Source organism: Sander vitreus, chromosome 19 (genome assembly GCF_031162955.1).
Source record: "Sander vitreus isolate 19-12246 chromosome 19, sanVit1, whole genome shotgun sequence".
NCBI lineage: Eukaryota > Metazoa > Chordata > Actinopteri > Perciformes > Percidae > Sander > Sander vitreus.
The window spans coordinates 19212366-19483614 of record NC_135873.1 but is presented as its reverse complement, the minus strand read 5'-3'; the positions used below and the strand labels follow the sequence as shown (position 1 = coordinate 19483614).

At 41.5% G+C, this 271249-nt stretch overlaps 5 protein-coding genes across 7 annotated transcripts in view; 2 read left to right on the top strand and 3 right to left on the bottom strand.

The window, feature by feature from the left end:
- Window positions 1-20013, bottom strand: part of arsj (arylsulfatase family, member J) — a 30030-nt gene extending 10017 nt beyond the window's left edge. The window contains exon 1 of the mRNA XM_078276010.1: window positions 19057-20013. Coding sequence (XP_078132136.1) covers window positions 19057-19367 — 311 coding nt within the window. The 5' untranslated portion in view covers window positions 19368-20013. The remainder of the gene's footprint in view (window positions 1-19056) is intronic.
- Window positions 20014-62684: 42671 nt separating this feature from the next.
- Window positions 62685-67561, top strand: mad2l1 (MAD2 mitotic arrest deficient-like 1 (yeast)). Its single transcript, XM_078275919.1, has 5 exons — window positions 62685-62848; window positions 64087-64233; window positions 66333-66453; window positions 66847-66950; window positions 67046-67561. The coding sequence occupies exons 1-5, from the start codon at window positions 62785-62787 to the stop codon at window positions 67216-67218; spliced, it is 609 nt and encodes a 202-aa protein (XP_078132045.1). The 5' UTR covers window positions 62685-62784; the 3' UTR covers window positions 67219-67561.
- Window positions 67562-70023: 2462 nt separating this feature from the next.
- Window positions 70024-213777, bottom strand: pde5ab (phosphodiesterase 5A, cGMP-specific, b). 3 transcript variants are annotated; one of them, XM_078275918.1, is made up of 22 exons: window positions 213535-213777; window positions 170895-171423; window positions 169370-169543; window positions 147349-147438; window positions 144950-145021; window positions 142829-142918; window positions 142542-142679; window positions 119011-119078; window positions 108781-108889; window positions 108617-108701; window positions 105708-105883; window positions 103829-103888; window positions 101519-101665; window positions 93643-93768; window positions 90645-90739; window positions 89474-89561; window positions 83415-83515; window positions 81451-81528; window positions 80968-81031; window positions 75731-75805; window positions 73372-73455; window positions 70024-73180 (listed from the first exon to the last, which is right to left on the bottom strand). In XM_078275918.1, exons 1-22 carry the CDS (start codon window positions 213537-213539, stop codon window positions 73073-73075), a joined length of 2562 nt encoding a protein of 853 aa, XP_078132044.1. In that variant the 5' UTR covers window positions 213540-213777; the 3' UTR covers window positions 70024-73072. The 3 variants fall into 3 exon arrangements, with proteins under 3 accessions (XP_078132044.1, XP_078132042.1, XP_078132043.1); XM_078275916.1 differs by lacking the exon at window positions 213535-213777 and adding an exon at window positions 175472-175755; XM_078275917.1 differs by lacking the exon at window positions 213535-213777 and adding an exon at window positions 175472-175755 and having other exon boundaries at window positions 103838-103888.
- A 7664-nt stretch (window positions 213778-221441) lies between these two features.
- zcchc4 (zinc finger, CCHC domain containing 4) lies at window positions 221442-236477 on the top strand. Its single transcript, XM_078275572.1, has 13 exons — window positions 221442-221649; window positions 222156-222274; window positions 222382-222464; window positions 223387-223659; window positions 224943-225023; window positions 231351-231423; window positions 231497-231647; window positions 232504-232604; window positions 233063-233184; window positions 233980-234055; window positions 234138-234189; window positions 235981-236122; window positions 236234-236477. Exons 1-13 carry the CDS (start codon window positions 221562-221564, stop codon window positions 236355-236357), a joined length of 1485 nt encoding a protein of 494 aa, XP_078131698.1. The 5' UTR covers window positions 221442-221561; the 3' UTR covers window positions 236358-236477.
- Window positions 225886-231175, bottom strand: LOC144533989 (E3 ubiquitin-protein ligase TRIM62). Its single transcript, XM_078275573.1, has 7 exons — window positions 231061-231175; window positions 230375-230602; window positions 229147-229242; window positions 228277-228516; window positions 228162-228181; window positions 227941-228071; window positions 225886-226607 (listed from the first exon to the last, which is right to left on the bottom strand). Exons 2-7 carry the CDS (start codon window positions 230591-230593, stop codon window positions 226006-226008), a joined length of 1308 nt encoding a protein of 435 aa, XP_078131699.1. The 5' UTR covers window positions 230594-230602; window positions 231061-231175; the 3' UTR covers window positions 225886-226005.
- Window positions 236478-271249: the final 34772 nt, after the last annotated feature.

The window sequence follows — 271249 nt, the reverse complement described above, 5'->3', positions numbered from 1 at the left end:
TATCATCACAGCAATCCAAACCCGTTTCATATCGCAGATCGTTACAGCCCTAACGACCTGGCTTTGTAAACAGTGAAATCTGCATTGGTTTTTCAAATGAAAGTCTGGAACAATGCCTCATTTGGTTTCTCTCCAGAGTAATTGACCTTAAGGGTTGACACAGCACTAGTCTCTCAGAAGGATGGCGAACAAGTTCTGTTCAACCACATTAGCATTATTGTGTGTGCATGTGCAGGTTCACACACTCATGGTCTGTTCAGACCGGCTGAAAAGCGAATATTTGCTCCTTGTTATCCCTGTGAGTCTAATCTCAGGATTATATTGTTTTCATTTGTGTTAACTAGCGTTACTCGCACCAATATTGCTGCTTTGTACCGGTTGTGGAAGTCCCACTCATGTCACAAAATCCAACTGTGTCTTGTCTGGATTCATAACATCATCCGGAAGAGCAAACAGCTCGGTGAAATTCACTGCCTTCTCCAGGAAGTAACGTAATGTCTGGATGACACTTCCAGCGCCACTTGAGGTACAGAGTTTGTTGTGATTTAATCGCAATAAACGGAGAAACATTAAGAACAACATAGTCTATATCCACGACGTTCCACTTCCGGGATTGCTACGTTGCCGACGAAAATTCTGCTGGATTTCACTCATTTAGGCCGGATATCCTTTTCCTTGGGCTTCCTTTGTGTTGGCGTTCTAACCTCTGGTGGATTTGTGAGGACTATGGTTAACTGCTCCTCAGATCTCTGCAGGGTAAATCCAGACAGCTAGCTAGACTATCTGTCCAATCGGAGTTTTCTGTTGCACGACTAAAACTACTTTTGAACGTACACACGTTCCACCAAAACAAGTTCCTTCCTGAGACTATTTAGCAGAGGCACCGCGGCTCCGTCCGGCGCTTAGCACCGCCCAAGACGATTGTGATTGGTTTAAAGAAATGCCAATAAACCAGAGCATGTTTTTCTCCCATCCAGGAATGCTGTGTGGACTCGCCAGACCTTCCTTTGCAGCGCTGTGGAGGAAGGTCTGGCAATGCAAGACTAATCATGATGAAGATTTGTAATAAAAAGTCTGAATTCATACTTTGTCGGGACTGTTCGCAAGACGACAAGCAAACAACTTTAAAATGCTGAATGGAGTTTGGCTCAATCAGAGCTATGCTAACATTGTAGCTGCTCCATCAACACAACAACAGACTCATTTCAGGATTTCTAAGGTAGTCCAACTTCCTTGCTTACTTTTCTCCATGAAAGCTCCTTTTTTCGTCCGGTCTCTGTACAAATATGAGGTACTAGCTCTGAGTGCCCACAGACGGCTACAGTAATTTGTATCTACATTTCTGATTCAATAATGTCAGGAGATCAGGAGAATCTAAACACTGATAGGCTAGACAGATCTGTTATGAAGTTGATCACCAGTGAGACTGTGAGCTTCGATGGCTATGTCTATGGCAATTTCAGTCCTACTATTGGACATTCATGGGGCCTAGAATGGTAATGAATGGTAAATGAACTGCATTAATATACATATATAGTTTTGGGTCCCGAACATGGTACTTTTTAGGGTAGCGACAGAATTATGTCAATACACATTTGACAGAGAGCACCACACACAGAGCCAAACTATGTCGTCTCTGCAGCTTGTTTAAGTCACAGTGAGTGACGGCAATGCCGGTTAAGCGGTTGTAAGTATGGTCTATGCCCTGTTGACGGACTGACAGGCTGAGGTTGTAAGGCAATTTCTATAGCTCATTTCATCAACAAGGCAATTCAAATCATTTTACATAAAACATTAAAGAGCAGTTAGAAAGAGATAGAAAATAAAAACAGGCTAAAATAGAATTAGATACAAAAACATTACTAAAAGTTACAGTGCAGTGTAAGAAATTAATACTTTTTTGATTTAATAGGTTGTATGGATGGGTTTGAGAGGGGATGTTCTAAATAAATAACAAAATGTAAATGTAAATAGGATAAATAGGTTTGGAATTTGTTTTTTTACAACTGAAATTCATTTTTGTTATTACGGAGAAAGTACTGAAAAAAGGTACCGTTGGGCACCGGAACTGATTTTAGGGGTAAAAATGTAAATAGTACCCAACTCTAATTCACACACACATTCATACACCGATTGAAATCTACCATGCAAAGTGCCACCTGCTCATCAGGAGGGGAGCAATAGACATTTACATTTACGTTAACACACCGCAATTTGGGGTTCAGTATTTTGCCCAAGGACACTGCAATATGTTGACAGCAGGGGCCAGGGATCAAAACCACGACCTTCCGATTAGTGGACAGCCACCCCATAATGACTTTCCCTAGACACCACATTGTACTTCATGTGTACAATGGAAACAATGGAGGTGGCGGCGGCAGCCGTCTGTCTAATATACTATTTAAAAGGTACTTTGCTTTTGTGATGATGAATTGATAGACTGTGGGTGTTATAGCCACAACCATACTTAATGTCTAACTAGGTAACAAAGTGCATAGCTTTTTTATACAGCTCAGCCCGTACAACCTCAACTAACCAATTTCTTTGGGGAAACCCTGACCACTGACCCACCTCAGCACTGCTGTATTTCAATTCCAGCTACAGTTGGCGGAGACTTTCTGGGGGAACTTGGTGGCAGAACTGTTTGTTCTCTAGGGAGAATGACTGCCTGTTCTGCACTGTGCTTTGCTAAAAACAAAATGTCATCTGGGTTTGATGCCTCCAAATCTTTTGGAAATCAAGTTTGGAAACTTTAATGTTTACAACTTGGCAACAATAATTCCAACAGATTTTGAAAGCTGGTTCCCAGGACCTTTAAAATATTTAGTCACTAACTCCTCAGGATAATAATACGGCACAATTCCGAATTTGATACCTCTATTCATGCAAGTCTTTGAGGTTAGGTCGGTGAATTCAAAATGAGACCACACTGGCCCTGGTGGGAGCCAAGAGAGAGTCTTGGTTTCATATGGCGATGAGAAGAATGTCTTGTCACTTGGTGGTCTAGGCTGGGGGAGACATGCACACTGGGGGATAGAGGAGGCATTGTTGGTCTGTCATTAGGCGACGAGATTTGAATGCAGTGAACTAAGAAAGGGATGGTAATGAAAAAGTGAATTGAGGGCAACATGTTTTTGAGGGTAAGACAACAACAAGTCAACCAAGCCTGGCATGGGAATGTATCTTTACGAAAAAGAAGCTTGTTTACTCCACTCTTTTGTTGAAAAGATCCACATAATATATAATTAACTTGATGAAAAGTGAGTACTTGTAAAACCTTGTTCTCCGTAATCTCTCCAGACTTTCCACAAGCATAGTACATGTTGAACCAAGTCTTGTAACTAGCCAATAAATGTCTACAAAATTACTTTTGGATGGAATATGCTCCATTACGTTCAATCTACTTTTGTATTCATTCCATTTATACAAGGATTGTTTTTCCACTTTTGCCCTTCACCTTATTTATTTTTATTTGTCAATCACTTTTGCATCAATGCCAGGAGAGCAATGGGATTCAGAAAATGAGGCCTTGTAGAACCTGAAGTGAAAAGAATAGATGATGTGACACAGACAGGATTAAATATATGGAGCCCACATGTGCAAATTCATTAAGACGTGTATGTGTGTGTGTGTGTGTGTGTGTGTGTGTGTGTGTGTAAGACTCAACCACTTAGAGCACCAACCCCTTCTTTTGCAGCTCCTGCAGGTTTAGTGGTGTTCACATACCAAAAGGTTACAGCCGTGTAATGAGAATGTCATGCTAAGTGCAGCCTGTGATTCCTCCACAAATCAATCAAACCAGCCCAAGGTCTTGAAGGAGAAGGGTATAAGGTGGAGTGCAAAGACTTTAAAAGTATCCCTGAGTTGTTTCTCTTTGACATATGAGGGGGTTTACAAGGGAACTAGGTCTTGAATTTGCAGGGTTTGGGGCACCTGGTGGACAGTTCTAGGTTTTAAGTATTTATGAGGCCTTAAAAATGACTGCAGTAACTACTGCCCTCTTGGGATCTTCCCTCCTGCCCAGCAGTTCTTCCACATGTCCAATGTGACTGATGTATGGGTTCTTTTAAAACAAAGCAGGGCCTGAATGAATAGAAAGCCACAGCATCTCTGCATCCTTTATCCAGTATGGATTCAAGCCACGTACAAGCAGGGAAATATTTCTACAGTGGCTCCATTCCCTATCTTATCATGCCAATGGGTAGTGTTGTATTCCTTGAGTAAAGACTAAATTATAGTCTAAACACTGCTATAATCACGCTATCTCTCTGGTTTATTTACACAAGCGCTGAGCCACAAGGTCAACAAATCACAAACCATTAAATTCCAATCTCCAAACAATCACAAGACAGTCCCACAAGACAAGTGCATTGGCCACCAATCCAGCCACTGAGGTTGTGGAGGTTCCCGAGCAGACCAGCTGCCCAGGCTGGGGCCTTCTTGTGTATTCCTGCTCCACGTCCCCCTCACATATGGTTCAAATAAGGAGGCTCAACTCTGCGCTCTGCATTTAATCAAAGTCAGCCCCGGAGTAGTTTGTCTTACTTTGCTCTTCTTTTCAGAAGGCTCTTCATTTACTTCCTTGCTATCTCTGAATATCTCCGTTAAGTTTCCTCCTGCCTTGGCCTTATGTTCTCTTTTTTTCAGGACATCCTATTAAACAAATGCAAATCCGAACTTCTTCAGAAACCTTGATTATTCGTCACCCCAAACATTCACTTGCTCGGGACATCTTTGCACAACTTGACAGACTGGTGTGGGGCGAGGAGGGGAAGGGAAAGAGAGACAGATCACTGAAACAACAAGAAAAGGGTGAGTGAGAGGCTAAGATGAGTTTGAGATAAGTGTGGACAGATGGGAAGTGTGTGAACAAGTAGGAGCCAGAGTTGTAGTGAATGAAAAAAGCTGTTTTGAGCAAATACACAACCCCATTCTCCTTGTGGTTGAAGACCAGATTCCAGTCCAGTGGGCTATGATATAAGAGCACAGTGTTCAAGGATGACAGAAGAGCTTTTTGGAATCAAGCCGCAGTCCTTGCTTGAGGCCTGCTACTTATTGCCCAGGGACGCCAGAGTACATTCTTTATCTTTAGTTTGTTGATGGACGATCGCTCATTCAGGGATGTAGGAGAAATTTAATTTTGTTTCAAATACGGATGCAACTAACCCAGAGTTCGGGTTCGGCCGAACTTTGGGCTTTTTGACGGAGTTCATTCAGAACTTTAGAATTTTTTTCCACCGAACCGAACTCTACCAAAGAGAAGTAACAAGAGACGAAACTCGAGAAAAAGAGGCAAACGTTAAAGAGTATAGAAGTAACAAGAGGCGAAACTCAATAGAACGTTCCATTGCAACAAACGCACCCATGACGGAGCTGCAGCTCCGCCAGCTTGGACTGAACACAACGTTCTATTGAGTTTAGCCTCTTGTTACTTCTATACTCTTTGTAGAGTTACGTTTGCACTACGCTGGTCGACGTGATGACGGCGCCGTTGATTACAGGAAGGTGTTTACGTAGGTGGAGCTTCAATGCAGCAGGCTGAGAGGAAGTGGAAATGGAACTGGTGAGCAGAAAAAGGGTTGTTTGGCAGTACTTTCAGTCAAAAGAAGGCCATTCAAGTCCAGCTACATGTTCAATTTGCAATGCCGATTTGTCTCGTGGGGGCAAGGATCCTAAACAATACACAACATCACCGCTGTTAAGACATTTGCGTATGAGTTGTGCATGAAGGAATCTACAGACAGCAGCCAAAATGCAGCAACTTCAGGTAAAGAAGGACAGTCACAGCTAAAAACTGGTGTTAACCAGACAGTTCCTCTCCCGGCCTGTCAGCTGTTCTCCTGGCAAATGAGTCTCCCTACAGTTGGAGCGGAGCGACTGCTGCTCGTTAGCTAACGCTAGCTTTCTAATTTCACCTCCCCAACATGCCTTCATCATACACTGGTTAGCCAAAATTTGCCAAACAAAATTGTCACTGAGCTGGCAATAGCGATGTGCTTTCCTACGATGTGAAAAGAGCGTGTGAATTCAACATTAAGTTGTTACATTTAACTATTTTAGAGGCTGTGGACGTTGTTTACTTCATTAATGTGTTTACTGTGTTAATGGACTGAGGATCAGAATCAGAAGTATGTAAGTAAGTATGTTTTTAACACATACAAGGAATTTGTTTTGGTGTTGTTGGTGCACGTCACACATTTATTAAATATATAATAATAAACAATATAAGTTAATTATAAGTAGATGTACACAGTATACAGTATGTATTAAATTAAAATTAAAATATTAAAACTAAAATAAAAGTTAAAGATGGGCGTAGAGGATGGGAGTAGAGTTTGGTTCGGTGTTCGGGAGAATCTTAACCAGTGGGTTCGGTATTTGGCCGAACCCCAAAAATCTGGGTTCGGTGCATCCCTAGTTTCAAATATGTTTTTTTGTTGCTTGACAAGAGTGACTGCATCTTAAACAACCTGTGGCCAAAAGAGAAGGTGGGCAGGGTGACTATGAAGACAAGATTAGGACATTCTGTACAGTTCAGGTTGCCTTATCTGCAATGTAAATAGAGATGTTAAACCAGCTATAACTTGCTGTGGCCGGCTCCATGAAGCTCCTTAATCTTCAGTAAAAATAAATGTAAGGTTTCCTTAGAAAAATCACCTTAACCTGCCATTTCCACCAACTGCGGAACAGCTGCGGATCCGCTCCGGAACGTCGACGGAGTCATTAGGTTTCCATTAAAGTCAATGTGTGTATTTTCACTGACTGCAGAACGTCTGCGTCCCTACTCCATCCCAGCTCCGGCGGTCCGCAGCCCTCCAGAGCAGATACGCAGAGCTTCTATTTTTGCCGGATGCCGGAGAGCTCTGCAGCAATTCAGCACAGGGCAGATTGTGCGGGACAGGAAGTCGAGCACAGAAACAAAATAAAACATCCGGTTAATTTTCAAAATAAAATACACTGTGCTCACGGCGGATCATATTTCAGCAGGTCAGCACAGAGTTGTTTCCCTTCTACTCCTCTGGATGGAAACAAACTGTTGTTGGTTTTGTGGTTCTGTTTATAGAAACTACATCCTGTTATATTGCACGATCATACATGAATTTGCGAGCTCTCCTGGGTCCTCGTGACTTCAGCTGTCAGTCATGGTCGCAGCCGTTCCGCAACAAATCCGGACCTGGTGGGTATTGAAGGACGGTGAAGCACGGAGCCGACATGCAGCGGAGCCGGTCCACAGACGTTCCGCAGTTGGTGGAAATTGCAGGTAAGTCCTATCCTTAGGATATCTCCTTGAATATTTAGGTTTTCATACAAATGTTGGACATTTTGAGCGTCAACGACTTCATTTCCTGCATTCTGATAAACCAATTTATGGTGAAAACTTATTTATGTTAAGGGAAACACAATTCTGGTGGCAGATAAAAATTCAAAATACACTACTGGTCAAAAGTTTGGGGTCACTTAGAAATTTCCATTATATACAGAATACCAGCTGAGATCAGTTGCATTGTTTTTTTAACCAGGGCAGCAGTTTTCAGATTACATTATGTGCTTACAAAAGGGTTCTCCAATGTTTTAGCCTTTTAAAATCAGATTAGTAGTAGCCTTTGGAACATTGGATGAATGGTTGCTGATAATGGGCAATGTAGATATTGCATTGAAGATCAGCCACTTCTTTTTACAACAGTTGAGAACCCTTTTGCAATTATGTAATAGAGGTGTTGAAATTAATCAAATAATCGATGCATCGGGATGCAGACATGGACGATGCTGCATCGATGCAGTGGCCGACCAGATAACGCAATGATGTCGCTCGTTAATTTTCCGGCCGCGGCATAAACATTCAAATGAAAAATAACATTCTCAGTAGCCTAACCCGTTTCACACACACACAGACGGAGACAGGCAGACATGCACACAGACAAACAGACACAAACAAACACAGATACACACACACACACAAAACGGCTGAGCGGAGACACGGGAGAGTGGAGAGAATCGCAAATCGAGAAGAGGAAAGAAAACACTGAAAAACATTGAGACACACTAAAATAGTTAGCTTGGAGAAGATCTAAGTGGAATAATGAAGCTGAAGAGGTGTAGCTACACTACGGCACTTTTCCTGTCTAACAGCAGTGGTTTAGAACAAACGTTGTGCTAGTGTGCTACTTTGCCGTAGCAGGTGACTGGTTTTCGTTTTCGGGTTTGAGCTGTGTTTCTTGGACCAACAGCTAACTGTAAGTTGGATTTCTGCGTGTTTGCTTCACTGAAGATAACATCCTGCACGTCCACACGAGCTACCATCAGGCCCTCAACGTTTTTGGCGTGTGTGTGTGTGTGTGTGTGTGTGTGTGTGTGTGTGTGTGTGTGTGTGTGTGTGTGTGTGTGTGTGTGGTAACTGAAACTGCTGTAAGGAGGAATCATTTTGTGTTTTAAGTGGAAACTGATAGAGAAACGGGTAAAGGGGTAGTTGTGTGTAATATCATTTGAAGAAATATTGCAGTTAGCATATTTGAAGGGGGTGATTTGTGTTATTTATTTTTTGTTATTCAATCTAACGGCTAAATATTATTTGTACATTTAAGTTATCGTTCAGTAAACAGTACCCTTTTTGTTAAAGAGTTGTCTGGGGTCAGTTATTCTACAGCACAATGAATTTGCAGGTTAAAAGTAGGGTGGTATATGACTTATCTAAAATAGGTAAACCTTCGTGGTAGCTACCTTAAAGAAACAAACCCAAACACCTTCATCATTCCAGTCTAAAGTTAGTTATTGCAGCTTGGGCATTGCACTTGAAAATGCAAGCTTGTCAAGTCAAATATCCTATATGGCTTTAATAGAAAAATGTTTTTGATGCATTGTGATGCATCGAGATATCGAATCGAAGACCTGATAATCGTAATCGAAAGATCAGTGAAGATTCACAGCTCTATCGCAGCACAAAAATGTTGAGGTGTTTTAGAGGGAAGTGTTTTAATGTCCCACTGAATCCAGACAGACACCTGGAACATTCAATCCAGTCAGCTACACAGTAACGTACATAAGGTAACTGCTATTACTGTAGGTGTACAGCTGCCACTGCTCTTCCAGTCTTTATTGCTTATGTTTTTGGAGTAAGTGAAGTCCAAGGTATGCAGAGTTGTACGTAGATTCTCAAATGCTCGCAGTCTAACTTTTTTTTCCCCTTTGCATTCAGACATTATGTTTTTAGCAATACAAACTAAAACAAATCTTGGGTCGGTGTTCCAGCACCTTGGCAACTGTGAAATATTCATAATGTTTTTAAGCAGCTTAGTTTTTTTCTTACTTCTCCTCAACTAAGAACAAATAATAGTATATACCACTAGTATATACTCCACTTTTACCTGCAGGTGTTTAACTGAAGAGTCAAGAAAAGAAGTGCAAAGGGTTAGAGATTTAGCGACTGATACAAGAGGTGAAAGGTTTATTTATGATGTATGGAACGTGCCAGAAAGTCCACATGCTGGATTTGTCTAGACAGGTACGTTCTCAAACTCTGGAACATTCATCTTTGACACTCCAGGAGCATGTTGACTAATTTACAAAAGGACCCAAAAAAAGTGGAAAGGTTTCAGAAATATTGTTTCACCATGTCATGTGTACATTCCTCAAACATATTTAACATTTTTTTAAGTGTAGGGGCTGCCCGGAGGAGCAACCTCTGCCCTCCTCTTTGGCAACCCACCTCTGTTGATCAGTAAAGATCAGTGGGACTGGGACGGGGTTGAAAAGCACAATAACTCTGGATTGAAGGAAAGCTCTGACTCTAAGCCTCTAATCTCATCAGGGCAGTTTAAAGAAAACCAGACAGGTTGGATTTTTTCTGATGCTGTGAGTTTCCCAGGGGGTGAACAGCATGGAAATCTTTTCTAAGCTCCTGTTACTGGAAGGTTAAAGTGCTTTGCTACAGTTCCAACAGCAGCTGTACACAACTGCTTCTCTTTATCTGCCAGGTCCGTTTTATCAATTCATTAAGTTCATATCTTCATAAATTACCAAAAAAACAAAAGCACTCTAGCCATTTTAACATGGACCCTATTTTCTCATTTGGTTTACTTCTGACCATTGTCTTATCAACTTCTTCAGGACTTCTTACTGTACAAAATGTCCTGCTGCTTCCCAGGGTGTGCAGTCACAGCAAGTAAACCCACCAGAAATCAACTGCCAACATTACTCCATTGGAATGCAATAAAAGGTCAAAGTAAGCAGTTTTATTAATACTGTGTTTCCCATACATAGGTTGTACTTGGGCGCACCGCCCAGTTAGATTGAGACCTGACCAGGTAGATAACATCCAAATTACATTTTCTCACAATCAACAATGTATTTTTTACAGCGCACACATACCATAGACAGTATATATAATGGACCAACAGACCCCGTGTCTCTGGACGGAGACCAGTGAAGGACATTAGAAGCTCTTTCCCGGTGATGGCTGAGCGTTACTGAGCAGCCTCCAACTGAGCTTGAAGACGTAGATGTGACGTGAGCAACCTGTCTGAAAGTTGGAAGTCTTCTGGTAGCTGTGCCAAGAGAAATCTCAATCATTCCCAATCTAGCAGAGACGGAGAGCGTAGGTATATGTAAGGAGATAACATAGACACAGGCTAATTATTGATCACTAAAATGATAGTTAACATTAGTCATTACACTTAAACAGCTAATGGAAGTCCAAACTGCCTGAGAGCTTCTCCTGTACTGTACGGTAACTCCTCTACTATGAGACAGTAAGTCTCGTGGTTATGACCCAATCGTTAGCCTATTGTTATAAAAACGTCTGCTACGGAGCCATAACGTGAGCTACAAGGTAATGGAGCCTTTTATACATTGTCGTGTTTCTTTAGAAATAAACAACGGACAAATAGAGTCTTTAAACGCTTCAGATGTGAAGTTATTCGCTGTCAAAGTGGCGCCAAAATGAATGGGAGTCAATGGAATGCCTCTGAAGTGACTTGTAAGACGTGCTTGAAGGTAGCACCAAAGAATTTCTGTTTACTTTTGCCAAGCAACCAGGAGTAGGCTAGGCACGCCCAGGAACGCCCATCAAGCGAGTGCGTGTCACGTGACTCGCGAAAGCAAATCAGTCTGCACTCCGCAGAGAAAGCATCAACTTAGCACGCTAATGTACCTTGAGCAGATTTCTGTCATTCAAACAACTCTGAGTTGTAATTAAAAACTTTTACAGCCATTTTAATAAAATGAAGGGTTTTATTCGGGCTCGAGTCCATACATGCAGTTAATGGATACAGGCACGCAGAACTGAAGGCTTGGTTAGCAACGATTAGCTCTGATTAGCGGTAAGCTCCAGTTAGCTAGCTCCGTTATAAAGATATGGAGTGGAGGAGACTGCCGTAGGGAGGGGTAACAACCAGACTCTGATAAATGACGTTCGGGGAGCTTTCACAGCAGCGTGGCTGCGTTGTTTCAACGGTTTTATTAGTACAGTTAATCCCACGACAAGACCAGCAGCAGCATGCTACTGCTAACGTAACGATAGCCTCTCTGAGCAAGTGCAACGTTGACGCTGTCATGCACGCGGCACGCAACTTCATGAGGGGGAAGGCTGGAGGCAGCTCCTCTGTGTGCACTGTAAAAAAAAAATACACCATTGTATATACTGTATATACTCTATTTTTACTTATTTAACTGTCTAGTAAAGTTCAAAGACAGTGTTTAAAAAGTGCAATCCACGTTTACATATGTTTATTACAGTAAATAATAATTAAATAATCTAAATACTACTAAGTGTATATTTTATATTTCTGCAACCTGCCCTTTAGTTTGTGTGATTTGTTTCTGACTTTCATATGAATGTTTACACCAAGCTTGGTCAGTGCTCAATATACTACTGGGACTGAAGGAGTTAAATAAAAGATGTCATTCATATAAATTCATGCATCACCTAATTTCATCATCACATCCAGGCCTGGCCTCCAGGAAAGAACAGTTTGTTTAATCTATCTAATCTTGTGTTGTTCATACTATACAATGATTTATTGCTTGTCTTTGTTGAATAATATAGAAGACAAAGAGCTTAAAAAATAATCGCATATTAAATCGCAATTGCAATATTTTTGAAAAAAAATCGCATTTAGATTATTTTCAAAAATCATTCAGCCCTACTGTAGGGTCAGAGGCTATCGTTATTAACTGTATTAACAAACCGTAGAAACACCGCGGCCACACTGCTGTGAAAGCTCCCCGAACGTCATTTATCAGAGTCTGGTTGTTACCCCTCCCTACGCCAGTCCCTCCATTCCATATCTTTATAACGGAGCTAACCGCTAACGGAGCTAACCGTTGCTAACTGAGCCTTCAGTTCTCGTTCTCCATGCCTGTATCCATTAACTGTATTCATCAACTTGAGCCCGAATAAAACCCAAGATTTTATTAAGTTGGCTGTAAAAGTTTTAAACTACAACTCAGAGTTGTTTAGAAATCTTCAGATGAGATCTTAATGAATGCAACAAGGACATGTATAGTAGCCTACAAAACAGTGTGTTTACAATCCCCAAAACGAACAATGATCTAACAAAAACAGAAAAAAACGTTAGATAGCCTTAGTCTTATGGAGTATGATTTAACAGGAATTAGGAGGAGAGTGTTGAAATTTTAATAACATGTAACTGTCTGTATGGTTCATAGTATTACGGTTAAGTTACATAGAATAGCCTAAATGGGCTCTGGGTATTCAGGTATTTTATCTGCTGAGCCATAACATTTGACAAACCAACCAGATTTAAAGCACATCATGGCTACACTTCATCTGTATCTGTATCATCTTTTAGTCTGATATGTAAATAGTTATTTATTTCGAAATGATGTGTTAATGTTATGTAGCCTAGTCATTGTTATCAATAAATAGTTCATAAACCTTTGTTTGACTAGTTTTTACAGAACCCAGACATCACGCGGCGTGCCGTCACATCCTGCACCCCCCACCACCACAAGTAAATTCTCAACCTGTGGGAAACACTGTAATAACTTTAAATGCAGTATACTATATATGTAGCTACATGTCTCAGATAACAATAACATGTATATTGAACATGCTCCTGCATCAGAGCTAGGGCTGGGCCATATGGACCAAAGATATCTTGGCATTTACAGGCTGAATGGCGATGCATGATATACATTTACAAACTGTGCTAAATGTTCAGTTGTGAGTCAAAGCCAAATGTGGGATGTCACAAGCACTTATATCGAAACAGACATTGATCAAATGACATGCAAAGACAGGGTTTCCTTCCCTGTTTTGAAAATATATATCTATAAAACATTATCAAATTGTCTACATTAAATAACCTATATTAAATAAAAAGAGGCCTCTCTCTGAGAATGCTCCTTCACTTGTTTTCAACAACAACAATGACTGATTCAAATAGAGTACAATTACAGGTTTTCCTCTCCTGTTTAACAATGAAACCTACATTTAGTACCACTTTACTGTTAATTCCTCCAAAGTGAAACAGGTCCTAACTAGACATTGAAATGAACAATGGTTATACATGTGTCCTAAACCAGTTCCCAAACAGCCGTGATCTACACAGGACACAATATGATTAACAAGAAAGGAAATGTCATCAGACATTTCTCTAAATGTTGCTTCTTCTCCTTTCAGGCTTCTAAAAAAAAAATCACTTAAGCCTAAACCAATCTGTGACGGAACATCACTTTTTGGTTGACAAATGCAACCTGTGACATGTTTGAACCAAATTTAGATAGTTTTGAACCTAGAGATGTCTTTTGACCTGCAAATCACAAATCATACCTTGGAGACTATCCTGGTTCCACAACTGCATAATCACTGCAAGACCACTGAATTAGGCACAGAGCTTTGGAGAGCGTCCAGCTGACAGACAGCTGATGCTTTCATGTTAACACATGGTCAGATGGTGTCTTTTCAGACACTCCTCTGCAACCATTCACACAACAACACAACACAACACAAGCCTGGAAACATAAGTGTATCTACAGTCCACATGGATGTTAGCTGTAGCTCCAGTCAGAGGTTGGAGCAGCTTACAGAGAGCAGAGGAACGACTCGGTGCACTTTTCTCATTATGTTCTCGGACACCTGCCAAAAAAACGTGGTGCCCAGCAAGCCTCCCCTTTTTTTACTAAGGAGTGGAACAGATGGAGGGGGGAAACTGCTGATGTGAAACACACTGTAAGCAAACTACAGTACAAAGCCAGACCACAGTTCAGTATACTGTACCCATTAACCAGGTCGCCCTCTGATATCTCTTTACAGCTTGCTGTAAGTGGTTGCTAAGGCAACGCTGCTGCTCCTTCAATTGGAAACACAAAAATGAGTTGCCCACTAAAATGAGTAGCCCACTTACCAACTTTTTTGTGGAGGGGGAGCAGGGTTTTTTAAAGTCTGACACAGTGAGCCCCCTTCAGATAAAATCGGAACAACTGCGCCACATAATCATGCTCTAACAGTACGTGTCCACAGGGGGGTTTTTGGAGGCAGGGACCACCCCTCTTCTTCCCAGCATTGGATGCTTGATGGGCTCGCAACTAGCAGTTATCAATTTCTCTTCAATGACCACTGACAAGCAAAGAAAACGGGCTCCACCCTCCGAACCGCAATGGATGCACCTGATTGGACGAATGCTTCACTCCTGGACTGTCTGCTCCCAAATATTAAAACGGGCCAACATGGCGGCCCGTTTGGAAACATTCTCATATTATATGAAAATGGTTCACCGAAATGTGTTTCTGAAAACATTTGATGTCAGAAATAATCTGCAGCTGCTGAATCTAGCCTTAAATATCGACGTCAATATAATATCGATATAGTGCCCCGCCCTAGATTGAGCCCAGCCAGAGAGTCGTCCAGAGAATTCACAGCGAGCGAGTGGGCATGTTGAGGACACTGCAGCTCGCGCTACGGGTACTAACGAGTGTGAAGAACAAGACGCCACAAAGACGCCAATGAAAATGACTAACTGGAGAGAAGACGAGATTCTGGCACTTCGTCGGTAAGAAGCGACGCAGAAATCGTCGGACAAATTACAGAAACGGCAAGAGACTTAGTTGTTGATGACCAAATTACAAACTGTGATCACGGTCCGCATCATGTCCTGCCTCCTACACGCTCCAGAGAGCAGGAGAGAGATCTACAGTAATTAAATTAAGTTTTACAGTATATAGAAATAAATATACTTATACAAGTAGTTATGTCTCCCGTTGTATTGGTTTGCCTCTCTAATGGACATAATATGCACAAATAGATATTCCAATATATTCAAACATATGTTTTTTTTTTTAAGGAGGAGTACTCGGACATCACTTGTGGCCAATTTTGACGATCCTAGCAGATACTGACTCAAACTGCTGGATCAGGTATCGTGACAATGGGGCCAATCTATTCAACTCAATTCTATGTTGTCTGGTCACACGTGTGAGTTCTACATTATGCGTCAGCAGCGCGTTGATGCAGGTAAACCGGTAGCTGAGGTAGCTAACAACAAACACGTCAGCTGCTTGGAGGATTTATTAATAAATAGCAATTCAGTAAATGTATATATCTGTTGAGAGGATTATCCACGAAACGAAACGATTTGTATTTGTCTGTTCAAGTTTGATGTGTTACTACCTTTCACAGCTGATCCATCGTTTACATTCCCGGTGTGTGTCCAGAGGAATGTACATTGTCACATTTATTTACTGGATACATTGTTATGATTCTGTAATTACAGTGGAAATGAATAGCTGTGGAAATGCTTTTGCATTTATGAGTGAGTTGGTTGACATGGTATTGTTCCTTTCAAAACCACACACACATTAAAGTGCAGTAAATAGTCTCAGACTGCATCATTCACATCAAGAGTTGAGGGAACATAGGAAGTGTATTTAACAGATGTACACTGTGTGATTGTAACAGAGAGCAGCCGGCCTGTAATTATTGAGCCTCTGCAACAATATCTATGTATTTATTTGTTACATGTAGCTTTACAGAGTTAGGAAAGTTGTTTAAGTCAAGCCTGATGTTGCCTTACACATAAAAGAATGATTCAATGACTACTGACAACCTCAGCCTGTTAGTTAGTGAATAGGGCATAGTGAACACAGTGGTGCCTGCCTGTAACAGAGGAAGTCTAACGTTAACCCACACCGTGACAGCTTTCACCTCGCCGTTATATACGCTGTCTGCGTGGAGTTTTGAAAAGTGTAAACACACTTGCAACCGCTTTACCGGCATAGCCGTGACTCACTGTGACTTTAACAAAGTCGACGTTGTTTCGCTCCGTCGGCACTAGGGGTGGTAGGGTTCACAAAACCCACGGGTCGGTTCGTATCACGGTTTTAGGGTCACGGTTTTCGGTTCTGTACGGTTCTTGTTATTTTTTCTTTTAATCTTTAACACTCCAGAAATATACTTCAGCATATAATATATAGCTAACATTAGCATATTGAATGCATGTTGCGCAATACATGCACACAGTGGCAGTTCTATCTATTGTTTTATTTCTGCTGTCATCATAGGTAACATGAAATCCAAAATGTTCCCACACACCAGACTATATACGACGCTGGAGCATCCTCCAGCTCCAGGCAGCCTTCCTCATCTCTCCCACTTACCATCTCTACACGTGACGTGACCTGCAGCACCCCACACTCCACCTGAGGAGCGGTCGGCTCGGTGCCTCTCAAAATCTGACAAAAATCTTTTGAACTGACCTTTGTCGATCAAAAAACAGACAGATTCAGCAACTGCACGGCCTATTTCTCACTTAAAATGTTTTCAGAAACACGTTTCGGTGAACTATTTTCGTAAAATACGAGATCGGATTCAGAACGAGACGCCATTAGAGTCCGTTTTGAAATTCGGGAGCAGCAAGAACCACGTGACGCGTTCGTCCAATCAGCTGCCATGTGTTGCATTCGTCACGCTCATCCTCCTCGTCGTTTCCAGTAAGTGTTTTAACATTCTTTAACAGGTGTATAAAGTGGGCGCTACGGCAGGAAGTGGTTAGTGCACGTTAACAGTGGACTGACGAACTGTGCGACGCACACACGCTCCGAACGGAGACAAGCGAACCGAGTGGTTCGGATGATTTTTCATTAAACCGTACCACCCCTAGTCGGCACCACAGCTCTGTGTGTGTGTGTGTGTGTGTGTCGGCAGTCGGAGCTCCGCTCTCTGTCAAGATGCAGAGACGTCAGATAAGCTCGCGCTTATGCGCTCTCGGGTACTGAAATTTGGCACCGTTTGATTTTAAATGATCCGTCCTCGGTAGTACCGACGGGCGGCAGGCGTGTCTTGCTAAGGCGGCCGCCTAAGCTGCAAAGTGCTGCGGGAAACCCTGGGTGCATCCCTGGCATCCATGGATCTACAGACAACTATTATTGGATTACTGAAGAAAACCTAAAAACACTGATCACTTCACTCAATTTTATCTTCCCATTGTACAAATGAAAGAGTTTTTAATAGGGCTGCCAAAATTAACGCAATAACGAGTTAATGCAAATTCCTTTTAACACCAAACTATTTTTTGGCATGCAATTAACACACGCGCCCTGTTATTTGGGCCTTGGGCCGCTCCGTAGTCTGGGAAATCAAGAAGTGCTGCCCATCTGTTGTTGCTTGATGGGCTGGAGTTTACCATAATTTGCTTTACGTGAGTTAACTATGGACAATCATGCAATATCGCAACACCATTAAATATTTTATTAAATATAATTGACAGCCCTATATTTTACAAGTTGGGAAAAGTTAGGACAACCATTGTCCCGGGAGAAACATTGCTTTGATGGGTATATGTGTCAATAACTAGTGAATTGATAGCCTGAGCTTTATATCCAGGTTTGATGAACGTTGGGCATCGTTTTGATTTCAACAATTCTGATTCAAATTCCAATACTTTTCCATTCCGGTTCTCATCGATTCTCAATTCCGATTCCTTGAGTTGAAACGGGTCACATGCTCATTTCACAGATAAGAGGAACATTTTATTTTGATTCAATGGTGGTTTACACTTTTACCAGGCTTTCTGTGCTCCGTGGCTGCAACACAACAAGCACCTGGAGTTGTGTTAAATTTGGAACCAATGATTGGATTCAAAACCAAATTTTCCAAACGATTCTAATAAAAAAACGATTCCATTGGAATCGGAATTTTTGAAACGATTCCAAGTTGAAACCGGTTTTCGATGCCCAATCCTAAATCGGGGGGCTTCTATCTACGCTCCATAGTAATGGTGGATTACACACTTTGACTGCAGACAGACAGGAATGAAAAAAACATGTATCCATTCATTATCTGTAGCTGCTTATCCCAGCTGACACTGTAGGCCCAGGACACTGACCTGTGGGCTACCCTGTTCTTTGCTCATTTTGTTAAACAGGTGAAAGCCTTAAAAAATTAAGATTTAATGGTTAACCCCATCCATGTGGTCATCTCACACTTGCATGCACCCTACACATTTTACTGACTTCACTTGGGATTTGCACTAGGGCTGCAACTAATGATTATTTTCATTGTGGAGTAATCTGTCGATAATTTTCTCAATTAATCGATTAGTTTGGTCTATAAAATGTCAGAAAATGGTGAAAAAAGATTTCCCAAAGCCCAAGATTTACTGTCACAGAGGAGTGAAGAAACTAGAAAATATTCCCATTTAACAAGCTGCAATCAGACGTTTTAATTTTACTTTTTTTTCTTTTATTATTAAAATAGTTGACAACTAATCGGTTAACCAAGTCATCTTTGCAGGGCCAATTTGCACCATCACGTCAGCAGAGAGATCTGATCAAACCATGCCATAACTGTCTCATTTGACAATTATTAAAATACTTAGTGTATGCTTTAATCCTGATGATCACATCAAACGAATGGGCAGTCTGAGGGATGATAACCTGTAGGCCTACTCTCTCATCTTAGTATGGGGGTTCCAAGCTTTTCTTCTCATTTCAAAGACCCTCTGACACATCCATGGCAGTCTGCCTGGACTCCATTTATCAGATATGTCATCCAGTAAACTCCATAAAGGACCACAGTTAGGGATCTATGCATTAATGTTGTACCTGCCGGTCATGAGCTGGCTCCGGGACGGGCTGCACAGCGGCTGCACGTAGTAATTCTCCAGTTTGACTCCCTGCGCGGCCAGCCGGTCCAGAGTCGGGGTTTTGATCTCGGAGCCGTGGTACCCAACATCCCGGAAGCCTTGATCATCCACCAGGATGAACACGATGTGTGGCTGAGAGCTCGGCTTATGGAACTCATTCCCTCGGTTGCGCAGCTCGGCGTCCCAGTTATCCCACGACATCTGAACGCTCCACGTCTGAGAAATGATGAAGCTGAGGAATAAGCTAACCGGCACCCACAAGATAAACATGTTTCAGCCAGATTCGGACCTGCAGGCGCGGCTAATGTCGGTCAGTGGGCCGGTGTGTGCACGCGGTAACTTGTTACACATGTTCGGGGGGAACAGCAGCTCGCGTGCATCGTGTTCGCTCCGTTTCTCCACTGACACTGACAGCTTCGCGGTTTGTGGAAGAAAAAGAAAAAAAGTCAGAGGCGACCACAACTGTCGATTAATCCACGTGGAAACCAAAAGCGCCTCCTGGTCAGCTGGTGTTGGAGTTTTACAACACACTCTAAATGTTGCTAACCTTCATAAGTCTCCAAACTATATGTGTATAACAACACGGTTTGTCTAGCATTCCCCCGACGGTGTAGTTTCTGTCAAAAGACGCGCAGAGCACCCAGAGTCCTAGCTGACAGTGAAGCAGCCGGTGCAATGAGCTGACAGCAGATGTCCTCCATCCTGTCACACAGCGGTCCTGCCGGGCTGAGAGCACACCGAGGCGTGGAGACACACATGGATATCTGTCTGAAGAGGCAGGTCCGTTTGGACTGCTGACTGCAGCGCCCAGCACTACACTCCGGCACGGTGCGTTCACGAGTAGCTCGAAAAACTTCAACTCCTGGGTTTAGTTGGAGGTACCGCTGCACACAGTTCAATGGTTCATGTCTAAACAGTGGCGATTCCGGGATCTGTTAAGTGGGGTGGCACTGGGGGGGGCATTTAGCAGAATACAGCATAGAAAATCTGTTTAGAAATACTGGATAGGATGGAACATATAATTCTGCTAAATAAAACATCACATTCATTATTAATTTCAATTGTTTTCATTTTAAACAAATTGTATATCTGAATATGGCACACATTTTCTATGGGCTCAGTCTTTTAAAAAACAACTCCAGTGCTGGTTCCATGGTATCAGAATTTTGGATAGTCGTCATGGAAACATTAATTGGTCATGTGACGATGGCTGGGAAAATTGGCAGAACAGGCAGCCAAGTGACAGTACTCTGATCCAGTGGTAATAAAGTAATGTTCGTGAATATATTGTCTATTAATGTAGCACAATGAGATGTAATTCTACTGGGTCTGGTGATAGTTGGATATAAGCCCATACTATATACTGTATTTATGAAATCTTCTGTCATTTTATGCTTTTTTGATTTAATAGGTCAATGTTATAATCTCCACATAAGAACATGATCTTTTGCAATGTTTTTGTAAAATTATTTTCCATCCACTCTTTAAATATCTCAATATTTGATCCAGGAGTTTCACAACAACAATATTTTTTGTCCTGTCCATACAAATTTCTACTGTAATACATTCTAGCAAATCATCAACAGCTGCTGTCATACTCTCCATCACCTTATAATTCAATCTTTCTCTGGTGTTCCATTCAGCTTGATGAATATTTTGCAGTTTGCAGTCCATGTGGATTGTATTTTCTTGTTCCATCTGAGGAGTCGGGCCTTTCTGGCAATGTTCGCGTTTTTCTTGGTCAAGTGTTCATTCAAGTACACATCCGTGCCCTTCAGCCGTCTTCTCTGTTCAAGTAGTTCGGTTTTATGTTTCCTGTTGGTGAAACGAATGACTGTGGCTGGTTTGTCCGTCTTGTTTCTTTGGGGGGGGAAGTGCGACAGGCCTCGATGTAGCCCCTGTCCAACTCTATCCCTTTAGAGTGGAGGAATGCCGTCACCTCTTGCTCAACCGATGTAGCATCCTGCTCGCTCATCTCCCCACCGTTCAGCGTTGTCGTCGCCCGGGCATATGATCGGTGTTTGATCTCCAAACCGGTGACTATGATGTTATTTATTCTGGTGTATTGTTCCAGATCCTCCACCCGATTTTCCAGCTGCATAATCCTCTTTTCCTTCTCGATGTTTTGTAGTTTTAAAGCCTTCACTTCCTCCACCAAGCTCATGATGGCCTTCTGCTGTTGTCTAACAGCGGAAACCTCCTCCGTCAGCATATCAAGCAGCCGCTTAATATCGTCAACCTCCTGGGCTTGTACTGGGTTCTTTTTCGGTGGCAAGGTTTCTGAGCTTGAAATGATTCAAACCGAATAAAGAGCGACAATTGTTTCAAGAAAACACATTTGCAAAAGCTGCACCATTTGAATGTCATGTACAATCCCTTTTTATGACTCATGCAGAACAGAGTTCTGTCACCGATTTCATTCTGAAACCAAAAGACAACTAATGTCGAGGATGACTCATTTTCTCTTCTGCCACCTAAAATTAGCAAAAATAGTCGTAATTTGGCGTAAACAGCATTACTAATCTTGAAACCTATTTTTAGTAGAGTTTACAGAATGAATGGTGATATTTCTCCAGTAATAGAACGTTTGCTCCATTGATTTGCCGGTCCATTCAGAGGACTGAGTTGAAATGACACAAAGAAAAGACAGTCTCAGGGCAAGCGGCTCTATCAAACGTTCACAAATTTGTGAATATGATTATTTGGGGTCTGGGAGCTCAACGCAAGAAAGGACACTTTCCAGGCTGCCATGGTGGACCAGTTGAACGACATTGGCTCCCAGACACAACAGGTGCTTACCAGTCCCAGCTATCATTCAGGAAGCACGGAGGTGTATCGCCCAAAAAACTGTTTTTCTGTCTTAATTAACAATGTAGCGCATAATAGCACCGTAAGTAAAGGAATGTAAAAGTGTCTGTCATCTGTTCTGTTTGGATATGTGCAATGCTTTTGAAATGTTCGTAAATCCTTGCCGATGCACCCTTATCTCTAACATTAGAGCTAGCCGTAGCTAACATGGCTATTACTATATATACTACCGGTCAAAAGTTTGGGGTCACTTAGAAATTTCCATTCCACTCTATTACAGACGGAATATCAGCTGAGATCAGTTGCATTGTTCTTTTTTAACCAGGGCAGCAGTTTTCAGATTACATTATGTGCTTACATAATGATAATGATATCAGATTAGTAAACAGAATGTGTCTTTGGAACATTGGATGAATGGTTGCTGATAATGGGCAATGTAGATATTGCATTAAAGATCAGCCACCCACTCAGATCAGCTGGTATTCTGTCTATAATGGAGTGGAATGGAAATTTCTAAGTGACCCCAAACTTTCGACCGGTAGTGTGTATATATATATATATATATGTATGTTAGGGGTGTCACGATTCTCCAAATCCTCGATTCAATTACATTTTTGATTCTAAGGTCACGGTTCGATTCTCGATTTTTACATTTATATTTTTTAAAGCACAGGTTGCTATGCCATTTTTAGACTTTTATGCAATATAATATCTGACCTTTGTTCGCAATGTACCACACTACATGGTCAAATTTAAAACATTTATTAACAACATAATGTAACACTAACTTATATCTATAACCTGCCATCTAGTTTCTCTTTTGTAGCTGTAGTCTTCTTCACAGAAGATGACATTCAAGTTCACAATAAAACAGCCATGTCCATAGTCTTCTCTGAACAATTAAGTGTCTTAGCAAACTATTTCCGAACAGTTGAACATATACCACACAGATAACTACTTTTTATCCCCTGAGAATGATGACTGTATTTTTTTTATATTTTCATGTTCTTCTTTAAGAAAATGAGAATGTCCACATTCTCTGGAGAGAGGGCTGCTCTTTGAGCTGTCACAATGTCCCCTGCTGTTGAGAACATCTCTCACTTGCCACACTTGTTGCTTGTACAGCAAGATAACGTTTGGCGAGCTTGGACAAATTTGGGTACTCGTGCTCATTATCTTTCCACCATTTCAGTGGATTTGAATCCACAGAAATTACTTTAACCATTTTGTATAGCTGAATCTCGTCATTGACAAGATCAGGCCACGGTTTGGTTGCTGATGATGATGCAGTGGAGGCTATGCTGAAAAAATCACCAAACAGTTCATTGAGTGCTGTTCTCTTTGCTGGGGGGGCTGCCTCCAATGGTAGCTACAGTTTCAGGATCCTCTACAGGGTTTTGGCTGGACCCTTCTCCTGAGGCATGAGACTGAAATAGTCACACAAAAAACACAGTTGTTTAAGGTAATGAACAGGCAGAAATTATATTTAAGTGTGACGACAACAAGCAGAAAGGATATTGTGATTAGGCCTATTCATGAAATATTACGAATGTGAAATTATGTACAAAAAAAAACTACAGAATAACGTGGTTATTTCATCACATTAGCCTAAATGCATCACATACCTGTGTGGGATGCTCTTGCAAGATTTCTCCCCCAGACAATTGAAGATTCCGAGATATGTCATCCAGGTGGGGTAAAGTCTTAAACCTAGGATCCAAGGCAGTGGTCTCATTCAGGAACTGTTGAAGTCTTGGGTCTGAATACCTCTCTTCAAAGTTTGCCTCTATATCAGATTTAACACCCTTTACAGTCGTTGAATCTGTGTCACTGTGTTTCATAGATGTCAGGATGGTGTGTTGTAGGGGCATGACCATAGACACATGGTCTCAGGAACTGACACAGGAACTCATCAAGGTTGTGACTGTTTTCAGGGGCTTCAGTACCTGACATACATCTTCCAGAACAGTCACATATTGATCAGAGAGGAGAGTCTTTTTCTGCAAGTGCAGAATAGACAGCAGCTTGTTGCTCTAAATAGCATGTGATCATGTCATAGCTGGAGTTCCACTTTGTAATGACATATTGAATCAGCTTGTGAGGAGGAAGCTGAAGCATGTCTTGTTTTGACTTTAAGACGGCTGCTGCAGTGGTGCGTCTGTGGAAAAAAGTGACCACCCTCCTGACTCTGCCCGAAAGACGGGAAATGTGGTTTACTTCCAACCCTTTCTGGGAGGCCAGATTCACAGTGTGGGCAAAACATCCAATGTGTGGAGACAATCCAGCTACATGTGAGGCATTGACAATGTTCTTTGACAATTGACATTGACAATGTTCTTTGCATTATCAGTTGTCACAGGGATGATTGCATTTTGTCTGTCCAATTTCCATTCCACTACCACTTCCATGAGCACTTCTGCCAAATGTTCACTTGTGTGAACTTCATATATGGGGCGAGTTTAAAGGACTGGATTTTGAATTTACCAGTAATCATTAATGTAATGTGCTGTGACAGTCATGGAGCTCTGTGTTGCTGTGTCTGTGTCTGGAGGTCCAGCAACCTGTAGTCAAGGCCACTATATGTGCACTGCTCAGACCTTCAATAACTTTCTCCTTTAGATGATTGTACTTGAAGGGTATCACCATAGCTGTGAGATGCGTTCTACTTGGGATTACGTTGCGTGGTTCTAGCACGCTAATTAAATGCCTAAAAGTTTTCCACCACCGAATGAGGTCGCATGTCTGCGGCTATGAATACTCCTAAGGCGCTTGTAATTGCATTTGCACGAGATGAGTTACTTGAAAGTTTAATTCCAAATGAAGACGGAAGAGTAGTTTGTGTTACAGTTGTTGGTTTAATAGATAAATCTATGTTTTGTGGTGCCTGCTGAGATGCCTTACCATGTTAGTTAGAATATGGTACACGCACATAGCAGAGCTTGCAAACTGTGGCTTTTTTGTCTACGTTGTCAACATAACTCACTGGAAATCCAAAATACTTCCACACCGGCGACTTCAGCGAAAGAGGAGGGGGTTCAAGTTCTGTCGATGGGTCTCCTGCATCTGCAGTTGCCATGCTATCTTTTGACTGGTAGCTTAGTTAGAGGAGGTTGACTCGCAGCACTTCAACACGTGCAATTTTTTCCGCTTGGCAAGCTGACCGGACGTGACATGGGGGCGTGGCCGCTTAGCAAGCTGACCGGACGTGACATGGGGGCGTGGCCGCTTGGCAAGCCGACCGGATGTGACATGAGGGCGTGGCAGCATCGACGATTCTGTGCTGCTTAGTTTCATACACGCAGGTGCCATTCTTTCCCCTATGTTTTGTATTATTTCACGCTCGCAGCTGCCTGTATAACTCTTGATTGTTGAATCGGTTCGCAAAGAATAATATCTGCGCGTGTGAAGTGATATAACTTGCTTGTGAGTATGTTTTATTGCGCTCGCGAGATATGGCATAATCCTGACGCCATAGGTCACCAGCTCCCCCTAACTTCAGTTTTATGAGTGAGAATAGAGTGAATAAGAAAGGAGGTGGAGTCGCCATTTTGTTTAATGACTCATTCCAATGTACGCAAATATCATATGGGAATTTTTCTTCTTTTGAATATGTGGCTCTTCAGCTAAGGTCCTCCCCTCGAGCTATATTTCTAAATATCTACAGGCCACCTAAATACTGTGCAACCTTCTTCGATGACTTTACTGAACTGCTCTCTATAATCTGTATTAACTTTGACTGTGTAGTTATTGCTGGTGATTTCAACACTCATGTTGACAACCCCCAGGACAGAGGGACCAAAGAACTGTGTTGTGTTTTTGAGAACTATGGACTGACTCAGCATGTGACAGAGCCCACACACAATGGGGCACACTCTGGACTTGATTATCTCCAAGGGTCTGAACATTTCCAAGGTAGTGGTGACTGATGTTGCTCTCTCTGACCATTCCTGGGTTTTCTTTAACGGCACTATCTCTGTGCACGAAAGTGTTCAAACAAAGGTAATCAGAAAATGGTACATCACTGACAACACCAGTGAATCATTCATTCAGCTTTTCTCCTCCACACCCACCCTCTCAGGGGTCTCAGTCACTGAGCTTGTAGATAATTTCAATGGTAAAATTACAAATGTTATTGATGCCATTGCTCCCACTAGAGGTAAAGCTGTCTCTGGTAAGAAAAGATCTCCATGGAGAAATGCCACACTGGTAAGAACAGAAAAAAGAGTGTCGAAAAGCTGAACGCAGGTGGTGAAAAACTAATCTCCAGGTCCATTATGACACCTATAAAGAGAGACTTCGCATTCATAATTTGGAACTGAGGAATGCAAGGCGGTCCTTCTTCCCTGACATTATTGCTAGAAACAATAATAATTCACGTGCTTTGTTTGCTACTGTCGATAGGTTAACAAACCCTCCAGTACCAGTAGCATCTGAACTTTTATCCACCAAGGCCTGCAATGACTTTGCCATCTTCTTGTCATCCCTCTCTTCAAAGGGGGAGACAAGCTTGACCCAAACTGCTATAGACCCATATCTATCCTGCCCTGTCTCTCAAAAGTCTTCAAAAGCTTGGTCAATAAACAGATTACCAACCATCTCGAATCCCATCATGTCCTTTCCGCTATGCAATCTGGCTTCCGTGCTGGTCATGGCTGTACCACAGCCACCCTCAAGGTCATAAACGACATCACAGTCACCATTGACAATAAGCATTACTGTGCAGTCGTTTACATTGATCTGACCAAGGCCTTTGACTCTGTTAACCATCATATTCTCATCGACAGACTCAACAACCTTGGGTTTTCCCATGTCTGTCTTGCGTGGTTCAGTAACTACTTTTCTGATAGAGTCCAGAAAAGTAGTGGCCTATTGGGTGTTAAATCTGAGGGCCTGTTGTCTGGACCCATGGCTGTCTCTATTGGGGTACCACAAGGCTTGATTCCCGGGCCAACACTTTTCTCCCTTTACATCAGTGACGTGGCTCTTGCTGCCGGGCCCTCACAAATCCACCTCTACGCAGACGACGCCATCCGGTACACATCCGGCTCCTCATTAGATAATGTGCTATCAAACCTCCAGGAGAGCTTCTATGCTATTCACCACTCCTTCCGAAACCTCCAATTACTTCTAAACTCCAGCAAAACCAAGTTCATGCTTTTCAACCGATCACTGCCTACCCCGGCCCACAAGATCAGCATCACCACGCTCGATGGGCTGGAATTAGAAAATGTGACAGTGTACAAATACCTAGGTGTCTGGTTAGACAGCTCCCTCTCCTTCCAGCAACACATAAAACACCTTCAATCTAAAGTTAAGTCCAGAATCGGTTTTCTATTCCGCAACAGGCCCTCCTTCACTCACGCTGCCAAACTCGCTTTGGTGAAAATGAAATTTTTACCAATTCTCGATTTCAGTGATGTTATTTACAGAACTGCCTCAAACTCTCATGAAAACACTGGATGTTCTCTATCATAGTGCCATACATTTTGTGACCAGAGCCTCTCTTAACACCCACCACTGCAGCCTCTATGCATTAGTTGACTGGCCCTCGCTACACACTCAACACCAAACTCACTGGTACCAACTCATTTACAAGTCTGTGCTTGGCAAAGTCCCGCCATACCTAAGCTCACTGGTCACAATAGCCCTACCCACCCACAACCTCCGCTCAAGCAGTTACATCTCCTTGGTCACCCCAAAAGCGCACACCTCCTTTGGTCGCCGGTTCTTCCAGTTCTCAGCTGCTTATGACTTATCCCCCTAACTACCTTTAAAGCACGTCTGACCAAGCTCTTGTCCAATCACTGCATGTGCTAATCGTTCATCTTTCCTGTATTAGTTTCACACACCCTATCTCACTGTCTGACAAGCTCCACTGCACTTTTGCACATATCTGTTTACTCGCTTTTGCACCTCACTCCTGCCCTGGCATGCAAAACTGTATCTCTCCCCACCACTGTTGCAACACCTTGTTATCATACAAATCTTTTTCCTTTTTTCTTTTGCACATCTACTACTCTTTTCTACACCTACTTCGCTATTCAGACCACAACCTGCACTAACTATATATTGACTCTTTACTACATTTTAGCATTTAAATATTTCTGTCTATTCATATATTTTGTGCTACGCTTGTTCAACCTCACTATCTAGCGATTCTCTACTTCATCTCAGCATTTAACATTCATATAGACTTTTCATGTATACTGTGTTATTCATGTTTCTACCTCACTACCTAGACAAATATTTGCACTAACTGTATATTGACTCTTTACTATATTCAGCATTTTGACAGACATTATGTTCATGTTTACTGTGTTATTACTGATCCACATCACTAACTAGACTACATCTTGCACTAACTGTATATTGACTTCACTACTTCTCAGCATTCATATAAACTATCTATTTATATATACTGCGTTATAACTGATCACTGGATCCGCATCACTATCTTGCCCACAATTTAATTTTGCATTAATTGTTTTCTGACTCTTTACTACATCTCAGCAATGTTATAGATTGTCTATTTCGTGTATATTATGTTATCACCATTTCACTTTCGCATATCCATCGACTTACTTACACCTCACTTAATCTGTACCTTTCCTATTGTATTTTGTTTTCTTGCACTATGTTGAATGTGAAACTATATGTTGTCTTGTACACTTACGCTTTTCTTGGCCAGGTCGCCACTGTAAATGAGAACCTGTTCTCAACGGCCTACCTGGTTAAATAAAGGTTAAATAAAAAAATAAATAAAAAACCTGGAAAACCTCCTCTGTTGCCTTGATATTCTACCAACGGGCGTTTTCAAAAATGTTTCAAATTGTTTGGCTTTAGATCTTCTACAGATTGTAAACACGTCTCTTCTTTCAGGTATCTTCCCACAGGCCCTGAAAACTGCAGTCATAAAGCCACTCTTAAAAAAGAACAATCTAGACACGTCACTAATGAGCAACTATAGGCCGATATCAAACCTTTCATTTTTACGTAAAATCATTGAAAAAGCGGTTTTTCAACAACTCAACCTTTTCTTGTCACTAAACAACAGTTTTGATACCTTCCAGTCGGGTTTTCAACCACACCACAGCACTGAGACGGCTCTTGTTAATTAATTTAATGACATCCACTTAAACACAGATAGTGGCAAAATTTCAGTCTTAGTATTACTTGAGCTCAGTGCTGCATTTGACACGGTCGACCATGACATATTACTAGACCGATTGGAAAACTGGGTTGGCCTCTCTGGCTCAGTACTAAACTGGTTTGAATCCTACTTAAATAATAGGGACTACTTAGGTAGTTATGCATCTGAGCTTACAAATATGACGTGTGGAGTTCCCCAAGGCTCAGTTCTGGGGCCTCTCCTGTTTAACATCTACATGCTTGCACTGGCTCAGATTACGGAAAACAACAAAATAAATTACCATAGTTATGCGGACGACACACAAATTTACATAACCTTATCGCCTGGGGACTATAGTCCAATACAAAAACTGACTAAGTGCATTGAACAAATTAATGACTGGATGTGCCAGAACTTTCTTAAATTAAATGAAGAAAAAACTGAGGTGGTTGTTTTTGGAGCAAAAGAGGAACGATTGAAAGTCAGTGCTCAGCTTCAAACGACAATGTTAAAGGGGTGATAGAATGCAAAACCGAGTTTACCTTGTCATAATTGAATTACGACAGTTCAGTGGGTAAAATAGGTATACATAGTACCTCAAAGTCCCATTGACATCCCTTTCCTGTGCAAATCTCACAATTTGAAACTGCTGCTGAAAATGGGCGAATCTCAACAAAGCTCATAGTTGACATCAACTTGGTGGCTCTACCTTATTTGGCTCTAGTCTCTACCTTTGTCACGCCCCAAAATGTACATACACCACTGACCTGAGATCAGCTAGTCTTCTGAATAGGTCGTGCAGATCTCAGAAATTTTATACATTGTTCATCTGCTATTTCATTACTAAATTACTAAAAGAGACTTTTTTGTAATGTAAAGCTCAAATATGGGCCGCTTTACGAAAATTGATGGCTAATTGCAAATTTGGTAAGACGGTGTCGGACTTCAGGAGCTCCACACAGTCTGACGAGACAGTGGCAGCCTGCGGCGCTCCATATCCAGGGCAAAGCCACCGTTTCTGGGTTACTGGACTACCGGCTGCCGGCCGCGGAGCCCCACGGAGCCCCGCATTTGGTAGTCCATTTGGTAATCCAGTAACCCAGAAATGGTGACTTTGCCCTGGGTATGGAGCGCCGCGGGCTGTCTCGTCAGACTGTGTGGCGCTCCTGAAGTCCGACACCGTCTTACCAAATTTGCAATTAGCCATCAATTTTTGTAAAACGGCCCATATTTGAGCTTTACATAGTTGATTTCTCGCATAAAAAAAGTCTCAGAAGTGAATTTAGTAATGAAATAGTAGACGAACAATGTATAACATTGCAGTGTCTGAAATTCTATCACCCCTTTAAAAACAACAGACAAATCCAGAAATCTTGGTGTAATCATGGACTCAGACCTGAATTTCAACAGCCACATTAAGACAATAACAAAGTCTGCCTATTATCACCTTAAGAATATATCAAGGGTTAAAGGACTTATGTCTCAGCAGGATTTGGAAAAACTTGTCCATGCTTTTATCTTCAGTAGACTTGACTACTATAACGGTGTCTTTACAGGTCTCCCTAAAAAATCAGACAGTTGCAGCTGCTTCAGAATGCTGCTGCTCGAGTCCTCACTAAGACCAAGAAAGTTGATCACATCACTCCAGTTCTGAAGTCTTTACACTGGCTTCCAGTGCCTCAAAGAATTGATTTCAAAATACTTCTGCTGGTTTATGAATCACTAAATGGTTTAGGGCCAAAATACATTTCTGATCTGCTGCTACACTATGAACCACCCAGACCTCTCAGGTTGTCTGGGACACATCTCCTTGCTGTCCACAGAGTCAGAACTAAACAGGGGGAAGCAGCGTTCAGTTTTTATGCTCCACATACCTGGAACAAACTCCCAGAAAACTGCAGGTCCGTCGCAACTCTCAGTTCTTTTAAATCAAGGCTGAAGACCTTTCTTTTTGATGTTGCCTTTCTTTAATTTCTTATACCGCACTGTGAATTTTATTCTCATATTTTATCTATGCTTTTATTCATTTTAACTGCTCTTCAATGTTTTATGTAAAGCACTTTGAATTGCCCTGTTGCTGCAGTGTGCTTTATAAATAAAGCTGCCTTGCCTTGCCTTGCCTTGCCTGCCTTCTCTGTCATGTTACTCACCGCACTCCACCCATGGGCCATGACAGAAAACCGCCCTGAAAAAAAGTTTTTCACATCATTGACTCACCTCAGTTAACAGTCATCCTCCTTGATTATCCCTGGTTTAAAAGAATAGTTTGGATCTTTTGATGTGGGGTTGTATGAGGTACTCATCCATAGTCAGTGTTATCTAGAGTAGATGGCAGTCGCATGCCCCCAGTTTGGAGAAGCAGACGGGCAATGTACTGCTGTGGTTGGGGGCTGCAGCAAAACGTATTTGAGCTACCTAAAAAGGACCTCCTAAAAAAATCATTATCAGTTTAAGTGTAGGCTATATTTAGAATATTTTCACCACTTTACCTTGCCCGTTAAACGGTCCTTTCCTTTGGCACTACATTTTCACAACTGTAGAACAGAAGTTCTACAAACTACCGGCCCTAAAATTGGCGCAGGAGGTGTGGAGACTCTGGCTGTAAGACTGGGTATCACCACTGTTGATGCACATTTGTCATCTGGTCTTTAATTTACGCTTGGGTCCAATGTAGAAGGCATGCTTTAAAACAAGTAATTTTTACTCAAATAACTGTCCAAAATCTGAAACTTAAAGTTGTTTATGTCAATCCTTTTATTTTAAATAATAACAAAACTAATCAAACAAAATAACCATCTCAACACGTTACCACCATACCTCATAACCAAGGTGACCTCGCTGTGCGTAACACAGCTGTAGCAATTAGGCCACATTTAAATAAACTTTTTCCACCCACAGCGTCACACGCTGGCTGCCCATGAAATGGCTCCAACAACCAATTTAATTTACAAGGTCCCAATTCAATTTTTAGGGTATTCATTCAGGATATTTCAGTTACAATACCAATTTTGCTTGGATATGAAAGACATTCTCAGAGAACTAATGCTGTAATTAGTACAAGGTTCATTTCTAGCTCCTGCTTATAAGGTCAGGTTTTGTTTCATGTGTATTTCTGGATGTTTTTGCTACTTCCTGTTTTATTTTGATACTCACTGTCTTGTCTGGTTTCAGGTCACTTCATCTCCTGATCCCCTAATATGCTGCACCTCAGTCCTATCTCCAATTTTCCTTCAGTGTATAATACCTGCCCCTTTCCTCAGCCCTTTGCCAGTTCGTCTTGTACCGTTTGTGTCAGCGTTTCAGCCTGTTTCCCCTGTGTGCTTGTGAGTATTATGACCCTCATTTGTCTTCTGTTTTTTTATCCCTGCCTCTCTGCCTCAGGTTATCTAGTTTGATACCAATGAGTTCACTCTAGCTAAAGCAGAGCCTGCTGCATGTCGGCGGAGATTGCCGTTAGTCCCGCAAAGCCTCTAAGGGTTAAAAGATCAGTCTCTGGATTTTATGAATCAATATTAAATAATTCAAATGAAGATCGATTTGAACCAGGTAATCTCATTCTTAAACCTATCCCTAACTGGCTGGAGCATGCCAAGCATCAGTTCCTGTCATGGGCTGACCAAAAGAAGCTGGAGAACATCAGGACCGCCAGGAGGTTTAACCCGGCATTCAGAAGATCAGTGGTACGATCTCTGGCCCCTCCAGTCAGTTGCTTTCTCGTGGTTTCGACATGACCTTCCTTCCCCAGAATGTGGTTACAGACAGGGGTCCTCAGTTTGCTTCTCCGTTCTGAAAGGAGTTCTGGAAGTGAATCGAAGCCACAGCCAGCCTCTCCTCTGGCCACCACCCGCAGTCTAACGTGCAGACTCGTATACACATTTACCATGTTAGTTTTTTAATGTAATTGTTTTCCAACATGCGTGCAAGTGGACAGATCCAGATTACTTGAATCTCATGACTCCTGTCTTTCCACAAAATCGATCTGTTTTCATTGTAGCTCCTTGGTGAGTAGAGCAATATGTTTTTCTTTTCTGGATTTACACTCGTGGAACTGGGCGTTTGATTTATGTCTTGGCCCTGGAGAAAAGGCACATCAATTACAAAAACAGAGCAAGAGAGAGATATTTCACATTCTCCAATAAAGGTACACCGGAGATGAGTAATGTGTAGAAGTCAGGTTGCAAGAGCAATCATTCTGCAAACATACACCAACTTTTGAGACATTTATTCTTTTGTTTTTAAATAAGATTAAGGTAAATGTAGCCTAACTAGCATGAACAGGCCTCAGGTGTATCAGGTGTAACAGACTCTGAAAGCTTTATCTCATTTAATGTGTTTGTTGACTCAGTAGATGCAGTAGCAGCCTCTACCTGGTGCTGCTCTATAACTGCCAATATTAGTATTACCCAGGGCTGCTGTAAAGAGGCCTGCTGTGAGCCACTGAATTGGGCAGGAGGTGTCCGGGGGCCTGTACAGTGTACCTCTGAAAGACCTTCACATGCTACAACTCTGAAGGTTCTGGAAATGCATGCATGCACAACACACATGCACAAACACACCCAGTATTCCAGTGGTATTGGAAAATGAATACATTTTCTGGTTGAAAAACAAAGTTGACAGATTGGGGCGTCAATAGCAAACAGCAATCATAGTGTCTCCAGCATGTCTACACATTTTACCAGTATGAGCATACATTTATGAATCATTGAAGTGCTGGATTGAAGTGTTGGAATGAAATGTATCCAGTGCCTCCTATTTTTCTGGCACAGTAATTGAGTCAAAACGAATTCACAAAATGGGTCCTCAGCATTGTAGGAGAAGTACAATTCCTTAGTCATACTAATACAGGGGGGAGGATGTCACTCAGAAATAATTCGGCCCCACTCCAAGACGTGACCTCAAGCTCTCTGACATCCTTAAGGAGCAGCATGATTTCATCCTAAGTCACAACTCATTGCAACAGCTCAGTATTACGATGCAGTGGCACAGGATATGAAGATCTGGGCCGGGATCTTTTGCCATCGGGCGCTAGGACCAGATGCCAGGCCTCCTGTTTCCAAGAAATCTTTCGTTTTGGATGGTTGCATAAAACAGTGGGAAAGTGCCCACACAGACTGCTGCCAAACCCCCACCCTCCACCCACACTCAACACACATTGGCAAGACACTTTTGAGAAGTAATGCTCTGGTCTCTTGGTACATACCTAGCTATACTGCACAGTGAGTGCTTTATTGTTGGAAAACATTTAGTAGGGCGGGTGGTGGGGGATACCCAAATTGCTTTTGGATAGTCTAATTAAATTACAAACATAATTGTTTAGAAGGACTGTATTTAATGCGATGTTACACTGTCTAAGGTTACTGCAGTGGTGGGTCTAAGACTACAAAGACATTTTACAGGGTTTCTAGGGGATTTTTTGGGAAAATCCTGCAGATTTCAAAGTTGCAATATGATAATAAAATAGTTTGTAATATCACTTTGATTCCACAGGCAGATACCCAATTGTGGGGCTGACATTGAGCACTACCTATTGTACTTTGTGGGCTAATTTTACTCTGTATGATACTCTGTACAAGTGCTGAGGTTAGACTAGATGTTGCTCTGAGGGAAGATAAGTTAGTCTTTGCCTGAAAGCAAACACTATGGATTGGCTGAAAGGGGGAAACAATGTATCAACATTAGAACCTACGTTGAGAATATGATATTGTCTAGGCAGAAGCGGAGCACATAAGTAGACAGTGTATCTCCTAGCAACGCCAGCTCTCAGTTGTCAGTCAAAACCTACCATGGGAAGCGCCGACCCTGAGACTTGAAGGGGAATTCTTTTTTTTTTTCCAACCTAATTCTTTCACACCAATACAGTATGTTATGGTTGTGTTTTAATGTTTTGGAGAAGCCAAAGACAAATTTCCACCAAGGTGGACAATAATGTCTAATCTAAACTTCAAGCTAAACATTTCGGGCACTGTCACCACTGTTAGCGGTCTCCGCTAATACTACTGTTCTCATAGGGAATGAATTGAATCCTGCTGTTATTGAAGGTGTCTGTGAAAACACAGCGTAAAGCACAGTATGTTGTAGTGTGCAGCGACCTGTCACAGGTTGTGCGATGGTAGATCGTGTGCAATTCACATTTAAATCGGCCCGCGACCGACTCGCGTCCAACCCACCTTTCGACCTGGCTTGCAAAGCCCAGTCAACCAACGTGGGTTAACCCTTTCAAACACAAAGTTTGCCCTGGTTCAACCCTGGTTGAGCCATCGGTGTGAAAAGGGGTATAAAGAGTTGGAGAGAGGAGTGCTGTTTGTTGTGTTGGAGTACAGAAAGCGTAGCTTTGTCTTTCCACATTTCTGAATTGTGTCAACGAAATGTAAAACTACACTTCGCGCAGGTTTAATAGACATTACCTTTGGGTACAAACAGGCTAAAGTTGTGGCTATTTGTGCTACAACTACAAATGGATGCTAACACTCCTTTGCATACACTGCGCCTTGAAGACAATCGGGTCTGCAATGACCATTTTAACTGGGGATGAGCCAGCCAAAGAGTAAAAGAAATCCTATACTAAAGCAGAGAGCAGAGATAAGCTAATCATATTAGCTAAAGTTACTGTGTTGAGGCATAAGTAAGTTACACACAAAAGTATGGCAGATAACAGCAATTACTCAATATTTCCATATGTTTCCATGTTATCAGACTTAAAATTACAGTACAATCAGAACCTGTCAGTGGCAAAAACAACACTTTTAGACAGTGTACATTTGCACAAAGGCCTCTAATTCAATACTGGGCCAATAAAAAAAAAAAAGTGTTCCCATTACTCACTTAGATGCAAAAGCATGAGAAATAGGGTCCAGGTTGAAAAATACAGAAATTACACTTTAAACCATTTTTTTTCACAAATAGGCCTACTGTATGTGAAAATCGTTTTTACTTTTACTTTTAAATTAAAACTCCAACAGCTGTAAGTATCAATAGATGATATGTCCTTACATAAAACGTGAGTAAAATTCTAATTTTAGTTTGACATTATGTCATAATGTCAAATTATATAAAATTATGTCATTATGTTATCTGTGTTTAATCAGAAGCAGCAGTAGTCCTTCTGTTTTAGGAGCTACAACTTTCTTTAAGAACAACAGCAAACACTTCCTCTCAGTGTAAAAGCTATAACTCTTTTGGCACCATTTGCTTGAGAATGTCAACATTTCAATGCACTCCTAAAGTCTGAACCAATAAGTACAGTTAAACAACCCCAAAGTGGAAGAAGAGTCAATGCTGGAGTGTTGACATGGAGATTAAAGACTCCCCCCATGATCTGTGGCCCTGGCCTGGGCTCTATTACTGTGTCAGACATTCCAAGATGAGTTGACGGTGGGGCAGGTGGAGCCTGCATAGCTGCAGTACAGTTCCTTGTCACTCCGTCTATATAAACTTTACATAAACTTTGATCAGGGGATTGAAAGGGAATGGCAGCTATGTTGAGATTTGATTGATGAGATACAGTATATTAGTCTCAACAAAAAAATCCAGTTATCAGTCTCTCCAGGAATTTGCGATTTTTAGCCTGCAGTAACCTTCTATTTTTCTATTTGAGAGACCTTATACATTGTCTAGAACTTTTGATTGCCCTGCTTTTTTATCACTCTGATCAAGCTCATCCATTTGATATTTTTTTGATTTTTGAAGAGTAAAACCATACTTAAACTAACTGTTATGGAGTTATCTGGTTGCACTACATGGCATGGCAGGAAGCACTAAAGGGTTCAGTATACTTGAAACAAACTAATTAGCATGATGTAGGAGAGACTTTCTGACAGTCTTCTTGAATGCATTCATGGTGTTACAGTTGTGCACGTGAAAAGTTAAAGGTCAATCAGTCCCAAAACCTCCTAGTTAAATAATAAATGCCGTAAACAAATGTGTGTAAATTATTACAATCATTCACCCAAAGAACCAAGCAGCCCAGTTTTACAATAATCACATAAGAAGTGTTAGAGCATCATTGTTTTAGTACCTCCTGGTATATACCACAGGAGTTAGACAAAAACATGCTCTAATGCATGGGACCTCAGCTGTCTCTGCACAAGCACCTATTCACTGTGTGTGGGATAGAGTTTAGATTCTCTGCCCGAGCCCAAGCCCAAACCGGACCTGACCCGACCCTCGGGCCAGGCCGGGCCAAATTATTTCCGCCGCTATCCTCGGGCCGGACTGGGCCGGGCCCTTTATCAAGCTTTTGTGTTTTTTTAATCATTACTTTATCAGCCTTATTAGGAGGGGAGAAAGCTCTGCCTCTCTAGCTTCTCCCATAGCTTTGGGTATATGTCCTGCACTGACTTGAGTGTGAGGTAAGCTAAACTGTACTAGGCCTACATGGTGTCTCCCCCATCTGCAGCACTGTTCACAGCCAGTGCATCAGCATGCAGACCGTGGTGAAGGACAGTATTAATTAGGTGATCGAGACAAGAAAGTCTCCTATATGGTTCCAGGGCTTTGATTATGTTGCTGCCTTGATCTGTTACCCACATTATTCGGCTGAAGGAGCCAGAGTTGAGTTTCTTTTTACGTTTCTTCATTCGGATCCTTTTGCGATCCATTCCATTCTGAATAAACAAACAACGCCATTTACATGCTTCGTCCTTGTTGCATTAGCCTACCTGTATGTAGTTCAAACAACTCAGAATTGTAGTTGAGAACGTCAGTTATAACGGTCCACGTATTAAAAAAGTGTTTAAATGTGTTTGGTTTAAATCGGGCTCAGGCTCATAATTCCAGTTAATGTGTCGGGCCGGGCCGGGCTCGGACACAACGTGCACGGGCTCGGGTAGGGTCGGGCTTGATTTTTTGGGCCCGATCTAAGCTTTAGTGTGGGATCTTTGTGGGCTTAAAGGCCTCCTGCTACAATGGACCAGAATTGTGTGTTGTAAAATGTGAGGAATCTACATACGTGTATCTCAGTTATGATGGACAGAGCCTGTTTTTTTATAACGCTGTTTATTCTAACTGATCTGCTTTTTTTCTCTAGAACACCACCTCATCAAGAAACACATCCAGTCAGGCAGACCATCTGGAAACAACTTATTCCCCCCTTATACCAACCTAGTGAGTCAGCTGATCTCCCCACTGAAGGTGATGTGATCTTTTGACCTTTCAGCAGATCTGCTCCAAATAAAATGTCTGGTGGGTGTTAAAAGTAATAGTGAGCAGGAGGCACTCCCAGTGTAGAGTGATTAGGAAAAACAACAGCAAAGCACTTCACAACAATTCAGCAGCCAGCTCCTGGGTTTTATAGGCCTGACTGGGCACAAACAAGCTGCTCTGCTAACATTTCATGTCTAGCAGTCATTTTAGTTCGGCAATAACTTGCACACTTTTAGACAAAGCAAAGTATTGTTAAGAGAGTTACCTTTTTTACACATTTAATATATATTAAATAACTTGATAGAGTAAAGTCAGCAAGTCAGCGGCTGATGCTTGATGCGGAATGTTGTAATGTGATCTTAAAATGATAGTACACTTTATCGTCTCCATCACTGGGCGGCCAAATGCTTTGTCTACATTTCAGACATGCCCTGGCACAGAGACTTCACCTGCTGAGAGAAAAGGCCCTGTTTGTTCCTGCTCGGCTGAGTTCAAGCATGCTATTCTCTCCAGATAGAATATGTTTGGCTTCGATTGTGCTGCTGAGGTGAACAAGAACAAGCATTCTCACCTGTCACCACAGAGTTGATACTTAACAAAAAGCAGGATTTTGGACAGCTTTAATATGTGCAGACACAGTTTAACGGCTTTCATGGAGCAAACTGGAAGTTTAAGGGACTGTATGAAAATGATTAAGGGGTCAGAATAGAGTAAATATTTTGTATTTAATTGTTTGCTGAAGGGAGAGTAGTCAAAATTAGTTGGGAGGGGCTTTTAAAAGGTTCTCATCTGAGATATATATATATTATTTTTTCATTTTTTTTTTTAAATTGGGTGGGGTGACAACAATTGCAGGGTTATAGCCCCTCAGCAACCTCAGAGATAATTCCTGTGCCTGTTTTGCTAATTCAGGGAGTGATAATAAGTGTTCATTCGCGTACATTTTTACGTGAGGCTTGGGGCCCCTCATCATACCAATAATTTCCATACAGTCCCAAACCTAAGTCCAATCAGTGCCATCAGAAGCAGGACTAAAGATCTGTGGCCTTGACTGCCTGCACCCCTACCTTAAAAACCCTAAAAATAAAGAGAAATTCTGAGTCACAAAAGCAGCCGCAGAGATGAGCATGATGATAGCTGTGATGGCAGCCTTGACGCCCTGAGTGCAGATGAGGGGAAGATAAGGTAAAAGTATTGAGAAAAGCAATATCCAGATAAACTGGTTGCCCCTACAGATAGCAAGTGTTGAAACAAAGGTATGCGTGCTAAGTGGACACTCTTGTTTCTTCCATAACGTTCCACTACACAACACAGCTGGAGCGAGAGAGCCTGGAACATAGGCCAATGAGGCCAAAGGCAGGCATTTTAAAACGTGTGAAAAATGTTCATCCAGCTGCTCGAAATGGATCTAACACTCCGGCCCATCTGCGCCTTGCAGACCATCGTTTCTGCAGTGACCATTTTGAGCATGGATGACTACTGCCAGCCAAAGAGCAGAAGAAATCCTATATCAAAGCATATTTAGCTGGAGCCTTGTAGAGGTTCCACACAAACACAACTCACAGGACCATAGGACATGAAGTAAGTGGCCGTCCTCTGACCAATTCTTAACAATCTGGAAGGAGTCCAATAGAAGCGATGCATAATCTTAACTGAATGAGGCGCACCCTCACATCACGTGACTTAGTTTTAATATTCTTACAGATGCTGTCCCACTCCTCATCATCCAGTCTAATACTCAGATCCCTTCCCCATATCTTTTGAGGGCTGTCAATGCCCTGACTTTTTTCTTAATAAAGAGCCACTACACTTTATCAGAATACAGCCTAGAAAATCTGCCTCGAAAAATAGGAAATATTGGATAGGAGAGAACAACACAAAGAAATGCCACTTTTAGAATCGCCTCTGATTGATTGGTCTCATGGGAGAAGGAGGGTTGCATAGCAAATGCTTTGGGGGCCTTCTGTAAGTTATTTTGGGGTACAATTGTTCTGGATTGTGCTAGCAGCAACACTGGAGCACAAGCAATTGGCCTGCTCTGAACAGGCAGGTCTTGAACAGGCACTGCACTAGTGAACCCTAATGCACTGGGGTTCAGCCTGCCAGATGTCAGTCCAGGAGACCTTCTGTCTAAGTAGTGTACAGTGGCTTTATCAGAGAGTTTCCCCCAAAAACAGCTGCTGCTGCTGCAGATTATACGGTAAAAACTGAAAGACGCTAAAAAGCTGTGTAGAGCTGAAGTGAACTGCATAGGTGGGGGAAATTCTCAGTACTACAAGCAACAGTTTTCACCTTACACGCAGTAATTTGATCCTTTGATATTATACTGTAAATATATTGATAAAGTGAGACTTTAAGAAGGTTCTTCAAGAAGCTTTTCTTCCAGATCAGTCAAACACACATGCACACAAAATAAACTGTGTGATCTATCAAAAAGATGTAATCCAAAAACTACTGTTCTCTAATGTACTAATTATTTGGGTCTGAAATGAAAACCTGTTAATAACAAGGTCTGTGGATTATCACGAGGAACTGGAACATTGTTTCTGAAAAGACACTTTGCTGTTGTTTTTTTAGAAATTTCATTTTTCAATGCTGTGAGCAGCATGAACACCATTCCATTCACCTCCATTGTAGGTAGAAGGAGGGGGGAGGAATCCCAGAGGCATATATCTCAAAACATGGACAAATTACCCAAAACCAAATGATCTGAATGCCTCTAATTAGTGGTGAGTGACAACATGTTTTGGGTGAACCAACCTTCTAGCATAATTAGAATGAGAGAAGAATAGGCAGAAGAAGAAGAAATGAGTGCAATATAAATAGGAAGAGGGAGGAGTCAACAGAAGTCAACAGCGGTCTGATTCAGGAACCAACCTGAATATAACCTTTGACCCCAATATGTCTGCCCAGACAGTAATGGAGAATAGTGCTCTTGTGTCAAAGATAAACACAGGTGAGCTAACATTCTTACCAAACAACTTTTCATGGCTATATTATGTCATAACCAAGCAGCTGCAACTCAACACCAGCCTGAACCATTGACCTAGCAGCACAGCGCAAATCATTTTAAACCGAGATGACTGGATAATGAATAAGTTGGTACACCGGTCCAGTAAATCACTTCCATTGAGCCAATGTAATATCTATTAGCGTTAGCTTCTGTTGTTATTCCACTGTGGTTTCTGTTGGCCACGTGCACAGCTGCTGCCCAGTGCAGCCCCCAGCTAGTGTAGCGGCTGCTTAATGTGTTATCCAGCTGGCTCGGATGACTGTATCAACAAGACCTGTTTTTGCGCTGCACACTTTTAGTTAGCGTGACCCCCCCCTTTCACCCAAACAGGTCCCTCCAGCACATGGGGAAGCCACAGAGAGTTCCTGGGCCAGGGGCTATAGTGGACCTCTATGGATAGTTGATGTCCTTACGGCAATATAAAATGATAACGTCTCAGGGTTTTGGTATTTTGTTCCGTCTTATTGTGGTAGTCTTGTTTTTCTGTTATGTTCTGTTTCCTGTTTTATGTTGTAGTCTGTCTTGTCTCCCTTGTCTTGTCTAGCTTACTTCCTGTCTTTGTTTGTTTCCCGCCTTTTTTGATTGTTCTGCCCCACCCTGATTTGTTTCACCTGTTGTGTCACCTGACCAGTGTTAGTCCTCGTTACCTGGTGCATTTAGTTCCTGTTCTGTCTTTGTTTCTTGTTGGATCATTGTTTGCTGTTGTGTGCTGTTTAGGGTTTTTGTGGGTGAGTTGCTGTTTCCTGTCGCATTCCTTGTCGCTGTATTCCCTGGGGTTTTTGGTTATTTCGGTTTTCTCTGAGATTTTTTTGGAAGTTGTTTTGCTGTGCCAGTTTCTGGACACCTTTTGTTGTAGTCCTTTTGTTAATAAATGTTCTACTCTGAACTGAACTGCATTTGGGTCCAAGCCTTGCTACTTACCTTTCTAACAGATCGTGACATAACGTCCAATTGTCAGGTGAAATGTTCACTCTTGAGGCCTAAATGTTAATTGTTAAAGACAGATTTTGGTGGCGTCTTTAGTACAACTGAAAGCTTTTTCCTTATTTTCTTTATTCTTATCTCTTAACAGAATGTTGTAAAAGAAACAAAATACTAAATAAAAACAAATTAATCTGAATTTACTAAAGAACAGAAAAGGTTTGAGAAGGAGCAGGTGGAAGCATAATTCTTATATAGTCCTGCCCCTACTTCACAATATATTATAAAAACAAATACATATGCATGTGTGAAAATGTGAACATTGTAGTCATATCTGGGTGTGACATTGGCCCACAAAATCTGTTGGAAACCTCATAAAATATGGGCAAGCAAAGTTGGCAATGAGCAGTGTGCAGTTCTGGCAAAAACAAAGCACTTATTGGATCATGAAGCATCACACACAGGGGTGTCAGACTGGGGGAGGAAATGGGACTGAATACCCAGGGCCCTCATGTGAGGAGGGCCCAAAAAGATGCTAGAACGAATAGCTGTGGATTCCAGGAGGGGCCCATAGTGTCTTTCTACATGGCCCAGTATGTTGTGCTACGCCCCTGATTACACACTGTATTCACTCGTGTTACCATATCTCAATCACAAACACGCTGTTTTAAAGTCACATGCTTTGAAGTTTGACTGGTAGAATTTAACGCAGCACAAATGCGTATAAAGCAAGAAATAATTTACCTCTGGGCAACCTAAAAACATCATCTCACACAGAGGAAGGGACGTTTCATTTGAAAAAACACATTGAAGCGTGTGTATTTCAATGGGGGAATCTTTGCAAAGGTTTGGATATTGAACCTTAGCAAAGTCCAAATATGAATCAACGGGGATGAGGAAGTGTTGGTAGGATGAACGTGCGTGAGGTAACTGCTATATCTGACACTGGGTAGATCTTTTGTTTGTACATAATAGCGTTGGGATAGTTGTTTGTGAAATGTATATTATGATAATTATGGATCCCCCGCCTACTGGCCTCCTGTATATGGGTCCTCCTTTCGCTAACCGTGACATATTCTTTTATAAGAGGAATAAATACTTTTGCCTTTAGATGTGTTTGGAAGACCATTTGTACAAATTGCTTCATGTGAAGCATACTGAGAAGGCCTTTACACACCTGAAAGTCTGAACCAAGGTTCATGTTTTTGTCACATTGTAACATTTGATCTGGCTACAGAGCATTCACCGTCGCTCTCATGTACACACTAAGCACTGAGCTGTTGCTTAAAGGAGCTTCCCCAGTCTTATAACACCAAGATAGCCTGCCAGCGCTTCCTGTATTTGGTCCGAATGTCTGAACCATCCAAAAAATGCTTTCACACTAGAAACGAACCGGACCGTGGTTCAGTTTGGTCCGGACCGAGACTACCTTTGGTTTCACACCTGTAACTTTTAAATGTGATTTATGCTTCTGCATTAAATCGACGCCGTGGCTATGTATGTAGGTACGTGGAGACACCGACCCTATGTCATAGCCTGACGTGCACCTCTCAAAAAATGTAACTACATGTTGTGGTGACGCACGTCGCTCGGCTGTTTGGTAGCGTTGCATTTCCCCCGACTCATTTCCTGGTTCCCCTTCTCCATAAACATCAAGGAGAGGGTTAACTTTTACTGCTACAGAAAGAACAGGGGAGACACTTTGTTTCTCTCACTATGACTCTAGAGTCACTACTCACTCTGAAGATGATCACCATCACTCTCATTCTCTCTACCACACACACACGCCGGCCCTGATATTCTCTTAAAGAGATTGACGCGCACACAAGTATGAACTTCAGGCCACTTATGTAGGCTACAGCGGAAGCTTTGCGTGGAGCCTCCGCAGAAACTTTAATCACACTTTAGTCATCCTCAAGTTGCATTTTCTTCTGTTAAAGCCTCACTCTCACCAAAATGCAACCTAGGGTCTTTTTGTGAATGTACCCAAGTCAAACTTTCATTAAGATTATCATTAAAAGCATATTTAGGACGGAATCGCCACTCTTAAGATTTACTTTTGAAATGGCCTTTTGAATGGGAGTGCTACGGGCACTTTTATGCTAGCCTCAAAATATCTATTTTTAAAACACTAAGAAGGCTCGACACAACGTGAAACTTTTCTCGAAGTATCACCAGGGGCTCTACACCTTAACGCAAGCATTGAGAACGTTGTTTGTGTACCCAGAGTTTACTGAAAAAAGGTTTTGAGCAACTCATGTTAGCAGTTGTTTATGCTATTCGCCATTTTCCCAGTCAAAAATAGGCGATCTCCGAATGCGAATGAACGGACTCCATAGGAGGAAATGTCAGTTATGAGGCTCCTTTTTCAACTACAAGGTCAATATTGTGTTTCACTAACGACAAAACAACGAATTATCCGTGCATTTATATGGAACTAAGCTTTTGGAGCTTTCCATCTTTACTCTCCTCCCTCGACTATTTCTGACTGGCTCGATGGACGGAGACCGGATGAACAGCTAACGTGAGTTGCTCAAAACCTTTCTTTAGTAAACTCTGTGTAAAATACGGTAAATCTTAAAAGTGACGCTTCCGTCCTAAATATGCTTTTAAACGAAAGTTTGACTTGGGTACATTCACAAGAAGAGCCTAGGTCGCATTTTGGAGAGAGTTACGCTTTAAGCAGCAAACCTGTAAAATGTATCAACAATCTAACCTTAACCTCATATCATTCTTTGTCATGCTGATTGTATTAGTAGAAACGATGACATTGCCTTCTGTAGAAGGGGAGGAAGAGCTTCACAGTCCTCTGGCTTTGCCCATGAAGGATTTACTCAACCAGTGAGATAATTTCTGCTCTGCTGCAGAGAAATGTTTGTAAGACCAGCACTGTGATCTGCCAGGGGGGCCCTGGTCCCCAACCTTGCAAAAATACAGGCCCGTTGGTTTTTGCTTGTGTAAACGTTGTTACCACATTATAAATTTTAATCATTCCTGTGGTCCAGCGAGAAATCGCTAAGCTGTGCAGCTCTACTGTAACGCATGGCTGCACATGGTACTTCCAGCCTGTCATCAGATGTCACTCTGGTTAACGGCATTGAGATGTGGAGCAACTTTTTTTTTTCAGCTCCATTTTTTTTTTCTTCCTTTGCTTGCTTTTTATATTTCATTCCATGCTTATAAATTCTTATTTCTTACTTTTTGTGGTTTTAGGAATTTTGTTCAGCCTCAACAACACAGCTTACTACATGGGTTTTTTTTTCAAGTCATTGTACAAAAGTTCATATACAAAGGTACAAACAGATACATGAAATGGACATTACAAAACATGAACAAAAGAAAAGACAATACCATTTAAAAAAAAAAAAATACACTTACATTTCATAATGCCAAAGCATGTGTTAAATCATTTATTATATTCATTTAATAACTTGGCTTTTGGCTTGTCTAATGACTTTTTTGTTTTTTAATATTAAATAAAAGGGTGCTAAATTGCTGAAAGTCAGTAATAAAGTGCAGGAAAGTTGGCTTGGTTCCTGACCATTTTTTCTTATGGATATGGAATTTCCCAAAAAATAAGTTGTATAATATAGTTCATGTTATTTTCAAAATCTACATATGTGTTGTAGTTTCCACCGTTCACACTGCTGACCTCCTCACACTTCCTGTCAGTGACCCACAATGCCCTCTGTGGGTCAAAGGTCACACCCCTGGACAGAAGTCAATCACACACACAAATTCCTTAGGCACTTTCCTTCATCCTGTCCCCCAGCTGTTATTGAGCCCAAACATAAACCTTGCCTTGGTCTTACAGCAGGGGACTAGATCATGCTGCAGATGGGAAAACTAGGGAAGAAGAACAACACATTCTCACTCCCATCACGTTAAATACGGACGCTTGGTCAGGTGCCTTTGGCGTTGTTATTGACGCTAAAAGTCTCCTTTAGTTTCAGATCTAAATGCGCTGAGTCGGGACTATTGGCGTCACTTTTGACACAGTTAGGTTAAGGAAAAGATGGTGGGTGGGCTTTAAAAAGATACGTTTACGTGACAAGCGGGACAAGAACGGGACAGATGGGTTTAGGACAAGAAGAATGGGACAGATGGGTTTAGGCATGGTGTAGTCTACGTGATATGCATATCCCACTAAGAAATCTCCAGCATTTCCATATACCCGCTTAAAAATGTGCAATGATACGCAACAACATATTTTTGTGACAGAACTTTCACTTCAGATATTTGTATTCACAAATACAGGGTCGAGTAATGTGACAGCAAACTAAACTAACACTGCAGAACATGCAGAGAGACTTCTCATCTTTCATCGACCTGCTCCTCGCTGACCGCAGTGCGTAGTGTGTACGTAGCGACTGGGTCCCAATGCTCCGCCTACACTAACGCTAATATCCTCCCTTCACTGCACATTTAAGACAAATATAAGTAGCCTATTTTATTTTGTCCTCGTTGCTTTGGGGTCAACTTTTGTGATCCAGGCTTAGGTCCCTGATGTGAAAGCAGCCTTACTGCTTTTATATTCCATTATATTTTTGATATATTTTGAATGTCATCTGTGTTTTTCTTCTCATAGGATAAATAAAGGTATTCCCATCATAAATTGGTGCATACAAGTGTATCAGAATGCAGAATATTAGTCTTTGACGCTCAAAATAACCCTGGGGGAGGACACCCAGACCCCACACTTTGATATGCTTGGGAAGAAAGCAAAATGCCCCAGTTAACATCTTGACACTGTGAATCTTTAGGACTGCATGAGAAACTCTTCCATACAGCTGTGCTCCAGTGGCACAGCTGAAAGGCCCAAGATGTCTTTAAATACCAAAATGTTGAATAAACTTCTCAGACTCCATTGTAGTTGGGAAAGAACTGCTTTGCTTGCATAATGTTGTAACTTAAATATTTACTGGTGAAAATATATCTTGTCGACCACAGTTATGGCCACAAATTGCAGTATAAACACTGTAGGGGCGCTTTCTGTCATGTGTATGACTGCTGCTCACAGATTAGTGTACACAGTTGAAGAACAATGGCCACCACAGGGCGAGAGAGGCATGAAGGGAGGCAGTAAGTTGATGAACCATCTTGTGCTTGTGGAGTCGGTACACAAGTTATTTCATGATTCAGTTAACAATATCAAGAAGGCACCCGCTCACCAAAGCTCCTAAAAAAATTTATCTCATACAGCCAAGGGTGTAACTTTGGTGTGGGGGGGCACAAAACAGTGGGGGTCTGGGGGTCCTGTGCCAGAAAAATATTTTCTATTTGAATCCCATTTCCTGCATTTCTACATTCGTTTAGGGACTATGGTGATACATATATATATATATATATATATATATATATATATATATATATATATATATATATAATTAAGTTGATCATTATGATAAATTCTTTCAGATCACTATTTTATTTATAAAATAATTTTAAACAAATTTAAATGTGTAGGGTATTTCCCCCTGTCCCCAGTGGAAATTATGCCTTAGACTACAGCTACATTTTCATCAGTTATAGACCCTTTGCACGTGACGTCACGCTCCACTCGCGCGAATTATGAACACCATGACGGACAGCGGCAGAGCTATGCTGTAGACAGACGACAAGCTAAACTCATAAGTTTTCGTTTGTGTTCTCACATTTACAATCTGCAGAGTAATCCTCACCAACACAAGCATGTGTATGTATTGCCTGAATTGCCTTTTGAAACTAGCTTCAAAAATTGTGGGTCTGCGGAGCTCCTACACCGGCTAGCTGACGAGCTAGCTGCAGCTAGCTTTAGACTGCTCGGTAGCTGCTGCCCATCAAGTCGTAATATCTACCAGGCAAATCTTAACATAGGCTACAGCGAATATAATCACAGATAAGAAGATGGCTAGATGTTACAATTATGTGCGATTACTACTGATCATAGACATTCCGTGATTTACTGCATGGATTAACGTGTGATAGACAATTAATGACTGCACTTCCCAGAGTTGGGATGCGTTCAGGCATCCATTAGCTAGTTGCATTGGCACACCCAGTGAACAACGGTAGGCTATGTGGGTAGCCACGACCGACCATGTCCTCTAAAAACATGGGCTACGTGTTATATAAATCTTTACTTAAGTAAAGAATAGATGTTAATACAAAATAAACCCTAGATTGATGTCTTATCTTTGCCATTATGAGGTACCTCCTCCTGCCGTTAGCATAGCATCGCATACCTGTAACCCAGCCAGCTACAAAGAACTGGTAAGCATCCAGACTTTTAAAAGCTTTGAGATCATATGGGGATACCTCGTTTACCACATAGTGGTACAGATTGTGTGGACTGAAGTCGGGCAGGCTCGGTGATTTAATGAGGTCCGTAAAAACGGAGGGAGAACGAATTAAGGGTCGGTATCCAATCCTGCTATCTCCAACTTCTCCAAATACTGCTCTTTGTGAGCACCTACCAGATGCCCTACCTCGACCGATAACGGCACGACAACTTGTTGTTCAATAGAAGAAGCCATATAAAGCCATAAATACAGTTTATTTAGTGTTATGTATTTCAAACTGATTGAAACTATGAAACTTTCCGCTCGTCTACTACTGTTTAGCCTGTGCTTCCGCTGTCCGTCATGGCGCCGTCACGTGGTCGTGGTCACGTGTTTGCAAAGGGTCTATACTTAGCATGTGAGTAAAAGGTCCATTATGTAGAGTCAGTCAGCAGTCAATCTTTTAATAAAATGTGATGTGAATATAGTGCTTATAAATTATTCATCAAAAAATATGAAAAATGTCAACCAAAAAGATTTAGACAATAGCCTAGAGGTATAGACACAAAAAATACAATTAAATCCTTAAAATCAAAACATTTTTAATTAACAATGATTGAATGTGTAACGTGATAGGAGGCATTCGTAGTGACAAACTCACAGAGAATTATCACCATACATTGCAGTTCTTCTCAGCATTTTTGAGAGAGAGAGAGAGAGAGAGAGAGAGAGAGAATCGGATTCGAACCCAGGCCACTCCAAGGACTCTCCCTACATGGAGCACGCACGCCACTGGGTGAGCTAGAGGCCGCCCCTCTATGGAGCGTTTTAGCAGCTCATTGATTGGTTTCTAGCGCCACAAACTCTCCTCTGATCAACCTGGTTTCCAGCAGCAGTCAGCTGCCCAGCACCATGCAGCAGACATACACAGTTAGAGACTAACTGGTGAACATGGTGAAGCATTAACAGACAAAGAGACACATATTGGTTCCCTCAGGAGTTGATGATGGAGACCAAAACAACACATCCAAAGACAGTGAGCACATGACTTGCATTTGTTGGGAGGCTAGAAAGATTAATCCGAATGATGGCTTATGTTGCTCCATGTTACTATAACAACGTTAAAAGTTTACAATATGTTGGATGTGGCTCAGTCTATATCGACAACTAGTCACTTCCGGGATTGTTCAGGTGCCGCCGGATGTCCCTCATTTTCATTTGCTGCAACACTTTTCCCTTCACTTCATCTGATACTAGATCAGCTTCTGCATTCACGGCTGTGTGTATGCACATACTGGATGTTTTTTGTTGTGTCACTTATTAAAGATGGCAGAGGCACTGTTGCTCTGTTGGCGTTCTAAACTCCGGTGGATTTCTAAGGACTATGGTTAGTTAACAGAGATCTGAGGAGCAGTTGCTCCTCAGATCTCTGCAGGGTAAATCCAGACAGCTAGCTAGACTATCTGTCCAATCTGAGTTTTCTCTCGCACGACTAAAACTATTTTTGAATGTACACGTTCCACCAAAACAAGTTCCTTCCTGAGACTATTTAGCAGAGGCACCGTGGCTCCGTCCACCGCTCAAGCGCCGCCCAACACAATTGTGATTGGTTTAAAGAAATGCCAATAAACGGAGAACAATTTTCTCCCATCCCAGAATGCTATGTTGACTCGTCAGACCTTCCTCCGCAGCGCTGTGGAGGAAGGTCTGGCAATGCAAAACTACAGTTGCAGTGAAAAGTCAAAATACATTTGTTTTATTTGTACAACAACATTGACTGTAGAGTGGTTTTGCACACAATGTTAAATAGCCACAAACTGTCAGTGGATGAGTTCCCTGACTGCAGATGTACTTACATTAGCCTGTGTGTATGAGTGTGTATGAGACAGCGCACACTCAGTTGTTTCACTCATTTTCTCCCAGAACCCTCTCCTTTTTGCTCATGTATTGGAAGCCTTTATCAAATAAAGCTAACTGAAGTGCGATGACTTAGAATATTCACAACACATGACAGGCAGCTTGATATTTCTTGCCTTAGCTGATTTTGTTTTAATCCAATCATATGCTTCTTTGCCTAAATTTGTGCTGCCATGACCACATTTGAACATTTATCTGCTTCTAGCCTCTACCTCTAAGACTCTACCTATACATACATATATATTTAAACAGAATTTTATGAATCCTAAAATGATTCTTTTGCTTTACTTTAACATAAGACTTAGACTTCTCAGTTGTTATTTCTTTGCCAGGCATGTTACTATCATTTACAATACCTGAAATACCAATACCTTTGTGGAAATGCAAATCAGCAATTTTTACAATAATTTCCCACTGTACTGCTCTGAAAACTGATTACAGAGGTTTTAGGGTTAAAGCTTAATAAACCACACATACTGTACTCCACAGCATCTGTTGCTACAACGGTTTCACTGGCTTATTCAGAGCTGGTTGGGACTGTTCAGCCTGGTGCATCTCAGCACTGACATTAGAGATCATGGTGTCCAGAGCCGTGGCCTGTTCCCCTGGGAAGCATCCATTTTCCCCTCCTCCTCCACTCCTGCCAGCGCTGCACAGAGACTCTGTTGTGTCGCAGCAAAACAAGTCCTGTAGTTCCAGCTCCAACATTGCAGAAAGGTGAGAGGACAGAAATACATAGAGAGCTGAATCTGGGTAAAGAGAGGAGAGTAACGTCTGCTGTTTACAGACTATGTAGTTTATATTGTAGGGCTGTCAGCATTAACGCGTTAATCGCGATGCGATTAAGGGCCGAGCATAATGTGTTAATTTTTTTTAATCGTATTAATTGCATGCTGCCATTTATTAATTTATTTTCACTTCACTCTGCTTTGCGTCGTGCCTAACTATTTTGCCGTACTTCCTCGTAACACATCCTGCTGCTGCAGGAATAGCAACGCGGATTTCGGTGCCTCATTCTGGTGGCACTGATATGCCTGAACTTCTCTCTGATGCTCTGAAACAGACGTTACAGGGAACAGAAACATCGCTGCACGTGACGCTAGTTAACACTATACTCTACAGCAGCTAACGTTAGCCTACTGCTAGCTAGTTAACACTATACTCAACAGCAGCTAACGTTAGCCTACCGCTAGCTAGTTAACACTATACTCTACAGCAGCTAACGTTAGCCTACTGCTAGCTAGTTAACACTATACTCAACAGCAGCTAACGTTAGCCTACCGCTAGCTAGTAGCTGGATTAAACACGGTTAAAATGCTGACAGCTAACGCTAAATGGTGTAAAGTTTGTCTGTATTTCACTGTAGAGGATTCCGACACCGGGATGTAACAATCTGCAGCTGCTGTTGTCGGAAAAACACAGACGGTGCGTTCAATGAAACTGGTAATTTACAGCCTCGTGGTGCATTCAATGTTGTTGTTAAATGCTCTTTTCCCATCTGGTGGTTGTTTTTGTCATTCAACAGCTATTTACTAGTGTAAATACGTTATTGTTATAGTGGTTACATTATTATTAAACATTTAATTTTGAGATATGGCCTTAATAATAAACAAGCCATTCTTTAATGTCGCCAACTGTTTAGTTCTTTTTTTTTTACTTTCTTAAAAAGTATCGGTTCAGGCACCGTTAAGGCACCGGTAGCATTTTAAAAGTACCGCTTTAGCACCGGTATCCAAACCAAACAATACACAACCCTAATATTGACTCTAGATTCAAATGTGTGACTAGATTGAATATATAATAAACAAATACAAATCTTAAAATCAAGTTCATAAAGTCATTTTCTTTACATTCATTTGATTCCCAATCAAGATCCACTGGTAAGAATGGCTTTCCATTGTTAATATGTACTTAAAAACTGTTCTGAAATGCAAAATAATAGAATTTTAATCATGTGATAAAACATGTTTGTTTTAATCGCGATTAAGAAAATTGAATCGTTTGACAGCCCTACTATATTGACAACGTTTCATTTCCAGGATTGTTCAGGTGCCGCCAGAAATTCCGCCAAATGTCCCTCATTTTTGCGGCCGGATGTCCGTCCCCTTCCTCTGTCTCTGTGTTGGCGTTCTAACCTCTGGTGGATTTGTGAGGACTATGGTTAACTGCTCCTCAGATCTCTGCAGGGTAAATCCAGACAGCTAGCTAGACTATCTGTCCAATCGGAGTTTTCTGTTGCACGACTAAAACTACTTTTGAACGTACACATGTTCCACCAAAACAAGTTCTTTCCTGAGACTATTTAGCAGAGGCACTGTGGCTCCGTCTGGAGCTTAACACCGCCCAAGACGATTGTGATTGGTTTAAAGAAATGCCAATAAACCAGAGCATGTTTTTCTCCCATCCCGGGAATACTGTGTGGACTAGCTAGACCTTCCTTCACAGCGCTGTGGAGGAAGGTCTGTGGTCTTTGGTTGTGCTCAAGATTTCTTACCGTTTTTTCCCTGCCCCTGTTGGTCATGAGGGAATGTTAGGTCTCTGTAAATAAAAGAGTATGATTATTTAAAAAGTTTCATAAGATAACTTCTGTTGGGATTTGGCGCTATATAAATACAAATTGCCTTGACTTGAATACAAAACAAATGGAATAATACAGAATGAAAAAAACAGTGGGTTGAGGAAATCAAAATTAAGGTCAACATCTGTATTTATCTGTCTATATGTCTACATGCCTTATATGTCTCTGTCAATTTGCGTGGCTGGCTGATGGTCTAAATGTGGGGGTGCAAGGTTAGGGGGGGCGGTGATTACATCTCCCCTCTTTTTAATAACGTCCCAACCAACCTCACACAATGGATGTCCACAGTGCACCCGCTGAGCTATTTTTAGCCAGCCAAGTGCATGCTGGTCCAGGTTTGATGTGTGTGTGTGTGTGTGTGTGTGTGTGTGTGTGTGTGTGTGTGTGTGTGTGTGTGTGTGTGTGTGTGTGTGTGTGTGTGTGTGTGTGTGTGTGTGTGTGTGTGTGTGTGTGTGTGTGTGTGTGTGTGTGTGTGTGTGTGTGTGTGTGTGTGTGTGTGTGTGTGTGTGTGTGTGTGTGTGTGTGTGTGTGTGTGTGTGTGTGTGTGTGTGTGTGTGTGTGTGTGTGTGTGTGTGTGTGTGTGTGTGTGTCGGCCAGCCAGGTTAACCTGACACAAACAAATGAGCAGTGGTTCTGCGCAGCACACTGACTTTCTTTCACCATACATTAACTGTGTTGAAAAGAGCTTTTTCACCGTTGCACACTCGTGCTCATTGGATCCACGACGCTGCAATGATAACATGGCTGTGTGTGGGTGTGGGGGGGGGGTGGGGACATTAGTCTGACATATCACTGAAAACACACACAGCACTGGATGTGAACAAACACATGTAGACACATGGAAAGTTGTCTTTATATCAATAATAAAATACATGTTCTGTGTTTCTTGTGGTTTATTTTGCCAAGAATAAACTTAACTAAAGAAGACTCTGGATACTCTGGCAATTTTGAATCGATTTAATGATGGGAAACTTTCAAAATCCATCAATTCAAAGTAAATGTAGATCTCCATACATAACATAATTAGATCTTAAGCTAGTTGATTGATATTGAGCAGCTCAGCAGCAAACAGTAGACAGACACAGCAAGAGACTAGCTGGAGAACACAGTGAAGGATTTTGCCACTAAAGATCGAGCTATTTTTCTCAGGAGTTGGTGGAGACCCAACCAAAGCTAAAAGGAGAGAGAATATCAGACTCACATTTACCTGATGGACACAAACAAATAAGTAGGAATGGGAGCCTGCTGATGTCCCCACAGGTGCGAGTGATCCCAGCAGTGATTTCCGGGGAGGTGAAACTATTTTGATCAGAACCGCAAATAAATTTGCAATATTACACTTTCAAATAAACTTGATTTGATTTAAAGCTTTAGTGCGTAACTTTTTCATAATAATGAACGTCCGTTACATTCGAGTCATTGCCAAATGAGTTGCTACAAAGCTAATTAAGACTCTACACAACTCTCTCTGTATTTCTCAGTATGACTATGTTCAGAAGATTGTGGCGTCCGGTGACCTTCCTTAAAGGGGTGATAGAATGATTATATAGGGTATTTCACACTGTTCCTTAAGGTCTCCTAATAGGTTATGTAACATTGGTTGGGCTGAAAATGGCCCCAGTGCTATTCTATGGGCCCTTAACTACCCTGTGAATATGGCCCTATTTGGAACAAGAGCTTTTCTTCCATATATGGTATGCTCATGAATATTTAGATGAGCTGCACGCTGATTGGTTGAGCGAATCACATACACATACATTGGAGACGAGACAGCAGGTCTCATATTTCAGACACTGCAACATTATACATTGTTTGTCTGCTAGTTCGTTATTAAATTCACTTCTGAGACTTTTTTATGCGAGAAATCAACTATATAAAGCTCAAATATGGGCTGTTTTACGAAAATTGATGGCTGATTGCAAATTTGGTAAGACGTGTCAGACTTTAGGAGCTCCACACAGTCTGACGAGAAAGCAGCAACCTGCTGGGCTTCATACCCACGGTAAAGTCACCATTTCTGGGTTACTGGACTACTAATAACGTATATTTACAGTTTGAATTTCGTCACGGCATGTATATCACAGCTACCCTAAGGTCTTACAAAACTAACACTTTTGCCCGATTTCAATTTAAGGCATTTTTGTGAATTTGAGGGGTCTCGTTAGGAGGAGCGGCTAGCTAGGCTATGTGTCCCATTCAATCCTATGGGAAAAGATTGCCGCTACACTTTTGGCATAACTATAGTATATTTACACCTTGAATTTCGTCACGGCATGTATATCACAGCTACCCTAAGGTCTTACAAAGCTTAGCTAACACTTTTGTCCGATTTCAATTTAATCTCTCTCGTTAGGAGGAGGCAATCTAGCTCTCATTGATAGAGCTCCATCCAGCTCACTCGCGGACAAGAGGCGTTTATTTCCCCGATCGTTTGTTTAAATAACTCAACACACATATCCATTATAAGATTAACTGGAACCTGTGAGATTGCGGGCGTAACAAGCTCGCTGACCGTGTTCTCACTCACACACACCGGCCATTTAGCAGGAAGAGGGGAGCTGCAGGCCGTGACGGAGCTCCATCTAGCTCACAGCGGGCCAGGGTCTGTGAAGGAGGACAGGCCGGGCGGCGAGGCAGCAACCCAGGCAGCACCGGCCGCTGAATTCCGACACACAGTAATGGGTTAATTCTTCTGTCGGCAGCTAATGCTAAAAATGTGTGCAGTTGTGGAACCAGATGTTGAGCATTATGTCCAGTGATGTAGTGGTAAAAACTGGGGACAAACTTAAATATGCCTCTGTAGTCATCCTCACACTGTCAAAACCTTAAACAATAAGCCACATGACAATTAATATGACAGCTATTTACTTTGACATTTTTCAATACATGATGTAATCGATTTCTGTTAAGGGCCACATTTAGCTGTCTGAAGCTCGGCCACAGAAACATCACTTCGTGTTGCACCAAAGCTGCTATTAAATAAAGGCAGCGCAATTCGAGATACACTGATCCTCATGCAGGCAGTGTGGCTAAACCGAGCCAGCTGAAAGTGTTTTTGTGAGTATGTGTTTGTGTGCCCCACGTGATTGCATCAGCACTGCGGGGATGGAAGAAGGACAGATGTGCCAGATGAGCTGAAAAACTCTGTTCTCCAAAGTCCCGAGCCCCTGCCCCTGCCCCTTCCTTCTGTTACTCCCCCCTTCGTCCGTCCATTGGCCCTTCTCTGTCCATCCGTCCATAACCTCAGAGCTCAGCAGATGTGTTTGTCATGAAACATTTATCGGGGTCGTCAACAGAAACAAATGCTGCATGCGTAAATCAGTTTTGTTAGCCCCAGGAAGGTGCACACATAAAAGTATGACCATGCATGGGAAATATGACTACCAGGGCTGGTGGAAAAGTCCTCCAACGCCAAGATGTACAAATGAATAGCTCCATTCGGAGAGAGAGAAGGAGATCTAAAGAGGGAAATATTCCTACAAAAGAAAGGAGATTCTCCTGCAAAAAACGACAACAAATATACAATAAGACAATAAGAAAGATGAGCGAGTAAAGAAACAGTAAATGAAGTATCACCCTCTCGCTGCAGTAGACCACAAGGCCCTTGATATTATACCTTTGAGACTTTTAAATAACTTTTTTCCACAATTAAAAATGCACATAAACAAAGGTGGATGGAAACTCACTTCATGACAGTAGGCTTTTCATGCCTTTGAGTGTGGCCTTTCTGAATATTCACAAAAACTGTCACTTTGAGATCGCTTTCAAATCACTTTGAGATGGCACGTTAAAGCATACTGAACCCTGACTTTCTATCTTTTTGCTCATTTGGTCCGTGGATAGAAGAACAGTGCACACACACACACACACACACTCTCGTACACACATGTAGAATAAATGACAGCTGTCCGATGAATCTGCAAGGTCTCGGCATTCCGTTACCAAAAGAGAGCAGGAAAGGCCAGGTCAAGACACAACGTGGCTGAGGACAAGTGGATCTGGAACCTTGCAGTGTAGGGATCATGTTGCGGGGAGGGGGGGGTAGAAAAGTCTTAGAGCAAATGTTCAATAGACAAATAGTGTCTTCTGCACCAACACTGATTATATTGTTAATGTATAAATATGTATGGTTGAAAACAATACTTGCTACATTAGGCAAGATTTGTAGGCTCTAAAGAAAATCACCATTTATATCAGCCTCAGTTGGACCAAATATTGTCTGTATTGGCCAAATTTAAAGTCTACATTATTTCCCTGGTCACATTCTTGTATTGTGTCAGTGTTTGTTATTCACTCTGATCCTCCATGCTAATGCTTGCATTATAGTGAATAATACTGGGTTCTGCAAAAATTCAGCGTGTACCTGAACATTTTCTAAAAAAACTAAACCTAGCCATGGTAAATTAATGGTAATGTTAACACTTTACTTGAAGATATCTACATAAGAGTGACATGACAGTGTCACAGTCATGACACATTAACCCTAACCCTAACTCTCTTCTTCTTTTAACCTGCTTTTAATATCTGGCCTTCTTTTAAACAGCTTTTATATAACCGAACCCAGCTTTTTAAGGAGGTTTTTAAGTGTTTTATTCACACCAGTGGTCCCCTTGTGCCTGTGCCCCTCGCAGCCTGGGCGTTGTGTTTTAACCCAAACCTAACCATGAATTGTCATGACAAAAACCAAATGACACTTTAAAAGAAGTGTTATGTCATAAACGTTTATGACTTGTTTATAATGTTTATGACACGTTCATGACAGTGTCATGTCACGCTTATGTAGATACCTTCAAGTAAAGTGTAACCTGTTTAATTAATAACAACCTTTAAAGCAACACTAGGTAACTTTTCCCACTTCGGTCCCCCTACAGGTTGGAAGCGGAATTGTCCATTACATTACATTATGCAAGTTTGCCAGATCAGGTAGTGGATCTGTAGTTCGGATGAACTGGACAATGTAATGTAATGGACAATTCCGCTTCCAACCTGTAGGGGGACCATAGCGGGAAAAGTTACATAGTGTTGCTTTAACTTGGTTATTTAAGGTTAGAATGATGAATCCCTACCATCTTGATTCCTTCTAGGACCCCGGTGCAGGAAGAATACACCGTGATATATTTTCCATAACCACAATCTTTCCCTTACCGTAAAGGTCCCATATCATACCTCATTTTCAGGTTTATACTTCTATTTTGGGTTTCTACTAGAACATGTTTACATGGTTTAATGTCCAAAAACTAATAGTTTTTCTCATACCGTCTGTCTGAATATACCTATTCACCCTTTGTCTAAAAAGCGCCTGTCTTTTTAAACTCTCATCCCAGAAAAAGCATGCTGTTCTCTGATTGGTCAGCATATCAGAGTCTTCTGCATCTATGCCTTTGGAGTCTCTGCACTGTAGCGGCACTTTCTACCTATATATAGTATAGTTGTGACATCACAACAGTACAGGGAGTCCTGACGACTTGTTTAAAGGCACAGTTTCTGAATAAGGGCTGTGGGCATTTCTCTGTGGATTGAGCTTTTCGATACTTTCACAGTATTTATATAGCACCTCAACCTGTTTTATTAAAAAAAAGACATGGAAATCTCACGTTTTACAATATGGGACCTTTAATTATACAATAGTAATATCACAGATATTGTACAAAGAAAGAATTTTAAATAACATTGGCAATTAATCTTAAAAACATTGGCATGAATGTAATCTAGGGTTTTGCAGAATTGTGCAATATCACATTCTTGTATGGTTGTGCTGTCAGTGTTGGTGGTCTCTCTATCTGGCTTTGTTGTGCTTTTATCAGGTCTCCTTTTCTGAAAAGTTATCTGTGCTCGATGGGTCAAAATACATTTTGTGATCCCACAGATGTTAACTTCCTGCCCACAATGATAAAATGTTTGCCTGGGGCGAAACCAACATTTAGATCTAATATTTCCTTTGCCTTGACCGGCCATAACAATTGTAGCATTCTTTGAAAATGTGGAAGTTAAAAGTTGGTTTCACGCAGGGCAAACATTTTTTATCATTCTAGGCAGCTACTTAATAGTTAGCAGTATGCTAACGTTAGATTGTAGTGGAACGAAGCAGCACTTTCTACCATCAAAAAATCAAAGATAAAGGCTTCTAAACCAAACACTACCCAATCGGACATGTTTCAGCAGGAATGTGACAAGGAATAGGGTTGAATTTAACAACATTGGCAGCCAAGATGACATCTTTTACTGCCGTTAGCATGTAGCTACTATAGTTAGCAGTGGATAATAGAATATAGCAGCAATTTCTACAGTCAAAATTGCAGATAAAGGCTTTTAAACCAAATAATACATAACCAATAATGTTTCAGGAGTAATGTGACCCGGAATTGGGGAGAATTTAACCACAAGGGCAGCCAAAATGACATATTTTACTGCAGTTAGCATGTAGCTACATGTGACAATGTTAAACACTCCAGTCCTGCCTGTCTTGAGCAGATGACCACTCATAGAAGGCCGGCTTGGAGTTGCGTAACACTCAGTCGAGAGTAGAAAAAAACGGAGCGTTCGAAACAGTTGGAAATCTGAACGTTTTAGCTCACTGGGATTTCGCTGAACTACCTCATTATCAGAGGTAAATTGAAAATTCAATATTATTACATTGTAGATATGACAGAAAATACGGAAAATGATAATATGTCTCCTTTAACTGAGTCTTGGGATTGCTATTATTTAAAAAATGCATAGTGCAGCTTTAAGACCAAATCACTGTCCTTGCAGAAAACAATAACACGTGTGTGCTGTTTGTTACTGTAATGCTATAGTTTGCAGTCATTTTGTGGACATCCGGACATGTTCAGGGTGGAGTTATTACATTGGGATATAGTGCAGGTGGCTTGACAATGACTGAGTAACTGTATGTGCTCTCATCCCTCCCACCATCAATTAGACTGTGTTTATTCTTCAGGGCTATGTCTCTGTGGTTGGGGCCTGCATGTTTAGATAGGGCCGTAGGCCGTCATATAAACTCACTAGTAAAAGGAAGGAACTATGGGTCTTCATGAGACAAACACAAGCAGGGACTTTACAAGGAGAGTCTTTTTATAGGTTCAAACTGATGAACTTGTGGTGCTTACAATAAATACACATGTTGAAAGCAATGTCTCTACTTTGGCAGGAAGGTTTTAATGAAAGACAAAATAACTAAATAATTTGTTCATCAAGATGACACAAACTGGTGTAACCATCTGTCACTAGACAGAAACACACTTACAGTCAAAGGAAAGGTCATATCTTTAACAACAACATCCTGAATACAGTTTGTGCGTTCGTGAGTGTGTGCGTGCGTGCGTGTGTACACAATATGCTCACATTTGGTTTATGTACCTACAAAAATGCAGGAATGTGTGTGTGTGCTTGCGTGTGAATAAGACATGAAAAGTCCTTTGCAGAGCTCCAGCTGTTGCATAGGAGCGCCAGATCCAGCCAGCTGAGTGATGACACCCATCACTGCAGCTCCAAGTAGGACAAACACAGCACCTACAGGACAGGAATGTGTGGCAAACACCTCACTGCACTGTAAAGAGACATAACTCAATCATATTCTGTGCTGTCGATAGGAACTTAGCAGTGACACAGACACACACCTTCCCAAGCTATGAGTGCTGATTGAAGAAGTCTTTTGCACGTTATAGTGTGAGAGGAGAGCCAAATATGCATATGAAGCCAATATCTCTCTTGGAAACTGCTGGACCAGCTGACAAGTCTGCACACATTTAGTATACTGGAGTATTCACAGAGGCAGAACTAATATCAGACCCAGAATCCAATGAGCTGTATTATGAGAGTGTCAGTGGTGGAGCCTCTTAAACACACTTGAGATTTCATGAGAAGCAAATTCTTTGTTTGCACTTTGGACTGGTGTCTCCTCACTTTGAAACATACACCCTTGCATGTAAGTATATAAACTTTATGTGCATTTTTTTTTCATTGCTAATATCAGGCCTGGTATTTCATTATGAGGATGAGGACGTTGTCAATGTTTTAAGGGCACAAAGACCAGATACCAGGCCATCAAATAAAACAATGATTATGAGTCCATGGAAATAAGGAACTTAACTTAAGGGTAACATTAAGTTTCATAGCATTAATGTTACAAACATTTGGCTATAATACCCATTAAGCACGTAACACTTGGTGAATGGTTATGTGTGCAGCATTCCACTTGATGTTGCCCAATAAGAAATCAAAATCTCAAAAAAAGACACTCGTGTCTAAAAACCACAGAGGAGAAAATGGCTAAATCAGCTGGGGCAGTGCAGGCGGGGCATCAAGGCCACTGTGGCCATAAGGCATATCATATTTTGAGGGGCATAAGGCCAAGACCTTCATGGCTCCCATGAAATTCTGACCCTGTTAATATGCAATTTAAAATGTACGAGTTGTACTGAAGGATTTAGCTGACTCACAACAGATTCACAAATATGGGATGTCTGGACGTGGATTTAACGGAATGGTTTAAAGCTTTACTGCGTAGCTTTTTGATATTAATAAACGTCCATTACATTCATGCCATTGTCAAATGAGTTGATACCAAGCTAATTAAGACTATCAGCTCCACCAAAGGCTTGTATCATGTGGACGCACCGACAGAATTATTGTCATTACTCAGAATTCCTCATGGGGAAGACAGAAACTACGCACTATAGCTTTAAGGAATGGCATGGCAGGTCCAGGGCAGGTCACAACTGCAGTGACTTGTGGTGCTGTGTGTTAACGTCTTGCCACTTTGCACCATCCAAACAACAATTCGATTTTCTGGGATGGGCGTCAGTCTGTCCGAATAGCATCTGTTCTTTTTGGTTCTAAGCTCCATCTTGAAACTCCTATCGTGAGCTGGCACAGCTCCTTCTCCTTCTCTGTGGGCATTTTGTGAGCCTTCCAGCAACCATTTTCACGTCTTTGCATTCAATATGGATCAGGAAGAGTTTAGGCCCAGATTTAGCTCACACACTGAAGCCATAAAGGCCAGCCTTCCCCAAAAAACTCACCCTGCAACAACTTCAGCACAGTCATTTCATTGCAGGTTTCCATGTGTCCTGCAAGAAATGACTTGAAGTTGTGACATTCATTTCTGTGAAGTCATCTCATTACTCATCCAATTAAATCAATAAGTTGCACAAACACTTTCAGTTGTTTTTGTTCAAGCTTTCGACAAAATATGGAGAAATGAAAGAAAATGTAGGCTTTCTGTGATAAACAGTGGTGAAAACAAATGTGTCAAATTTGAAATGTCAGCAAACCCTATACAATACTGGGAAGTGAACTAAGTACTCACCTGTATTTGGCTGAATGGCTACTGTAGCTACTGTACTGTACTGTACTGTACTGTACTTTTTGGGCTACTTTCACCACCTCAGTTGAGCATTCTACTTATTTGTTAATATATGTGAAAGCTTTGTTTTGCTGTGGAAGAGGGCAGTACATCAGTTTAGACCCTGGAGCACAGCTGCCTACATACACTGGGGACTTTGCTACCTACCTGTGTAAAAACTGAAACCAACCTGTCATTTCTTTCTTCATTCTAATCTTATTTGTCTTATCTTATGGGATATCTCAGAATTTTATTCGCCAACTTGAGCTCCTCTCGCTCATAAGAATAGTATAATAAGGGGCTCATAGGATATTCAACAAAAGAATGTAAAGTCATAACATATATGCACATTTTCTGGGTGACACCGGGCATAACGTTGAGTTATAATGCACTGCCATCTAGTGCAAAGAAAATGTAAGCGTTATTTGACACGTCATCAACAGTGCGCCGAAATCGTTCACACATGCGCAAAAGTGTGGACCTAACAAATTTCAAACTGGACGGCGGGTAGTTGAAGCCTAGACCGAGAAAAACAAAGGTTCATTGTCACGAATATAGCCAAAAGTGTAAGAAAATGACTAGCACGTTGAAGGGGATTACTCTTAAGGGAAGCGCTGAGCTAGTAGCCGAATTCTTCTGTAAGTATTTATATTTGTGGTTGTTTTCAGCTCGTTTTGAGAGCTTTCGACACGCAGACACGCAGTGCTAAATATGCTAACGTTACTGGCCTGCGTGTAGTTCAGTCCACACAGCACGGCAATCGGAGCTCCATTAAAATATCTGAAAACGGAGTTTGGAGCTCCACTCTTCATTTGAGCACACAACCAACCAAACTCAATTAGTTGTATTCATTTTTTAAATGTGAATGCTAGAACGTGTGTCCGGACTTTACTTAGCTTACGTTACGTTACGGTGAAAATGTCGAGCGTAACAAACGTAACGTTACCGTCATCTTAACAGATAAGGGCAATTTGGGTTTTTGCAGTAGCACATAGACCTTATTATTCTTATGATACACACATCCATGACTCAGACAGACAGAGATCCATAAGTACAGACATATAGATAAAGTAAAAAAAAAAAAAAAAAAAAGAGTTAACGTTACAATAGGAAACTAGCTAGCTATACAGGAGAAAGACTTCCGTTTACAGTTAAAAGTGTGTTATGTTAACGTTACTTGCGGTTTGGGGTACTTGTAACGTGATGCCAAATTCACCAGAGACTAACGTTAACTTTTCGAGAGGGACGTTGGTCGCCGTTTTAACGTTAGCATGGCAGCATTTCTACATAACGTTAACGTTAGTCGGTTTATGGACGAGCTTCGCACTGTAGGCTTACTGTTTCCGATGCTTCATTGAAAAGCAGAGCCGCTGCAGCGGTAACAATGCCATGTGTTTCGAATCACAAGGCTAAATTAACTAACACTTTCAAAGTGGAAACAGTATGACAACGGAAATATGGTACCGTGCATAACTTGACATATGCACATTTATCTGTATGCGTTATCTATTCCTACTCGTCTAGACCTGTATAGACCTGAAATTCAACAAGGTTGTTGCATATTTTCCTCATATCGTGCAGCTCTAGTTTTAATTGTTTGTGAATTCATCGTACAGTATATGTCCATTCATTCCAATACATTTCATAGATTTTCACATAGCATATTTAGGCGCTATTTATAGCCTATTTTAATGTACTTTTAATCAACCCAATGCCTTTTTATACCTCTGTCATACTTTTGATACTTGCCTGTGTTGTCATGTTAGCAGATTTCTACTTTGAATCCTGTTTAACCGAGCAGCTTGGCTGTCTCACTTATTATGACTACCCAGTTTTCGTCTGTCTGAGCAAATTTGCTTCCCTCTTTCCACCACAGCATTTGGCATCAACAGCATCCTGTACCAGCGGGGCATATATCCTCCAGAGACATTCAGCAGGGTCACCAATTATGACATGAGCCTTCAACTTACCACTGATCCCAAACTGAAGAACTACCTGACCAATGTGGTGTCTCAACTCAAAGGTAGCCTCGGCCGAGTGCTTCTCTATACCTTGAATGATTCACATTTTGGCTTTCTGCAGCCTTTTTCCCAGGATGACTTTCACTAAAGTACGCAACCTAACAATGGGAGAAGTGAACTCTGTAAGAAGAGCCTCATGTTGTCGGTTCACTTTTAAAGAGACAATCGTAATGCGGAAATATTACAAATCGGGGTTTTCCCTGCCATAATAAGGTTTCGGAGCAGTACCTAAGCCAAATGAATGCAACTGAAAGACTTTTCTCCGACCTAATGATTGTAGACGGACTTCTTTAGGACGTTTAGTTTTTCAAGCCTTTCGAGTGTTATTTATTTATTATCTGCTCTAGGTTTGCCAACGTTTTAGACACAGATATGGTGATAATACCGGGCCAAAATTATGTTAAAAAGAGACGCAAAACTGCCACAAAGCGACACAGACTACAAAAAATACGCCAAATGACCACAGAGAGACAAAACGACTCCAAAGAAAACTAAAAAATGACCAAAAAGAGACGCAACGCGACTACAAAGAGACACAAAATGTACCGGGAAATTGCTTTTGTTTTATTGAAAAACGTCACATTTTCTTGAGGAAGGAGGCCTAAACGATACCCAGTCCTACAAATAACAGCGCTAGGCTATACCATGATTGAATTTGCCACATAGCGCTAGCTACAGTCGCTGTATGGGTTATGTTAGTCGGTGCATCTAACGCTAAGTTAGCTAGCTAGTGCACCCCGCTACCTCCGGCTCTCTCCCCGACGCTACGAGACTTCGCCATTTATTTACTCAATTAGCCTCCAGTTAGCAACTCAAATGCAGCCAGCACAACACCGGGCGGCCAGCGGCAGGAACAGAACGTTTGCTGATCTGGAGGGAAGTCGGGCCGGTCAGGAATCGGACCCCCTGCACTGGGGGGTTCCATCTGGCTTCAAAACAATTCTCGATTAATTGTTGGTCTAGTGTCTAGAAAACCCAGTTTATTTAGTGCCCAAGGTCATGTCTTCAAATAGCTTGTTTTGTCTGATCAGTCCCAACCTGTAAAATAAGAAATGATTAAGGAAAAAGCAACAAATTCTCACTAGATTAACCTATTAAAAATGTATTTTTCGCTCAGTTCTTTTTACATTACTAATTAGCATAATACATTTAAAAGAACAGGAAGCTGACTAATACACCACTCTGAGAATGTAGGCAAACTGGAGTCTTCCTTAGTCTCCGAGTTGTTCCAAGTTGACTGATGATAAATGCATCTATGTATACTAGGGGTGGAATGGTACATGTATTCGTATTGAACGGTCAGTCCATGAATTTACACGGTATAAAAATAAATAAAACTTGCGTGCAAATTAATTAATTAATGTAATGCGGAACTACTGTTAGACACGCGGTTCTTTAGGGACACCTAATCTGTAGCCCTGCCTTAGCTCTGAAGCTCCCGAGCTCCGCCTACATGTGGAGTCAGTCGGTCCAGTGAGTCCACACGAAGCAAACTAGTCCCTTCCACATACAACCAAACACGGACGTAGCTGTATCCCTTCTCGCCTCAACCACAAATGGCCTCCAGGCCCGTTTGCTTCGCTGTTTGCTCCGGTATTAGCTGTTAGCTCCGCCGTTAGCTGTTAGCTTCGCCGTTAGCGTGTGAAGCTAACACCAAAACTCGTCAACTGCTCTGTGTAACCGAAGCTGCTCTTTTAACACCCCTGCTCTGTGCATTCACACATGAGAGCAGCGCTGGTCTCCCATATCACACTACTAGCTGACTACTACTTCCAGATGGAGTCTGGAGATGATGCAGGGTACTTATTGTTTACATCTTACTTTATACACTTCAAGCTGTTAAAGCTAGCTCAGTGGACAGCCTGAGACATGCACAATAAAAAAAATTGCCTTCTGCATTTTTGTTTTGCTTTTCCCTCCATTGTACCGAACCGTGATGTCTGAACCGAGGTATGAACCGAACCGTGACTTCTGTGTACCGTTCACCCCTAACGTATACAGGGTTGTATTGTATTAGGTCCTATTCAGACTACAGTATTCAGTCTCAGGGTGCACCCTCACAATAATAAGTCAGTAAATGTGTGTGTTCTCTGTGTTGCAGAGTGGCTGTTTGAGTGCACTGTGCAGAAGCTGGTGTTGGTGATCACATGTCTGGAGACCAACGAGGTGCTGGAGAGATGGCAGTTCGACATCGAGTGTGACAAATCAGCCAAGGAGAGCAGGTCAGCTCCTCTTCACTTGTCCCTGAACAGTCTCAGTTACAATAGTTCATTTAGCAGCATTCTTTCAAATAGTTTAATAGGTTTTTCAGACTGGGGGGGGGGATGCAACGCTGGCGAGCAGCGTGTAGTTACATTTTTGAGAGGTGCACGTCAGGCTAAGGTGTAGGTTTGGTTTCTCCACGTAGCTGCATACGTAGCCACGGCATCGATTTAACGCAGAAGCATGAATCGGCCTTTAGTTCAAACTTGAGCAGCTGACTAGTAACATCAATAACATTTTTTACCACTGTACACTTGTTGATGGCGGCCATGATGAGCTGACACTGCCTCACCTCAGTGTATGTACACAGTGCTTTAGATCATGCATGTTAACTCAGTTCTCTTGTGACCCAGTGCTCCCAGAGAGAAGTCCATTAAGACCATCCAGGATGAGATCCGCTCAGTTATCAGACAGATAACGGCCACCGTTACTTTCCTGCCACTGCTGGAGACGCCATGTGAGTAACAAGACCCTTTTCTACCAACAAACTGTTTGTCTCGGGTCACTTCTGGATAATGGGCAGTTGACTCATCCTTTGCCTCCCCCCTCCAGGTGCATTTGACCTCCTTGTCTACACAGACAAAGACCTGGTAGTTCCTGATAAGTGGGAGGAGTCCGGGCCGCAGATCATCGACCAATCAGAGGAGGTGCGTTTACGCTCCTTCACCACCTCCATCCACAAGGTGAACAGCATGGTGGCGTACAAGAAGACAGACGCAGTTTAGATGTAAACCATGCCCCCCCCCACCCCCTTCACTCTATGAGCTGTATATACAACCAAGCGCTGCCCCTTTATAGAGTAGGTTTTACAGTGCCCTGTCCTACCTCACTGTCTGCATCTCTGTCCAGTATTCTGATCGTCACTTGTCTTTTTGACAACGATGTGACAGCAACCTGCGCTGTCTACACTGATGTAAATATTTCTCATAAGCAGTGACTTGTCTATTAGAACAACTGCTTTCTTTAGTATTTTTCCCCTTTCTCTCAAGTTGTCAACCTCTGTTTTAGAAGCTAGTGGTTTATATGTTAAACTTTTATAAAATGTCATAAATAAATGTCTTTCACTAAGTTTGTTTTTGTGGTTTAACTGCTTTTGACCAGAAGGTGGCAGTACAACATAGTCACTGGTTGGCTGCACATCATTCTGTGGGTTTGTCGTGTGTACACAGTATGTCAAGTTATAGAACAATACAGGACACAGAAAATAAGCATTATTCTTCAATGGGACATAGCATTTACTTGGCTAACAGTGTTCAGTGACAGTTGTGTGTTTGTATATATAATACACCTTTCTCATAACGGACCATATCAGAATATTACATTTTCTCACCTGCAGTAGACGCTGGTGTAATGTCCTCATGTACGTGCAACAGAACGGTTTGCACTGGGTTCTGAAACAACCCAGAGACTGAAGCAGTAAGCACATAGTTTAGTTTTCTGAAGAAGCACAGAGCTTAGGCAGCAGGCACATGTACTACAGTGATAGGGTTTCCGTGGGCTCTTAAAAAGTCTAAAATTTCAAAATGTTAGGCCTTTATAAAGTCTTACATTTGCTGAAGTATTGTTCTAGGTCTCATCATTTCTTAATTTTCCTATCCATGTAACGCTACCTGTAATGCTCATTGAAATTCTCCCTCTTTTGATTCTGTGGTAATACTCAGTAACAGATAGTGTTGTGGGTGGGACATTAAGTCAGACTCAGTGGACACAAACAACACAGATCATCTGCAAACTGCCAAAATACTGATCTTGTCAGAGATTGATATGGCTCTTGAAATGTAAATCACTGCCTAAAATCCCACCCAGATGTCTAGCTTCTCCTCTGTTCTTTCGAGACAGAGATCTGCCAGGATCTGCAGTTCTCTGTCATTGAGCCTTTGCATAATTATGAATAGTTCTGTTTTGTCTTTGTTCTATGGCAAAAAAAGAGAGTTCTCTGACATCCAAAGATGAATATCATCATCATCCTATATTGAAGTGTGTGGCAAATTATTCACATTTTTCAGTGGATGGCAAATCTGATGGGGTTCAAGATGCAGAATTAATTAATCAGTTGTAGAAAAGAGCACTTTACCATTGTTATCATTGTTGATTTTAGAGAAGAAGGACTGGCCTGTTAAATGTCTTTGTTGTAGTCTATCCTTGCAGATTTGACTTTCTCCTGTCGTCCTGCCTGACAACCATTCCATTTCTCCAGGGGGCTTTTTTATGTTTAGTTTTAATGGGTGCAATGTTCACCCATCAAATAGACTCTGTGATCGGGATCGGCCCTAAAAGTCCTGATTGGAGCACCGTTAAACGGTAGCCATGCTGGGGGTGAGCCTGGGTGTGAGTATTTTCTGTTGACTGAACTCAGGCCAATCCCAATTTATGATTCAGTAATCTCACGTTGCCAGATCTATCTCCACAGTGCCGCGTTAGCATGGGAGTACGGTCTGGCTACACTGCTTATCTATTCTGGGACAGGGGAAAACCTGCTCTGGTTTGTTTGTATTTCTTTAAACCAATCACAACGTCCTGGGCGCTGCAAAGTGCCACAGTGTTTTCACTCATGTATAGCCCCCCCGGCCTTTTGGACTACCTACATAGTCCTGTAGCCTCTACAAGACCCGTAACTCAGCACTTAAGCATCTTTGGTAGCGATTACAGCTTTAAGTCTAATTGGGTATGACCAGACAAGCTTTGCACACCTGGATTAGGGGATTTTCTGCCAGTCTTCTCTACAGATCCTTTCATGTTCTCCCAGGTTGGACAGGGACCGTCGGTGGGCAGCCATTTTCAGGTCTCTTCAGAGATGTTAGAATGGGTTCAAGTCTGGGAGTTGTCCCTGTATCTTTCACTGAAGAGAGGCATCCGTCTGGCCACTCATTGTCATAAAGTCCAAAGCGGTGGAGTGTTGCAGTGATGGTTGTCCTTCTGGAAGTTTCTTGCATCTCCACACAGGATCGCATGAGCTCCGCCAAGAGTGACCATCAGGTTCTTGGTCACCTTTCCTTCCAAGACCCTTCTACACCCATTGCTCAGTTTAGCTAGATGTCCAGCTCGTGGAAGAGTCGTGGGTTGATTGAAACTTCTTCCATTTAAGAATCATGGAGCACCCTCCCCGTGCTCTTGGGATGTGCCTGTCTCTGAACTCTGCAGGCAGTTGCCGCCACCTCATGGCTCGGTTTTTACTCTGATATGCATTGTCAGCTGTGACACCTTGAATAGATCGGTGTGCCTTTCCATTCATCTTTTTACTCTGTGAATTTCTTGTACATCAATTTAATTTGACGAGCTTAATAATTGATACAAGGTTGTTTTTTAAAATAAATTACAGTGTACCAGAGCTAGGCGACACCCCTGTGCCATCATATTGGTTGGTTTTCAACAAAATTCAGTTATGTTCTATTGTTGGCTGAAATGCAAGATACATCAAAGTACTAAATCATAACACTATCTGCCCACAATGTAATGCAAACATTACTTTGTCATTCAATTTATAACAAATGTAAAACAGTGGAAAAGTATGAACAGATGCAGAGAGGTGACAAATCCAAATGTTTTTTTCTTCTTTTAATTGTGAATTGGTCCTATTTTATCACAAGGCAGTGAAAAATGTTGACCTATTTCCCTTTGAAATTGCAGGCCTACCCTTTGTCTCTTTTACATTTTGAAAAAAAAATCTAAAAATTTCAAACAACACAAAACAGTACATTTCCAAATGTCATCTGAAAGAGTTGTTCTAAGAAAGGTCCTTCATATAAGCAGATGTATGATTTAAAGTATGAAAACTACATTTCCTTTATAAAGAATTGTGTGCTCTTGACAAAATGACCTTACAATATAGAGACTCTAATAAATATATAAAACACAAATAAATATACAATAGTTAAGACAATGAGTGAAAACATTTTAAACTAGTGTGTGTGCTGTGGATGAAGACATATGTAACATCTTATCAGATTATTGTGACACTATGTAAAGTTTATACTAAGTACAATATATCTGTATACTGGTGCTGATCCCCAGGGATCTGTGTCCCACCATTCAGTGTTCCCCTAAAATTCACTACTTGTGAGAGATATTGTAAGTGAGACTTTAAGATGAAAGCCACTGTGCAAAAATAAAAATGGCTATTGTAATAAATATAGCTTAGTGCTGACTTATTTTCTCTGGTGAATGATAGACATGAAAGAATCGTGACGATAGGGAGACAAGTCTCACAAAGTTTGACGAAATGAGCATGACCTCTTATTCAAGGATTATGTGGCATGAGCACAAAACTGAACATCATTCTCACCGGTTTGTCATGGGAGTTAGCTAACAATTAAAGAGATACTTTTCTGATTTTAAACCAGCTCTGTGTCATCTTTGTGTGTGTTTAGATGTTTGGCTTCCCTTCATGGCGCCAGTGCACCGAGGAGTGGAGCGAGCAGCCGAGGTCTGCCGAGATGGCGTCAGCCAGCAGATCTCAGCAGACCTTCGCTGCTCTGCTCCGCGGGGAGCTCCATTCACTGGCACCGCTGAGAGAAACACACTGCCACGACACAGAGCTGGATTTATTTTTGCAAAATATCTCTTTAACATAAGATAATGTTACAAATTTAAGGTTTTGAGGGATATGACAACTTGGGTCTTATTTTATTTTTTATAGATTTAGCCATCATTTCTATCATTTATGATACAAACTCACTACAGTTATTGATGAGATCTTGTGACACTGCTACAACAAAGTCTGGCAGGGCAAGAAATGAGCTGTTAGATGATCAGAAAGGTTGTGAACAAGCCAACAATTTAGCCAGATTATCCAAACCACTTTATTAAAAGTAAAACCGAAAGTGATCACATATAATCCCTCATAGCGCCGAACTACAGCAAGTCGGGTAAGTCTAACTGTGATTGATGTTTACATTTTGGCTAATAATTTGTTCACCTTTGTTATATTCTTCCAAAATAGGTTGACTAACATGCAGATTTGCTAGCCCTTAAGGTTAGCTAACAACACAGTCTGTGAACCGGTCAACTGACTGTACCACTTTTGTGCCGCGCAGGAACTTTTTAGCAATGCTGAATGGATGGCTCTGTGGATGGCAATGTCACTCCACCCTTTTGACTGAAATATCTCAACTACTACTTGACTCATTGCCATACAACTTGTACATACATTCATGTTTCCCAGAGGATTTACCAAAACTACTTTGGTGATCACTTTCCTGTTGAGATACTTTGGGTAATGACTAAATATTTGCAAAACTAATGACATTACCATCATAATCAGCTGCACTTCTGTTTAGTACTAGTTACAGGGTACCCACATGGTTAAAAGTCTTAAATTTCTAGACAAAGCAAAACAAAGTCTTAAAGGAAGTCTTACATTTGTTCACAAAGGTCTAACATTTGTATTGTCCTTTCATCAGATTAATTAACTACTTCATTGTTTCGTCACAAAGCATGTATGTATCAAGTACTACGAGAAAATGTTTTATTAAGTTCAAGTACTTGGTAAACAATTACTTTTATAGCCTAAAATCCTTGCTGATATTCCATTATATCCTACATACTTTTGCCAGTATGTTCATGAAGTTGGTATTAAATGTAATTCAAAATGGTGTTAAAAAGGTCTTAAAAAGACTTAAATTTAACTTGTGGAAACCTGACGGTACCTTGTAGTTGGCTAGCATGCTAACACGCTAAATTAAGAACATGGGAAAAGTTATACAGTGTCTCAACACTGTGTAAACATAACTTAAGCCTGCTAGCATTGTCCTTGTGAACCTGCTAGCATGCACTGCTGTCCCTATGTAAGGGCAGACTGCTAGCATGGCTCTTAAGGCGCTGACACACCAACCCAATTATCGGCCATCGGACAGTCTGGCGAGGTCAGTGACTCGAGTCTGTTCGGTGTGTTCCGTGCTGTCGTCAGTGTGAGGGGGCGTCGGCCTTCACGAGCGAGATGTGCCTGACTAATGCCTCTCAAAATCTGCCAGACCCACGTGACGCGTTCGTCCAATCAGCTGCCAGTTTAAAATTTTTGGGCGACAATACAGATTAGCGCCGCCTGCTGTTATGGAGATGTATTACGTCTCGCGCACGCGTAGAACGTACTTAACATACTTAAGTCGGCGTCGCTTCGGTGTGTTCCGAGGCACTTTTTTGACCAGTCCGACTGCCTTTTCTGCCGAAGGTCGGCCGTCGGGTTGGTGTGTCAGAGCCTTTAGTCTTGTTTAGTGATGCTGCCACATTCCCAGGTCTGAGTAATTAACTTAGGTGAGTACAACCTAATTACAATGCAGATAGTAAGGACAGACAAATCTATTAAAATAAGACCAAAGTTGTAAGAAAACTGGAATTATTGTTTATGTGTGAAAAAATCCTATTATACTTGAAGGCATGTGAAGATGCATTTTACTGTTAAACTAGACTAGGGTTTTTTTCATCAGAAAATCTTTTCTTAGTAGGGAAATAATTGTTTTGGCCACTATACAAATCTTCCTATTTGTCAATTTAGATATCATGCTATTTTCATCAAATTTTGAGAGACCAGGTTGGACCAGGCCAACCCTGGACATTTGTGTTGGTCAGGATCACACCATGCCGTTAACCAGCCACTTTCTCACACTCCTCAGCCAAACGCTTCCACTGCTGCCGGTTTATCTGACATCCTTCCAACAACGGGGAGCAATACTCCGACATGCCAGCCAATGTCTGTGAGAGCGAAGAAAATATTTTAATTAACAAGGGGAAATTCAATGAGAACTGTTTTTAAATACAAAATTGATTCATCTTTCTAGCAAGCGGGAAATAATAACATGAATGTCCACCATTGGCAGCTATTCATTTAGTACAGTGGTTTCCAGAAAAAAACTAGTCACCGCAAGTTATATGGGTTGAATTACCTCATATAACTGAATGCAGATGGCATCAATGAAGGACACCTGCATGCTGGGAATCTTATCTTTTTTCTCACGATTCATCAGGTCCTGAAAAAAAAGATTGCATGAAAACAGTGCAAAAATGATGACACATTAAAGCCTCTGAACACCCACACAGGTGATTTCAGTTATTCTGGCTGATTAGACCTGCTCAGGTTGAAGGAGGGCTGGAGCTTAGATGGGAATTTATTAGGTCACAAATCTTTTCTACCAATAAGATGATTGGTGTAATTTGTCCTGCCGTAACAGGTGCAACAAAGCTAACAAGAGGTTCAGGGAGATGTCAATCAATCAGTCTAAACACAGTTGTTGTTTGTTACATAAATGCCTCATCATGTAGTGACATCTTCACTACATGATGGTGGTACAAAAAAACATACTCAAACGAAGGGCACAAAATGAAACCCAGGAATAACAAAAACCTACTGGACCCTACCACCTGCCCAGGTAAGTCTAGAGTGAGTTGAACTGAAAGAGCAACACTCTAGATCCAGAAAATATCATTAGATTTACAGAGATCAGTTACTGTTGACAATACCATTTATATTATTTATATATATATATATATTTTTGGGGTGCTAATTGTCAAGAGTGCCCATGACAATTAGAATAGCAATGGCATTTACTGCGGAACTGTCTTACCTATTCTCTTACAGCCCCTCCCTGCTGAGAGGACCTAATCAGGGCAAACCTACATGTACTCTTCTTGATTGAGCTGGTGAGCAGCTGATCTCCCCCCACATCAGGCACAACCATGACAAAGCCCATAAACCAACTTAACAGGCCTGTGTCAAATAAACTAAAACATTATACTGAAATGAATGGTTAAGCAGACACATCATGTATGACAAATAAAAGCAGCACATTCTCACATTTGAGAAGCTGGAACCAGCAAATGTTGATTATTATTATTTTATTTGCTTCCAATCGATGAATCAACTAATTGTTTCAGCTCTTTCAACAGTGACATGTTAGAAAAATCCCAAACAATTATCTAAAAACTAAAAACATAATTTTAGAAACAATAGCTGCAACTGATGCAGCCATTTCTTTAATATGACTCCTTCTAATCGTACTAGAAAGTCTGGCAGAAGACTTATGGAATATTTATTGCCGATGTATTGCTTTCTGAGGAGACCACACAAGAGCCCATTAAAGTAATGAAGCCAGATAAAACCATGATAACTGGCCAATTTCTTTGTATGGACAAGGGAGACACACAGACAAACTGGCAGGAGGCTGATAAAAGGAAGTCTATATGACTCTCCATAAGAAATTATTGATTATATAATTCAGATTAAAAAAAAAAGATTGTTTGCATGGTGACTTGCAAGAAAAGATTATGAACATTGGAAAAATCTCAATTCTATCTGAGTAACCAATTATGAACACCAGGTGTATGTGTAAAGAAACTCAGGTTATCCATAATTATATATCTAACATGCCATCATTTAGGGCATCAATAGTTCTAAAGTCGTCAGGTAACATAAAACCATACAGTTACGTCAGTATAGCTTTTAAAATAGATGCCATGTCTCAGAACCAGGCCAAAGCAAATGAAGATTAAAAACAATGCTCAGTTCAATATTCAAAATTCTCAATGGATTAGCACCTCCTCCATTTACCACAATCAGAAAAATGTTGGGGATAGATTAACAAGATCTAGAGTAAGTGGAGACGTACAGTAGCTGTCCCATGGAGGAAAACATCTTTCAGCCAGACAGCTATTACAGTTTTGGAACATCCTTTTATTAAATATATGACATGGCGAATCTTATCATTCCTTTGAACATAACTTTAAAACTTGGCTTAAAAACAACCAGAACTGGCATCACACCTGCTTGCTTGCCCTGCCTGCCCTGCTTGGCTTGTTGTCAGATTGTGTTCCTTCTGGTTTTACCTGTCTTCTGTTATATAATGTCAATGTATGTTTTCATGTTTAACTTGTGCTGACTGTGCTGCTGTCTACTTACTTAATTTTTATATGTCCTACTTTGCATGATGCTGCCTTACTCATCTAAGCTTTCTATAGCTGTTCATGTTTAGCTTTCTCCGGTTCTAACTTGTCATGTTGTGTGTGTGTGTGTGTGTGTGTGTGTGTGTGTGTTTTTTTTTTTTTAATGGCTAATTTAACACCAGACTGAGGGACAACAGTTGAAAATGAGCATTTTGCCCAACAATGGAACATTTACAGTAACGTTGATCAATGTGTATTATAAAAATAAATTAATTAGTGGACCAATAACAGATCCCTGAGGCACACCACAGCTTGTGTACTTCTTAAAGAGGTTTTTGTCATACAGAGGGGACACAATGCACTTACACTGGGCTCAATGTTCAGCTCTCGTCTCTCCTTATCCCCCTGTTCGAAGAACTCAGTGGCTACTAGCTCCGCAATCTGCAGAGAGAAGACACTGATGAGTTCAAATAACATCTTTAACCTAAAGCATTGTTGATTCGAAAATTCAGTGGACTTTCAGGTAATGAAAAACTTAGAACATGACAAACAGAGAACGCATCAATAACTTCTATATTTACACTATTGACAATATTAACAATTTTCATTCCAAAAGCATTTTACTAGAAGCAAAAGCTGGCAAAAGTGGTTTTCTTCCTATATCCACAAGTTAGACCAAGGACAGAACAGAAGCAAACTATTAATGTACAAGCAAAACACATCACAGGTTGTTAAAGTTGCAGTAAACGATGCTAAGCATGCCAGCATGCTACACTCCAGGAGTCATGAAGAAGAAGAGATGGCCGAGAAACAAAAAAAGAAAACGTCTAAAGAATACAAATTGAAAAACAAGTTGTATGACCGGGAAAAGAGGAAGAGCCTTGTTAACATCGGTTGAGGCATTTTAACAGTTGTTTAGCAGTTGAGTTCAAATATCAATAATATTTATGCAGCATCGCTTACTGCACCTTCAAAGGGTAAATTCGTTTGTTTTTTTCCAACATGGACCCTATTTTCCTATGGGTTTTTTTTGTCTAAGTGACTGATAGGAAGAACAATCTTTGAAATTGGTCCAGTATTAAGCAGTCTGCTGCAGACAGCAGCGGCTTAACAAGCTACAATGTAACGTTAATGGGCAACTGCCCACCTTCAATTAACCATTAGCCACTGACAGGCTCAGATTAATATTCTAAGTGTTATGGAAAGATCCCTACAGAGATAAACCTTTTTGTTAATGTTATGACCTCATCCTTTGAGTAGCTGTTTTGTTGATATATCAGTTTAATGTCTTCTGCGTAGTGAGTTGTTAGGGTAATACTGACATGTGACATTTGTGTATTAGATGTGTGTATTAGACTTTATAAGCCAGATGTGCATGCGTGTCAAGGAGGGTCATGAGATTGAAGGTAAAATGACGACGGAGATCCATTTAAAAGTCTGAGGAAGCAGAGGCGGGGGGAGGGGGCTAAAACGAATCAACGCTACAACACAGATATGCTGAAGAAACACTGGGAGAAAGTTCACAGTTCACAAACTTGTCCTTTTTATGAATATTTACCACCAGCATCAATTCCAAGTATTCCTTTTGGCTTGAAATTTTAGATTTGCATTTGCATGAACTGGGGTAGACGCTCCATATTCATGCTCCATCTTGAAATACGTTAGCCGGTAAGGGACATACAGGACATACTGCTCCACCTTTTGTGTTTTCTCTGTCACATGATAAACTCACAGGTGCTGCTAATGCTGCTAATGGGTATAATAGCTTCCCGGCCACAGCAAGTTTGAAGAAGGAAACATGGAGGACCACACGTATTCAAAATCCAAATTTCAGGAACAGGAGTCTTCTTCTTCGCCCAGAAAAAGAAAAAGGATATTGAAGAGAGCTGAAGGCTACCGTAGCTGTAATACGTACTTTGAACTGCGTGGTGCGAGAGAGTTGATTGCGATATATGATCTAAACGCTAGATAGACACATTGGACCTTTAACCTTGAAAACTGGCGTATTTGTGGCAGTTTAATCAACATCTAGGAGGCTGATTATAGGAACGACGTTGGGACATTCTACCATGGAGAAGATTTGATGCTTATCCTGCTGCCAGAGTCAGCGCTGTCAAACTTTAACGGTGCGAGTCGACTGGAGAAGAACCAGATAGACCAAGATATATATATATATATATATATATATATACACAAAGAAAGCAAGAAAGAACAAATGCAACAACTTGAAGAAACAAGAAAAACAAAAGCATGCAAGAAACACCAAGTCTGAAGGATCGTAAGAAAAGAAATGTAGGTATGTATGAAGGTAAGTCAGGAACAAAACAAAGTAAAATAGAGTAAGAGAGCGAGAGAGAGGTAGTCACTCTAAGTTAATAGTCCCCGTCTGTTTACAGAGAGGTCAATGAGATCTGACTGCAGCCTCGGGCTCATATCAGTTTCACTCTGTGAGTATGTGTGTGTGTTGAAGCCATCTGGAGCTCACTGTTGGGTCTGCAATTAAGGCTCAGTACTATGGAGCTGCAGGGGGACTCAGTCAGGGAGACAGCTTATTAGAGCTGACTAAAACCAACACAAAACATGAGGCAAATTTTAACCAGTGAGGCTAAGTAACTTTGTCTTTATTTACTTTACTAATGTCAGTCAGAACAGCAAAAAATTTGTCTGCAGAGCAAGTTTGCTCTGAGAATAACTTGAGTGGTCAGGAGCCGCTTCATTAGACTTCCAACAACAGCAAGAAAAACCTTCTACTGGGTGTACGAAAGCATTTTAAACTGCTGATTTTGGAGGATGCTGCTGCCACACTTAAGCCATATGTTCATGATCAGTATGGTCAAGCAAGTAAAACTGTTAGGGTCATAAGTCATTTAAGGCAACCTGAATCAAAACCAAGTGATACACTCTAAGAAATATCTGTGTATTCACAGTATTTTTGTTGCTTTTTACTAACTGAGCAGCTTTGTATGAGAGAAAATGTTTTGTATTTTAACTGTAGCTACACATAAAATTGCTGTTTTGTAATTACGAGGCAAAGTCTGGGTAACGAGCTGCCAGAACCTTTTATTATGTTATTTTACGGATTTATTTCTTAGGGTGTAATTGAATCTTTTTTCCTTACTTTGTTTTAAGTAGTCTGTTTTTAATCTTAAATAGCTCATTGAAATCTTCCCTGAAAACATTTGTACTTTATTCTACACACAGCTGCACACAGCTGAGCCACAGTTGCCGTGATGGAGGCTACAGTTGAAACCCTGGGGACAGCTTCAAGATAGGCATCACTAAGCCTGGACCTGTACTGGCATTTATTAAAGCTCATAGATATGTGCTTCCAAAAAGGTCCATTACCCGACTGAACATTTTGAACTGCTCTGGGAAGGATGGAGGTAATTGGTAATTCTTTCTCTCACGGCTCACAGTCACCTTTTCTCAGCTAAATTTAACTGTAAAGATCACTTAACTGAACTGTCATGTGACCAGCCAGTGGTCGCCATAATTTCATAGGACATCAACAATTTACAAATTGTTGTGCATAGGTTTTTGTTCGATATCATACGAACCCGTTCATGAGAATGTCTTGATAATATTATCACGTGCACACAAACATGGCTACTGATTATGGTAGATTTAAACCATTCGTAAACTAAGGGTTAAAATCTCATCTGAAAACTAAAATGGAACTCCAATGTTCATCCATTCAGAGGACAAAGAGGAACTACATTTCCCTTCAGTTTTGGCAGATGAGATTGTGTTTAAGCGAGAGAACATATCTGCATGTTTACTCCCTGAATGTTTTTTAAGCGGTGTCATCTGAGGACAGGGGCCCAGCTGTTTTTATTAATGAGCACTCGTGTGTGTGTGTGTGTGTGTGTGTGTGTGTGTGTGTGTGTGTGTGGGAGTTAAAAACAGAAAGAGAGAGGGAGGGAGAGTGAGTGTTAAGAAGTAAATAGAGTGTGAAATGAGACAAAGATATGAAGTGATGCACTGCTCTTAAATGTACCTTATGTAATTTTCTGTCTCTCAATCATAACAATGGATGATAATCACAGACTTTTGATGATGTTGGGAAATTGCGTGGAATTATGGGATTTGTATTTTCATTGTTAAACACCATCGCCGATTAGAATGCATCTGTTCACGGAGGAGTTGCAAAGGGCAAAGTGGCATATAATCAATGATAAAATGATGCCGTGTGGCAGAAGGAAAAGCAGCATTACGGTTACTGAGTATTATTCTTTCTGTGACATTGTGATTTACATTAACTCTAGAACGTATCATTTGGGTTCCCGTGTTTTGACGGAAGTTAGAGTAACTAGAGGGGTCAAAGGTTATATGTCACCACTGACAGGCGACTAAATGAAACGTCCCGTGTCATTGAAATAAGATGACAGATTTCTCTGGGTCTGAACATTGTTGGAAACATTTGGGATAGTGTAAGTACAGGGGCCTCATTTAGAAAACCCGAAGAAAAAGTTGCCTGAAGCAGGGTGAAATCTGCCGTCGCAACATTCCTCATGCAAGTCGGGATTTATAAAGAATTTCCATGTGTAAAAATGTGCCCAGTTTTCCGCAACCTTTTGACCATGCGTGTGATCGTGCGTAATGCTCCCAAGGTTTTGTAGACTGCGTTTTAGTGAACTCCGATGGTAACACGAAATATCACATGTATAAAGTACTCTGGATGCATAGCGCACAGCCTGCATGTCAGCACACTTTTAATTTAGTTTTCATAACAATCATTATAATTATTATATAAGGTATTATATAACCCTCGTCTGTGGGACCCGTTTTCAATGTTTGCTAAATGAAAGATTATGCTATTTATTATTTCTTCTCACTGAAACTCACTGGCCTTGGCTCATTTTCTGTGAAGAACATAACAAATAACTTATTTTCAATGACTGCACACGGTACACCCCCCCCTACACATAACTATTACATATAAGGTGTTCGGTCTACTGGACCTGAGTGTAATAATTGTAGGTGCTATGAAACTTAACTGTGTCCTCCTCCTAACTGGGCCTGCTGTGTGTGTGTGTGTGTGTGTGTGTGTGTGTGTGTGTGTGTGTGTGGGGGCGTGTGTGTGGGCGTGTCTGATTGTAGGTGTCTGTGTCTGGGAATGTTGTCTTTCTGTACCTGCTATTCCCACACAAAGTTACAAAATTGTTCCATTTCAAGCACTTTCACCTGTTCTGATTAAGTTCTAAGAAATAAGCACCAATAATGATCAAAAATTAAATTTTTTTGAATTGAATTTCCTTCTTTTCTCACAAAAAACAAAAATGATCATATGATCATAAATGTGATCTCACAGGGGTAAATGGCAGATATAAACTATAAATGATGTAAATATCATTGGTAATTGAGCTAAATCTGTTAAGTATTTTTATTTATTTTTTAAAGATTTTTTTTTTGGGGGCTTTTCCCTTTTATTTGAAAGTGGATAGACATGAAAGGGGGAGAGAGATGGGGGATGACACGCAGCAAAGGGCAGCAGGTTGGATTGTTGTTCTGGCCCTTGAGATGAGGAATGAAATTCCATACCAGAGAAGACCAAACGTTGCAGATCAACCAACACATAGATAGTTCATTATGAGAAGTTTTACCCTTTTTTGCACTGGCCAGGGCTTGGTGATGGCTGAGATGTCACATGCAGTCATCAGCATTGACCTGAAGAGAGAGATACATTGACACACGTTGATCGTCACAGAGCCACGCCCTACAGATGATTCAATCAACAGTAGCTCCTCAACGCATACGGCCACGTCTAAGCACTATGAGTCAATTTATAGTTCTGGAAGTCAAACATTAGCATAACTTGTGTGCTTAAAATCACTAACTGCCTCTCAGAAACAACAACTCATTTCTGGGTGAAGAGAATTCTGTGAAAGTAAAGCTGCATCTAACGCACAAACCTTTGAAATGTCTCAGTAATACTATGCTTTATGATGTATTTACTGCTTAATATAGAACCGTTTATTTCAACAACAACAAAAAGAAAGAAAGAACTATGAACATTCATTTTAGAGATCTGGCTGGAAAGTCACTTAGTTGGCACGTGTTTTGAGTTTTGGAGGATTGGTACGCACCTCAGTAACTCTCTGTGATTTTCGTCCTCCCAAACAAACTGGCTGTTCTTGGTGAGCTCAAAGAACTCGCCACGCCTCCTAACACACACACACACACACACACACACACACACACACACACACACACAATGTAATAATTATCCTCATTCAGTATTTATTATTTACCTCCTCTACCACCCACTGTCTAGACTGAAAAAGAGATTTGATCAGAGCTGAAATGACTGAGGTAGATGAATGTAAAGAAAAAAGACGGGGTGAAACATTGTAACTTCCCTTGCGTGATTGATAAAGTATAAATTATTATTATACGCTACTCTCACTGTTTGCTCTCCAGGCACTGATGACACTCACTTAACCGCCATACCACGGTGATGCGTCTTCACGGTGGTGAGTAAAAATCTATACTGTCACAGCCCTAGAGCCCTAGAGCCAGTTTAATTTAATTTTTACAGTTTAAATTAAAGCTGCAAGCAGCGTTGGATGGACCCTCGCACCTCCTTGCACATCGGGGTTATTGGCGGACGCCGCTCCACGCGACCCTGCATTTGCGCAACCGTCGGACACAGCGTGCGCGGTGGAGTGTGCAGCGTTTAAGATGGTGTATTGCAAATGTACCAAGTATAGGGGCCGGGGCAAACTGTCACCAATGAAAAAGGAACTCTTTGCTGAGTTCAATGATACCTCCCACAAGAGTCTACCTTAAACGTTCACAAGTTATGAAAGGGGGCGTGGCCTGAGTACATGGGCATGGCTAGAGTATAGGGGCCGGCTCAATATCACATGTAGACCACACATTCTAAGTTTCATGTAATCGGATGATGTTTGTAATTTAAGGCTGATTTCTCCAAAAATTTCGTCCAGATTGGAAAATGTACAATCGAGTTAGAACAGCTTTCTTATTCATCGCTAAACGCTCAAAATGGCCGCCACGCCACACCCACATATTTGAACAAAAAGTCTTGATTTTAATAACTTTTTATTGTTGAGGTCTTGACATAGCAAACACCTAATTTGAAGTCCATCGGATGAAATCTCTAGTAGGAGTTCGTCATAGTATAGCACCTTGACTTTTAGGCCTACTTCCTGTCGCCACTAGGGGGCGCTATGACTTTGACTAAATATCTGTCTCTAGATCTCAGGGTTGGACTCTTTTGAATCCTGACATTTTTTTAGCTGATTGGGCAATGTACACGCACTTCCTGTTTCGGTGACGAAAAGTTTTTCTTTTAATAACTTTTCATCGTGAAGGTGTTGAGATGGTACAGACCAAATTTGAAGTCGATCGGATGAAATCTCTAGGAGGAGTTCGTTAAAGTACGACATGTGGAAATGGCCAAAAACAACTTTCAATTCAAAATGGCGGATTTCCTGTTGGGTTTAGGGTATTACTCCAATGAGCTTTCTTGTACGTCTTGACATGATACATATGCCTACCAGATTTCGTGAGTCTACATATAACGTACTGCAGGGGCTATTTTTTAGGGGGCGCTAGTGAGCCATTTTTGGGCGCATATTACCGAAACCCTTAGAAAAAGGTACATTTTCACCAGGCTTGATGCAACCGCCAATTTTAGTGAGTTTTTGAATATGTTAAGCCCCTCAAAAAGGCGATTCATTTGCAGAAAATAATTCCTTCAGTTTCAATAGGGCCTTCACCGCTGTCAGTGCTCAAGCCCTAACAAGCTGAAGTATTTCAAGTAAAAAGGGAATTTCTGTATAATAGAAATATGTGACAAGTAATAAAGACATATCAGCATTCTGGAATGACGAGACAGGATGCTTTGCTGTATTCTGGAGATGAAAAAGCGAGATTGCAACAGCTCTGTGAAGTGCTGATTGCATGTAATCACCCCCAGTCCAAATACTCTCTCTCCTCTGCCCAAATGGCATTTTCTTCCTCTGTCTTCCCCCTTTCCACCCCTCTCCAGTAAGATTTCCATCTGGGCTTGACATTTGGTACCTACTTCATGTACAGGGCCAGGTCAGTGGCCAGAATAGCCCTCTCGATCATCTTCAGAGTGGCTTTGTACTCGTCCAGGGAGAGACCGCTCAGGATCTGGTTTCCCTGGAGAGAGAGAGAGAGAGAGAAAGAAAACAGCTCTGTATTTTATTTAATGATTTACACTTACATACGTACATACATGAGGGTTTGACTGTGTGTGTGTGTATGTGTGTGTGTGTGTGTGTGTGTGTGTGTGTGTGTGTGTGTGTGTGCGCGCGCACACGCACACGCTTACACCTGTGTGAATATGTCTGAATGTGTCCTGCAGCAATGTTAAGTGGTGCTGTGGAGTTCAGAGTGCATTTAGAGTTTGTTTAGAGGCCATAAAGATCAGAGCAGGCTGTAAGTCACTAGATTTTATCGTGCCGTCAGAGGGTTCTGGGTAGGCTAGCAGCTGGAAAATGAGCACAATAGGCATTATACATAATAAAAAAAGATTCAGCATTCAGCAACAACATTATGGCCTGTGAACATCGACTAGCACGCCATCCTTTCCCTGTGCAGAAACCGTTGACAGTTTCAGGTTGAAATGATTTGAACTGTGCTATAAATCCATTGTTTTAAGGTTTCAAGGCTCTGTGTACAAGGTTTTATTTAACCAGGTTTAGAGATAGAAATCTCAGAGATTACTACCTTCACCCTAATATTAGTCTGGCATTCTGGGATGGGAGAAAAATGTGCTCTGGCTTATTGGCATTTTTTTAAACCAATCACAATCGTCTTGGGCGGTGCTAAGCGCCGGACGGAGCAACGGTGCCTCTGCAAAATAGTCTCAGGAAGGAACTTGTTTTGGTGGAACATGTACGTTCAAAAGTAGTTTTAGTCGTGCAACAGAAAACTCAGATTGGACAGATAGTCTAGCTAGCTGTCTGGATTTACCCTGCAGAGATCTGAGGAGCAGTTAACCATAGTCCTCACAAATCCACCGGAGTTTAGAACGCCAACACAAAGAAAGAGGAAGGGGACGGACATCCGGCTAAAAATGAGGGACATCCGGCGGCACCGGAGAGATCGAAGAATTGGGATTTAAATAGTGAACAGCTGTCTTTGGAACTACCTTCTAAAAAAGTAAAAGTCTATTAAAACAGTTAACAGCATGTCTGGTGGATTACCCAGAGTAAAAGCCTGGTATGTCACACCATAAAGTGGCACAGCAAAGTTCGTCCACGTGTCCTCATGGAACAAGTAGCGCGAGAAGCTTGGTGACGTAGTGACTATTGCAACCATTGCACTCGATGGGAGGGCGGCTGTGTTTCTATCAATGATGCTTGGTGCTCAAACGCAGTCAGAGTTGATAAACAATGTTCCGCAGATGTCAAATCTTCATCTTAAGATCAAGGGCGTAACTTTGGGTTCAACATTGGGGGGGGTTGAGATCTCCACCTATCTTACGTGGCAGTCTGTTTCATCATTGTGGGAACAAATTCTAACCGGTGGGTCTTTAAGTGTACTAAAAGTAGCATATCATATGACATGGTTTATTTAATAAATTCAACAATATAATCATGCTTTTTTCAACAATCTGTTGTACTGGAATCAAACTGCATTAAACTGTGTCAACACCCTACAAATATAGGATTAGAACACCATGTTTGAGACACATGTACAGGAAATTATAATATTTATGCCAAAAATACCAGTGGCACCAAAACTTGCGACTTGCTCTGTGGGTAGAGTAACAAATGTGTTGCTCCAGTGGAGCTGCTCAGTGGCCAGCAGATCAGACTGTGGTAGTACTGGGCAGCTTCCAGGTATGAATGTGATCAGATCAGACTGTGGTAGTACTGGGCAGCTTCCAGTATGAATGTGATCAGATCAGACTGTGGTGGTACTGGGCAGCTTCCAGGTATGAATGTGATCAGATCAGACTGTGGTAGTACTGGGCAGCTTCCAGGTATGAATGTGATCAGATCAGACTGTGGTGGTACTGGGCAGCTTCCAGGTATGAATGTGATCAGATCAGACTGTGGTGGTACTGGGCAGCTTCCAGGTATGAATGTGATCAGATCAGACTGTGGTGGTACTGGGCAGCTTCCAGTATGAATGTGATCAGATCAGACTGTGGTGGTACTGGGCAGCTTCCAGTATGAATGTGATCAGATCAGACTGTGGTGGTACTGGACAGCTTCCAGTATGAATGTGATCAGATCAGACTGTGGTGGTACTGGGCAGCTTCCAGGTATGAATGTGATCAGACTGTGGTGGTACTGGGCAGCTTCCAGGTATGAATGTGATCAGATCAGACTGTGGTGGTACTGGGCAGCTTCCAGTATGAATGTGATCAGATCAGACTGTGGTGGTACTGGGCAGCTTCCAGGTATGAATGTGGTCAGATCAGACTGTGGTGGTACTGGGCAGCTTCCAGGTATGAATGTGATCAGACTGTGGTGGTACTGGGCAGCTTCCAGGTATGAATGTGATCAGACTGTGGTGGTACTGGGCAGCTTCCAGTATGAATGTGGTCAGATCAGACTGTGGTGGTACTGGGCAGCTTCCAGGTATGAATGTGGTCAGATCAGACTGTGGTAGTACTGGGCAGCTTCCAGTATGAATGTGATCAGATCAGACTGTGGTGGTACTGGGCAGCTTCCAGTATGAATGTGATCAGATCAGACTGTGGTTGTACTGGGCAGCTTCCAGGTATGAATGTGATCAGATCAGACTGTGGTAGTACTGGGCAGCTTCCAGGTATGAATGTGATCAGATCAGACTGTGGTTGTACTGGGCAGCTTCCAGGTATGAATGTGATCAGATCAGACTGTGGTAGTACTGGGCAGCTTCCAGGTATGAATGTGGAACTGTGTGAATGTGACAGGTCGTCGTTGCAAATGAGAAGTTGTTCTCAATCGACTTACTGTATTTTCCGGACTATAAGTCGCACTTTTTTTCATACTTTGGCTGGTCCTGCGACTTATAGTCAGGTGCGACTTATATATCAAAATATATATAATTTAACATGTTTTTAAATGTTATTTCATGCTGAAAACATTACCGTCTACAGCCGCTCTAGGCGCTCTAGGCTTGTGACGACTATATGCTGCTCCTAAAGACAACCGAGAAAGAAAAGAAACTGCAGGTAGTGAAATACGCAGCCGAAAACGGTAATCGAGCAGCAGAACTAAAGTTTGGAGTGAGTGAGAAACTTGTGAGGGACTGGAGAAAAGGTTAGTCTTAAAAAAAAAAAGAAAGCTAGTCGCGCGCTGAAATCCAGATGGCCAGAGCTGGAGGAAGGAGTCCACAGATGGGTGCTTGAACAACGTGCTGCTGGGAGAGGCTCGTCAACAGTGCAGTTACGTTACGTTAACATAGAGGACACCTACCGTATTCAGCCCCTTGTTCTGGGGGCTGTTGGGGAGTTTAATAACTGTTAATGTGTTACGTTAACATAGAGGACACCTACCGTATTCAGCCCCTTGTTCTGGGGGCTGTTGGGGAGTTTAATAACTGTTAATGTGTTACGTTAACATAGACGACACCTACCGTATTCAGCCCCTTGTTCTGTGTGCTATTGTGTAGTTTAATAACTTGCCTTTCCAGATTAAATGTCTGTTCTTGGTCTTGAATTTTGTGAAATAAATTTCTAAACAAATGCAACTTATAGTCCAGTGCGACTTATATATGTTTTTTTCCTCTTCATGACGCATTTTTTGACTGATGCGACTTATAGTCCGGAAAATACGGTACCTTGATAAATAAAGGTAAAAAAATACCATTCGTACATAGCCATGAAAATAAAGTACTGTAATTCCCATGTATTCTTACATATTTATCACTGTCAGCCCCACATTGACTGCTGCTGTATAAGAAAGCTCGGTAACACTTTATAATAATGGTACTAGGGCTGGGCGATATTGAGAAAATCTAATATCACGATATTCTTGACCAAATACCTTGATGTCGATATTGCGACGATATTGTAAGATTGACAATTGGTGCTTTAATAAAATATTATTTACACAATGAGATTTTTGATAAATAATCATCAGAAACGTTGATTTAATGACAGGCTAAAGAAACTGAATATTCTTCAGAATATACAGTATGTATGTAGAGTTCGGTTTTTTAAAGAAGACATGAACATCATTATTATAAAGTGTTACCGAGCGCGCTGGTCAGCATAGTGAGGGAATTGGTGTTCAATTTTATTTTTTTCAAAACTTCTACCAGCATGTCCACACCCCCACCAGGGGAAACAATACTCTGGACCGTGTTGGCCCTGGACCCTGGACCAAAGCCCTCTCCCTCAGCCCACACTTCCCTGCTTCTTCTGCCCTGCTATTACCTATCGGCCAACATATATATCAATACTCAGTGAAACTCGGTGAAAGAAGTATTCACATCCTTCACTTTAAGTGACTATATGTCACTTTTTAATGTTTCTGAAGCACTGTCATTTTTCATACAATAGTCTTAAATGACCTGTAACAGCAAACGAGACTAACAGTGAAAAGAACGCTATGTTTATATTAATGCCTCTGCCCCGGTCTGATTTTTTTTCGCGCAGTCACAGAATAATTTGTGGCAGGTAGATGGCGCTACAGTGACACATTCTGAAGGGTCACAGATTTCTTTGGAACACCGGAAAAGCCTGTGTTAGTGTAAGTGTTTAATGTTATTTTATAAGTTATCTGTTGTACTTATGGCTGATACTGGGGCAGGACCACAGGAAAGAAGAAAATAAACTAAGAACAACTAAAAGCTACAAGGGAAAGTGAAAGACAACGGCAATAACCCGAGTCACTCGGTCGGGCTTTCAACAGATGAAGACATTTACGGGATTGTAAATGATTCAAAAACGTCCCCGAATTGGCTATATGTATATATGACCTCCTGGTAACACTAATCTACAGTGGGTAATACAGCACCGTAAAGAAAAGAGCGCTAGGACAGCAGGTGTGGTAAAAACACTACACTAGAATCAACACAAACTGAAAGTTACATATAGACACTTTAAAGGTGCTCTAAGCGTTGTCACACGTTTTTTAGGCTACAAAATTTTTTGTCAAATACAGCAAACATCTCCAAAAAAAACGCGGTCTCTTTGGACAGCCCAGGCTCTACAAACGGCAACAATAACAAACTGGCCAACCTGCACCATGAAAGATACACAAACAGTGTTCCAGCGTTCCAGCCAATAACCGACCAGAAGGATTTGGGGGTGGGGTTTGGGGGGTTAGTGCACAGAAGCAAGGAAGGGAGGGAGAGGGGATGGGATGAGGAGGAGGGAGGGGCGAGCTAACTTCGAGCGTCAAAAAGAAGTAACATCACCCAACATCGCTTAGAGCACCTTAAGTAAAAGTACTAGTAAACCACTGTAAAAAGTAAAGTAAGTAAGTAAAAGTCCTGCATTAAAAATGTTACTTAAGTAAAAGTATGTAAGTATCATCAGGAAAATGTACTTGTAAGTATTAAAAGTAAAAGTACTAGAAAAGTAGAAAAACCCTCCCATTTTAGAAACTGGAAACGATCCAAACAGTTGTCAATCAACTAAGTGTTTAATCGGATAATCATTACAGCTGTACAGTTTCATTTAGAATAAAACTATAAAAAGATAAAAAGATTTTATAAACTACATGTGTTTTGTGTGCAGACATCTTAATGTATAAAGTAACTCGTAACAAGCTGTCAGATGAATGTAGTGGAATAAAAAGTACAATATTTCACTCTGAAATGTAGCGAAGTAGAAAGTGGCATGAAAAGAAAAGACTTAAGTAAAGTACAAGTACTGCAATAAGGTGACATCGCCCTGGATTATCTATATGTCTCTTCTGATCTGTTCTGTTGTTGGGGCTCTGAACCAATAACACCGGTATGTCTCCATGCAACAAACACGGACAATCAAATCCATCTGCGTTCATGCCGCTGCTACATCACGCACCTGATGAAATCAGCTACTTATCAGACAAAGCAAGAAACCATTTAAGAACAATGTTTTCTTTAATGTGGTAGTTGGTTGTTAGAGGGGTGGTGCAAAGAGAAGAACGATGGGTTGACTGTATATGTGTAAGGGAGTACACCTACAGAGCTGTTGAGGATCATGAGGCACTGGTCGAAGTGGTGATGCTCCATGGTGGAGTGACAGTAGAGCTGGGCCAGTGGATGGTCACTCCTGGACAGACAGACAGACACACACACACACACACACACACACACACACACACACACACACACACACACACACACACACACACACAAAGTGAGAAACACAGAGTGGATACAGTGCTTTCCCACAATTGCATATAGAGCTCAACAATGACTACCCACTTTTTTAATAGTTCTGGTTCTGGAAGTGTTTTTCCCCATTCAGTATCTCCATTGACGTTTCATTAAATGCTGATATAAAGAGTGTTTACGTCTGGAACCAAGCCAACCAGCCCCGAGATAACTCGTGAGCATAAATGTTAAAATATGTTCATTATGTCCTCAGTTGTAGATTATGTAATGTAATGCTGTACTGTTCTGTATTGTGTGTATGTTTATGCCACATGGGAGCGCTAATGTGCAGGCTATAGAGGATGCGTTTGCGTCATTATGTTTGTCCCAGCTGATTTGCTGTAGTTAACTTGGAAGCTGTCTGACCGTGAGACTGATGTGTCTGCAGCTCGGAAATAAATCTGTCTGCAGCTCGGAAATAAATATAAAGATAATCCATCTCTATCGTCCACCCTTTTCCTCCGAATGCAACATTAGCTGCAACAATAGTGTAACAACTCAACAATAAAACATTTGAGTCGGCACAAAAAACATTTTGAAAATGACAAAAAAGCCAAAGGTGCAAGACTGTGAACAGAAACTATCAGAGACTTCTATGGTAGCAGCTCGCTCTAGCTGTTAGCGGGTTTGCGGGTACCGTAAACATTTCCATGGTAACAGCAATTTGGACCAATCAGAGATGTCTCTGTTACGCTTAGGATCCTGGGCAGTGTAGTTGTTCTCCATAAGATCATGAATAAAACATGTTTCTCTTAAAACAAGGTTGATTTCATGCAGACTTCTAACTTTTACAGGAGCAGAAACCTCGCAGTCGTAATCTCGTAGCTCGCAGTCAGTCTACCCCAGATGGTTTAGACATTATGAATGATAATCTAAATCCTTATGGAGAAAATAAGCGGGAGTTTTAATTCCGGAACCACACTGTTGAGCTCTATTCAATCATACATATCATCCTGTGACTGAGACTCTCCTACTGTACCTCTGTATGTAGGAGTTGTTGACTCCTCTGTGGTCCAGATCGTGGCAGAGAGTAGCAATCATCAGAGCCAAGACCTCCAGATCACTCAGGTTATTCTGTCAGGGGATGGACCAGTGAATCAAGTCAAAGAAAAGGATGGGAGTGAAAAAACACACACACACAAACTACATGCACATAATGGCAGCTGGTTAACAGATTATCATCTTTTGCCACAATTAAACCAAACAGCAAGGCGCATGACGCATGACGCTTATATATATATAATCAGAAATCAGAAATCCCAGATGAAAGTATACCCACCCAGGCCCCACCCTCCACCCTATGGCGCAGTAATGCTCAAAGAAAACACATACACAAAAAAGGATATAAATACAGTATATATATATATATATATATATATATATATATATATATATATATACATATATATATATATATACACACACACACACACACACACACACACACACAGACACACACACATGTATACTAATACATAAACATATACATACCATACACACATACATACATGTAAAGAAAAGAAAGAAAAAAAGAAAATAAAATAGAAAAGAAAACTATGTGCTGTATATACACACATGTATATACAGTTGTGTTCAAAACAATAGCAGTCCAACATCACTAACCTCATAAATCAAATGTTTTGCTAGAAGTGATATTTCTACATGGCAAATCATTTCCTAGTAAGTGTTGTAGAGTCCTAGAAAACCAACAGACCGTCATGACATGCATGCTGCTCATTCTGTGTAATTGAATCTGTAATTGAAAGGGGCATGTTCAAAATAATAGCAGTGTTGTGTTCAGTTAGTGAGGTGATTGATTCTGTGAAGAAACAGGTGTCAGTTATGGCCCATATTTAAGGAAGGAAGGAAGCAAATGTTGTGCATGCTGGTTATAGTGCATTTCACACTGAAATACTCAACAAAATGGGTCGTCCAGAAATTGCTCTGAGGAACAGCGGACTTTGATTAAAAAGTTGATTGGAGAGGGGAGGGGAAAACATATACAGAAGTGCAGAAAAGTATAGGCTGCTCAGCCAAAATGATTTCAAATGCCTTGAAATGGCATCCAAAGCCTGAACGACGTGGGAAAAAACGGTCAACTACCATTCGAATGGATCGAAGAATAGCCAAAATGGAAAGGCTCAACCAATGATCAGCTCCAGGAAAATCAAAGAAGACTTAAAGTTACGTGTGAGTACTGTTAGGATCAGAAGAAGGCTATGTGAAGCAAAGCTATCAGCTAGAAGCCCCCGCAAAGTCCCATAGCTGAAAAAAAGACATGTACTGAATAGGTTGAAATTTGCCAAAGGACACACATTGACTGGCCAAAGGAGAAATGGAGCAACAGTCTGTGGACTGATGAGAGCAAAACTGTTCTTTTTGGGTCTAGGGGCCGCAGACAGTTTGTCCGACGACCCCGATGCACTGAATTCAAGCCACAGTACACTGTGAAGACAGTAAAGCATGGTGGTGCAAACATTATGTTATGGGGATGTTTCTCATACTGTAGTGTTGGGCCTATTTATCGCATATCAGGGATCATGGATCAGTTTCAATACATCAAAATACTTGAAGAGGTCATGTTGCCTTATGCTGAAGAGGAAATGCCTTTGAAATGGGTTTTTCAACAAGACAATGACCCAAAACACACCAGTAAGCGAGCAAAGTCTTGATTCCAGATGAACAAGATTGATGTTAATGAGTGGCCAGCCCAATCCCCAGACCTCAATCCCATAGAAAACTTGTGGGGTGACATCAAAAATGCTGTTTCTGAGGCAAAACCCAGTAATGCAGAGGAATTGTGGAATGTAGTTCAATCTTCCTGGGCTGGAATACCTGTTCACAGGTGCCAGAAGTTGGTCGACTCCATGCAACACAGATGTGAAGCAGTTCTCAGAAATAATGGTTATGCAACTAAATATTAGTGCAGTGATTCAAAGTAAAGCAAACCCTTGAGACATCTTTCAGTTCATACAGTAAATGTTTGAGTTTGTAAAGAAAAATGCAAATACTGCTATTTCTTTGAACAGACTAATATTCCTTTTTCTTCACTTTCTGTAAAGGTAGAACACAAACATGATCAATTTTGGTCATGTTTTGATTTGGAATTGAATGTGCAGTGTTCCCAGTGCATTGATATTATGGAATTAAAAGATATTCTAAGGATTCTGAGCATTATTCACTTTTTTTAAATACACTGCTATTATTCTGAACACAACTGTACATTACATACACACACACACACACACACACACACACACACACACACACACACACTTATATACACGTATACAAAACACTGATTTTGTGTCACAGAAACTAGTATTCCAGGTTTTCCAAACTTTTTTTATTCTTAGTGGTGTAGGAGACAATTTGAATTTGTACCAGTTCCCCCATAGGTGTACAAATCAAATGTCCATTCAACATTAGGCCAGGTTCCAACCATTGTCCAGAGGTTCCAAAGACACTATAGGGTTTTAGGTTGATTGCTTACATTCTGTGGAACCAGTTGTTTCAATTAATGTTACTTCACAATGAGAAACAACCTGCAGAGACTTATGATTTCATGGATTTATTGTTACTTTTTGTTCAAAGTTATCATTGCATGGTAATGCAGATGTAAGCAGGAATTGTAGTGCATTCAGGGAAGCCATTTGGGAAATAAGGGAGACTTCAGTCAATCTTGTTAATCAACTAATATTCACAGCATCATCCCATTCCCATCCCATAAATGGGTCTGATCTGACTGTGGAATGTGCCAGTGCTTTTTAAGAACTGACTTAACGTTGTTATATAGACTATCTCGAACCTAGCCTGCTTAAGTTACCATTGTGATGGTAACTTAATCCTGCTTCATAGTACAGGCCTCAGGTCTCTGTTCTTCATGTGGGTCCACTTGCAAACAACCCCTAACAGGATTTTAGTAAAAGGCAATTTAACAAATCACCTGGTCCTAGGCAGTGATTGGCTACACTGACCTGTAAGCGTCCTGACTTGAGGAGGGTGAACATGCTCTGGGCGGTGTTGAAGGCATGCCTCCAGTTGTGATAGGCCACATTCTTCCTGTAGTTCTTCTTCACACTTAGAATCCACTTGAGCAAATTCTAAAAAATAAAAGAAGAAAAAAAGAGAAAGAGCAGGAAAGGATTTATTCATCCCTTGTGAGTGACTTTTCCAGAGCTGGATGTGCACCACACAAGCACAATATTTATTGATATAAGAAAGGTCAGTAAACTCCATTTGAACTCAGTGCTCTTTTACAAGATAGAGCCTTCGCCCAGCCATGGCCCCACATATCTTAAAAATAATCAGCAAAGAGTTATCTTATCCTTATATAAAACATATTGAGCAAACAGGTCTCATCAAAGGAAGACATGCATCCAACCACTTGCAATACGTCTACCAGAAAAATTGCATCACCGGTGTACTGTCCGCTACGATAAACCATAAAATAAGCTTATACGCAGATAACATCATACTCTACTAACAGAACACACAAGAATCACTACAAGGAACCATAAACCTATTCACAGGTGAAAACAACACTGTTACGTGCAAGGGCGGACTGGCCATCTGGCATACTGGGCACTTTCCCGGTGGGCCGACATGCTTTTTGGGCCGACCGGCGACACTTTTTTTTTTTTGTAAAGCCCATGAACCGGCCCATAAAAGTGGTAGGCCTAGATCGGCGGCCCATTGTTTTTTCAATTGACACTGGGCTGGCCCAAAAATATCACATAGGCTAGGTTTTTCCATACACCCCCTACTTTCACAATGAAATGGACTAGTCCGTAATGGTGCGCGGCGCAAAAGATAAACACACAGTGACAGGAGAACTGGGAAGTACACAAAAAGAGACGAAGCAAGACGAGTCTAAACGCGAAAATGAAAGAAAGCGGCTAAAATAAAAGAAAAAAGTGAAAAGACGCACGCTGCCAAAGATGACAAACTTTTTTACGGCTATTGTTGGGGATACAGAGGAACAACAACATCCAAAGCGTTGAACATGCCGCTACAGCAGCAGCAGCTAGCTGTGAAGTGGCGCTAGGTGAGGATAACGTTAACCAAGACAATGAAGAGGACATCATATCTTTAAACAGCACCCTTTTGGGGATTTCTGCCTGCATGCAGTTTCGGGTGTGCATCGGCCAGGCTAGAATAGTGATAGAGATCATGGAGGCAAAACGCAAAGGAGGTGCAGAGAAGCTGCGTGAGAAAAAGAAACAGGCCCTTCAGGCAGACACTGCCAAATGTGTCAAATTGACAGACATGTTTTCGGCAGTAGCAGGACCTTCATCAGCTCCCGTGGCTGATGATAGTGGTGGTGGTGTCGGTGTCGGCGGCAGTGGCATGCACAGTGAGGAGGAGAATCAGGAGGAGAGGGACAGAGATGAGGTAGTGAGGGTAGAACCTGCGGTAAGCACAACTCCCCTTAAAACACTTTGCCCCTTGATAAAACTGAGCCAAAAACAAGTAGTGGACAAACTGTTGATGATAACACACTACTAAAATAAGTAGGCATGCTATACTCAGAGTGATAGAGAAAGACATGATTGCATTAGTTTGGCTAAGTGCTCGAGTATCTGAGTCTTGACTGATGATGTTCTCACCGTTTTATTATTATTAGGTTATATTAGCCTACCTTTCATTCAACAAAGTAGCCTACATCTTAATAATAAGCAAAACACCACCTTAAGGTTCATCAAACCTTAAGCTTGTGCATTTGTGTCCTTAAAGTAGCCTAGATAAACGTTGCACATCATGCAAACTTTCTTAACAAGAATTGTAGCTTTTCTATCTGCATTGGCAGACAAAAACTCATGATAGACCTCTTCAAATTACTGTAAAGCACAGGGCCTCTTCAGTCTTGAAATGATAAAAACAATATATATATATTTATATATAGCTTGTTTTATGATTCATGAGGAGTATACCATTTTATTGTATTAATAAATGGCACTTTATTTAAATATTTAATGTGTCAACCCTCACTGATTCTTGCTTACTCATACATGGCGTTAGGAGTAGGAGTTGTTATACATATTCAAGGGAGCGCAAGGACGGGTGGTATTTGTGATCTTATGTGGAGGTTTTTTTTTTATGTTTGTGTTTTTATTGTTATCTGTTGATTATTGGAGTGGACGATGCAAGAAAGAATTCTGTGTGGAGTTTTATCTCATTGTATCTTATAACTTTCCAAAAGGAGAAATCCTGCTGCCCTGCAATCACCCATCCCTCCCTCCACATAAGATACTTAGGAACCACCCTTACATCTCAACCCACTCATCAAAACAATTAAAGATGACGCAAACAGATGGATGAACCTGCCAGTCTCATTAATCAGAAGAATAGCATTCACCAAGATAACAACTACCCAAAATAAATTACCTTTTCTCAATGATTTAATTACACCCACCCCTCACAAGGTTCAACTCTCTAAATTCAACAATAACAACATTTTATTGTAAAAATAAAACAAACCAACAATCAAAACCCCGGATAAGCGGATGAAGATGGATGGATGGATGGAACAATCAAAATCACCACATTTAAAAAAAACCAATAAGCTCAGAGGTCTTGATGCACCAAACTTTTATAAACACTTGCAAATCCTAACCAAATGGATCCATCCCACCAAACACTGTTAGATATTGAACAAGAACTAGACCTCTCAACTATGCCATTTAACAGTGCTTCCATTAAACACCCTGAGGCCCCACATCCCAAGGGGCCTCAGGGTGTCAACTGGTTGTGGTAATTTGACTCATTTTTAGGACATTTGCCACAAAGACAATATTGTCTAAACCAGTGGTTCTCAAAAAAAATTTCAATAATGTACCCCCTTTGAATTGTTTTTTAAGCCAAGTACCCCCTGACCAGCGCAAACCAATACAGGTACAATACAGCGCTGGCAGTGATAGATTAACTAAACAACACCCTTGTCACTGAAAAACATTTAAATGCTACGTTTCAAATGTTTAGAATCCATCACTTAGATCATTCATTATTATAGTATAATTATTTTCAGAATAATGCATGACATATTTTTTAATTAGCATTTTGCAAAAATCTCACGTACCCCCTGCAGTACTCCAATGTACCCCTAGGGGTACACTGGTCTAAACTATGTGTTTCATGTTTCTGTCTCAAAATCAAGTTTTAAGAGCTTTCATTATTGTATTATTATACATATATATTATATATATATATATATATATATATATATATATATATATATATATATATATATTATTATATTAAGCCAACATGTATGTAAGTTGTGTTTAATCAAATTATACCAAACTAACTCAAATAAGCTAAGCTATTAGGTCATGAGAACGTGGAGGCAACATGGTACATCCACATGGTACAGAAGCCAGCTAATCTGGCCATAGTTTTGGGGGAACCAGGGCAGTTAGCCGTGTTTTTCCTGGAGGTAATCCAGCCTTGAACTGAGTTCTTGTAACTATTACTATACTATAATTCAACCTAACCTTGATTTTTAATTGTTCGGATTTGATTTTAGCTTTGAGATGCAATGTGTGACTAAAGAAAAACTAGAATGTAAAAGCAAATGTGATGAGCAAAGCTTGACTGTCAGGATGCTTGCCTTTTCTGAAAGTGAAGACTCAGCACCAGAAAACCAATGCTCTATGCTTCGTTTGTCTTTGCTACACGACATGAGTAAAACTAAACTCAAATGGTTTCATTTTCTCTAGCGGGATCGTTAACCCCCAGCCAGGCTGGGATGCTCGGGGTGGTCAGTGTGTCAGCTCTCCTCCAATCAAAGGCTCTCTTTATGAGGCCTCTCTCCATAGGCACTCCATAGGTCAGCCACCAACACACAAGGACTTCTTCACGTGGAGAGCGTGCTGAGGACGTAGGCCAAAGACAGCAGTGAGCAGGGGGTGGGGGGGCAGTGCTGGCGCAGAGGGGGAGCTGGACCAAGAGAAAGCTGGGTCTGACAGACAGCGCTAATGGAGGCAGAGTGTGTGAGGGATTTTTGGACGGGAAGTGTTTTAGGTGCATGGAGGCGCTGTGTGTGTGTGTGTGTGTGTGTGTGTGTGTGTGTGTGTGTGTGTGTGTGTGTGTGTGTGTGTGTGGTCTCTGAGTTAGGGATACAGGCAAATACATGAATATTAACTCACTTGTAAATGCATTCACTCATCATCCAACACAACACACACACACACACACACACACACACACACACACACACACACACACACACACACACACACACACACACACACTAATGGTCTAATGCTGTTGATTATAATAAGCAGATTGTTTTCTGCAAATAATAAGCAGGAAACTGCTCTTGTCTTGTTCTACCTTTGTGGTTGCCATGATAATATGCTATAATGTAAAACATAATAAAGCTTTTGTATTTTTTTGTAATGTCATGCAGGCTTTGTCACCACTTTGGGTATGCGTGTTCGGAAATATTACCTGTGCTTATGTAGTAACGTGTCACATTTTCATATAATTAAACGACCATTCACCTCATTTTATTTATAATGTATATGTAGATAAGCTTTTATTTTTGTTTTTGCAAACGGGCCTGTACCACAAACCCAGAATAGTATGTTGTTCAGCTATCTTTGGGCACTTTGAACATGGGCAGGCAACTTATGGTGCACGGCTAACCTGTCCACAGCCCCAATACTGAACAACTAGATCACTGGGAAACTGAGTCTTCATTCCTACAGGATCCTGAATGGGACAAAAGTGCTGCCTTTACATTAAGGTGACGAGTAATAAAGAGCAATACATATTAAAAACTAAACCCTCGATTTTTCTTTTATTAGAAAAATAATTTACACAATGAATTAGCTTCCATGTTTATTAATGCATCATTAAATATAAATGTATAAACCCTATCTGGCATTAACTATCTTTCTTCTCTCCTCTCAGTCTGACATTACTTTAACTTTTTTCATATGCGCCACATATTCATAATAGTTTGTGCTCATCATCAAACAAAAAAAGCAAAGAATCTTTACTTACTAAATACATACAGTATATAACAAGTATTGTACTTACTTAAAGTGACTCTATGTAACTTTTAAATGTTTCTGAAACTGTGTAATGTTCCATCTGATGATCATATATGACCTGTAACAGCAAACGAGATGCTATAGTTTTTATTAATGCCTCTGCCCGGTCTGATTTTTCCCGCAAAGTCACAGAATGATTTGCGGCAGGTAGAGGCTCTGCAGTCTCACATTCTGACGGGTCACAGATTGATTTGGAACACTGGAAAAGCCAGTGTTAGTGTATCCAGCCAGGTAAAAGGTAGCAGGAGATTTCTTTATATAGGCCTAATTGTATTTTAATGTTATTTTAGAAGTTATCTGCTGTAGTTATGGCTGATACTGGGGCAGGGACAACACAAAAAAGAAGGAAATTAAACTAAGAACAACTAAAAGCTAAAAGGGAAAGTGAAAGACAGCAATAACCGAGTCACACTCGGCCGGGCTTTCAACAGATGGAGACATTTACAGGATTATAAATGAGTCAAAAACGTCCCTGAATTGGCCCTCAGGTATGTAATATATCTATTTCATTCATAAAATAACTTTAGATTGCACGAAGTGGTTGTAGTCAGTAGCCGACATTAAATTACGTCCCCCTTCCATTTAGTGCAGACGTTTTATTCCTTTTACTCCGTGTTTGTGTTGGTCTACTATTTTCTTTTCCCTTGTTCCTGTGTAAAGCGTCCGTGGGTTTCATTAAATGTGCTATTTTAATCTAAGTTATCATTACGTTGCTTGCTACAACAATCTCTTAATGCTTTGGCTCGTGACCCAGTGACAGTGATACCTGGATTATCTCACCAGACATCCAAAGCAGGCTAAGTTAACGTATGCAACACTTGAAATGCAGCGATGCATGTAACTTATTCTTTTATTGTAAATGAATGATTTTCTGTCTTAGAAAAATATTCATCGCGACTATATAAGCCGGACCCTTGATCAAGCATTTGTGTTTTTTTAATCATTACTTTATTAGCCTAATTGGGTGGGGAGAAAGCTATGCCTTTCCAGCTTCTCCAGTAGCTCTGGGTATATGTCCTGCACTGACTTGAGTGTGAGGTAAACTGTGCTAAAATCGTGTCTCCCCAATCTGGCAACCAGGCCAGATTGTTTCAGATATCTCACGAGTCCTTTATAACGTCAGTTATAACGGCCCACGTATTAAAAAATTGTTGGGTTTAAATCGGGCTCAGGCTCATAATTCCAGTTAATGTGTCGGGCCATGCCGGGCTCGGACACAACGTGCACAGGCTCAGGTAGGGTCGGACTTTATTTTTTGGGCCCGATCTAAGCTTTACTCCCAAGCATGTGCGATTATCAACATAGTGACATGGAATGTAGTAGCCCAACAGTACGTTAGTCAGTTGATTCGTTTTAATGCCCCGCTATGACTTAACATTAAGCATCATCAAACACTGTCAGTTGGCAGTGTTATTTTTTTGGTTTACCATCATTATGAGTGACCCAATCGATTACAGACTGTTATATTAGACACTCTGCAACTTGCCTTATGTTGGATTTATTTGATACATCTGATTTCATGTTGCTAAAATTGCACTTTTTTACTGTAAGATTAAATGGAGAAGAGCTTGGATGTTAAACAAGAGCTTATTCATTATTTTACCTACTACTGTTAAAAAAAGCAGTGTTAAACAATTTTAATAAATATAGATTTGAACCTTATTGAAATTTGTTTTGTGTAAATTGTTAATAATTGAGCAATGGAAAAAGAATCGCTAATTGAAAAAAGAATCGTTAGATTAGTCGACTAAGCGAAAAAAAGAATCGCTAGATTAATCATTTAAAAAATAATAGTTTGGGACAGCCCTAGTAAAAACACTACCACTAAAGGGGCCGCTAGAATCAACACAAACTGAAAGTTACATATAGACACTTTAAAGCCTTTGCTGAATTTTAATTTTTGGAAATAGTGTCTAGAGTTTCTACCGCTTCTTATTCTATTCTAGTTATGTGATTATATTGGCCATTTAAGCTCGTTGAATATCACTTTTGCTGTCACGATAACCACATTTTATGCAGGTATCACTGCTTCAATTAATTTGATATTAAGTACTTTATTCATGGTTCTGTTAATTTTGTATGAACAATTCCCCCTCTTTCACATGGGCGTGCTCATAGCTTGATGTGAAAAGCCAGAGTTAACTGAGCCAGTTGATAACCAGCTGGAGTGATGCCAGTTATCCAGGACGGCCAATGTTTGTGTACAAGAAAACTCTACAGGGCACCTTATAATGCACAGATGTCAACCAAACGAAAATGTAGCCCATCGGAATAATGTAGATTTTCACTTACACTATGCTATAATCACAATATAATCATACACAAATAACAAGTCAATGTCTAAAGCTTTGCTTGCAGCCCCATGAAGGCTGCAATGTTGATTACACCACATATACATATTATTGGATAATAATGAACAGATTGATGGTAATTCTCTTCTTAAACACTGACCAGAAGTTTGTCCTCCAGAGGAAAAGGTCATGTGGTTAACAGTTTACTAACTAAGAAGCATGCTCACCAAATGTTAAACAATTAAATATCTTGATATGAGGGTGGTACTGGAGGAAAAGTTATGAAGTACCCAAAGTGAAAAAGTTTCAACCTCTGGGGAATATGACAGTGCTTAGTTCATTTCAGTATTCTAGTATTTCTAGTGTTGAAGTGACCATTAGGTTCATCTTGTGGGGACCACAACTCATTTTAATGAATCTTCCTGTGGACCAAAGTGTCAATGGAAAATGCTTACCTATAATCTACTTCAATACTTGAATAATATATTCAGGTCAGTTCTTACCGTGTACTTCATCTGAAAGTTTTGGACCAGATTGAGGTCGATAAACATACGAATAGTACCCAGCGTGGTTTCTGTGTCGGACAAGTCAAAGTCACTGAAGCTGAAGTCCAGGAGACGCAACGACTGGGCTGACGGCACTGTAGCTACCTTCAAACACACACACACACACACACACACACACACACACACACACACACACACACACACACACACACACACACACACACACATTAGGAAATTCAGGGAGGCTGTGGATTCAATGATATACACACATGAATATAAAAGTGTATTCTGCATTATTTAATCGGACTAATCACTGGTAATCTTAATCTTAATTCGTTATTTTATTTTATATGACAAAACTGACATAAAATTGCTGCTGCAGTTAGAGTAGCAGCTTAAACTGCATAATTTTGAGAGGGTTTTACCCTGTGATGTGTAACACATACTGTATTTCTCTAGGGACACCCAAAAAAATCAAGTCTGTGTCCTAAATACATCCTCTCCCTAGCACCCGAGGCAGGCCACTTATGTAATTAGGTTATGCTGTTAGTTCAGCCATCTTTCCACGAGGGGAGGATAACAGAACCAGACCTTTTGAGATGGTCATGTGCTGTCAAGGCTGTACTGATTGGTTCATTTTTGAAAAGCTGCCTTGAAGTGCTGTCAGAAAACCAGTTAGATACTTAGAAGTGAGCTAGAGAAACATAGTTACATACGTTACTCTTGTTTAGACTTGTAATTTGAAAAGAGATTTGTTATGTCGCAGTTTTGAGTAGAAAATGGGCCGTATTAGAATGCATTTCCTTAATACTTGAAGAAGAAAGCCAAGGATAAATGAAGCTAAGGAGACCGACAGTGTTTTGCCTCAATAGAGTCACAGTCTGGACTGTGGAGGAGACAACCCTATAGAGACTGTCTGAGGGACAATTAGGTGACGCATACATCAAAAAGCTTTAATTGAAACATGGCTAGGCAAAGATAACATCTAAAATACCCACTCAGTTACTAACCACTTCTCTACCACGCTGTTTGCTCAGCAGCACGACATCACTGGGCTGCTGGCTACAAAGACCAAAGATCTGGTTAGTCTGGCTTTCTGTATATTACAACTATTTACCATGCCTCCACCAGCTGTATATTCTTTTAAAATAACTACACAGGAAAGTGTTTGTGCATGAGGAGAGCTTTGAAACACTTGAAAGCGAAACAAAAGAACACCTACAAGTGGCCTCTGAACTCAGAGACAAATTACAACACTATGTGGTCACTGTTAGAAACTTTGTAAACATCAGTTAAACATGGGATGTGTGTGATTGTATCAAAATAGTGCCAATGCAACACCATCTGACTCTGGGATTTTCACACGTCAGTAACAGCAGCATATATGTATATATATATATATATATATAATATACTCTGGTCACACTTCACATTTGCCCCTCTCAAACTTCTTTCTACTTGTAATAACCGTTCATATCATGATCCGAGTCATAACCATGACTGGAAACAAGACAATTTAAAGTAATTAAATGCTAACTAAATAGTGCTATATTGGCCAATTATTTCCACTACAAGTGTGTGTGTGTGTGTGTGTGTGTGTGTGTGTGTGTGTGTGTGTGTGTGTGTGTGTTTGTGAGGAAAGCAGCCATATAGAGTGGCTATCCTTGCGCTTTCTTGCTGATTCAGCAGTGTGGTGTTGTGTTACATGACTGCTTCTCAAGGATACGCCTGTGTGTTCGTGTGTGTCACTGTGTGTGGTTATGGCTGTGTATTGAATATTCCATGCATGAGTGGGAACTAAATAGCTCCGGGGAGCTTCTTCTCCGGAGTACTTATGTATTTCCGCCTCTTAGATTTCCTTGGATTGTGGTCGCACCTGGATTGTGTTTGCAGCGGCTGCCGTGGTCCTGCTCAACGCCCTGCACTGCTACTGCTATTATTAGTAGTCATACTTCCATTATCTTTATTGGTACTATAATTGCCACTCTTCATCATACCAACTGCTATAATTATTATGAATTATATTTCTCCATATCTGTATCTGTATCAGTGTCTCTGTGTCCCAACCGGCAGCAGCAGATGGCCGCCCACCAAGAGTCAGGGTCTGTCCGAGGTTTCTGGTTAAATGCATGCTGTTGAGGGGGAAATTGTTGGGTCTTTGTAAATTATAGAGTGTGGTCTAGACCTTCTCTTTCTGTAAAGTGTCCTGAGCTAACTCCAGTTGTGATTTGACACTATAAATAAAATTGAAATTCAATTGAATTAAAGGTCATGTGGGAATCGTTAAATGAATAAAATTTAATTTACCGTGGTTACCTGGAGTTCCTGCGATTCTTCGTCTGCAGCAGAGGCGTGATATGACAAGACCTGGAACACATATAAAAAAGATAAGGCATGCAGACTTATCATGCAGGTCATATCAGGCTCTCTGTATTAATAAGGCCTAATCACCTGCCATCTGACATGCATCTCAAATCCTTCTGGCTTTGTGGTGAACATCAGTTTCTGAGCATTTGATTTTGTTAGCTCAAATCAAGAAATCTGAATGGTTCATTGATTACATTGGCTATGAAGCCGTGCATCTGCACACACACTGCCATGACACACTTGAAATCAGCAAAGTATCCCTTTAAGTGGACGCTATATTTAGAGTATTTTCACGGCTTTAACTTGCAGTCAGACAGCCTTTTACTACAAGTAACAAAAACCCTTATATATGCTCTCCTTAAAGCCACCAGACTACTTTGACAAAAACAGGACAGCTGTTCTACTGCTGCCTCCATCGGTTAGTTAGTTTTTGTTACTGTCTGCCTTTCTTTAGCGTTTAGTAGGCTAACCAGCGATGTGTTCCATAGCAACCAGCCTAGGATATGTGCAGCCAGCCCAGGAGGGTCTATTTCATAGTGAACATGATAATGAAAAATAAAAAAAATCTATTTAAATTTAAATGTGACTATAACTTTCATATTACCATACTTGATGAATTTCATGAAAGCAATAACTCACTTTAGTCCGCATCGCTGTGATGTAATCACAACATGCAATGGCCTGTTGTACGCTATTGCTTAATTATCATTAGCCTACATGTTGCAAAGTTCACACAGGCCTATTATAAACTTCTAACTCAGTACCTTAACATTTGACAGGTAACATGCTATATATTGTACAATACAGTATTTTTTTAGACATTGCTTCACTTAAAGTCACCAATTAGACTTTTTCTTTTAGCATTAAGGTCTAATTTGATTTTAGATTGTGTTGTGTTTTCACTGATTTTTTTTTATCAATCTTAGATGTTCTGATGTTTTACATTAAATCTCCCAACTCAGCCACATTGATTAACTAGACTGATCGATAGATGGACTTTATAAATCCCAAACTGGAAATTACTGAACAGTAAGTGTCTTCTGAATGATTAGTAAGGTGAGTGATCTGCCATGCTGGTAGCAGTTACTCGTTGTCGAGTTGTAATGGTAGGCTGCCAGTTAAGTTAACCTTGCTTAATCCTGTTTATTATTAGTCAGGGAGCTGTAATTAGGTTTTTAGGTTAAATTTGATTATGCTGTATGTTTTTAGGGCAAACATTTCTATGTTAGTTGTGATGGCTTTGCCAATCCTGATGCTAATTCCATAAAATAAACAGTTTCACACATAATAGGCATATCAGTCTTTGTAGTCTGGTTTTAAGAAAAACACTTTGTTACATGTTGTGCTGAAGACTTCCCTAGACTGGGCATGATGTTCATCAGATCAGAACACGCCCTAAAATACTGTATGACAAAATCTACAACAACAAACAGGCTCTCTTTTTTTCATTTGAGGTAAATAAAGGCTAACATTCCTTTTAGCCCACCTGATTGATCTAGGCCCAACCATCTAAATTAGGCTAACACGATGTCTGCCACCAGCTTTGAGTGGAAATACTTTAATAGATTGAACAATGCGTGAAAGCCCACCAAAGCATGCAAGAACACTGGATTCATACTCTATCCAAAACAATTTCCTGGGCTAAATACTGGCAGAGATGGCAGCTACTGTATGACGGAATAATGCTGATTAACATAAATGACGTTATTTTGCATTACAGTAATAGGACCGTAATGTTTTACGGTAATACCACCAAATAATACAATAAAGTGATCGGTCTCCTTATTGCATTTAGTGTGTGTGTGTCTGTAAGGCTGACCTCCAGAGTGACTTCTTGCTTGGCCATGGCTCTCTCCACTGTTTCGTACATCTGTGTGTTCTGGATGCCGAGACCACAGAAGATGGCAAATGCCTCCAGGAACTGCTCATCGTTCCTGTTGAAGGCTTTCACACTGCCTGATGCTTCGTCCATCTTGTTCACCAACTGACATACACCTCCATAGACACACACAGAAACAGACATATAGGTCATACACAGTCACTGTTTTTGTAGTTTTTTTGTATTTCAACAATTAGGAATGAGAAACAAATAAACAACAAAAAGGATTATTTTTTATTTTTTTAACTCTGAGCTATAAAAAAAACATCTTCCAAGCTAGAACTGACAATCAATTTTTTATTTATTTTTTGGTAAAGTTCGTAGTGTACATTGGGCAGCCATTTCAATTCCAGAACTCGCCTCCCTACGTACACACGTTCCACCAAAACAAGTTCCTTCCCGAGGCTATTTTGCAGAGGCACCGTACCTGCTTCCGGCGCCACCCAAGACAATTGTGATTGGTTTAAAGAAATGCCAATAAACCAGAGCACATTTTTCTCCCATCCCAGAATGCTGTGTGGACTAGCCAGACCCTCCTCCGCAGCACTGTGGAGGAAGGTCTGGCAATGCGAGACTAATGCTAGTAAATCACCCCTTGACGACTCGCTTCAGAAGGGTTGAAAATCTGCAACTTGTCCTCTTAGTGCAGCACCATTGCACCTGCAATTGTCACGTCAGGTTGCAAAAGAACAAGATGGTGACGTCTGTATCACCAAACTCGAGGCTTCAAAACAGCAGTCCACAAACCAATGGGTAACGTCACAGATGCTACGTCCACTAATTTTACAGTCTATGGTCAGCACACAGATTGAGGACCTGCCCACTGAAAAAGTCAGGTCCTACTGCTTTCTTAGTGTTCCCATGCTTGAAAGCCCTCCTGACATCATGCTCAGAAAGGGAAATGGGTGTGAGAGGTGCACCCACCCATCCATAAACCTCTATTTCCGCTGTTTCTGCTTGTTAGCTAAGGATGGCCTCAAAGCAAGCATAAAAAGTATTTAGCTCATTTGACTTAGACGCATCAGCACTTGGAGGAGGGAGTGGGCTTGTAATGTGTCCTAGTTCTTAGACATTGCCACATGCTTTAGGGGTTGCCCTCCTGGAATTGTAGTTCCCCTTTCTTCCCGTAATCCCTTTTTGCCTCATTTACTGCTCTTCTCACATTGTAGGTTGCTGCTTTATAATTGTGTGTTTGTTTCAAACAGCAGCGGAAGATCAACCTGCCAAAGACAATGATGGTTCACCTCTACACTGCCATCATTAAGTCCATCCTCAGCTGCTCCATCACCATCTGGTACGCTGCTGCCACTGTCAAGGACAAGGGCAGACTGCACCGTATCATTCGCTCTGCTGAGAAGGTGATTGGCTGCAATCTGCCATTCCTTCAGGACCCAGAGACGAGCAGGAGGATTGGGGCTGATCCCTCCCCCCCTGGACACAAACCTTTTGAGCTCCTCCCCTCTGGCAGGAGGCTGCGGTCCATCAGGACCAAAACCTCACGCTACAAAAAACGTTGCTTCCAGACTACAGTGGGCCTCATCAACAAGGCCCGGGACCCAACTGACCATCTCTGACTGACCCCTAACCCCCCACCCACAGTCATTACACCTTACATGAACATACATTGTATACTATTACCCATGACCATTGCACACATTATACATACTGTGAACTTTTGCACATCCCCTGATCAATATCTTTGTACACCCTGCACTAAACCGTACAGCCTTCCTTCCTCCCCTTTCTAAAACAGTTGTGTAGTTGTTGTATATTGTACATATTAGTTATTATAGGTGTCTTTTAACATACTTTACATTGTAATAAATCTATTCTGTATTTATGTTTTTCACTGTAGCAGTACTGTTCCTTATTATTTATTTCCTTTTTAATATATTTATTGTATGCATCAAATAATCACTAAGGCAAATTCTCGCAAGTGAAAACTTACTTTGGTAATAAATATGATTCTGTTTCTGATTCTGGACACAAAGCTGTGCCTTATACAGAAACAGAACAGAATACTGCATCTCTAATGCTATTTATGTATTCATGAAGCAAAAAAGAGCTAGTCTGAATTAATGTGTTAGAGGAGAAGGACGCAGAACATTTCATTGTAATAAACAAAGCTGTTTTGATCTGACTCATCACCAGGACTCTAAGGTTGGAGAGAGGCTCTGTGGATCTGTTTTATTTGATCATTGAGGGACATCCACGGTCATTAGTCATCTTTATAGCAAACTAATGGAGCTGCTATCAGCTAATTATTCTGATGATAATCACAGTGATGGGTGGAGTGGCAGGACTATTCATGGGTGGACAATAAAAGTGGTAATGCTATGCTGACAATGTGTTCTCAGGCCTTTGATTTAAGATTGTTAAAGCATCTAAACCCTGGCAATGGTGTTACATCACTGCCTTGAAAAGTAAAAACCCCAGAGACAGTTTAAGTACTGAAGCAATCTGGTAATAATGTTCACAATGCTCACCTCTCTCTGGGTTTGACCAATATATGTCTTTGGCGATATGTGAGGCTGACACCGGCCTTGTCAGTAACAAAAATACACTTCTAAGGAACATTTTGCCACTAACTATACATACTTCTTGTCTGTCTGTGCTGGTGGTCTACACCTAACATCTTGCTGTTGTCTTATCTTTTAAATTAGTGCATCATGCTAGTTTTCTCCCAACATATCTTACTGCAGCTAAGCTACTGTCATAAACAGATGAAAAAGAAGTGGTTTAAGCCAAGGTTTAGTACTTCAAGGGGCGCTTCACCAGAGAGAGAGAGAGAGAGAGAGAGAGAGAGAGAGAGAGAGAGAGAGAGAGAGAGAGAGAGAGAGAGATCCTACCTATGACTTTGTCCTTCTTGCCATTTCTGATGGGAGTGCAGAGCAAACTCTTTATCTGGTTGCTGGTGTGATCTGGGTTTTCCCTCTGTCAGAGGACAAAAGGAACAATTACTCACTTTAGGAAAAAAAGAAAAGAAAGAAAAGAAAAGAAAATATATACTGACCGTCCAAGGGAACCGTTGGTCCTTGGTGACGTCTGCAATGTTAAGAGGCTGCATGGTGTTTTTAACATACTGGGCGTACATGTAGTTAATCTGACTGACATCACAGTCCCTAAAGAGACACACAACAGTACAAACAACTTCATAACATCCATGCATAATGAGATGATGCACCAAGCACACCTGGATTAACCTCTTAAACCCTGCAGGACCAGTGGGGGAACACACCTTTAGTTGTTTTGTTTGGAGGGATGCACCTAACTCAGACATCTGATGATATCTCATGTTTCTATGGAGTTTGAAGCACTGAACTGTAAGTCACTTTGGACAAAAGTGATTGTCAAATGAATGTTATGTAATATCTGGCCATGTATTGTTTAAACCCCCAAAATGTTTCTAATATGTACACTCCTTTTGATTATTACTAAAATGTAGGTCAGAATCCAGGATAACACAGACAGTACCTTAATTTGTACTGTTCAAGGACAAATTATGCATACTTGTGGTATAAGACCTTAAAGGTCCAATGTGTAACGTGTTCATTATCAAAATCTGTGTTGCCCGTTCACAAACCTTTTTCATGAATATTTACCACCACCATCAATTCCAAGTATTCTTATTGGCTTGAAATATTACATTTGCATTCGCATGAATTGGGGTAGACGCTCCATATTCATGCTCCATCTTGAAATACGTTAGCCAGTAAGGGACATACAGGACATACTGCTCCACCTTTTGTGTTTTCTCTGTCACATGATAAACTCACAGGTGCTGCTAATGCTGCTAATGGGTATAATAGCTTCCCGGCCACGGCAAGTTTGAAGAAGGAAACATGGAGGACCACATGTATTCAAAATCCAAATTTCAGGAACAGGAGTCGTCTTTTTCGCCCAGAAAAAGGATATTGAAAAGAGCAAGAGAACGGTTTTTCAAGCGGTAAGGCTACCGTAGCTGTAATACGTACTTTGAACTGCGTGGTGCGAGAGAGTTGATTGCGATATATGATCTCAACCCTAGATGGGAGAAATTCCTACCCATTGGACCTTTAAGGTTTTGTATTTTGCATGTAAAGATTAAATAACGGTGTTCCGAGAATCAACCCCTGCGGAACTCCACACATTGTTGGTAAATTCTCTGATGTAGCAGCTACCAATTGATACAAAATAGTGTCTATCTTGAAAGTAGGACTTGAACCAATTCAGAAATGTGTTAGAGAGACCTAACCAGTGTTCGAGTCTTTCTATTAACATATTACAGTCAACCATATCAAAAGCAGCAGTAAGCTCTAATAACACGAGGACAGAGACTTTACCAGAATCTATGCTGAGTTTAATGTCATTCAGAACCTTGACAAGAGCAGTTTTGGTACTGTGGTGGGTCCTAAATCCAGACTGGAAAATGTCAAGGTAGTTATTTGATGCCAGAAAGTTGCTGAGTTGTCTAAATACAACTTTCTCAATAATTGTACTAAACCTAAATGGTAGGTTGGATATGGGCTTTAGTACAGATGCATCCTGATTAGCTTTTTTAGTGGCATAGTGGCTTGCTTACTGCAGTTTTCAGGGCTTTGGGAAGACCCCTGAAAGCATTAAACTTACTGTCTGTTGCCAGGCAACACAAAACCTTTTCAAATTAGAATTATGCCTTGCGATTGCATGCCTCTGCCAACCAGTCAAGTTGCAGTTTACATCAATGTCTTTCCAAATTCATAATATATGTAGTGAAGACTTTTAAGCACTAAATTAATAAAAGGTATTAAGTGTTTTTTGGGCAAATTGTGGATGCTTCACAGACATCTTCACCCGGCAGCACAGAAGATCTATACAATCACCACAGTTTCAAGATAAGCGTCACCAATTCAGTATCCAACCAAAAGTCTCCCCTTCTGTTCCATAGTTATGGCGTTGAATAATGGCCAGAAAAGTGTTTTTACTGTACATTATGATGTCACAGTGAAGTTTACCTTTGACCTTTTGGATATAAAATGTCATCACTTCATCATTTTATACTCTATTTGCCATTTCTGTGAAATGTTGTCATAATTAGCGTAAAAATGTGAAATTTGGAGACATTTCATCAAGGTGTTGATGAAATATCGCATTCACAAGAATGGGATGGACAGACGTGAGCTCACAGTGACTTGACCTTTGACCTCCAAAATCTAATCAGTTCATCCTTGAGTCCAAGTGGACGTTTGTGCCAAATTTGAAGAACTTTTCTTTCAGGGGGTTCTGAGATATCGCGTTCACATGAATGGGACAGACAGACGGACAGCATGTGGAGGACATGAGGTGTGAAACAATTTCTTAAAAGAGTTGTAAGATTTATGACATCAATATCAGTCATCTTTACCAGATTAGTACTAAACTGCTGAGACGCGTTATTTATCTTTCCTGAGGAAGCACTAATCCTTCAGATTTTTTCAGTGAAAAACACAGCATGACCTTGTAGAGTTAACGTCAGGAGGAGTTGCTTCTTGTGGGGTGGTGAGTTATAAATGACTCATTGTAGTTAGAAACTTTCTAAGAGACACTTCAAAGATAGATTTGGACTATTTCTTCACACAGCTTTGCCCAGCGGCTCTTTCGAATCAATCTAGCAAGCATTCTTACCCTAAACCTGAACCTGCGTCCTTAAGCTTCAGGCTAGCAGCACTGAATTATAAAACATGTGCTGGTTAATAAGTCCACCCCGCACCCTGGCCCAGGTCTGAAAGCTGAAGCCCTCAGTCATGTCTGTCAGTGCTTTATAAGCCTGTTTGTTATTTTTAGTCGCTCCAAGTTCAGCCACAGAGTCAGCTATAATACTGTGATACTGTAATGATGGAAAATGGATATATAAACAAAACATGAGGTTTAAGGCACAAGCCAGTGGATTTTGGCCGTAGTGCTATGGTGAGACGGGTGTGTGTGTGTGTGTGTGTGTGTGTGTGTGTGTGTGTGTGTGTGTGTGTGTGTCTGTGTGTGTGTTAGAGAGAGACAGGGGGGGGGGCCGACAAACAGAAAACGCTTGTTTTACTGGTTGTGTGTCAATTTTGAAGTACTTGTACTTTACTTTAGAATTCTAATTTTATGCTTCTTCTAGTTCACTACATTTCAGTGGGGAATGAAAAACGTTTTACTCCACTACACTTATTTGGCAACTTTAGTTACTTTTCAGATAAAGAATTTACAAGTAAAACAAATGAGGATCTTATATTACATGATGCAGTGCTTTACTATTAAACTAATCAGCAGTGTGTACCTAGCATTGGCTCCTCATAGACAAATTACAACATGTAATAATAATATCCAACAATATAATACTCTGAAAGGAGTGTTTCTGCATAATAAATACTTTTACTTTTGCTACAATTACATACATTTTGCTGAGAATACTTGAATGCAGGACATTTTAATGGAGAATTATTATCCTTTGGTACTTTTTAGTAAACAATCTGAATACTCTATCACTGCAGATAACAATATAAGTGTGTCTGTGTGTTTGCTTGGTTTCCAACATCCTATTCATGAATGGCTAATTATAACAATGTGTTCGGTCCAGACTGACCTCAAATATCTTTCTCTCTCTCTCTCTCTCTCTCTCTCTCTCTCTCTCTCTCTCTCTCTCACACATACACACGCTTCAGACATACTGCACAGTACGTGCATCTGTGCTCGAGTTTAATTACCCAAACACACTAAAATACACATTTCCTTTCTCTCTCTCTGTGATTGACTTAAATTAGGCCACAGAATAGCTACCAGCTACTACAGTACTGTGTTGGCTTTCCATTCACGGCCACAATTACAGTCTAGATTCAGTAAAAGTCAACTGCCCTACTTTGTCAACTTATAATGCTCTGCCTGCAGATTCTGCAAGCGTTCTCAACATCAGTTCAGCTCAACTGAACTTCCTGCTTCTGCCATACAGACGCTGTATCGCTGTAAAGCCGCAGCCCCGGGTTAATGTCACTATAAAAAGCCTCCTGGTTCCAGCTGGTCAAAGCGAAAGCTGCAGGGCCCCTCCCCTAATGCGTTGGCCCAGTTGGAGCTGCCCCGTTTTGCAATATCACAGTCCTCCCAGAGGAAATACAGCACAAACACACAGGCGTATTTAAAGGCTGGCGTATTTAAAGCTGTAGAAAACTAAAAACTAAAAAACGAGACGTTATGGAAGACGAGACGGGACATCTGGTTTGTGTCATCCCTGACAGTGTTGGGATTTTCACAACTGCCCATTTTCCCTTTCTTTCACCAACATACTGAGCTCTGTTTGCACACACAGATATAAGTGCTTTGATTTGGAGACTAACCACTCACCCAACTGTGTTAAATCTGACAGGTCTATCTGTTTAACCAACCTTTCGGTTGGTTAAACAGGTTTTATTGACTCTGTGTGTCCTTACTATATCTCTGGCCAGGAGCAGGTATTGATGCAAAAATGTAGTACCATGTATAGTGGTAACGTGTTGTTTTCACGGCAGGGATCCCTCCGCTTCCCAGTATTGCACGCTAGTGGGCTCGCAGATTCAATAAACCAGCCAGATTCATAAATGATCTAACTAAAACAATAACTATGAAATATAAGTCTACTTGTGCTACATTGGGGGGTGAAAGAACACAACAGGATGTCACACAAATGGACTGGATCGCTTTCTTTGGTCTGAATGCACCCTAGCTCTCAACAATTCCAGTAATTCCCCCAAGAGCAAGCATTTAGTGCAACATTGGTGAGGAAAACTTCCTTTTAGGGAGAAACCTTGGACAGACCCAGGCTCTTGGTAGGCGGTGTCTGGTGGTGCCAGTTGGGGGTGTGATGAACAGTGGCAATTATTGTCACAATAAATATAATGGAACTATGACTAGAAATAGTAGTTGTAGTAGTTCATTAGTCTTGCTACACCCTGCAGTGCCCTGCTACACCCTCTCACACCCTGCTACACCCTGCCAAGTCCTGCTACACCCTGCAGTGCCCTGCTACGCCATGAACTACTACAATGACTATTTCTATTCATAGTTTCATTGGCCCTCATTTATCAACCTAACATTGAAACCAGCGCAGATATGAGCGTAGAAATCCTTTTACAACAGGCTTCATGTGTGATTCATTAAACGTTCGTATCACACCAATCAGAGCGTAAGAATGGTCGTACAGTGATAAATGCAGCGGCTGGAAAAGATCGTAATTTAAATATCACACCCCAATATATTCTCTGTTTTGAGGCCTCGCCCCTACAATTTACGACATGGCGAGACGTAATCCGGCTGAGAAGCAGCACTTTTCAGAGGTGGAGATTGAATCCCTGATATCTCAGGTTCATTTGCACTAACGTGTGTACTATTTGGCAGCCTGAAAACTGTTATTAAAGGCTGTAGAAAGAAGGCGGATTGGAAAGAGATCACTGAACAGTGTTGCCGTAGTAAATCGGACTCCAGCTGAAGTTTATTTAATTTATACATCCTTGACATATGTATGCTATAGTCCCCATAGTAATATACAGGCTTATATTGCAATCTATTAGGCCTACATGTAGGTGTACCTATGTTTAAAAACAAGCCGAAATATGTCGGTCAATGGCAGAAATAAGTTGTTCACTTGTGGCCATTAACGACACTTTAAAAGAGAGACAAAAACCTGAAGAATAAATAAAAATGTGCATCGTCACGTTTCCTGTACTGAATATCATTGCCAAACATAACACTATACCTTTCAAAATCGAGGAATAATATCCTGTCTCCTTGGTATAGCCCCAGACTTTTTCTGGCGTGTACTGTATAGTAGGGTCCCCCCCAATGATCTGATGATCTGCCCGTAATCAATACGATGCAGCGCTCCACTGTGGCCCGTGTGCGTACGTGCGCACTGTTGTACCAGATCTGCCATTGCCGATAAGTGATCAATTGATGACTTTTTCTTCTCCTGTTAAACTGATTTTATGCTGCACCATAAGTCCACACTGACACGAAAACTTGGGTACACAAGTTTACACTTGACGTGAGATTTGATCGTAACCTCCGCTCACGTCCATATTGATAAATGCCGAGCTTTGCGTGGAAATGACCGTACGCCGGTTTTACGCTTGTTTTCTGTGGTACGGTTGTTTCTCAAATGAGGGCCATTATCTTTATTGTGACTATTAATGCCTTTGTTCATCACACCCCCAACCGGCACCGTCAGACACCGCCTACAAAGAGACTGGGTCTGTCTGAGGTTTCTCCCTAAAAGGAAGTTTTCTTCACCATTCGAGGTTTCTGCCTAAAAGGAGTTTTTCCTCACCACTGTCACACTAAATGCTTGCTCTTGGGGGAATTACTGGAATTGTTGGGTCTTTGTAAATGATAGAGTGTGGTCTAGACCTACTCTATCTGTAAAGTGCAATATTATAAATAAAATTGAATTGAATTATGCAACTTCACTTCCGGTTACACACGTGGTGAAGAATGTAACGCAGCTCAGTTTGTTTTGTAGAGTAAAAAAAACGTGTTGACTTTTCAAACGGGACATGAACCCCGGTCTCCTGGGTGAAAGTCCTGTGTTTGTTTGACCCATCCACCCCCCCCAACCTGTCTCCATTTGGCGCTTTTAAACTTCCTCACCTTAAACGTGCAGTATACTTGCCATTCCTGACATGTCGCACGACAGTGTGACGTCATGGGAGCGCCGTAACTGTTTATACTGGCGCGTGGTGGTTGCGACAGTTGCAGTCTTCTCCTGAACAGAGGTGTTGCAACTGAGGAAAGGCTACAGACTTTGCTATTTCTACGGACTAGAAGAAGATGAAAAAGGTCAATTTTCATTCACCATAAAAGAGCTCATCTTAACCCAGTAAGTTTACAAGAGAGACCTGCAGTCACTCTGAGAGTCCTGGCATCCGGTTGCCCTCAAACTCGTCCATGTTTCCTGTTTCCGCTTTGTTGTGCGCCGCTGAAAAAAATAGTGGTGCACGACCTTTGGTCGCACACTTTCAATCCTGGCGCGCCAGCGAGATCTACGTCATTTTGATGTCACATTGTTGCGCGACAGGTCGGGAACAGCGACTGTAAAGAGGCCTTTACTTCCTGCTTTGCTCCCTTCAAAACTACTACGGCCGCTAGAGGGCACCGCCACTAGAAACCTAAATATAACTTGTGATTGATGCTCTTGTTTTTTGAGGGAGGACAGTCTCGGAAACCTACATAGCAGTTATAGCTGAATCGCATGCATACTAAAGTGAAATCTGATCTGGTATTATGACTATAAAATCAGGTTGAGGGGTTATGGCACACATGGCATATTTTTCATTAATTCTAGTAGAATTATGGAATATATCATGCTGTAGCCTATCTATTCTTTCAGGTAGACCCTACTGATGCCCAAAACCTAATAAAATACTGTATTAATACCGGCCCCATATATTGGTGAGTTACAGTATAGAGCAAACACAACTGTACACATACACACACACACATGCACAGTCCAGTTCTGTTGCTTGACTGAGATTAAGATTGAATTTTAGAGTCTGCGTAGCAACTGGGGAGGCCAGGCCACCCTGGCGATGAGGGGGGGAGGTTCCTATCTCATTGCATCTTAAAATTAGATTACATCTTATTCGCTCCTCCTGGCTGGAGCGCGAGTTGATGTCAGGAAGCTCTGCAGCTGTAGCCTCCTCCAATCATTTTCTTCTCATCCTGACCATCTAATCATCCTGCCGCTCATTCTGCTCCTATTTCGTTGTGTCCTTTTATTCGACATTCTCCCCTTGTCAACTCCACACATCTGGAGGAAGTAATTGAGCGCCTAAAGTATTGCACTTGTTCTCTTAATTCCATCCCTACAAAACTGTTTATATCTGTCTTTTATTACTTTATAAATACAATGGACTGGCATTTTCCTGCTTTTCTCAGGCGTGCTGTTGTCTCACCTCTGTTGAAGAAAAATAATATAGATCCCGGTATAGTTATTATATATATATATATATATATATATATATATATATATATATATATATATATATATATATATATACATATATATATATATATATATATATATATATATACATATATATACTACTGAAGACCAATTTCAAATTTTACAAGCAAAATACTGAAAATAAAAAAAAAAATTGTATACAAACAACTAGATGAATATCTTTTAATTCACAATATGTATGATAGCCCAGAAACAGCTCTCATAAGAGTAATTAATGATCTTTAGATCAAAAGTGACTCACAGAGAATTTAGATTTTAATACTGCTTGACATCACTGCTGACCATGACATTTGAATTAAAAGGCTTCAGTTGGTTTAGCGGGTCCTGTTGTTAGACAATGTCTTAATTCATGTGATGAAGGATTTAGGACAGTAGTCAGTGTAAGGTTAACACTGCCAGGTTTACAGTTAGTTGGTTAACAGTTGGAAATTTTAAAAAGTAATTAAAAGTAATTAAATGTAATAAGTTAGATTCCTTAATACTTTTATACTTATGATAAAGTAATTGAAATAGTTACACTACTATTACATTTTAAAAAGGGTAATGTGTAATCGGTAACCTATTACATTTCCAAAGTAACCTTCCCAACACTGGTAAGGGTTGGTATATCAACATAGTTTGTGGGGGTTGATGTAACAGAAAAAAACATAGTCACAATAAAGTCTATATTGGTGTGTAGAAAGAGATGAAACCCTTAGCTAGGGTAGGAGAAGCATTGTTACAGAACAAGAAAGATTTAAGAGAGTTTATTGGAAATTGGCCTTAATTTGGAAAAATGCACCGCCAATGCCACAATGGTCTCATTTGTTAATGGGCATGACATAAAGCTGACAATGTTTCATTGATTCTTCACACAGCAATTTAAATTGGCTTTGTCAGCTGAAATATACAGTATTAATTACTTTTACTTTCTCTATTAATCTGTACATATTGCTGGCCTTGTGCTGCTGCAACAACTGAATTTCCCAGGTTTATCTTATCTTTTCTTGAAAACATACAAACAGGTAACATTGTTTTGCCTCACATCTCCATCCACTGTAGTATAACTACTACACCACATATACAACTAAAATAGCTGTCACATGCAATAAGCTTTCATGTTGACCTCAAAACCGCTGATGGTTTGTGTGACGGTTGATTTTTAGACCTCTTGGAAAGGCTTCGGACCGCTTCCCAGACAGTAAAAGGGCCCACTTTATCATGATAAACAGGTTGTGATTGAGGAGCTGTCAAATCAACCCTGAAGACAGGCCAAAAGAGCCCGGCTAATGAGAACAAGAGCTTTGAGCCGAAGCCAGCGAACAAATGTCTGGGTATTTGGCAGGTGAAGAAGGCCGATTACCTTAAGAAGATCCCATGGGGCTGCAAATCAGCTCTGCAAACCTATGATTATTGGACTCAAGGCTCTGACACACCAACCGACGGCCAACCTTCAGCAGAAAAGTCGGTCGGACTGCCTCCCCGAGTTGGTCAAAAAAGTCTCCATTTTCAAAAATGAAAACCAGCAGCTGATTGGACGAACGCATCACATGGGTCTGGCTGCTCCTGGATTTTACAACCAAGCATAATGGCGGCTTCGTTCGGAATACAATCTCATATTTTACGAAGATAGTTCCCCGAAACGTGTTTCTGAAAACATTTTAAGCGAGAAATAGGCCATACAGTTGCTGAATCTGTCTTCATTTCAGATCGACAAAGGTCAGTTTAAGAGATTTTCGTCAGATTTTGAGAGGCGTTAGGCTCATCCCGCTCGTCATTTCCGGGTTAGCGCTCCACCAATAAGACTGGCCATTGAGTCCGACTGCCCGCCTTCCAATTCAACATGTCAAATCAGCCCAAATGAAGGCCGAAGGCTCCTCCTCCTCCGACGGCACGGAACACACCAAACAGACTCGAATCACTGACCTCGCCAGACTGCCCGATGGCTGATAATCGGGTTGGTGTGTCAGGGCCTTAAGCTGCTCTGTCTTGTCTTTTTCTCTTGGAATTCAAAGTGACTGATTTGTCACAATGAGACTTTTACTACTGCCAAATCCTTGCCTTAACATCGCTATTTTTCTGCTTTTCCTTCTGTGAACGTGTACTATATGTCGATAATGAATCCTTGTGCAAGTGCCTGTTACACAAACATCAGGGCCTCTATGGTGAGGAAAAGGGTAGTTTGCAAATGCAAGGAAACATTAGCGCCAATAACTGGTGGAAACAGCTGGAGTAGCCTCAAGGCAAATCTGCAGGACTTTTAACTAAATAACAGGTTTCAGTTGAGGGCGATCACCTTACCTTTTGGGGCCGTCTAGGACTTCTCCCAGCTCCTCATATTCCATGTGAAAGACACTGGAGAAGGAGTTCTGCAAAAAGAATAAAAATAAGTTTATTTGTCTGAGTGATGTGGCTAGGACTTGCTGGGGGTGATGTGTGCTTGGCATAATGTCATTAGGATCAGGTGACAACACGAATACATACAGTGTCTTAGTTTAGTCTAGATTCTTACCTTTACAAAAGGTCTTACGTGCTTTGCTGCAGGTCCACCCTGTGTGTATTCTAGCCATATCAACTTCTTCATTCCCTCCAATTAAGCAGTTACGGCTAAACTCAACATCCAAATAACATCTCTGAGGATGAAAAAAGGTACTTTGATCTATTACCCATCAGCCTTGCCAGGAGGAGATTTTATTTCAACATTCCAGTGCTCCTTTCGCCTTTCCCCACCTTATAGGGACTTCTTTTCGCTTAACCTGCACTCCAAAACCCTCGCAAAGGATAATGTTTCCATTTTTAAGAGGTGGGGACAGGATGTTAAAGATAGACAAGGCTTCTTGGTTTCGGAAAAATGTGCCCCCCTACCCCTGCGTTCACATACACATACCTTCCCTCTATGGCATTAGGTCACGCTGATCTGTATAGGTGAGGGTTATAAAGCTGTTTTAAACAGAAAAAGGACCTTGCAATGTTATGACATTTACTGGGGTCTCTGGCAAGCTGGAACGTTTATAACAGGATGACACAGGATAATGGATTTTTTTTCCCTACATGTAGGAATATTGAAATAAATCAGGCTTGTCTTCTTTTATTCTTCGACCAGTCAAGGACATACATGACAAGGAAGGACAAAGGAATGGTTCCTTGGTCATGCCCGTGAGGGTTTTCAAATGCAGTTATCAGCATCAGTGGCAGATACATCAATCTCATGCAGTCTGTTCATGTTATAGCATGGACCTCCAGCCATTTTCTCAATCCATACCACAACACACTACTGTGTGATTATAGTGGCGCTAATAGTAGAGCTGAGCATTGGAGAAAGAAAACAAAAGGAAAGAAATCTGAGACTGTCCTAACCAGAAAACTGACAGCAAGTGTCTTGGTCCGAATATAAGAGGACCCTCATTATAAGACGACCCCCCCTCTTTCAAGACTCATTGGAAAAATACTTTAATTTTAATTTTATTTGAAAATATTTCTACTGAAAACACATTGAATAAAACAAGGTAGGCTGTTGTTTTTAACATCTTTTAAATAAAATAATATTTTCAATATCTTTTTAGATGAAAGTGTTACTGTTTGCATTTTTAGACGGTGTACCATCTCCATGACAAAGCCTTGTTGTACTTCCGTTCTAACTTCCGACTTTTAGGCTTTTTTTGTTTCTAGTGATGAATCGGCGAAAACACGTTTTATTTCTCTGAGTCACGGCTTTGTTCTAACGCCGCTGGGCGCACTCTCTCTTCAGTCACTCTCTATTTCTCTCCACCATATAACGTTACCGTGCTTTCGGGCGGTCGTTGAGGCTCCGTCTAAAACTCTGCCATTTCGACCAGCTGTTTGAAACATAAAAATAAAATTGATTATGGATAATTTAATTTCTATAGTTTATAACTGACTTTACCAGCTGACTTCTCTATTGGCTGTTGAAACAGGAGACGTTTTTTACGTTCTAAAACCAGCCTCTGCTAGCCTGACAAGCCAGACCCACATCAAGATGTTGGGTCTGGGACCTCACCATTTGCAGGACTCAATCCAAGGGGCGGGATAAACGGTTGTCTTTCAAATTCCCTCTGCACTCATAGCCAACCAGAGCAATGCTAGTTGATAGATTAAACTTTTGCCGTATCCGGTCGGCAAAACTCCGAACACATCTTCATTTTTTAAGAATGACTTCACTGCTTGACTCCAAGTCTTCCAGAGTCGCGGCTAGAGCCGATTCGGAAGACCGCTGTTCGCCAGCAGCAGCCATCTTCTTTCTTTTCAAGTAGCAGGGAATTCACGCGGAACCGTTCCCTTAATACATCCACGGGAACTGTCGCAACTCTGCCGTCCTTATGTTAAGCCCGCCCACCGACTCTATACACGATGTGATTGGCCTGATCAGAATTTGGTTTTTCCAGCTCACAAGCCAACGGAGAGTTGCTAGACTGACCCTGGCTGCAAATTACATTTGGTGCCGCTAGGGTGCGTCTAGATTTTCCAGGCTAAGACTCTGCGACTTCAACAGCTGAAAGTCTAGACCCCGATTATTAGACAACCCCACTTTTTCAGACGTATTTCCAGGAGAAAACAAAACGGCTTATATTTGGACCAATACGGTAAGTAGAAGTAGCTCTCTAACTAGCAAAGGCCAAAGTAGCATGAAGTCGCAAAGTAGCAGTGTTGGGGAGTAACTAGTTACATATATCAGCGTTACGTGATTTCATTACAAAATAAGGTAACTGTAATCCGTTACAGTTACTAGGAAAAATGTGTGATTCAATTACAGTTACCTATGAAAATGTTCATGATTTCATTGGGGGTTACATCTGAATATTTTCTGTAAAAAGCTAGGCTATATGTTGATTGATATTGATTTTGTTGCTTTGCATGTTTTTCATGTGCACAATGTCTTCTTTTGCAATTTCCAGCCACAGCCATTTAGTAAAGTTTGATGCTATTCTGATGCTCTCAATTGGTTCTCCTGTTTGAATTTGCAGCGCCAGCCGTCTGACAGTTACATTGCCTCTCAAGCTGTCTGAGAGTTGCTACTATGATATTAAAAAAACGTGTTCAGTGCTGGAAATATATAAAACATTTCATACAAAAATCTGAGAAGGGTTCGAACAAGCGTGCAATGCAAAGAATGTTTGCCAGCGGTCAAAATGCTATTGACGTCAAAAATGTCAATGTCCAACCTCAGGAAACATCTGCAGGTATATAAGTTAGGTTAGCTTACAGTAATTGCAAGCATGCATAGTAAATAAGGTAGAGAAGACATGCCTACCTTCAGTGTGACACACCAGACGAATAATGTGTATTGTAATGACGTATTTTAGCACCATATTCTGCTTGGTGCATATCCAGTAGTTCATATTTAATCGTCATTCATAAGAAGTTAGAAAAGCAATCAAAAAGTAATTAAATGTAATAAGTTACACTACTTTGATAAAGTAATTGAAATAGTTCCCCTTCTATTACATTGTAATCGGTAACCTGTTACATTTCCAAAGTAACCTTCCCAACACTGCATGACCGTGTTAGACCATTGCAAAATGATTTAACAAACAACAAAGCTTATGATTTTGACACGTGAAACCATTTTGCATCATGTCTCCGACTAAAAGTCGTTGGTTTACTTGGGATTTTATTTCTTTTATCTTTGGGTTGCCTGGTTTCCTCATTTAATAATGATTGTATAACATCGACCCTGTTATCCACAATCAAGTTATAGACATCATGTTTTTCACAACAACACGAACTATCAGGATATGCTGCAGGGATGTCACATGAATGTTAACATTGGTACGACACACACAACACAATAATACAATAATGAACACGATTTTTGGCACTCTGGGGGGAAAAGAAAAGACTGTAACCAACACACATAAAAAAATGATTTACTTTTTTCCAGAAAAGTCCATAAGCTTCTTTCCAAAATGTTAGTTGTGCCATCTCCAACGATTGTTCTGTCTGCTAAGAGACAGAGAGCCACATCCACAGGCCATGTCACTCTCCTTACACTTCCAGGGGACAGACTGACTGACCTGCCTGCTCTGCCTACACTGTACAAACACTACAGGTCTTGCATCCATACATGGCCCCCCTATATTGTATCAGGTTCACATTATCTATTGGCTACGTGAGCTGCCTGTCTTCTGACATCACTTCCTGTCCATTACTATGTCAAGAAGTCAAATACAATTTGTCAAAATGGAAAACAAACTATATAAATATCCAAGCTCAATGAACCCTGAACGCACATTTTATAATATTTATTCTACTCATTATTTTGGGTGCTATCGAATAGTATAGATCTGATAGGATAGGAAGATGGGGTGGATTGCATGTTATTCTTCTGCGTAATGCGTTTGAGATCAGAGCAGCCACAGTCAGGAAGACAGCCTCTGATTGGTTGACACACTTAACCCAATGCATCATGAGATTCAATATTGATGGGCTAAGAACAACAGAATCGGTTTTCAAAACTGAAAACATTATGGGTAACAGAACACATTCAATTTTGGATTCATCATTATGGATTTATTGAAAAAAACGTCTCTGAAAAGACACTGCAGTTCCAGGCTGGATTAGAAAGCTTCTGGAAGAAATAAGATGGCACCGGAGAGCTCGTTGAAATGCCGCCGAGGTTAGCTTCTGGATAAAAAAGAAAGTAGGACTCTAGCATGCAGCGTTCTGAAGACATATAATATGACATGATATATATATATATATATATTAATGTAGTATACAACATCGTTGAACCCAGAGAGTCTTTTAACCGTGACTGTAATCTTTCTCTAACCATAACTAAGAAGTTTCAGCCATGCCAACAGTGTGGCTCTAGGGAGTCCAATAACGGTCAGTTGGTCTGTTACTTTCCAGAAGGAAATATAACTATTGGATGGATTGCTATGGAATTTGGTAAATACATTATATTAAATTCAATTAAATTTTATTTATAGTATCAAATCATAATAATTCCTTCAGTTTCTATAGGCCTTCGCTAGTCGGCGCTCAGGCCCTGACAAGAGTTATTTCAAAACACTTTACAGATAGAGTAGGTCTAGACCACACTCTGATTGACAAAGACCCAACAATTTCCCACGAGCAAGCATTCATGGTGTGATGGGATGAATCCTAATGACGTCCCAGATTCACTGACTTTCATTTAGCGCCACCAGCAGGTCAAACTTATCCAGTGAAATTACTCGACATCTGCTAGTGATTTGGAGCAGACATTTGCAGTTCCCAGACCATTAATCATACTGCCTTTGGTGATCCCCTGACTAGTGCCACCATAAGGGTCACATTTGTTGTTTTGAGGGAAATGTCTCCACAACTATCAGATAACAGATTACCATACAATTTGGTACATTTTAGAATTTGTGTAATACTGCAAACCAAATACTTGCAAACTAGTCTTGTTTTGACAGCTCTACCTCCACGGCGCTGTGGAGGAGGGTCTGGCTAGTCCACACAGCATTCATGGATGGGAGAAAAACATGCTGTGGTTTATTAGCATTCATTTAAACTAGGGCTGTAGCATTAACGCGTTAATCGCCATGCAATTAAGGGCCAAGCATAACGCGTTAATCTTTTTTAATCGCATTAATCGCATGCCGCCATTTATTAATTTATTTTCACTTCACTCAGCTTCGTGTCGTGCCTAACAGGCTACTATTTTGACCCTTTGCTGCACTTTGCCATACTTCCTTGTAACAACACATCCTGCTGCTGCAGGCATGATGGAGAAAGACAGCAACACAATTCTGAATGGCGCTTTTTATTTTCCAAAAATCCCGGCCGGCTCGAAAGCCAAATGCACATTGTTTAAACCGAATAAAAATTTCACCGAAGCACGTCAAGCTTGAGCTACCACCTACAAGCTAAGCATGTACAGTTAACGTGACTCAGGTTGATGCTAGCGGGCTCAGGCAAAGCTCTATTTTGGAGAGTGCTACATGCCGACCTGTGGATGAAACCAAATCCCAAAAAATTACTACAGCTCTTCCAAAATGGGGGGCAACTAACTGCAGACCGGTCAGCATCGTAGAGGACTCGGGTCTTAAAGACGTACTACGGTTGGCATGTTCTGATGTAGTATCAGTGTGTGCAACAGTCTCCTGCAGATCTTTCATCAGTCTGTACTAGCCAGCGTACTGTTCTTTGCCATGTTGTGCTGGGGTGGTGAGACCAGCAGACTTAAAGAGCTGGTTATGAAGGCCAGCTCTGTGGTCGGACTGAAACTGGACAGTCTGGATTCAGTGGCGAAGAGGATGATGGGTAAAATTAAAGCCATCCTAGATATGGCCCCTGTACTTGGCTCAAAGTCACCTTTTGTCAGCTAAACTTAACAAGCAATGGCCTCTGAAACAACCATGAAAATGAAAATGTGAAATGTGAAATGTGTATTGTTTTTTTTATGATTACGTTTGGAGTTTTTTTGGTCTTCTATTCGATAGGACAGCTGTAGACAGGAAAGGGGGAAGAGAGGGGGATGACAAACAGCAAAGGACTGCAAGTCGGAATGGAACTCGGCCGGCTAGAAGTAGAAGAGTCTTAGAAAATGGGGCTATCGCTCAACCAGGTGTGCTACCAGGGCGCCTCTAAACTTAACTATCATGTCACCGGCCATCAGGTGACCAGCCACCAGTGGCCTAATTTTGTAGGACAAGTTTTCGTACAATATCATACGAACCTGTTCATGAGAATGCATTGTTTGAATTCCCCCATAATAATCAGCTCTGACAATTCCAGGTCCTCCTGAACATGTTTGAAACCTGCATGACACTGACTGCTACTATTATTATTATTATTAGTCATATTTCTAGTATGATTATTGATATTATTGATTCTATTAATATTCTATTATATCTACTTATGCTATTTCTGTGTTCTCTACGCCCGTTGCTCATGGGGGAATGTTGGGTCTCTATGATATAAAGAGTATGGTCTAGACCTGCTCTATATGAAAAGTGTCTTATTATAACTTCTGTTATAATTGACGCTATTTAAATACAATGAACTTGACTTGACAAGCACACACATGCAACACACACTCACACCACTGTTTTAAGATGATGCCACACAATGCAGTAAAATATATTGAGCCAACTCAGGCCAACATTCGAAAACTCCGTTATTGTTGGTATGATTGAGCGTTCAAGACCAGCACTGTCATTTATTGGACATCCTACAGGAAAGCTCCTTTTCTGAAAGGACAGGTTACAGTAAAATCCAAAGAGCTGTGGGTCCTGCCTGAGAAACTACAGACATCTGACGCTGACACCTATATACATACAACTGGCCGTCTGGCAGATAAGGCCAGTAAAAGGTCATTAAAAGTCCTTAATCTCAGAGTAAATGTTTAGTAAGGAAAAAGAAAGAAGGATGGAGGGATATAAAAGAAAGGGAGACAGCAGGTCTGGCATCTCTGAGGTCATGAGAGGGACAAACACACACACACAGACACACATGCACAGTGACAATATTCTATTTCATAGTATACGCACAAAAACTGCCCGAACACTAGTAGGTTAGGGTTAGGTTTCCACCCACACACATACACAGTCCACTTACCGAGCAAGCAAAAGAGAAGGAGAGATTTTTTTTGCACTAACGTTACCGATACAGCACCACCATGAAACTCTGATTAGCCTACCACACACATTTTTTAAATACCAGCCAACAGGCCAGGTTTACACAATCGCCATTGCAGCTCTCATAAAGTAGCTAATATTTGCAGAAGAGTTATGCAGAAGGCCAAATACACCACACACAGTCAGCTACACACAGAAACATCTACATTCACCTTCATAACCTGGTCATAATAAAAACCAGAGAAAGTTAAACAGCAATGTTTTGTAAGCTAATGCACTTCCCCATCCAGTTACCCCACACCTAAACATTTATACTTGGTGGGGAGGTTGGAAGTGATCTGAAATGTTTATTGGAAAATATGACTAATGGCAGAGAAGTAAGGCATCCTGCATGTTCGGATCTTTACTGGATAAAAGATTGATAAAGTTAAACAAAAGTATTAAATTTCTGAATGTTAAAATGTTTTTAACTACATAATAGCTACTAAATGGGCAATTATGTGCATTAAAGTACGTACAGTAACATAACATTTACTAAAAGTATTGGCAGTAACTTCCAGTCAGAACACCAGACCTGTCACATGCATCACTTTTTTGATAAAAGGCTCATGGTTGTGGGTCTCTACTCGAGAGCAGCCGAAGACCCTAGTCACCCAGTCCAAACCCTCGCGATAAGCCTCAGTTGGTGCGCCACTTTCCAAATCCAAGGCCACACCCATTCTTTATAAGATCATTAGTCATCCTTAACATTTTTAAAACGTTGTTTACTTTTGAACGTACATGTTCCACCAAAACAAGTTCCTTCCAGAGACTATTTGGCAGCGGCTCCGTGCTGAGCTTAGCGCCGCCCATGATGATTGTGATTGGTTTAAAGTAGTGCTGTCGATTAATTAAAATATTAATCGCATTAATGTCATACTTAACTCGCAATTAATCACACATTTTTATCTATTCTAAATGTCCCTAGATTTCTTTTTGTCCCATTGTTTTTTCTCATTTTAATGCTCTTATCAACATGGAAAAGTGGATCGGCTTGCTTTTGACGAGGGGGCGGAGAATTTGCATCAGCTGTGTGCTTGGCCATCAAGTGGTATTTCAGACTGGACGTGCTGCGATGATAGCTCAGTTCACAACGACAAAACACACAGATCACTTTGGTCTTGTCAATGGAACCATTTGGCAACTTTTTAAAAGTAAACTTTCGATTCAGAATCTTACTGGCATCCATTTCGGCGTCTCGCGCTCACCATCCACTCAAAACGTCCATCAGTAGAGAGTAGCACGTAGAGAGACAACAGTAGAGAGTAGTATGTAGAGAGACAACAGTAGAGAGTAGTATGTAGAGAGACAACAGTAGAGAGTAGTATGTAGAGAGACAACAGTAGAGAGTAGTATGTAGAGAGACAACAGTAGAGAGTAGTATGTAGAGAGACAACAGTAGAGAGTAGTACGTAGAGAGACAACAGTAGAGAGTAGTATGTAGAGAGACAACAGTAGAGAGTAGTATGTAGAGAGACAACAGTAGAGAGTAGTATGTAGACAGACAACAGTAGAGAGTAGTATGACAACAGTAGAGAGTAGTACGTAGAGAGACAACAGTAGAGAGTAGTATGTAGAGAGACAACAGTAGAGAGTAGTATGACAACAGTAGAGAGTAGTACGTAGAGAGACAACAGTAGAGAGTAGTATGAAGAGAGACAACAGTAGAGAGTAGTATGTAGAGAGACAACAGTAGAGAGTAGTATGTAGAGAGACAACAGTAGAGAGTAGTATGTAGAGAGACAACAGTAGAGAGTAGTATGTAGAGAGACAACAGTAGAGAGTAGTATGTAGAGAGACAACAGTAGAGAGTAGTATGACAACAGTAGAGAGTAGTACGTAGAGAGACAACAGTAGAGAGTAGTATGAAGAGAGACAACAGTAGAGAGTAGTATGTAGAGAGACAACAGTAGAGAGTACTATGTAGAGAGACAACAGTAGAGAGTAGTACGTAGAGAGACAACAGTAGAGAGTAGTATGTAGAGAGACAACAGTAGAGAGTAGTACGTAGAGAGACAACAGTAGAGAGTAGTATGTAGAGAGACAACAGTAGAGAGTAGTATGTAGAGAGACAACAGTAGAGAGTAGTATGTAGAGAGACAACAGTAGAGAGTAGTATGTAGATGGCAGAAATAGTCAGATAAACAAATCCCCTAGATCAGGTTCCTACTGTTTGTAGAGCAGTAACCATTAATTCAATTCAATTTTATTTATAGTATCAAATCATAACACGAGTTATCTCAGGACACTTTACAGATAGAGTAGGTCTAGACCACAATCTATAATTTACAAAGACCATTACAAATTTGCTGTACAATTAATTGTCTCAGAAATAATTGCGATTACCAATATAATTGTCTCTCTTAGTCAAATTTTAAAATATTTATTATGTATTAATTTTTCAAACAAATACTGTACATTTTGGGTTATATCACTGTTATGTGACCCAGATGATATTATAACACAGGTACACAGCCTATGAAGTAATACATGCCTCTTCATTATCAAAAAACATTGTATTTATTGCTTAAGTGAACATAAAATTGAGAATTACAGTTATACACCTTAGGACTAATGTTAGCAATTAATTGCGATTAAACAAAGAAATGGGCGATTATGTACAATATCTGGCAACAGGATGGGCCAAAAAAAATAAAAATAAATAAAGAGCACTTGTACAGTTTTGACCTATTACTCAAAAAATAGCTCAAATTTCCCTAAAATTACTGCAATGCTCACTCACTCTAGTAGGTACCTAATTTAAGATTATAAATACACCTCCTATACCCACCCAGAAAATGCAGAAAGTCAAAATCTGCTGCCCCACCAAAAGCCTAATCTGATGTTTTGCTCATGTGGCCTCTTTTAGGCATGGAAAAACAGAAAGCTTTGAAAACCAGAAGGAGCTGTATCATTAGTCATAACCAACATAAGCTAGAAACAGCTAGGATGCTCCCTGAGACACACTGTCACAATATACTTTAGTCTTGAAATGCTTACTGACAACATGCTTACTGAAACATGTTTATTCGCTGTGATATTTCAATGTTTTCTGTCTACATGTGTACTATGTGTGTATTGGTACATACTTTTTAGATATTTCGTAATGTTTGGATCAAAATACTGGCTCAAAATAAACTGTAGATTGGAGTTGCTGTGCAGGCACAAGTTTTTGTACCTACGGAGACGTGGGAATACTGTAACCAAGCTCGTCTATCAATCTCCCTCGGTGTATGACAGTTAATTTGCTTCCTTTTCCTCTGGCGCTTGTTTTCCATGTGCGAGTGTGAAGCGTGTCAGTGTGTGTTTTTCAGGCACTGGACACCCCTGAGAGGACAAGCCAAAACAAATGTTAAAGCCCACAGAGGACTCTGTTCGGGGTGTGTGTGTGTGTGTGTGTGTGTGTGTGTGTGTGTGTGTGTGTGTGTGTGTGTGTGTGTGTGTGTGTGTGTGTGTGTTTCAGTAAAGTGAAAGAGACCGCATTTACATTAAAACCCGGCGCGCTGCTGTTCTATCTGCTCTGTATATGAAACGTCTTGATTTGCAGAACAGAAACTCTACATTCCCACTTGCTGTCAGAAGTGTCAGAGGTCTGTCTGACATAACTCATTATGCTCTTGAAAGTGGCTATTCATTTAAAGTTTAGTCAAACTTCATTTCAATGAATTTCAAAGAAAACAAAAAAGCCTTGTAGCCATCCGCTCTAAAGCTATTTGAGCAGCTGCTTATTTGAACATGATGATCGCTACCTTGGTAACAACGGCTTCATGTCTTTTCAAATGTTTTACTGTAAAGCACATAAAAAGGTAAGAAAATAAGTCAAAATATGATCAAATGTATTGGACTGGACAGTGTTAAGGAAAAACACAGGGCTGCACAACTCTTTTCAAATGTGTGAAGAAGGTTCGGGAGACCTTGCGCCTGGGTAGCTCACCTGGTAGAGCACGCGCCCATATATAGAGGTTTACGCCTTTGCTGCATGTCATTCCCCTTCTCTCTCCCCTTTCATGTCTCCATCTGTCCTATAAAAATAAAGGCCTCAAATGCCCAAAACATAATCTAGAAAGATCTAGTAGCACCGTCATACAGCTGCTACGTCTCCCCGTCTTCCATGGAGACACAGAGTTGAGCAATTCCTCTGCCTGGAAGGTAATGGGTTTATGTTGGACACTAGTCTCACTTTGCTGACCTTCCTCCACAGCGCTGCGGTGGAGGGTCTGTCTAGTCACACAGCATTCCAGGATGGGCGCTCTGGTTTTAGTGGCATTTCTTTAAACCAATCACAATCATCTTGGGCGAAAAAAACATACTCTGGTTTATTGGCATTTCTTTAAACCAATCACAATCATCTTGGGGCGGACCATTGGTGCCTCTGCTAAATAGTCTCAGGAAGGAACTTGTGTTTTGGTGGAGCGTGTACGTTCAAAAAGTAGTTTTAGTCGTGTAACAGAAACCTCAGACTGGACAGATAGTCTAGCTAGCTGTCTGGATTTCCCCTGCAGAGATCTGAGGAGCAGTTAACCATAGTCCTCACAAATCCACCTAAGTCTAGAAACGCCAACACAAAGAAAGAGGAAGGGGACGGACATCCGGCAGAAATGAGGGTCATCAAGCAGTACAGAACAATCCTTGATGATATAGACTAGTTGAACACTGACCTGAATGACACCTGGGTAGGGCTAGATGCCGAATTCAATACTTTTTAGTCAGCGACCGAATTGCATCTAATATACCGAGTATCGAAAAATCTGAGCCAGCGACACAAACAGACTGAACAAACTGATCAGGAAGGCTGGCTCCGTTATTGGCTGCAAACAGGACACTTTTGAGGCTGTGGTGGAGAGGATGTCACTGAATAAACTGTTCTCTATCATGGATAACCCCGACCACCCTCTCCACCCCCCCACACTGGTCCAACAGAGGAGCACCTTCTCTAAGAGGCTAAGAGAGCTTCGATGTCGCACGGACCGCTGTTTTTGTATTCTATTCTATTATTATTTCATGTATATTGTATCCTATTATTTAATGTATATTCTGTATGTGTGCTGTGTGTCTGATATTTTGCTGCTGCAACACCGTAATTTCCCATGTTCTTTTGGGATCAATAAAAAACTATCTATCTATCTATCTATCTATCTATCTATCTATCTATCTATCTATCTATCTATCTATCTATCTACCCAATTTCAATACCTAAGGAGTAAATCTCATCAGAGTCAGTGAGCCAATCAGCATGCAGCATGCTTCAACCAAGATCTAATAATGTCTGTGATTGGCTGGCTAACGTTAAACATCATAGAGACACGCAGGAAAAACTCTATGTTACACATTCGCTCACTTAGCTGGAAAAAAAATACAAAGATTTGTGCCGTAATGTGTAATGTGTCATTTAATTTGGTATCGAAAAAAGCAAAAACCTGTGGAATTCTGATTGATGTATTAATTGTGTTTAAACAAACTGCCTTTTCTATTATATTTTCAGAGCTCTTTTACATATTTTTGGCCAAGGTTGCCAGTCAGGTTGTGCTCACTGAAATGTCTTCACAGTTGAAAGTGTAATGTTGTTTTCTGCATATTCCATTGTACAACAGTAAGTACAGGGCTGGGTGGTAAATCAAATCAATAATGCTGATTATAAAAAATGTGAACGTTTTTGTACGTACAATATGTGAAATTTCTACAAACGCAAAAAAGGGTTATTTTCAGTCTAAGTAATGTAGACGATCGCTGGCTACATTCACTGTCTTGAGTTATGATAAACTGTGGCATATACTATATAAAACACAACAAAGTTGACAGGACTGTTTTAATTAAAGTCCTCCCCAAAATCGGTTGTCATGGCACATCGTTTTGACAGGTGGGATAACTTGGAGGATGAGGAGGAGTGAGGAGTTTTGCGTCAGCGATGTGTTCTCCGGAATGGATTTCATCATCATTTATGATGATTTTGATAATACTCACGCTTTTGTTTTTCCACGAGATACAGAGGATCACTGACCTCTGGCAGAAGACTTGGGTAAGATAACCTTCAAATTTACAGCTACTCATTTATAACAGTTTGCCAGTGTAGGCTATCATTGTTGGTTATTGGGGCTGCACAATATATCATTTTTTTAACCGCCTTCGCAATATTAACTGGCGCAATAAACATATTGCGAAAGGCTGCAACATATCGCGATAGACACTCAGATATTTATTGTATTAGTTGAAAGAAAATATCAGCAGAAAATTGCACTTTAAAATGTAACTTTGTCATTCTTTGTTAAGTGGTTCCTTTTATGTTTAATTCAATGTTCAATTTGTTCAATAAAAGAATGTTGGAAATGATTTCCTTTATTTGTTTTAAATTCATTTTCTTCTCGGGGAACCATCACCTTATCGTGGTGGAGAGGTTTGTGTGTCCCTATGAACCTGAGGGCTGTGTTGTCTGGAGCTTTGTGCTCCTGGTAGGGTCTCCCATGGCAAAGTGGTCTCAGGTGAGGGGCCAGACAAAGAATGGTTCAAAAATCCTATGAAAAATCGAGGAAGGGATGAAGTGACCCTGCCCGGAGGAAACCTGGGATCCCCGTCTGGAGCCAGGCCCAGATGGAGGGCTCGTCAGCGAGCGTCTGGTGGCCGGGTTTGCCACGGAGCCCGGCCGGGCACAGCCCGAAAAAGCTAAGCTACATCTCTCCATCCCATGGGCCCACCACCTGTGGGAGGAACCGCTGGGGTCGGGTGCGCTGCCACATGGGTGGCAGTGAAGGTCAGGGGCCTCGACGGACCAGACCCGGGCAGCAGAGGCTGGCTCTGGGGACGTGGAATGTCACCTCTCTGTGGGGGAAGGAGCCAGAACTTGTGCGGGAGGTGGAGTGCTACCGGTTAGATCTGGTGGGGCTTACCTCTACGCACAGTCTTGGTTCTGGAACCATACTCCTGGATAGGGGTTGGACTCTTTTCTTCTCCGGAGTTGCCCAGGGTGTGAGGCGCCGGGCGGGTGTGGGGATACTCACAAGCCCCCGGCTGAGCGCCGCTACGTTGGAGTTTAACCCGGTGGACGAGAGGGTCCATAGTTCTGCTGGGGGACTTCAACGCGCACGTGGGTAATGATGGAGACACATGGAGAGGCGTGATTGGGAGGAACAGCCTCCCTGATCTAAACCAGAGTGGTTGTTTGTTGTTGGACTTCTGTGCTAGTCATGGATTGTCTATAACGAACACCATGTTCGAACATAGGGATGCTCATAAGTGTACTTGGTACCAGAGCACCCTAAGCCAAAGGTCAATGATCGATTTTATAATCGTTTCATCTGATCTGAGGCCGTATGTTTTGGACACTCGGGTGAAGAGAGGGGCGGAGCTGTCAACCGATCACCATCTGGTGGTGAGTTAGGTCAGGGGGTGGGGGAAGACTCTGGACAGACCTGGTAAGCCCAAACGGGTCTGGAGGAGGCCCCTCTCCGACAGGCTTTCAACTCACACCTCCGGCGGAGCTTTTCGTGCATCCCTGTGGAGGCTGGGGGCATTGAACCCGAGTGGACAATGTTCAAAGTTTCCATTGCTGAAACTGCGGTGAGGAGCTGTGGTCTTAGGGTCTTAGGTGCCTCAAGGGGCGGTAACCCACGAACACCGTAGTGGACACCGGTGGTCAGGGAAGCCGTCCGACTGAAGAAGGCTATAGGCGATATGTTATCCCAGACGACTCCGGAGGCAGTTGCAAGGTACCGAAGGGCCCGAAGGGCTGCAGCCTCTGCCGTGAAAGAGGCAAAGCAGCGTGTGTGGGAGAAGTTCGGAGAAGACATGGAGAAGGACTTTCGGTCGGCACCAAGGTGCTTCTGGAAAACCGTTCGCCACCTCAGGAGGGGGAAGCGGGGAACCATCCAAGCTGTGTACAGTAAGGATGGGACGCTGTTGACCTCAACTGAGGAGGTAATAGGGCGGTGGAAGGAGCACTTTGAGGAACTCCTAAATCCGACTAATACGCCCTCTATGGTAGAGGCAGAGCTGGAGGATGAGGTGGGATTGGCATCAATTTCCCTGGTGGAGGTTGCTGAGGTAGTTAAACAACTCCACAGTGGCAAAGCCCCAGGAATTGATGAGATCCGTCCAGAAATGCTTAAAGCTCTGGGTGTGGAGGGGTTGACACGCCTCTTCAACATTGCGTGGAAGTCTGGGACGGTGCCTAAGGAGTGGCAGACCGGGGTGGTGGTTCCCCTTTTTAAAAAGGGGGACCAGAGGGTGTGTGCCAATTACAGGGGTATCACACTTCTCAGCTTCCCCGGTAAAGTCTACTCCAAGGTGCTGGAAAGGAGGGTTCGGTCGATAGTCGAATCTCAGGTTGAAGAGGAACAATGCGGATTCCGTCCTGGTCGTGGAACAACGGACCAGATCTTTACTCTCGCAAGGATCCTGGAGGGAGCCTGGGAGTATGCCCAACCAGTCTACATGTGTTTTGTGGATCTGGAGAAGGCGTATGACCGGGTGCCCCGGGAGATACTGTGGGAGGTGCTGCGGGAGTACGGGGTGATGGGGGTCCCTTCTCAGGGCCATCCAATCTCTGTACGACCAAAGCGAGAGCTGTGTCCGGGTTCTCTGCAGTAAGTCGGACTCGTTTCAGGTGAGAGTTGGCCTCCGCCAGGGCTGCGCTTTGTCACCAATCCTGTTTGTAGTATTTATGGACAGGATATCGAGGCGTAGTCGAGGGTGGAGAGGGGTTGCAGTTCGGTGGGCTGGGGATCTCATCGCTGCTTTTTGCAGATGATGTGGTCCTGATGGCTGTGACCTTCAGCACTCACTGGATCGGGTTCGCAGCCGAGTGTGAAGCGGCTGGGATGAGGATCAGCACCTCTAAATAGGAGGCCATGGTTCTCAGCAGGAAACCGATGGAGTGCCTTCTCCAGGTAGGGAATGAGTCCTTACCCCAAGTGAAGGAGTTCAAGTACCTTGGGGGTCTTGTTCGCGAGTGAGGGGACAATGGAGCGGGAGATTGGTCGGAGAATCGGCACAGCAGGTGCGGTATTACATTCAATTTATCGCACCGTTGTGACGAAAGAGAGCTGAGCCAGAAGGCAAAGCTCTCAATCTACCAGTCAGTTTTTGTTCCTACCCTCACCTATGGTCATGAAGGCTGGGTCATGACCGAAAGAACAAGATCCAGGGTACAAGCGGCCGAATTGGGTTTCCTCAGGAGGGTAGCTGGCATCTCCCTTAGAGATAGGGTGAGAAGCTCAGTTATCCGTGAGGAGCTCGGAGTAGAGCCGCTGCTCCTTTGCGTCGAAAGGAGCCAGTTGAGGTGGTTCGGGCATCTGGTAAGGATGCCCCCTGGGCGCCTCCCTAGGGAGGTGTTCCAGGCACGTCCAGCTGGGAGGAGGCCTCTGGGGAGACCCAGGACTAGGTGGAGGGATTATATCTCTAACCTGGCCTGGGAACGCCTCAGGAACCCCCAGTCGGAGCTGGTTAATGTGGCCCGGGAAAGGGAAGTTTGGGGTCCCCTGCTGGAGCTGCTACCCCCGCGACCCGACCCCGGATAAGCGGATGAAGATGGATGGATGGATGGATGTTTTAAATTCAACAAGCAGTTTGTTGTATTTTAGCAGAATACTGAAAGCAGTAGAACTGAGAACACTTTAATATTTGTTAATTTATCGCAAGTAATATCGTATATAATATAGTAATTTTCCTCATATCGTGCAGCACTATTGTTATACTGTTACCATTTCATCTTCCCAACAATAATAGGGTACCGTTATATTACCCCATGTTATAGTTGACATGTAAACACTCAATGTCCCAATTGTTATTTTGCACTAGCTGTAGGTTATGGTTGTACATTATCACCTAATCATAATGCTTTCTACTAGTTTATGTTCCTTTCTTTTGTGTGCTGATTAACGTTAACAACGTTAGCCATTTTTAGCCTCCATGTATTGCTAAGCAAAGTGCTCAAGACTATTCGGCACAAGAGACAACCTTGTAATAATAATTATATTATAACAATAATGATAATAAACACTGCATCAAGAATAGTGTTTTTCACTGATTGGCCATAGAAGTAAAACGTCTGGAACAATATTTTGGTTTGCGTGGACTTTAACACCTGTGTAATTAAGATGAACCTTACGTCTCTGTCGTGCAACCAAACATCAACACAACTATAGTATCAAACTAACTAGTTTCAACTAGGGCTGTCAAAATGAACAAGATAATAACGAGTTAACGCAAATTCCTTTCAACAGCAATAATTTATTTCACGCGCGCATTCTGTGATTTGGACCTCCCACCGATCTGGAGTTTGGTAAATCAGGAAGTGATGCAGCACTCAGTAATCACAGCTACCTCTGGGTCAAAGAACATTATTTTGACCCACAGTGAGAACTTCTGTCGCATGCTTTGACTGCGTGTGCGTGTGCGCCGAGCACTTTCTGCAAGTAGCCAGACAGTGGGATACTGAACAATAAGTCAGCACACCGACCACAGATAGAGCACGCAGCATGACTGCAGCGGCCAGGACTCTCCTGTTGGAGCAGGTGCCTTACGTTGCACATCGAGCAATCACAGTTTCTCTCACACTTTTCTGTTTGTATGAATGTATTTTTTATTTTGATCCCACTTAAAAGGGGATGTTTTGTGAGCATTTATTTTCCAGCATGTGAGGTTAAACACAATGACATTATTAGCTGACCAATGTACCTGTACAATGTGTCTGTTGCTGTTAAGCACAAGCTTCATTGTTTTGTGTTGAGCTGCTGTTTAGTTGTCATGGTTGTGGTTTTCTGTGGTGGTTTTTCCTGTTATTTCTTTACCTCTTTCCTTATTTGTTCCCTGTCTGTTCCTGTATTCTTTGTTTGTGTTTTCCTAGTTCCATCCTTGTGTATATTTCATGCTTTAGTTTCCTGTTTCATTTTGTAGTGTCTGTTTCTCTTGTGTCATGTCTTGTTTTACTTCCTGCCTTGTGTGTTTTCCCACCTCTGTGATTGTCTTCCCTGCCCTGATGTGTTCCACCTGTTCATCAGCCCGCATGTCCCCTGTCCCTTGTTATTACCCCCGTTACCTCGTGTATTAATGCTGCTTTCCAGACACAATTTTTAGCCCGTAAGTTATGACTTCAAGTCACGACTCACGACTTGGTAGCATTCCAGGCAAAGTCACTGACAACACATTAACGTTAGGTAGCCACCTAACAGTGACGTTAGCTAGCGCTAGATGATACTAGCGATTTCATATTTTGGGCTTCATTTAAAGGGGTGATAGAATGATTATATATGGTATTTCACACTGTTCCTTAAGGTCTCCTAATAGGGTATGTAACATTGGTTGGGCTGAAAATTGCCTGAATGCTATTTTATGGGCCCTTAACTACCCTGTGAATATGGCCCTATTTGTAACAAGAGCTTTTCTTCCAAATATGGTATGCTCATGAATATTTAGATGAGCTGCGCGCTGATTGGTTTGAGCGAACCACATACAAACACATTGGAGACGTGACAGCAGGTCTCATATTTCAGACACTGCAAAGTTATACATTGTTTGTCTACTATTTCGTTATTAAATTCACTTCTGAGACTTTTTTATGCGAGAAATCAACTATATAAAGCTCAAATATGGGCCGTTTTACGAAAATTGATGGCTAATTGCAAATTTAGTAAGATGTGTCAGACTTTAGGAGCTCCACACAGTCTGACGAGAAAGCGGCAATCTCCATACCCAGTGATAGTCACCGTTTCTCAGTTATTGGACTACCGGGGCTCTGGGCCCAGCGGAGCTCCACGGAGGTGGCCGGCTGCCAGCTGCCGGCATAACTAGAGTATATTTACAGTTTGAATTTCGTCACACCACTTATATTACAGCTACCCCAAGGTCTTATAAAGCTAACAATTGCGTCCGATTTCAATTTAATGCAATTTTGTGAACATGAGGGGTTTCGTTAGCTGCTAGCTAGTCCCTTCAATCCTATGTGTACAGATCGCGGCTAGTTAGCTACACTTTCGGCATAACTAGAGTATATTTACAGTTTGAATTTTATCACGCCACTTATATTACAGCTACCCCAAGGTCTTATGAAGCTAACAATTCTGTCCGATTTCAATTTAATGCATTTTTGTAAATTTCAGAGGTCTAGGAGGAGGCTAGCTAGCTCTTATTGATAGCGCTCCATCCAGCCGCGGGCTTTATCAATGAGACTCGCGGACAAGAGGCGTTTATTTCCCCGATCGTTTGTTTAAATAACTCAACACACATATCCATTATAAGATTAACTGGAACATGTGGTAAGAGATTGCGGGCGTAACAATCTCGCTCTCCGTGCTCTCACTCACCAGACCGGCCATTTAGCAGGAAGAGGGGAGCTGCAGGCCCTGGAGTTCTGTCAGGGCAGCGGCGTTTGGTAGTCCACTAACCCAGAAACGGTGACTTTGCGCGGGTATCAAGCACCGCGGGCTGCCGGCCGTGACGGAGCTCCATCTAGCTCACAGCGGGCCGAGGTCTGTGAAGGAAGACAGACCGGGCGACGAGGCAGTAACCCAGGCAGCACCGGCCGCTGAATTCCGGCACACAGTCGGACACAATTTTGCAATTAGCCATCAATTTTCATAAAACGGCCCATATTTGACTTCTACATAGTTGATTTCTCGCATAAAAAAGTCTCAGAAGTGAATGTAGTGGTAAAATAGCAGATGAACAATGTATACAATTTCTGAGATCTGACCTATTCAGAAGACTACCTGATCTCAGATCAGTGGTGTAGCCACTAAATGTAAATGTTGGGGCGTGACAAAGATAGAGACTAGAGCCAAATAAGTTAGTTGAGATTCGCCCGTTTTCAGCAGCAGTTTCAAATTGTGAGATTTGCAGAGGAAAGAGGTGTCAATGGGATTTTGAGGTTCTACGTATGTCCTATTTACCCACCAAACTTATTCAACTATGAAAAGGTAAAATCGGTTTTGCATTCTATCACCCCTTTAATAAACATAACCTGTAGTAGTACACAATCGTATGTGTTTTGTTTTGATTATAATGTGCGGAATTACTTTACGTTGCCTATTTATGTCTATTTATTTCTATTTCTCTCTGCTAATCACCAGTGTCTGTACAGCATCAACAGGGGTCGCCATTGTTGTTTATGTGTGTGTAACGTCAAAAACTGTAACTTCTAAATTCGTCCACTGCCTCTTTTGGGTCTAAGCATACATCCCTAGACATGACATTAGTTAATATTTACAAGTGCCAAGTGGGACACTACATTGTATTAGTATTACCAAGTAATGTTCCATTCAGGTACATGTGCCCATGTGTTGTTGCTTGATGGGCTTGAGTTTGCCATATTATGCTTTCAGCAGATTTTTTGAGGACCTTTGAGGTTATTCAGGAGAATATTTGTGTTAGTGCGGGATTTACACCCTAACTTAGGAGAGAACTTACACACAGCTGGTGCAACAGGCTGCTGGTGCCTCCGTCCACCTCCAGCTGGCTAGCTGGCTCTGGCTATCTCACTGTGAATCCAGCAATCGCATCTACGAGTGGGATAGGCTGGAAAATATCTCTGCTCACTAATTTATGCTCTTAGTTTGTGTTTGTTAATGCATGTCTGGTTACAAGAGAAGAAGCCATGCTAACATGGAACATTAGCTAAAGAGCTGTCTGCAGATACACTATCAGGCTCCCTAAAGTGAATGTCTGTTCTCTGCTCCCTGACAGACAGTGGGAAGGCAGCAGGTGAGACTGGGGAAATCACATCCAGCACCAGGACCATCTGTACTGGCGCCCCCCCAAGGATGTATGCTTTCTCCACTGCTCTTCTCCCTTTACACCAACAACTGCACTTCAGGAGACTGCCTCTGAAACTCCTGAAGTTTGCAGATGATGTGACAGTGATGAGACAGGACCTCTGGACCTCAGTTGAACAGCTGGACCTCTGGGGTGATCTTAACAACCTGAAGCTGAACGCTGCCAAAATTAGGGAGATGACAGTGTGGACTTCAGGTTGCTTCAGAACAGCCGTTCCCTGGCTCTGCCACCAAACAGGACAGAAACTGAGTAGATAGTCTGCAGAAAGAATCCAGGACTTTTACATGTCTAGAGTCAGTAGTCACTAATATTAAATCCCAATCTTCCCAGTTACGCACTCACAGACTTTGAGGCGCATTCCCGGCAAGACTGTGAGGGTTCCGGGCTGTCCCACTGTCAAATAATCAAGTGCATGAAAGCACTCTCGCAGACATTTTGAGCCCTTTTTGAACACTTTCTGTTAATCCACATTTCTGCAGTCTTTGGCTGAGACAAATTCCCATAATTCATAGCATTAAAATGTTAAAACAGGGGGTTAGCGGAGGAAGCCCGGAAGCATTAAAAACAAGTTGTAAACGAGGATTAATAACCTTCTAGTCAGGCAATTTCATGTCATTCAAACTGGAGGAGCTTATGTTTTCAGCCAATTAATGTATAACATTGTAACTGTTTTACCTCTGAGGACTAGGGCTTTGACTTTTGCCCCAAAATCAGATTCGAAGTTTGTTTGTTTATTAATATTAATATTCGAATATATTCGAATATTTATTGATAATATTTTGACCATTAAATGCCTTCAGTAAGACCTATATTGGTATAAGTTGTATATGTTCTGTCTACCAGAGGGCTGTGTATCAGTCAATGTCAATAGGCAGGCAATTATGTTTTCAGAAGAAAAACACATTGCCGCAACTGTTTGTTTTTTTTTTAATGAAAAGTCAGACCCTGGATTAAACACAAACATTATGCTTTCGACAGGAATTTCGGAGCTTTCACCGTAGCCTACGTAAGTGGTCTGATGTTCATACTTGTGCGCTGGTGTGTGCATCGAGCCGGCGTGTGTGTGTGTGTGTGTATGTGTGTGTGTGGGGAGTGTGTGTTGTGAGAGAGTGACGGTGATTACCGGTAGCTTCAGAGCGAGTAGCGACTCTAGAGTCATAGTGAGAGAAACAAATCGTCTCCCCTGTGTTTTCTGACCACGGTGGGGAATCTGGAGCAGGGAAAGTTAACCCTCTCCTTGATTTTACGTTGTTTATGGAGAAAGAGAACCATCCTCCACAGCGCTGCGGAGGAAGGTCTGGCTAGTCTACACAGCATTCCTGGAAGGGAGAGAAATGTGCTCTGGTTTATTGGCATTTCTTTAAACCAAGGATTTACCCTGCAGAGATCTGAGGAGCAGTTAACCATAGTCCTCATAAATCCACCGGAGTTTGGAACGCCAACACAAAGAAAGAGGAAGGTGACGGACGGCGGAATTACCAGCGGCACTGGAGCAATCCCAGAAGTGGAAGCTCGTGGACATAGACTACATTTTATAAAACTCATCCTGTGACCAAGTGTTTGTATAGCCAATGGTTAATCCAGCCAACTGGACCTAATAAAGACATATTTAGCATTACAGTAACTTGGTGCAATGTTTGCAAGTTATCAATCAATCCCCAATTTTCTGGTAGTAAAACTGGCGGAATTTACAAGTTATCAACAGCCACCTGAATGCAACATGAAATTCACTTAGTTCAACTAAATTAGTTACAAACAATCGTGTGTGTGTGTGTGTGTGTGTGTGTGTGTGTGTGTGTGTGTGTGTGTGTGTGTGTGTGTGTATATACATCATTTACTATGTCAATGAACAGTTGAGGTAGCTGTATGTCCATCAGATCACTGGAGGACATACCGCTACTTCAACTTTTCATTGACATAGTGAAAGATGTAAACAGAGGCTCCTTTATCAAAGTACTCTGCAGAGAACAGCTCACCTACCCAACACCACTTCAGATAGGCATTAAAACTGGCTGTCCTTGGAGTGCAATTCATTTTATAATTGCCATCAACCAATGGCTAAAGTGGATGTGTCAACTTCAGGAAAACTTGCATGTCTTCCCTTTGCTGATCACTCTGTTTCTCACTCATTTCTTAAAAATACTGCACTCAGTGAGTACATTGTCATATTCACAGTAAAAGCCAGATTTCGTTCTTCCGACTAGACTCAACCTTTCTATCTGGTTTCCCACAACTCAGGTCCCTCATTGTTTGCATCACACTACAGAACAGATCACTGAAACATTAGCACACATACTGAAAGGCTGCCACACTTACAGGGGAATGTACATAGCACGTCATAACAGAATAGTGGAGCTGTTTGTGTGTGTGTGTGTGTGTGTGTGTGTGTGTGTGTGTGTGTGTGTGTGTGTGTGTGTGTGTGTGTGTGTGTGTGTGTGTACTGACCATGGAGTCATCATCAGCGATGAAGACTGTACAGGCCTGGGCCTGCATAAAGGACAGCATGGTTCCTGCGATCTTTCTCAGTAAAACCTCCAGACATTGCTGCTCCTCAAAGATCAGACTGGCCAGGTCCAACAGCACCTTCACACACACGCACAAACACACACACACACACACACACACACACACACACACACACACACACACACATTCACACACCGAAAAATTCATCATGTTCAGAGTTGTGTCTGTGCATACTCACACTTTCAGAGACGCACTTTGAAACCCACCTGATTGCGTCTGTTTTCCAGCTGCGACGTCTCGTAGAGCTGAGCGTTGTGCAGGACAATGCCTGAAAAGGCCAAATAAGATGAGAAGTCCTGTTGGAGAGGACAAAGGAAAATGACAGATGATATAAGGAAGGACGCACACAGGTGGAGAAAGATGGACTGAGGAACTGGACATTTTTATATTCAGTGTATCGGGGAGACCTTTTGACACAGGTCAGGACAGCTTCTGTTAACAGTCCAGGATAGAGCGGTTGGCTACCAATCGGAAGGTCACTGAACATAGAACAGCTGATGACTCTGGTAAGACCGGAGGTGGAGGGACTTATGTAAACAAGGTCTGGTGCATGGACACTGCTACAATCACTAGTAGCCACGTATGAACTCACTTCAGGCTTTCCTTCTTTTGCTCTATCCCTGTTCCCAGATACAAAAACACACGGCCACCACGGAGTCTGAATGGGTGGTTAGAGTGTGTCGGCACTTTAAAAAAACAACAAAACACAACTAATACTCAATGTTGGCGATGTAGTCATTTACTACATCCTACGTAGAATAAGCCATGATACGATCGGGTATATTTGATATAAATACGTTATTTTTCTCATACTGCCCATGGCTGCTGCACCTGCATTCCCTCTGTCTGAGACACTCTGTTGGATCGCTGTCTCTTTAAGCCCCCGTCCACAAAAAGCTATGTCTGCTCTGATTGGTCAGTGTTCAGGTCTTACCTTATCTGTACTACTGCTGTTAGTGCCAGTGTTGCCAACTTAGCGACTTTGTCGCTAGATTTAGCGAATTTTTAGAACCCCTTAGCGAATTCTTTTTACAAAAGGCACTAGTGACAAATCTGGTGACTTTCTGTAGAAAAGACACCAGTATTTTCAGGCGAGCATGCAAAGTCTTTCTCTCTTGTGGCCGCCAAAACACCTCTCTTCTGTTCTGTGACTGAGGAGCTTTCTGCTCTCTCCTCATGTGCAGCAGCACTGCGCAGGCAGTTAGAAGGGGAGGGGGCGCGGGGGCCGGGCTGCCTGCAGCGGAGACAGCGGGATGGGACGGGAGAAAGACGCCTCTGAGCTGACCTGGCCCTGGGCAAGCCAGCCTTCTTTGAGAATTCTTTATTGATCTTTCTCCCTCCCTTTGTAGAATTTTTTTACTTCAAATATAGGTTACCTAAGGAATAATTATAATTTGATATAAATTCCTGTAGTGAGTTTGTCATTAGATGGCTAAAGATTTCTATTTCTTTCTATCTACCTTGCTGACACAACCACTAAGCTTTATACAAATTATTGCGTAATGATGTCACAAATATGCAAATGAGCATATGACGTCATCTAGCTACTTTTAACGACTTTTGGAGCTAATGCTAACTACTTTTATTGGAAAAGAGTTGGGGACTAACTGTAACGGAGTATCGGCACTTATTAGCGCGAAAAATCACCAATTAAAGCTTGAAAACCTAAAACTACACAATGGAACATGTTCCAGCAGGAATGTGATCTGAAATTGGGGAGAAATGAACATCTGCAGCCAAGATTACAGCTTTCTCTGGCGTTAGCATTTAGCTACCTGTAGCGGTATATCTAACTATAAAGCAAGGAATCTCTGTCTGTCTTTTTGTCTGTCTGTTTGTCATTCAAATAGCTCTAGAACCGATATACTTCACACTTGGTGAGTGTATTGCTGGGAACCCAAGGATAGATTTAGATGTATCAAATAGATCTGGTGCTCAGTGAAAAATAGACTCAACAACAAAAAGATCGCTGCAAGTCTGTTCTGCTCCGCGTCTGGTATGAACAGCTAGATTGACTGACATAGGAACCGAAATGAAAAGGGAGCTTTACACTTTGCGTCCAGTAAACCTGCTTTTAAGTGTCATACCGGGCAGCTTATTCTACTAACAGTCGCGTTTCAAACAAAATACGCACTTACGTTTACGTCCAGGACGACATAGAATCTTTCCAGGATATCTGGTCATTTCGATCAATTACCAGGTGTTTCCATAACTGAAAAACTACTCTTCTAAATGTCCAGGTTTTCCAGGACGCGTGGGAACCTTGATAATCTGCCCAACACCTTCTTCATCAGCAAAATATCCTGCCACAATTGAACTTTACTAACCTTTTCATCCTGTTCAGTGAAGGCACTGTCCTCCCCACATTTTTTATTAATAGCCTGAGCCACTCCAACTACCTGTGATGGATAGAATGGAGAAAACACAATAGAAAAAGTTGACAAAAAGGAGAATTAGTTCCCTACCGTAGTGAAAAAAGGACTTTTTTTGACTTGTTTTTTGAAAATCAGTGTTGCCAAAAATAAAGTCATTTTAAAGTCAAGTTGTCCCAGCTTCACATCAGATTCTGATTCTGATTCTGAAAGTAAAGTTGTACAGCAGGGTCAAACACAGCTCTATTAAAAAAGTGGTTGTAAATGAATTGAAAATAATTTGTATTATATGTACACAATGTGAATGATACTATTGCCTTTTTCTTTCAAATGATGGACAAGATTTTTGATAAGGTTTCTTATCAACAATCCCAAGGCTACCAGAAATCCTGTCAACAAGGTTTGCATTGCTAAAGCTGTTTATTTGAAAATTATGCGATTAATTAGTGAAAGACACAATTTGGCCAGAGCGACTATAACTGTAAAAACTCAGGTTCAAATGGCTAATCCAGTCCCCCGCTGGACAAGAATGTCAGCTTTGCAAACACCATGCATAAATATAAAAATCCAAAAATATAATTGAGCATTTAGTTGACCGAAAAAGTCTTAACACAAGGTCTACTTACTAGCTTTTTTTCAGAACCGCTGCATCTTATGGTCTTGCTCAGTAGATGGAGTTTTCTCAGTTGTCATGGAGATGGCACAGTTGTAACCAGATGAAGTTCAATACTTACATTCTGTACATACTGACAATTGAGCCATCTCCATAACAACCAAGCGAACACCGTCTGCTGAAGATGACCATGAGATGAGGTTGAAAGATCTGGAAGAAGCTAGCAAGTGGACATTTAATTATTCTTTTTGTCAAAACATGTCATACAGATTGGCAGAACATGGGAGCTGCTGCTTTACCGTTACCGCTGCCTAACGTGTCAGCCACAGCAGTAACCTTACATTGCATGTAGCTTCTGTGCTATTAATTCCAATTCCAAACTTAGCACGGGTAAAGTTGACTCAGGCAGTGCTAGCATTCACATTATTCATAACCTTATTGATTAGCGTACTGTGGTAACATCCGTCATTGCTTTTGGAGGTAGCGTTTCCAATTGAAAAACCTGGACAAAAACGCAGATGGACTCGACCCTTAGGTGAACCTCTATCCTTCTGTTTTATGGTTAACTTCTAGTAGTTAAAGGGATATTTCAACGCTGGAAAGCTGAATATATCTTTAAATTGGGTCACTTATGTAGTAGAAATGTGAAATTTCCTTTGAAATTGGTGCCTTCTAGGCCGAGAAAAGCCAGGAAATGTGTTTTTGGCTCATGTGGATGAAAGACACCAAATCCCAGAATGCACTTGCTTCGCTGCTCTGAGTCTACTCCCAAGCCACGCCTACCGTTTACAGACAGACAGTGAGACGATCAACTACTCAACTGTGTTTTATTGTCATTTCAACCATATACACAAAACAACGTTTCACCGTGGCTCAAGTGGTTACACAATTAAAATATATAAAAACAACATACGAAACAGGATACATTTAGTGCACACACATAGCTATATGCTTCCGTAAAGTTCAGCTAACACATACTAGCATTAGCACTTGGTAGGCTGTAAACAGAGCCGTAAATTGTGGAATGTAGAATGGTCGGCATCTAACAATCACAAACTCAACCAGCAGTTAGCAGTTAGTTGGATACAAGCACCCCATTTCTGCAACAGTCCGTGTTAAAAAAAAGCCCACCTCCACTAGCTAGCTAGTCTTACCCGGTGACAGAGCCGCTACTGAGGCTGTGCCGTAGCAGGCGAAGCCTGGCACATGTGGCTGGCTATCGTTAGCTTCCACCTAGCTCCAACTCCTACCCTCGTCCTGCTTTCCGCACACCGTTGAGGATGTCCCCTTACCGGCTAGCAATGTATCCCGGTGGTACATGTGTGCGGTAGTTTAGTAAATTTCCTTCGGGATGAATAAATCTGTTTCTGCTGAGAAGCTAAGCGATGATTCAAGATGGCTGACCCTCGTTTTTACCTCGGCAATTTCCGTAAAAAAACGACGTCCAACTCCCTATGGGCTATGCAGAAGTACTGGCTGTAGTCCTTTGCCTCTGGAAAAATGTATACCGATGACGTAAAATGACGATTTTTGCGTCATCAGTATACATTTTTCCAGACCCACAATACAGAGATCTCTCCTCTCAGGGGGACATGAGGGAGGGAAGCACGGTCATTCAAAAATACTACCGTGTTTCTACTGATACAAAGTTTAATGCTAAATCGGTGAAGTATCCCTTTAAGTAGTTAAACACAAGCTGTACTGTATGCAGTATGTACAGCTTCTGTGTGTATTTTCTTACCTCATCTCTGTGGTTCTTGATGGGAAGGCAAAGGATACTCTGGGTTTTGTAACCTGTGACCAGGTCCACCTCAGCATTGAACCTTGGGTCCTGGGGAGGCAAAGCATATGAAGAGAATTTGATCCCATCTTTAAAGCAATACTGTTTACAATTCGGTCTGACCTACATTTTGGGACTGATATCTGGTTTTATTAAATTAAATTGTATCTGTATTCAAATCCTAAAATAAATTCAACCAACTACACTTGTAGGAACTACAGCAACAATTTGCATTTAAAAAAATAATTTTCTTTAGGAGCTGCACGCATGCAGCTGTCGGTATTATGCAATACAAAATTCTTCTCCAAAACAAAGGCCCCACATACATAGTTTTGTTAGTGCTTGGTTGCAATCATAAGGAGGCAATAACCTTCTTTGGTGTGTAAATGTGGAGTTCAACAGAGAGAAGTGGATTCTGAAGGCATGTTAAGGACCAGTGGATTGAGAGATGTTTTGTTTAGAGGACTATTCTGTTGGCAACTCTCCCGCCCACCGCTGACCTTTAAACACTCGGCTTCTCTCTGTCAAAACCATTATCCTCTAAACTCAAGGGGACTGTGTGTGTGCGTGTGTGTGTGTGTGTGTGTGTGTGTGTGTGTGTGTGTGTGTGTGTGTGTGTGTGTGTGTGTGTGTGCGTGCGTGTGTGCGTGCATGTGTGTACAGAGGAAGAACCCCGATTTCAGAATAGAACTATAGAACTACACAAAACAGGTTTGGTGTGGTATGATAACATGATTCCTTATGTTTTTATCGCAACATGATTTTTGTGCATATTACAATGTTCTCAATAGCTCTACTAACTGTTATCTGTGTGACATATTAAGTAAATTAAGAGTGCATTACAAATTATTGACCTTGTCACCAGAGATTTTCCCAAATGTATACTGGATAAGCTCCAGTAAAGCAGGTATAGACATATCGAGATGTTTCAGAAAAAGGATAATATCATCTGCAAATTAAGACATTCTATGTTGACCAATTGTAATATCAGACAGGCCTATATGCCTTTTAAACTGCCATTGCAAAAAAAGGGGTAAGAGGGGAAATGTTGAATAGCATGGATACCATGTTATCCGTCAGCAGTTGTGGGATTATTACAGAGTTGCCTAATGCCTAATTTATACTTCTGCAGAAAGGCTTGTGCAGAGCTTCCGCAGAGTTGCAGAGATGCTTTGACAAAATGGACAGCTAGAAATCTTCCTTTGTCTGAAATCAAGGCAAATTGGTTAAAAAATGACTATCAGCTTTTGAATGGTATATCTGCTACTATTATCATTGTAAACAGCATATGTGCAGGAAGCAGGCATAGCAATAGCAAATAAGGGGAGTGCGTTTTAACAAACTGTCAATTAAGAGAGAATAAACATTTGACCATCTGCAGCTTCAGTACAGACCTCATCTATATTCAAATCCTCATAAATCCTAAAATATATTGTAATTCAACTACCTACCTTAGGAACTACAGCTAGTGGCGCTGGCAAGATTCTATTTCATAGTACGCACAAGAACCGCCCACAAGTGGATTACTGCACCAGAAATCAGCTGTTCTTATAATATTTGATGTGTATGAGAGTGTGCTCCTCCTAATGTACTTTTATTATTTATTTATTATTCATATCATAATGAGCAGGTCATGACAATGTTAAACTGAAGTGTTGTGTAAGACCCTAATAGGCTACAGGTTGTTGTTTCATGCAATAGTGATAAGGCTGAAGGACAGTCTCTCTACAGTCTCTCTTGCAGAGACTTGCAGAGACGCACCGAGCACCTCCTGTGACTATGCGCCAGGCACCACAGATGCCACAGACGTTTGACTGAGCAACAGAGCCAGGAGGTGGGATTTCTGGACAGGTATGGCCCCAACACGCATGTGTGAAAATACATGCTACGCGTGATCTGCTGCACTACTATATATGCCTGACATAGTCTAGCAACTCATTTGACAATGAATTGAATGTAACGGACGTTCATTAATATATCAAAAAGTTACGCATTAAAGCTTTAAAGTGTTCATATTATGCTCATTTTCAGGTTCATAATTGTATTTAGAGGTTATATCAGAATAGGTTTACAATGGCTTAATTTTCAAAAAGCTGCAGCTCCTCTTTTCACCCTGTGTGTTGAGCTCTCTGTTTTAGCTACAGAGAGAGGCATCACACTTCTATTCCATCTTTGTTGGGAGTCGCACATGTGCTGTAGCTAGGTAAGGACTACTAGCCAGTCAGAAGCAGAGTATGAGGGCGTGTCCTGACAGTACCTAGGTAAGGACTACTAGCCAGTCAGAAGCAGAGTATGAGGGCGTGCCCTGACAGTACCTAGGTAAGGACTACTAGCCAGTCAGAAGCAGAGTATGAGGGCGTGCCCTGACAGTACCTAGGTAAGGACTACTAGCCAGTCAGAAGCAGAGTATGAGGGTGTGCCACCCTAGCAGCTAGGCGAGCATTATAATCTGTTACAAAGTGACGCATGTTGGTCACGGAAATAAAGGCTGGACTGTTTGGAGCAGTTTGTGAACAGTGTTTTCTGTTGGAGATGGTAAGTCCCTTTGGGGTGGACTTTGGGCTTTTTCACTTTGTAAACCTATAACATGCACAAAAAAGATATATAACACAATAAAGGAAAGGACAAAAGCCAAAAAGCACAATATGAGCACTTTAAATTCTGCAAAACCTATCCAAATAAAATCATTACCCAACCACAGATATTACTTTGTTAATTTTTAGTTGCCCTGCCAAAATAATTACCAACCTAAATATGTGGTTTTGATCCATTAGAAATGGAATGTATGGAACTATCATATTCATACATCAAAAACAGTATCCCCAAATTCAGACTTTTTTCAATAAGAAAATTGTTTTGCATCCCTGAACAATCAAAAAACACTAAAGATGACACTCTCCTGGAAGACATCATGATGCAAATGGTATGTATTATTGATAATAATTAATTTGATCCCCTACTTTACTGTATGTTACAAATTTGAGTTTATGCATACTTTTCTGATATTCCTTTGTGCTGCATAATTCAATCATGTTGTTAAAATCATCACTTCCTCCATTATGTTGATTTTTTTGTCTTCAAAAATGTAACATATTGTCTATTTCCACAGCACTAATTCCACCAGTACAACAGTATGTAGCTAATATGATTTGATCCATTTCTGTTGTGCTGTACAACACAACACCTCTTACATAGATGTTGTAATTGAAACCGTCTATTTCTTGTTGGTGTTGAAGGATTTGACACGGCTTCTACTCGCATTATTTCAACCTTACAATTATTGCATACTGTACACACGTGTCTTGTTTTTTTACGTGAAAAAACGTCCAGATCACAGACATTATAGTCTCCACTTTAGCATTTAAAATCCTGTGCTACGTCACAAACTCTGCATGGCCAAAAAAATCTAAATAAAACACAAACACCGTGCCGCCCTGACAAACACAATGGCAGTTAGACGGAAATAATAATCATCGGTTGATAAAAAGACAAAAATGACTAACATCATTTTTATATCGGCCGATATAAATATGATGCTGCATAAAATATGAATTAAAATACCAATAAAATACCAGATTTCAAATATTCCAAAGTTTTTCAAAACAATTGCTTTTGCTATTTGAAACTTGATTATCATTTGAAAATCGTCTTTTATTGGTCAACTTACATTATACAGAGTCACTTTAAATTGTCTGATAATGGGTGTAATAATCTTGTATGAAGTGTTTAGCTAAAACTCCAACCTACTAGGGCTGTGCTCAATAAAGAAATTCTTAGTTGACTAACGGGCCGGCTACATTGCACTCGTAATGGTACGTGTCCATATACGCATTATATTCACGGCAGGGATCGCCCCGCATCCCAGCATTGCACGCTAGTGGGCTTGCCACCAGTTTCTGTTCACTGACCACTGACAAGTAAATAAAAAGGTTCCGCCCTCCTACAACCAAGATGGCTGCAGCTGATTGGACGAACGCCTCACATGGGTCTGTCTGCTACCGGATTTCAAAACAGACCATAATGGCGGCTCATTTGGAATACAATCACTTATTTTATGAAAATAATTCACCAAAACGTGTTTCTGAAAAAGCGAGAAATAGGCTATGCAGTTGCTGAATCTGTATTTATTTCAGATCAACAAGGTCAGTTTAAAAGAATTAGTCAGCTTTTGAGAGCTGCCCGCTCCTCATTTGCATAAAGTTGACTGGATTCATCTTAATGCAAATGAGGAGGTGGCGACTAGACGCCCTGCTTCTCCAAAGTCCCAGCAACGCTACCAGAATGTATTGCACAGCTGCTCCCATAAAAATGAATGGGAAGCAGGGAAATGATGCTGACAATGGACACACACCATGACATACGCAGAGCCAATGCTCCAACACTACGCTTCCACTCTAATCAGTAAAACTGGCTACATTGGACACGAGAGCAGCATTAGTGGTGCGTATGCTCCACAGAGATCCGCTCTACAAGCGTAAAAACACAGTCTTCTTTTTATATTTTTCATATACTATGTTTCAACCTAGTCCTGTTTAGTTAGTGTATACTTTTGTTTGCACACAGCCTTCTTAAAAAACCCACCACTTTCTACTTCTACTCCGCTAAATTTCAGAGAGAAATATTGTACTTTTTACTCCACTACATTCATCTGACAGCTTTAGTTACTAGTTACTTTACACATTAAGATTTCTGCACACAAAATGAACATGTAGTTTATAAAAACGTTCATGTTACATGAAATTGTCCAGCTGAAATGATTAGACCATTAAACACCCAACTGTTTGGATCCTTTACACTTTCTAAAATGGGAGGATATTTCTGCATTGAGTATGTTTACTTGTAATACTTTTCCTGATGATACTTATATATTTTAGTAACACATTCAATGCAGGACTTTTATAGTACTTTTACTTAAGTAAAGGATCTGAATACTTCTTCCACCACTGCAAGCCACAAAAGCCTTTCAATAAAGCAACAGTTACTCCAGAGCACAACAAAGTTGTGCCCACAAAGTTTACATAAAGAATCATTTGAAATCCAAGAAATGGAACAGGATCAACTGAAATTGAGACAAAACTCAGTGAATCCATCGTGCAGGTTAAGGATTTTTTTCAAATTTCTCCAAATTGGCCATTTTGTGTAATCTCTTTTAAGGAAGAACGGGATCCACTTGAAGCTGTCAGAGTTGATCACAGATATCGACTCAAAATTCTGGAGACTATTGCATTCCTTCCTGCAGAGACTCTGACTTGCTTGTCTTTGGTTTAATATGTACTCTGCTATTTATTTCTTGTACAGTCCCAGTTTGTAATTATATTTAAGCAGTTTTCTATCATTCTTCCAATTTAATTTGTATACATTGCAGTGTCTTTTGTGTATATTGATGTGTCTGTTACTTTCAAAAATAAATTAAAAAGAAAAGAAAATCTTGTCTACTGAAGATTGCAATTTGGATACAGCACAGTGCAGGCATTGATTATCCCCCCCCCCCCCCCCCCCGGACTCCCCCAGCCTCTCTGTAGATTGGTTTGGCCCAGGCTGTTGTAATATAAACAGGGAGACGAGGGTTTGTTTTCTCATTGCACTGCTGAAATGATTGTAATTCTGAGCAGACTAATGGGAAGTTAAAGATCCAATCAGAGAGCTGGGGAGTCCCTCAGACACCGCAGATTAACTTCCTGGAAGCAGTATCAGGTTCTGCAGTAGCGCGCGTGCGCACACACACACACACACACACACACACACACATATACACACACATATACACACACACACACAAATACAGCCTGCAGCATATTGAGATTATCTGAAGTAACATTGTCTATGAATTGGTTAGTGCACATGATACACACACACACACACACACACACACACACAAAGTGAGTCATTCACATGACACGAGTCATGTCACATCCAAAACAAAACATGCACACACCAGGAAGCAAACACAAAAACACATGCACACACACACACACAATTTATATTTATATTCACATGTGCTTACAAGCATTAATTACACACCTTCATGCACAAAGACATTTGCTCTCAACCACACTTGAACCCTCAAGGGCACTCGCTCACACACACACACACACACACACACACACACACACACACACACACACACACACAGCAAGCTAATTGGATGCAGGTGGACCATCCCATCAGCCACTCTTGTTCTTTATTCATCATTTCACAATCTCTCTCTCTCTCTCTCTCTCTCTCTCTCTCTCTCTCTCTCTCTCTCACACACACACACACACACATTATCATCATCATCATCATCATCATCATCATTGGCGTCTTGTGGTTGGCAGGCAACCAGATGACAGCTATCAAAGGAGGAAGCTACACAGCAGGAAATCTCCCTCTACCTTTCTCTCTCTGGTTGGTTTGTGTACAGAAACCATAGCAACGCACAGAGCTGACCATAAACGCCGTTTTATGCTTCTGCGTCAACTCCACGCCGTAGCTACGCCGTCGCTCCTATGCCGTCAGTTCTGCGTAGGGGGTTGCTTTGCATCACTGTGCATTTCACCACCCTAACGCTAGGGGTGGTAAGTCTGAGGTTATTTGCGAGATGTCTGCCAGCCAGTTTGTTATGTTAGCAAGCAAACTTTAGCACAACTGCCCACTAAGTACTGACATTTAGACACTACCCCATCATTGTAACTAAAATATGTATGAGTTATTTGCAAAGCTTATGTCAGTGAACTAGCATGTTGCTACTCCCCACAGTAGGCTGCTTGAAACACCCATCAACACACAGGACCAGTTGACCAATCACAGTCCTTGCAGTCTGCGTCACCTCGACGCAAAGTTACACATTTTTGGAGGTGCACGTCGAGCTACGGCGGAGGGCTCAGAGGGGGGTTCGTGGCAACGCAGAGGGGTACGTCGTCGATTCGACGCAGAAGCATAAATCAGCCTTAAGCCTGCAGTAAAAACCCTGATTGAGACGCATATTCCGAATGCGCTGTACACGTCCAAAGAATGCTTCTAAAACCTGAATAATACCAGAATATCAGCAGGGGTTGTAGCCAATGCCGTGGTCTGTCCCAGGACCATGGTCTCTGGCAGGGACCAGTGGTTACTGTCACTAGGGGCGCTAAAGACACTGGTCACGGCCAGCTCATCAGTGGTCGTGACCAGTTGCTCTGTGGCACGGACCTTTGTGCCAGTAAGAAGCTGGTCATGACCGCTGTGCCACTGGTCTCGACCAGTGTCTTTAGCGCCCCTAGTGGTTGTGACCACTGGTCCGTGCCAAAGACCAGCTGGTCCTGATCAGACGGATCTTCATAATCAATACTAATAACAATAATAATCATAATATATCTGATATGGTGTATTTTATAGACAAAAGATTATGATCTCTGACATTTATCCAGCTAACAGTGCTGCCAAAACGACAGGAAAGGGGAGAAAATACTAAAGCCGCTTCACAGACCACAGGGACCATAGGGCAGACCACTGAGGAGCTGGTCGCAACCAGTGTCTCTTGCGCCCCTAGTGGTTGTGACCACTGATCCGTGCCAGACCACAGAATCAGCTACAACCCCCTCTCCAGAATATCCCACGTCTTAATCAGAAAATGCTATATTCGAAAAAGGCCTTACTCTGAATATCCAACCGGAATATGCTGTTTACATGACCTGTATCAAATTCTGAATATTGTATTATTCGGAATAATAGTGGAATATTAGAGAGTCAAACAGCCTTAAATATGTGGTCAGAGAGAGACACCAAACTGGGAGAAGAAGTATGTTGGTGGAGGGTGTGGAAAAACATGAGAGATGGTTTTGTCAAATCTAAAAAACGGCTTCATGGAAAGAGTTCTTGACAGTGTTAGAGGTAGACAGTCATTTAGATTTGGAGATAAACAACAGTCATGTTAATGATTAGAGTAGATAAATATAAGGTTTGGCAGTACGTCAGTGTTTAACATGGACGTGTTTACTGCTGCTAGGCAGCCTGCTTTCCTTTACTTCGGCTCTCTTCTTCTTCTCTACTACTTCTTGCTTATTCACAGATTATTTTGTTTGTCCGTCCCCTGGTGTTTCGGAGAATACTGCAACGAACAATGCGCTGAGCATTAATGTCTCCGTGCATGCTCGTAGAGCGCGCCATGATCTACGGAGGTCCCAGCCACAGTGTCGCTAGCCAGTATACCCAATGCTTTAACCAGCTCTGACTGGGGGATCCCGAGGCGTTCCCAGGCCAGGTTGGAGATATAATCCCTACACCTAGTCCTGGGTCTTCCCCGAGGCCTCCTTTCAGCTGGCGTGCCTGGAACACCTCCCAGGGGACATCCTTACCAGATGCTGCACCACCTCAACTGGCTCACGCAAAGGAGCAGCATCTCTGCAAGTTCCTCCCGGATGACTGAGCTTCTCACCCTAGCTTTATCAGAATACATCTTAGAAAATATGCTTAGAAATATAGGAACTATTGGATAGGATAGAACATAATGTAATTCTGCTAAATAAAACATCACATTCATTATTAGTTCCACTTATTTTCATTTTAAACAAATTGTATATCCGAATACAGTACACGTTTTCTATAGGCTCAGTCTGACACTTTTTTTTTCTGCCACAGTTCCAAGGTTGGTAGCCTGGCTCCGCCCTCCTACGACTTACGCTCAATTTTCATTTCCCTTCAGTACTCCGTCTGGGTTTGCGGTATATTCTTGGGTTTTCTCCGGTCAAATCTTTACCTGTCCAATCAGCGAACAGAAGGAGTGGCTGAGAAGTATTTGATTTTCCAGCTCGCTCCGTTAGTGGTGAAAGAGTTGGCTAAGGCTAACGCTAGCGATGTTAAGCCGACGTCACGACCAAACGTTAGCAATTGGTTGTGGCAGATCCAGAGTGGCTCTTGGCAGATCCAATGGTTTTAAACTTCAACATCAAGGAAGTTAACACCTGTCAATGGAGAGTGGCCAGACTCTCTGTACAAATTAAACGTACCAGAGCCTGGTAGGACCAGGCTACATGGCTGGTTCCATGGTATCAGAATTTTGGATAGTCGTCATGGAAACAATTGGTCATGTTACAAGGGCTGGGAAGATTGGCATAACACACGACCATGGGCGTACATTTTAGCCAACAGTTGGGGGGGGTGACAACAAACATGAACTTTCTCAAGGGCAATTATTAAAGGGGACACAAACAATACAGCCAATTTGTTTACAGTTGTAGAGGATATGTGTAGTTGTGGAACTCCAGTAAGTAGGCTAGCAAAGCTATTTCATTCACTTTAAACATTGGATGAAGTGATTTTCTTCTCTAATACAGATGATGCTGAACTGAGCCTCCTAGCAAGCAAGCTAACTAACTAGCCAGCTGGCTCATTTTCTGTAACCAGTGAAAGCGTGTTGGGTGGAATTAGCAAGCTAGCTAGCTACCTATCCAACAAGTTACCAAACAAGCTAACTTTGTAATCGCTAACATAGATGATTCATGGAAAAATCTTCATTTTTTGTCATGACTACTTTATAATGAATTAAAATGACACTGCATCATCTGTATTAGAGAAAAGAATCACTTCATCCGATGTTGAAGTGCATTAAATAGCCTTGTCTCCTTACTGGAGTTCCACAACTAACATCACTGAAGTGATTCAAACTTTGTTCTCTCCCACCCACTTTGTCTCTCTGAATAGCGTTGCTCCCACCCTGTGTGTGCTAGCTACAATGAAAGTAGCTAGCACTTGCTCCAAAAGTCACTAAAAGTAGCTAGATGACGTCATACGCTCATTTGCATATTGGTGACGTCATTACGCAATAATGTGCATAAAGCTTAGTGGTTGTGACAGGTGCAGCAAGTCAGAGATCAAGAGCAAGGTAGATTTCATTTAGAAATAAATCAAAATCTTTAGCCAAATAATCACAAACTCACTACCTTAACTTATATTATAATTATTATTGGGTTTACTTGAAGTAAAAAAATAGTCTACAAAAGGGAGGCTGAAGAAGGCTGGGGGCTCAAGATGTTTTTAAACTTAAAACGCAATTTTTGCCCCGTTGGTATTGTTTTACTACTTATACAATTATTTTAATGATATATTATTACATTATTTACAATACACAGGCTGTTTTTTAATATTTTGTTAGTGGGGGACAACCCTCAGATGGGGTGGGTCCTGCCCCCCACCCCCTGCGATTTCACCTATGAACAGGCTGCCAAGTGACATTACTTTTGATCCAATGGAAATCACAATTGTCAGATTGACATTGGGGGGCCAGTGCATCATTAAAGATGACTGAATATGTGTCCTACGTATAACAACGTATAATGCAAAATGCATTGTGTAATATGGCAAAATTACTAAGAGATAAAATGTGGTAAAAATCTGAAATTGTGTCTCAGATTTTTGCCTTTACCCCAATACAATGAAGGTGAACAGAATTTAATTTAAGCTGCTCACAGCATTGAGAAATTACATTAAAAAGATTCCCTGTAACACCTCTTTTAAGAAGCTGTGTCCCTGTTACTCTGAATAACCCAAAGAGCACAATTTGGGTGAACCAACCTTTTAATGTGCGCATCTCTTGGTGACTATCAACCTCAGTTCCTGATATTTCTCAACACCAAGCCGGTACTGTATAGCTCAAGGCCTCATTCAGACAGCCTGCACGCGGCTCTTTCCATCCATGTTGAATGGGTGTAATGTGTTTAGGCTGTGTTGGGGTTTGCGGCAGAGAGGACACGCAAAACAAAGGCAGCAGGCCTGCGACAAAAAGCTGAGTCCGACTCAACTTTTGGAGAAATGCAACCCCACGTCACACTGCGGTGGCCAATCATGTAAGCGTGGATCAGACTTGTGGGTGTGTTTTGGTGCGGTGTGAGAGTCCCATACAGGAAACAGGAAACATCACTGCTTCTATCTCTGCCACAAGAAGGTTTTAAAACACCAAACACAAGCTCTGAACTGCCCGGGAGTTTATGGAACAGCTGACTGTTTCCTCAGTCCCGCCGTCTCTTTTCTTTCTCTCTTTCTCCGGGATATGGAGCTGCCTTCATGTGCGCTCGGAAACGCCGAGATCTAAAAACCATCTGACGGAAAACAGTAATAGTGAAATATAAAGTCTCCTTGTGCTACATTGGGGGGTTAAAGGACACAACAGGACGTCACACAGATGGCCCCCACTGCACCACCCTGCAGCGAATCACTGGATCGCTTTATTCGGTCTGAATGCACCGTAACTGCTACTGGTGCACTTCTGTACAGTCAAGTTCAAAAACTGAACAGAAAACCCCTTAAAGGTCCCATGGCATGAAAATTTCACTTTATGAGTTTTTTTAACATTAATGTGAGTTCCCCTAGCCTGCCTATGGCCCCCCAGTGGCTAGAAATGGCGATAGATGTAAACCAAGCCCTGGGTATCCTGCTCTGCCTTTGAGAAAATGAAAGCTCAGATGGGCCGATCTGGAATCTCCTCCTTATGACATCATAAGGAGCAAGGTTACCTCCCCTTTCTCAGAATTTGACCAGCCCATGAGAAAGAGAGAGACATCATGGTTTGAAAACAAGCGAAGCATGGCAGTTGGTCAAGGCCACCTTTTTTTGGACCTCGGGGACCCGACTGATCAGTCCGACTGCCTTTTCCGCCGACGGTCAGCCGTCTGGTTGGTGTGTAAGCACCTTTAAGCTCATTGTGGGACTGGCTCTAGTGGCTGTAATTCTGCACCAAGACTGAAAATATATAAAAGAGACTTCAGATACAGTATTAGGGGACCACTAAGGTCTATATAAAATAGACTTCAGATATAGTATTAGGGGACCACTAAGGTCTATATAAAGAGACTTCAGATACAGTATTAGGGGACCACTAAGGTCTATATAAAAGAGACTTCAGATACAGTATTAGGGGACCACTAAGGTCTATATAAAAGAGACTTCAGATACAGTATTAGGGGACCACTAAGGCCTATATAAAAGAGACTTCAGATACAGTATTAGGGGACCACTAAGGCCTATATAAAAGCATCCAAAAAGCAGCATGTCATAGCACCGTTAAATATTTTTCACTGAGTTGATTTACATTGGAAAAGTGGAACTGTGAAATTCCTTTGTCCAAAGAAATTTAGTTTGAAATATTATAAATCTATAAGGCTATGGTAGATTGAGTCTTGATTGATCTTTGGCAGTGTTCTCTGCTGAGTATAGGCCATTTACATTGAAATTCATTGTAGAGAAAGACATATTTGACAGTTTAGATGAGGTCACTTATGCAAGTACACACACAAGCCATGCATTAAATCACAGCCCTATACTTCTCTCTCTCTCGCTCTCTCTCTCTCTCTCTCTCTCTCTCTCTCTTCCAAACACACACACAAACGTTATGCACACATCTGTTTCTTTTTGAAGACACTCATAACTCTTCCAGAGGAAGGCACACACACACACACACACACACACACACACACACACACACACATGCGCATACACCACATACAGTACATTCTTGTCCCTTCCATCCCATCTTCAAATAAATCAGATGCAAGTATTGGGGGGCAGGGGGATAGGGGGTGCGCGCGCATCTCTTTCTAGCGTTCTGATTGGTCGAGCGGTTAAAAAAAAAAAAAAAAACGCTGAAATAAAATGAAATCAATAGTCCCCGGTTTGTTGTGTCCACTGAGGGGAAGGGAAGCCCGTGAGAACCAGAGTCATGACTGCCCGGAGTGGCCTGTCACAGTCTGGTGAAGTTTTAAAATCATTTATTCCTAAAAGGGGGTCTGGCGTGGGTTAGCTTGTTAGTTTGTTAGCTTCTGAGTGGTCTTATTTAGATTTTTGTAGTTAAAACGTATGTTTATACCAATGGTTAACGGTTAAAAAGTTAGGGGGGTAGGGAAAGGGTATCCAACTGTCATACAGGGTTTGGCTTGTAAGGTTTAAAAGACCTTGTCTCAGCCTGTCTGTCCACTTTTCCCTGCCGTTTTTAGCTAGCATTGCTAGCTAGCGTGTTAGTTTGTTAGCTTCTGAGTGGTCTTATTTAGATTTTGTAGTTAAAACGTATGTTTATACCAATGGTTAATGGTTAAAAAGTTAGGGGTAGGGAAAGGGTGTCCAACTGTCATACATGGTGTGGTTTGTAGTGTTTTAAAAAGCAGTGTCTCAGCCTGTCTGTCCACTTTTCCCTGCCGTTTTTAGCTAGCATTGCTAGCTAGCGTGTTAGTTCATTTTTTCGATATTTTTCCTCCACAACACTCCTCTTCTCAACAATCAACGGTGCTTTTTCTTGAATTCTTTTGGGGAAAGCAAGAGGAAACGTCTTTCAAACATGTCTACACAGGGTAAGTAAATTAAAAAGCAAAATGTTATGTTAAGCCTATTCTAAGATATTTCATTCATTCATTCATGAATTAAAAATGTTTTTTGTGGCATATATGTTTATCTAGCTAGTCTGCATCATTAGGTCCTTATCCGTGTGTTTTTAGCTAACTTAATATATATTCTGATGTGTGCGTGTGAGTGTGTGTGTGTGTGTAACAATACTTTATGGGGGTGAGAGATGCAAGGCATTGTGGCTGTTTTAACTCATTTATATCAGTTTTGATACTAAAAGACCATGTTGTAGGGACATTTATTGGTTTCAATAGGTAATGTACAGTAGATTTAAGACGAAGCTACAGCTATAACATTATCTAAATGGTTGGTTTGTGACTAAACCTTTATCACAAGTTGCTTTAACACATAAGCTCTCGCCATATGATCCATTTTCATCATGATCAGGTTTAACAAATCTTAAGGTAGCCTAATGTAAAATGTTCACTTTTCTTTAGTGTTAACCTTATAAACTAATATGGGAGATAGTTTTACAGTTAGCTGACATAGTCTGTCCTTGTTATAGCGTCGACTTCCTATATTACCTTCTAACAGATGTATTCTCAGTAATGGGGCAATCTACTAGAAACAGGGTGCTTTTAAATCACCAAAATACTTGTGACAACCCCGTTTGGTGTGCTCCTCAATGCTTTTAGCATTGGGGGCTAACACTAATGTTACTTTTACTTTATGACAAGTGTGTTCTGACTGACCGGTCACCTCACGTTCTCTGTCAGTCATTTCTAACTAGCATGTTAGATCGCTAACTAACTGGCTTGTTAGCCGTCCATTGCCCTTCTATTTACTTCACTAAAACAATAAGATTGACATCCACTGAACCAGAGTGCTTATGTTATCAGTAGTCAGCTTGTTCTGGTTTCCTAACTGCGTCGCAAGTTATAGCAGCTTAGCTGGGAGCTTCACCCACCTAAAGTTAATGTTCGTGCCCATAAGGTGGTCCTTTTTATAGTGTCAACTTCCTATATTACCATCTAACAGATGTGTTCACAGTAACGGGCCAATATGCTAGAAACAGGGTGCTTTTAAATCACTAAATTAGTTGTGACAGCCCCGTTTGGCCTACTTCTCAATTCCGTTAGCATCATTGCTGTTAACCGTAAACATCTTAGGTTAACTAATGTTGTATTTTGGTTTCGCCCTTGTAACTAGGGCTGAACGATTTTTGAAAATAATCTAATTGCGATTTTTTGTTTTTAAATATTGCGATTCAACTCAGAGTTGTTTGAATGACAGAAATCTGCTCAAGGTACGGCGTAGCATTAGCATGCTAAGTTGATGCTTTCTCTGCAGGTGCAGACTGATTTGCTCTTGCGAGTCACGTGACCAAATCGCAGCCTTTGCGATTAGGAAATTGCGTCTTAACATATCGCGATATTATTGCAAATGCAATTAATCGTTCAGCCCTACTTGTAACATATGCCAAAAACAGTAACAGATGAAGTAACATGAAGTCAAGTACATGTACATTTAGTGTACTGTAATTGTAACCTGTACTGGATACAGTATTTTATGTTTGTTAGGGTTATGCACACTACTGTAGTCGCTGTATGAAAACTGGGACATGTTTTGTTGCGATTCTCCATGTTGACTGATTTGGCTATATGGAGAGAAACTAATTATATTTTCCTCAGTCTGCAGCATTGTGCTTGTATAATGTAGGGAACTTATTGTATATTTGCACTCTGTGTACTTCATTTACAGTACTATAATCACGAGAAGTAGAATTGCTAAAAGTGTTTTAGATAGCAACAGCAGTGCATCAAACAGAATTAAGACATTTTCTGACAATTGGGTGTGTGTTTGTGCTAATGATATGTAGCATTTTGAAAAAACTCCTTGTTTTTAAAATAGTACTTAAGCAATCGAAAAAAATAAGAAAAAAACAAACAAAAAAACCTGCAATTGTAACATACTGCTGTTTATACTGTTTACACCTCATCATTAAACAGATTCTCTTCTTAAAAACAGAAAATGCAAAGTCCCAAGGCTATCAGACGGCTTACAACACGCCACCCCTGAACCAGGTGATCAACTTACAAGAGGAGAAAAGTTGACATTTAATTGCCTATTAAATACTTATTGTTTCTGGTCAATTTATTACAGGGAAAAACCGCACGAATTTGAAAGTGCATTTGAGAAGCGCACACAAGCTAGGAGGCTAACCTAGTTTACCTTAACAAGGTAAAGGAGAACGTAAAGCCCCCTTTCCCAGAAACAGAAGCTAACCCCGGTAACGTTACGGGCATGGATGTATGGATACAGGGCCAGGCAGCATGACAGAGACAACAGCAGGACAGAGAACACTACAGGAGGGCTTTCACAGGCGACCTGTTAGCTGCTAGTTAGTAAATACCCAGGAACACCAAAGGCGGGAGGAAGTGTGGGTTAATATGTGTATTAATACTGGGAAAGCACCTGTTCATGTCTTCTTTAGTTTGTTGGCTATTTAGGTTTTTTCCTGGAACACATCACTTACACATTTTGCACTTACTGCGACATCTTGTGTGGACTGTTTACATATTTATGACCATATGTAGTTTACATTTTATGTACTGGTGTTATTGTTGAATACATTGTGAATACATAATTCTAAAATTGTATGATGTTTTTGTTGAGTTATTATTACACAATACATGCCTCATTTTTAATTTGATTTCAGTTAACGACAATGTTTTTTCCCCCCTAGTTTTCGTTATTTCGTTCATTTGATAAAAGAGAGAACAAACTATTGTGTTCTCTGCTTGCATGAATAGGTGTCTGTAATGTCTGCCCACATATACAATCAATTCAATAAATGTTTATAAGCATCACTGATATTTCTTAAATCATTGTAGTTTTTCAGAGTAATAAGAGATTATTAAAGCCATGGTCATATTTGCAACAAATTAAAAACCCTTATCAAGGCAGTTAGGTTTTTCATGTTCTGTAATCTTTATACAAAAACAGTCCAATTAAATTGACCAGAGTGGACACTTGCAGGTTGTTTAACGGATTTATTTTACCTTGTCAAAACACATGAGTAATTCATAACAAACTGCACAATATTTGACACAAAACCTAAAAAGCATATGGTTCATACTCCTGTGAAGCAGTACACTTTGCCTGTAGGATTTACTGTAGCAGGACAAGTCAAGGATTCAAGTCAACAGTGTACACCAGAAATAATATATACTGTGATTAAGTAATGATTTTTTAGTGTTGTCTGTAGCCTACTAATATAACAAAACAGAAAAAATAATATAGTGTCTGATGCAGTATGGAAGAGCAGCAGCGTGACTTCTAGCTTTCATGGGTTGGTGATAAGACACTGTGCTGCTATGATGCAGCATTGGTCGAGCCCTTCAGCCCCAACTGAAAGAAAAGAAAAGAAAATACTTATTTTTTCTGTTCAGTTTGCTTTGCAACTGCTATTTAAGGATCATATCATTTCTAGATCTGTTTTTATTATAGGAGTGAAATTGTACTTACAATGTTTTATACAGACTGATATGATTCCATCATTTTTAGACTAATGTTATATGAAGGAATGAAGACTAAATTATGATGAACAACATAACATGACGCATAAACTGACACAAACAATCCAGTTTCTTGTGTTCTTTCACTTATATTACAGTTTTAGGTTTTACTATTGCCCCATACACCTAGGAAATCAGCAATCAAGGTAAAGAGCTGATTATTTGCAGTCATGATACATTACTAAATAGACTGTGTTGATGGTTTCACACGAGTTATCAATATCTTACAATAAAAGTCCCTGGTAGGTGTAATTTCAAGAAGAACTACTATAAACAAAGCAGTCCCCTCTAGATAGTTAAACACATGTTAGAACAGTGATCTGTTTTAGTAAGGATTCAGTTCTAATATTACTTTTAACTAGCAAGAAGTAAACAAACAGGTAGTGAATTTGCGAAATAGCATAAGCTTACGATCAGAAGTAATCTATTTGTCAAAAACAAACTAGATACAGACTTACATCTTAACACAATCAATAATAATATAAATAATAAATTAAAATTGAACCCCCCCTCCAGGTATTGGCTACCTCAGAGTACAACCACTTTTATTTTTATGCGTTGGTAACTTTCAAACTATTCATGCCATTAGCAACTCATCAGCTAATGCCTTGTTTAAACAGCGACAGTGCTTGTATAAACATACCTGAGGTGAAGGAATGACAAGGTGACCTAAAAACATAAAGGGATACAGTTTAAAAAAAAAAGAAGAAAAAACCATGAATGTCACCGTCTAAAATACAACATCCTAAAACACAACAAAACCGAAAACCAAATTTCTTCTTATTTTATAAACAGTCCTACAACACGTTACACATGTAATTGGTGGGATTTTCCTCTGTGAAGTGCTAATATACCAAAAAGGTATCAATTCCTTATAAGCACTAAAATGTAAATGTACTTGACTGTTTTTACTTCTGTTACTCGCGTAGAGAACTAATAGAATATTAGTTAACCTAGGATGTTTACACATAACTATCTACCATATTGGTTTATAAGGCTAGAATAAAAAGAAAATATAATTAATTTCTCTCCATATACCCAAATCAGTCAACATGTCAACATGGAGAATCACATCAAAACATGCCCCATTACTGAGAATACATCTGTTAGAAGGTAATATAGGAAGTCAACACTGTAACAATGACAGACGATGGCAGCTAACAATAAAAAACTATCCCCCATATTGGTTTATAAGGTTAGCACAAAAGAAAGTAATCATGTGCTATCATAAAATACTGAAGAATGTGCCCTGGAAAATGGTTACTGCGCTGAGTTTAAACATAAGGGAAGAACTGGTCTATACCAGACTTAGATTAGGTCACACAAGATTGAATGCTACTTTGCTGTTCACGCACCCGTGTGCTTGTGACCACCCATACCCAGTCACACCCACAAAAAAAATAAAAGTTATTTCATAGAAAAAGCTAAAACCAATAATCGTATACAGTCGCTGTGCAATACACACTATACATACATGAAGGTTTTAATGTTCAGGTCTTGTTCAAACCCCTTTAAAGATGTGTTAATTCAAACTTTATTTAACTTTAAGTTGGATTAATGTTGATACCAGAAGCAGTAAGTATTATTAATGTGTACTAGAAGAAGAAAAAATAGCACATCACAAACATGACTTGTAAAATGTTAAATATCGCAAATCATGCGTTGTGAGATTACGGTGCTCTGTGAGAAACATCTAGATAAAGGGCAAGGGGGAAAGAAAAGCATTGATTTACCTCCACATGTTGGAAAGGGGTCACTCCATTGACCGCCTGTTAAACAGTCATCCACTGCTTTCCCACTTATATAATCTACAGGCCGGGTATGGGGGGGGAAGGCAATTAAATGTCAACTTTTCTCCTCTTGTAAGTTGATCACCTGGTTCAGGGGTGGCGTGTTGTAAGCCGTCTGATAGCCTTGGGACTTTGCATTTTCTGTTTTTGAGAAAAGAATCTGTTTAATCAAGAGGTTTAAACAGTATAAACAGCAGTATGTTAGCAGTTTGTTTTTTTCTTATTATTTTTTTCGATTGCTTAAGTACTATTTTAAAAACAAGGACATATATTGAATCGCAATCGCAATATTTTTGAAAAAAAAATCGCAATTAGATTATTTTCAAAAATCGTTCAGCCCTAGTTACAAGGGCGAAACCAAAATACAACATTAGTTAACCTAAGATGTTTACGGTTAACAGCAATGATGCTAACGGAATTGAGAAGTAGGCCAAACGGGGCTGTCACAACTAATTTAGTGATTTAAAAGCACCCTGTTTCTAGCATATTGGCCCGTTACTGTGAACACATCTGTTAGATGGTAATATAGGAAGTTGACACTATAAAAAGGACCACCTCATGGGCACGAACATTAATTTTAGGTGGGTGAAGCTCCCAGCTAAGCTGCTATAACTTGCGACGCAGTTAGGAAACCAGAACAAGCTGACTACTGATAACATAAGCACTCTGGTTCAGTGGATGTCAATCTTATTGTTTTAGTGAAGTAAATAGAAGGGCAATGGACGGCTAACAAGCCAGTTAGTTAGCGATCTAACATGCTAGTTAGAAATGACTGACAGAGAACGTGAGATGACAGGTCAGTCAGAACACACTTGTCATAACATGCTAGTTAGAAATGACTGACAGAGAACGTAGGTGACCGGTCAGTCAGAACACACTTGTCATAAAGTAAAGTAACATTAGTGTTAGCCCCCAATGCTAAAAGCATTGAGGAGCACACCAAACGGGGTTGTCACAAGTATTTTGGTGATTTAAAAGCACCCTGTTTCTAGTAGATTGCCCCATTACTGAGAATACATCTGTTAGAAGGTAATGTAGGAAGTCAACGCTATAACAAGGACAGACTATGTCAGCTAACTGTAAAACTATCTCCCATATTAGTTTATAAGGTTAACACTAAAGAAAAGTGAACATTTTACATTAGGCTACCTTAAGATTTGTTAAACCTGATCATGATGAAAATGGATCATATGGCGAGAGCTTATGTGTTAAAGCAACTTGTGATAAAGGTTTAGTCACAAACCAACCATTTAGATAATGTTATAGCTGTAGCTTCGTCTTAAATCTACTGTACATTACCTATTGAAACCAATAAATGTCCCTACAACATGGTCTTTTAGTATCAAAACTGATATAAATGAGTTAAAACAGCCACAATGCCTTGCATCTCTCACCCCCATAAAGTATTGTTACACACACACACACACTCACACGCACACATCAGAATATATATTAAGTTAGCTAAAAACACACGGATAAGGACCTAATGATGCAGACTAGCTAAATAAACATATATGCCACAAAAACGTTTTAATTCATGAATGAATGAATTAAATATCTTAGAATAGGCTTAACATAACATTTTGCTTTTTAATTTACTTACCCTGTGTAGACATGTTTGAAAGACGTTTCCTCTTGCTTTCCCCAAAAGAATTCAAGAAAAAGCACCGTTGATTGTTGAGAAGAGGGGTGTTGTGGAGGAAAAATAGCAAAAAAACGAGCTAACAAGATAGCTAGCAATGCTAGCCAAAAACAGCAGGGAAAAGCAGACAGACAGGCTGAGACACTGCTTTTTAAAACACTACAAACCACACCATGTATGACAGTTGGACACCCTTTCCCTACCCCTAACTTTTTAACCGTTAACCATTGGTATAAACATACGTTTTAACTACAAAATCTAAATAAGACCACTCAGAAGCTAACAAACTAACACGCTAGCTAGCAATGCTAGCTAAAAACGGCAGGGAAAAGTGGACAGACAGGCTGAGACAAGGTCTTTTAAACCTTACAAGCCAAACCCTGTATGACAGTTGGATACCCTTTCCCTACCCCCCTAACTTTTTAACCGTTAACCATTGGTATAAACATACGTTTTAACTACAAAAATCTAAATAAGACCACTCAGAAGCTAACAAACTAACAAGCTAACCCACGCCAGACCCCCTTTTAGGAATAAATGATTTTAAAACTTCACCAGACTGTGACAGGCCACTCCGGGCAGTCATGACTCTGGTTCTCACGGGCTTCCCTTCCCCTCAGTGGACACAACAAACCGGGGACTATTGATTTCATTTTATTTCAGCGTTTTTTTTTTTTTTTTTTTTTTTTTTTTTTCGCGACCAATCAGAACGCTAGAAAGAGATGCGCGCTGAAAGCAGTCCAACAAAGTGCTGCTGCGAGGGACTCAACACTGAGCGATGCATAAACACACTAGTGATGGCCAAATGAAGCTTCGTGAACCATTTTCTCTTTTTTCTGAGACCACTAGATGGGGCTCTCTCTTCAACAAAGGGTTGAAAACACACTTTTAACCTTTTCACTTTAACCTTTTTCTTTGAACAAGAGCGCCATTTAGTGAGCTCAGAAAATAAAGAGCTTCATTTGACCATCACTAAAACACACTGTGACAACCCAAGCAGGTTGTATTACAATGATTTATTCCTCCACACGTAAAATACAACTAGTACTGCAGTTACCAAATGTAAAGTTACTTTTTGAGTCGAAATAAGTGCGTTAGTGCGGCGGTCAACAGAAAGTGTTCACTCCCAGGCTCACAAATATAATCTTATCACTTCCGCTCAAGCTGCGATGAACACGCCCACCACATACAATATAAGTGCACAATATAATAATCAATAAATAATATAAATGAGACCATAAACAACACATAGTAATGGCTCCTACAGGGTATAACCCATAACATTGGTGAGTGATTTCAAAGTCAGGTCAGTTTGATCATTGATTTAAGTGGGAAAGTGATATTGAGTAGAAACGTGATCACACATAAGGTTAGTACACGGAAACTCTGTGTGTGTGTGTGTGTGTGTGTGTGTGTGTGTGTGTGTGTGTGTGTGTGTGTGTGTGTGTGTGTGTGGTGAAGATGAAGATTAATCCTCCAGAGGACCTACTTGCCCTTCTTTGACCCCCCCCCCCAAAGTCTTTGCTCTGTCAGAAGGAACCATCAAAGGAAGCCTAAAGCAAACAGAGGCCTGGTTCCACACACACAGAAAACAGATGGAAAACCATCACTTTACAGGCTTCCCCAGTATCCACGCTGACCCTGTAAAGTTAAAAAAGAGAGACAAAATCATGTGAAATCCTAACCTCGTAAGCGTTCCTGATATTGAGCGGTTGTCCCGTGGCGGCTACATGTCCCACAATGCCTTTGTTCCACTCCAGCCGAATGCAGCTACTAGAGGACTCCTCCAGCGTGGATCCCTCCGCAACGTCAAACAGACGGCTGACCAAGAACTTCCTGTTGGAGCTGTCCTCGCCCACCTGGGACCAAACACACACAGGATTGGCTCAGACAAGGGATTTAAAACAAGAAAATAGATAATTGTGTTCCCCTCCAGAAAAAAAGAATCTTATCTCATGTAAGATAAGTTGATAATCCAGAATAGTACTATTCACAACAACAAATCTAATGAAACTAGAACTAAGAAATAAGACATCGTAAAAGTAGTACAAAGTAAATTGAAGCTGCACTAATCCATATTTTTATATTGACAATGGATCAAATGACTATGAGTAATGTAAAGGGCATCACGCATAGTGACAAATCCACAGGACAATATCACCCAACTCTGTAGTTCTCCTCAGCTCCATGGAACTTTTTTAGTTTCTTTGAACTTTTGAACTGCTTTGGTTTTCTGACCCGCAAACTCTGCTCTCATCTAAGGAGGATTAAGGCCACATGTGAAAAAATATATTTGAGTTATGACTTTAAAGTCAGAATTCTGAGTTAAAAGTCAGATGTGTTGTTGCCAGCAACTGCATGGAGGAGGGGGGGCGCGATCACGGAAGGCTTGTAACGTGGACGTGCCGACAGTTTTGTTGTCATTACTTAGAATTCCTCATGGGGGAGACAGAAACTACGCACTACAGCTTTAACGCTCGCTTTCAGTTCTATCAACCTGCCATCTGGTCTTCTGCATTTGGTCCCAAAGCTGGATAGTTTTTCAATGCAGTTATGCAAGTTAAACATGTGTTCAAGTTGATTAATTCAAATTCACTACCTAATGACACATCTTTCTGCCCATACACTAACACATTGGTCTGGAAGACTGTTTTGTAACAAATCTATAAGACTGTAGAATCTGAATAGCTGGAGCTTTTCACACTAGCAGTTTGAGTAAGAGCTGAGATGTGAGCATGTTGGTGGTTGGAATGAATTTTTAAAAAGATATTTCACCATTACCCAGATATACTGTAGAGGCCTATGGCTCACTTCCTGCTAGAGCTGGGCGATATGGAGAAGATCAAATATCAGGATATTTTTTCGAACAAAGACATTGATTTCGATACTGCGGCAATATTATAGGGTTGACTTTTGGTGCTATCAGAAAATACGACAGTGTTGATAAATAATCACCAATTATGTGGATACAATGACTAAGTGGGTAAAGGCAAATAATAAAACAGCTAGCAAGTCTGGTAACCATGAAAAGACAACATGTGTCATATCACGATATTACAATATCCAAAGTCTAAGATGATATCTAGCCTCATATATCGATGTCAATATAACATTGATATATTGCCCAGCCCTACTTTCTGCTGCTGTGGCTGACCCCAGTGCTCCAGCAGTTAGAATGATAGTTTGAGTCACAGCCCTTTGCATTCCTACCAGGAAGAGTGAGTAGCGGTCTGCAGCAATCAGCTCATTGATGTGGAGAAAGATCTTGTGGCAGAGTGCTGTCACATCCAGATGACTTGACACGTCCTTCACCAGCTCCAGCAGCCTGGCGCAGCGGTCCCCCCCGCTGCCACTGCCTGCCCCGCTGCATCCACCTCCATTACCTCCCCCACCAACACTACCGTCACCCATCACTGAGCCCCGCAGAGGGACACTTTCACGGTCAGCGTCGCTCAGAAACGTCAGAGAGCCCTCAGAGTCTTTAACCACGATGGGTCTGAGTGGGCGGTCAAACTCGGATGCTGAGATTTTGCGAGTTGGGGTGCCAGGGGCTGGGCTGGGGACTGGGGACGGGCAGCGGTTGTCCAGGAGGCTGATGTTAGGTGGGAGGATAGTGGAGGCAGATTGGGGGCTGGAGTCTGTGGAGGATTGGTGGGCTCGCTGCTGTGCAGGATTTTCTTTAGAGGCAGATGTCTGGATGGAGTGGACGCGCTCAGCAAACCAGGCATTCACCATCTCCCTGCAGAAATAGAGAATAAAATGGATTAGACACTTTGCCATATTGTAAAAGAAAGTACTGTATCCGTACAGCTGCTACAGTAACTCTTTCAGAGTCTCTTTTAGATTTACTGTAGGTTAAAGTGTCAGGAATGATAATACCACCTGAAAGACGAACAGACCATATTATTTAAGACTTTACACTCCTTACATAATAACTTTTTAAGCAAACATGCACAGACCTTCATTCCTGACAGTCGGAAGCGAGCACATATGGAAAGTATTAAGTAAATACACAAGACCACACACTGTTGACAGGTAGTGTTGGGAGTAACGCGTTACAAAAGTAGTGCAATTACAGTATTGCTTTTTCCTGTTACGCAGTAACATAATGCATTACTAATAAAATGTTGGTAATATTATACCTGTTACAATCTCAGTAACGCGAGTTACAATGTATTTTAACCTGAAATTAAGTGGTGTTAGTTTTTTTAAGAATTCACCAACACCGCGAAACATTTTGGCACCAGAGAAAAACAATCTTTGAGTAAAAGAGTACCGTTATTTCCTGTTGCTGGAATTTGATGTTTGAGATGACTGCTGAGACTGATTCTACATTTGCGGGATGGACATACTCCAATTATTATTTTCAGAAGTTATTACATTGCATTGAACAAGGTCAACATCTGTGTTCCAACAGGTAAGGGTACGGACAACAGCTGTGTCCCAACAGGTATCGGTACGGACAACATCTATGTCCCAACAGGTAACGTAGGAACAACATCTGTATCCCAACAGGTAACGGTATGGACAACAGCTGTGTCCCAACAGGTATCGGTACGGACAACATCTATGTCCCGACAGGTAACGTAGGAACAACATCTGTATCCCAACAGGTAACGGTATGGACAACAGCTGTGTCCCAACAGGTATCGGTACGGACAACATCTAGGTCCCGACAGGTAACGTAGGAACAACATCTGTGTCCCAACAGGTAACGGTACGGACAACATCTGTGTCCAACAGGTAACGGTACGGACAACATCTGTGTCTCAACAGGTAACGGTACGGACTACATCTGTGTCCCAACAGGTAACGGTACATCAGCGCAGACAGCAGTGTCTCCGCGCAACTGACAGATATAAACATGTCGGGAATTGCTACACGTAAATATTAGGATTACATTTTATCAGCGGTGGAAAGTAACTATACCATACTTACCTCCATATTCTTCTACTTTATACTTTGCAGAGTCAGATTAATAATACTAAATATTATGATGAATTATAATTAAATTGGATAAAGATGAGACTTTGTTGATCCCATGGTGAAAGTCACAGGCTAGCTACATGTCAAGTCATGGGCCTACTTCTGCTGTTATTTGGGTTAAAGCGGAGACAGTAATATTGTAATATAACTAATTACTCTTAAATGACAGTAACTAGCATATATGTATGTATATTTTGGAGCTAACTTGCCCAACACTGTTGACAGTTGTATTGCTAATCAAACCCCCAAATCCCTGTATGTTCCTGTACCAAAACAAAACATGCGTCTATCCAAAACCATTTGAGTAGCTAATTTATGCTGCAATGAGCACAAAAAAGCAAATACACAGAGGAAATATATGTTTACAGCATTTCCTCTCTAACTGGGACATTTTGGGACTGATTGGTGGGATTGCTGTGGACGAAGTACACACAACGATACACTGGTAAGAGCCAATGATGTTTAACCATGTATCAGCTAATTTAAATAGCACACGTTACTGTATTGTGTCAACAGTTAACGTCATTTTATTCAATATTGTATGTGGCATTTTCTTTGCGAGGTGCAAATGTTCCACTGAAACAAGTTCCTTCCTGAGACTATTCTGCAGAGCCACCGTTGCTGCGTCCGGAGCTTAGCGCTGCCCAAGACCACTGTCATTGGTTTAAAGAAATGAAAACAACTCAGAGTGTTTTTTTCTCCTATCCCAGAATGCATCTGGGGTGTAGCCAGACCTTACTCGACAGCGCTGTGGAGATAGAGTTGGCAATGCAAGGCTACTACAAACACTAATGTCAGTCACACTGCAATATCTATCTTAAGTTTTGCTAACAAAAGCCACCATAAGCTACGGGTCACACCAGACCTAGTCCGGTTCAGCAGATGTACAGTGCTGGAATAAAACCTGACATCTGTCCCTCCCCTTCTGTTATCTCCGCTATCTATTTTGCAAGGGCTCCGTCACTGCATCTGGGGCCCAGGACGGTTGTGATTGGTTTGAAGAAATCCAAATTTGACACACACACACACACACAAACACACACGTACGCTCATACACACACACGTGCTCACACGCTCACATTAGATTTGTTTCAGCAAATGTCCACATTAGACACCGCAGTGTGCACAGGCTAAATGAAACAGTTCATCACATGATATCCACTACGCCTGCATTCACTTTCTGTTATCCATGCTCTATTATAATTCATCTACAAAAATGTGTTATCAGTGCCCACATTCACTATATTCTTGCTGTCAATATTGCTTACAGCTTACTGTTCTGTGGTGATTTAGTAACATCCTTAAAGGCATAAAATGTGCAGAACAAGTAAGGCAAAAACACATCTGTTTCTTCAGAGGAAAGGATTAGGTGGAGAAGACATGAATAGCAAGTGGTGGCTGGATGAGCCAATATATTACAGTTTTTTTCGATTGCTAAATGACAGACGGCACAACTGGAGTAACGTGCAAAACTCTAACCACAGTCTGCACAGCAGCAGTTCATGTGGCCCAAACTCTAGTTCGTTTTTCATTGCTTGCCCAATCAACTTCAACAATGCAAACACGCACACACACACACACACACACACACACACACACACAAACACACACACACACGTGTTCAAGCATGCTCTTCTCTGCTTCGGCTCTAGGTTTCAAACACGCTAAGGCTCATGTGAGTAATTCTTCTTTCACAGCAGCCAGAGGAACTGTTCACCTGAGTGTAAGGGAAGAAAATAACCATGGTTCCTTGGGCCCCGAGCCAGGCAAATAAAACTTGGAAAGCCACATAGAATGGTTGTGGCTGTTGGCTGTTATCTGACTGCAGTGTGTCAGAGCTTTCGAGCTGCCTGCCTCCCCACAGAGCCGACCCTAATGTATCCAGGGGAGGTGTGGCTGAATCAATACTTCTCGAAGAAATGCCTCTCAACCACAAAGGCTGATGTGTGCAAATCTCTCGCAGTGATACACTTTCTTGTTTTGTTTTTTGTAATGCAGTCAGAAAGAGACAAACCAACAAACACAGAGCAATGTTCCGATGTGACCGATTCAGATGAAGTGCCAGGCTGATGAAATTCACATATATGCTTACTGCAAAAAAAAAACCAAAAAAACACCTTATACAGTAAAGCTGCTACTGCCTGAGAAAGGCTGATTTAGAATCTGTGTTTGCGTAACAAATTAGATGGCTAATTTGCTCTGAGTCACGCTCTCTGGGGTCTCAAATGAGGCTGCCACAGGAAAAAAAGTAATTTAATTCAAGGCACCTATGTGGACGGCTTGTATAATTATCACCAAGGACCTAGTATACAACAGTACACGCTGAGAATTAAACAGAATAATTGGCAGCAGTAAAAGTTAATCATTTAAGGGCCCTGTGCAACTCTCAGAGCTGTTACTGATTGTGAAGTGAATGGTGAAATGAAAAGGAGCTGAGCTGTGAGAGGAACTGGCAGTGGAGAGAGACGCTCAGTGAATCCAGCAGAGTGCATTCCAGCAGCTGTGCAGGTACCCTACCTGAGCAGGGACACAATGCACCTGAAAGACCCACAATCCCTTGTGAGAGGAGGTTTCCTGTTAGATATGATCAGGGCAGGGTCATATAGCTCTCCTGTCTTTAATACAGAGGTAAAGTGATTACTAACAAAACAATTTGGACTAACAGAGGAACTTAAACTGTTTCTGATTGGCTGTGGGGCTGCACACAAAAGCAAAGTGAGGGGTTTGGATTCCCACTGGAAACTACAATCACATTCACCCGGCTGAACAGAAACAAAATAAATCCCCCCCCCACCTTATACCTTGACGCCTTTCTGGTAAAGTAGGAGTGGGTGAACTCCAAGTGGTCGTCCAGCCACGCTTCCATCCTCTCGCTTTCCGGGGAACAACAGTCCTCCATGGCGCAACGGCGACAACAGAGTCTCCCACTGTGAGCTCCGGTTACTGGCTACATCTAACCACAGCAGAGCCGGTACCGGATTATGAATACGGAGAAATAGAGAGAGCGAGAGAGAGAGAGAGAGAGAGAGAGAGAGAGAGAGAGAGAGAGAGAGAGAGAGCTGCACGGGGGCCGGTCCGTCGGTGCGCGCGGATCATAAAGCGTTGACTGTGCGCTTCCTTGTTGGTGAAGCGACTACTGAGATGGGGGGGGGAGAGAACAGCAGTAGGCTACCCCCTGTCTCTCTCCTTTATCAAAAAGGACGGGCGCCACAAATAAACAATATACCCTACTTTATGTTCCTAATGTAGGCTACTGTCATAGCATTGAAACAATTTACGACATTAGACATAGGCCTACTATTGAAAAACAAAGATGCATATGGTGCTGTCAGAATGGGAGTAAACAATTGCTTTTTTCTAATTCATTGTACTTCATTGTAATGTTATTTAATGACTTTGCTATGAAGGAAAAAGGCAATGATGATCATAGCCCAATACAAACTTGTAAATCATTCACGATGAAGTGTTGGGGTGCCCGGAACTTTTAAAAAGAGATTTTTAAGAAGCCGGACAGGAAGCTGGAAACTGTGGCGTTTATTAACAAAACAACAAAGAAACATACTCAAACAAAGGGCACAAACGTACAGAACCCCAGACATGACATCCGAAAAAACAGAAAATAAATTGTTTCCACAATACACTAATTTGTGGCCACAAAATGCTAATTTGTTTACACAAAATGGTATTTTGTGGCAACGACGTAGCCTATAATGTAACTATAATGTGGGCATGTTCTGGCTATTTTGGCCTACTTCCCAGTAAGCCTCGACGTAGGCTTATTGGCGATGTAATCAAAATGCGTTGGGAGGATGTTGTATATGGATCGTTTGCTCACTGGAACAACGTCCCCGAGACATCGCTCTGCGGCGTTTCAGCGACGTGTAGCCGCGCTTTCCACGACTTGAATTATCAAAGTCATGCTGATATTTACAGTAGGCCTAAACATCATTCAGACATCTGCTATACGTCCTGTAGATGCTAAACTCATATTTATACATTGTTCAGACGTCTGCTATACGTCCTGTAGATGCTATATGTGGCAAGGTGTGTCTTACAAGACAGCAAATTTGCGTAGAAGCTAAGGAGTTAAAACTACTTCATCACTTATCTTTATCAGTGTCTGTCACATTCTGAGTAAATGTGTTCGAATGGGTGAGGTTGTTCCTGCTAAGCTCAGCATAGTCAGCAGAGCGCGCTCTAGGCTTTACAATACACTGCGCATCAGTAGTTGACGTTGGCAGTAGAAGTAATTGTCAGTAAGTGATGAACGAGTTTAAGTGTGTACGCTACAGAGAGCGATCCTGACCTGAACTGTATTATCTATCTGTTTTACAGGTAAGTTGACCACAAACTAAACTCTGGTGTTAAATAACAGTAGTATGAGTTTGTAGAGCCTTATGGCGTTGTTCCATTACATGGTACCTGCCCAACTCGCCTCGACTCTGCTCGTCTTTTTTGGTTTTCCATTATGAAAAAAAGTCCCTGGTACCTGCCAACAGGTACTTTTGTTAGTATCACCTCGATACCAAAAGGTGACATGAAAACATGCAGACTACTGATTGGTCAGAGAGAATCGTCACTAATCACTGCTTCATCATTGCTAGCGACAGACGTGGGTGTCCTGAACAAACCCGCCGTTTTTAAATAGATTAGCCAGCGGAGTTTTTATTGCTGCTTCCAGCTTCTAGCTGTGGCAACAGCCACATGCCGAGAATCACAAACAACACAACTTCGACGTTCTGTGTGTGTGTCGCGTTAGGTCACGGCAGTTTCCTGCGGCGTCGCTATGACGACCAGTAAAGCTCGCCTCACGCATGAGGCGGTACTCAATCTGCAACGGAAAAAGGAGGACGAGCCGAGCCGAGTAGAGCTGGTACTAGCAGTGGGTAAGCACCATTAGTGTGTGACTGTGACCTTCTGAGACATTGAAATTGACCGTGGTGGAACAACAGGTTCTCACACCCATCTCGTAAAATCTGGACGCTTGGTCCGGTGCCTTTGTCGTTCTTATTGACGCTAAAAGTCACCTTTAGCGTTTTAAGTAAATGTGCTTGGTCGGGACTATTGCCGTGCCTTTTGACGCAGTTATGTTAAGGAAAATGTTATGGTTGGGCTTACGGTTCCGTGACACGCGGGAACTACGGGACAGTTGGGTTTAGGAAAGGGTCGTGGGTGGGCATACAGTTCCGTTACACGCGGGAAGAACGGGACAGTTGGGTTGAGGGAAAGGGTTGTGGGTGGGCGTACGGTTCTGTGACGAGCGGGACGCAAACCCCACGCTCCTTGGTGAAAGTCCTGTGTTTGACCCAGCCACCACCCCAACCAACCTCCGTATGCGGAAATTCGCCCTTGCATTCTACTCTCTAAATCCTCTCTAACTGCTGCTCTCCCCGGTGCATTACACAAACACGCTGAAAGACGCCTTTTTCGTTGCATCAGACGCTGACAGCCACTGTCCAAACGTCCTTATTTTACAAGTTCGGAGTGAGAACGGGTTGGGTGTGTGTTGCTTCGCCTGAACAGAATGGCGGGTGCCCATGAGGATAGCAGCGCTAGCTAGGTACAGCAAGAGTTGCCTTCTTTGTAAGTGAAGCGGGTGTACCGTGTAACATGGGGCAGTATATATGTGTATAAATTGTGAAATATATTGGTGCTAGCAAGATAGTAGTAAATAGAGTAGTTTGTAGTGCAGCAGCGTCAAGCAGGATGTAGAGCTAATAGTGATGCAGCATTATAAAGCTAATCGTTGCTAGTGTGCTTACACTAATTATACAGTGTATTTTCATGTTATCTTTTCATGTTATCTCAAGGCATTGGTTCCAAGAATGTGGTAGAAATCAGATAAAAATGTGTGAAAGGTCGAGCAAGCTAGTGTAAATGAGTGAGTCGACATACCCACGCTAACTACAGCTGATATGCTAATGCTGTAGCCTGTGCTATCATGGTCAAGTCATATTGTTTAAAGGATCATTTCTGATAATTTGGTAATGAGTTTGCACAAGTCTTGTATGTTTAAATGTGTTTTATTGAAGTTTGTGTTTGAGCAATGAGGAAATAACAGTGCCTGAATTTGTGATTTAAAACACCTTAAGTCAGCTCGTAAACATAAATCGTTGGGATTTAGGAACAGTGATAAGTTTAGTTCATACAAGTAAAGACTGGAGTAAGATTAAGATACTTGTTATTTTTCCTGGTGTTTTTCATGTAATCTAAGTTTATTTTTCATTACTTGCATATTTGTGTTTCAAAAGAGAGTAATTAGACGCTAAAGGCGTACTCTACAGCCAATGTTACTTACTGTTACTTACCTGTAAACCCTGTGAGAGCACTTACCATCAGTATTTAAATAGGAAATCTTTGAAAAGAGGATGAAAAGTGGTACAGAGATGAATGTGCTTCTATGGCATTGTGTATGAGTTTCCATTAATTTGGGCAGGTGCACTAGTATGTGGTACTGGGTTATGGTGTATAGGAGTACAAGGTAACTGTAATGTGCATTGGCAGTAGAAGTAATCGTCCGTACATGATGAACGAGTTTAAGTGTGAACTGTATTATCGGTTTTACAGAAATAAATGTGTTGCTCCAGAGTGAACGTCCCTTCATTCTAAGAAGTGTAACATATATTCATATTTATACATCGTCCAGACGTCTGCTATAGACCTAACTAACTTTTTTTTACTATTCTACATGAATCAAGGTGATGTTGGCCTTTTATAATAGACTGTCCCACATTAGGAAGCTGCAGGTTTTCTCAGACAACTTGTGCTAAGAGCACTAAAATGTCTATCATTTCTAATATTAATGTGTTATTTGCATTTTCTCTTTTGATTTGATTTGATTATATCGCCAATAAGCACACGTTGAGGCAATGTGCTTAATGGGAAGTAGGCCAAAATATCCAGAACATGCCCACATTATAGTAAGGCTAAGTCTATTTTGTACAAACAAAACAAATTAGTTTTTAGTGGCAACACGTTAGTAGATTGTGGCCACGATATATTTAATTTTTTCCAGATGTCATGACAAACAGAACCCAAAGAAATACAAAAACTAAATTAAACTAAGGCAAAATAACATCAAACAAACAAAACGGCATCCTCACAGCAAGCTTCCAAGTCCTTTCTCTCTTGCCCTTCTTCTGAAGGCACTTTTAATCCCTCAGCCTCACCTAACTGGACAGTACCACCTGCACAGGTAAGGGGGCGCTAAACTGAAAGAAAACCATAAAGCTATAGTGCGTAGTTTCTGTCTCTCCCATGAGGAATTCAAAGTAATGACAACAAAACTGTCAGTGCATCCACATGACACAAGCCTTACGTGACCGTGCTTCACCCCGACCCCTCCTCCACACAGTTGCTAAGTAGCCAGTCGGACAAACACCAAGTACTCCGAGCTCAAAATCCAACATGGCTGCTCTGTGCATCAACAGCAGTGAAAGCTGTAGCAGCATACAGTTATAGGCACTTCTGTCTTATTTGTGTCTCACTGAATCAGTCGTACATACAGTCCTGTTCATCTTCTATCTGTGGACATGTTGCTACGCTGTTTGTATGCACAAAAAACAGCCTAATGTCTTGTTATCAACTGGCATTGCTAACAGTGGCTAACCTAGCTAGAGCTAACCCACAATGAAAAATCAACTCAGGAGTGACGTCATTCCCAGCTCCGGTTTCTGAGTTCCGAGGTAAATGGACCTTCCTCTACAGCGCTGCGGAGGAAGGTCTGGCTAGTCCACACAGCATTCTGGGATGGGAGAAAAACATGCTCTGGTTTATTGGCATTTCTTTAAACCAATCACAATCGTCCTGGGCGGCGCTAAGCTCCGGACGGAGCCACGGTGCCTCTGCTAAATAGTCTCGATAAGGAACTTGTTTTGGTGGAACATGTACGTTCAAAAGTAGTTTTAGTCGTGCAACAGAAAACTCCGATTGGACAGATAGTCTAGCTAGCTGTCTGGATTTACCCTGCAGAGATCTGAGGAGCAGTTAACCATAGTCCTCACAAATCCACCAGAGGTTAGAACGCCAACACAAAGAAAGAGGAAGGGGACGGACACCCAGCCATAAATGAGGGACATCCAGCAGAATTTCCAGTGGCACCGGAGCAATCCTGGAAGTGGAAAATTGTCGATATAGACTACCTAAACCGTGATGTGGTATTACAATGAATTAAAGTCATAACAGAGTATCACACATACACTGTTGTCTATGTGCAAATAATAAAGTTATGCAAATATCCTATATATCAAAATACATTTAACATGAATATAAAGGGCATAAACATACCAACCCTAAGGTATGATAAACACACTGCTAAGCACCAAGAGACAGAGAGTTTGTGTATACTGATTTACCTTGGGTTTTACACCATGCACCTTTATTATCTCCAGGGAATAAGCCGCACATTCATTTCTGTTCAGATACTTGGTTTACACAATGCTGATTTATAGTGGCTAAAACCCTTTTAGTCACATCTGCAGCAATGAATTCCCCAGAAAGATGCAGATAGCGCCTTTTCTAACACTCACACAAACAAAGCAAATATTAACTGTGAGCAATGTGTAAAGTGGTTTTAGAGACTTTTAGAGATTTTTCTCAGTTAAATATCAGCCCAAATGATCAGCTCTATCAGCTTTCAACAGCTGACACCGGTTGTAGAAGTGGAATGAATAAATTGGAACAATTTTTGCCAGACCAAATTCTCCACAAATCACTCATTTATTAATCTCTTTTGACCTTTTTGAGCGTTTACACTCTAATTAATCTGATAACTTAAGATAAAAAATATATAATAAACCCAAGCAGTAATTTACTTTTCAATTATCCTTTGAATCACACAGCTGGAAGAGTGCAGGCTTTTATTGATGAAGTGTAATGGCTTTCTGTCCTCTCCAGTGTCCCCCCCAGCTGGACACTTGGCCCCCGCCGCTGGTGTTACCTTACCAGCAGATGGTGGCCGGTGGTCCCGGGGGGGGGGCCAACCCCCTCTAAGCCTCCCACCACCCCCACAGCACAAACAGCTAATCAGAGACAACAGAGCCTCAGTCAGTCTAAAGTAAAAGTAAGTAAAAATGTATTTGTGGAGTGCATTTCACAGACAGAAATCACAAAGCGCTTTACAAGGGCATAAAACAACATACACGAGAACACAATAGATAATAAAGAAACAATATTATAAATATAAATCAATATTACAAACAAGGCGCTAACCAAATGCCTGTCTAAACGTGTGTCTTTATCTAATTTTTAAAAGATCCAGAGAAACAGCAGAGCGTAACGGAGGAGACAGAGGATTATATAGTTTAGGTGCTATTAGTCTATATCAAGGTTATTATAGTTTTGCATTTTTCATTAGTTTTTTATTTTTATTTCGTTTTGACTTTTTGATTTCAAATTCAGGTTAGTTTTAAATTAGTTTTTAAAGCGGTTTCAGTTTAGTTTAGTTTCGATTTTTTGAAAATGCTTAGTTTTAGTTTAGTTTTTATTAGTTTTAGTCTTAGTTTTAGTCTTGTTTTGTAATATGGGTTATTTGTTGGGGGATTCAAAAAGGTCAGAAAAAGTATTGTGTAATAATAACTCAACAAAAACATCATACAATTTTAGAAATATGTATTCACAATGTACATAAAATGTAGCCTACATATGGTCATAAATATGTAAACAGTCTACACAAGACGCTGCATTAAGTGCAAAATGTGTAAGTGATGTGTTCCAGGAAAAAACCTAAATAGCCAACAAACTAAAGAAGACATGAACAGGTGCTTTGAACTTTGGTTCGAGTAAAGTGGCAAACTTTTTGAAGTCGATCGACTCACACAGTTTGTAGACGTCCCAGTATTAATACACATATTAACCCACACTTCCTCCCGCCTTTGGTGTTCCTGGGTATTTACTAACCAGCAGCTAACAGGTCGCCTGTGAAAGCCCTCCTGTAGTGTTCTCTGTCCTGCTGTTGTCTCTGTCATGCTGCCTGGCCCTGTATCCATACATCCATGCCCGTAACGTTACCGGGGTTAGCTTCTGTTTCTGGGAAAGGGGGCTTTGTGTTCTCTTTTACCTTGTTAAGCTAGGTTAGCCTCCTTGTGCACGCTTCTCAAATGTAGGCTACTTTCAAATTCGTCAAAATTCGTCAAATTCGACAAAGACGAAAACTAAGGACATTTACTCGGTAATTTTATTTTATTTTAGTTAGTTTTGCAAACAGACATTACAGTTTTAGTTTGGTTATCGTTATTTTGTAATGCCTCGTTTTTATTTTTATTTCAGTTAACGACAATGTTTTTTCCCACCTAGTTTTCGTTATTTCGTTATAACTTTGGTTATATCCACGATGTTCCACTTCCAGGATTGCTCCTGTGCCGCCGGAAATTTTGCCGGATGTCACTCTTTTCGGCCAGATGTCCATCCCCTTCCTCTTTCTTTGTGTTGGCATTCTAACCTCTGGTGGATTTATGAGGACTATGGTTAACTGCTCCTCAGATCTCTGCAGGGTAAATCCAGACAGCTAGCTAGACTATCTGTCCAATCGGAGTTTTCTGTTGCACGACTAAAACTACTTTTGAAGGTACACGTTCCACCAAAACAAGTTCCTTCCCGAGGCTATTTAGTGCTTAGCACGGCCCAAGACGATTGTTACAGTTTAGAGACTTAAGCACAGGCATAATGTGAGTGAGTAGCTTTGCTGCAGCATTCTGGATTTACTGAAGACCATCCAGAGCAGAGACTTACTGAGTGAGGAGAAAAGACCGTTAGAGTAGTCAATGTGAGATGAGATGAAGGCATGTAGTGAGACAGAGACGGGCTAGAGATGGAGGGCAAGTCCCAGGATGAATACTGGACCTAATAGCCATAACCTCGACAACAAAGAAGGGAAGAATCTTGTTACAATCATGTGTGGAGACACGTGGTAATGTGGAGAGCAGCGGTCAAACAATGTTATTACAGTAATAGTTTCAAATAAAATCTTAGGATTTCTTTTTGAAGAAGAAATTAAGTTAGCAAATGAAGCAGTCCGGGCTTCCTTTCCTTCCTTTCCTTTGGATGCGTTGAAAGAATTACAGAGAGCAATGCACCTTTAGCCCAGTCTGATAGTGACACCAACAGGTACATTCAGTGGTGGAATGTAACTAAGTACATTTACTCCAGTACTGTACTTAAGTACAAATGTTGAGGTTCTTGTACTTTACTTGAGTCTTTTCTTTTCATGCCACTTTCTACATCTATTCCCGCTTCAGAGAGAAATATTGTACTTTTTACTCCACTACATTCATCTGACAGCTTTAGTTACTAGTTACTTTACACATTAAGATTGCTGCACACAAAACACATGTAGTTTATAAAATCTGATGTTTTATTCTAAATGAAACTAGCCAACAATATAACAGCCTACAAGTCCAGCTGAAATGATTAGACCACACAACTGTTTGGATCCTTTCCAGCTTGTGAGGATTTTTCTGCATTGAGTACTTTTACTTTGAATACTTTAAGTACATTTTCCTGATGATACTTACATACTGTTACTTAAGTAACATTTTCAATGCAGGACTTTTACTTGTAACAGAGTATTTTTACACTGTGATATTAGTACTTTTACTGAAATATAGGATCTGAATACTTCTTCCAACGCTGGACTCATCATCTTTGCTCTTGTTATGGTCTGTGTACTGTCTACCTGAGGTTTCTTCAAGTTGCATTGTATCTTCACAGTGTGTTTCATAATTACATTGTTCATGCTGTATTGCTCTGTGTTGCTTTATGACCTATAAGCCGCCTTTCTGACCAAACTCCTGTTTGACACTGATGAGGAATGACACTTTTTAGACAATCTACTACCATTCATCTCTTGTGAATATCTGTCTACTTCTGTAGTTTTCTGCAGGTGGTGCTACTGCGTGAATACCAGAGTCATTAGGATTCATCTTCTGGGAATCATGAATGTATGTACAGTAGCAAACCTGTTGTAAATCCATCTAGTACAGTGGTCACCAAACTTTCCCAAGCAAAGGTTGCTTCTCATGTCAAAATATAAGCCATGATATATGATTATTAAATATTAGAATATATATAATATATATTGCCCATGAACAATAGCAGTGTTGCCCACTGGCACCACTAAATTAAGTGACAAATGCAATGCATTTTTGTGCAATTGCTTAATAATAAAAAGTCTCCAAGTGATGTGCCATATGCAAAGCTTTTAATGTGAAACAAGAGCAGCAGGAAGTGATCACTTTAAATCAGCAGTAACCATCCACACGCTGCGGAGCTGAGGAGGGTCTGGCTAGTCCACACAGCATTGCGGGATGGGAGAAAAACGTAGCCGCTGCAAAATAGTCGTGCGTGAGAAAACTCAGATTGGACAGATAGTCTAGCTAGCTGTCTGGATTTACCCTGCAGAGATCTGAGGAGCAGTTAACCATAGTCCTCATCAATCCACCGTAGTTAAAAAATTCCAACAAAAAAGAAAGCGGAAGGAAATGGAAATCGGCGAAAATACATGCATCTGGCAGATTTTCCTGCGGCACCGGAGCAATCCTGGAAGTGGAACGTCAAGGACAGAGATTAGCAGTAACTTAACGAGACAAATGCAGTCCGGATACAACTCGAACGGCCCTATTTTAACGATCTGAAATGCAAGTATCAAACACCAAACGCAAGTAGCTTTGTGGGCGGATCTCGGAAATCTAAAATGGGTTGTTCTGAAATGAGGTCTACATTACTCATAGGTGTGGTTTGGGCGTAACGTGCAATAATTTGCTAATAAATTGCTATTATAATGGTGGATTTGCTAGGCGCACACTCTTAATACATCCATGGGCGCACACCAGGAGTGGTTCACAGCCGAGGAGACCTACGTTTGCTATTGATTTTTCTTTTTGTCAAAATGTAAATAAGGAAATGTCAAAAAAACATACTTTCCGATGTTTTGGGCTCACTCTCACTGAATCACGAGGTTATGAATGCATGGTGATATTTTTGCAATGTAGTCTAACATTAGACTGAGAGTCTCTCCTCTCCCGTGCTGCTGCTGGGGCATTTGGGTTAAGTGGCATCGGCACATGCAGTTCAACATCACATCTCCTTAAGTCCTCTAATATTTCCTCATTTATGTCATCAACACATCCATGATTCAAGGAAATGTTGTGTAAAACAAGGTCATATTTTTCCTTGTATTTATGTATGGTTTGCAAAAATGGGAACTGCTGGGTCCGTGAGATGAGAGAAGCAAAGTGTATGTGCGGTGTGCACACTCTACATTACGGCCAAGCACGCGCCCTTAAAATAGCATCTGAATATGCGCCACTGACTTTAGACTAGGTTTTTCCTGGTCTGTGGCGGAATTGTTTTCTGAAACTGCAAAATAGCACTAGGGAACAAGCCTCCTCTTTTTGCTGAACCACCCCCTGGAGCGCAAGTTCATTCCCTAATTTACCGACGTGAGTCTGTGGAGGGAAAAGTCTGCTGTGTGTCGGGTGCAAAATAGGAATGATACATGCGTCGGTGTATAAACTCAATTGCGCTGGGTGCACGATAAGGCCCTAAGAGAGTATTGTCATTGGTGGAAATTAAGAAATTATCTTTCAACTCAAACACTGAGTGTCAATACTGAAATGTTCCTATGTTGGTCTGTTCTGTACACACAAAATCAATTTCCTGTCTGTCCATCCAGGCAGAAAGATCCCTCCTTTGTTGCTCTTCCTAAACTTTCTTCCATTTTTTCACATTAAAAAATTTTGCAAACTGTTTTTCCTCATCTGAAGCAACGGTCTAATGATACATGGTGCTGTATGCTGTACAGATTGTATTGTGATTTGTGACATTGGGCTATATAAATAATATTGACTTCACCCTGATCTAGTAGATTTCACTGGATAGGTGAAAACTCAGTTAGGGGATCACACATCTCGCATTGGCAGACCTATCTCCATAGCACTGTGTAAGTGTGGTGGACATACAGAACTGGAATTGCAACAATATTGTGCTGCACAAAAAGCAGAATGCAGCATCTGTCCTGTCCACTTGTCTTTGTCCATCCCTTGTGGTCAGATCACAGCCAACATTATTGAAAGGCTTTCTCTGAATGCTCAGGGAGCATGTGCAGTATGTGTGTATAAGAAAGAGTGAGTCCAATCTAGTTGCATGTTGGTGTGTTGGTATGAAAGTGAAAAAAATAGCTTTGGGGTGGCGGAAATAAATGATTTCCTTACAATGTTGTCCCATTTACAGTGGGCTTTAGGGTCAGTTTATTATGTGCTCAGTTGAACTAATTAATTGTACTTTTGGTAACGATGATATGTCATGATTTTCTTTAGGCAGAAAAGCTTAACCAGGTATAGTGGGTCACAAATAAGCCTTGGATAAAAATCCTTTATGCAACGCATCTGCATCATGTTATTGTAACCTGTTATAATGTGTTTCACATTGTCCCTCACAATTAAACTAATAGAAAATCAAATGAATAAAAGCCTCTAAGAAAGATATAAAACATCATGGGACACTAAGGTTTCAGTCATACCAGAATAAATAACAGCTACATTTAGGACTGAAATCAGTTCAGTTCAATGGAACCACTGGAATAAGAGGATCCGCTCGTGGTGGAGATGGGAGTCTGCGTGGTGCTGTCTCACAGTTCAAACTTCTTTGTTGAACTTTGACCAACAGGTCCTTTTAAATAAAATGACCAAATACTCGGCGGCTTTTGATACAGTAGACCATAATATCCTGATCGCTTGCCTGGAGCATTGTGTTGGCATTAAAGGTACTCCCCTGGAATCTTACTCAGATCTTACTTGTCTGACAGATGTTTTTCTGTCAGCCTTGGTGACGCTGCATCATCCTCAGCGCCTCTCCCCTGTGGCTACCCGTTCTCATTCCGAACTCGTAAAATAAGGACGTTTGGACAGTGGCTTTCAGCGTCTGATGTGACGAAAAAGGCGTCTTTCAGCGTGTTTGTGTACCGGGGAGAGCAGCAGTTAAATAGGATTTAGTGAGTAGTATGTAAGGGCGAATTTCCACATAAGGATGTGGGGGGGTGGTGGATGGGTAAAACACAGGACTTTCAGGACACCCACGACCCTTTCCTAAACCCAACCATCCCGTAGTTCCCGCGTGTCACGGAACCGTAAGCCCACAGGAAACACAGGACTTTCACCCAGGAGAGTGGGGTTCGCGTCCCGTTCGTCACGCTTGCTATAGTCGTTTTTTTTTTCCTCCAGCGTGTCACAGAACCGTATGCCCACCCACGACCCTTTCCTAAACCCAACCGTCCCATTCTTCCCGCGTGTAACAGAACCGTACGCCCACCCACAACCCGCTCCGAAACCCAACCATCCCGTAGTTCCCTCTTGTCACGGAACCGTAAGCCCACAGGAAACACAGGACTTTCACCCAGGAGAGTGGGGTTTGCGTCCCACTCGTCACACTTGCTATAGTTGTTTTTTTTTTCCTCTCGCGTGTCACAGAACCGTACGCCCACCCACGACCCTTTCCTAAACCCAACCGTCCCGTTCTTCCCGCGTGTAACGGAACCGTAAACCCACCCACAACCTTTCTCTTAACATAACTGCGTCAAAAGGGACGGCAAAAGTCCTGACCAAGCGCGTTTACTTATAGCGCTAAAGGGACGGCAATAGTCCCGACCAAGCGCGTTTACTTAAAGCGCTAAAGGGACGGCGCTAAAGGGACGGCGCTAAAGGGACGGCAGTAGTCCCGACCAAGCGCGTTTACTTAAAGCGCTAAAGGAGACTTTTAGCGTCAATAAGAACAACAAAGGCACCTGACCAAGCATCCATATTTTATGAGATGGGTGTGAGAACGTGTTGCTTGTGGGGTTCCTCAGGGTTCTATTCTCGGGCCATTCCTCTTTTCCATTCATATGCTCCCCCTAAAGGCCATCCTCAAAAAGCATGGCATATTATTCCACCTGTACGCTGATGACACTCAAATCTACCTGCCTTTGAAAAGGAAAGATGCAAACTCCTTTAAGCCACTGTTGGACTGTATCAAGGACATTAAAGCTTGGATGGCAATACATTTCTTAAGCTTTAATGAAAGCAAAACTGAAGTGGAGATAGTTGAACCATAGGTGCCTTTCTATATTAATATCATTTTGCTGTTAAACTATTGTCTTTTTGTTGTTTTTGTGTTCATTCTGTTTTTTCTAAGTTTTTGTTTTTCTGATTGTACAGCACTTTGGTCAACTGTTGTTGTTTTTAAATGTGCTTTATACATAAATTTGGATTTGATTGGAACATGTGTAATTGATGAACAACATATATAGGACATACGCAGTAATATACAGTAAATGTTTTCTGATATGACGCCCCTATCATTGGGACTATATCATTTGTCATTGGCTTCCAAACATCACAGTTCAGAATCAGAAAATGATTTATTGCCAAGTAACACATAACCATATTAAACATATTAAAAGGACATAATCTATAAATACAGAAACAAATATGTACAATATTAATTATTTTTTATGTTTAACATAAAAAACAGGGTGTAATGTTTAGTGCAGGATGTGCAGAAATGTTGACGGATGTGCAAAAGTTCAGGATATATAGTAAGTGCAGAGGACTTATTATTATTATTATATTAGGTATATAGTCCAGGATGAAGGTTAATATAAAGCATAGTGTCTAGGATGGGGGGTTTAAGAGTCTATGTCAGTGGGGGTCCGGGGCCTTGTTAATGAGGCTGACTGCAGACAACTGGGAAACAGTTTTTGTGGCGTGAGGTTTATTGGTCAGTTACAAAAACAAAAACAGTATATAAAACAGATTTCTCATCTGAATGTGCTTAAGTGTGGTTACAGAATGCTCATGTGTCTGGTAAAAAGTAATCAATCTTAATTGATTCTTGGCTTGGAAGACAGACTCACTTTGACACAGGAATTTGTGTATTTTAGTGTGTGAATTTTTGTAGTATGTGTATTTCTTTTTAAAAACCTTGTAAAGTGTCTGAGTGCCTGAGTGTTAAAAAAGCGCTATATAAATAAAATGCATTATTAATATTATTATTATTATTATTATTCCTGACAGTGCCTTGACAGTGCTAATCTTATCAGGAATTGAGAGAACTAGAAAGTCCAACATGAATGAAACTGTCAGTTGCTGTGTTGTCCCGTCTAATTTTAATAATCCTGCCCTGCCAAATGAGAGACATTATTTACATTAAATTCATGAATTATAAATATATTATTTGAATCTACAAAATTCTATATAAAATGTACCAAATACACACATCCGGACACATGGAATAACACATGCACATATATACACGCACACACACACACACACACACATGCATACAGTATACAGTAGCTCACTTCATCAAGTTATTTAAATCGCAACATACTGTATCATATTCTCATGGACATATCACACACATTCATGCATTATGTAACACAATAATGGGCCTAGGGACTAGGTTACTGTATTAAATGCAAACAGGAATGCACACACACATGAGTCTGGAGTAGTCACAAGTACACACACTGTGAAGAGAAATGAAGGGTGGGTATATTTCTTCTCATTCTTTGCTGTGTGTCAGTGGACTTTGCCCTCAGGCTTTTCTGTCTGAAGCCACTCTGTAAACAAGTCTGTAACACAAAGGAATGAAATAAAAAGCTGTGCGGGCCATCAGCCATACCTGAACGAGACTCTGCTCACACATGAGTTTACAGTGCCTGGATATGACATCATGAACAGGATGTCAAACCCTTGCTTATGTTTAAGATAGATAGATAGATAGATAGATAGATAGATAGATAGATAGATAGATAGATAGATAGATAGATAGATAGATAGATAGATAGATTGACTTTTATTGATTTCTTGTAGCGGTTAGTGCGACCCTGACTTAAACTTATGACTGGGTTGATATAAATCTACCACCCTTGCTAATGAATTCTTTACAAAACAACACTATTAGTCAACACACGTCTTTCTTGCACTTTTTAGATTCAAGCTGCAGCCAAGACCTAAAAGTGAGCCTATTCTGCAGCACTATGCAGTGCAGGTCGGCCCTGCCAGATGCATTAGGCCTTGCAAATATTCAGTTGAGGAGATAAAAGCCTTTTTTCCAGCATCAACTCAGATTTCAGATCCTGAAAACAGGGCTGTTTGTTAGCAGAGCTATGTTTAATGGCTCCCCTCCATCCAGCAAATGTTTGAGGAAACACAGACGTGGGTCTGCACAGTGTCAGCACAGAGCAGGGACAACAGGAATAAATCTCACCAGAGGAGAGCGAGAGCGACATCGAGCCGCTCCCTTCCAGCTCAAATAGAAGTATGTCCTCTGAGAAATCGCTGGAATGCCTTCAATAGCATACAAGCAAAGTGACAGCGTCTGAAAAAGCTGACATAATCCCTCCTTAAGCCTTTATTCTGTGGTTCAACATTCTGACTTGGACTACAATGACGTACTGTACCAGCTAACAACACATACTTAGGTATTTCACAAAAACACAAGATGCATGTAGGGGTCAGTGCTGGTGCTACTAGCCCTTAGCAAAAATACAATTTCATGAGAGGCTGAAAGACGACAAGAGGAAATACATTTATACCCACTGTGACTCTTTTGCTTTGGCAGCTCGAAAGTTTGACAGTGTGGAGTGAAAATAGATGGAAATCTATAATAATGACTAAGAAAGATGGACACCCTCATTTGAAAGTCATTTGAAAGTTTTTTCCAACTGCTTTATGTGTGGAAGTACATTAATGACTTTATGGAGGTGTGCATGTTCACTTGTGTTTCTATTACAATTAGAATAACAAACTGGTTTAAGGCCATCTTGGACTTGTGCTGGATCAAATTTGTCCCTCTCATATGATGACTATGACCGATATACCTGACTGCCTCCTCTGCCCTTTGTCCAATGCATGCTGGGATAGGCTCCCAGCGACTCGGTAGATTGGGCAAGTTTTGAAAATATCAATATTTACTACTCTTTGAAAAAGGGATTACTTCACTAACTACTCAACAGCGGAAGTAATTAGTTAAATTACTCATTACATTACTCATTCGCTACGAACATCTTCTGTATTTACTATTTTAAACATTTCTGAAAAGTCAGTGTAAAATCCACAGCTAAGGATCATCTTAGCTAAGGTAAGTGTGCAATAGTGGCTCATACTCACACACGTACAACTAACGGGATTCTACAGTATAAGACTAGGTAGCAAGTGCTGCTACAGTGGCTCCGAAACCTCTGTCAGTGACACTCACCTTTAACGGTGTAGCAGTCCCTCCAGACTCTCCCCCATTACACCCACATTTAATATTTGAGCATAGAAAATGTCCTCTGCCATTAAAAACCCCACATTGGTCAAAATAGTTGGTATAGGTCTACAGATTCACTATTATACATGTATTCATGTTAACATGTTAATTTAGCTCCGGGGAGCTTAGTTATCTCACCTTGCAGTTTTTCTTGGATTGGCGTGGCACCTAAATCATGGTTGCAGCTGCCGCCGTGGTACGGCTTGGCGCCCTGCAGTGCCCCGCAATGCCCTGAACTGCTACAACTATTATTTCTAGTCATAGTTCCATTATCTTTATTGTTACTAGTATTTCCACTGTATATCATACCTATATTACATAATGATTATGAATCATATTTCTCTATATCTTAATATCTGTATCAGCCCACCAAGAGTCTGGGTCTGTCCGAGAGTTCTGCTCCTTACCACTGTTGCACCAAATGCTTGCTCTTGGGGGAATTGTTGAGTCTCTGTAAATTATAGTGTAGTCTATTCAATTCAATTTTATTTATAGTATCAAATCATAACAAGAGTTATCTCAGGACACTTTACAGATAGAGTAGGTCTAGACCACACTATAATTTACAAAGACCCTACAATTTCCCAAGAGCATGCGTTTAGTGTGACAGTGGTGAGGAAAAACTTCCTTGTACATGGCCTTTAGCCATGTGTCTCAGCGATGGAATGTGTTACCCAAGATAAATCTATCTAATATATTTATATTTCTAATTCTTTTATAGCTGAAGATTTCATATGTCAACTAAGGCGTGAGCAGTAATTGCTGAGAGAAAGGTGTCATCCCAAATGACACCTTTGTTGTTCGCATCGTCTCACATTAAGACATATTTCAAACTTTCAGTAACTAAAGACCATTGTGAGGGAAACCCGCAGCCTGGTTTCAAGCACATTTTTTGAGAAACAGTACATTGCCAACGTCCTCTCTGGAAAATCAGACAAGGTAATGAAAAAAAGAATAACTTCTATCCGGGCTGGAAAGAAAGTTTGCGTCACCTTGACAATTTTAAATGGTAATAATGTGAGATCCTAACTCCATAGTTAATTTATGTTTCAGAAACACACAGCGTTGTGGTGCCTTCTCCTGCAGATGATGAATCCTGCTGTGCTCCGGCTATAGCTTGCTATAGCAACAAGACATAAGCCAAGCAACGTTCACTGCTCTGCATGACTTTAGGTTATTTGGTGACTCAGGTTTGATCTCAGACTGTGGTGAGGACTTAGATGAATCAGCATTTCTCATAGGTCAGTTTGCTGTGGCAAATCTTTCCATAGCGTATTCCGATGGTTTCTACTTCTGATTGCTGAGCAGAGAATATACAGCACTTTTCATTACTTTGAAATCAGGTAATAGGGCCATAGAGTGTTCATGGAGTGAAAGTGAGAACAAACATTTTGGAAGCTGGGAGCTGGATATGACTTTTCTGACCAGCATGTTTTCTTTCTCCAATTTTCAATAGCCTTACAGTAGATGTTCCCATCTGGAACACATCTATCAGTTTGCAAGGTAATGCATATAGATTTCCCCTCGTATTTTACTAGATTGTTTGTCAGTGACCTCATTCTGAACTTTGTATTTTTTAAGGTAATCGTCGAGGGGAGCTGTCACACAAACTTCTCCTAATTTGGCTGGAGGATACTTGCATGATGGCTTGTTAGTCCTAAGAAACGTACATACACACAGAATGACAGACTTCCACCCGAAATAAGGCTTAATCAAACATTTACATTTGTAAAAGTAAATTGGCAGGCAAAGTTAAAGGCATACTATGTAACTTTTCCCTCTTCGGTCCCCCTACAGATTGTCTCATTGGAACTACAGCCGCGCGAGCTGTAGTTCCAATGAGACAACCTGTAGGAGGACCGAAGAGGGAAAAGTTACATAGTATGCCTTTAAAGTGATAATATAATAAATCTTTGGGTGTAAGTAGCAACAGCTTTGTTGATAGCACAGTACAGATTTGCTAAGATCTGATGCTAACAAATCTCTGACTTTTGGCTGTTGTTTGGCTAATAGTCTTGCTTTGCCAGACCTTCTGGCTAGTCCAGAAGGGATGGGAGAAAAATGGGATGGGAGAAAAACATGCTCTGGTTTATTGGCATTTCTTTAAACCAATCACAATCGTCTTGGGCGGTGCTAAGCGCTGGACAGAGCCACGGTGCCTCTGCAAAATAGTCTCAGGAAGGAACTTGTTTTGGTGGAACATGTAAACGTTCAAAAGTAGTTTTAGTCGTGCAACAGAAAACTCCGATTGGACAGATAGTCTAGCTAGCTGTCTGTATTTACCCTGCAGAGATCTGAGGAGCAGTTAACCATAGTCCTCACAAATCCACCAGAGGTTAGAATGCCAACACAAAGAAAGAGGAAGGGGACGGACATCCGGCCAAAGAGAAGGACATAATAAAGGGAAGGCAGAATTGGATATAGACTAATAGCGCAGTACAGATTTGCTAAGATCTGATGCTAACAAATCTCTGTAACACTTTATTTGAAGGGGTGTGAATAAGACTGACATTATTATGACATGAACATGATCAGATGAAGGACTCACTTTGAGTGTTCATGACTGTAAATTGACACTTTTAATGAGATAATTTGTGAAGGAAAGGAAACTGAACTGAAGTCATATCAATATTTTTTGACAGGCACTATCACGACACTAGACATGCCTTTATGGGACGCTTCACACTACCTTTACCTAAAACCAATGGCATGAAGAAAACTGTAATGTATAGGGCGATGTCAAATTGGAACATATAACTACTGCATTTAACACAGAGTACAAGTGAGATCAGTTTGAAAAAGGGAGTGAAATTAGCAATTTGTCAAAAAGAAATCATCTTAAACTGCATATGATAGTGGGGATGTGAATGTGGATTAATGTTGTGACTTGTGTCAAATGTTTGATGAGAAGAAAATGTGAAGGTATCATTAGAACTATATTGTATTGATAATGTGGAATTATTACTTATATTGTATTTATTTATTGTATTGACAATATGGAAGTATTATGTAACGTTGAATGTCTTGTTAATGCTGTAACAACTAATGCTGATACTAAATAAAAAAATATTTATATACCACATATATATTTAACATATCAACGTATCAACCTAATAGTAAATAGTTTACACCTGTTATTTCAATGTGTCAGATACGTGTAATCAACCTTTTACTTCTTCTTTACATTTTATTTTCAGGTTGTAACTACAGGCTGTGAACATTATTTGACTCTCACTGAAAACTGCCGTGTTTCTGCCTTTTTAGCCAAAAGAAGTTGATGACAGATATTTAAGTTTAAGATACTCACACATTTCTAAACCTTAGATTCAATAAGTGATTTAAAAGCAATTCCACAAGCCATTTAGTATTCAGATTTCTATTAAAATGTATATATGCAGAACTGTATGTGCTTATAAAATTCTTCAATTCATTGTGATGTCATAAATCGTGTTATGGTTTGAAAACTTAGACATATACCATAGAAATCTGTGTATATGGTGCTTTCCAGCACATTATCCTGCCATTGGGATTAAAAAAAATAAAATACTATTAGATGGTGCTAGGGTTAGATATTTTTTAAATCCTATACATACAGTGTTATACATGATAACATTTTTTTTATAATTGTGCCATTTCCTGGGTAGGAGAGAACTTTTCCAAAGACAGAGATAAAAACGGTGTTTGGAACAGGTCATATGAAAGCTTTCACCAGTTAGTTGACCACTGACTCTCCACTGCGGTTCTTCCCATAGTGTTTGCTGTGGCACCGTGGGGTGCCTTAAGCATAGGCCAGGAGTGCTGCGTGATTTGTTCATGTATAGTTCCTTTCTTTATTTTGTTTATGCAATTTTCACAATGGTTCTTGAAGACAAGTCTACAGCCATGCTGCTGGCTCTGTGAGGCAATTCTTAGGCTCGGCGGCTCTTTGAGCTAGATGCTAACATCAGCATGATCATAATGAAGGTTGGCCTAAAGGCAGCTACACACTGGGCACATAATCGGCCGTTGGACAGTCAGGCGAGGTCAGTGACTCGAGTCCGTTGGAGGAGCTGTCGGCCTTCATTTTGGCCGACCTGACATGCTCAGTTGGAGACAGGGCAGTCGGGACTCACCCGGAAAAAGCAAGTGGGATGACCGTGACTAAGCCTCTCAAAATCTGCCGAAAATCTTTTAAACTGACCTTTGTCGATCTGAAATGAAGCCATACTCAGCAACTGCATGGCCTATTTCTCGCTTAAAATATTTTCAGAAACACGTTTCGGTGAACTATTTTAGTACATTATGAGATTGTATTCTGAATGAGTCGCCATTAATGGCCGGTTGAAAAATCCAAAATCCAGAAGCAGTTACAGTCGGTTACAGTGTTCACACTTAATACTGGACCAGTTTCAAAGACTGTTGTTCCTATCAGTCACTTACACACAAAAATAGAAAAATAGGGTCCAGGTTGAAAAAAACGGTGGTTACCCTTTAATCGCAATATGGCTATATTACGATATCCAAAATCTAAGACCATCTATAGGCTGCGTCTCATTTCTCTGTCTTACCCCTTCCCCTTAGTTTTGCACGTTCATGTGAGAGTAAGGACTATCCCAATTCTCACTTTGATCGAGTGGTAGGGCTAAGGGGAAGGGGTACATACCCCTTAGTTTTAAGCAAAGTCGCAAGCTTACTTGAAAGCAAATGGTACCCAGAATACACTGCGCAGCCAGCAACAATGGCGACCAGATAGGCCAGAGAGACCCATAAATGTAAATATTTTCGGCTTAAAGAATTGATTTAAAAATTACTAAAGTCTTGTTTTGTGCTCTACACAATCTTGTACATATATATTTGCAACCATTTTTGTAATTGAAACGTTTTTAAAAATCGCTAGTTTGCTACGCTAGTTTGCTACGCTAGTTTGCTACGCTAATGCTAACGCTAACGTTACATTACTTATTTGCACAACAGTCCTGCATTTCTCTGCCTTGAATGGACTCCATGCATGTCTACAGTGTTAACTAAACTCCATTAGCAACGAATTTCGTTTGATATCAGTGAATAACACTACTATATACCGTCCTGTATCACACAGGGACGCCAGAGGAAACCCGGCAGCTGATCTACTTTCGGGCTGAAAACGAGCAGAAGTTTCTGCGTTCATGTTGTAGCCATTCATTATTGTATTGGTATTGGTACAAATCATGTGTAATTCATTCCTGTTCATGCACCTGTACATTGTTGTTGGTTATGATACAGGACACTAATGAAAGAAATGGGGGTTGGAGGGAAAGGTTACTGGCCAACAGGCATCAGACTGTGGTCTGGAATTTCAGAATAGCTGTAGTTTTTTTGTTTGTTTGTGGTCTTGTGTGTTTTTTTTTTGTTTTATACATTTGAGTGGCTTTTTTATGTGTGTGTGACATGTAAGTTATGGTTCTAATAGTTGTAATAATGTTATGTTTACTTTAATGGGAAATAAAGAGCTTTTTGTTAACAAAGAGTGTTTCTGAACATCAATGACATTCAAAACAGTGATAACTGAAACAGATATACAACACACCTTGCAGTGTGTATAAAAATATTTATTGCAAACAGACCTAAGTATGTATGATGACGTAACCATGTGGTGTCTCATTTCATAGGGGTATGTTTTCACCCCTACCAAGGGCTAGGGGTAAGACGAAGGGGTAGGGGTAAGGGGAAGGGGTAAGACAGAGAAATGAGATTCAGTCATAGTGTCATATCACAATATCGATATAATATTGATATATTGCCCAACCCTATTATCAATAATCATTTTCTGTTACAGCAATACAAAACTGGAATTCACTGCCCACCACTATCAAAGATATACATACATGTTCCACCTTTATTACACACCTTAAAACATGGCTGTCCCACAACTATAACTGCATGAATCACTCAGATGTGCTGTGTGTTTGATGTGACAGTCATTGTTGCTGCCGCTCCATCTCTGCTGCCTGCCTCCATGTTATGTCTTGTATGTGCTTTTAATGTGATCTCTGTGACTATTCTCTTTTCCTCCTTTGAAATGTTTTCATTGCATGAACTGCTTGGATGCCTTTGCCTTCATCTGTGCTTGCTTGTTTGTGCTTGCTCCAATCGTGTGCCATATGTTTCCATGACTTACTCCCTTTTGCTTAGGCCCGCTAAAATTATAAATGTAATGTCATTTATCTTATTTAAATTGTTTAACCATTGTATTTCAGGATCCCCATTGACAACTGGCCAGGGACTACAGTTGGAAATTATCTGTAGAGGCTAAAGCTGCTCCTTTTACTGTACACTTAATTAAAGGGTACTGGCCACAACATGATAAACTAATAAAATAAAATAAAGTAAACTAAACATGAATATCTGTATCAAATTCCATGTCAAACCATCCAATAGTTGTCAAGACATTTCACTAATAAACATAATCATTTCAGATATTTCAGTCTGGACCAAAGTGATGGGCAGCCTTACCAACCAACATTGTCTTCCCTAGAGGCTTGCCACTAGTATGGCTAACAGGGAAAACAATGGCAACTCATTGTCCATTTACTCCAAAGCTTTTGACTCTTTTACATAGTCTCCATCAGCAGATGGTGTTTGCTTGGTTACGGAACTGTAATTCTAAGCACTTTTCGGACTTCTTGCCCATGTCCAGGTGCACAGCAATCAAAAGTAGTAACCATCGGAATACGCCATGGAAAGATTTGCCACAGCAAACTGACCTACGAGAAATGCTGATTCATCTAAGTCCTCACCACAGTCTGAGATCAAACCTGAGTCACCAAATAACCTAAAGTCATGCAGAGCAGTGAACGTTGCTTGGCTTATGTCTTGTTGCTATAGCAAGCTATAGCCGGAGCACAGCAGGATTCATCATCTGCAGGAGAAGGCACCACAACGCTGTATGTTTCTGAAACATAAATTCACTATGGAGTTAAAATATTTAAAAAATGTGAGGATTAAAACAACAGTGAGTATTAAAAGAAACATTTATTATATTGCATTGAACAAGTTCCACATAATGTAAAAAACTAAATATTTGTTTTGTACTTTGTCTTTGCTTTGTACCTGGCGATTTCAGGTGTTTGTGTGTGTGTGTGTGTGTGTGTGTGTGTGTGTGTGTGTGTGTGTGTGTGTGTGTGTGTGTGTGTGTGTGTGTGTGTGTGTGTGTGTGTGTGTGTGTGTGCATGCGTGAACATGGAAAAATCACCCTATGGAAACACTGTGGGGAAAAACATCAGTGAGTGGAAACACACTCATTAAAGCTGTGTGTGTGTGTGTGTGTGTGTGTGTGTGTGTGTGTGTGTCTGTGTGTGTGCGTGTGTGTGCGTGTGTCTGTCCGTGCCATGATCAGTGCAAACTGCTCATCAACATGCTCCCTGCTCAATAATTACAGTACATGAGTCATTGTGATAATGCACAGTGCAGGTAGTGGCTTTGTGACATGATACATATCATACCAGATTTCGTGAGTCTACGTCAAACGTACTGCAGGGGCTACATTTTTTAAGTTTTGTAGGGGGCGCTAGCGAGCCATTTTTGTGCGCTTATTCCCGAAATCCTTAAAATACGTAAATTTACACCAGGCTTGATACGACCGTCAATTTTGGTGAGTTTTTGAGTATGTTAAGCTCCTCAAAAAGGCGATTAATTTGCCGGGAAAAAGAAAGAAAGAAAGAAAGAAGGAAGAATTCCTTCAGTTTCAATAGGGCCTTCGCTGCTGTCGGCGTACAGGCCCTAATTAAAGCTGCAAGCAGCGTTGGATGGGCCCTCACACCTCCGTTGCGTTGGGGTTACTGGCGGATGCTACATGCGCCCGTGTATTTGCGCAACTGTCGGACATTGCAAACCATCACCAATGAAAAAGGAACTCTTTGCTGAGTTCAATGATACCTCACGAAAGACTGTACCTTAAACAGTTCAAAAGGCATAAAAGGGGGCATGGTTTTGGTATATGGGCGTGGTTAAAGTATAGGGGACGACTCAGTATCACATGTAGACCACACATTATAAGTTTCATATAAATCAGATGATGTTTGTCATATAAGGCTGATATCCTGTTGCCAGCAGGGGGCGCTTTGACCAAAAGTCAATTTTTGCCTATAGTTGTCCTCAGGCCTGGACCCTTGTCAATCGTGAGAAATTTCGGGCAGATATGACAACGTACGTACACGCAAGTTACAACAACTTTTTCGTTCATCAATAAATACACAAAATGGCCGCCACGCCCACACCGTTGGACGAAAACTCAAGCTTTTAATAACTTTTCATCATTAAGGTCTTGAGATGCTACAGACCAAATTTGAAGTCAAACGGATGAAATCTCTAGGAGGAGTTCGTCATAGTATAGCACCTTGACTTTTAGGCCTACTTATTGTTGCCACGAGGGGGGCACTATAATTTTGAGTAAATATCTGATTTTAGATGTACTCAGGGTTGGACTCTTATGAATCCTGAAAATCTTTGAACCGATTGGGCACACTCGAGTTACACCCACTTCCTGTTTCGTTGGCAAAACGCACAAAATGGCCATGCCCTATGACAAAAAGTTTTTCTTTTAATAACTTTTCATCTTTAATGTCTTATGGCACAGACAGTTGATCGGATGAAATCTCTAGGAAGAGTTTGTTAAAGTACGACATGTGGAAATGGCCAGAATCGCACTAATTTTGAACTTTCAATTCAAAATGGCAGACTTCTTAAGGATGAGTTTTTGAGTATGATAAGCCCCTCAAAAAGGGCGCTTGGGCCCTAATAAATCAGTGTGCATTTCTATTAGATGAAAACATACTCCCATGCACTCTATCCCTCAATGGGCTCCTGTGCTCTGTGTCGACTCTCCTAACTGGGTTAGCCTCAGTGCAGCAGCCTGCTGATGAATAGGCAGCAGTAGGTGTTAGGTAACGTGTTGGGGGAGAGCTAGTCCTGAGCATCCATCATAATCACCAGCCACCGGGGAGGTCTGCTCTGGATGCTGATGCTCAGCCATGTGGAACCTTCCCATATTATGTTCTTTTACTCATTATGTCCTTGTAAAAAAAACATATTGGCGGGAATTTTTTTTATCCAAAACAGAGTAGCCAGTCATACGAATTGAACAACAGATCTAGTAGTCTACATCAACGACAATTCATTTCGGGGATTGCTCCCATGCAGCCGGAAATTCCACCGGATGTCCGTCCAACTGCCAATGTTTATGGAGTTCTCATTTTTTACAATATCTGCACAACAACACCTCAAGGCCTGCTACATGTTTCTGTGCCAGACACTGCATCATGATGATTGGCTTATTGGTCTGTGGTGCGGTCCAAGCCAACATCTCCATCATGTTTTGTAAAGACGAGAAAAACGAGGAGGCAAGTAGAAAACAATACACGGCAACATACAGCCATGGGAAATTTTATAAAAATGTTTTATATCACGTATGCTTGTATTGACTACAAGAGTGGCATTCTTGTTGACTCGCTTGAATATTTACACATACTTGTTTCAGAGAGTGCGCACTCAGATGACCCCCCCCTCGCGGCATAAAGGAAACATTACTTTCTGCATTGGCCCTGAACGGTGCCATTGGATGTAAATAATGAGGTGCAGAATTGTTCAATATGGATATAATTCCATATTAGACGGTATGCAGGACTGTGTATCCTGTGCACAGCATGCACACAGCCAATTCCACATGACCACTTCATTACATGTTGCCTGGATCTTTTACATTGATCAAACATAAATTTATTTAGGCGTATGTACAATGCAAGTGCAATATCAACTGAAATAAGAAAGTCCTTAAACCTGTATTTTGACACATGGCCGATGCACATTTGCCCCATAGGGTTATATTGCAGCCCGGTCTGTGGCTACCAGTTACATCATTCTCGCTTAAAACTGGACCAATTTCAAAGATTTTGGTTCCCATCAGTCACTTACACACAAAAACATAGGAAAATAGGGTCCAGGTTAAAAATAAATGAAATTACCCTTTAATTGTCATGTGACTGGCCAGCGGTCGCCGTAATTTCGTAGGACATTATACAAATATGTCGACAGTGTAAGAGGAAATGCCTGTAATGAAGAAGGTGTAGTGTTAAGATATTCTTATGTAACTGCACCAGTTTGATACTACTTTGACACCACTATGATGCCTACCAAGAATTCATCAAGATTGATCAGAGCCAGGCAGGTAAAGGCAGGTCCACTTCTTTTACTCAAATCAAACTATGCACACAGTTTGAAGCCGACTGAATGGCTGCTGGCCATAGAACTGTATTATACTGTTCAACTACTGAGCACATTTCTGAAGCAGCAAATGTGTCTGTAAATGTTTGTCTCCAACATTTAAGAGACAGCTCTTGTTAGGACAATGATAAGCAATCAAATGATTCACCTTCCTCTTGCGGACCTGATTCTGTTTATTCTCACCCATTCACAGATTTATTGAATACATTTCCTAGCTCACGTAAACGTTGAGGCCCCGGCTGGCTGACACTTTACCTCTGCAGCGGAAACATGTCCTAGATTCTACACATTAGCCAGCTGGTCAGGATCTGTCCTGCTATTACAGCTCCTGATAGCTGCTATGAAGAACACAGTTTGTTCAGTGTTAGTCACGTTCTGAAGCTAATATTCTGTCCAATCTGAGTTTTCTGTTTCACGACTAAAACTACTTTTGAACGTACACGTTCCACCAAAACAAGTTCCTTCCTGAGACTATTTAGCAGAGGCACCGTGGCTCAGTCCGGCACTTAGCACCGCCCAAGACGATTGTGATTGGTTTAAAGAAATGCCAATAAACCAGAGCCTGTTTTTCTCCCATCCCAGAATGCTGTGTGGACTAGCCAGAACTTCCTTCGCAGCGCTGTGGTGGAAGGTTTGTTTTAACATTAAAGGGTTCAGAATTTTGGACATAGGATCTCATTTCCAAGTTAGCCAGTGTGTTATTTATCAGTGGAGACCATTTTCAACACTTTTCATCCAGTCCTTCCAGTTGTAGAGTTCGCTGGTGCTAGGCTAGCGCAAATCAACCGTATCTGCTAGCCTGCCATTAAAAGCAGTCTTACAGTCTTACACACTCCACAGTACAGCCGAGGCAAATAAATTATAATGCCAGACTATCGATGTAAATTTCTGTTGAAAGAATAATGTTAAAATTAAAACTACCCTTGCATCACATTGCAATAGTTATACTTTATTCCCTGTAGTTGGTAGCATAGGCTACAGCAGCGTGGAGTGATGTTACCTAGGCTACCGAGAAAGCCGGTTTCCATGACAATCACACAAGTTTATTTACCTGCTGCTGTGAGCTCCAACTAATTCCACTCTGCCAGGCTATAACTCACACAACGGGCTATCAATTTGCATGTAAACTGTCCGAGCTTACATGACGTTTCTGTCAGCAATTACCTAAAGTTAGCGGTTAGCCAAGCCAGGTATCTACCAAGAGTGTAGCTATACCGTTAGCTAACGTTGTCACTCTCCACAATGCATTGAACAGTAACGTTTCACTAACGTTGTCAGTCTCAATCTATCAGTAGCAGCTAGGCTAACATTATGAAAGGGGCTAGCTTTATTAGCTAGAGTAGCCTACCGAAAGTTATTACCTGTTCATTAGTATGTCAGTACCCGATCCGTACCGCCTAAAATCCGTTCTGCGCATGCGCATAATTCAGACCATGCGCAGAAACTCAACGTGTTTTACGACACTGCCTGATCAGTTCTACGCTTGTGCGAACACCAGCAAACTTCAAAGCTCTATGTACGCATTGGCGTAAGGACGTTTGGACATTTCTGGTTACCAGAAGAAAACATTAGACAGTGACAGTAGACCGTTATGATGGCAGAGATGAAGTTTACAAGGTGTTTGCTGGAGTTGCCTAAAGTATCTGTTAATGATATACGGAGGGTCGTCCGGCCATCCAGTATAACACCATGTAGCAAATTAAATAAAGGCTTCAAATTTTACGTTTCATCATTTCTTTGCAACTTTGAAGGTAATTTGCTAACGCTAGCTAGCCTGAGCTTGAAGCCTTGCTTTGGTGTTTTAAGTCATGACTTCGTCCTGCTTCAGGTTAATCATGCTTTAAATAAAGTTTAAGCATGTGTATACCTCTCACTTCATGTGTTTGTACTTCGATGAAAGTGTCAGGTAAAAGCAGGGCTACAAATGAGATCTCTGTGAGAGACCAGCAAACTCCTAGCAAACTATTATGTAGCTCAATGCTGGACATTTCACCCCAAAATCCAGTCACTTTACTGTATTTGTTTTTGTTTAGTATTTGGTTTAGAAGCCTTTATTGGTGATTTTTTACGGTACAAAGTCCTGCTACATACGTATATATATATATAGCTATATATGCTCCGCTATGTCGCGTTAGCATGCAGCTACAATAGTTAGCTATGAGTATGCTAACGTTAGATTGTAGTGGAACGAAGCAGCACTTTCTAACGTCAAAAATCGCAGATAAAGGCTTCTGAACCAAACACTACACAATCGGACATGTTTCAGCAGGAATGTGACCCGGAATTGGGGAGAATTTAACAACATTGCCAGCTAAGATGACATGTTTACTGCCGTTAGCATGTAGCTACTATAGTGGTATACAGCAGTGGTGGCTGGAAGAGCTGTCATCCCGTCTTCAAAAGGACATTTATGTACGTTTACACTTCATCGCATTAATAATAGACAGTCTATGGTTATTAGTCAAGACGAAGTATTAAAAGTAAAAACATTAACATAAACAACACATCAACGACGTCGCTACACAGTTTTGGATCAGTAATAAATCTTGATTGTTTGTAGCTATGACTATTGTATAATAATAGAGAATATTTATTATAATAAAAGAGTTTTTTTCTTCATATTTTTGCATTAATGTCACTAGGAAGTATACCAGTATAAATATATATTCATATTTGTAAGTGGTCCTAAAGGTCTGATCCTAGAATCGCCCCTGCTGCTACTTCATACTTGTAATCCACTACACCTCAGAGGGAAATGTTGTAATGTTTACTGCACTACATTTATCTGAAAGCTTTTGCTTTATTGCTTCATGCTGGGCTTGTTTCTGCAACAGCTCATTGAGTATCGGATACAATTCAAACTATTGAGGAAATATTTTCCTTTGACATTGGTCCAGTATTAAACGAGATCGCTGCAGTCGCCAACGGCGAAACAAGCTACAATGTAAGTTAATGGACGTCAATTGTCCAGCTTGTATTTACATTCATAAAAGTGCTTGTTTTGCCGCTGACAGGCTCAGATTAATATTCTAAGTGTCTGACAGCATTATGGAAAGGATTTCTAAGGAGGTCGATCTTTCTGTTAAAGAGTAAGATCATTTTTTTAAAGATAAAAAGTCCGCAAAATTGCGTTAGCTAAACCCACCAGACTCCATGTAAATAAACAGTAATTTTAGCATCGTAAAATATGGACATTCTAGAACATATCTGAGCTCTGAGCAGCGCTTGTTCTGGCTTGAGTTTGCGCTTGTAGGGTGCGCGAGTCAGCGCGACTAGCCTATATGTTTGGTCAATGTTTTCTTTCTTTCATTCCAATTTCGGGTCTGTCAGTCACAGTGAAAACCGGGGACATTTCCGGGGACAGCTCCAGCCGGGGACAGGTCAAAGTCTTCTAGTCTAAAATGATCACTACACATTTGCCAGTTGAGTAGGGTCTCCGCCGGTATCTTGATGTCCAAGCCAGCAACTACTAGGTTTCCCGACTGGAGTGCGCTTCTCTGTTTACTTTTCAGCGCAGTACTACTAACCGGAGCTAAGTAAAATTCCGCCGCTGCTGAGAAACTAGTCCCTCAAAATGTAATGCGATCATTGAGATGCAAGGGTAGTTTTATTTTATCAACAGACATTTACATCGATAGTCTGGCTGTGGAGTGGGTAAGTTTTTAATGGCAGGCTAGCAGATACTGTTGACTTGCACTAGCATAGCACCAGCGAACTCTGAAACTGAAAGGACTGGATGAAAAGTGTTGAAAACTGTCTCCACTGATAAATAACACACTGGCTAACTTGGAAATGAGGTCCTATGTCCAAAATTCTGAACCACCCCTTTAAGGGGAGAAAAATTATAACTGGGGTGTCTGAGTCGTCCCGGAGGAAATTTTGAGCATCAAATACTTCATTTCCTGCATTCTGGTGAATTTCTTTGCAACAATGTATACCTTTTCTGCATCAAGTTATGGTGCAAATTTATTCATGTAAATATTATTATTATTATTATTATTATTATTAATTAATTAATTCATCTGTATTGTTCAAAACTTTCTGCAGATTCAAAACATTATACATTTCGGGGTGTTTTTTTGTGGAATAATGCACTGCTTAACAAATATTTGCTTGCCACAGCATTTAAACTCTTTGACTTTGTTACCGCGGCCAGTTTTGATTGTTGGAGGGGGAAATTATGCTTATGAGCTTGCTGTATGAGCTAAACGAAGCGTAGAACAGCATGTCCACATCTGTGCACCTCATCCGCACTTTCTGCCTGGGTCACCGATTCTCTCCCATGTCTCATCTCATTATTTAAGGTTTATTTTTAACTAAGTATGGCTTGGAATAGCTCACATCCTGAAATGGAAATTTGGGATGAACACAATGGGAACTTGGCTCCATCACTGTCACCCCCAGAGGGAATAAGTGACTCATGTAACCTCAACAGAACGGACTGCAGCCACACCAAAAGAAGAGATGTGCAGGAGGGGGGATGTGAACCAAACAACAAAAACCCAGATTTATGCGGACACTTTCCCATCTCCAAACATCACAGAGTATATGTTCATCTTTGATCTTACTTTTTTTTTCAATTTTTCATTATGCAATTGTCGTTCCTGGAGTGATGAAAAGCACATGGCCTTTGCTTACATGTTCCCATTATAAAGTAATAACTTCCAAGCGGGACTCGCAGGCCTAATCCAAATCTATCTGAAGAGCAGGGCCATTAATCAAACTGTAACACCCAAAAGGGTTTTTTCCCCCTGGAGCAAATATATCTCTCTATAAACAGACATGACTGCCCACAGTGTTTATATCCAATCAGGGGTTAGAAATGTAGCACAGCCTCGTTCGCTGCAGAGATAGTCTCACATTTCCAGACCTTCCTCCACAGCGCTCCGAAGGAAGGTCTGGCTAGTCCACACAGCATTCTGGGATTGGAGAAAAACATGCTCTGGTTTATTGGCATTTCTTTAAACCAATCACAATTGTCTTGGGTGGCGCTAAGCGCCAGATGGAGCCACGGTGCCTCTGCTAAATAGCCTCAGGAAGGAACTTGTTTTGGTGGAACGTGTGTACGTTCAAAAGTAGTTTTAGTCGTGCAGGAAAATCCCCTTCCTCTTCCTTTGTGTTGGCGTTCTAACCTCTGGTGGATTTGTGAGGACTATGGTTAACTGCTCCTCAGATCTCTGCAGGGTAAATCCAGACAGCTAGCTAGACTATCTGTCCAATCTGAGTTTTCTGTTGCACGACTAAAACCATCCAGGTACCATCACCTTATCGTGGTGGAGAGGTTTGTGTGTCCCTATGAACCTGAGGGCTGTGTTGTCTGGAGCTTTGTGCTCCTGGTAGGGTCTCCCAAGGCAAAGTGGTCTCAGGTGAGGGGCCAGACAAAGAATGGTTCAAAAATCCTATGAAAAATCGAGGAAGGGATGAAGTGACCCTGCCCGGAGGAAACCCGGGGTCCCCGTCTGGAGCCAGGCCCAGATGGAGGGCTCGTCAGCGAGCGTCTGGTGGCCGGGTTTGCCACGGAGCCCGGCCGGGCACAGCCCGAAAAAGCTACGTGGCGGACATCTCTCCATCCCATGGGCCCACCACCTGGGGTCGGGTGCGCTGCCACATGGGTGGCAGTGAAGGTCAGCGGCCTCGACGGACCAGACCCGGGCAGCAAAGGCTGGCTCTGGGGACATGGAATGTCACCTCTCTGTGGGGGAAGGAGCCGGAACTTGTGCGGGAGGTGGAGCGCTACCGGTTAGATCTGGTGGGGCTTACCTCTACGCACAGTCTTGGTTCTGGAACCATACTCCTGGACAGGGGTTGGAATCTTTTCTTCTCCGGAGTTGCCCAGGGTGTGAGGCGCCGGGCGGGTGTGGGGATACTCACAAGCCCCCGGCTGAGCGCCCGCTACGTTGGAGTTTAACCCGGTGGACGAGAGGGTCGCCTCCCTACGCCTGCGGGTTGTGGGGGGAAAAACTCTGACTGGTGTTTGTGCATATGCACCAAACAAGAGTTCGGAGTATTCGGCCTTCTTGGAGACCTTGAGTGGAGTCCTGCATGGGGCTCCAGTCGGGGACTCCATAGTTCTGCTGGGGGGACTTCAACGCGCACGTGGGTAATGATGGAGACACATGGAGAGGCGTGATTGGGAGGAACGGCCTCCCTGATCTAAACCAGAGTGGTTGTTTGTTGTTGGACTTCTGTGCTAGTCATGGATTGTCTATAACGAACACCATGTTCGAACATAGGGATGCTCATAAGTGTACTTGGTACCAGAGCACCCTAGGCCAAAGGTCAATGATCGATTTTATAATCATTTCATCTGAGCTGAGGCCGTATGTTTTTGGACACTCGGGTGAAGAGAGGGGCGGAGCTGTCAACCGATCACCATCTGGTGGTGAGTTGGGTCAGGGGGTGGGGGAAGACTCTGGACAGACCTGGTAAGCCCAAACGGGTAGTGCGGGTAAATTGGGAACGTCTGGAGGAGGCCCCTGTCCGACAGACTTTCAACTCACACCTCCGGGCGGAGCTTTTCGTGCATCCCTGTGGAGGCTGGGGGGCATTGAACCCGAGTGGACAATGTTCAAAGTTTCCATTGCTGAAGCTGCGGTGAGGAGCTGTGGTCTTAGGGACTTAGGTGCCTCAAGGGGTGGATTCCGTCCCTGGTCGTGGAACAACGGACCAGATCTTTACTCGCAAGGATCCTGGAGGGAGCCTGGGAGTATGCCCAACCAGTCTACATGTGTTTTGTGGATCTGGAGAAGGGCGTATGACCGGGTGCCCCGGGAGATACTGTGGGAGGTGCTGCGGGAGTACGGGGTGAGGGGGTCCCTTCTCAGGGCTATCCAATCTCTGTACGACCAAAGCGAGAGCTGTGTCCGGGTTCTCGGCAGTAAGTCGGACTCGTTTCAGGCGAGAGTTGGCCTCCGCCAGGGCTGCGCTTTGTCACCAATCCTGTTTGTAGTATTTATGGACAGGATATCGAGACGTAGTCGGGGGTAGAGAGGGGTTGCAGTTCGGTGGGCTGGGGATCTCATCGCTGCTTTTTGCAGATGATGTGGTCCTGATGGCATCATCGGCCTGTGACCTTCAGCACTCACTGGATCGGTTCGCAGCCGAGTGTGAAGCGGCTGGGATGAGGATCAGCACCTCTAAATCGGAGGCCATGGTTCTCAGCAGGAAACCGATGGAGTGCCTTCTCCAGGTAGGGAATGAGTCCTTACCCCAAGTGAAGGAGTTCAAGTACCTTGAGGTCTTGTTCGTGAGTGAGGGGACAATGGAGCGGGAGATTGGTCAGAGAATCGGCACAGCAGGTGCGGTATTACATTCAATTTATCGCACCGTTGTGACGAAAAGAGAGCTGAGCCAGAAGGCAAAGCTCTCGATCTACCAGTCAGTTTTTGTTCCTACCCTCAACTATGGTCATGAACGCTGGGTCATGACCGAAAGAACAAGATCCAGGGTACAAGCGGCTGAAATGGGTTTCCTCAGGAGGGTAGCCTTAGAGATATTGTGAGAAGCTCAGTTATCCGTGAGGAGCTCGGAGTAGAGCCGCTGCTCCTTTGCGTCGAAAGGAGCCAGTTGAGGTGGTTCGGGCATCTGGTAAGGATGCCCCCTGGGTGTCTCCCTAGGGAGGTGTTCCAGGCACGTCCAGCTGGAAGGAGGCCTCGGGGGAGACCCAGGACTAGGTGGAGGGATTATATCTCTAACCTGGCCTGGGAACGCCTCGGGATCCCCCAGTCGGAGCTGGTTAATGTGGCCCGGGAAAGGAAAGTTTGGGGTCCCCTGCTGGAGCTGCTACCCCCGCGACCCGACCCCGGATAAGCGGATGAAGATGGATGGATGGATGGATGGATGGACGACTAAAACTACTTTTGAACGTACACACGTTCCACCAAAACAAGTTCCTTTCCGAGACTATTTTGCAGAGGCACCGTGGCTCCGTCCAAAACTTAGCACCGCCCAAGACGATTGTGATTGGTTTAAAGAAATGCCAATAAACCAGAGCATGTTTTTCTCCCATCCAGGAATGCTGTGTGGACTAGCCAGACCTTCCTTTGCAGCGCTGTGGAGGAAGGTCTGTTATAAGTCGTCATTTCTCTTGTTTGTGTTTCAATGTTAACATTGCTTTAGTTAGCCTAGCACTGAGCTGAAATAGAGTTGAATATTCCACCCCAGCCATAATAGTCTCTTCATTAATTCACTCATCTACCAAAATCCGTTTGAATATTTCCAAATGCTTATCACTGCAAACATTGATATGTGCGGGATGAAAATTACGTTTATTAATCACAAAGAATGTAATTTATTAGATGATGTTTTGATTGCTTGACAGCCCTTCTATTCTCACATCCAGCAGACACCAGACAAAGGCCATAGCTACCACTGACAACAATCAAGCCACTTCCTCTATATTTTGTTTTTACATTCTACAATAAGATAAGATTCCCTTATTGTCATAGCATTTACATACAATAAGACTCAGGTGCCCTACCAAAACAGTGCTCAAAAATATCCTTTACAAACACATTAAATACATTTAATATAAAACATCTCACGTTCACACACATGCAACTCACACACACAACATCAACATATGCATGTTAAAAGGTTAAAAGAGTTAAAAGGTTAAAAAGTTGTTGTGTATTGCTGTTAAGGTTAGTGTTAGGGTTAGGGTTAGTTGCACCATTTGTAATAAAAGAAAAGAAAACTGCAAGAAAAATTCATATTGAGCAATTAAACACATGGTGGCTGTTTAATGGGCAAATTCTAGTATTTTTCGACTCAATATGTTTAAAGTAGTGCTGTCAAACGATTCAAATATGTAATCGCATTTAATTAAATTTAACTTTAAATTTAAATTTAACTCACAATTAATTGCAATTAATTACGCATTTTATCTATTCTAAATGTCCCTAGATTTCTTTTTGTCCCATTGTTTTTTCTCATTTTAATGCTCTTATCAACATGGAAAAGTGGATCGGCTTGCTTTGACGAGGGTGCGGAGCTGCTGTGTGCTTGGCCATCAAGTGGTATTTCAGACTGGACGTGCTGCGATGATTTGATTAGGGAACAGAAAGACTGTATATACCAAAACAGTTAAATCTGCACTCATCAGTTTTTAAAATGAACAAATGATTAAAAGAAAATGAACTAAGCTGTGGACCTTTGGATGTCCACTTTGCTTCATTTCATACCACGGCTCTGAGCTAAACCACCCCGATGTGCTGCATCTCATCCACCTCCCACATTGTTTCAAACATCTGCAGATAAACATCTCTGAGCTGAAAACAAAGCAAACAGATATTTCCTTTGTTAAGATTGCACAAGGAGGAAGGAGACCGGATGAGAGAAGAAAGAGGCCTTATATAGTCAGAACAAAAACCTACTCGGGCTCAGGTAGCCAACAACTCTGGATGCTGATCTCTCCAAAGCTCACTGATAAGCCAATTATTGTTATTTTTTTGAAAATTATTTTGAAAATTAAAATGTCTCAACATGAATCCAACAAATTGTTAGCAAATATAAATCAGCCAAAATACTGGCCTATAGATAAGGTAGTCACTAAGGTAGCCATCCACAGATAGAGTTCATCCTAAGATTTACTGTGCCACATGTATTTTTAACATATAACATAACTGATAAACTCATGCCAACAAATATTTTAATAGCTTAGTATTCTATGCACTAAAAAGGTATGTATAAAGAGGCCTTAGGCTGCCCACACATTATTGTAGGCCCAGTTTAATATGTAATTTAATTGTATACAATATATGTAGTAGGGGGTCCCTGTCCCATCTCACTCTCAGTTAAGGGGTCCTTTGTTTAAAAAACGTTGAAGACCCCTGCTCTAAACCAAACCGAAGCCCTAATCTGGTTCAAAGCACCACTTTTGTGAATGTGTTAACGTGAACGTGAACGTGACAATCCATCGTCTAATGTATCAACAATCCACGCAACTAACTTTATGCACTCATAACAAAATGTTTGGAGACTACGTTTGGACTACAAAAGGTGCTACATGATCTTTGCAAGCAATTTGACAACATTGTAGTAAATGTTTCCAGTGCATCAAAAAGCGTTCATGGTAAAATACCAGCAGACAAGCTAATCCTGCACAAATTAGTGCATAAAAAGTATGAAGTATTTGAAAGTGAAAAAAGCTCCAGTTTTTGAAAAAAGAACCCCCCCCCCCCCTTCCACTAGGCTGGCTACGGGCCTGGATGAGCTCTTTTAGAAGAGCAAAAATGTCAAGAATACTGAGCTCAGTGGGCCAGAACATGGGGAAGAAGTGAAAAACCCTGGTGTTTGTGTGAGCAAAGTTGTGTGAGAGAGAAAGAATTTGATCTTGAAACTGAGTGACTCACAGGGGGGAGAAGCCAGAGAATACAAAAACACACAGAATACAAGAAAACTGACCAGTCCACTAGCCAGATTTCTCCAATTCTTCCCTTAGCTGACCTGGTCAATCAAGATAGTACATGCTCAATAAGGGGGGTCAAAGGTGAGGATTTCCAGGCTGTTTTGCTTTTGAGCTCCATCCCCCAATTCCTGGAACCGGTTGAGATTCAGCCCACAAGTCCCATGACCTCTTTGGGTCTGATGCCGCACAACGCAGGACTTCTTTTGAAATGACGCAATGTGTTTATTTATGTCTCTGTCTCAGCAATGACATGTGAAAAACCATCTATGGTTGTCAAAGTGGGAGAGTTGACACGCTCGGTCTCCAATTCATTTAATGAAGCCGTGCCACTGGAGGATAAATACTTCAGACACAAATAGAGGGGAAAACAAGCCTGCTTTGGAACTTTTTGCCATGACTTCAAATTCCCCTCGTGGCATTGAGACAGCAGTCCTCTTAAGTTGTGTTTTTTTTACATGCCAGCAACACTTTTCTTTCAGTGCAGTACTCAGAAGGAATTACATTCAGATTGTTCCATTATTTAGTCAATTATAGCAACAGGTCTGCTCAAACAAACACACACACACACACACACACACACACACACACACACACACACACACACACACACACACACACACACACACACACACACACAGAGTGGGCACTTTATTACAGTCCAGTATCACACACACACTCTTCCTACTTCTTTAAAAAGAACAAAACTTTCCAGTCTTCATCACTCTCCCTCACACACAGGAAACTTAAACACACACACACACACACACACACACACACACACACACACACACACACACACACACACACACACACACACACACACACACACACACACACACACACACACACACACACATAGATAAACTCTACCATGCATAGTTGAGGTTGTGGCCTGTTTATTCAGCAGACCCCATACTGGAGTATCAAACTCACCCCATGGCGTTAGAAAGAAGTCCCTCTGGCTCTGCCGAGCAACCTCTGCAGCTTCAACATCTGCACCCATGTACATGCACTGATGGAGCCTAACGAGGGGGTTCCCTCTTCTGGTTTCTCCACTGTTTTTACCCCCCACCCTCCTGTCCCTGGCTTTAGCCGTATCCTTCTTTTGGAACTGGAGGGGAAAGAAAAAAGTCAAAAAGTGTTAGAATAGAAAGTGAGTGAGTGCAGCAGAGACAGGATGATAGTAATTACTCCCTGTGTTCCACACTAGGGACCTTACAAGCCTCCAGTGAGACGCCACTCTCCCTCCAATCACCCCCCTTTTTTCCCTCCCTCCTTCTCCTCCTCCTCTCCAGCTTGGAGACTGTGCAGGCCTGCCTGAGAGGAGGCTGTACTAGGTAACCCCTGTTCCCCCACTGTCTTTCATTCTACACATTTCACATGACAGGGTTTTGGATACTTGGCAGAGCAGTCATTCAGCTCTTCAGCTGCATTATTTTTCCAAAAATGGTGAGACAGTGTAGATGTGTTGTTGCATCCCAGGTGTACAACAGTCTCAAATGAGTTGACCAGACTGAAAACAAGGAGCACTCTGGGGGCGCACCCTCAGGGAAGGAAGGAGAACAAAACAAACAGTAGTTACCTTTACGTTTTCCTAAGCTCACTGTAAAAACAAAACAATCATATTCTGGCAGTAATTTATTGATATTTTTGTGTTTTAACCCTCCTGTTGTCCTCGGGTCAAATGTGACTCGTTTTTAAAGCTTCTATATCAGAAGTATGTTGTTTTTCTTTCAACCAAATTGCCCAAAAATATCATTGATGGTTCCATAAAACGCTCTTCCAAGGTACAATTAATGATCAATTCACTGCTTTTATAGAATTGTGTGGTTGGGTGTTATATTTAATTTTATAACATTTAGAAATAAATTGAAATGGTTTCAAAACATTATCCTGGTTAAACTTTGACAGTCTATGATCTCCATCAAAGTTTCTCTAATCTTAACTGTTAGTCAAAATAATTAATAATTTCAGCTTAAAAGTATAAACCATAGACTGTTAATATTAATGGACAACGCATCCGGTTCGGCGAAGTGCTGCAAATGCGGAAGTGCCTTAAACCTGCATTCTATCTGAATTCACTTCTCACTTGATTTATTACCTCAGTAAACATTTTCATAATGAGTTTATGGTCTCAATCGCTAGTTTGAAGTCTTCTGCAACACAGAATGATGTTCATTTTTTGAATTATGGTCTCGTTGATTTTAAAATCGGCGATAAAGCAGGGTGTTTTAGGGCGTGGCTATGATGTGATTGCCAGTGAAAGTGTGTAACGTAACGTAGAGTGTAAAGACTCCTCCCTCTCTCCTCCCTCTCGTTTAAAATCGTTACATCCGCAATGGCTGCGGCCGTAACGGCAAACTCAACGACTCATAGCAGATCTCCACAAACCACGGGGTGACGTCACCCATGCTCTGTCCACTAATATTTACAGTTTATGGTATAAACTAATAATCATATAGATGAGGTTTATTGACCATGAGTTGTCCTGATAACTCCTGTTATGGTTTGACACTATAAATAAAATTGAACAGAATTTTACACACACATGTGTCAGGGATATAAGAATGTGTGTTATTGATGTGCATACATTTACTCCTGCTTTCAAGTGTGTATGTGTGTCTGGCCGAGGATGTGTGTGTGTGTGTGTGTGTGTGTGTGTGTGTGTGTGTGTGTGTGTGTGTGTGTGTGTGTGTGTGTGTGTGTGTGAGTGAGTGCGTGCGTGTGGCCACCTGCTGCGATGGGGAGGTACACTGTCTTTGTTCTCAGCAGATTAAAGCAGATGAAAAAAAAAGCTGCTTCAAAGGTCAGTGGAGGTTCAGACAGGATGGTTCCTTTTAGCTTTTTTACATAACCCTGGTACAGTCCAGTGTGTCTCTGTCAGATCTCCTTTGATTGGATCAGATTCACAGATCATCTTATGATAGCAAAATCTTTTCTCATTACTATCAGATATTTGGCGAATTTGCACAGCTGGAAAAATTAAACATGCAGGAGCAACTGCAACAGGCTGCATGCACAGTCAGTGCACGTGCACAGAACTATGATATATAATTTAAGTAATCAAATCCCTTTTTATTACTTTGTGCTTGTCAAGTGTGCTGTGCTCATCCATCTTCAGGTGGGTTTGGTTAACCGGACTGTGTCATAAATGCTGGCAGTCTGTCCCTGACTGCACGCAGAGCATCACCTGTCCACAGTGCTGATGACCACGCTGTCAAGAACATCACTTCCTGTTAAGGGTTTTGGCGTGCCCTTTACTCGGAGATACAAAGCCCAGTTGGACACTATGCCACCAGTGGACTGGGGCACAGCAGACTATGTCATGGCAGCTGTGATTCATTCTGACCACATGAGATTAGATGATACCTGTGATTTATCTAGCTTTCATCTAGTGATTTGAACCAATGAGCTTCGGTAGATATTCATGCTTAGTCATATGTTTGGGAGTGTAGCCTACAACATGCCTGTGCAAAAGCCACTCAGTATGTATTTGTGTCAGGGGACTGTTTCTGACATGAGACTTAGGCCTGCTCTCTGGCCCCCTCTGCTGGAGGTTAGGTGACAGTGGTGGGGAGAAACGCCACAGCGCTCTGTTGGCAGACAGGAACGTTGAGATTAGAAGAATCTGCAAAACTGGATTACGTTCATTGCCAACGTTTTTTAACGTTCCTGCCTTCTACAACATCTGTGCATGGCAGCTGTGGTGTAGTTTAGGTTAAAGATGGTGCTTTTGGCAAATAGACGAGGGTTAACTATAGCAAGGCCATTTAAACACCTAATAGATGTCATGGAATGATTGTGATAAGATAAAAACACAATTGCAGGTCGGTGATGGAACTCCTGCATGACAGTCAGAGATGTTACACATCCTTCCTTACGACACTCCTCTCTACATAAAGGACACACCTGTGCCTGAAATGGGCCAGTACTCAGCAGTACTGAGTCCACATGAGTCCCCTTACTTCGTATTACCAAACTAGGCTATATACAGTGGTGTAGTCTAATGTATTGTAATGGGTAAACTGAACTGTATTTTCATATTTGCCCAATCTGCCTTTGGGGGAGGGGGGCCATATCATAGTGGAGGGGTCTGAGTGTCCTCCCCAGGGAAGTTTTGAGCATCCCTTACAAATGGGACACCATTTGAAAGGGAACTAAACAGGCTTTCCAACGGTATAAGATTTATTGCCAAAAAGCATTGTTACCACAGAGAAATAATCTACCAAACACAAATGTCCTTACTTTTTGTGCTAAGTTTATGTTGTTGTATAAGTGGGTATACAGAAATCCTGGAGCTTTATTAGTGGGTATATTGCGTATACCTGCGTATCACATAGACTACACCACTGGCTATATATCATGATTTATTGGGGGAAAAGCAATTATTTATAAAATCAGACATTCAGCAGCCTCATATAGCCCGAATGGAATAATCCATTGTTTCATAACAAAACTTTGGGACACTGCGAGGTTTCGACTGTGAGATTGAGTCAGATTGAATCATTGAATAGACAACTACTTGAGGTCACCCATGCAAGACATACGTATGTATAAATGAATCCAAGACACATGCTATGATCATGTCATGGAACTGCTGCACTAGGGTACAGGGCCCACAACATAAACGGTCACCAGCTAACGAAATCATTATGGTCATTGGTTCTTATACTACTTTAGTCTATATCAACGATGTTTCATTTCCGGGATTGTTCAGGTGCCGCTGGAAATATCGCCGACTAAAACAACCTTTGAACGTACACATGTTCCACCAAAACAAGTTCCTTCCTGAGACTATTTTGCAGAGGCACCGTGGCTCCGTCCAGCGCTTAGCGCTGCCCAAGACGATTATGATTGGTTTAAATGCTAATAAACCAGAGCACGTTTTTCTCCCATCCTGGAATGCTGTGTGGACTAACCAGACCCTCCTCCGAAGCGCTGCGGAGGAAGGTCTGGCAAAGCGAGACTACCCTCAGGGAAAGGAAGGAGAACAAAACAAACAGTAGTTACCTTTACGTCTTTTATAGAATTTTGGGTGTTATATTTAATTTTATAGCATTTAGAGGAAGGTCTGGCAAAGCGAGACTACTTGTACTTCAAATATTTAATTTAAGGTACATTTTTTAACACTCTCAGCAGATTAAAGCAGATGAAAAACAGCTGCTTCAAAGGTCAGTGAAGGTTCAGACAGGATGGGAATAAAACCAACCACCCCCTCTTTCAGCCCGGCTCCTTTCAGCTTTTTTACATACAGTTCAGCGGGGGGGAAACAGCTGCTCTCTTTGACCCATCCTCTTTAATAACCTGTATGGAGCCGCTCCACACACTGAAGGTGTGATGTGTCTCTGTCATGTCTCCTTTGATTGCAACAGGCTGCATGCTCGGTCGGTGCATATGCATAGAACTATAGAAATATAATTTAGGTAACTTTTTTGTAACATGTAAACATGTAAAACACAGTTGAATGTTTTCTTAATGCCTGTGAAGGAAATTATAAAAACCATAATAGTATAAAAAAAAAAAAAAACAGAGCTCCAGAGCACCAGCACACAGAAACGTTTCTAGCCTGTAAGGCAGCGTTTGAGGCACTACATGGCGTTTTCTCCTCTGGAACTTTGTGATATTTCTTGCACATTGGGCCACTCTAGAGCAGTGATTCTCAACCTTTTTGAGTCATGACCCCCCCAGAATAATAAGGTTGGTGTTCGCAATCCCCCTAACCCCTCGATAACGACAAAGAGAGCTGCAAAACGCTGTAAACAGCTGTTTCTACACACCTCCCCCTGCTGATTTTGAGTGATTTTTGTGAATGCTCTGATTAATACATGTAAACAAATAATGCTTTAAAGTGCTCATATTATGCTTTTTGGCTTTTTCCCTTTCCTTTATTGTGTTATATATCTTTTTTGTGCATGTTATAGGTTTACAAAGTGAAAAAGCCCAAGGCCCCCCCAAAGGGACTTACCATCTCCAACAGAAAACACTGTTCACAAACTGCTCCAAACAGCTCTACTGTAGTCCAGCCTTTACTTCAGAGACAAACGTGGTCACTTTGGAACACACGTTATAATGCTCGCCTAGCTGCTAGCATGGCACGCCCTCATACTCTGCTTCTAACTGGCTAGTAGTCCTTACCTAGGTACTGTCAGGACACGCCCTCATACTCTGCTTCTGACTGGCTAGTAGTCCTTACCTAGGTACTGTCAGGGCACGCCCTCATACTCTGCTTCTGACTGGCTAGTAGTCCTTACCTAGGGTACCGTCAGGGCACACCCTCATACTCTGCTTCTGACTGGCTAGTAGTCCTTACCTAGGTACTGTCAGGACACGCCCTCATACTCTGCTTCTGACTGGCTAGTAGTCCTTACCTAGGTACTGTCAGGACACGCCCTCATACTCTGCAACTGACTAGCTAGCAGTACTTATTGTGCATGTGTGACTCCCAACAAAGATGTTACAGCAGTGAGAGGTCTAACTCTGTAGCTAAAACAGAGAGCTCAACACACAGGGTGAAAAGAGGAGCTGCAGCAATGTGCAGTAAAACAAAAATATGGTGTTTTTTGAAAATTAAACCACATAAACCTATTCTGATATAACCTCTAAATACAATTATGAACCTGAAAATGAGCATAATATGAGCACTTTAATTACAGTTTAGTTTTAGTTTTAGCCTTGTCCAATGTGCTCCAGGCTCTGTGGATTTTTGATGTGTTTGTATGTGTGTATTCATGGACCTCCTGATTTACAAATGAAGCTCTGAATATACCACATGAAATGTATCAAACTCACAGTAATGTAAAAACCATTCCCCGGTCTAGAATATTTTATTTCATTTTTTTCTCCCCAACCATCTGGCAATCCCCGGATATTATCTCTTGACCCCCTTGCATATGACAAGACATAACTTCACAAAGGTCGTAGTATGTCACAGCAACGTGCTGAATTTGTTCATCAAAATGGCAATTTCATGTCTGATTATCTGACATGAAATCTAAAATTGGGCTCTTGTTCATTATAAACATCTCGAATGATGAGATGTTTTATTTTATTACATTATCAATTTAATGACAGAGTATTCATTCATTTTGGTTTGATTTCATCATAAGGTATTAAAAGAATGGATACAATTGTTAGTGTGTGCGCACTTTCTCCTTCCATTCATGATATACCTGCATTACAGCCTTCCACTTTGGTCTGTTGTTTTGATGTGTGAATATATAGTGCATTGGACCTGAGAGAAAAAGCTCCATTCTTCCACATTTTATCTTCTATCTCATTAGAGTATTACCCTGCTCTCCATCTCTCTGGGCTCATTTCCATTTCACAGAGAGGAAGGCTGACCGATCCAGATCTTTCTCTGCCTGCTTAGCATTTGAATCTCCCATCAGTGCTCAGCTTCTCTCAGCTCTGCTGGCCTCGCGCCCCTTATCGACAAAGTTTCCTGATTTAGTTTTCCTCCTGATTTCTTATTATTGTCTCCCTTGGTGTTCTTTCCTACTTTATTTTTCTCTTGATTCGTTTGATTTCCCAAAAACTCAAAGCTGCTCCGAGTACGTGTCACAATTTTGATGACTTCAGTAACTTGTGTGTTAAAAACAGCGCGGATGGATTTTTTGGCCGTGAAGTGGCTGTGGAACAAGCTGAAAACACAACACTGACCTCTGATCACGTTATAAAGTTGTTACAGGGAAGCGGTGAACATCCAGCTGACACAGAGCAACATTAGGATTCATTTCAATTTAGAACATTAAAGAAAAACTATTTCATATGCAAAGCACAGCTGCTGGACAGAGGTGCTATACTGTATAAAGAAACATTGCCTGAATGCAACTTGTACAAAACTAAAGCATTATGTGTTGTTTAGGCTCTGAGAAAACTTCTTTATTGATTTAACACTTTGCTATTTGCCTCCTTTTTGGCCAATTCAAAAATGATATTGACTTGAGATAGGCCTCATGTGATTCACATACTGAAACTCTGTCCATCTGTTCAGGAACTGTATACATACCCACAAACTGTGGCAAGATATTTGTAGATTTGTCTTGGATAATATTACCTGTTACTTTGAACTTTTACTGAAAAATGTAATATTTGGTTTTGTCAGATACAATACTATATATGAGAAAGAATATTTTCTTATCAATCTCATAATATTCTTTACAAAGTTTTACAATACACTTTACAATAAAATGTTTCATCATTTAAATAATATTTTATCCAAAGGTTCCCTAATCTTCAGGGAACGTTCCCTAAAGGTTTTTTTTTTTTTTTAACCTAACCTAAAGGAACGTTCTCTGGAGGTTCTCTAAAGGTTCTCTGAATGTCTTTTAAAAAACACTCTGGGAATGTTCCCTAAACATTCTTTTACGGTTTCTTTTAAAAAAATAACCTTTAGAGAACCTTAAGGTATCTTTTCTCAAAAATCTGAAAGCACAGAGGGCGTTGAGCATCATACAGTATTGTAACTGGTTTTTATTAACTGGGTCAGTGATGTTTTAAAAAGCCTTTGGGGACAAAAAAGAAGAGGAGGAGGAGGAAAGATGATGACAGTGCTAAAGAAGAGATCACTGCAAGTCACATCTTCAATGAAAAATAATAGTTTGTTTAGATATGTTTAGAATAATATTATTCTAAACATATCCTTTATTCTGGAGATTTTTATGTTTGTTTAAAAATCTCCAATATGTTAACGAAGTAGTCTTGACTAAAGGTCCACTTGCTAGGTTATTTACTAGTCTTTCCATAGGGGATGGAGTCTGCAAATAAATGCATAACTAGCAACGTTTTGATTTATGGCCAAATAGCTATTTTACTCTTACTGCGACAACGTGTTCATGACGTCAAATCTGCGCGACTACAAACAGCATGCGCACTTGTCAGGCGGACTGAGCATCTTTGGCTGAACTCTCGTAGTTGTCTCTGTTTAGTGTAAAGTTTATTGACTGTTTAACTCTAAAGACATGGACGTGACCGAGGCTAACGACGACAGTTTTGGAATAGAAGTTATTCTTCCACAGGGCGGAAAAACAGCGCCATGTTGTCCGCATGGTAAGTGTATGACAACCACATTACACAGCTAAAAGCCACCAAACTGCGTCCTATATGTCGAAGTAGCTGCGTTATATATATATATATACACACACACACACACACACACACACACACACTATGACATTATATGAATGAGTCTTTTAAAACAGTTGGCGTATGTATATAACAAAAAACAGCTCGTGTCGCAGTAAAATATCACCTAAAATGGCTTTAATGTTAACTTACTTTCTAAGCCATCAGGTGTAACGTTAACGGTAGACTGTATTCTGACAGAAATAGACTCTATGAATAACAACTGTATCGTTACCCAATATTTATCCATGGTGTAGCTAAATACACCCCACACCTTTAACGTAAAATGTCTGCTAATTGTGTTCGGTTTGTAGAAGCATGTAGGGTTGTAAATGTAAAGGAGCCATGTTTTTCGCCAGTTTGGCTCACTGTTAAAGGAGTACCCAGGGTCCCCCTAACAGAATACCAATCATGTCCCGTGTGTTCGCCAGGTCCGACCTTGCTATTTGAGAAAGTTTGCAAAGGAGGGGAGAAAGGCAGGAGGTTTTATGCCTGCTCAGCCTGCAGAGAAAGGAAAGACTGCAACTTCTTCCAGTGGGAAGATGAAAAGGTAGGTTCACTGGAATTGTTACTGTCACTCAATAACAACATGTCTGACACCTGGCTGATCCAATGAACTCCTTCATTTTGATTTTATAATGTAAATTGGCTTTGAAGGTGTCGGAGGCCAGGCTTTTGGCCAGAGAAGCAGAGAAGCAGTCAAAGAGACCTCTGGTCACCCAGCAGGAGTACTGTAGCAGGTAATACTATGTATATAATATTACTAACATACTATAATACTATGTATCACGGCCCTGCACGATTGTCTTCTATAACTTGGTCAAAGATCCTTTTTTTCTGGAAGAATGTTGAAAATACAAACTCAGTGGATGTAAGCATATTTATTATTTATTTTTTTAGCTATCTACAGAATATGCCAGGCAGCTGTAAAGTAACAGGAAACATGAATTGTTTTAATAGAGAAAGTTCATTTTCTCACTTTAGTAGTCAATTTAACAGTGCTGCCTATGATGTCTTGAAACTATGTTGCATATATTTCGGCCACACATATTATTTACATCTAGGGCTGGGCGATATGGAGAAAATCAGATATCATGATATCCTTGCACCAAATGCATCAATGTCGATATTGCAACGATATTGTAGGTTGACAATTGGTGCTTTGACAAAACATTTTTTACATAATAATCATCAATAATGTGTTAACAGTTTCAAGTGAAATTAGAGAGAAAAAATAAAACTATATAAACTGAATATGTTTACACGCATGCACAAAAATAGTATGATGTTATAACAGATCTGCAGTTTTTCAAATGATATTCCCTCAATGTTTCATAACAATTTTTCTAAGAAAATGGAGTAAGTATGTGCTTATTATTATCAATTCAGACAACGTAATTGTATATCTCCATATATGATTTCATCATGATATGATTCCATTGAAAGATGATACATTATCATATTGAATTCTTGCCCAGCCCTATTTACATAGTTTGCTATTATTGTCTCTATTCAACATTACAATCTTAAACTTGCTCCGGCCAGACTTTTGACGAATTTAAACAGTTGTAATGTCAAATTGACATGACCAAATTTCGAAACGTATGACCAAAAAGTGACATTAATTGACATTTTTTGAAAGGTCTGTGATTTGTCCCTCAGGTTTAGGAAGTTTTCCGCCCTCCCGCTGGATGAGAAGAAGTTCTGTCAGGATTGTCAGATTTTGCTGCTGCCAGGGTTGCACGAGGCCCACTCCTCTCACAGATCCATAGCTGTCTCCACCGCCCAGCTGACCAGGCCCAGTGTGCTGCTGCGCCCTCTGGACAACAAGAAGAGCAACGCCCAGTACCTGTTCACCGAGCGCAGCTCCCACTTCCTGCTGGACAGCCTGGCTGCTCTGGGATTCACCAAGGTGCTGTGTGTGGGCACACCCAGGTGAGGGAGATATCGAGGTCAACCTGAACATTTATTTAAATGATGGTGGACGGTACTGTCTTAATGGGCCAGTTCACCCAAATCACAAAAATCTTCTCTCTTACCACAAGTATCTGGATGTGAACAGGGTTTCTGCAGGTTCTTAAAAAGTCTAACTTTTCCAAATCAAAATGTTAGGCCTTAAAAAGTCTTAAACTCGCAGCAGAATTGTGTTCTAGGTCTTAAGTAATTTTAAACAGATCTTCATTTTTTCATTGAAATGCTCCCGCAGCGCTTTACAATGTTTTTATTTTGATTCCGTGGTGTTGTAGTTCTTTCTTTCCCTACTCCAAATATAATTGGCTGCATTACGACTACAAATGAGACCAACGTGCATCTTATATTGCAGCTGAGTGCAAGGCTGCGCGAGTCTCTATCTGAACGGACTTTATTCTTCAGCTATGGGGAAGTGTAAGTTTAGCGAGGCTTCTGGACTCTGACATTGACTTTTTTGGGGGTTTTATGCTGTGATTTAGGTCTTAAATTTCATTTATAATGGTCTTAAAAAGTCTTAAATTTGACTTGGTGAAACCTGCAGAAATTCTGCGTGAAGTTTTGTTTCTTGGTTGAGGTTGAGTTTTTGGATTATCACTCGCACAGCCTTGCACTCAGCTGCTCAAAGAATAAAAAAATTAAAAAAAGCAGCTCATCATGGTGGTTTAGTGGTCTGTAAACTTCTTGTATGTAAATACAGTGTAGGCTAGGGATGCTGTGCTCATGTACTCATACTCACAGTACTTTGATAAAACTGCACCCAATACCACTTCATGCATCACTGCATATGTAATGCTATTTAGCGTTACACTAGGCAACAGGTAAAGTGAACCTACTGTTAGCTAATGGCTAGCTTAATCATGGTTAAATTATATTCCAAAAATTATGTGAAGTTAAGTTTTTCAATAAAAAAAAAAGCACAACATTTTATTGAAGAAGGACCCCTCAACCGGCCTGCCAAATATGTGTGTCTTCCACAAACCTAGGGAAAACACAACATTCAGGTGCAAATAAGACATGGTTTCAAAGTTATTGTTAGAAATGTAATGGTATTAACTGCTCATATCGGTACTCTGTATCGACAAGTACCCAAAAAGTACTTGTTCTGAATAAAATGTTATCTGTGCAGCCGTCGTTTCCGTGACTGCCAATAGTAACGGAATGATCAAATGACTGAGATTTTAAACGCTGTTAGAAATTAGTTTCTTATTTAATTTGTACTCAATAATGATTGCTGTGGTTTGTGCCAGACTTCAGGAGCTGATCAAGTTACGGAATCTGGATCAGAAACATGAGCCAATGAAGAGTCTGCTGCTGGACATTGACTTCAGGTAAGTCTGTCTCATTTGTCATTATGATTAGGAATACTAATTGAGTTTTTTTCTTTTTTCTTTTCTGACCGATAGCTGACCCTCTTTAACCAATCATTAACTAACAAGCAGGCAGTGGAGTCCCAGTTCCCCCGTTCGACAGGCTCTGACATAATTTCCATGTTCCGTGGACAGCTGTGGACTTTTACCGGTCCCCCAGCCACGATGTTCTGTCCGTTATTGTGGACACAAGTCCACAGTGGCCGGCGGCGAGGATGTCTGAGCCTGTCTGCACTCATCCCCCTGCGAGGTGCCAGCTATGTGTCTGCCTGGCAAACTCTCTCTGTGTGTAGGACTGTCGATTACACCCGCCTGTTCTCATTAATATAGTGGCGATATGTGTCACGGAACTCTCTGCTGTGAGCGCCATCCAGTGGAGAGCCACGAGCAGGAAAAAAGAGCAGTTTAAAACTAGGGCTGGGCAATAGATTGATATTATATCGCTATATAAGGCTAGATATCGTCCTAAATTATGGAGATCGTATGGCACGTGTTGTCTTTTCCTGGTTTTAAAGGCTCCATTGCAGTAAAGTGATTTAATGTTCTGAACTTACCAGACAGACTAGCTGATTTATTATTTGCCTTTACCCACTTAGTCATTATATCCACATTAGTAGTTATAATTTATCAAAAATGTCAGTGTTAATATTTTGTGAAAGCACCAATAATCAACCCTACAATATCGTCGCAATATTGACATTGATGTATTTGCTTAAAAATACTGTGATATTTATTTTTTTAAATGCCACTTGCTAGTGCAAGGTTAGCACTAGCAGTTAAGCAATATTTTTCTTTCACAATTCTAAAAAAGTTTAACTACTTTTATTTTTATAATATTGTTCCTGTTTTAATTTTATCGTTTAACTGATAGTTTTAATCGGTCAAGAAAATCTTATAATCAGTTAAAAGCTGCTCTGATGTAATGCTATATATAGCCAGACATTTAGATAGAGCCTGCAGTATCACAGAGCTGCAGGTGATTGGGCCACATCTGGCTCTCTGCTGGTCTCAGGAAGCGTACGGCGGGGTACAGAGGCTCCGTGAACTGGTGATGAGCCCTGTTGAACACCGGCGTCACAGCTGCTGAGAAGCTCTGCAGGAGAACCATGGTGTCTGCGTCATAAAACATCAGCTGGCCCTTGTCGTAATTGAGCCACACTCCGATCTTTCCCGGCACCGTCTGCCCGATGCCCCGGCACGCTACATGTCGGTCGTTGTGCCAAGCGAAGAGATGGCTGTTACGAAGCTCCACACACCAGGAGTTCCTGTTTCGACCCAGTTTGGTGCCCTGGTCCCGGCCCTTCCTCTCCAGGCTGGCGTAGGCGGCGCCCACGGCCCAGGCAGAGCAGCAGCGGACATCAACCTCCCAGTAGCTCTGCCCGGCTGAGACAGGAGACGAGCCCACAGCGCAGCACACTTTATCAAACTGGAGGGGATGCTCCGGAACTGAGCGGCCAGGGCCTGAGAAGGACATGCCCCGCCCCTCCGAGGTCACTGTGATCTGGCTGTGGCAAGTCTGCCTGTCAATCACCACCGGGAAGGAATCTGAAATCAAACAGAATTCGTTGATTTGTTGATGACATTTTGATCTTTGGCCGTGCGTTAGAGTGGCTGCAAACCATTTCACAGCAGCTCTTGTTACTTTGTTGTCTTGTTTTGTGGTGACCTATCATTGCGGCCCATCAATGAGAATGTTTTATGCACTATTGGTTTTATAGGTTTTCCCTTCTTGCATCAGTGTGATGAAGTACTTTCATTTTAAGCAATTTATATACGTAAATTTCCATCTATACATGATCCATACCGTATGCAGTACCTACTGCATACTGCGTTCATCAGTAGTTTGCAGTATAAAACAGTTAAATGGATTTATTCTGCAGTATGCTAGGCCTGGCTGAGCCTTTGAACAAGCTCTTAAAGCACTGGATAAAAAAATGAACGCGCACCACTATTGCAAATAAAAAATATAACTTATTGAGCTTTGAATTTTTTTGATTATGACCAATGTGTGTTTACTTTATAAGATGCTGTGTGGTTTAGCTCCCCCTCCCCTTAAACTATTCATTCGAACAGTTCATGGTGACATAAGACCATCTTCAATATTCAACCAGAGGAGACTGGTATATAAAGCATTGCTCGACAACATCATCTCATTAGTTTTAGTCAGTTTAAAACTAATGTTAAAAAGAGTCCTGTCATTAAGGTCTGATAATGCCTTTCCAATAAATAAATGAAAAGGATATGCTTTGGTGTGTCCCCTTAAGTCTACATAATATATGCTATAGCTAGGGCTGGGTATTGTTTAAAAATGTTGGGTACCCATACCATGACTTTGAAGGCGGACAGGCCGAGCAGCAAGCCAGCGACCTTGACAGGCACCAGCTGGCTTTCACGTAGGTTTGTGATGCTTCTCAACTACGACAAGGTCGCAGCAAATTTGCAACTCGCCATCAATTTTCGTAAAACTGCCCATATTTGAACTCTACACAGTTGATGTCTCGCATAAATAAGTCTCAGAAGTGATTTTAGTGATGAAATAGCAGACGTAAATTGTAAAAAGTTTCCAGTTGTTGGCCACAGCGGCAAGCTGCGGTTGTAATTGTTCCGGTGCTTTGCATTGTGGGATACAGTACGTGAGAGACTGGTCTAAGGCATACTGGAGATTTTCTCCAAATCAGTACGACATCTGGGATTTTTGGCATACTGCGGTTTTTGTTTGCATACTGCATACTTCATGCTACATTTTTGCCAAATCGGTACGCACTGCTGTTTCGAAAATGGCGATAGTTTTTATATAATTGTTTATCTGCTGCCCTGAATGAGTTACTCATAACTCATTATCCTTTAAAATATAAAGGATAACAAATTGCCTCAGTACCTAACAGGAGAGTCTTCCTCTGCAGCTGAGCTTTCAGGTGTTTGGTGATGGAGGATAATGTTTTTAGGAGCCTTTCAAATCTCTCTTCATTCAGCCGGATTTCCTTCTCAGAGGCATCTGGCTTTTTAGCGCTGCAAGAGTGATCACAGAGATGATGATGATGAGACAGAGAGGTCTGATGTACAGCTGTACAGAAAGAATCTAATGGTGCAAAGTTTTACCTCAGATGTTCAGACTGACCCTTGAGATGAGACAAACAGAAATACTGGTTAAAACGGCAGGAAAACGCCTTCAGTTTAATTATTTTCCCTATACAGTGTTAGTGTGTGTGCAGACCATGACATCTTCCTGTGGCCCAGCGGTGCTGTGGCCCAGCGCTCTTTGGATCCTGGCGATGCCCTGAGTCACCTGGTCCTGGTGCTGCTTCCACTTCTTTACCACCTGGTCCAGTCTGGTCCGGGTTTGTCTCAGGTCCAGGTCCAGAGAGTCCTGCGCGGCCTTCTCGTCCTGCTTCAGGACGCACCGCATGTTGTCGAAGTGCTCTCGAACCTGCTGCTTCATCGCCTCGGTGCTCCTCTTCAGGGAGGGACATGGACCACAGGGTTTATACATGTCATCAACCAGTCTTCCTGCTGGGTAGTCTGATATGTGTGTGTATTTGAAGTGTTATATATTGCAATATATTGATATATCGATATATGAGGCTGGATGTTGTCCTAATTTTTATTTATTTATTTTATCGTAATTTGACACAACCCTGTTTTTTTAAAGATAATTTTTTGGGCATTTCGGCCTTCAATTGTAGACGAGAGAGGGGGAAGACATGCAGCAAAGGGCTGCAGGTCGGATTTAAACCCTGGGCTGCTGCAGTAAGGACAGCCTTGGTACATGGGGCAGGGTAACCCGTCTTTTCCTGGTTTTAAAGCTTTAGTGTGTAACGCGATCACGGGAGGCTTGTATCATGTGGATGTTCCGACATTTTTTGACTGTCCGAGATTTTTTTTTTGGGCATTTCTACCTTTTAATGGATAGGACAGCTACATGTGAAAGGGGAGAAAGATGGGGATGACATGCAGGAAATTGTCACAGGACTTCTGCGTCGAGGCATTAACAACAACCAATAGTCAGATTTTAGATTTCAGTTAGATTTTTCCATATGGCCCAGCTCTAGTTTGAAGTATTGGGAGCTTCTGGTCCCATACTCACAGAGAGGTCTGCCTTGCGTTTCTTCAGAGACTGGATGCGAGCCTCGGTCCTGGTCCTCTCTGCCTGCAGCTCTTCCACGCGTCTAGACAGCTGCTCCTGCACCGTCCCGTTCATATTCAAGTGTTGGCAAACAAGTAGATTGTTTTCAACTCTGATAACTTCAATGCTGTGAACAATGTGGACTAAAAAATACACTGGTTATATCAGTCTGCTGACAATGAATTAGTTCTGCACCTGATGACTTTTTGACAATTTGGGTTTATAAAATGTTATATAACAGTTCTCTCCAGCTCAATTTCAAATTTCGTTATGTGTCCAACTAACAAAGCAGCAAATGATTTAACTTGATATTTTTGCATGGTGAATGACTTAAAGGTGCTATATACAACATTATTTATAGCAGCAAAAAGTATTTTCTATGTTAAGATGTAACAATATTCAGGGATTCCCCCAGAAAAGTTGTTTAGCCCGGCGGTCTTTGTCTGGGCCCAGTCACAGACTGATGGCAGCATTCATGTAGAGCCCAATAGTTTCTGTGATAACAGAATCATAGATGGAATCTGGAAATTTAAAAAAGCTGTGACAGATTCCATATGGGCTGTACATCAAGTCAGAGCTAAAAGCTAACTGGAGATTTTGAAAATATGACTACGTCTATGTGTCCAATCAAGCCGCCCCACTATAACTGTAGTTCAACAAACGTCTTAAAAATACATTTAAAAAATATAAATCAGCCGATTTGTGAAAACAAAACCATTGATGAAAGGCTAACCGGCCTATAGGTAAGGGAGTCACTAAGGTAGCCATCCACAGATAAGGTTTACTGTGCCACATGTATGTTTAACATTATAGGCCACCCACATGTTATTGTAGGCCCAGTTTAATATGCAACTAACAATATATGTAGTAGGGGGTCCCTGCTCCGTCTCTCTCTCTCAGATAATGGGTCCTTGTCTTAAAAAAACGTTGAAAACCCCTGCACTAGGGGAAACCCTGAATATTGGTGTATAGTGGAGTCACATGGATTTCATTTCAATTAATGTCATTAAGATGGCTTACTGAACCTGTTTTGGACAGACCATTTGTCTGTGTTGTACATTTCCAAAAGTAAATGTTGACCAGCTGGGTGACATACGCAGTCATTATCATTTAAATATGTCCTAAGGGTTCAACCTGTTTGGATGACTAGCCTGTGCTAAAAGTGTGCTTCACACACTAATGTGTTTACCTGAGAGGGCTTTGCAGCTTTGGCGATCTTCCTTTGTAGTTTTGGAGAGCGCGGGAAAGGCTGAACCACACTGTGAGCGTCTGAGTCCAGTGCAGTGAAGCTCAGTCTGTCCTGCAGTACACCGTGGCTGCCTGCAGGTGGCGCTGTAAAACCACTCTGTGCTGACTCATCCACTGTCGACTTTCCATTACCAATAGATGATGCTTCTTTTTCGGCCATTTCTGAGGACTGAACTAAACAACCAACATATATTAAACCTCTGCCTCCTGTCCAAAGCCTTGTCTGTTTGATATTTGCTTTAGCTGTTTGCAGAGTAAACCTGTTCTTCAGGTTTAGTGGAAAATCTGTGAAAACATGTCTGCTCTGAGTCCATGCCAAGCTTTTCGCCAAAACCCTGCCAGCGACGCATGTTCTGATTTTCTCTGCAGATTTACAAAAAACCAAAACCACTGAAAAGCAAAGTCATTCTCACAGCTTTCTGCATGTTTAGCATTCAATTTTGGCATATCTTGCTTATCCAGCTGCAAAATAACAAGTTTTGTTTTCAGTCAGACAGTTCCCTGTTTACTGGGAATCCTTAATATCTCTACATGCTGTGACAGCAATCTAATCAAAATGCATATTCAAATGCAATCTTAATTGTATTCTCTTAGCATTATTAAATGATTGTTTAGCCTTTTTCTTACCTGAGGTGTGTTTGCGCTGTGCCTCTGCTCTTTGATTCTGGGAAGAATGTGCAGGGTGCACAGAGGGTGTGTTCTGTTACAAGCTTCAGCCTGCAGCACACATTGCCTGCTGGATCCACTGTGTGTTTGCTGACTCTGTGTGTATGGAGTACAGACAGTAGAGGAGTTCAAACTTGCCTTTGTTTTTCAGCCTGCTGTTATTAGTCGCAGGAAACTAAAGCCATTTAAGAGTTGTCTGAATGTTGAATCTTTAATGCTGATTAACGCATAATGTGTTCCTAATGTTTCAGATACGCTCAGTTCTACAGCCAAGATGAATTCTGTCACTACAACATGTTCAACCATCACTTTTTTGATGGAGAGGTAAGAGTCAAACGTGTGTTTTATACCTTTTATGATTTGCAGTTGAGTATAACAAAGCTGCGTGTGTTGTCAGGCTTCCAGTGCGGTGCTGCAGGCTTTCCTCCGAGAGGCTGATGGCCAGAAGGTGGTGATGGTGGCGGACCCTCCGTTCGGCGGCCTGGTGAAGCCTCTGGCCAACACCTTCTCTCTGATTTCACAGAGATGGAGGAAGCTGCAGACTTCTGGTCAGTGACACAGTGGACAGTAGCATTCATTTCCAGTCATGTCCAATATTCAGCTCCGGTTTGGTCTACACCAGTCTCGCATTGCCGGACCTTCCTCCACCGCGGGAGGAGGGTCTGGCTACTCCACAAAGCATTCTGGGATGGGCGCTAAAGTGCACTGGTTTATTGGCATTTGTTTAAACTAATCACAATTGTCTTAGGCTGGGCTAAGCCCCGGACACAATGACGGTGCCTCTGCAAAACAGTCTCAGGAAGGACTGAACTTGTTTTGGTGGAACGTGTGTACGTTCAAAAGTAGTTTTAGTCGTGCAACAGAAAACTCTGATTGGACAGATAGTCTAGCTAGCTGTCTGGATTTACCCTGCAGAGATCTGAGGAGCAGTTAACCATAGTCCTCACAAATCCACCAGAGGTTAGAACGCCAACACAAAGGAAGAGGAAAGGGATGGAACGTGGAACGTCGTCGATATAGACTAGGTCTCCACCAACACCTGAGAAATATGTCTCTTTAGGTGCTAAATGTTCCACCATGTTCACTAGTCAGTCTCTTAACTGTATGTGTCTGCTGCTGGAAGCCATGTTGATGACATTAGTGAACATAAACTGTTAACTGGCCGTAAAACCAAAACAATGAACTGAAAGAGGCTAAAAATCCTCTGTAGAAATAAGGCAAACCACAGAGTCGGGTCATAACTCCAAGAGACCCGTTTAACATTACACACATTCTTATATGGACAATGTGATTATTGATTAGTGCAGCTTCAACCGCTTATAACAACTTACATAAAAATAAAAAATATTTGAATGATTCTGCTACTTTTAGTGTATTTAAAAGGAGTGGTGTTTTTGTGTGCAGACAGCAGTAACACTGAAATGCCCATGATGTGGATCTTCCCATATTTCTTTGAGCCTCGCATTCTGGAGTGTTTCCCCTCATTCACGATGCTGGACTACCAGGTACACTGCGCAGTACACACACACACACACACACACACACACACACACACACACACACACACACATGTTTAACAGTACGGGAGCTTTACTGTCAGGAAATAAACATGCAGTACAGTACCTGTGTTGGTACTCTGTCTGTTTTTCATTCTAAAACCTGATGCACAGACTACATTAACACAATGAGGTGACAGAAAGCATGACAGTGGTTTCAGGAGATGAAATGTAGAGTGAGTTGAATGGACCTTTTTTCACAGCTGACCGTCTGTCCAACACAGTGTTACCAATAACATTATTAAATGCGTTGTAATAATTACGGGTTAACCATCATTAATGTTATTAGCTTTGGCAGGGAGTTTCTCATCAGACTAGAACGGCAGGCTATGCTTCTTTAAAGGATTCACTATCCCTGGGCCACATCTCTTCCTTGTGGACTTAAATTAAATACTGTTTGTTTCCAGGTGGACTATGACAACCATTCTCTGTATAAACATGGGAAGACGGGCAGGAAGCAGTCTCCTGTCCGCCTCTTCACTAACATCTCACCCAAAGATGTCGTCCTGCCCAAAGACGAAGGCTACAGGTATCAACGCACTCACTGGGTCAGCTCTAATGGGATCTCATCCCACATGTATCGGCATCAACTAGGGATAGACCGATACTGGTTTTTCGATTATTAGTAGTTAATGAAACTGATAACTGATATTTGGAACCAATATGCATTTACAGTGAAAATTAAAATCTTTAAGTCAAAATTAAGATTTTGGAATGTTACAAATTCCAACACAAAACTTTGTTGAAATGCTTTAAGCAATTAATTAACAAATAAGAAACTTTCAACATAATCCCCAGTAACAGAGAGTCAGATAGTGTTGTGGGGGGGACATGAAGTCAGACTCAGTGATGGGTGAAACTGAAGCAGAGGGACAGACACAGAGCTGTAGGCGAGCAAATTATTCCTTCACAGCGCTGTGCAATGCAACAAAATCTCAGAGCTGAACCAGGCAGACACATCAGTTTTCATCAGACACTCCCCGGGTCGGGTTAATTAAGTCTACTGCTAACTTACAACACTGATAACATTACCGTCGCCAAAATACCCCCGCGAATACAATTTGGTTTTGAAGAATTCTACAAGCAGCACTACCACAGGCCAAGCAATCGGCCTGTTCCAAACAGACACATTTTCAAAGGGCACTGCACTAGTCCATAATTAATCTGACAAAGCAGCAATTCCAACTCTCAGTACTCCTTATTAGGATGCATTGGTACTTGAGTTGGATACCCAGCTGTAAGAACCATACAAAGGTTAATATTGATTATTTTGAAGTTGTGTTAAAAGGTCATGTGTGTTCTCTTCTTCTCTTCCTCCTGTTAGATTTTGCTCTATATGTCAGAGATTCGTTTTGGTCCTCAACAAGCACTGTGCCAAATGCAACGTCTGCCCATCCAAGGTAGAAAACCACAACTACTTATGTTACATTCACTCTAATAAAGGCATATGTTTTAACTTCTGCTTTCTGTCTGTGTCTCCAGGACGGCCGAGAATGGAAGCACTGCTCAGCGTGTGGGAAATGTGTGAAACCATGTATGTAAAGTATACTTAATCCCCTCCAATGCATATAGTCTTCACTTTAGGGGTCGACCGATACTGGTTTTTCAGGGCCAATACCAAAACAGGTTATTAATAGTTAATGAAACCGATAACCGATATTAAAGGGCAACTATTATATAGCATTTTCAGGATTATACTTGCATTTTGTGTTTGTACTAGAACATGTTTACATGCTTTAATGTAAAAAAAAAAAAAAACTTTATTTTTCTCATACTGCCCATGGCTGCTGCACCTGTATGGTGAATATATGTGATATAATATGTGTATATGAGTGTATGAGACACTCTGTAGGAGCTAGGGTTGAACATCGTTTTTTAACGATTCTGATTCCGATTCTTCCTTTTGATTCCAGTTCTCATCGATTCTTGATGCCGATTCTTTGAGGGGTGGAGTTGAAACGGGTCACGTGCCTATTTTCACAAATTAGAGGACAGTTTTATTTTGATTCAATGGTGGTTTGCAGTTTTACAGCTTTTTCAACGTAAAATAAAGCCAGACTAGAGCGCTGCTTACTGAGCTCCAAGGCTGCAACACAACAAACGCCTGGTCGCTACGGAAACCAAAACTTGCACATGTTAAATTGGGATGCGATGATCGGATTTGAAACCAAATCCTCTCAACGATTCCAATAAAGAAACGATTCTACTGGAATCGTAATTTTTGAAACGATTCCAAGTAGGAATCGGTTCTCGATGCCCAGTCCTAGTAGGAGCGCCTGTGTCTTTAATCCCCCCCCTTCCCGAAAAAGCCCAGTCTGCTCTGATTGGCCAGAGTGTTTCCAGGAATTGGTGCTTGTGTTTCACTAATTGAAGCTGGAGCTACTGCAGCAGAGTATATAGCAGGACTTTGTACCGTGAAAAATCACCAATAAAAAAAACCAAATACTCCACAACCGGACATGTCCCAGCAGTAAAGGGACCCGGAATTGAGGAGAAATGACCAGCATTGGCCGCCAAGATTACAGCCATCTCGCGTTAGCATGTAGCTACTTAGCAGTATGTTAACATTAGATTGTAATGGAATGAAGCAGCACTTTCTACCGTCAAAAATCACAAATAAAGGCTTTTAAACCAAATACTACATAAACAGAAAATGTTTCAGGAGTAATGTGACCCGGAATTGGGGAGAATTTAACCGCAATGGCAGCCAAGGTGACATATTGTACTGCCGTTAGCACGTAGCTACATGGGACAATGTTGACACCGCAGTGAAAAAAACTAAAACAAAAACTCCAGTCCTGCCTACCTGGAGCAGATGACCAATCATAGAAGGCCGGCTTAGAGTTGCGTAACACTTAGCCGAGAGTAGAAAAAACTGTTGAAACCAGAGTCTTCAGAATAGTTGGAAATCTGAACGTTTTAACTCACAGGGATTTGTCTAAAATACGTTTACCTCATTATTTGGCCACGTTGTACATGAAAATCTAACATTCTAACATTGTAGATATGAAAGAAAACACAGAAAAGCATAATATGTCACCTTTTAATACAGTCGGAAAAAAACAAAAACAAAAATAGCTTTCTGAATGTTTAACGTGCTAACAGTTTGTTTGCAGGTGTTGCAGACTGCTTACAGAGCCGAAGTAGCGCACCTTTTAATTAATTAACTTTATTGGTTATCGGTAAATGAAAATACAGATACAGATAATCTGCAAACTACCAAAAAAAAGGTCAGATAATGGGCCAGGTCGATAATTGTTCGATCCCTACTTTACTTAACTACTTTGCCTTACTCAGCCTTATTTATGAAATGTTTCCCTCTAAGCGTGGAAGCACTGCCAGGCGTGCGGCCGCTGTGCCCTCCCAGCCCACCCTTGTGGCCAGGGAGAGGACGGGTGCTTCAACTGTGGCAGCCAGGAGCACAAACGCAAAGCCTGCCCTCTCAAGGACTCGCACAGGATCAGCAGGTGAGTGTGTGCCTTTAAACGCCATTACTGCCAATTACTGCCAATTCAATGTTGGCACGTCTTAACTTGTTCTTATTGGTCTGTGTGCTTGTCTGTGTGTTGCCCCTCCAGTCATCGCTCCAAAGCCAAGAGTGGAGGCAAAAATGTATCGCGTCATCCCCTGGTGAAGTCTAAAGCTAAGAGGAAGTCTGGAGGCGCCCGCAGAGCAAAGAAGATGGCCGCTCTGTCCAAGTGACCTCAGCATTGATGCAGTATCTGTCAGCTGTGCAGTCACACGCAATCACTTCTTTATTCAAACTCAAAGGACTGTTCAACAGTGTCAGCAGTTGTAGTAGAATAAAAGTAAGAAAAGAGAGTTTGCCTTGTATTTTCATTGACATGCATAGACACCCAAAGTTGGTATTTATACTGTATATGGCAGCATTTTTAAATAACAGTTCTCTTATTTTTACCCTAAATACCAACCCTTCCACCTGTTAACTTGTAGTATGCGTTTTTGGACGAAGGCAACACACCAATTCAATCTGCATTAATTGATCTTTGGCCAACAGAACAAGCTGTTTCCGTTCATACATCCAGCACAAATCAAGAACATACTTAACCTCGAGTTAAGTATTTTCTACTGTTATGAATGAACTTTCAAATTCATCAGGAGGATCATGTTTATATAAAATGGTTTTACAGATGAGTAAGGCCCACTGAGTCATCTGTTGCCACGGTAACGTCTGGCAATGCTAGTCCATATCAATGAAGTTTCATTTAAGAGCCTTGCAGCGCTGTGGAGGAGGGTCGGCGATAAAAGCGTTGAACACCCAGTTGTGTGCACAAGCGCTCTGCTGATTGGGAATCACCTTTGACACAGCCAATAAACGAGAGACACACACACCAAACGAGAGAAAACAACTCAAAGCCCCGTTTCGCACCATTCCTAGGAAACGTCATTCAACCAGGAAACCATAGCAACACGGTGCACACCGTTTGGAGATTGAAGGCAATAAGAAGGTGACCCTGGCAATGCGAGACGAGTGCCGCAACTGCAGCTCATTTAAGACTAGCGAAAGAGGGCGCTATTAGGTTGGTTGTCAGGAGTCATGAGTCGAGTAACATTATCTTCTGCTTACTTTTAAGGCAAAGAGGACAACGGTTCATTTGTGCAAATGATTAGTCCTTGAATGGTATGATTATGCTGTTTCCTTTCAGAGCAGTCGTCAGTAAATGTATATATTTAAGCTGCTTACGCATTTAGTCGGTCCACGATCATTTGCCACACTTTCTCAGTTTCATCGGCTGTGTTTATTTTATTTTTTTTAGCGTCAGTAAATCTGTTATCGACAGAAAGATGTGAACGCGCATCTATCTGAATTACTTCAGTCTGACTCGACCTAGTCTCTCCTCCTCAGCCTGACTCGACCTAGTCTCTCCTCCTCAGCCTGACTCGACCTAGTCTCTCCTCCTCAGCCTGACTCGACCTAGTCTCTCCTCCTCAGCCTGACTCGACCTAGTCTCTCCTCCTCAGCCTGACTCGACCTAGTCTCTCCTCCTCAGCCTGACTCGACCTAGTCTCTCCTCCTCAGCCTGACTCGACCTAGTCTCTCCTCCTCAGCCTGACTCGACCTAGTCTCTCCTCCTCAGTCTGACTCCACCTAGTCTCTCCTCCTCAGCCTGACCTAGTCTCTCCTCCTCAGCCTGACTCCACCTAGTCTCTCCTCCTCAGCCTGACCTAGTCTCTCCTCCTCAGCCTGACCTAGTCTCTCCTCCTCAGCCTGACCTAGTCTCTCCTCCTCAGCCTGACTTAGTCTCTCCTCCTCAGTCTGACTCCACCTAGTCTCTCCTCCTCAGCCTGACCTAGTCTCTCCTCCTCAGCCTGACTCCACCTAGTCTCTCCTCCTCAGTCTGACTCCACCTAGTCTCTCCTCCTCAGCCTGACCTAGTCTCTCCTCCTCAGCCTGACTCCACCTAGTCTCTCCTCCTCAGCCTGACCTAGTCTCTCCTCCTCAGCCTGACCTAGTCTCTCCTCCTCAGCCTGACTCCACCTAGTCTCTCCTCCTCAGCCTGGCTTGGCCTTCGTGAAACGCACCAAGCCAAGATGCACATATTAGACTAAGTCAACTCTCGCTTTATCGATTATCCTGGATTTATAAATTCTGCTTTTGTGAAATGGGCCCCTGGAGTCACTGCCCACTAAAGATATTGCCCATGAAGATCTCTGTTACAGTAACTCAGTAGTTAGTTGGAGAACTACAAGTTCAAAACAATTTGGTGATGTACCTGCTTACACCCCATCTTATTTTTATCAAGTCAGAGAACTTGTTTTTTTTTTTTATCTGTGTTTATTATTGCAGCAGTAACAAACGTAATGGGATATTTAAGTTGGTGAATATTTGAAACATGAACATAACAGAATGTACATGTGTCAAAATTGCAAAATAATGTAGGCCCAGATTGCAGCAGTATTGGGAACATTTAATAAAAGTAATTGTATATTCAGAGATGTGTGCAATGTAAAATATACTACAATCTAGAAACCAGTATGCAGTATTACTAACAGAAAACATTATGCAGATCTGCAGAAATATGAGTGGTCTGAGCAATGATCATGACAGTGTGGTTAGATCATATTTGATATTCAGGTTGGGACCTTTTCCTGCTAACCAAATGGTAGCAAGTTCCTCATTTAGAATTGACATAGTTGGCCACTTTGTAACTGTTTTATTATTAAACTTTTTATATATATATATATATATATATATATATATATATATATATATATATATATATATATATATATATATATGAAAAGTGATCATGTCTAAATACTATAGACACCAAACAACATCAAGGCCTGCAGGGCAAATTTAGCACCTTGCAGGTTTAGATCTGGCCCGCATATCCATTTAGGTTCACAATAAATTTTGGTTCTTCGACAGGGGGGTCATCAGAGTCAGTGCAGCAAAAAGTAACTTAGCTATCAAAGAAGAAAGTGACAAAAAAAACGACAAAAACATTGGAAAAAAGATTAGAAAACGCGCCAAAAACATAAACTAAATTGATATGCGGGGCGGGGGGGGGCCGGATTTGGCCCTTGAGTTTGACACGTAGCTAAGGTGTCCTTGACCTGAAAAACGTTGAAGACCCCTGTCTTAAATTATTACTTGCAACCTTAATATATCTTGTGACTTTGACATAGGCCTATGGCTTTTTATCTGCAGGCCTTGAAATAATGTTTCTAATATACAGTATTAGCAGGCAGGTCAGTCAGGAGACGCTGTCAGCACATTCAAACTGATTTTCCAACGTATTTGTAAGATTGAATGCAGTTCTGTCACTGCCACTCGCCTTCACAATGCAATGTGTTTACTCTGAGCAGGCTTGTAGTCCAAAACCAGCGGCACGCTGCTCGTTAAAACGGGCCTTTTCCTTTTAGATACTACAGTTCCCATGTGTGCCGCCTCGGCCGCGCAGTGGCGCTGTCTGCCCGAGGATGTTGGCTGCTGAAGCAAAGCAGCTGGTCCTAACACAAGACAGGAAGCGTTGGATTCATTCCTTCAAAGTAAAAGCATAAAGCTTGCAATAAAGCAGGGAATTGGCAATTTAGCATGTGAGCATATTGGCTGTGCAAAATTAAGTTGCATCGGAACACTTGCCTCATGAAGGCGTATATCTCTGTTGTTAGGCTTCCAAAAGATTTTTGGATGAATGTTCTCCAATAATTATCCAATTTTGTTTCAGTCTAATGCAATTTCCATGAACCAGGCCTTAGGCTAAAATAATGCACATGGAGAGATTTCACGTCTGTTTGTGTTTTTACTGCCTGTCATTGCCAGACCTTAGAGTTATATTTTTGTACGTACACCTATAGCCTGCATATATATATATATATATATATATATATATATATATATATATATATATATATATATATATGCATATATATATATATGTATATATATATATATATATATATGTATATGTATATGTATGTATATATATATATATATATATATATATATATATATATAGGTATAGATAGGCTATATATAAAAAAAAAATACAGAAACAAATGAATATGAATTTTGGGGGAAATATTGTGATCAATGCTTGAATTCTAACAAGGCAAAGAACATTCATTGCTCATTTGTTTGACTATTTATTATTTTAAAGTGCGTAGTTTCTGTCGCCCCCATGAGGATTTCTAAGTAATGACAACAAAACTGTGCGCGTCTACATGATACAAGCCTTAGCCTACGTGATTGTGCATGTGCCCCCACCCCTCCTCGAGGCAGCTGCTAGTAGCCAAGGAGGACACGGAGGATTAAAACAACATGATGGACTCTTCAGAAGAGGTCATTATCTTCACACGAGTTTCTGTGTGGGAAAGTCTCCGGACGCCACAATCTTCTGAACATAGTCCTACTGAGAAATCCAGAGAGAGTTGTGTGGAGCTGATAGTCTTAATTAGCTTTGTAGCAACTCATTTGGCTTGAATGTAATGGGCATTCATTAATATAAAAAAATACGCACTACAGCTTTAAGTATGCTACTTATCGCAGTCCTAAATAGGATTTGACTTGGTGTTGTTATCCAGACAAGCAGCAGACCCAACATGGTCTAACCCAATGGGCTGAAACTAGTGAATTACTCAAACAATAGATACATTGAACTGCTTCAGATTTCGCTGCACAACTGCGTACAATATCCTGAAAGAACCCTGGGACTTCACTAATCCAGAATAGATCTAACTTGTAGGAAGACCTTTATTTTGACACGTCACACCGGAAACCCTATTCACTCTTGTATGTAGCTTGACTCTAGTCGCGTTTCTCCAGAGCGCGCCCACACCCACCCACCGTGCACTGTCACCGTGCGCTGCAGTGTCTGCGGGACTTTGTCTTCTCAGTGCGGCGGTGTCGGGACATCTCTGCGGCATCGGCAGCCAGGACAACCGGGCAAGCTCTCCGCAACACTCCCGTGTAAACACTTCTCTTCATCCATTCTGCTGGCTGGCACTGAGGCGGGTGCGGGCATCTTCCATGTACTGTCCTGTCAGTGTGGATAGTGGCTTATTGACTGTGCATCATCTGACTGGAGAAGACATCTGGCTGGCACCATGAGCAGTACTGGTAAGACCTTTTGTATTGTGGATTGCACTGGCTTTCCTCGTGCCCTGGGACAATTATTGTTCATAATAGCCCAATAACATGTTTTTAATATTCCCAGGGCTTACAACGTAACTGTGTTGAATGCTAAGTCTGTGCTTTCTCTTTCCTAATTGGCACAATGTGTCACCTGCTTTGGCAGCACACTAATATTCCTCTGTGTAAAATGTGTATAGGCCTACTGTGCATTCAAAATGTGTACTACCAACCAATGTATGTCATGTTATCCTGTATCTGCTAATGAAGGCAGCATCAGGGTGCACCCCTACAGTTAGTCAACATTGAGGTTGTCTGGCAGTTTCAAATGTGTCCCTGTGAAAAAGAATGTGACCTGATTAGACAGGATGTAGATTATAGAACCACCCAGAGTGGGTCTGCTGGCTCTGTGGGGAGTTACCACCATGGGGTGTTGATTTGAAGCCTGTGTTCTGTCAAGTCCTGCAGTAACAGTACTGCACTGTTTGGTCTAGACTACATGCAATCCTAATTACTTAGCATGCATGTCTTTATGGTGGGAAGAAACCGGAGCACCAGGAGGAAACCCACGCAAACATGCAAACTCCACACAGAAAGGCCCGGATCGACATGGATTTGAACCCAGAACGTTCTTGCTGGGAGGCAGAAGTGCTAACCACTGAGCCACCGTGTTGGTGCAATATGTAATATTTATTGTATTGAATTAAAAAATGACCACAATATGTCATCAGATATTAACGAAACATGCTATGTTGAAATACTTTATTTTCTGACAACATTGCTAATACCAGTATTTTCTCCTTTGAAATTTCCGTTCCGTGACAGAATTTCTGTTTGTGTTTTGGCCTGTGTGTTGATATCTACTGCCCAGTTTGACACCCAGGCCAGGTTGTCAGATATAGCTGTAAAAATGTAAACCCAGCGCGCTACAGCTGGAACGTTAGTACAGCCATGAAAGCAGCACACAAACAAACAGGATTAACGGAGATAGATTCTACCAGACCTAAAAAACATTGCCATGTTTCTAACAGTTGTGTGACCAGAGACGTAACAAACCCAGGTAAATATTGGAGATGTATTTGAAAGATGGAGACAGCTTAGAGCCCAAAAGGACGCAGAGTTTAGTTGGCTAATTTCCTCCTGAACAGATAAGCATTAGCTTCAGGCTAATTTATCACAGCTACAAGGGACGGGCATTTTATGTTGACTTCGGGTCACATTGGCCCGTTTTTAATTTTTGTTTCAGAAAAAATGGTACGTAGAAATAAGCGCTGAAAATGTGTAGAAGAAAAATTTTACAATTTAAAACGTTGGAAAAAGCAAAAACAAACTATGAAAAAAAGGCGTCAAAAATGTCGAAAAATAGTGTTTTTTTTCAAGGTTGACGGGAAGACAACACAAGGGTTAAACATTTGTGTACTCACATTGAATTATATAGGTAGAGTACCTGAGTTGGTTACTCGCAAAAATAATTGGGACACAGCCAGTAAAGTGATCCTGACTGATCCTGGCTAACCCCGTCATGCTAACACACGCTAATTGCTAACGTTACCGGAGGACCAAGCAAACGGGGCACAGCTGTTTACAACCACCGTGACAGACCTAGGACAGAAACCGCAAGTTTGGCTTCCTCAAAATGGAAACATGCAATTTAACATTGTAGCCTGTTCAGCAGCTATAGCCGACCAACGGTGAGTCATTTTAAGCCGAGAAAGACTGTCTGTTAGTCGGGTAGAGAGGACTGTGAGTTTGCGCTGTTTTTAGCAGTTGTTGCTGTAATTTTAAGCTGAAAAAGTGTATCTGTCAGTCGGGTAGAAAGGACGACGAGGTCATTATGTTTTAGCGGTTGTTGCGGTAATTTTAAGTCGAGAAGTGTGAGCTGTGTCTGTCATTGGGTACAGAGCTCCGCGTGAGCACGGGCTTTTATGACTGTCAATATAACCAGCATCTAACGTTAGCTACTCCGCTGTGCTGTGGAGTAATGTCTGGCTATGTGAGACAAGCGTCTGGCAACATTGTTGGATGCTGCGGTCTCAGCCTGGCAGCCTCCATGAACATCGAGTCTGGGGAGGAGGGGGTGGGGGAGACGACTCTCTCCAGTATTTTGAATTTGTACTGCAGTAATTATTTTAAATACTAGCTGTCAGTATTACATATTGCGCCTTTAAGTTGTGGACCACGTAATATACCTGGTGGACCAAAGATCATCTGAGTTTGGGGTGTACCCTGGATGTAGCCTACTGAAAAAAATCATAAAGAATAATGTCAAATGATACAATCAACACTCTAGATGAAGGCGAAACTAGATGGTTTGAATCAGGGCTGCACAATTAATCGTATCAAGATTGCATTATGGACTAGTGCTATATCCAAATCACAGGATTTGATAAAGGCAAAATATTAAGTATTGTGGTGCTGCAGAGACATCCCGGCATACAAATCCTATCCTACAGACTGTCCTTGGGTTTCTTGAAAGGTGGTACTGTATATAAATACAAGTTATTATTATAATTATTATTATTATTAAAGAAAACAATCTTTGTTTTGGTACAGATCACAAATGAGCTCATTTTGCTAAGGACTCCCCATGGCTCTTTGAAGGACCCTTAGGGAACACCACATCAGGTACTAGTCACCATACTAGGCTGATAGATAATAGATGTCAGAAAAGCAGAAATTTAGATTCATTTTAAGACAGAAGGTTAAAGTTTGTCCTTTTAAGTGAGAGCTTGGAATAGGAGGCCCTGTCCAGAATGTCCAACCCTTGTACCCTCTCATCAACTATAATACCATTCTTTATAATTTGTAATATTACAATTGTATTCAAATATACTAATCTGGGCTATACTTGACATTCAGAACAGCTGTGTGGAGGCAATCCTTGACCAATTTCTTTCAGTGTTTCGATTACAACATCCTTTTAAAAACTCCTAAATTTGGCATTCACTACTGTGTAACCTTGTATTTATTAATACACCTGTTGGCTAAGCATTGCACTTCAAATCTGAGTTAGCAATTTACAAATGCCCAGGTTGTATGCTAACTCGTCTATATCCACGATGTTCCACTTCCGGGATTGCTCCGGTGCCGCAGGAAATTCCACCGAATGCATGTCTTTTCGCCGATGTCTGTTTCCTTCCTCTTCTTTGTGTTGGCGTTCTAAACTCCGGTGGATTTATGAGGACTATGGTTAACTGCTCCTCAGATCTCTGCAGGGTAAATCCAGACAGCTAGCTAGACTATCTGTCCAATCTGAGTTTTCTCTCGCACGACTATTTTACAGCGGCTCCTTGCGGCGCTTAGCACCGCCCATGACGATTGTGATTGGTTTAAAGAAATGCCAATAAACCACAGCATGTTTATCTTCCATCCAGGAATGCTCGGTGGACTAGCCAGACGCTCCTCCGCTCCGCAGTGTGTGGATGGTCTGGCAAAGCAAGACTATATGCTAACTAGCTAGCTAACGATCCTTTATGACGTAATGTTGCATTATTTCATAGCGTTTAGACCGTTAAGTAAGACACATCTGCCGCCTGGTTGTTATGCTGAGTCAGAGATATCAGGAGTTTGTGACAGCTATGATGTTCCTCCCACTTGGTGAAAAAAAACTACAGAAATGTCAAAATGTCTGCAGCTTATTAATGATTCTAACTCTTCAAACTAACAAGCATGAATGGGCCTCGGTTTTAATGAGGAGAGCCATGGATGGTGCGCAGCACTGCTGGAGCTGTTAATGAGAGTACTGCAGTGTGTCTGGCAGTTAAGATGGCAGAAATCCATCAGCACACTGCTGGAAACTGCAAGCCAAAGAGACAAACAAGGGACATTGTTTGTCTGGGACGTTTGTCTTTCTTATTTGTGGTGCCTTTTAAAGTTTGACCTTTTAACTTTTGAAGAATGTGGCCTGGATGTGTGAGTGCACATGAGCAGATCTCTACCTGTGTACGATGACAGCCGGTCTCCATATGTAGGGGCAAGTTGGTCCTGATGAGCAGTATCAGGTGTGTCTGTGTACACACAAAGTTTCAATGTAGCTGTCTAGCTATAATTTCATTTTGAAGAGTGGATGTATAACAACCTATACAGTGGTTGTTCACATTTAGAGTTTGTTTTATTTACTTTAAAGCACAGTATAAAAGATTGTCTGGCTGCAACTGGGTGTTCAATTAAGGGCTGCAACTAACAATATTGCATTGTTGATTAATGTGTGGATTATTTTCTGGATTAATGGATTAGTTGTTCGGTCTATAAAACGTCATGTTGGTGTTTCCTGAAACCCAAGATGACGTTCCCAAATGTCTTTTGTCCACAACTCAAAGATATTCAGTTTACTAGGGTTAGGTTTAGGGTTAGGAGTGAAGAAACCAAAAAAAAATATTCACATTTAAGAAGCTGCAATCAGAGAACTTTTAACTGTTTAATCAAACAGATGAATTGATTATCAAAATAGTTAGGGATTAATGTAATAGTTAACAACTAATCGATTAATCGATTCATCTTTGCAGCTCTAGTTCAACAACAAGTGATCCAGGCCCTGTAAGCAAAAGTTAAATGGACTTTTAGATAACTTTAGTAATCTGTTTTGGTGATTGATCATCTCGCCGAGGGGAACGTGTGTATCTCACTTAACCAAAGTTATGCTGTGATCCAGGAGACTGTGGACCCTCTTGGAGATCACATTGAAACAGGAAACTCAGCCTTTCTTTTGATGGCTGTACAGGCCTGGGTACAGGCAGTGGATATTTGCACCATAGGGTTGCATTTATGTCTGATAGGCCACTTAATCCTTAAAGTCAAAAATGTTCTGAATTGTAGCTCAGCTGTGAGCTGATGATTTGGCTGTAATGTGTGAACCAAAGATGTTTTTTCACTTGCTTTCTGAATTCATGTTTATCGAATAGAAACATAACGCCATGGTTTGTTTTAATGATAACTATTGATGATAATTATTCCAGTTTCTCGTCCACTTCTGGAGCTGGCTTTTCCCGATCCTGACCACAGACTAAAACTAACAGACCTAGTGTTGGTGACGTCACCCTTTGACTTTTGTACTTTTTTTTAGGTCAAAGTTTGAGATGAAAACACAGACAACGGCCAAAAACAAGTTCAGGTCTCTATTAATGTCCCCAGTGTTAGCATGGTTAGCATTGCTAAGCATGAAGTCCTGATTCCTGCTTTATACTCTATTTTAAAATAAATGGGACCACCATTTACTAAATGAACATCATGCTGTATTGACGAAGACTTGAAACTAGCAATTGAGACTGTGAACTCTATGAAAATGTTTATTGAGGTAATACATTAAGTGAGAAGTAGGCTCGTTTTCTCAAAGACTTGTATAGAAACAGACTTCTTTTTGGAGCCAGGGGAGCCGCCCCCTGCTGGAAGTTAGAGAGAATGCAGCTTTAAGGAGCTTCAGCGTTAGTTTCACTTTTCAGACCCAAAGTTTCTGCTTGATCCTGACAATTCATTGGAAGTGTCCTGCTATCCTACCAGCATACCTGATCCAATGGGAGTTCTCTAGTTTAGATTATGTCCTAAAACAAAAATTGCCCCAAAGATTCCTTGCAACTGCTTTTCCTGATCCACCCTAATCACAACAACACAATGTAGTATATCTTGGCATCCTACCCAAATCCTGTGTGACCCCGTAGGATTCCTGAATAAAATGCCAGCCCTCAGTTCAGGTTAAAAGACACCTCTCTGTTTGAGAATAAAAAAACTGAGATGTGTATTAACAGTAGCCTGGAAATCCAGACCCAAATCCAAAAGATTAAGGGTCTGGCATTGAGTAATGAAAATGGCCCAACTTGAGAGGCAGCACCAAGCATGCGTTTGAAAATCTCACTGCACGCAATTGGATAACACTACGACCATTCACAACAATACACGGGGTGACGTATCCAGAGCCCCATACGCTTAGCTACCAGCGGAGCTAACTGGTAGATTAAACTGTCATCATCTGTTTAGCTCACCTCTGGCCCGCCTATATCAGATACACCGATGTGATTGGTGCAGCTCGGCTACAAGGGCATAGTTAATGAGCATCATTACTCAATGCCAGAGTGACTCGCTGAGCAAATTCAAATTGTGCTCTTCCGAGAACTCTGGATTTCCAGGGTATATTTACAGGCGTCTCGGTGTGGTTGTTTAATGCAACCTTTGTTTGACATTATTTACCTGGTCAAACCACAGGAGTGGTGCAGGGCTTAAATAAACCTCTCAATCTACAGCCTTTTAATTCCAGAAAAATGTAATTGCAAATTTGTTTATCACTAACTGGGTTGGTGTTTAGTTCTCCGTTACATCCTTAGCTGAGACATATTGAGCCCCTTCACCACCGGGAATAATTATCAGTGACTGATAGGGATAGATGATGGTAGAATAGCCTGTTAATGTCAGCTCTGATTGCTGCCACAAGTCACATCAGGAGAGCTTTAGTCTCACATTGCCAGACCTCCTCCTTCAGCACCCTGACTAACCCTAACCCGGCTCTGTACTGGAAACACAGACTTGAGATTTTATGTCCGTCTTATGATTTCCATGTTTAAAAGAGATTGAATACATGTATTTCCAAAAATTAGTCATATTTTTCTTCCTGTCACCAAATTCCATGAAAAGACAAAACCCACCAGGCATTATTGCTGCAAACATTCAGCTCAAAGTTTATAAACCACTGCAGAACATTTCAAAGTTCTTGACCAAGACAATTACTGACATTAGTCCCAGCTATGAACCAGAGACTTCTGCTTAAGTACTAGCTATTGAGCACCCACAAACACATATAATTACCTTTTGGCAGTTGTGACACTGTTGCAGTAATGCTGATTGGCTCGAGCTCTGTGCCGGTAAATATTTGTGTGACAAATTCTTTTATAGCAGAGTGTGCACTGGTTTTGCACTGAAAGGCACGCGCCTCCAGGCTATGTGTGCTTCTCAAGGTGTTCTCTGTCAGGAATGATGATAGTTGGGTTTACACACGTGCAGCTTGGGCTTGATGAAGTGTTTGTAGAGAGGAGAAGATGGAGAGAGAGAGGGAAAATACTGCAGGAACATCTTCATATCTGAGATAATACATTAGGACGTGTGTGTGTGTGTGTGTGTGTTTCAAGTCCAGACTGTTAAATCTATAATATGTAATTTTCTGCCACTAGGGGTCTCTCAATCAAAACAATGAAGAAACAATGGATGTAAACACCATTGCCGATTTTTTAAAATTTTGATTTTGATTGGTAGCCCTCCAGTAAGCGAGCAAGCAAGCTAACATTAGCCTGCAGCTAAAACCACAATATCACAATATATTTCACATGTCAGTGTCACCTTTTTGATAGTCTAAATGGACAACGATTCATTTAGGGGATTAGTGCTGCTGAAAGTCTATCTATACAGCTAACGTTACGTGGCCAACTTAATTATGGGTTAGCCCAGTGCTGTCAACCGTAGTCAAACAATCATACTAAAAATAACTATGAGCGTGTTGAACAATGTTTAATGTTACCTTATAACATTCCCCACCAAGCGTTTAGCATTAGCACATTGTAGTATCGTTAAGCTGGATCGATTTACTGTATATAAATTAGGTCTCTGCTGTATTACTGTGTTGCAAAGTGGCATGTAATCAATGAAAAATGATGCCGTTTAATGTTACTGATAGGGTGGGGTACCGTTCACCTTTTTTCCGGTACCGATACCTGGAATTCGGTTCCGGTACCCAACAGTGCCTTTTTTCATCTCTTTCCCTCTGTAATAACAAAACATGTATTTCAGTTGTAAAAATGATTCCAAACCTATTTATCCTATTTACTTAGAACATTTTACACTCCACACACTGTAACCTTTATTCATGTATTTGTATCTTATTCTATTTTAGCCTGTTTTTATTTTCTATCTCTTTCTAACTGCTCTTTAATGTTTTATGTAAAATGATTTGAATTGCCTTGTTGCTGAAATGTGCTATAGAAATTGCCTTACAACCTCAGCCTGTCAGTCAAGCGTTATTATGGAACCCACACAACTTCTAGGCAATAGCATTCACACGCTACTATTGGCCAGGCGTCTATGCTAACGCAAGGTTACGTAACCCGATTTGTTCAGGTCCTATCCCCTGACCAATCGGCTATCCTAACCTTAACCACTCAAGGACAATGCCTAGTGTACATAGTGACACTTGCAACCGCTTAACCGGCATTGCCGTGACTCACTGTGACTTTAACAAGCTACAGAGGCGACGTAGTTTGGCTCCGTGTGCACCACAGCTCTGTGTGTGTGTGTGTGTGTGTGTGTGTGTGTGTGTGTGTGTGTGTGTGTCGGAGCCCTGCTCTCTGTGAAACATGCAGGAAGAAAAGGTAAACTCTTAAACCCTTATACGCTCCCATGTACCGAAATTTGGCACCGTTTGATTCAACGTGAATCGGTCCTCGGTAGTACCGACGTAATTCCATCCGTACCCAAAAAAGTGCAGATTTGTGTACCAAACCTTAGTTACTGAGTGTAATTCTTTCTGTGACATTGTGATTTACAATAACTCTAGAACGTATCATCTGGGTTCTCGTGTTTTAACAGAAGTTAGAGTAACTAGAGGGGTCAAAGGTTATATGTCACCACTGACAGGCGACCAAACGAAACGTCTTGTGTCATTGAAGTAATGACAGATTTTATGGGTTTGAACATTGTTGGAAACATTTGGGATAGTGTAAGTACACAACTCAGGGAGTGAGGAATTGCAGCGTTTGCCTAGACCGGCGGGGGAGGGTGTATATTGCTACAGACACGGCACCCCGTCTTTTTTCTGCTTCTCTTCATAGTCGTCAGATTAATCTACCATATAACCAATGATATAATCAAAGTAGAGGGAGGCAGGCCAGTACAGCCCGATCCGGCAGGGGAGAGTTCTAGCCCGACCAGGCTCCTCTCCTTAACCTGTCTCTCCTAGTTATGCTGTTATAGTTCTAGACTGCTGGGGGACTTCCTTTGACACACACACACTGAGCTTCTCTCTCCTCTCTCTTTCCATCTGTGTGCATCCTTGTCCCAGAAATGTTTGTTACTAACCTAGCTCTGGGGAGCTTATTCCCCGGAGTCCTTATGCGTTTGTTTTGCCCGGCATGTTTCCTTGGATTAGGGTGGCACCTAAATGAATTACTTGAATTGTTGGGTCTTTGTAAATTGTGTGTAAAGAGTGTGGTCTAGACCTACTCTATCTGTAAAGTGTCCTGAGATAACTCTTGTTATGATTTGATACTATAAATAAAATTGAAATTGAACTCAACAATATAGGTTTAGTTCTTTTAATGCAGAAATATTACATAGTGTACCTTTAATAGCCAATCAGTGAGCTCCATCTGGTTGTACAGTCTCACTTAAGTCGCACAAACAGCTGACTTCAGACTTGACTTGAGCTTCGAGACCGTCAACAATTTTCATGCAATTATTGCTTTTTAAATCTAAATGTATTAATGTATTTCTATTTTCTTTTATTGGCACATATATGTTGGGGAAACGTATGACGAGCTGCATGTCCCCTGCCCTTTGCCATAATGTGCAACGTAACGCATGAGCTATGCCTTATGTGCGCACACTCACATATCAAAAAATGCATTGACGATGGTGACACCAAGTCCTCCCAGAGTTGTGCCTTTTGTCATTAGTTTTGCTTTCAATAACTTGGTTAAGAGTGGCAGTAAGCTAACAGCTACATAACTTCATCAGGCATCTCAAAACGCACCCAGATAGGTCAGTCACTTGCTAATTTGAAAAGAGACGTTACATTTAGCATATATCATCACAGGTAACAGGCTAACCATCGCAAAGTGTTGTGCTAATGCTGGGAACAGGCAAATTGTATCTTCTAGTTAGTAGTTGCTGAGGCTCAGACATCCATGGGGCACAGGAGGCGGGACGCACGGATCCATCTCCCCAGGAACAAACGCTGTGTCGGGTGGGCAAACTCCTGTGATGCGTAATTGATCCTGTGGATGATTTGTAGGCTATTAAGTGAACAAGGTGTACCCGGTCCACCAAACACTGGGCCGTCTTGACTGTCTTAATTTTGCACATATTTCTGTTACTGTAGTCCTATTTACTATTTCATTATTTTATCCATGCGTGGCGCAGCAGATCCGTGTGCACTGTCAACTGCCGTGGAGACGCTGGCCTCACTAACCTCTCCTCCTCTGAGTCGGGTCTCCCTCGCGCTGGACTCAGTTTCACTGAGCCTACTAACACTTAGAAAATAAATAAATGGCATTACATCAGTGAGTTCATACTGCTTATTGTGCGTAATTTGGACTGCATCTGCATGTTGTTCTGTAACTGGTGTGGGGCTGCCACTATTCTCTTAATTTTCACTTCGACATTAGACGAGACAGAGACGTTACATTTAGCATATATAATCACAGGTAACAAGCTAACCATCGCAAAATGTTGTGCTAATGCTGGGAACAGGCATATTGTATCTTTATAGTTGAATCCATATAATGTGACAGACTTAGGTTAATATTTCTCCAGGTCCGAGGTCTAGAGGGATGTGTTAAGTAGACCCAGTAAAGTTATCCTACAACTTATTTTGATACTGTACTGTCTGGATGGAGCTACAGTATGTTTTGAATTCATAAGATTTAACAATACAGTGTTAGGAACAGATCAGATGGCCAGAGACTTGAGACTTGGACTCGTGGCAAAAGACTTGAGACTCGACTTAAAATGACTTGTGAACATCTCTGCAGTATGTATATGAATACCACACTAGTCATCAATGTCTTCCCATAGGAATGTAAAATAGGTCAATAGGTCGTCATTTACTTAGTTATTTTGTCCTGTGTGACCACAAGCAAAGTACAGCAACATTCTCTGTGTTTTTTATCGGTAAAAACATGATTTGATCTGTTTTTAAAGCTAATATTCTCCTAACAATATCTTACAATTACACATCAGTCAAAGATGAGGCAGTAAAGTCCAGACATTTTGCAGATACAACATGATCTATCATACAGTATATCAGAATTCTACTTCAATTTTTAATTTAGTTTCATATTGCATACTACTGATACTACCACTACTGATACTGCATTTGTCTGTAGCCCACGCCTTGGTAAGAATAACTCTGAATATAATATAAATACAATTCAGCCATTGTCCGTTTACAAATGTCTGTTGAGTAAATAGCTTTTAATTTTTGTTTTAAATGTTGTTTCCCAGTTAGCTGTTTTTACTGCTGCTGTGATGGCCCACGCTGCTGAATGAAAGAGCAACGGATGTTCAGACCCAGACTGCAGTCAGGCTGACACCACAGCACTTCATACTGGGAGAAATACTGGCTGACCTCTCTCTCACACACACACACACACACACACACACACACACACACACACACACACACAGTAGTAATTAAGCCTGCAATGTGGTGTGGGCCTGTGACATTTCCCTGCAGCCTGCTGTTTAAACGGCCTTTAATGAAGGCAGAATGGCTGTTTATTCTACCTGACTCCACAAACTGAATAGTTTGGTCATGTCACAGTTTTCAAAGAACATAGCTAATATTTCTGGCTTGAAGGTGATACTGTAGTCATTTAAAACTGTAAGTACTTTATACTATATTATTATTATTATTATTATTATTTATATGGGTAATCTGATTGAGACATGGGGTCTCGGGGAACGCAAAGTTACAGACAGACAGGACATTTATACAAAGACAAAATAGGACACAAGTCGTAAAAGTGAAATGTGCCAAAGTGGTAGTTTAAAGCTTTAGTGCGTAACTTTTTTAGATCTATGAATGTCCGTTACATTCAAGCCATTTCCAAATGAGTTGCTACAAAGCTAATGAAGACTACCAGCTCCATGCAACTCTCTCTGGATTTGTCAGTACGACTATGTTCAGAAGATTGTGGCGTCCGCTGACTTTCGCGCACAGAAACTTGAGTGAAAATAATGACCTCTGTGAAGAGTCCATCATGTTGTTTTAATCCTCCGTGTCCTCCTTAGTTACTACAGTAACTGTGCAGGAGGGGGGTTGCGCAGTCACGGAAGGCTTGTATCATGTGGACGCACCTACAGTTTGGTTGTCATTACTTCGAATTCCTCATGGGGAAGACAGAAACTATACAATATAGCTTAAAAACTATGAAGAAGAACAAGAGCAGACGCTCTGAACATTTCTTAAAAGTAGTTTAAAATCCGCTAGGGGAATCTTTCTGGACAGCTTCAGTTCCTCATGTTGAGTAGAAGAAGGCCTTTTTACTAAATTCTGAACAGACTGAGGGAATGGAGAGAGTAATGAAGCCCTGGGAGCGTAGGGATTTACAACTGGTTCTGAATCTCAGAGCTCTGTGATAGACACGAGTCCAACAGATGAAGAGAGTGAGCTGATCAATTTCTTATGTGCGGAGTGCAAAGATAGTGGTGTGTTTAGCCTTCCATAGTTTAAAAACTGGAAGCACTTAGCCTTATATATGTAGTGAATTATATTATAAAACTGCAACAGAGATGTAAAATATTTCATTCAAAAAGAAATGAGCACCCTTAGGCCTTGATCATTTTAAAACACTAGTTTCGCATTGGCAGACGTGTCTCCACAGCGCTGTGTCAGTGCTGCAGGAAAGTCCGGCTGCATGATTTAACATTCTGGGATAGGGGAAAAACGTTCAGGCTTGGTTATATTTCTTTAAACCACTCACAGTTGTCATGGTCAGCAGATGACGGTGCCCTGTAAGAGACAAAAAGAGAGTGGAAGGGGGGGAGAATGCTGGCTGAAATAGGTGGCCAACAGTCTACATCCAGTTAGTCAGACTAGTTGTGCACCTACAGAAAGCTATTTTAAAGTTAAAGTTAAAAGTTTAAATTACTATTTGGATATTTACTGTTTGCTACTGCCCAATTGGAAATATGTTTGTAATGTAACCAAATAGTTTTTTTTCCCCCATGCTAGGCTGACAGTATTTTTTGGGCATGTTAGGCCTTTGTTATATAGGACAGCTGGAGATTTTGAAAGGGGAGAGAGAGGGGGGATGACATGCAGCAAAGGGCCGCAGGGGGGGCTCGCTCTACCAGGTAAGCTATCCAGGCGTCCCAAGGTCGTAACATTTGATTTATATTATTTTCATATGGATCAAAGCATTCACTGAGCCATTGGGCTCTGCACAGAACCATCTACATTAGTTATGTTTCTCCATTTATTTATTTAGTCACCCGTGTGTTGCTTCAGTGAATGAGTTTGAGTGTCCAATGATGCGTCTAAATACTTTCAGTGGACTGAGCTTGACTTTGGTAGTTTTCTCGGGAAATGACCTAGTAATCTTACAAATCTTCATACAGAATTAATGATGCACAGCAGAGGGTTATACACTATGCATAGACACACATAAATAAATGTCTTATTCAGTTCACTGAGCCTCTGAATGTGACACTATTATAAATAACTAACAATGTTCCATTTACAATTAGATCAAATGAAATCTATTCTCACCCCAATAAAGCGCAAAATGACAAAAATATGAGGACTCAAAGTTAGTGTTTGATCTAACACATACAAAAGCTCCTCACAATCTTTTACTGTATATTTGGAAGTCTGTACTCTCAGCTGCAACATGACAAAATGTGTATGCAATATAGGCATTATACTAGGACTGGAGACACTATCAGAAATCATTTCCAACATATCATCCAACTATCCATCCACCTACCGATATCAAGATCCGAGTGGCCACAGACTGAGCAAAATCATCCCTGACTCCAGTCTAGAGTTGGGCCGATTTCCAGTTTTCGTCGATTTCCTGTTTCACTGGTCCGGTCCGGTGTACAAGGCTAAACCGGTTTGAATTTATGCTGACCGGTTGGACCAGCATTTGTCACTATGTCACCTGCTGGCAAATTAAAAAGTAGCTGATATTAGCAACCTGTGCCGACGGCATCACGGCACGCAGTACAAGCAGTGTTGGGCAGTAGTGTTACTAGTTTAACTACTCCTATAACGTGTTGCTGTTTTCTGAAACAAATAGCTTGTCAGTAGCTTAAGTTAGCTATTTTATTGATCAAGTAGTACTGTAGCGTCCACACAAGCTAACGTACATATCCGTACAGAGGATTCTGAAGCTCAAGCACGGACCTTGTTTTTTTTATAAGATTATTTTTTTGGGCATTTTAGGCCTTTATTATATAAGATAGCTAAATATGTGTAAGAGGGGGAGTGAGAGGGGGAATGACATGCAGCAGAGGGCCGCAGGTCGGAGTCAAACCCACACCGCTGCGACAAGGACTGAGGCTTATTATATGGTGCGTACGCTCTACCAGGTGAGTTGTGTTAACAACAAAACAACTTTACTCTTGAATCTTCCTGATTTTCTCATGAGATGCTAATCCTTTGTGTCAACTTCAACTTTTGTGGAATTTTGACATTCGTGCCGTTTACCTATGGCTAACTTGACTTGCAGAACTGAGACATTGAGGAACCAAAGAGATGGAGAGTCCTGAACAGAGCAAGCTTTCCTATTAACTGTGTCGGACCCTCCGCTTTTACTTAATCCTGTTCTGCCGGAGTATTTAATGCTCCACATAGAGGCATAGTTTGCAGATAGTTGTAAGGCAATAACAAACATATTGTTTGTAGTGATTGTTGAAGTCAATACAAGTTATATTGTTTGGACATATTATACTGTCAAAATGTATTTCAAAGCAGCTCTGTCACTCTAATTGGCAACATAGTGTGTTGTGGGCCTGCAGTTTATGATGTAATGTGTCCCTATAATAACTCAGGAAGAATTTTAATGTGATGAACATATGTCTACTGGAGCTATTTGTAGGCATGGTGAGGAGAAAACAGGACATGTTGTCCTTTGTGTTTTTCAAATGCATCATGGGAATGTGTGCAGCTACCTCGGGAGCTAACTCTGCATATAACACCTGGATCGGATTGCTGCTGTTTGGAGACTGAGAGACAAAGATCAATGAGCTTCAGTGAATTATTCATCAATTCACTTTCTCGTGTGTGTGTGTGTGTGTGTGTGTGTGTGTGTGTGTGTGTGCGTGCTGCTGTATTAGTTGAAGTAAAGCTCTAAACACATATTTTTTCCTCTGACCCTTCCACTCTTTTTGTTCTGTTTCTTCAGCACCATTAAGACAGGAAACAACTTCTTCCCCTCCTTCCCATTCTTCCTTGCTGCTTTTTCCATTTCTCTTTTCTTTCCGTTTTCCTGCTATTTCACTACCCTTTTCTCTTTGTATCTCTGAGTCGGTTAGTCGACTAATCCATCGTTTTGGTCTCAGTCCACTAAGATTTCTTTAGTCCATTAGTCATTTTGTTATGCTTTTAAATGCTGAATTACTGATTTTCAAGAAACTTTTGAGCACATTGCACACGTTGCTTTTGCTTGATTCTTTGTGGAGAAACTCAGTTTTACAGATCTGTTAATTAAATCAACTAATTGATTAATCGACAAAATCATATGTATATACATATGTATATGAGTGTTAGTCGACAAGAATTTCTTTAGTCAAAGACAGCCCTACCATTTTCCTTTCCTTTTCCTTTTTGTCTCCTCTTTTCTTATCACATCTTATATCTCCTCGTCTCGACTCGTCTCGACTCGTCTCGTCTCCTCTCGTCCTCTCCTACTCCTCTCCTCCCCTCCTCCTCTCCGGTCGTGGTCTGAACGCAGCACAGCGGCTTTTATAAGGGGGTTAAAGTCATAGACATTAGGGCTGTTGGAACAAATTCCAAAAGTCGAATATAATTCGAATAGTAAAACAATCAATACACTTCAAATGCTGAAATTACTATTCAAATGTGATTTTTTTTTTAAATAAATATGATGGCTAACGTTAGCTAATCTTCCTCTTCTCGCCTTGGCTTACCAGCATGTAAAAACGAAATGCTTTTGTCATGTCACGTCTGATGAACAATAAGGTGGTGTGGGGGGGGGGGAAGAAGGATGGGAAATAGTTTTACATAACTTTAAAATCGTCGCGAGTTATAGTTACGTTAGCTTAGCTGGGAGCGTCATGGAGACAGCTAAAGTTAATGTTAGCTGCCCTACAGCTGTCAAAGTTAGCTTTACATGCTGTACAACAGCTGTATTCTCAGTAATGTGAGACAATCTGCAAGAAACAGGTTGCTTATAAATCACTAAAATAGTAGTGGCAGCACTATTTGGCCTAGTCAGCCTCGTGGCTAACACTGTTGTTACTTAACGTTAGTTTATGACAAATCGTCTCGGCTGTGCTTTCTAACATGATGTCATTGTGCTAACCGAGCACCGTTAACCTTTAGTGCAGAGCCGCTTCACTACACTTGTTAGATAATATTTCATTCCAGAGTTCTCTGAGGATTTGTGTTTGTCGCTATGTGTTCGTGGTGGAAAATGTAAACAGAGCGGCGTGTCAGAAATGCAATGCGCCATGACGTAGGTCCCCTTCAAGGTCAGGCTGATGTTAGAAGTCTCTCTAGTGGACAGAACGTGTAACAACAACCACATGCTTATAGTGGCATTGACAATGCATGAGCCTGAGTAGTGTAGTACATATTAATAACAGGCTGCATTTGAGCATTAAATATTCAAATATTATTCAAATATTTAAAAAATAACAAATTAAATTTGAATGGTATTATAGAGGAAGATTGACAGCTCTAATAGACATAGGCTAGTAGTGAAGTGAGAGGACAGCGGGAGCGGTCGCTCTCTGTGTCACTGCAGATGGGATTACATTGTTAGTAGTTGAAAGTCCCCTGCGATAAAGATGCCATAGAGACCTTGTAATAGTAATTGTGTTTGTACGTTTTATGGTCGATGTTGAACCAGGGGGCAGAAAATACAACTGAGGGGGCAAAGCCCCCTTTTGGCCCCTCGTGGTGCCGGGTGCGACTGGAACCCTTAAAGGGTAACTTCAAAGCAGACTGACACGCAGTGATTAATGCTCTCTGGCTCCCTTCTGCTTTCTGTAACAAAAGATGGGAATGTAGGATTCAGCTTGATTCAGACCATACTTCACCATCACTGGAGTACCCCACCAAGTGATGATTGATCCTACCCATGTACAAAGTGTATTGAATCTGATAAACATATCATTATAATCGGTTTGTTAGTTTTTCCATAGAAAACTAAACTATTGATCGGTTTTTCAAACTGCATCATATCCATCATTTCAAAGGTGGATGGGACTGATTGGGCCAGAGTTATATTTAATACCTTTCTAGTGGCAAACAGTGTATCTTAGCTTTCATCAAACTGTGAATATGACTTGTATGTCTTGCCGTACATTAGAGGTACAGTAGTAAAAGGGACATATTAACCTTTTTGGGTTAAGTAGCATTTTGTTCACTTTAAAGACTCCTTTTGGAGGTGTAAAGCAAAGCTACTTTGTACTCATTGTTTGGCTCTTGCAGACACTCACACACACCATCCCACCGCCTAATGTCCTCCTTTGAACTCAGCTTCAGGATTGGGGATGGTGCATTGCAGAGGAACACACACACACACACACACACACACATACACACACAAATGTATGCCCACACACACTAACAAAGATAGAGAGGCCCACATCTCTAGCCTTTTGGATCCCTCTGTGGGCTCTCGGGGCTCCCATGTCCATCCCTTATCCATTATCCCCCAGATATTTCCAGTAGTGATACGGTCATCTTAGCCTTTGAAGTGAAGCTCTTTATGATAGTCTTGTTCACTTTAGTGCTCCAGGCGTGTCATGCATTAACATGCTCAATAATGACCTAGTGGTTTCTTATTAGAGTTAGAACACTGCAGAGTTTAAAGGGTAACTTGTGTATTTTTCAACCTGGACCCTATTTTCCTATGTTTCTGTGTCTAACCGGCAATGTCCACTGGATGCGTAACGGCTGCGGATCCGCTCCGGAACGTCGACGGAGACATTAGGTTTCCATTAAAGTCAATGTGTGTATTTCCACTGACTGCGGAACGTCTGCGTCCCTACTCCGTCCCAGCTCCGGCGGCCGGCAGCCCTTCGGAGCAACAATTCAGCACATGGCAGATAGTGCGGGACAGGAAGTCGAGCACAGAAACAAAATAAAAATCCAGTTAATTTTCAAAGTAAAATACACCGTGCTCACGGCGGATCATATTTCCCTGCACTACACCTTGAAAACACAACACAGAGTTGTTTCCCGTCTACTCCTCTGGATGGAAACAAACTCTTGGTTGGTTTTGTGGTTCTATTCTACGTGAATTCGCAAGATATTGTGGGTCCTCGTGACTACAGCTGTCAGTCATGGCCGCAGCCGTGCCGCAACAAATCCGGACCTGGTGGGTATTGACAGACGGCGGAGCACGCAGCCGTTCTGCAGCGGAGCCGGTCCACAGACGTTCCGCATCCAGTGGAAATCCACAGTTAGTGACTGATGGGAACAACCATCTTTGACATTGGTCCAGTATTAAGCGAGACAAGCTGCACTGTAACGTCAATGGGCAATTGTTCACCGTCAATTTCCGTTTTTTTTTTTTTTTTTCACTGACTGGCTCAGATTGTTTTCTAACCTAGATTTTCCATAAGGCGTGTCTGTGCTGCATAGTTCTGGCTTCGCTGTGTTTTTTTTCCATCCTCCGCCACGTGCCATACTACGGTGGCCGAGACGGTTCAACAGAAATGCAAATGCTAGAACACAAATAGAAAAGCTACAACACAAACGCAAAAGCAAAAACGGAAATGAGCGACAACAGAAGTGAGCGTCTAAGCAGCGGTGTCAGCTAAGAAAATAAAGAGCATTTCCTAATCGTTCCAAATACCTGAGCAAAGTTTATAAACGGTGCCCTCGGCTTTCTGAACTGTGCCCACAGAGTTGTAAACTGTGGGCAGGGATGTCCTCGGATTTTTTTTTTTTTTTTTACACAGCAGTGAATGGAGTGGACCATTTGGCTAACCTAGCTCCCAGGGATTAAAGCTTTTATTGTTCTAATTTGACAATATAAGCTGTGATGGCTAAGGTCCTAAGGGGTATGACTGTAGGTAGTTGTACTTGTTTTGTTGTTTTTAAATGCAGAGTTTTATGGTTTATTGCTGTTTGGAAGACTAAGATGAGCTAATATAGTTGCCACAGCAACAGTAAACATTAAGGTAGTGGACTGAACAAACTAACAAAACAGGTCAGAAGGTCCTGAGGACGTTCCTATATCTTCATTTGCTTGCATGCTTGCTGTTGAAGAGCATTTGTGGTTTATCACATTTAGGCTATATTTCCTTCATGCTTTTTGGCCATCATTCCTAATCGTAATAATAAAATTGTTTATGCACACGGCTGCATTCACACCAAATCAGGCGTTGCAGCGATTAGTGCAGGTTTGTGCGGCGGTGATAGTGTCACTGAAATGGCCCATCTGTGTTTCCATTGTGTTTTATCTGATCACCGGTAGGTTACGTGTTTGGCCACCGCAGCGTGACATCGGGTTGCGGTTTTGCCAAAAGTTTATTTTTTGTCAACTTTTTTGTTGTGCAGCCACTGCGGATTTTTTTCAGTAGGCTATCCCCTAGCAACGCACTACGCACATTCAGGCGTTTTCCCCTGATTTGGTGTGAATGCAGCATAATTGCTGTGGTCTGGCAGTACGGTGACATTGCTAAAAGTAAACCTGACATGTCAAGAAACATTGAGATGATCAGACAGGTTGTAATTAAACCTAGCTGTAATTAGGGTTGGGCATCGTTGTCAAGTCTTGTCTAGTTTCAGGTCTCTTTACTTCCAGCCGTTGTCTGCCTTCCCACCATGTGTGATTACCTGTCCCCGCCTTAATGTGTTCCACCTGTGTTTGATTGTCCCCTGCCCCAGTGTAAATACACTCACTCTTTGTCCTCTGTGTCCCAGTGTTAGTTTATACCTTCTGCAGAAGGGATTTTCGCCTCTGAATATTTGAACTTGGTTCAAATAAACAGCTTGAACTTTACTTTGCCAGTGAGTCGTGCATTTGGGAGTCCATTTCCTCAGTGTGTGCAAACCTGACAGGCAGTCGGAGGGAAATAACAGCCGAGTCATAGTCATTAGTAGTGTTTCCATTCAGTTAAGTTAAGCTAATTTTAAGCAAACTTTTGAAATGTCCCAAAAAAATAGGACAAATCCATCCATCCATCCATCCATCTTCATCCGCTTATCCGGGTCGGGTCGCGGGGGTAGCAGCTCCAGCAGGGGGACCCCAAACTTCCCTTTCCCGGGCCACATTAACCAGCTCCGACTGGGGGATCCCGAGGCGCTCCCAGGCCAGGTTAGAGATATAATCCCTCCACCTAGTCCTGGGTCTCCCCGAGGCCTCCTCCCAGCTGGACGTGCCTGAAACACCTCCCTAGGGAGGCGCCCTCAGGGGGCATCCTTACCAGATGCCCGAACCACCTCAACTGGCTCCTTTCGACGCAAAGGAGCAGCGGCTCTCACTCCGAGCTCCTCACGGATAACTGAGCTTCTCACCCTATCTCTAAGGGAGACGCCAGCTACCCTCCTGAGGAAACCCATTTCGGCCGCTTGTACCCTGGATCTTGTTCTTTCGGTCATGACCCAGCCTTCATGACCATAGGTGAGGGTAGGAACAAAAACTGACCGGTAGATTGAGAGCTTTGCCTTCTGGCTCAGCTCTCTTTTCGTCACAACGGTGCGATAAATTGAATGTAATACCGCACCTGCTGTGCCGATTCTCCCGACCAATCTCCCGCTCCATTGTCCCCTCACTCGCGAACAAGACCCCCAAGGTACTTGAACTCCTTCACTTGGGGTAAGGACTCATTCCCTACCTGGAGAAGGCACTCCATCGGTTTCCTGCTGAGAACCATGGCCTCCGATTTAGAGGTGCTGATCCTCATCCCAGCCGCTTCACACTCGGCTGCGAACCGATCCAGTGAGTGCTGAAGGTCACAGGCCGATGATGCCATCAGGACCACATCATCTGCAAAAGCAGCAATGAGATCCCCAGCCCACCGAACTGCAACCCCTCTCCACCCCGACTACGCCGATATCCTTTCCATAAATACTACAAACAGGATTGGTGACAAAGCGCAGCCCTGGCGGAGGCCAACTCTCACCTGAAACGAGTCCGACTTACTGCCGAGAACCCGGACACAGCTCTCGCTTTGGTCGTACAGAGATTGGATGGCCCTGAGAAGGGACCCCTCACCCCGTACTCCCGCAGCACCTCCCACAGTATCTCCCGGGGCACCCGGTCATACGCCTTCTCCAGATCCACAAAACACATGTAGACTGGTTGGGCATACTCCCAGGCTCCCTCCAGGATCCTTGCGAGAGTAAAGATCTGGTCCGTTGTTCCACGACCAGGACGGAATCTGCATTGTTCCTCTTCAACCTGAGATTCGACTCATCGACCGAACCCTCCTTTCCAGCACCTTCGAGTAGACTTTACCGGGAGGCTGAGAAGTGTGATACCCCTGTAATTGGCACACACCCTCTGGTCCCCCCTTTTTAAAAAAGGGGGAACCACCACCCCGGTCTGCCACTCCTAGGCACCGTCCCCAGACTTCCACGCAATGTTTAAGAGGCGTGTCAACCAAGACAACCCCTCCACACCCAGAGCTTTAAGCATTTCTGGACGGATCTCATCAATTCCTGGGGCTTTGCCACTGTGGAGTTGTTTAACTACCTCAGCAACCTCCACCAGGGAAATTGATGCCAATCCCCCCTCATCCTCCAGCTCTGCCTCTACCATAGAGGGCGTATTAGTCGGATTTAGGAGTTCCTCAAAGTGCTCCTTCCACCGCCTCTATTACCTCCTCAGTTGAGGTCAACAGCGTCCCCATCCTTACTGTACACAGCTTGGATGGTTCCCGCTTCCCCCTCCTGAGGTGGCGAACGGTTTTCCAGAAGCACCTTGGTGCCGACCGAAAGTCCTTCTCCATGTCTTCTCCGAACTTCTCCCACACACGCTGCTTTGCCTCTTTCACGGCAGAGGCTGCAGCCCTTCGGGCCCTTCGGTACCTTGCAACTGCCTCCGGAGTCGTCTGGGGATAACATATCCCGGAAAGACTCCTTCTTCAGTCGGACGGCTTCCCTGACCACCGGTGTCCACCACGGTGTTCGTGGGTTACCGCCCCTTGAGGCACCTAAGACCCTAAGACCACAGCTCCTCACCGCAGCTTCAGCAATGGAAACTTTGAACATTGTCCACTCGGGTTCAATGCCCCCAGCCTCCACAGGGATGCACGAAAAGCTCCGCCGGAGGTGTGAGTTGAAAGTCTGTCGGACAGGGGCCTCCTCCAGACGTTCCCAATTTACCCCGCACTACCCGCTTGGGCTTACCAGGTCTGTCCAGAGTCTTCCCCCACCCCCTGACCCAACTCACCACCAGATGGTGATCGGTTGACAGCTCCGCCCCTCTCTTCACCCGAGTGTCCAAAACATATGGCCTCAGATCAGATGAAACGATTATAAAATCGATCATTGACCTTTTGGCCTAGGGTGCTCTGGGTACCAAGTACACTTATGAGCATCCCTATGTTCGAACATGGTGTTCAGTTATAGACAATCCATGACTAGCACAGAAGTCCAACAACAAACAACCACTCTGGTTTAGATCAGGAGGCCGTTCCTCCCAATCACGCCTCTCCATGTGTCTCCATCATTACCCACGTGCGCGCTGAAGTCCCCCCAGCAGAACTATGGAGTCCCCAACTGGAGCCCCATGCAGGACTCCACTCAAGGTCTCCAAGAAGGCCGAATACTCTGAACTCTTGTTTGGTGCATATGCACAAACAACAGTCAGAGTTTTTCCCCCCACAACCCGCAGGCGTAGGGAGGCGACCCTCTCGTCCCACCGGGTTAAACTCCAACGTAGCGGCGCTCAGCCGGGGGCTTGTGAGTATCCCCACACCCGACCCGGCGCCTCACACCCTGGGCAACTCCGGAGAAGAAAAGAGTCCAACCCCTATCCAGGAGTATGGTTCCAGAACCAAGACTGTGCGTAGAGGTAAGCCCCCACCAGATCTAACCAGTAGCGCTCCACCTCCCGCACAAGTTCCGGCTCCTTCCCCCACAGAGAGGTGACATTCCACGTCCCCCAGAGCCAGCCTCTGCTGCCCGGGTCTGGTCCGTCGAGGCCCCTGACCTTCACTGCCACCCATGTGGCAGCGCACCCGACCCCCAGCGGTTCCTCCCACAGGTGGTGGGCCCATGGGATGGAGGGATGTCCGCCACGTAGCTTTTTCGGGCTGTGCCCGACCGGGCTCCGTGGCAAACCCGGCCACCAGACGCTCGCTGACGAGCCCTCCATCTGGGCCTGGCTCCAGACGGGGGCCCCGGGCTTCCTCCGGGCAGGGTCACTTCATCCCTTCCTCGATTTTTCATAGGATTTTTTGAACCATTCTTTGTCTGGCCCCTCACCTGAGACCACTTTGCCTTGGGAGACCCTACCAGAAGCACAAAGCTCCAGACAACACAGCCCTCAGGTTCATAGGGACACACAAACCTCTCCACCACGATAAGGTGATGGTTCCTGGAGAAGGACAAATGTTTATTATAAAAATGCACCAACACTTTTGCATAGATTCCTATGACAAAAGCCCAAAGTGGCATTTTTATAATCATATTTGGCATTTTTATCCTCGTAAATGTCATCATGCTGCTGTAAATTGTGTTGTGGCTTCATTATTTTGGCTCGGCTGGAAGCGGGAGTGCTCTGTTTGGGTCCCTCTTCTTGTATTTGTTGTGGATGCCATTTGGCAGCTCTGGTGCTGGACGATTTGCAATGCAGATCCTTTGTTTTTTTCTTACACACACACACACACACACACACACACACAAACGGTGCCTGCTGCTAAGTCACATGGAAAAGTCCACCATGCATGGTGTTCCCCTGAAGCTTCCTCCCATTTACTGAGCACTTCCTTTGGTTTATGTTCCAGTGAAGATCTGTCACAGCTTCAGACAACAGGGAAAGAAAGAAGAGTGTAATTGAGGATGTGTGAGAAAGGAGGGGAGGGTGTCGGAGATGAAATAAGGCCATACTGGCTGCTCAGTCCCTCTGGCATGTCACTCTGCTCACCAACAATCAGCTCATTCTTTCTACACTTCTCTGGTACATCCTGTCTGTTATTTTTGGTCGTTTTTAATAAGCTCCTCCTGATCTGACCTGGCAGAGTAGAAACCATTCACCTGCCATCTCATGGCTTTGAAAGCAGCTCATGCTGTGCCTGTCCTTTATCTCCCAGGGTTCCTTTATTTCTAGGCCAATCCTGAAACCTCCAAAAGCTGATATATTGACCCTGTTTCCACCCGGTATTAAGATCCGATCGGATTGATTGGATCACAAGTGAATAGCTCTAGGTACAGGTGAAAACACTCTCAAGACACATTGAGATCCGGTCACTAAAACCACATTCCGAGGTGGTCTGAGCCACGTGTTCACATTCTTACAGCGCTGATAACGGGACTGTGTCCTGGGCCACATTAAAGACCGCCTACTTATCTGTGAGCAGAACTACTCATCCAAGATATTTCTCATGTCACAGAAACCACCAAGTGAATTATGTGTTTTGGATTTTTTTGTTCTGGTGCTGCCTGTTCTTATAGTCTCTTCTGGAGCTGTGTTGTCTTAAAAAGGCAGTATACAATAACTTTATAATTAGTTTGAAAATACATCCCCGGATTTTCCAATATGTGGGATTAGTGCTGGGTGGTAAACTGGTTTAAACCAATACCGGTATAGATTTCCCATATGATATGAATTTTTCATATACTGTAATAACGACACATTGCCACAAAGAGCGCTACTGCAGAGGTAAACAGCGAGGGACCCCTGTTTACTGCATACCCTTCTCACTCATGAGAGTAACTTCATAACACAACAATTAATAACCCACAACTAACTCTCTTTAACAGGACAAAACACGGTAGCACACAACAATTTGTGACATGAACAATTTGTAACACTAATAATTGTACATTTACAAATTTACACAGCCAAACGGCATGCTGGGTAACATTATAGCTGCTAGCTAGCCAGATAGCATAAGCGTCTGTTAAGCTGGGAGAGGCTCCGGTCGCTACTGCACATTCAAGAACAGAGAAGAAAGATAGAGGATGAAGAAAGACCGGAGAAAAAGCAGAACGTGTGCCCAAGAGAGGAACCATCTGCTGTTCCCAAGTTTTTTAATTAAAATAAAAAAAATCGTACTTCATTTAGCACTGTCGTTGCTGGTCGTGCTAACGTTATTCTGTCACCTCAAGCATGCAGCGGACCGACATTACAAACGCAATAACAATCCACCTACGGTCCCGCTACAGACTGTCGAATAAGACGGTTCAGAGCAGTGATTCAAACACTGGATTTAAGATACGTCTTGTCTTCTAGACAGGCCAAGATAGTGTTTATTCAGCTATCTTAAGCTCCACCTATTTTGTTTAGAAAAGGAAGCAATGTTAAAGTTGTTGGCATGTATGTGTATTTCTTTAATTTAAGTTTATTTTTACTACTTTGCAGTTTTCACAATAAAAATAGTTTACAGTAGATTCTGTAACTGTTTCATGCATTCTAATTTCCTTCATATATTGTATAATGTTGTGGAGCAAGCAAACTCTTTAGTAATCAAAGCTTTTAGTAAACATGATGACATTGGAATTATTTTTATATTCTATGTACTCCTGACAGTATAAAAAGCCATTATAAACCTATGTAAAGGTCCAGTCATGCAAAAGAAAGAAAATACCGTGATGAAACCGGCAGAATCTTAAAAAAATGCCGTGATACAAATTTTTGGTCATACCGCCCAAAGGGTGTAGGGGTGGGAAAAAGAATCGATTCTTAGATGCATCGCGATTCTCTCTAGAACGATTCAATGCTCGATTCTGATAAGTTAATAATCAATTTTTTTTTTTTTAAATGTGTTGATTTTTATTTAAAAGTTACTGTCTCCAGAAAACAGAGTGACTGAAAGAGGATGGGATAATGGACAACAACTTAGAGTTTAGGCAAGAGTGCAGAAAAAACACACACAAAAATGGCCAATTACATTTTGTATATATACACATGATCTAATAAGATTCTAATAAGATCTAATAAGAAGCATTGCCAGATCTCCACAGGCTGCGTAAGCCAGTGAACTGTTGGCCAAAATTGTGTGTGTGTGTGTGTGTGTGTGTGTGTGTGTGTGTGTGTGTGTGTGTGAGCGAGCTAGCAATTACAAGCTGAAAATTGCAACAAGGAAGGCCTGCTTGGTTCTTTCAGGGAATAATTGTAAAGATTTACAAAGAATATGTTTACAGCATTTCCTCTCTAACTGGTTCATTTGGGACAGAATAGTGGGATTTCTGTGGACAAAGTAACGTTACAAACGGCGATACACTGGTAAGAGCAAACTACGTTTAACCAGCCAATTTAAATAGCTCACATTACTATTTTGTGTGAACAGTTAACTTCATTCAATATTGTATGTGGCATTTTTTTTGTGCGGTGCAAATGTTCCACCGAAAAACAAATTCCTTCTTGGGACCATTTTACAGAACCATCGTCCCTGCGTCCAGAGTTTAGCACCGCCCAAGACGATTGTGATTGGTTTAAAGAAATTAAAACCAGAGCGTTTTTTTCTCCCACCCAGGAATATATGTGTGGAGGAGCCAGACCTTACTCCACAGCGCTGTGGAGATAGGTCTGACAATGCAAGACTATATGTAGGCGGATCCGTCACAGGAGTGGTCACTTGTTTAATGGATGGCAGAATATTCCCCCTCAGGTCATCTGGTTCAGTTATGTTCTGAAAGCTTGGCTCAGCGCCTAATGAATGGGCCTGCACACTTCACCATTGTGGAAGTGGCCATTGTTTTACTGGGTCCCAGAAGATGGAGAAGGTCCAACATCATTACCATTACGCTAAGGTGACCGCACACCAGCAGAGTAAAGAATGACCCCATTGTTTCTCTACACTCTAACAGTCAACTATTTGCTGTATGCTTTGGCCTGGGAAAATGTTTGAGTAGTGGATTTATCATCAAATACTCCCATCTCTTTCAATTAGTGAGTTGTGTCATGGTACCCCATCACATTGCCTCATTACAAATTCATTTACAAAAAAACAAAAACATTCAGAGGTCCATCACCATTCATCCCCCCCTAAAGACTGAACACATACTGCTTCTGAGTTCTTCTTTCATTTGTAATGGTGACTTAAATGTCATTTTCATTATACGTTTAAATTATTTTGTCCATCCCCTCCCTGCAAAGTATGTTAGCTCTGTCCTTACCTCTGTAAGCGTGAAGCTGTTTGATTCCAGATGAATCCCTGAAGCTAAGTCTTGCTGCTCCATGGGTATTGATTAGGTATCAGTTCAGATCAATGGTGAGAGCTAAAGCCAGTCTCACACACAGCTGATCAATATGAAGCCCTGAACATAAATCAGACATCTAGACAAGCTGCAGTTGAACTGCATACAGCTGTACTGTCGATACATGTGCAATGACCGTAGAGCAAGGCAGTTAACGTAGGAGGTTGGATGATGTCTAATCAATTGTCTAATCTAGGGATGGACCGAAACTGTTTTTTCTGGGCCAATACCAATTATTAGTAGTTAATGAAACTGTTCCAATTTTTGGAACCGATATGTATTTACAGTGAAAATGAAAATCTTTAAGTCAAAATTAATATTTTGGAATGTTTCATACACCAACACAAAACTTTGTTGAAATGCTTTAAGCAATTATTTAATACATCATAAGACACAGTAACATACAAAAATAAATAAATACAAAAATAGCTTCCTTAAATTTAACTAAGTATACATAAATAATCAAAATGAGACTGCGGTCCCTGGTGTAGTTTTTTTGAAACTACTTTACATTTATCAATCCCTAGTCTAAGGTAGTGTGTCTGTCCTTGGTAACTTGTAACTTGCTGCTTGTAGCAGAGTAATTTCCCAATTTGGGATTAATAAAGTATATCTATCTATCTATCAATCTATCTAATCCATGTGTAATGTTGATCCTTCACCAATCAAGTGCTCATGCAGGGACATGGCAAGAGATGAGCAGTGACTGCAACAACAGGTTCTGATAGGACAAGATGTGGAAAGGATGGGGGAAAATGTCCATTTCAAATTGATTACTTTTAACAAAACAACTTTCAACAAAACCAGGTCAAGTGGCTCGATCTTCTTTGGGACAGGAACAGGAACAATGAAGAATTGGCCTCAGTTTTAAGCAGCAGTTGCACTAAAAATATCATTGCTGGTTAGATTGAGGCCATTTGTCTCCACCATGGTCTTATTTCAGGTGATAATTCACATTAATCGGCACTATTAAGATGGTTTGTGTGACAACTTGCTGATTGCTAATCTTTAAACTTTATACTCTCTACATGACAAACTACAAACCTTTAGCCCCAGTACGCCCCTCTACGTATTGTAAAATTGTTAGAGTCTAACGTCAATACAATAGCTAGCTACATTTCTCTGAAGGACTAGTCCCAAACCTGTAGAATACTGAGACAGATTATGATGTGACACCCACTATCACAGAGTTACTGATGACGGTGACCTTTGGCGGGCAGCAAAGGAGTGTCAATGAAAATTGATATTAAAGTTATTCTTGTCTGGATGTGAACTTATTGCCACATCATTATTCATATTACATACTGGCTCTGGTACAGAATCTTAGCTGTATCTAGGCAGATACACATTCAGTAAACTCTAACTCTGCCTGTTAAAAGTGATTTAGGTAAACAATAAGGGTGTTGGTGTGAGTATTTGTTTTTTTGTTTTTTTTGTTGCTTTTTCACCTTTATTTTGACAGGACAGCTAGGTGATAAAGGGGAGAGAGAGGGGGGAAGACATGCAGGAAATCGTCACAGGTCTGCGTCGAGGCATAAACCTCCCGGCCACAGTTCTATGAGTTTTAAGGTCAGTGTACCGGTACAGCCCTTAGTCCCTACACACATACAAAGAACAGATTTTAACTTCTTAAAGAGCCCTGTACCGCTTTTTACTGTTCATCCATTATCCTTTGGAATCATTTACCCAGAATAAATAACGTGTACTATGTGTTCTTCTTCTTAAATACCCATTATGTAATTCATTTGGCCACTTTTAGGCAGAGATGATCCATAACAAGTTAAAAACTAAAAATGTGACCTACGTGGCCTTGCTAGCAAACAATTGCCTACTTACACAATGAGATGACATGAAGTGGCATTAGCATTCTTTTGGAGTCATATATGTCCACCTGATGTATGTAAGTGCAATATGTATTCTCCTTTTAACTCTGTGTTGATCTCAACCAACTCCTGGGAAGATTTTCTTTCTCTTTATCTGCTAGATGTTCCACTTTCTTCCCAAGCTCTAAGTTGCTAGCTTTGTCTGTGTGCAGTTTGGTGCTCGTCAGGTAGCTTACAGTGGGGTTAGCTAAGGTTTCTTTGCTGCTGCTGGAAATGTTTATGAGAGCAGAGTTTGTGGGACAAAAAAGCAAAACAAGATAAAGAGGCTATAAAGATAAGTATAGCTAAAATGGAAACTGTATTGTTGGTGATAATTCCATGTGGGTTGGTCACTACCAGTAACAACCTTTTTCATATGAAGGAGTTATTTCATCCAGCTGGAAATGGCCTCAAAGTAGACCTCTCTCCAGTTAGCCAAAATAGCTAATCCAGGGGGCTAATCTTTGGGTTTATTTTCAGGGACAAGCATTTTAAATATTATATTTTTAGTAGTAAATGTATATATTTTTAAATTTACTAATGTAAAATGTAGGTTTATTAGGATAGCTTGAGGAGGCTTGCTGCTGGCTCGGATATACGATGTTTTGCCAGAGTCCGCATTTCCCAAATCTCTACAAAAGGGGTGGCGAGTACAAAGTTAGCATGAGCAGTGTTTTCCCTACCATTATAAGGCTTAGCACCCAAGCAGTTTTGGGCAGCACCTTAGCCGTATGAATATAAAATCAATGTGAGCATCAAAACTAACTGACTTTTCTCAGATCTAATGGTTGTCATTGGTCCCCAGTGGACTCCTTTAGCAAGTTTTGTCTTTAGGCTTTTAGAGTGTTATAGTATATTATTTATC

What these genes read in the sequence shown, in the direction of transcription:
- pde5ab (XM_078275916.1), bottom strand. Translation starts at nt 175,569, where the DNA reads ATGGAGGACTGTTGTTCCCCGGAAAGCGAGAGGATGGAAGCGTGGCTG. An exon ending in AACAACTCCTACATACAGAG is followed by an intron (nt 89,562 to 90,644) that starts GTACAGTAGGAG and finishes CTGTCTGTCCAG; the next exon opens with GAGTGACCATCCACTGGCCC. An exon ending in AGCTGAACATTGAGCCCAGT is followed by an intron (nt 73,456 to 75,730) that starts GTAAGTGCATTG and finishes CTTTTTTTTCAG; the next exon opens with GACCTGATGAATCGTGAGAA.
- zcchc4 (XM_078275572.1), top strand. Translation starts at nt 221,562, where the DNA reads ATGGACGTGACCGAGGCTAACGACGACAGTTTTGGAATAGAAGTTATT. An exon ending in TCCAGTGGGAAGATGAAAAG is followed by an intron (nt 222,275 to 222,381) that starts GTAGGTTCACTG and finishes TTGGCTTTGAAG; the next exon opens with GTGTCGGAGGCCAGGCTTTT. An exon ending in GCAACGTCTGCCCATCCAAG is followed by an intron (nt 234,056 to 234,137) that starts GTAGAAAACCAC and finishes CTGTGTCTCCAG; the next exon opens with GACGGCCGAGAATGGAAGCA.
- LOC144533989 (XM_078275573.1), bottom strand. Translation starts at nt 230,593, where the DNA reads ATGGCCGAAAAAGAAGCATCATCTATTGGTAATGGAAAGTCGACAGTG. An exon ending in AAGCTGCAAAGCCCTCTCAG is followed by an intron (nt 229,243 to 230,374) that starts GTAAACACATTA and finishes GGGACGGTGCAG; the next exon opens with GAGCAGCTGTCTAGACGCGT. An exon ending in AACGCAAGGCAGACCTCTCT is followed by an intron (nt 228,517 to 229,146) that starts GTGAGTATGGGA and finishes CCCTCCCTGAAG; the next exon opens with AGGAGCACCGAGGCGATGAA.
- mad2l1 (XM_078275919.1), top strand. Translation starts at nt 62,785, where the DNA reads ATGACTAGCACGTTGAAGGGGATTACTCTTAAGGGAAGCGCTGAGCTA. An exon ending in AAATCAGCCAAGGAGAGCAG is followed by an intron (nt 66,454 to 66,846) that starts GTCAGCTCCTCT and finishes CTTGTGACCCAG; the next exon opens with TGCTCCCAGAGAGAAGTCCA. An exon ending in GCCACTGCTGGAGACGCCAT is followed by an intron (nt 66,951 to 67,045) that starts GTGAGTAACAAG and finishes TCCCCCCTCCAG; the next exon opens with GTGCATTTGACCTCCTTGTC.